The sequence below is a fragment of the Ranitomeya variabilis genome, chromosome 4 (assembly GCF_051348905.1).
Source record: "Ranitomeya variabilis isolate aRanVar5 chromosome 4, aRanVar5.hap1, whole genome shotgun sequence".
Lineage (NCBI taxonomy): Eukaryota > Metazoa > Chordata > Amphibia > Anura > Dendrobatidae > Ranitomeya > Ranitomeya variabilis.
This window is the reverse complement of record NC_135235.1, coordinates 372,309,224-372,597,581: the sequence shown is the minus strand read 5'-3', so window position 1 is coordinate 372,597,581 and position 288,358 is coordinate 372,309,224. Positions and strand designations below refer to the sequence as shown.

At 47.7% G+C, this 288,358-nt stretch overlaps 1 protein-coding gene across 5 annotated transcripts; it reads right to left on the bottom strand.

Moving 5' to 3' along the window:
* Nucleotides 1-69,791: 69,791 nt before the first annotated feature.
* LRRC18 (leucine rich repeat containing 18) lies at nucleotides 69,792-231,497 on the bottom strand. Of its 5 annotated transcripts, XM_077257537.1 has the most exons (4): nucleotides 231,373-231,497; nucleotides 199,248-199,370; nucleotides 80,744-80,780; nucleotides 69,792-70,671 (listed from the first exon to the last, which is right to left on the bottom strand). In XM_077257537.1, the coding sequence occupies exons 3-4, from the start codon at nucleotides 80,744-80,746 to the stop codon at nucleotides 69,901-69,903; spliced, it is 774 nt and encodes a 257-aa protein (XP_077113652.1). In that variant the 5' UTR covers nucleotides 80,747-80,780; nucleotides 199,248-199,370; nucleotides 231,373-231,497; the 3' UTR covers nucleotides 69,792-69,900. The 5 variants fall into 5 exon arrangements, with proteins under 5 accessions (XP_077113652.1, XP_077113651.1, XP_077113650.1 ...); XM_077257536.1 differs by lacking the exons at nucleotides 80,744-80,780; nucleotides 199,248-199,370; nucleotides 231,373-231,497 and adding exons at nucleotides 88,278-88,471; nucleotides 93,524-93,813; XM_077257538.1 differs by lacking the exon at nucleotides 80,744-80,780 and having other exon boundaries at nucleotides 69,794-70,671.
* Between the last annotated feature and the right edge of the window lie 56,861 nt (nucleotides 231,498-288,358).

Genomic DNA, 288,358 nt, shown 5'->3' with positions numbered 1-288,358 from the left:
AGATACAAATAATAGGATTAAAATATAACTTTTACTGGATATATATAAAATTCTCTATTAAAAGTGCAAAACAAAGATCAAACAAACAGACAAATACAGCGTGGGTGGCGCTTATAGACAAAGGCTATAGTGTTGCCTCAGAAAGTCATAGCATTCCATCCATCAAAGTACTACTACTGTAGTCAGGTACATGTATGTTTACCACTCGAATAACGACCTGGCACAAAATAGTATATAGTAATTAAATACGCCAATATGCGCTACCAGGTTCATTAACACCTCTATAGGGGTATCAATCCTAAATCCTTTATAGGGCCCCTTATTGTGAAACAGAACTCTGGAATATTATACCGTACTTTCCTGCCATGTCACATGGCGTTTAGCCCACAGGAATTAACACGGTATAGCGTCATAAACCCAAAAACAAGGCTTGGACATATATAAGGAACGGTCTCACCCGGAGCTGTATCAGTTACTTTCTTTCAGCTCTCCTCATAACGGTGGACCTCCTCCCCTCCTCCGGAGGTCCACCGTTATGAGGAGAGCTGAAAGAAAGTAACTGATACAGCTCCGGGTGAGACCGTTCCTTATATATGTCCAAGCCTTGTTTTTGGGTTTATGACGCTATACCGTGTTAATTCCTGTGGGCTAAACGCCATGTGACATGGCAGGAAAGTACGGTATAATATTCCAGAGTTCTGTTTCACAATAAGGGGCCCTATAAAAGATTTAGGATTGATACCCCTATAGAGGTGTTAATGAACCTGGTAGCGCATATTGGCGTATTTAAGTACTATATACTATTTTGTGCCAGGTCGTTATTCGAGTGGTAAACATACATGTACCTGACTACAGTAGTAGTACTTTGATGGATGGAATGCTATGACTTTCTGAGGCAACACTATAACCTTTGTCTATAAGCGCCACCCACGCTGTATTTGTCTGTTTGTTTGATCTTTGTTTTGCACTTTTAATAGAGAATTTTATATATATCCAGTAAAAGTTATATTTTAATCCTATTATTTGTATCTATTGAAGTTTGAGGATTACACCACAGCTAAGTAAATTGACTCATTGTCCTCCTACCCTGTTATGGCGTTTGTGGATTCAGGTGCTGCCCTGAGTCTTATGGATCTGTCATTTGCCGAGCGCTGTGGTTTTGTTCTTGAGCCGTTGGTAAATCCTATCCCTCTTAGAGGTATTGATGCTACGCCATTGGCGGAAAATAAACCGCAGTTTTGGACACAGGTAACCATGTGCATGACTCCTGAACATCGGGAGGTGATTCGTTTTCTTGTGCTGCATAAAATGCATGATTTGGTCGTTTTGGGTCTGCCATGGTTACAGACCCATAATCCAGTCTTGGATTGGAAGGCAATGTCTGTGTCAAGTTGGGGCTGTCAGGGAATTCATGGTGATTCCCCCCGGTGTCTATTGCTTCCTCTACTCCTTCGGAAGTTATTATTATTATTATTTATTATTATAGCGCCATTTTTTCCATGGCGCTTTACATGTGAGGAGGGTGTACATAATAAAAACAAGTACAATAATCTTGAACAATACAAGTCACAACTGGAACAGGAGGAGAGAGGACCCTGCCCGCGAGGGCTCACAATCTACAAGGGATGGGTGAGGATAAGTTCCTGAGTATTTGTCTGATTATCAGGATGTATTCAGCGAGTCCAGGTCCAGTGCTCTCCCTCCTCATAGGGACTGTGACTGCGCTATAGATTTGATTCCAGGTAGTAAATTTCCTAAGGGAAGATTATTTAATCTGTCTGTACTTGAGCATACCGCAATGCGTTCGTATATCAAGGAATCTCTGGAGAAGGGGCATATCCGTCCATCCTCTTCCCCTCTTGGTGCGGGATTCTTTTTTGTGGCCAAGAAGTACGGATCTTTGAGACCTTGTATTGACTATCGGCTTCTGAATAAAATCACTGTTAAATTTCAGTATCCTTTGCCTCTGTTGTCGGACTTGTTTGCCCGGATTAAAGGTGCCAAGTGGTTCACCAAGATAGATCTTCGTGGTGCGTACAACCTTGTGCGCATTAAGGAGATGAATGGAAAACTGCATTTAATACGCCCGAAGGTCATTTTGAGTACTTGGTGATGCCTTTTGGGCTCTCTAATGCTCCTTCAGTGTTTCAGTCCTTTATGCATGATATTTTCCGGAAGTATCTGGATAAATTTATGATTGTTTATCTGGATGATATTCTGGTTTTTTCTGATGATTGGGACTCGCATGTAGAGCAGGTCAGGATGGTGTTTCAGGTTTTGCGTGAGAATGCTTTGTTTGTTAAGGGCTCAAAGTGTCTCTTTGGAGTACAGAAGGTTCCCTTTTTGGGTTTTATTTTTTCCCCTTCTGCGGTGGAGATGGACCCAGTCAAGGTCCGAGCTATTCATGATTGGACTCAACCCACGTCAGTTAAGAGTCTTCAGAAGTTCTTGGGTTTTGCTAACTTCTACCGTCGTTTTATCGCTAATTTTTCTAGCGTTGTTAAACCTTTGACGGATATGACCAAGAAAGGTTCTGATGTTGCTAACTGGGCTCCTGCAGCCGTGGAAGCTTTCCAAGAGTTGAAGCGCCGGTTTACTTCGGCGCCTGTTTTGTGCCAGCCTGATGTCTCACTTCCCTTTCAGGTTGAAGTGGATGCTTCTGAGATTGGGGCAGGGGCCGTTTTGTCGCAGAGAGGCCCTGGTTGCTCTGTAATGAGACCATGTGCTTTTTTCTCTAGGAAGTTTTCGCCCGCTGAGCGGAATTATGATGTTGGCAATCGGGAGTTGTTGGCCATGAAGTGGGCATTTGAGGAGTGGCGTCATTGGCTCGAGGGTGCTAAGCATCGTGTGGTGGTCTTGACTGATCACAAAAATCTGATGTATCTCGAGTCTGCTAAACGCCTGAATCCTAGACAGGCCCGTTGGTCATTGTTTTTCTCCCGTTTTGACTTTGTGGTCTCGTATTTACCAGGTTCAAAGAATGTGAAGGCTGATGCTCTTTCAAGGAGCTTTGTGCCTGACTCTCCTGGAGTCGCAGAACCTGTTGGTATTCTTAAAGAGGGAGTAATCTTGTCAGCCATTTCTCCGGATTTGCGACGTGTGTTGCAGAGATTTCAGGCTGGTAGACCTGACTCTTGTCCACCTGACAGACTGTTTGTTCCTGATAAGTGGACCAGCAGAGTCGTTTCCGAGGTTCATTCCTCGGTGTTGGCAGGGCATCCGGGAATTTTTGGCACCAGAGATTTGGTGGCTAGGTCCTTTTGGTGGCCTTCTTTGTCACGGTATGTGCGGTCATTTGTGCAGTCCTGTGGGACTTGTGCTCGAGCTAAGCCTTGCTGTTCTCGTGCCAGCGGGTTGCTCTTGCCCTTGCCTGTCCCGAAGAGGCCTTGGACACACATTTCCATGGATTTCATTTCAGATCTTCCGGTGTCTCAGGGCATGTCTGTCATCTGAGGGGTATGTGATCGCTTTTCCAAGATGGTCCATTTGGTATCTTTGCCTAAGCTGCCTTCCTCTTCCGATCTGGTTCCTTTGTTCTTTCAGAATGTGGTTCGTTTACACGGCATTCCTGAGAATATCGTGTCTGACAGAGGATCCCAGTTTGTTTCCAGGTTCTGGCGATCCTTCTGTGCTAAGATGGGCATTGATTTGTCGTTTTCGTCTGCCTTTCATCCTCAGACTAATGGACAAACGGAGCGAACTAATCAGACTCTGGAGGCTTATTTGAGGTGTTTTGTTTCTGCAGATCAGGATGATTGGGTGACCTTCTTGCCGTTGGCTGAGTTTGCCCTTAATAATCGGGCTAGTTCCGCTACTTTGGTTTCGCCATTTTTCTGCAACTCTGGTTTCCATCCTCGTTTTTCCTCGGGACATGTGGAGCCTTCTGACTGTCCTGGGGTAGATTCTGTGGTGGATAGGTTGCAGCAGATTTGGAATCATGTGGTGGACAACTTAAAGTTGTCACAAGAGAAGGCTCAGCGTTTTGCCAACCGCCGCCGCGGTGTGGGTCCCCGACTTTGTGTTGGGGATTTGGTATGGCTGTCTTCTCGATTTGTTCCTATGAAGGTCTCCTCTCCTAAATTTAAGCCTCGCTTCATCGGTCCTTACAAGATATTGGAAATCCTTAATCCCGTGTCCTTTCGCTTGGATCTTCCTGTGTCGTTTGCCATTCACAACGTGTTCCATAGGTCTTTGTTGCGGCGGTACGTTGTACCTGTGGTTCCTTCTGTTGAGCCTCCTGCTCCGGTGTTGGTTGAGGGCGAGTTGGAGTATGTGGTGGAGAAGATCTTGGATTCTCGTCTCTCCAGGCGGAGGCTTCAGTATCTGGTCAAGTGGAAGGGCTATGGTCAGGAGGATAATTCCTGGGTGGTTGCCTCTGATGTGCATGCGGCCGATTTAGTTCGTGCCTTTCACGCTGCTCATCCTGATCGCCCTGGTGGTCTTGGTGAGGGTTCGGTGACCCCTCCTTAAAGGGGGGGTACTGTTGTGAATTAGACTTTTTTGGCTCCCTCTTGTGGTCACTAGTGATATGACTCTGGGATTGTCTTTCCCTAGTTTGGCACCCACCTGGGTCGTTAGTCCAGGGGTGTTGCTATATAAACTTCCTGAATTCTCAGTCTGGTGCCTGGCATCGTTGTAATCAGTTCCTTTCTGTTTGCTCCTGTCTGCTGGTCGTGGTTCTTGCAAAATTAAGCTAAGTACTGCTTCCTTGTTTATTGGTTATTTGCATTGCTCTTATTTATTTGTCCAGCTTGTGCTAAATGTGATTCCTGATTTTGCTGGAAGCTCTAGGGGGCTGGTATCCTCCCCCCGGGCCGTTAGATGGTTCGGGGGTTCTTGTATATCCAGCGTGGAAATTTTGATAGGGTTTTTGCTGACCGTATGGGTCATCTTGCTATGTTCTGCTATTGGTCAGTGGGCCTCTCTTTGCTAAATATCTGGTTCATTCTTACGTTTGTCTTTTCTTCTTACCTCACCGTTATTATTTGTTGGGGGCTTGTATCCAACTTTTGCGGTCTTTTCTCTGGAGGCAAGAAAGGTCTATCTTTTCCCTTCTAGGGTTAGTTAGTTCTCCGGCTGGCGCGAGACGTCTAGAACCAACGTAGGCACGTTCCCCGGCTGCTGCTATTTGTGGTGCTAGGATTAGTTATACGGTCAGCCCAGTTACCACTGTCCTATGAGCTGGTTTTTTGTGTTTGCAGACTTGGTAATTACTTCTGAGACCCTCTGCCATTGGGGTCATAACAAGCAGTATGGAGTTCAGCCCAGGAGATTGCGGTATGGAGATCAGCCCAGATGATCGCAGTATGGCAGTATGGAGATCAGCCCAGAAGATCGTGGTATGGAGATCAGGCCAGGAGATCGCGGTATGGCAGTATGGAGATCTGCCCAGGAGATCGCAGCATGGAGATCAGCCCAGGAGATTGCGGTGTGGCAGTATTTAGATCAGAACAGGAGATCGCGGTATGGAGATCAGATCAGGATATCGTGGTATGGAGATCAGCCAAGGAGATTGCGGAATGGAGATCAGTCCAGGAGATGTCTGTATGGAGATCAGCCCAGGAGATGTCTGTATGGAGATCAGCCCAGGAGATCACCGTATTGCGGTATGGAGAACAGCCCAGGAGATCGCGGTAAGGTAGTATGGAGTTCAGCCCAGGATTTTGCTGTATGGAGATCACCCCAGATGATCGCAGTATGGCAGTATGGAGATCAACCCAGGAGATCGCAGTATGGTGGTATGGAGATCAGCAAAGGAGATTGCGGTATGGCGGTGTGGAGATCAGCCAAGAAGATCGCGGTATGGAGATCAGCCCAGGAGATCGCAGTTTGGCAGTATGGAGATCAGTCCAGGAGATAGCAATACAGTGGTATGGAGATCAGCCCAGGAGATCGCAGTATGGAGATCAGCCCAGGAGAAACTGGTATGTCGGTATGAAGATCAGGCCAGAATATCACGGAATGGTGGTATGGATGTTAGCCCATTAGAACAAGGTATGACGGTGCATAGATCAGCCGAGGAGATTGCAGTATAGAGATCAGCCAAGGAGATCGCAGTATGGAGATCAGCCCAGGAGATCGCGGTATGGCAGTATGGAGATCAGCCAAGGAGATTGCGGTATTGTGGTATGGAGATCAGCCCAGGAGATCGTGGTATAGAGATCAGCCCAGGAGATCGCGGTATTGTGGTATGGAGATCAGCCAAGGAGATCGCGGTATGGAGATCAGCCCAGGAGATCGTGGTATGGAGATCAGCCCAGGAGATCGCCGTATGGCAGTATGGATATCAGCCCAGGAGATTGCGATATAGAGAGAAGCCCAAGAGATCGCAGTATGGCAGCATGGAGATCATCCCAGGAGATTGCGGTATGTCGGTAGGGAGATCAGCCCAGGAGATCGGGGAATGGTGGTATGGATGTCAGCCGATGAGAACAAGGTATGGCGGTACAGAGTTCAGCCGAGGAGACCGCAGTATGGAGATCAGCCCAGGAGATCGCGGTATGGAGATTAGACCAGGATATCGCGGTATGGCGGTATGGAGATCAGCCCAGGAGTTCGAGGTATGACGGTATGGAGATCAGCCCAGGACATGTCTGTATGGAGATCAGCCCAGGAGATTGCGGTATTGCAGTATGGAGAACAGCCCAGGAGATCGCGGTATGGCGTATGGAGTTCAGCCCAGGAGACTGCGGTATGGGGATCAGCCCAGATGATCGCGGTATGGCAGAATGGAGATCAGTCCAGGAGATCGCGGTATGGCAGTATGGAGATCAGCCCAGGAGATCACGGTATAGAGAGAAGCCCAAGAGATCGCGGTATGGCAGTATGGAGATCTGCCCAGGAGATCACGGTATGGAGATCAGCCCAGGAGATCGCAGTATGGAGATCAGCACAGGAGATCGCAGTATGGAGATCATCCCAGGAGTTCGTGGTATGGAGAGCAGCCCAGGAGATCACAGAATGTCAGTATGGAAATCAGCCCAGGAGATCGCGGAATGGCGATATGGATGTCAGCCCATGAGAACAAGGTATGGCGGTACGGACATCAGCCGAGGAGATCACGGCATTGCGATATGGAGAACAGTCAAGGAGATGGCAGTATAGCAGTATGGAGTTCAGCCCAGGAGATTGCGGTATGGAGATCAGCCCAGATGATCGCAGTATGGCAGTATGGAAATCAGCCCACGAGATCGTGGTATGGAGATCAGACCAGGAGATCGTGGTATGGCAGTATAGAGATCAGAACTGGAGATCATGGTATGGTGGTATGGAGATCAGCCCAGGAGATTGCAGAATGGAGATCAGCCCAGGAGATCATGGTATGTCGGTATGGGGATTAGCCCAGGAGATCGCGGAATGGCGGTATGGATGTCAGCCCATGAGAACAAGGTATGGCAGTACAGAGATCAGCCGAGGAGATTGCTGTATGGAGATCAGCCCTGAAGATCGCAGAATGGAAATCAGCCCAGGAGTTTGCGGTATAGAGATCAGTCCAGGATATCGCGGTATGGCGGTATGGAGATCAGCCGAGGAGATGTCTGTATCGAGATCAGCCCAGATGATCGTGGTATGGCAGTATGGAGATCAGCCCAGGAGTTGGTGGTATGGAGATCGGCCCAAGAGATCATGGTATGGAGAGCAACCCAGGAGATCGCAGTATGGCAGTATGGAGTTCAGCCCAGTAGATTGCGGTATGGAGATCAGCCCAGGTGATCGCAGTATGGCAGTATGGAGATCAGCTCAGGAGATGGCGGTATGGAGAGCAACCCAGGAGATCGCGGTATGGAGATCAGACAGGAGATCGAGGTATGGCAGTATGGAGATCAGCCAAGTAGATGGCGTTATGGAGATCAGCCCAAGAGATCGCGGTATAGCAGTATGGAGATCAGACTAGGAGAAGCCTGTATGGAGATCAGCCCAGGAGATCGCAGTATTGCGGTATGGAGAACAGCCCAGGAGATCACGGTATGGTGAACATACCAGGAGATCGAGGTATGGCGGTATGGAGATCAGCCCAGCAGATTGCAGTATGAAGAACAGCCCAGGAGATCGCAGCATGGAGATATGAAATGCAAAAAGTAGAGCGCACTACCAATATAACCTATAATAAGCGATAGAAGCGGGGTGCAACGAAGCAGCCAAGGGGCAGATACACAAAAAAGGAAAGAAGCTGCTCAAACAATGCACACCACGCACAATAAGACGAACATGATAATATGCTAATATCAAAAGGGGGATTTTTATTGACACATGACAACTTCAAAACATATAAAACATAATTAAAACCAGTACAAACATCAATTGGCACATGATCATGTTACATGTATAAAAATACAAAATTCAGGTCTGCAAAAACCGGTGTATATATAGAAAAAGTCCCTTTTGGCTCATGGAGCTAACAAATCTTAAACAGGTAAGTGCAACACCCTTATAGGGGCCCGAGAACGATCCACCAAACCTGGAGGAACCAATAGAGCATGAGCGCTCAGCTGCAGGGCAGAGCCACTCAGTGCAGTAACATGAGAAAAGATTGATAAGGTCCCGGGAAATCCAATGTCCCTAATAAGACAAAGGGGCTAAACATACCCAAAATTAGGAGGGCATGCACACCGGTACCGGCCGCAGACAAAGTATGTGCCAAAGAAGACACCCAACGCGTGTCGCCCTTCTCAAGAGGGCTTCGTGACGAAGCCCTCTTGAGAAGGGCGACACGCGTTGGGTGTCTTCTTTGGCACATACTTTGTCTGCGGCCGGTACCGGTGTGCATGCCCTCCTAATTTTGGGTATGTTTAGCCCCTTTGTCTTATTAGGGACATTGGATTTCCCGGGACCTTATCAATCTTTTCTCATGTTACTGCACTGAGTGGCTCTGCCCTGCAGCTGAGCGCTCATGCTCTATTGGTTCCTCCAGGTTTGGTGGATCGTTCTCGGGCCCCTATAAGGGTGTTGCACTTACCTGTTTAAGATTTGTTAGCTCCATGAGCCAAAAGGGACTTTTTCTATATATACACCGGTTTTTGCAGACCTGAATTTTGTATTTTTATACATGTAACATGATCATGTGCCAATTGATGTTTGTACTGGTTTTAATTATGTTTTATATGTTTTGAAGTTGTCATGTGTCAATAAAAATCCCCCTTTTGATATTAGCATATTATCATGTTCGTCTTATTGTGCGTGGTGTGCATTGTTTGAGCAGCTTCTTTCCTTTTTTGCGCAGCATGGAGATAAGCACAGGAGATTGCGGTATGGCAGAATGGAGATCTTCCCAGGAGATCAGGGTATGGAGATCAGACCAGGAGATTGTGGTATGGCGGTATGGAGATCAGCAAAGAAGATTGTGGTATGTCGGTGTGGAGATCAGCCAAGAAGATTGCGATATGGAGATCAGCCCAAGAGATCACAGTATGGAGGTCAGCCCAGGAGATCGCGGAATCTCGGTATGGAGATCAGCCCAGGAGATGGCGGCATTGCAGTATGGAGAACAGCCCTCAAGACCGCAGTATGGCAGTATGGAGTTCAGCCCAGGAGATTGCGGTATGGAGATCAGCCCAGATGATCGAGGTATGGTAGTATGGAGATCAGCCCAGGAGATCGTGGTATGGAGATCAGACCAGGAGATCGCGTTATGGCAATATAGAGATCAGCCCAGGAGATCACGGTACAGAGAGAAGTACAAGAGATCACGGTACGGCAGTATGGAGATCTGCCCAGGAGATGGCGGTATGGAGATCAGCCCATGAGATCGCAGTATGGAGGTCAGCCAAGGAGATCGCGGAATGTCGGTATGGAGATCAGCCCAGGAGATCGCAGAATGGCGGCATGGATGTCAGCCCACGAGATCAAGGTATGGCGGTACGGAGATCAGCCGAGGAGATCGCGGCATTGCGGTATGGAGAACAGCCCTCAAGGCCGCGGTTGTTATGTTCTGGTGACCCTGGAGTAGCATGAGACTTTCTCTGGAGTAGGTGGTACCTGTACTGACCGCAAACCCTAAACTGACACCACAACTAGAAGTAGCCGTGGGGTGTACCTAACACGTCCTAGACACCTCGACACAGCCGGAGGACTAAATACCCCTATAGATGGAAATGGGAATTCTATCTTGCCTCAGAGCAGAACCCCAAAGGATACGCAGCCCCCCACAAATATTGACTGTGAGTATAAGAGGAAAGACACACGCAGGCAGAAAACAGGATTGAGCAAAAGAGGCACTTCTAGCTAAACAGAAAAGGATAGGACAGAATTCTAAGCGGTCAGTATTAAAACCCTAAATATATACACAGCAGAAAATACAAGTATTCTACATCTAACTAAAGACATAGAATGTATATCTGCATCTCCAGAGAATCCAGCATGACTGAAAAATCCAAAGTCTAAGCTGGACAAAAACACAATGAATTGCACTGAATTGTAAAGCACACTGCATGTGTGCTACAGAGACAAAACAAAAACAGACACTTATCTTAGCTGAATTGACAGCAGGGCATGAGGAGCCAGACAGAGATGCAATCCCTCCAAGAACAATGGACAACTGGCAGGGACTCATGGATCCTGCACACCTAAATACCTAGTAGAGCTGCAATCAGCAGAAACACCTGCCCTGGATTACAACCCAGAGACAACTGCACTACCACCAACAACCACCGGAGGGAGCCCAAGAGCAGAATTCACAACAGTACCCCCCCCTTGAAGAGGGGTCACCGAACCCTCACTAGAGCCCCCAGGCCGATCAGGACGAGCCAGATGAAAGGCACGGACCAAATCAGCAGCATGGACATCAGAGGCAAAAACCCAAGAATTATCCTCCTGGCCATAACCCTTCCATTTCACAAAGTACTGAAGCTTCCACCTTGAAAAATGAGAATCCAAAATCTTCTCAACCACATACTCCAACTCCCCATCAACCAACACAGGGGCAGGAGGATCAACAGAGGGAACAACGGGCACCACATATTTCTGCAATAAAGATCTATGGAAAACATTATGGATGGCAAAAGAGGCCAGAAGGGCCAAACGAAAAGACACCGGATTGATAATCTCAGAAATCCTATAAGGACCAATAAACCGAGGCTTAAGCTTAGGGGAAGAAAACTTCATAGGAACATGACGGGAAGACAACCAGACCAAATCCCCAACCCGAAGCCGGGAACCAACACACCGACGGCGGTTAGAAAAACGCTGAGCCTCCTCTTGAGACAACACCAAATTGTCCACCACATGAGCCCAAATCTGCTGCAACCTGTCAACCACAGAATCCACACCAGGACAATCAGAAGGCTCAACCTGCCCTGAAGACAAACGAGGATGAAAACCAAAATTTCAAAAGAAGGGCGAAACCAAGGTAGCCGAACTAGCCCGAATATTAAGGGCAAACTTGGCCAAGGGCAAAAAAGCCACCCAATCATCCTGATCAGCAGACACAAAGCATCTCAAATAAGTTTCCAAAGTCTGATTAGTTCGCTCGGTCTGGCCATTTGTCTGAGGATGAAATGCGGAAGAAAAAGACAAATCAAAGCCCAGCCTAGCACAAAAAGCCCGCCAAAACCTAGAAACAAACTGGGAACCTCTGTCGGACACAATATTCTCCGGAATACCATGCAAACGAACCACATGCTGAAAAAACAACGGAACCAAATCAGAAGAGGAAGGCAATTTAGGCAAAGGCACCAAATGAACCATCTTAGAGAACCGGTCACAAACCACCCAGATAACCGACATCCTCTGGGAAACCAGAAGACCTGAAATAAAATCCATAGAAATATGCGTCCAGGGCCTCTCAGGGACCGGCAAAGGCAAAAGCAACCCACTAGCACGGGAACAACAAGGCTTGGCCCGCGCACAAGTCCCACAGGACTGCACAAAAGAACGCACATCACGCAACAAAGAAGGCCACCAAAAGGACCTACCAACCAAATCTCAGGTACCAAAAATACCAGGATGGCCAGCCAACACAGAACAATGAACCTAAGAAATCACTCTACTAGTCCATCTATCAGGAACAAACAGTTTCCCCACTGGACAGCGGTCAGGTTTGTCAGCCTGAAATTCCTGAAGAACCTGTCGTAAATCAGGGGAAATGGCAGAAAGGACCACCCCTTCCTTCAGAATGCCGACCGGTTCAAGGACCTCAGGAGAATCAGGCAAAAAACTCCTAGAGAGGGCATCAGCCTTAATATTCTTAGAACCCAGAAGATACGAGACCACGAAATCAAAACGGGAAAAAAACAAGGACCATCGAGCCTGTCTAGGATTCAGCCGTCTGGCAGACTCGAGGTAAGTCATATTTTTATGATCAGTCAAGACCACAATATGGTGCTTGGCTCCCTCAAGCCAATGTCGCCATTCCTCAAACGCCCACTTCATAGCCAACAACTCCTGATTGCCGACATCATAATTGCATTCAGCAGGTGAAAACTTACGGGAAAAGAAGGCACATGGTTTCATTAAGGAACCATCAGAATTCCTCTGAGACAAAACGGCCCCTGCCCCAATCTCAGAAGCGTCAACCTCAACCTGAAAAGGAAGAGAAACATCCGGCTGACGCAACACCAGGGCAGAAGAAAATCAGCGTTTAAGCTCCTGAAAGGCAGAGACAGCCGCAGAGGACCAATTCGTCACATCAGCGCCTTTCTTTGTCAAATCGGTCAGGGGTTTAACCACACTGGAGAAGTTAGCAATGAAACGGCGATAAAAATTAGCAAAGCCCAAAAATTTCTGAAGGCTCTTCACGGATGTGGGCTGAATCCAATCATGAATGGCCTGAACCTTAACTGGATCCATCTCAATAGATGAGGGAGAAAAAATGAAGCCCAAAAAAGAAAACTTCTGCACTCCAAAGAGACACTTAGACCCCTTCACAAACAAAGCATTATCACGAAGGATCTGAAATACCATCCTGACCTGTTCCACATGAGACTCCCAATCATCGGAAAAAATCAAAATGTCATCCAAATATACAATCATGAATTTATCAAGATAAGTCCGGAAGATGTCATGCATGAAGGACTGAAAAACAGATGGAGCATTAGAGAGCCCGAATGGCATCACAAGGTATTCAAAATGGCCTTCGGGCGTATTAAACGCAGTTTTCCATTCATCACCCTGCTTAATACGAACAAGATTATATGCCCCCCGAATGTCAATCTTAGTAAACCAACTAGCCCCCTTAATCCTAGCAAACAAATCAGAAAGCAAAGGTAATGGGTATTGAAACTTGACCGTGATCTTATTCAAGAGGCGATAATCAATACAGGGTCTCAAGGAGCCATCCTTCTTAGCAACAAAAAAGAATCCCGCTCCCAACGGTGAAGAAGATGGCTGAATATGCCCTTTCTCCAAAGACTCCTTAACATAACTCTGCATGGCGGTATGTTCAGGCACAGACAGATTGAAAAGTCGGCCCTTAGGAAACTTACAGCCTGGAATCAAGTCAATAGCACAATCACAGTCCCTATGCGGTGGAAGGGAACTGGACTTGGGCTCATCGAATACATCCTGAAAATCAGACAAAAATTCTGGAATTTCAGAAGAGGAGGAAGAGGAGATTGACATCAAAGGACTGTCATTATGAACCCCCTGACAACCCCAACTAGTCACAGACATAGACTTCCAATCCAACACAGGATTATGTACCTGCAACCATGGAAAACCCAGCACAATAGCATCATGCAAATTATGCAACACCAGAAAACGACAATCTTCCTGATGGACTGGCGCCATACACAGGGTCACCTGTGTCCAAAACTGGGGTTTATTTTTAGCCAAAGGTGTAGCATCAATGCCCCTTAAAGGAATAGGATTCTGCAAAGACTGCAAGGGGAAACCACAACACCTGGCAAATTCAAAGTCCATTAAGTTCAAAGCAGCGCCTGAATCCACAAACGCCATGACAGAAAATGATGACAATGAGCAGATCAAGGTCACAGATAACAGAAATTTAGGTTGTACAGTACTGATGGTAACTAGTGTTGAGCATTCCGATACCGCAAGTATCGGGTATCGGCCGATACTTGCGGTATCGGAATTCCGATACCGAGATCCGATACCTTTGTGGTATCGGGAATCGGAATCGGAAGTTCCCAGTGTATGGTTCCCATGGTCTGAAGGAGAGGAAACTCTCCTTCAGGCCCTGGGATCCATATCCATGTAAAAAATAAAGAATTAAAATAAAAAATAGGGATATACTCACCCTCTGACGCGCCCTGGTAGTAACCGGCAGCCTGCTTTGCTTAAAATGAGCGCGTTCAGCACCTTCCATGACGTCACAGCTTCTGATTGGTCGCGTGCCGCTCATGTGACCGCCACGCGACCAATCACAAGCCGCGACGTCATCCCTCAGGTCCTAAATTCACTTCTAGGAATTTAGGACCTGAGGGATGACGTCACGGCTTCTGATTAGTCGCGTGGCGGTCACATGAGCGGCACGTGACCAATCAGAAGCCGTGACGTCATGGAAGGTACTGAACGCGCTCATTTTAAGCAAAGAAGGCTGCCGGTTCACAGCGGTAAGGTCCAGGCTGCGTCGGAGAGGTGAGTATATCAATATTTTTTATTTTAATTCTTTATTTTACACATTCATATGGATCCCAGGGCCTGAAGGAGAGTTTCCTCTCCTTCAGACCCTGGGAACCATCAGGGATACCTTCCAATACTTGAGTCCCATTGACTTGTATTGGTATCGGGTATCGGTATCGGCGAGATCCGATACTTTGCCGGTATCGGCCGATACTTTCCGATACCGATACTTTCAAGTAACGGACGGTATCGCTCAACACTAATGGTAACTGAACTGGCAATTCTCTTTGTACGCTTAGGACAGACTGAAATAACATGAGAAGCATCGCCACAATAAAAACACAACCTATTCTGACGTCTGAATCCTTGTTTTTCTGTTCTAGACAGAATCCTATCACACTACATAGGCTCAGGCATCTGCTCTGAGGACAACGCCACAGCGCGCACAGCTCTGCGCTCACGCAAGCGCCGATCAATCTGAATGGCCAGAGACATAGAATCACTTAGACCGACAGGCGTGGGAAACCCCACCATAACATCTTTATCGGATTCATAAAGACCCTTTCTGAAAATTGCCACCAAAGCATCATCATTCCATTTAGTCAGCACAGACCATTTTCTAAATTTCTGACAATACAATTGTGCCACCTCTTGACCCTGAGACAGGGCCAACAAGGTCTTCTCCGCTTGATCCACAGAATTTGGTTCATCATATAATAATCCTAGAGCCTGGAAAAAGGCGTCTACATTAAGCAAGGCCGGATTCCCAGATTCCAGGGAAAATGTCCAATCCTGAGGATCGCCACGCAGCAGGGAGATGACAATTTTAACCTGCTGAATGGGATCACCAGAGGAACGAGGTTTCAGAGCAAAAAACAGTTTACAGTTGTTTTTAAAACTCAAAAATTTGGACCGGTCCCCAAAAAAACAAATCAGGAGTAGGAATCCTAGGCTCTAAAACCGGAGTCTGAACAATATAATCTGCAATACCCTGTATTCTAGCAGCAAGCTGGTCTACACGAGAATCTAATCCCTGAACATCCATACTAGCACAAGACTCCACAGCCACCCAGAGGAAAAGAGGGAAGGAGAGACAAAGCAGACTACAGAAAAAAAAACACCCTTCTTCCCTTCTTCTGAGATGCATTTAACTCATTGTTGGCCAGTTGTACTGTTATGATCCGGTGGCCTTGGAGCCACATGAGACCTTCTCCGGAGAAGGTGGTACCTGTACTGACCGCAACCCTAAACTGACACCGCAACTAGAAGTAGCCGTGGGGTGTACCTAACACATCCTAGACACCTCGACACAGCCGGAGGACTAAATAACCCTATAGATGGAAATGGGAATTCTATCTTGCCTCAAAGCAGAAACCCCAAAGGATAGCCAGCCCCCCACAAATATTGACTGTGAATATAAGAGTAAAGACACACACAGGCTGAAAACAGGATTTAGCAAAAGAGGCACTTCTGGCTAAATAGTAAAGGATAGGACAGAGTACTAAGCGGTCAGTATTAAAACTCTGAAAATATCCACAGCAGAAAATACAAAAATTCCACATCTAACTAAAGACATAGAATGTATATCTGCATCTCCAGAGAATCCAGCATGACTGAAAAAATCCAAACAAGTCTAAGCTGGACAAGACAAAACAATGAATTGTTCTGAACTGAAAAGCACACTACATGTGTGCTGCAGAAAAATAAACCAGACACTTATCTTGGCTGAATTGGCAGCAGAGCAGAAGGAACCAGACAGAGATGTGAACCCTCCAAGAACAATGGACAACTGGCACTGACTAATGATTCCAGCAAACCTAAATACCTAATAGAGCTGCAATCAGCAGAAACACCTGCCCTGGATTACAACCCAGAAACAACTGCACTATCCCCAACAACCAATGGAGGGAGCCCAAGAGTAGAATTCACAACAGTGGTATGGAGATCAGCCAGGAGATTGCGGTATGGAAATCAGCCCAGGAGATGTCTGCATGGAGATCAGCCCAGGAGATTGCGGTATTGCGGTACGGAGAACAGCACAGGAGATCGCGGTTTGGCAGTATTGAGTTCAGCCCAGGAGATTGCGGTATGGAGATCAGCCCAGATGATCACGATATGTCAGTATGGAGATCAGCCCAGGAGATTGCGGTATGGCAGTTTGGAGATCAGCCCTGGAGAATGCGGTATGGCAATATGGAGATCAGCACAGGAGATCGCAGTATGGTGGTATGGAGATCAGCCCAGGAGATCACGGTATAGAGATAAGCCTAGGAGATCACAGTATGGCACTATGGATATCAGCCCAGGAGATCGTGGTATGGAGATCAGCCCAGGAGATCGCGGTATGGCAGTATGGAGATCGGCCCACGAGATCGTGGTATGGCAGTATGGAGATCAGCACAGGAGATCGCGGTATGGAGATCAGTCCGGGAGATTGTGGTATGGCAGTATGGAGATCAGCCCAGGAGATTGTGGTATGGAGATCAGCCCAAGAGATTGCGGTACGGCGGCATGGAGATCAGCCCAGAAGATTGCAGTATGGCGGTTTGGAGATCAGTCCAGGACATCGCGGTATGGAGATCAGCCCAGGATATCGCGATACAGAGATCAGCTGAGGTCGTGATATGGAGATCAGCCAAGGAGATTACGGTATGCAGATCAGCCCAGGAGATCGCGGTATGGCAGTATGGAGATCAGCCCAGGAGATAGCGGTAAGGCGGTGTGGATATCAGCACAGAAGATTGCAGTATGGCGGTGTGGAGATCTGCCAAGAAGATCGTGATATGGAGATCAGCCCAGGAGATCGTGGTATGGTGGTTTGGAGATCAGTCCAGGAGATAGCGGTATGGCGGTATGGAGATTAGCCCTGAAGACCGTGGTGTGGAGATCAGCCCAGGAGATCTTTGTATTGAGAGCTTCCCAGCAGATCACGGTAAGGGGATCAGCCCAGGAGATCGAGGTATTTTGGTTTGGAGATAAGCCCAGGAGATCGAGGTATGGAGATCAGGACAGGAGAACACGGTATGGAGATCAGCACAGGAAAACGCAGTATAGCAGTATGGAGATCAGCCGAGGAGATCACGATATAGAAGGAAGCCCAAAAGATTGTGATATGGCAGTATGGAGATCAGCCCAGGAGATTGTGGTATGGAGATCAGCTCAAGAGATTGCGGTACTGCGTTATGGAGATCAGCCCAGAAGATCGCAGTATGGCGGTTTGGAGATCAGTCCAGGACATCGCGGTATGGAGATCAGCCCAGGAGATCGCAGTATAGAGATCAGCTGAGGAGATCGTGATATGGAGATCAGCCAAGGAGATTATGGTATGGAGATCAGCCCAGGAGATCGCAGTATGGCAGTATGGAGATCGGCCCACGAGATCGCGGTATGGCAGTATGGAGATCAGCACAGGAGATCGGGGTATGGAGATCAGCCCAAGAGATCAAGGTATATCGGTATGGAGATCAGCCCAGGAGATCGTTTTATGGCGGTATGGAGATCAGCCCAGGAGATCGTTTTATGGCGGTATGGAGATCAGCCCAGGAGATCGCGGTATGACGGTTTGGGGATCAGCTCTGGAGATTACTGTAGGCGATATGGAGATCAGCACAGGAGATTGTGATATGGAGATCAGCACAGGAGATCGCGGTATGATGATATGGAGATCAGCCCAGGAAATTGCAGTATGGCGGTATGCAGATCAGCCCAGGAGATCGCGGTATGGCAGTATGGAGATCAGCCCAGGAGATAGCGGTAAGGCGGTGTGGATATCAGCACAGGAGATTGCAGTATGGCGGTGTGGAAATCCGCCAAGAAGATCGTGATATGGAGATCAGCCCAGGAGGTCGTGGTATGGTGGTTTGGAGATCAGTCCAGGAGATAGCGGTATGGCGGTATGGAGATCAGTCAGCCCAGGAGATCTTTGTATTGAGAGCTTCCCAGCAGATCGCGGTAAGGAGATCAGCCCAGGAGATCGAGGTATTTTGGTTTGGAGATAAGCCCAGGAGATCAAGGTATGGAGATCAGGACAGGAGAACGCGGTATGGAGATCAGCACAGGAGAACGCAGTATAGCAGTATGGAGATCAGCCGAGGAGATCATGATATAGAAGGAAGCCCAAACGATTGTGATATGGCAGTATGGAGATCAGCCCAGGAGATTGCAGTATGGCAGTATGGAGATCAGCCCAGGAGATTGCGGTGAGGCAGTATGGGAATCATCCCAGGAGATCGTGGTATGGAGATCAGCCCAGGAGATCGCGGTATGGCGGTATGGAGATAAGCAATGGAGATTGCGGTATGGCGGTGTGGAGATCAGCCAAGAAGATCGCGATATGGAGATCAGCCCCGGAGATCACGGTATGGCGATATGGAGATCAGTCCAGGAGATAGCGGTATGGCGGTATGGAGATTAGCCCAGGAGATAATATTATGGCGGTAAGAAGATCAGACCAAGAGATCACAGTATGGAGATCAGCCCAGGAGATCGCGGTTTGTCGATATGGAGATCAGCCCAGGAGATCGCAGAATGGCGGTATGGATGTCAGCCCATGAGAACAAGGTGTGGCGGCACAGAGATCAGCCAAGGAGATCGCGGTATGGAGATCAGCTGAGGAGGTCATGGTATGGAAATCAGCCATGGAGATCACGGTATGGAGATCAGTCCAGGAGAACGCGGTATGGAGATCAGACCAGTATATCGCAGTATGGAGATCAGCCAAGGAGATTGCAGAATGGAGATCAGCCCAGGAGATGTCTGTATGGAGATCAGCCCAGGAGATCACGGAATGGCGGTATGGAGATCAGCCCAGGAGATGTCTGTATGGAGATCAGCCCAGGAGATCGCGGTATGGCAGTATGGAGTTCAGCCCAGTAGATTGCGGTATGGAGATCAGCCCAGATGATCGCGGTATGGCATTATGGTGATAAGCCCAGGAGATCATGGTATGGAGATCAGCCCAGGAGATCGAGGCATGGTGGTATGGAGATCAGCCAAGGAGATCACGGTATGGCGGTATGGAGATCAGCCCAGGAGACCGTGGTATGGAGATCAGCCCAGGAGATCGCGGTAAGGCACTATGGAGATCAGCCCAGGAGATCACGTTATGGAGATCAGCCCAGGACATCGAGGTATGGCAATATTGAGATCAGCCCAGGAGATCGCGGTATGGCCGTATGGCGATCAGCCCTGGAGATTGCAATATGGCGGAATGGAGATCAACACAGGAGATGGCTTTATGGCGGTATGGAGATCAGCCCAGGAGATCGCAGTATGGCAGTTTGGAGATCAGCCCAGGAGATCGCGGTATGGAGATCAGCCGAGGAGATCGTGGTTTGGAGATCAACCCAGGATATCGCGATATGGAGATCAGCCGAGGAGATTGTTGTATGGAGATCAGCCCAGGAGATGTCTGTATGGAGATCAGCCCAACAGATCACGGTATTGCGGTATGGAGAACGGCCCAGAAGATTGCGGTATGCAGTATGGAGTTCAGCCCAGAAGATTGCATTATGGAGATCAGCCCAGATGATCGTGGATTGGCAGTATGGAGATCAGCCCACAAGATCGCGGTATTGTGGTATGGAGATGAGCCCACGAGATCGCTGTATGACACAGGGCCGGACTGGGACTAAAATTCAGCCCTGGCATTTAAAGTCACACAGGCCCACTTGTCGCATGGTGACTGTATAATATCTTTGTACACTTGTAGGCTACAAGAAGTGAGGGGAGTGTAACACGACTATATAACATATAATTACAGCTGTATCCAGCATTACAGCTCAGTCCCCATAGAATGTAATACAGCACAGCCCCCATAGACTATAATACAGCACAGCCCCCATAGACTATAATACAGCACAGCCCCCATAGACTGTAATACAGCACAGCCCCCATAGACTGTAATACAGCATAGCCCCCATAGAATGTAATACAGCACAGCCCCCATAGAATGTAATACAGCACAGCCCCCATAGAATGTAATACAGCACAGCCCCCATAGAATGTAATGCAGCCAGCCCCATAGAATGTAATACAGCACAGCCCCCATAGAATGTAATACAGCACAGCCCCCATAGAATGTAATGCAGCCAGCCCCATAGAATGTAATACAGAACAGCCCCATAGAATTTAATGCAGCACAGTCCCCATAGAATGTAATGCAGCACAGCCCCCATAGAATGTAATACAGCACAGCCCCCATAGAATGTAATACAGCACAGCCCCCATAGAATGTAATACAGCACAGCCCCCATAGAATGTAATGCAGCCAGCCCCATAGAATGTAATACAGAACAGCCCCATAGAATTTAATGCAGCACAGTCCCCATAGAATGTAATGCAGCACAGCCCCCATAGAATGTAATGCAGCCAGCCCCATATAATGTAATGCAGCACAGCCCCCATAGAATGTAATGCAGCCAGTCCCATAGAATATAATGCAGCACAGCCCCATACAATATAATGCAGCACAGCCAACATACAATGTAATGCAGCCAGCCCCATAGAATATAATGCAGCACAGGCCCATAGAATGGAATGCAGCCAGCCCCATAGAATATAATGCAGCACAGGCCCATGGAATGGAATGCAGCCAGCCCAATAGAATATAATGCAGCACAGGCCCATGGAATGGAATGCAGCCAGCCCCCATAGAATGTAATGCAGGCAGCCACCATACAATATAATGCAGCACAGCCCCCATAGAATGTAATGCAGGCAGCCCCCATAGAATGTAATGCAGGCAGCCCCCATAGAATGTAATGCAGCACAGCCCCATAGAATGTAATACAGCACAGCCCCCATAGAATGTAATGCAGCCAGCCCCATAGAATGTAATACAGAACAGCCCCATAGAATTTAATGCAGCACAGTCCCCATAGAATGTAATGCAGCACAGCCCCCATAGAATGTAATGCAGCCAGCCCCATATAATGTAATGCAGCACAGCCCCCATAGAATGTAATGCAGCCAGCCCCATAGAATATAATGCAGCACAGCCCCATACAATATAATGCAGCACAGCCACCATACAATGTAATGCAGCCAGCCCCATAGAATATAATGCAGCACAGGCCCATAGAATGGAATGCAGCCAGCCCCATAGAATATAATGCAGCACAGGCCCATGGAATGGAATGCAGCCAGCCCAATAGAATATAATGCAGCACAGGCCCATGGAATGGAATGCAGCCAGCCCCCATAGAATGTAATGCAGGCAGCCACCATACAATATAATGCAGCACAGCCCCCATAGAATGTAATGCAGGCAGCCCCCATAGAATGTAATGCAGGCAGCCCCCATAGAATGTAATGCAGCACAGCCCCATAGAATGTAATGCAGCACAGCCCCATAGAATGTAATGCAGCACAGCCCCATAGAATATAATGCAGCACAGGCCCATAGAATGGAATGCAGCCAGCCCCATAGAATATAATGCAGCACAGGCCCATGTAATGGAATGCAGCCAGCCCCATAGAATATAATGCAGCACAGGCCCATATAATGGAATGCAGCCAGCCCCATAGAATATAATGCAGCACAGGCCCATGGAATGGAATGCAGCCAGCCCCCATAGAATGTCATGCAGGCAGACACCATACAATATAATACAGCACAGCCCCCATAGAATGTAATGCAGGCAGGCAGCCCCAAAGAATGTAATGCAGGCAGGCAGCCCCCATAGAAAGTAATGCAGGCAGGCAGCCCCCATAGAATGTAATGCAGGCAGGCAGCCCCCATAGAATTTAATGCAGGCAGCCCCCATAGAATGTAATGCAGGCAGGCAGCCCCCATAGAATGTAATGCAGGCAGGCAGCCCCCATAGAATGTAATGCAGGCAGGCAGCCCCCCATAGAATGTAATGCAGGCAGGCAGCCCCCCATAGAAGGTAATGCAGGCAGGCAGCCCCCATAGAATGTAATGCAGGCAGGCAGCCCCCATAGAATGTAATGCAGGCAGGCAGCCCCCATAGAATGTAATGCAGGCAGGCAGCCCCCATAGAAAGTAATGCAGGCAGGCAGCCCCCATAGAAAGTAATGCAGGCAGGCAGCCCCCATAGAATGTAATGCAGGCAGGCAGCCCCCATAGAATGTAATGCAGGCAGGCAGCCCCCATAGAATGTAATGCAGGCAGGCAGCCCCCATAGAATGTAATGCAGGCAGGCAGCCCCCCATAGAATGTAATGCAGGCAGGCAGCCCCCCATAGAATGTAATGCAGGCAGGCAGCCCCCATAGAATGTAATGCAGGCAGGCAGCCCCCATAGAATGTAATGCAGGCAGGCAGCCCCCATAGAATGTAATGCAGGCAGGCAGCCCCCATAGAAAGTAATGCAGGCAGGCAGCCCCCATAGAAAGTAATGCAGGCAGGCAGCCCCCATAGAATGTAATGCAGGCAGGCAGCCCCCATAGAATGTAATGCAGGCAGGCAGCCCCCATAGAATGTAATGCAGGCAGGCAGCCCCCATAGAAAGTAATGCAGGCAGGCAGCCCCCATAGAAAGTAATGCAGGCAGGCAGCCCCCATAGAATGTAATGCAGGCAGGCAGCCCCCATAGAATGTAATGCAGGCAGGCAGCCCCCATAGAAAGTAATGCAGGCAGGCAGCCCCCATAGAAAGTAATGCAGGCAGGCAGCCCCCATAGAAAGTAATGCAGGCAGGCAGCCCCCATAGAAAGTAATGCAGGCAGGCAGCCCCCCCCAATAGCTCCACAATCCAGTCATCACTCATTGATGAAAAAAAACAAACTCTCTACTCACCTCTCTCCTCGTGTCCCGCGCTGCTCTGGCTCTGGTCTCAGCAGTCGCAGTCTGCCCTCCCGGTCACACAGCAGGTGCGCGATGATATGACGTCATCGCACACCCGCAGTGTCAGCGGCAGGCAGAGCGGGGAATGATGGGAGAGGGGGCGTCAGCAGACGCTCTCTCCTCCATCATTGCATTCAACTGTACCGGCGTCTATGACGCCGGTATAGTTGAATGCGGGGCCGGGAGTGTGCCGCGACAGCGTGGGGAGTGTGCCGACAGCGGCACAATCGAGCGGCCCACTACTGCCACCGGCCCTTCTGGCATTTGCCAGAACTGCCCTATGGCCAGTCCGGCCCTGGTATGACAGTATGGAGATCAGCACAGGAGATCGCTGTATGGAGATCAACCCAAGAGATCGCGGTATGTCGGCATGGAGATCAGCCCAGGAGATTGCTTTATGGCGGTATGGAGATCAGCCCAGGAGATCGCAGTATGGCTGTTTGGAGATCAGCCCTGGAGATTGCGGTATGGCGATATGGATATCAGCACAGGAGATTGCGCTATGGAGATCAGCACAGGAGATTGCAGTATGGTGGTATGGAGATCAGCCCAGGAGATCGCAGTATGGCGGTATGCAGATCAGCCCATGATATTGCAGTATGGCAGTATGTAGATCAGCCCAGGAGATAGCGGTAAGGCGGTATGGATATCAGCACAGGAGATTGCGGTATGGCGGTGTGGAGATCAGCCAAGAAGATCGCGATATGGAGATCAGCCCAGGAGATCGCGGTATGGTGGTATGGAGATCAGTCCAGGAGATAGCGGTATGGAGATTAGCCCTGGAGACCGTGGTATGGAGATCAGCCCAGGAGATCATTGTATGGAGAGCTTCCCAGCAGATCACGGTATAGAGGTATGGCGGTATGGAGATCAGCCAAGGAGATCGTGGTTTAGAGATCAGCACAGGAGAATGCGGTATGGAGATCAGCACAGGAGAACGCGGTATGGCAGTATGGAGATCAGCCGAGCAGATCACGATATAGAAGGAAGCCCAAGAGATCGTGGTATGGCAGTATGGAGATCAGGCCAGGAGATTGCAGTATGGCAGTATGGAGATCAGCCCAGGAGATCGAGGTATGGTGGTAGGGAAATCAGCCAAAGAGATCGTGTTATGGAGATCAGCACAGGAGAACACGATATGGAGATCAGCACAGGAGAATGCGGTATGGCAGTATGGAGATCAGCCGAGATCACGATATAGAGAGTAGCCCAAGAGATCGCGGTATGGCAGTATGGAGATCAGCCCAGGAGATTGCGGTATGGCAGTATGGAGATTATCCCAGGAGATCGTGGTATGGGGATCAGCCCAGGAGATCGCGGTATGGTGGTATGGATATAAGAAAAGGAGATTGCGGTATGGCGGTATGGAGATCAGTCCAGGAGATAGCGGTATGGCGGTATAGAGATCAACCCAGGAGATCATGGTATGGCGGTATGGAGATAAGCCCAGGAGATTGCAGTATGGAGATCAGCCCAGGAGATCGCGGTATGTTGGTATGGAGATCAGCCCTGGAGATTGCGGAATGGCGGTATGAATGTCAGCCCATGAGAACAAGGTATGGCGGTACGGAGATCAGCCGAGGGTATCGCGGTATGGAGATTAGCAACAAAGATTGTGGTTTGGAGATCAGCTCAGGAGATCGAGGTATGGAGATCAGGCCAGGAAATCGTGGTATGGCGGTGTCACGATATTTTATGAAATATCATATATCAGTTTAGTTTCTACTGTTAGCCCATGCTGTAGGCTAAAACACCCCTTCTCTCTCTGGCTCTCTTTGCTTCGTTGTGAGTTTCTGAATGTATGGTAGAAGGGGGTTTTATTGCCCTGGCCATAAATTCCAGGCTCGAAGCAAGTTACTCGCCCCCTCCCATCTGTCCAGCTATAACTGGTATAGAAGTCTCCAAAAACATGAGGTCTTTTGTTCTGTTTTCGTAAGATATTGGGCCAATGGTTTTGTCTAGGAAAATGATGGGTCCAGTTTGTGAAAGTCCATCGGCGCATCTATCCATCACTGTAAGCAGGAGCTTCCAAGTCCAACAGGGACAGAGTTTGGATTTCTCAGTAATTATGCATCACAAATAGGACATATTTGATCTCAATAGAATGCCAACGTTAATACGAGATGAAAGCTGGGTTTGTTATGACCATGACATGTTCTGTAGCGGAGTTATAGGCATTAGACAAATTTAGGCTGAATTTATTAAGACTGAAGAAAGAGGAGGGCGATCTTAACTCAACCCTTTTGGTGATGTCACGGGCTGCAGTTTATAAGTTTCTGCCACTGCCAGGCCCCCAGCAGAGTGAGTTTTGACCTGGGAAGCCTGAATGCCAGTCCTAATGCATTGGGACATATGGGAACTCCACTAGCCTGGTTGCCTGAAATGAACTGAGAACATGTGAGTTTTACCTTTTCTCATTTAATCCCTTTATGTTATAATTACCTTGTACATATTTGCAATTGTCTCATATTGTAACATCTTTATATAACTGTTTATAAACACTGCCTTAATCCTTTTATGGAGTATAATATTTAATACTAGTTCGTTCTTCCTGTTCTAAAACGTACCTTAAGCCTTCTGAAGGGAATTACGCTACTGTTTTGGGTTAGCTTCGGACCTGTTTAATCAAAGCTGGTGGCAGCAATACCGTGCACTGTGCCTTTGGGAGTCGTTGTAGCGACAGCGACATTGATAATTATTGTTCCTGCCTGAGCAGGAGTAGTTAAATCGCCTCGCTGCAGCGTGCCCAATAGCCAGTACATAGTAGGCAGCCTTTCTGGTGACTAATTATCCTGGGTGCAGTACCTTATCTGACCTGAGGGTAAAGGGGGCACCAGAGAGCTGCAGGTTTCAAGTGGAACTGTAAGCGGGATACACATAAATCCCCGCAGTTCGTGGTATATTGAAGAGCAGTGGGATAACTAAAATAAGCCCCTGCTGTAAACTAAGAGGTCAATAGCCTTGTGTGTGTTCTTTTCATCACCTTGTAGCAGTGGAGGGATAACTAAGATAAGCCCCCCTGCACATGTGATCGCCGTCTGTTGGCCTACAGTCACCCAGATCCGTGACGTAGGGGTGACGGTCACGGTGTGAATCCGTGACAAATTGGTGGCAGAGGTGTGGATTTGTGACATATTGGTGGCAGTAGTGGGATATTAGAGCATTAGTGATTTGGTTTGAGCAATCATTCCCCTCACTAAAAACTTGCAAAGTTCTTGCGAGGAATCTGCGCAAAAAAGTTTGGAGAACGAACTCAGTGTTTATTAGTCCTGAGACAATTGTGTACTGGTAATTATCCCCTCCCTTTCTCTTTGTTTTTCTATCCTATCTTTTATTTGGCAACCATGGCTGCGAAAGGAGAAGCCTGGTACACCCATCAGAAGAAGGACGCTCTTGTTGGGATATGCACGTACCATGGCCTGAACCCCCAGGGTAAGTACAAGGCTCAAATGGTCGCGGAACTGGTGCAATTTGAAGCAGACCAAGCCAGGCCGCAGAGCCCAGAGGCTGCAGAAGCAAGCACAAGCTAACATGGTGCTGCAGCAGAGGTGCAACCACTGAATACGGGCCCTACTGGCAACCAGGGGGGCGGAGACCTCTGCCTGCAGCTGGCTCTGCAACAATGCTCCGCAGATGACCTAGAGAGACGTCTGCAGCTGATCCAGCAAAACCAGGAGCGAGCCGAGCGAGAGGCCCAAGCGGAGCGGGAGTACCAGCTGCAGTTAGCCCAACTGCAAATGCAGGGGTCCTCCCAGTCCAGCCGTGAGCCAATATACCAAAGCCTCGGCCCGATCACTTCCCTGTTATGGAAAAGGACGGGGACTTGGACACTTTCCTGCGGGCCTTTGAGAAAGCCTGCAGACAGTACCGACTGCCTACAGATGAATGGGCACAATACCTTACACCAGGGCTGAGAGGCAAAGCTCTGGAGGCGTCTGCTGCACTCCCTCAAGAACAAGATGGTGACTATGAGGCCATCAAGCAGGCCCTCATAGCCAAGTACCAGCTTACACCCGAGGTGTACCGTAAAAAGTTCCGGAACCTCCAACGTGGCCCACATGTAAGCTACCGTGGCCCACATGTAAGCTACGGCGATGTGGCGCATGGACTGGGGACCCACTTTGACCAGTGGACCCAAGGACTGTCAGTGACCACCTTTGCACAGCTACGAGACCTGATGATCAAAGACCAGTTCTTACATCTTTGCCCAGCTGAGGTGCGACAGTTCGTGATGGACAGAGACCCCAAAGACGTGACGAAAGCAGCGCAGATTGCCGATGCCTATGAGGCCAACCGTAGATGGGAAGTGTGGAAGCCAGTCACCACAAGCTGGAGAGGGGGTAAGCCTGCAACCAACGCCAGTACCCCTGCCAGCCAGCACAACAGAGGTCCTGTCCCCGTAGCCAACAGCATCAGACCTACCACCGAACCCCGCAAGTGTTACTTCTGCAATCGGACTGGTCATATCAGTCCCTACTGTCTATACAAGCCGAATGACCCCCCATCCAAGGCTCCAGGGCCTAATGCAGCAGTTCTTTTGGTGGGCGGTGTTGCTGGGAGGGGGTGTGACAACGTACAGCACGTCACCGTGGGAGGCCATGTTCCTACAGGCCTCAAGGACACCGGAGCTGAACGAACCCTCATCCGACCCGAACTGGCGGCCCCTGAAGAAATCATTTTGGGGAAGACCCTAACTGTCACTGGGATTGGGGGCATCAGCTGTGCCTTGCCAATGGCCCGGGTATATATTGATTGGGGTGCTGGGAGCGAGGTGAAGGAAGTGGGGCTGTCTGATAATTTGCCCACTGATGTTTTGTTGGGGACTGATTTGGGGAGGATGGTTGCATACTACGTCCCTGACACCCCTCCCCAATCGGCTAATAAGGGTAACGTTAACCCTGATGATGATGATGATGATGATGATGATGATTGGAAACCGCATGTGTTACCTAGCCATGCTTTATCTTGTAATGATGCATCTGATAACCATTTTTTCCCTAGGAGTGATGGCGAAAATGTTGTACCTGTGCCAACTGAACCTGATAATGATTTTTCTGTGAAAGTTGATGTGTCCATAAGTACAGGAGTGCTCAGCCACGTCGCTCTGCGGAGTGAGACGGCTGAGGAACCCCTAGCAGGGGCAAGTGTCGGTGCTATAGGAAATGGGGAGAGGCATGAGAACCGTGAGGAAGGTGATGCCATGCAATTGACCAGTGCCACTGAGGAAGGTAACTGGCCCATAAGTAGCAATGCTCCTGAGGTAATGGGGGTGGATGGGGAGGTAGAGCCCATAGCAGCGTCGGCTGATGGGTCGGTAGAAATCCCCGGGGAGACAGCCTACGTAGCTGCTGTCACCCGCAGTCAGAGTGCCCGGAACGTAGATAACTGTCTGCCTTCTGGACCCTCCTCAGTCATCATTGTGACTGAACCAGAGGTGGACCCAAAGCAGGTCCCAGAGGGTTCCCGTGGGGAAGGGACCCTGACATCGCTTCTGGCTTCCCCTAGCCAGGAGTTTCAGGCCACTCTGCACACAGATGCGAGCCTAGAGAGTTTGAGACAACTCGCCAAGACGACCATCTCCGAGACTGATAAGGAGAGGGTGTTCTGCGAAAGAGGAAGGTTGTACCAGGAGACAGTACCTGGAGAATCACAAAAGGAGTGGTTGAGGGAAAGACAGCTTGTCGTTACGCAGCAATTCCGGGGTGAGTTGTTACGGATTGCCCATGAGATCCCGCTAGCTGGACACTTGGGGATCAGCAAAACAAAGGCCCGGCTGTCTCAACACTTCTATTGGCCTAAGATGGGGACAGATGTGTCAAACTACTGCTGCTCCTGTATCACCTGTCAAAGAGTGGGGAAGGCGGTGCCTGCTCTTAAGGCTCCCCTAATCCCTTTGCCAGTGACAGAGGAGCGTTTCCAGAGGATCGCGGTGGACATTGTGGGCCCGCTGGCCGTCCCCAGCAGCTCTGGAAAGCGATATATCCTTACTGTGGTAGACTACGCTACCCGGTACCCAGAGGCAGTAGCTCTGTCGTTAACTAGGGCAGATAAGGTGGCGGATGCCCTGTTAGCTATCTTTGCACATGTAGGATTTCCCAGGGAGATGCTTACCGATCAAGGGACCCAATTTGTTATGATCCTAGTGGCAAGGATCGCAAGTAGGACTAGCTAAGTAACTAAACCGACTACAAACTCTGGGGAAGTGGTAACTGAATTGACCGCAACCTGATCCTATCCGCAAACAACTATAGGCAGCCGTGGAACGTTACCTGAAAATCCTAGACGTCTCTTCACGGCCTGAGAAACTGACTATTCCTAGAGGGAAAGAAAGTCCTCACTTGCCTCAGTGAAATGACCCCAAAGATATAGAATAGCCCCCCACAAATATTAACGGTGAGTTAAGGGGAAAGCACAAACGCAGAGATGAAATTAGATTTAGCAAATGAGGCCCGCTAACACTAGAAAGCCGAAAATAGAAAGGGAACTGTGCGGTCAATTAAAAACCCTATTCAAAATCTCCACGCAGAGATCGCTCGAGCCCCCGCACCAACTAACGGTGTGGGGAAGCAACTCTGTACCCCAGAGCAAACCAGCAGAAGAAATCACATATTAGCAAGCTGGACTAAACTCATCATACACAGAAATCATACTGCAGACTGATGAGCAAAAAATAATTAAACAGAACTTAGCTTCTCCCGAAGAGACTGAAACTGAAGATAATCAGGAGTAATCAGAATAGCACTGAGTACATTGACAGCCGGCAACAAGTGGAAGTGAAACAGAGCTAAATAGGAAACTCCCAAGTGAATAACGAGGCAGCTGATCAGCCACAGACCCGCAGGATAACAAACAAAGCCACCAGGGGGAGCCCAAAACAAAAGTCACACAATACCACCTGTGACCACAAGAGGGAGCCTGAAAACAGAGTTCACAACAGTACCCCCCCCTTGAGGAGGGGTCACCGAACCCTCATCAAAACCCCCAGGGCGATCAGGGGGAGCCATATGGAAGGCACGAACCAAATCGGCCGCATGAACATCAGAGGCAACAACCCAGGAATTATCCTCCTGACCATAGCCCTTCCATTTAACCAAATACTGAAGCCTTCTTCTAGAAATACGAGAATCCAAGATCTTCTCCACCATGTATTCCAATTCTCCCACAACCAGCACAGGGGCAGGAGGCTCAACCGGAGGACCCACAGGCACCACATACCTCCGCAACAACGACCGATGAAACACATTATGAATAGCAAACGATGCTGGGAGGTCCAAACGAAATGACACAGGGTTAAGGACTTCCAAAATCTTATAAGGACTAGTGTTGAGCGATACCGTCCGATACTTGAAAGTATCGGTATCGGAAAGTATCGGCCGATACCGGCAAAGTATCGGATCCAATCCGATACCGATACCCGATACCAATACAAGTCAATGGGACTCAAGTATCGGACGGTATTCCTGATGGTTCCCAGGGTCTGAAGGAGAGGAAACTCTCCTTCAGGCCCTGGGAACCATATAAATGTGTAAAAGAAAGAATTAAAATAAAAAATATCGCTATACTTTACCTCTCCGACGCAGCCGGGACCTCAGCGCAGGAACCGGCAGCGTTGTTTGTTTAAAATTCCCGCTTTTACATGGTTACGCGAACTCCCGGCTTGTGATTGGTCAGGGCGCCCATGTTGCCGGGCCGCGGACCAATCACAGCAAGCCGTGACGAAAATACGTCACGGCTTGCTGTGATTGGTCCGCGTCCCGGCAACATGGCCGCCATTAACCAATCACAAGCCGTGACGTCACGGGAGGCTGGACTTGCGCGCTTTTGAAAAAGCGCGCGTGTCCAGCCTCCAGTGACGTCCCGGCTTATGATTGGTCACGGCGCCATGTTGCCGGGACGCGGACCAATCACAGCAAGCCGTGACGAAAATACGTCACGGCTTGCTGTGATTGGTCCGCGGCCCGGCAACATGGCCGCCATTAACCAATCACAAGCCGTGACGTCACGGGAGGCAGGACAAGCGCGCATTTTAAAATTGCGCGCGTGTCCAGCCTCCCGGCTTGTGATTGGTTGATCGCGGCGCAACCAATCATAAGCCGGGACGTCACTGGAGGCTGGACACGCGCGCTTTTTCAAAAGCGCGCAAGTCCAGCCTCCCGTGACGTCACGGCTTGTGATTGGTTAATGGCGGCCATGTTGCCGGGACGCGGACCAATCACAGCAAGCCGTGACGTATTTTCGTCACGGCTTGCTGTGATTGGTCCGCGGCCCGGCAACATGGGCGCCCTGACCAATCACAAGCCGGGAGTTCGCGTAACCATGTAAAAGCGGGAATTTTAAACAAACAACGCTGCCGGTTCCTGCGCTGAGGTCCCGGCTGCGTCGGACAGGTGAGTATAGCGATATTTTTTATTTTAATTCTCTCTTTTACACATTTTAACAATGTTAAAATGTGTAAAAGAGAGAATTAAAATAAAATGTTGTTCCGATACCCGATACCCGATACCACAAGAGTATCGGAATCCCGGTATCGGAATTCCGATACAGCAAGTATCGGCCGATACCCGATACTTGCAGCATCGGAATGCTCAACACTAATAAGGACCGATAAACCGAGGCTTGAACTTAGGAGAGGAGACCTTCATAGGAACAAAGCGAGAAGACAACCACACCAAGTCACCAACGCGAAGGCGGGGACCCACACAGCGACGGCGGTTGGCAAAGCGCTGAGCCTTCTCTTGTGACAGCTTCAAATTGTCCACAACATGATTCCAAATCTGATGCAACCTATCCAACACAACATCCACTCCAGGACAGTCAGAAGGCTCCACCTGACCCGAGGAAAAACAAGGATGAAACCCCGAATTACAAAAAAAAGGAGAATCCAAAGTAGCAGAACTAGCCCGATTATTAAGGGCAAACTCGGCCAACGGCAAAAAAGTCACCCAGTCGTCCTGATCAGCAGAAACAAAACATCTCAAATAGGTTTCCAAGGTCTGATTAGTTCGTTCGGTTTGGCCATTCGTCTGAGGATGGAAGGCCGACGAAAAAGACAAATCAATGCCCATCTTAGCACAAAAGGTCCGCCAAAATCTAGACACAAACTGGGATCCTCTGTCGGAAACAATATTTTCAGGGATCCCATGCAAATGAACCACATTTTGAAAAAACAGCGGAACCAACTCGGAGGAGGAAGGCAACTTAGGCAAGGGCACCAAATGGACCATCTTAGAAAAACGATCACACACCACCCAGATGACAGACATTCTCTGAGAGACAGGGAGGTCTGAAATAAAATCCATGGAAATGTGCGTCCAAGGCCTCTTCGGGACAGGCAAAGGCAACAGCAAACCACTGGCACGAGAACAGCAAGGCTTAGCCCGAGCACAAATTCCACAAGACTGCACAAAGGAACGCACATCCCGCGACAAGGAAGGCCACCAAAAGGACCTGGCCACCAAATCTCTGGTACCAAATATTCCAGGATGGCCCGCCAACACCGAAGAATGAACCTCGGAAATAACTCTGCTGGTCCATCTATCCGGGACAAACAGTCTCTCCGGTGGACAACGGTCAGGTCTATCCGCCTGAAACTCCTGCAGCACTCGTCGCAAATCTGGGGAGATGGCAGACAAAATCACCCCTTCTCTGAGAATACCAGCCGGCTCTGAATCTCCAGGAGAGTCAGGCACAAAACTCCTAGAAAGAGCATCAGCCTTTACATTCTTCGAACCAGGCAGGTACGAGACCACGAAATCAAAACGAGAGAAAAACAACGACCAACGAGCCTGTCTAGGATTCAGCCGCTTGGCCGACTCGAGATAAATCACATTCTTGTATTCAGTCAAGACCACCACACGATGCTTAGCTCCCTCGAGCCAATGTCGCCACTCCTCAAATGCCCACTTCATAGCCAACAACTCCCGATTACCGACATCATAATTCCGCTCGGCAGGCGAAAACTTTCTTGAAAAGAAAGCACATGGCTTCATCACAGAGCCATCGGCGCTTCTCTGCGACAAAACAGCCCCCGCTCCAATCTCGGAAGCATCAACCTCGACCTGGAAAGGAAGAGAGACATCTGGCTGACATAAGACCGGAGCCGAAGAAAACCGGCGCTTCAGCTCCCGAAAGGCCTCCACAGCCGCAGACCAGTTAGTAACATCAGAACCTTTCTTGGTCAAATCCGTCAAAGGCTTAACAACACCAGAAAAATTTGCGATGAAGCGACGGTAAAAATTAGCAAAACCCAAGAACTTCTGAAGACTCTTAACAGATGTAGGCTGCGTCCAGTCATGAATAGCCTGAACCTTGACTGGGTCCATCTCAATAGTAGAAGGAGAAAAAATGAAACCCAAAAAAGAAACCTGGACTCCAAAAAGACATTTTGAGCCCTTCACAAATAAAGCATTGGCACGCAGGACCTGAAACACCATCCTGACCTGCTTAACATGGGACTCCCAATCATCAGAAAAAAACAGAATATCATCCAGATACACAATCATAAATTTATCCAGATATTTGCGGAAGATGTCGTGCATAAAAGACTGAAAGACAGAAGGAGCGTTAGAAAGTCTAAAAGGCATCACCAAGTACTCAAAATGGCCTTCGGGCGTATTAAATGCAGTTTTCCATTCATCACCCTGCTTAATACGCACAAGGTTATACGCACCACGAAGATCTATCTTGGTGAACCAACTAGACCCCTTAATGCGAGCAAACAGATCAGATAACAATGGCAAAGGATACTGAAATTTGACCGTGATTTTATTTAGAAGGCGATAATCAATACAAGGTCTCAGAGAGCCATCCTTCTTAGCCACAAAAAAGAACCCCGCACCAAGAGGGGAGGAGGAGGGGTGAATAAGTCCTTTCTCCAAAGACTCCTTTATATAACTCCGCATGGCAGCATGCTCCGGCACTGACAAATTGAAAAGTCGTCCCTTAGGAAACTTACTACCAGGAATCAAATTTATAGCACAATCACAATCCCTATGAGGAGGTAGAGAACTGAGTTTGGGCTCATCAAATACATCCTGGTAGTCTGACAAAAACGCAGGGACTTCAGAAGGAGTGGATGAAGCATTTGACACCACAGGAGCGTCGCCATGAATTCCCTGACAACCCCAACTTGACACAGACATTGCTTTCCAATCCAGGACTGGATTATGAGTCTGCAACCATGGCAGACCCAACACGACAACATCATGCAAATTATGCAGCACAAGAAAGCGAATCACCTCCTGATGAACAGGAGTCATGCACATGGTCACTTGTGTCCAGTACTGAGGTTTATTCGTAGCCAATGGCGTAGCATCAATTCCCCTTAGTGGAATAGGGAATTTTAATGGCTCCAAAACAAAACCACAGCGCCTGGCAAATGACAAGTCCATCAGACTCAGGGCAGCACCTGAATCTACAAAAGCCATAACCGGGTAAGATGACAAGGAACAAATCAGGGTGACAGACAAAATGAACTTAGGCTGCAAAGTACCAATGGTGACAGATTTATCAACCTTTTTTTTGCGCTTAGAGCATGCTGAGATAACATGAGCTGAGTCACCACAGTAAAAGCACAACCCATTTTGCCGTCTATAATTTTGCCGTTCACTTCTGGTCAGAATTCTATCACATTGCATAGACTCAGGTGTCTGTTCAGAAGACACCGCCAAATAGTGCGCAGGTTTGTGCTCCCGCAAACGCCGATCAATCTGAATGGCCAGAGTCATTGACTCATTCAGACCTGCAGGCATAGGGAACCCCACCATGACATTCTTAATGGCCTCAGAAAGACCTTTTCTGAAATTTGCAGCCAGGGCACACTCATTCCACTGAGTAAGCACCGACCATTTCCGAAATTTCTGGCAGTACACCTCTGCTTCATCTTGCCCCTGAGAGAGGGCCAACAACGCTTTTTCAGCCTGGTTCTCAAGATTATCATAGAGCAATCCAAGGGCCAGAAAAAACGCATCAACACTGAGCAATGCCGGATCCCCTGGCGCCAATGCGAAGGCCCAATCTTGAGGGTCACCACGCAAGAAAGAAATTATAATTTTAACTTGCTGAACGGAATCACCAGAGGAACGAGGTTTCAAAGAAAGAAACAATTTACAATTATTCTTAAAATTCAGGAACCTAGATCTATCTCCAGAAAACAACTCCGGAATAGGTATTCTAGGCTCTGACATAGGACTGTGAACAACAAAATCCTGAATACTTTGTACCCTTGCAGCAAGATGATCCACACTGGAGGCCAAACTCTGAATATCCATATCAGCAGCTGAGTTCAGAGCCACACCAAGATTAAGAGGAGAGAAGCTAGACACACAGCAGCTAGACACACGGCAAAAAAAAAAAAATTCTCAATGCTTCTTTTCTCCTGCTTCTGCCATGCAATTAACACTTTACCGGCGAGCTGTACTGTTATGATCCTAGTGGCAAGGATCGCAAGTAGGACTAGCTAAGTAACTAAACCGACTACAAACTCTGGGGAAGTGGTAACTGAATTGACCGCAACCTGATCCTATCCGCAAACAACTATAGGCAGCCGTGGAACGTTACCTGAAAATCCTAGACGTCTCTTCACGGCCTGAGAAACTGACTATTCCTAGAGGGAACGAAAGTCCTCACTTGCCTCAGTGAAATGACCCCAAAGATATAGAATAGCCCCCCACAAATATTAACGGTGAGTTAAGGGGAAAGCACAAACGCAGAGATGAAATTAGATTTAGCAAATGAGGCCCGCTAACACTAGAAAGCCGAAAATAGAAAGGGAACTGTGCGGTCAATTAAAAACCCTATTCAAAATATCCACGCAGAGATCGCTCGAGCCCCCGCACCAACTAACGGTGTGGGGAAGCAACTCTGTACCCCAGAGCAAACCAGCAGAAGAAATCACATATTAGCAAGCTGGACTAAACTCATCATACACAGAAATCATATTGCAGACTGATGAGCAAAAAATAATTAAACAGAACTTAGCTTCTCCTGAAGAGACTGAAACTGAAGATAATCAGGAGTAATCAGAATAGCACTGAGTACATTGACAGCCGGCAACAAGTGGAAGTGAAACAGAGCTAAATAGGAAACTCCCAAGTGAATAATGAGGCAGCTGATCAGCCACAGACCCGCAGGATAACAAACAAAGCCACCAGGGGGAGCCCAAAACAAAAGTCACACAATACCACCTGTGACCACAAGAGGAAGACTGAAAACAGAGTTCACAACACCAATTCATGTCTCGCCTAATGGAGGCTCTCTGTAAGAGAATGCAGGTGAAGCACCTGGTATCGAGTGCGTATCACCCACAGACCAATGGCTTGTGTGAACGTTTCAATGGTACCCTCAAACAGATGCTACGCATGCTGGTTGAGACACAAGGGCGCGACTGGGAGCGGTACCTCCCACACCTGCTGTTCGCTTACCGAGAGGTTCCGCAGGCCTCGACTGGGTTCTCCCCCTTCGAGCTCCTGTACGGCAGGCGAGTCAGGGGACCTCTTGGGTTGGTCAGAGAATCCTGGGAAGAGGAGCCTAACCCTTCTGAAGTGTCCATAGTGGAGTATGTCATGCGCTTCTGTGACAAGATGCAGACCTTGATGCAGTTGGTGCATGACAACATGACGCAGGCTCAGGCTGATCAGTAGCACAGGTACGACCAGAACGCCCGGGAGCGGACCTACCACGTGGGTCAAAAGGTGTGGGTGCTGGTCCCCGTACCAATGGATAAGCTTCAGGCCCGTACATCATCCACCAACAGCTCAACCCGGTCACCTACGTGGTCACGCTTGACCACGCTCGGGATAGGCAAAAGGCCTTTCACGTCAACATGATGAAGGCTCATCACGAATGTGAACCTTTCGTCCTTCTGGTCTGCAGCGTACCCAAAGAAGGGGAGGAAGACACCCTCCTGGACATGCTGGCCCAAGCCAAGGCCGGTGGGTCCATCGAGGACGTGGAGGTAAACGCCTCGCTAACTGAACCACAGCGGTTGCAGTTGCAAACCACACTGGAACCCTTCCGGATCATGTTCTCCAACCGGCCTGGAAGGACTGAGTTAGCAGTCCACGAGGTGGACACCGGGAATAATGTCCCGCTACGGCGAACACCCTATCGAATCTCCGACCAGGTGCAGCAGGTTATGTACCAGGAGATCGATGAGATGTTACAGCTGGGGGTGATTCGACGGTCAAAGAGTGCGTGGGCCTCACCTGTAGTTCTCATGCCCAAGAAGGACCGGACCACCCGGTTCTGCATGGACTACAGGGGGCTCAACGCCATTACAGCCTCTGATGTGCACCCAATGCCGCGCATCGAGGAGCTGCTTGAGAAGTTAGCTGGTGCAAAATAACTGATAATAATGGATCTGAGTCGAGGATACTGGCAGATTTCCCTGAGCCCCGAGGTGCAGGAGAAATCCGCCTTTATCACACTCTTTAGACTGTATGAGTCTACGGTCATGCCCTTCGGCATGAAGAATGCCCCTGCCACTTTCCAGCGGATGGTCAACCTCCTGCTTCAGGGACTGGAGAAGTACGCAGTGGCGTACTTGGATGACATTGCCATCTTCAGTCCCTCCTGGGAGGAACACCTGCAGCATCTCGAGGAGGTGCTCAGGTGAATTCACCGAGCAGGACTGATTATCAAGCTGGGAAAGTGCCAGATGGGCATGAGGGAGGTCCAATACCTGGGGCACCGGGTAGGCGGAGACACCTTAAAGCAAGAGCCTGAGAAAGTGGGCGCGATCGTGATCTGGCCCACTACCAGGACCAAGAAACAGGTGATGTCCTTCCTGGGCACTGCAGGGTACGATAGGCGCTTCGTACAGCACTATGGTAGCCTGGCAAAACCTTTGACGGACCTCACCAGGAAGAAGCTACCCCACATCATCAACTGGACAGATGGCTGTGAGGGGGCCTTCCAGGCGTTGAAAACTGCACTGTGCAATGCCCCTGTGTTGAAAGCAGTCGACAGCAGTCGACCGTTCTTGGTACAGACTGACGCCAGTGAGTTTGGCCTCGGTGCTGTGCTCAGCCAGGTTGACTCGGAGGACCAAGAGCACCCCGTGCTGTACCTGAGCTGGAAACTTTTGCCGAGGGAAGTGGCCTACTCCACCATTGAGAAGGAGTGCCTGGCCATAGTCTGGGCCCTGCAGCGCTTGCAGCCCTACTTGTACAGTCGCACCTTCACTGTGGTGACTGACCACAACCCTCTGCGCTGGGTAAATGCCATGTGTGGAACCAATGGCAGGTTGCTACGCTGGAGCCTTGCCCTTCAGCAGTTTGACTTCACCATTGAACACAAAATGAGCAGGGAGCATGGGAATGCAGATGAACTGTCCCGCCGGGGTGAACCTGCTGAGGTGCGCATGGAGGAGCACCAAAAGTTATTGCCTCCGTAGCGCAGACCAAAAGAGGGAGGTGTCACGATATTTTATGAAATATCATATAAGTTTAGTTTCTCCTGTTAGCCCATGCTGTGGGCTAAAACCCCCCTTCTCTCTCTGGCTCTCTTTGCTTCGATGTGAGTTTATGAATGTATGGTAGAAGGGGGTTTTATTGCCCTGGCCATAAATTCCAGGCTTGAAGCAAGTTAGTCGCCCCCTCCCATCTGTCCAGCTATAACTGGTATAGAAGTCTCCAAAAACATGAGGTCTTTTGTTCTGTTTTCGTAAGATATTGGGCCAATGGTTTTGTCTAGGAAAATGATGGGTCCAGTTTGTGAAAGTCCATTGGTGCATCTATCCATCACTGTAAGCAGGAGCTTCCAAGTCCAACAGGGACAGAGTTTGGATTTCTCTGTAATTATGCATCACAAATAGGACATATTTGATCTCATTAGAATGCCAACGTTAATACGAGATGAAAGCTGGGTTTGTTATGACTATGACATGTTCTGTAGCAGAGTTATAGGCATTAGACAAATTTAGGCTGAATTTACTAAGACTGAAGAAAGAGGAGGGTGATCTTAACTCAACCCTTTTGGTGATGTCACGGGCTGCGGTTTATAAGTTTCTGCCACTGCCAGGCCCCCAGCAGAGTGAGTTTTGACCTGGGAAGCCTGAATGCCAGTCCTAATGCATTGGGACATATGGGAACTCCACTAGCCTGGTTGCCTGAAATGAACTGAGAACATGTGAGTTTTACCTTTTCTCATTTAATCCCTTTATGTTATAATTACCTTGTACATATTTGCAATTGTCTCATATTGTAACATCTTTATATAACTGTTTATAAACACTGCCTTAAACCTTTTATGGAGTATAATATTTAATACTAGTTCGTTCTTCCTGTTCTAAAACGTACCTTAAGCCTTCTGAAGGGAATTGCGCTACTGTTTTGGGTTAGCTTCGGACCTGTTTAATCAAAGCTGGTGGCAGCAATACCGTGCACTGTGCCTTTGGGAGTCGTTGTAGCGACAGCGATATTGATAATTATTGTTCCTGCCTGAGCGGGAGTAGTTAAATCGCCTCGCTGCAGCGTGCCCAATAGCCAGTACATAGTAGGCAGCCTTTCTGGCGACTAATTATCCTAGGTGCAGTACCTTATCTGACCTGAGGGTAAAGGGGGCACCAGAGAGCTGCAGGTTTCAAGTGGAACTGTAAGCGGGATACACATAAATCCCCGCAGTTTGTGGTATATTGAAGAGCAGTGGGATAACTAAAATAAGCCCCTGCTGTAAACTAAGAGGTCAATAGCCTTGTGTGTGTTCTTTTCATCACCTTGTAGCAGTGGAGGGATAACTAAGATAAGCCCCCCTGTACATGTGATCGCCATCTGTTGGCCTACAGTCACCCAGATCCGTGACGTAGGGGTGACGGTCACGGTGTGAATCCGTGACAAATTGGTGGCAGACAGGGCCGGACTGGCCATAGGGCAGTTCTGGCAAATGCCAGAAGGGCCGGTGGCAGTAGTGGGCCGCTCGATTGTGCCGCTGTCGGCACACTCCCCACGCTGTCGCGGCACACTCCCGGCCCCGCATTCAACTATACCGGCGTCATAGACGCCGGTACAGTTGAATGCAATGATGGAGGAGAGAGCGTCTGCTGACGCCCCCTCTCCCATCATTCCCCGCTCTGCCTGCCGCTGACACTGCGGGTGTGCGATGACGTCATATCATCGCGCACCTGCTGTGTGACCGGGAGGGCAGACTGCGACTGCTGAGACCAGAGCCAGAGCAGCGCGGGACACGAGGAGAGAGGTGAGTAGAGAGTTTGTTTTTTTTCATCAATGAGTGATGACTGGATTGTGGAGCTATTGGGGGGGGCTGCCTGCCTGCATTACTTTCTATGGGGGCTGCCTGCCTGCATTACTTTCTATGGGGGCTGCCTGCCTGCATTACTTTCTATGGGGGCTGCCTGCCTGCATTACTTTCTATGGGGGCTGCCTGCCTGCATTACATTCTATGGGGGCTGCCTGCCTGCATTACATTCTATGGGGGCTGCCTGCCTGCATTACTTTCTATGGGGGCTGCCTGCCTGCATTACTTTCTATGGGGGCTGCCTGCCTGCATTACATTCTATGGGGGCTGCCTGCCTGCATTACATTCTATGGGGGCTGCCTGCCTGCATTACATTCTGTGGGGGCTGCCTGCCTGCATTACTTTCTATGGGGGCTGCCTGCCTGCATTACTTTCTATGGGGGCTGCCTGCCTGCATTACATTCTATGGGGGCTGCCTGCCTGCATTACATTCTATGGGGGCTGCCTGCCTGCATTACATTCTATGGGGGCTGCCTGCCTGCACTACATTCTATGGGGGGCTGCCTGCCTGCATTACATTCTATGGGGGGCTGCCTGCCTGCATTACATTCTATGGGGGCTGCCTGCCTGCATTACATTCTATGGGGGCTGCCTGCCTGCATTACATTCTATGGGGGCTGCCTGCCTGCATTACATTCTATGGGGGCTGCCTGCCTGCATTACTTTCTATGGGGGCTGCCTGCCTGCATTACTTTCTATGGGGGCTGCCTGCCTGCATTACATTCTATGGGGGCTGCCTGCCTGCATTACATTCTATGGGGGCTGCCTGCCTGCATTACATTCTATGGGGGCTGCCTGCCTGCATTACCTTCTATGGGGGGCTGCCTGCCTGCATTACATTCTATGGGGGGCTGCCTGCCTGCATTACATTCTATGTGGGCTGCCTGCCTGCATTACATTCTATGGGGGCTGCCTGCCTGCATTACATTCTATGGGGGCTGCCTGCATTAAATTCTATGGGGGCTGCCTGCCTGCATTACATTCTATGGGGGCTGCCTGCCTGCATTACTTTCTATGGGGGCTGCCTCCCTGCATTACATTCTTTGGGGCTGCCTGCCTGCATTACATTCTATGGGGGCTGTGCTGTATTATATTGTATGGTGTCTGCCTGCATGACATTCTATGGGGGCTGGCTGCATTCCATTCCATGGGCCTGTGCTGCATTATATTCTATGGGGCTGGCTGCATTCCATTATATGGGCCTGTGCTGCATTATATTCTATGGGGCTGGCTGCATTCCATTACATGGGCCTGTGCTGCATTATATTCTATGGGGCTGGCTGCATTCCATTCTATGGGCCTGTGCTGCATTATATTCTATGGGGCTGTGCTGCATTACATTCTATGGGGCTGTGCTGCATTACATTCTATGGGGCTGTGCTGCATTACATTCTATGGGGGCTGCCTGCATTACATTCTATGGGGGCTGCCTGCATTACATTCTATGGGGGCTGTGCTGCATTATATTGTATGGTGGCTGCCTGCATTACATTCTATGGGGGCTGGCTGCATTCCATTCCATGGGCCTGTGCTGCATTATATTCTATTGGGCTGGCTGCATTCCATTCCATGGGCCTGTGCTGCATTATATTCTATGGGGCTGGCTGCATTCCATTCTATGGGCCTGTGCTGCATTATATTCTATGGGGCTGGCTGCATTACATTGTATGGTGGCTGTGCTGCATTATATTGTATGGGGCTGTGCTGCATTATATTCTATGGGGCTGGCTGCATTACATTCTATGGGGGCTGTGCTGCATTACATTATATGGGGCTGGCTGCATTACATTCTATGGGGGCTGTGCTGCATTACATTCTATGGGGACTGTGCTGCATTAAATTCTATGGGGCTGTTCTGTATTACATTCTATGGGGCTGGCTGCATTACATTCTATGGGGGCTGTGCTGTATTACATTCTATGGGGCTGTGCTGCATTACATTCTATGGGGGCTGCCTGCATTACATTCTATGGGGGCTGCCTGCATTACATTCTATGGGGGCTGTGCTGCATTATATTGTATGGTGGCTGCCTGCATTACATTCGATGGGGGCTGGCTGCATTCCATTCCATGGGCCTGTGCTGCATTATATTCTATTGGGCTGGCTGCATTCCATTCCATGGGCCTGTGCTGCATTATATTCTATGGGGCTGGCTGCATTCCATTCTATGGGCCTGTGCTGCATTATATTCTATGGGGCTGGCTGCATTACATTGTATGGTGGCTGTGCTGCATTATATTGTATGGGGCTGTGCTGCATTATATTCTATGGGGCTGGCTGCATTACATTCTATGGGGGCTGTGCTGCATTACATTATATGGGGCTGGCTGCATTACATTCTATGGGGGCTGTGCTGCATTACATTCTATGGGGACTGTGCTGCATTAAATTCTATGGGGCTGTTCTGTATTACATTCTATGGGGCTGGCTGCATTACATTCTATGGGGGCTGTGCTGTATTACATTCTATGGGGGCTGTGCTGTATTACATTCTATGGGGGCTGTGCTGTATTACATTCTATGGGGGCTGTGCTGCATTACATTCTATGGGGACTGTGCTGCATTAAATTCTATGGGGCTGTTCTGTATTACATTCTATGGGGCTGGCTGCATTACATTCTATGGGGGCTGTGCTGTATTACATTCTATGGGGGCTGTGCTGTATTACATTCTATGGGGCTGGCTGCATTACATTCTATGGGGGCTGTGCTGTATTACATTCTATGGGGGCTGTGCTGTATTACATTCTATGGGGGCTGTGCTGTATTACATTCTATGGGGGCTATGCTGTATTACAGTCTATGGGGGCTGTGCTGTATTACAGTCTATGGGGGCTGTGCTGTATTATAGTCTATGGGGGCTGTGCTGTATTATAGTCTATGGGGGCTGTGCTGTATTACATTCTATGGGGACTGAGCTGTAATGCTGGATACAGCTGTAATTATATGTTATATAGTCGTGTTACACTCCCCTCACTTCTTGTAGCCTACAAGTGTACAAAGATATTATACAGTCACCATGCGACAAGTGGGCCTGTGTGACTTTAAATGCCAGGGCTGAATTTTAGTCCCAGTCCGGCCCTGGTGGCAGAGGTGTGGATTTGTGACATATTGGTGGCAGTGGTGGGATATTAGAGCATTAGTGATTTGGTTTGAGCAATCATTCCCCTCACTAAAAACTTGCAAAGTTCTTGCGAGGAATCTGCGCAAAAAAGTTTGGAGAACGAACTCAGTGTTTATTAGTCCTGAGACAATTGTGTACTGGTAATTATCCCCTCCCTTTCTCTTTGTTTTTCTATCCTACCTTTTATTTGGCAACCATGGCTGCGAAAGGAGAAGCCTGGTACACCCATCAGAAGAAGGACGCTCTTGTTGGGATATGCACGTACCATGGCCTGAACCCCCAGGGTAAGAACAAGGCTCAAATGGTCACGGAACTGGTGCAATTTGAAGCAGACCAAGCCAGGCCGCAGAGCCCAGAGGCTGCAGAAGCAAGCACAAGCGAACATGGTGCTGCAGCAGAGGTGCAACCACTGAATACGGGCCCTACTGGCAACCAGGGGGCAGAGACCTCTGCCTGCAGCTGGCTCTGCAACAATGCTCCGCAGATGACCTAGAGAGACGTCTGCAGCTGATCCAGAAAAACCAGGAGCGAGCCGAGCGAGAGGCCCAAGCGGAGTGGGAGTACCAGCTGCAGTTAGCCCAACTGCAAATGCAGGGGTCGTCCCAGTCCAGCCGTGAGCCAATATACCAAAGCCCCGGCCCGATCACTTCCCTGTTATGGAAGAGGACGGGGACTTGGACACTTTTCTGCGGGCCTTTGAGAAAGCCTGCAGACAGTACCGACTGCCTACAGATGAATGGGCACAATACCTTACACCAGGGCTGAGAGGCAAAGCTCTGGAGGCGTCTGCTGCACTCCCTCAAGAACAGGATGGTGACTATGAGGCCATCAAGCAGGCCCTCATAGCCAAGTACCAGCTTCCACCCGAGGTGTACCATAAAAAGTTCCGGAGCCTCCAACGTGGCCCACATGTAAGCTACGGCGATGTGGCGCATGGACTGGGGACCCACTTTTACCAGTGGACCCAAGGACTGTCAGTGACCACCTTTGCATAGCTACGAGACCTGATGATCAAAGACCAGTTCTTACATCTTTGCCCAGCTGAGGTGCGACAGTTCATGATGGACAGAGACCCCAAAGACGTGACGAAAGCAGCGCAGATTGCCGATGCCTAAGAGGCCAACCGTAGATGGGAAGTGTGGAAGCCAGTCACCACAAGCTGGAGAGGAGGTAAGCCTGCAACCAATGCCAGTACCCCTGCCAGCCAGCACACCAGAGGTCCTGTCCCCGTAGCCAACAGCATCAGACCTACCACCGAACCCCGCAAGTGTTACTTCTGCAATCGGACTGGTCATATCAGTCCCTACTGTCCATACAAGCCGAATGACCCCCCATCCAAGGCTCCAGGGCCTAATGCAGCAGTTCTTTTGGTGGGCGGTGTTGCTGGGAGGGGGTGTGACAACGTACAGCACGTCACCATGGGAGGCCATGTTGCTACAGGCCTCAAGGACACCGGGGCTGAACGAACCCTCATCCGACCCGAACTGGCGGCCCCTGAAAAAATCATTTCGGGGAAAACCCTAACTGTCACTGGGATTGGGGGCATCAACTGTCCCACTGCCAGGCCCCCAGCAGAGTGAGTTTTGACCTGGGAAGCCTGAATGCCAGTCCTAATGCATTGGGACATATGGGAACTCCACTAGCCTGGTTGCCTGAAATGAACTGAGAACATGTGAGTTTTACCTTTTCTCATTTAATCCCTTTATGTTATAATTACCTTGTACATATTTGCAATTGTCTCATATTGTAACATCTTTATATAACTGTTTATAAACACTGCCTTAAACCTTTTATGGAGTATAATATTTAATACTAGTTCGTTCTTCCTGTTCTTAAACGTACCTTAAGCCTTCTGAAGGGAATTACGCTACTGTTTTGGGTTAGCTTCGGACCCGTTTAATCAAAGCTGGTGGCAGCAATACCGTGCACTGTGCCTTTGGGTGTCGTTGTAGCGACGGCGACATTGATAATTATTGTTCCTGCCTGAGCGTGAATAGTTAAATCGCCTCGCTGCAGCGTGCCCAATAGCCAGTACATAGCAGGCAGCCTTTCTGGTGACTAATTACCCTAGGTGCAGTACCTAATCTGACCTGAGAGTAAGGGGGCGACAGAGAGCTGCAAGTTTTAAGTGGAACTGTAAGCGGGATATTCATAGATCCCTGCAGTTCGTGGTATATTGAAGAGCAGTGGGATACCTAAAATAAGCCCCTGCTGTAAACTAAGAGGTCAATAGCCTTGTGTGTGTTTTTTTATCACATTGTAGCAGTGGAGGGAAAACTAAGATAAGCCCCCCTGCACATGTGATAGCCATCTGTTGGCCTAAAGTCACTCTAATCCGTGACATATTCACGGTTTGGAAGTATGGTGTTCAGCCCAGGAGATTGCGGTATGGAGATCAGCCCAGATGATCGCGGTATAGCGGTATGGAGATTAGAAAAGGAGATTGCGGTATGGCGGTATGGAGATCAGTCCAGGAGATAGCGGTATGGCGGTATAGAGATCAACCCAGGAGATCATGGTATGGCAGTATGGAGATCAGCCCAGGAGATCGCAGTATGGAGATCAGCCTAGGAGATCGCGGTATGGCGGTATGGAGATAAGAAAAGGAGATTGCGGTATGGCGGTATGGAGATCAGTCCAGGAGAGAGCAGTATAGCGGCATAGAGATCATCCCAGGAGATCATGGTATGGCGGTATGGAGATAAGCCCAGGAGATCACAGTATGGAGATCAGCCCAGGAGATCGCGGTATGTTGGTATGGAGATCAGCCCTGGAGATTGCGGAATGACAATATGAATGTCAGCCCATGAGAACAAGGTATGGTGGTACGGAGATCAGCCGACGGTATCGCGGTATGGAGATTAGCAAAAAAAGATTGTGGTTTGGAGATCAGCTCAGGAGATCGAGGTATGGAGATCAGACCAGGAAATCGTGGTATGGCGGTATGGAGATTAGCCCAGGAGATTGCGGTATGGTGGTATGAAGATCAGCCCAGGAGATGTCTGTATGGAGATCAGCCCAGGAGATCGCAGTATGGAGGTGTGGAGATCAGCCAAGAAGATCGTGGAATGGAGATCAGCCCAGGAGATCACGGTATGAGATCAGTCCAGGAGATAGCATTATGGCGGTATTGAGATCAACCCAGGAGATCATTTTATGGCGTTATGGAGATCAGCCCACGGGATCGCAGTATGGAGATCAGTCCAGGAGATCGCGGTATGTCGGTATGGAGATCAGCCCAGGAGATCGCGTAATGGCGGTATGAATGTCAGCCAATGAGAACAAGGTATGGCGGTACGGAGATCAGCCAAGAGGATTGCGGTATAGAGATTGGCAAAGGAGATCGAGGTTTGGAGATCAGCTCAGGAGATCGAGGTATGGAGATCAGACCAGGAGATCGCAGTATGGAGTTCAGCCCAGGAGATCGTGGTATGTCGGTGTGGAGATCAGCCCAGGAGATCGCGGAATGGCGGTATGAATGTCAGCCCATGAGAACAAGGTATGGTGGTACGGAGATCAGCCGAGGGGATCGCGGTATGGAGATTAGCAAAGGAGATGTAGGTTTGGAGATCAGCTCAGCAGATCGCGGTATGGAGATCAGACCAGGATATCATGGTATGGCGGTATGGAGATCAGCCCAGGAGATCACAGTATGGCGGTAAGTAGATCAGCCCAGGAGAAGTCTGTATGGAGATCAGCCCAGGAGATTGCAGTATTGCGGTATGGAGAACAGCCCAGGATATCGCGGTATGGCAGAATCAAGTTCAGCCCAGGAGATTGCGGTATGGAGATCAGCCCAGATGATTGTGGTATGGCAGTATGGAGATCAGCCGAGGAGATCACAATATAGAGAGAAGCACAAGAGATCACGGTATGGCAGTATGGAGATCAGCCCAGGAGATTGCAGTATGGCAGTATGGAGATCATCCCAGGAGATTGTGGTATGGAGATCAGCCCAGGAGATCGCGGTATGGCGGTATGGAGATAAGCAAAGGAGATTGCGGTATGGTGGTGTGGAGATCAGCCAAGAAGATCACGATATGGAGATGAGCCCAGGAGATCACGGTATGGTGATATGGAGAAGAGTCCAGGAGATAGCGGTATGGCGGTATGGAGATTAGCCCAGGAGATAATGGTATGGCGGTAAGAAGATCAGCCCAAGAGATCACAGTATGGAGATCAGCCCAGGAGATCGCGGTGTGTCGGTATGGAGATCAGCCCAGGAGATCGCAGAATGGCGGTATGGATGTCAGCCCATGAGAACAAGGTGTGGCAGTATAGAGGTCAGCCGAGGAGATCTTGGTATGGAAATCAGCTGAGGAGGTCGAGGTATGGAAATCAGCCATGGAGATTACGGTATGGAGATCAGCCCAGTAGATCGTGGTATGGAGATCAGACCAGTATATCGCGGTATGGAGATCAGCCGACGAGATTGCAGAATGGAGATCAGCCCAGGAGATGTTTGTATGGAGATCAGCCCAGGAGATCACGGTATGGGGGTATGGAGATCAGCCCAGGAGATGTCTGTATGGAGATCAGCCCAGGAGATCGCTGTATTGCGGTATGGAGAACAGCCCAGATGATCGCTGTATGATAGTATGGTCATAAGCCCAGTAGATCGTGGTATGGAGATCAGCCCAGGAGATCGAGGTATGGTGGTATGGAGATCAGACAAGGAGATCACGGTATGGCGGTATGGAGATCAGCCCAGGAGACCGTGTTATGGAGATCAGCCCAGGAGATCGCGGTAAGGCATTATGGAGATCAGCCCAGGAGATCACGGTATGGAGAGCAGCCCAGGAGATCACGATATGGAGATCACCCCAGGAGATCGAGGTATGGCAATATGGAGATCAGCCCAGGAGATCACGGTATGGCAGTATGGAGATCAGCTCAGTAGATCACAGTATAGAGATCAGCCCTGGAGATAGCGGTATGGCAATATGGAGATCCACCCAGGAGATCGCGGTATGGAGATCAGCCCAGGAGATCGCGGTATGGAGATCAGTCCGGGAGATTGCGGTATGGCAGTATGGAGATCAGCCCAGGAGATTATGGTATGGAGATCAGCCCAGGAGATCACGGTATGGAGATCTGTCCTGGAGATAGCGATATGGCGGTATGGAGATCATCCCAGGAAATAATGGTATGTGTTGTGAAATTGGATTTTGGGCTCCCCCGGTGGCCACTGGTGGAATTGAACTGGTGTGCATCATCCCCTCTGTTCACCTGCTTCCATCTGGATGTGGGAGTCGCTATTTAACCTTGCTCCTCTGTCACTTCCATGCCGGTCAACATTGTAATCAGAAGCATTTCTGTGCATGTTCCTGCTGCTAGACAACTCCCAGATAAGTTGGACTTTAGTCCTCGTTTGTTTTTGCATTTTGTTCCAGTTCACAGCTGTAGTTTCGTTTCTGTGTCTGGAAAGCTCTTGTGATCTGAAATTGCCACTCTGATGTTATGAGTTAATACTGGAGTCTTAAAGTAATTTCAGGATGGTATTTTTGATAGGGTTTTCAGCTGACCATGAAAGTGCCCTTTCTGTCTTCCTGCTATCTAGTAAGCGGACCTCAATTTTGCTAAACCTATTTTCATACTACGTTTGTCATTTCATCTAAAATCACCGCCAATATATGTGGGGGCCTCTGTCTGCCTATCGGGGAAATTTCTCTAGAGGTGAGCCAGGACTATATTTTCCTCTGCCAGGATTAGTTAGTCCTCCGGCCGGCGCTGGGCGTCTAGGGATAAAAAACGTAGGCAACGCTACCCGGCTACTGTTAGTTGTGCGGCAGGTTTAGTTCATGGTCAGTTTAGTTTCCATCCTTCCAAGAGCTAGTACTTATGTTTGCTGGGCTATGTTCTCTTGCCATTGAGAACCATAACAGTTTGACCGGCCAAAAAAGGGTTAAATTAATTGACAGAGAAAGGAGAGAAAAGAGAAGTCTGCTGAAGATTTTTTTTTTTTTTTTTTTTCCTTCCCTTCAGTTCTGAGTGTGCTTGTAATTGAATCTCTTGCAAGTCTGCCTATATTGCAGCCTTTCTCTCTCTCTCTCTCCTTCTAATCCTGGAATGGCTCTGTGTTCACCTGTTTAAAATGGATATTCAGAGTTTAGCTGCAGGTTTGAATAATCTCACCACGAAAGTTCAAAATTTACAAGATTTTGTTGTTCATGTTCCTATATCTGAACCTAGAATTCCTTTGCCTGAATTTTTCTCGGGGAATAGATCTTGCTTTCAAAATTTCAAAAATAATTGCAAGTTGTTTTTGTCCCTGAAATCTCGCTCTGCTGGAGATCCTGCTCAGCAGGTCAGGATTGTGATTTCCTTGCTCCGGGGCGACCCTCAGGATTGGGCTTTTGCATTGGCTCCAGGGGATCCTGCGTTGCTCAATGTGGATGCGTTTTTTCTGGCCTTGGGGTTGCTTTATGAGGAACCTCAGTTAGAGCTTCAGGCGGAAAAGGCCTTGATGTCCCTATCTCAGGGGCAAGACGAAGCTGAAATATACTGCCAGAAATTCCGTAAATGGGCTGTGCTTACTCAGTGGAATGAGTGCGCCCTGGCGGCGAATTTCAGAGAGGGTCTCTCTGATGCCATTAAGGATGTTATGGTGGGGTTCCCTGTGCCTGCGGGTCTGAATGAGTCCATGACAATGGCTATCCAGATCGATAGGCGTCTGCGGGAGCGCAAACCTGTGCACCATTTGGCGGTGTCTACTGAGAAGACGCCAGAGAATATGCAATGTGATAGAATTCTGTCCAGAAGTGAACGGCAGAATTTAAGACGAAAAAATGGGTTGTGCTTCTATTGCGGTGATTCAACTCATGTTATATCAGCATGCTCTAAGCGTACTAAGAAGCTTGATAAGTCTGTTTCAATTGGCACTTTACAGTCTAAGTTTATTCTATCTGTGACCCTGATTTGTTCTTTATCATCTATTACCGCGGATGCCTATGTCGACTCTGGCGCCGCTTTGAGTCTTATGGATTGGTCCTTTGCCAAACGCTGTGGGTATGATTTGGAGCCTCTTGAAACTCCTATACCCCTGAAGGGGATTGACTCCACCCCATTGGCTAGTAATAAACCACAATACTGGACACAAGTAACTATGCGGATTAATCCGGATCATCAGGAGATTATTCGCTTTCTTGTGCTGTATAACCTACATGATGTGTTGGTGCTTGGATTACCATGGCTGCAATCTCATAACCCGGTCCTTGACTGGAAAGCTATGTCTGTGTTAAGCTGGGGATGTAAGGGGACGCATGGGGACGTACCTGTGGTTTCCATTTCATCATCTATTCCCTCTGAGATTCCTGAATTCTTGACTGAATATCGTGACGTTTTTGAAGAACCTAAGCTTGGTTCATTACCTCCGCACCGGGAGTGCGATTGTGCCATAGATTTGATTCCGGGTAGTAAATACCCTAAGGGTCGTTTATTTAATCTGTCTGTGCCTGAACATGCTGCTATGCGAGAATATATAAAGGAGTCCTTGGAAAAGGGACATATTCGTCCTTCGTCATCTCCCTTAGGAGCCGGTTTTTTCTTTGTGGCTAAGAAAGATGGCTCTTTGAGACCGTGTATTGATTATCGGCTTTTCAATAAAATCACGGTTAAATATCAATATCCGTTGCCACTGCTGACTGATTTGTTTGCTCGCATAAAGGGGGCCAAGTGGTTCTCTAAGATAGATCTCCGTGGGGCGTATAATTTGGTGCGAATTAAGCAGGGGGATGAGTGGAAGACCGCATTTAATACGCCCGAGGGCCACTTTGAGTATTTGGTGATGCCTTTTGGTCTTTCAAATGCCCCTTCAGTCTTTCAGTCCTTTATGCATGACATTTTCCGTGATTATTTGGATAAATTTATGATTGTGTATCTGGATGATATTTTGATTTTTTCGGATGACTGGGACTCTCATGTCCAGCAGGTCAGGAGGGTTTTTCAGGTTTTGCGGTCTAATTCCTTGTGTGTGAAGGGTTCTAAGTGCATTTTTGGGGTTCAAAAGATTTCCTTTTTGGGATATATTTTTTCCCCCTCTTCCATCGAGATGGATCCTGTCAAGGTTCAGGCTATTTGTGATTGGACGCAACCCTCTTCTCTTAAGAGTCTTCAGAAATTTTTGGGCTTTGCTAACTTTTATCGTCGATTTATTACTGGTTTTTCTGATGTTGTTAAACCATTGACTGATTTGACTAAGAAGGGTGCTGATGTTGCTGATTGGTCCCCTGCTGCTGTGGAGGCCTTTCGGGAGCTTAAGCGCCGCTTTTCTTCCGCCCCTGTGTTGCGTCAGCCTGATGTTGCTCTTCCTTTTCAGGTTGAGGTCGACGCTTCTGAGATCGGAGCTGGGGCGGTTTTGTCGCAGAGAAGTTCCGATTGTTCCGTGATGAGACCTTGTGCCTTTTTCTCGCGTAAATTTTCGCCCGCCGAGCGGAATTATGATGTTGGGAATCGGGAGCTTTTGGCCATGAAGTGGGCTTTTGAGGAGTGGCGTCATTGGCTTGAGGGGGCTAGACATCAGGTGGTGGTATTGACTGACCACAAAAATCTAATTTATCTTGAGTCCGCCAGACGCCTGAATCCTAGACAGGCGCGCTGGTCGTTGTTTTTCTCTCGGTTTAATTTTGTGGTGTCCTACCTGCCGGGTTCTAAGAATGTTAAGGCGGATGCCCTTTCTAGGAGTTTTGAGCCTGACTCCCCTGGTAACTCTGAACCTACAGGTATCCTTAAGGATGGAGTGATATTGTCTGCCGTTTCTCCAGACCTGCGGCGGGCCTTGCAGGAGTTTCAGGCGGATAGACCTGATCGTTGCCCACCTGGTAGACTGTTTGTTCCTGATGATTGGACCAGTAAAGTCATTTCTGAGGTTCATTCTTCTGCGTTGACAGGTCATCCTGGAATCTTTGGTACCAGGGATTTGGTGGCAAGGTCCTTCTGGTGGCCTTCCCTGTCTCGAGATGTGCGAGGCTTTGTGCAGTCTTGTGACGTTTGTGCTCGGGCCAAGCCTTGTTGTTCTCGGGCTAGTGGATTGTTGTTGCCCTTGCCTATCCCGAAGAGGCCCTGGACGCACATCTCGATGGATTTTATTTCGGATCTGCCTGTTTCTCAGAAGATGTCTGTCATCTGGGTGGTGTGTGACCATTTCTCTAAGATGGTCCATTTGGTTCCCCTGCCTAAGTTGCCTTCTTCTTCTGAGTTGGTTCCTCTGTTTTTTCAAAATGTGGTCCGTTTGCATGGTATTCCGGAGAATATCGTTTCTGACAGAGGAACCCAATTCGTGGCTAGATTTTGGCGAGCATTCTGTGCTAGGATGGGTATAGATTTGTCTTTCTCGTCTGCTTTCCATCCTCAGACTAATGGCCAGACCGAGCGGACGAATCAGACCTTGGAGACATATTTGAGGTGTTTTGTGTCTGCAGATCAGGATGATTGGGTTGCTTTTTTGCCTTTAGCGGAGTTTGCCCTCAATAATCGGGCCAGCTCTGCCACCTTGGTGTCTCCTTTTTTCTGTAATTCGGGGTTTCATCCTCGATTTTCTTCTGGTCAGGTGGAATCTTCGGATTGTCCTGGAGTGGATGCTGTGGTGGAGAGGTTGCATCAGATTTGGGGGCAGGTAGTGGACAATTTGAAGTTGTCCCAGGAGAAGACTCAGCTTTTTGCCAACCGCCGGCGTCGGGTTGGTCCCCGGCTTTGTGTTGGGGACTTGGTGTGGTTGTCTTCTCGTTTTGTCCCTATGAGGGTTTCTTTTCCTAAGTTTAAGCCTCGGTTCATCGGCCCGTACAAGATATTGGAGATTCTTAACCCTGTGTCCTTCCGTTTGGACCTCCCTGCATCTTTTTCTATTCATAATGTTTTTCATCGGTCATTGTTGCGCAGGTATGAGGTACCGGTTGTGCCTTCCGTTGAGCCTCCTGCTCCGGTGTTGGTTGAGGGCGAGTTGGAGTACGTGGTGGAAAAAATCTTGGACTCCCGTGTTTCCAGACGGAAACTCCAGTATCTGGTCAAATGGAAGGGATACGGTCAGGAGGATAATTCTTGGGTGACTGCCTCTGATGTTCATGCCTCCGATCTGGTCCGTGCCTTTCATAGGGCTCATCCTGATCGCCCTGGTGGTTCTGGTGAGGGTTCGGTGCCCCCTCCTTGAGGGGGGGGTACTGTTGTGAAATTGGATTTTGGGCTCCCCCGGTGGCCACTGGTGGAATTGAACTGGTGTGCATCATCCCCTCTGTTCACCTGCTTCCATCTGGATGTGGGAGTCGCTATTTAACCTTGCTCCTCTGTCACTTCCATGCCGGTCAACATTGTAATCAGAAGCATTTCTGTGCATGTTCCTGCTGCTAGACAACTCCCAGATAAGTTGGACTTTAGTCCTCGTTTGTTTTTGCATTTTGTTCCAGTTCACAGCTGTAGTTTCGTTTCTGTGTCTGGAAAGCTCTTGTGATCTGAAATTGCCACTCTGATGTTATGAGTTAATACTGGAGTCTTAAAGTAATTTCAGGATGGTATTTTTGATAGGGTTTTCAGCTGACCATGAAAGTGCCCTTTCTGTCTTCCTGCTATCTAGTAAGCGGACCTCAATTTTGCTAAACCTATTTTCATACTACGTTTGTCATTTCATCTAAAATCACCGCCAATATATGTGGGGGCCTCTGTCTGCCTATCGGGGAAATTTCTCTAGAGGTGAGCCAGGACTATATTTTCCTCTGCCAGGATTAGTTAGTCCTCCGGCCGGCGCTGGGCATCTAGGGATAAAAAACGTAGGCAACGCTACCCGGCTACTGTTAGTTGTGCGGCAGGTTTAGTTCATGGTCAGTTTAGTTTCCATCCTTCCAAGAGCTAGTACTTATGTTTGCTGGGCTATGTTCTCTTGCCATTGAGAACCATAACAGGTATGGCGGTATGTAGATCAGCCCAGGAGATCGCAGTATGGAGATCAGCCCAGAAGATCGTGGTATGTCGGTATGGAGATCAGCCCAGGAGATCACGGTATGGCAGTTTGGAGACCAGCCCAGGACATCGCGGTATGGAGATCAGCCCAGGAGATCGCGGTATGGAGATCAGCCCAGGATATCGCGGTATGGAGATCAGCCGAGATCGTTGTATGGAGATCAACCCAGGAGATGTCTGTATGGAGATCAGCCCAGGAGATCGTGATATTGCGGTATGGAGAACAGCCCAGAATATCCCGGTATGGAGATCAGCTGAGGAGACCGTTGTATGGAGATCAACCCAGGAGATGTCTGTATGGAGATCAGACCAAGAGATCGCGGTATTGCGGTATGGAGATTGGCCCACGAGATCGCGGTATGGCAGTATGGAGATCAGCAGAGGAGATCGCAGTATGGAGATCAGCCCAAGAGATCGCGGTATGTCGTTATGGAGATCAGCCCAGGAGATCGCTTTATGGCGGTATGGAGATCATCCCAGGAGTTCGCGGTATGGCAGTTTGGAAATCAGCCCTGGAGATTGCGGTATGGCGATATGGTGATCAGCACAGGAGATTGCGATATGGAGATCAGAACAGGAGATCACAGTATGGTGGTATGGAGATCAGCCCAGGAGATCGCAGTATGGCGGTATGAAGATCAGCCAGGAGATTGCAGTATGGAAATCAGCCCAGGAGGTGTCTGCATGGAGATCAGACCAGGAGATCGCGGTATTGCGGTACGAACAGCCCAGGAGATCTCAGTTTGGCAGTATGGAGTTCATCCCAGGAGATTGCGGTATGGAGATCAGCCCAGATGATCGCGGTATGTCAGTATGGAGATCAGCCCAGGAGATTGCGGTATGGCAGTTTGGAGATCAGCCCTGGAGATTGCGGTATGGCAATATGGAGATCAGCACAGGAGATCGCGGTATGGTGGCATGGAGTTCAGCCCATTAGATCACGGTATAGAGATCAGCCCAGGAGATCACAGTATGGCAATATGGAGATCAGCCCAGGAGATCGCGGTATGGAGATCAGTCCGGGAGATTGCGGTATGGCAGTATGGAGATCAGCCCAGGAGATCGTGGTATGGAGATGAGCCCAGGAGATTGCGGTACGGCGGTATGGAGATCAGCCCAGGAGATCGCAGTATGGCGGTTTGGAGATCAGTCCAGGACATCGCAATATGGAGATCAGCCCAGGAGATTGCAGTATAGAGATCAGCTGAGGAGATCATGGTATGGAGATCAGCCAAGGAGATTACGGTATGGAGATCAGCCCAGGATATCGTGGTATGGAGATCAGCCGAGGAGATCGTGGTATGGAGAGCAGCCCAGGAGATCGTGGTATTGCGGTATTCAGAACAGCCCAGGAGATCGCGATATGGCAGTATGAAGTTCAGCCGAGAAGATTGCGTTATGGAGATCAGCCCAGATGATCAAGGTATGGCAGTATGGAGATCAGCCCACGAGATCGCGGTATGACGGTATGGGGATCGGCCCACGAGATCGCGGTATGGCAGTATGGAGATCAGCACAGGAGATCGCGGTATGGAGATCAGCCCAAGAGATCAAGGTATATCGGTATGGAGATCAGCCCAGGAGATAGCGGTATGGTGGTTTGGAGATCATCCCTCGAGATTACTGTATGGCGATATGGAGATCAGCACAGGAGATTGTGATATGGAGATCAGCACAGGAGATCACAGTATGGTGATATGGAGATCAGCCCAGGAGATCGCAGTATGGCGGTATGCAGATCAGCCCAGGAGATCACGGTATGGCGGTATGGAGATCGGCCCACGAGATCGCGGTATGGCAGTATGGAGATCAGCACAGGAGATCTCGGTATGGAGATCAGCCCAAGAGATCAAGGTATATTGGTATGGAGATCAGCCCAGGAGATCGCTTTATGGAGGCATGGAGATCAGCCCAGGAGATCGCGGTATGGCGGTTTGGTGATCAGCCCTGGAGATTACTGTATGGTGATATGGAGATCAGCATAGGAGATTGTGATATGGAGATCAGCACAGGAGATCACGGTATGGTGATATGGAGATCAGCCCAGGAGATCGCAGTATGGCGGTATGCAGATCAGCCCAGGAGATCGCGGTATGGCAGTATGGAGATCTGCCCAGGAGATAGCTGTAAGGCAGTGTGGATATCAGCACAGGAGAATGCAGTATGGCGGTGTGGAGATCCGCCAAGAAGATCGCAATATGGAGATCAGCCCAGGAGATCGTGGTATGGCGGTTTGGAGATCAGTCCAGGAGATAGCGGTATGGCGGTATGGAGATTAGCCCTGAAGACCGCGGTGTGGAGATCAGCCCAGGAGATCGTTGTATGGAGAGCTTCCCAGCAGATCGCGGTAAGGAGATCAGCCCAGGAGATCGAGGTATGGTGGTATGGAGATAAGCCCAGGAGATCGAGGTATGGAGATCAGGACAGGAGAACGCGGTATGGAGATCAGCACAGGAGAACGCAGTATGGCAGTATGGAGATCAGCCGAGATCACGATATAGAAGGAAGCCCAAGAGATCGTGATATGGCAGTATGGAGATCAGCCCAGGAGATGTCTGTATGGAGATCAGACCAAGAGATCGCGGTATTGCGGTATGGAGATTGGCCCACGAGATCGCAATATGGCAGTATGGAGATCAGCACAGGAGATCGCAGTATGGAGATCAGCCCAAGAGATCGCGGTATGTCGGTATGGAGATCAGCCCAGGAGATCGCTTTATGGCGGCATGGAGATCAGCCCAGGAGTTCGCGGTATGGCAGTTTGGAAATCAGCCCTGGAGATTGCGGCATGGCGATATAGTGATCAGCTCAGGAGATTGCGATATGGAGATCAGAACAGGAGATCACAGTATGGTGGTATGGAGATCAGCCCAGGAGATCGCAGTATGGCGGTATGCAGATCAGCCCAGGAGATTGCGCTATGGCAGTATGGAGATCAGTCCAGCAGATAGCGGTAAGGCGGTATGGATATCAGCCCATGAGAACAAGGTATGACGGAACCGAGAACAGCCGAGAAGATTGCGGTATGGATATCAGCCCAGGAGATCGCGGTATGGGAATCAGTCCAGGAGATTGCGGTACGGCAGTATGTAGATCAGCCCAGGAGATCGTGGTATGGAGATCAGCCCAGGAGATTGCGGTATGGCGGTTTGGAGATCATCCCTGGAGATTGCAATATGGCGGTATGGAGATCAGCCCAGTCGATCGCGGTATGGAGATCAGCCAAGGAGATCGCTGTATGGAGATGTCACGATGGTATGAAATATCATAAGTTTAGTTCTCTTGCTAGCATGCTGTGGGCTAAGCCCCCCTCCTTGGAGTGATTCAGCAACAGCTCGTAGCTGCAAGTTCCTGACTTTCCTTCTCAGAGAGTGTGGGGGTTATGAGAGCCAAGGTATTTACGACCGGCATTTCCTGTAGTGGAAAGTGACCAGCTTTAACTGGATGAGAAACTTCTAGAATCCATGAAAGTTCTTTGTTTGGTTTTTGTAAGATATTAAGCAAACCATCTAAGTTAAGAGCACGAAACTACATATTCTTACTTCCACTTGGTGGACCTACCCACCACTCTAAACACGGTCGTCTAACTCCATCTGGTGAAGAAGTAGGGATTTCTCTGTAAATATGTATCCCAGACAGGGCATATTTGATCTCATTGGAATGCCCACGATAATACGAGATGAATGCTGGGTATGGTACGTTTATGACATGTTCTGTAGCGAAGTTACGGGCATCAGATATATTTAATGCCCAGTTAGTGAAACCGAAGAAGTAGGAGGGTTTGGAAAAGCCAGCCCTTTCTGTGAGGTCACAGGCTGTAGGTTTTATGTGCTGGCCGGCGTCCAAGAGTGTGAGATTGGAGTTTTTACCTGAAGAGCCCAGAGTGCACGCCCTGATGCACTGGGATAGATGGAAAGTCCCCCTATCCTGTTGCCTGCAATGCTTTGAACAACTGTAAGTGTTATTTCTCATGTTATTCCCTGTTTTTTTATAATTACCTTGTACATATTTGCAATTGTCTCATTTGTAACATCTTTGTAAAATATTTTGATAAAGCACTGCCTACATTTTGTGGGGTATATGATTTCATGCCAGTTCTTTCTCCATGCTCTAAAAACATTCCCTGTCTCTTGAAGGGAAATTACGCTACTGTTTTGGGTTAGCTTCGGACCCGTTTAATCGAAGCTGGTGGCAGTGATAGAGTGTACTGTGCAGGCCTTTGGGTGTCACTGTAGCGACTGCGGCTTGATAATTATTGTTCCTGCCTGAGCGGGAGTAGTTTATCGCGTCGCTGCAGCGTGCCCAATAGCCAGTACAAAGCAGGCAGCCTTTCTAGCGACTAATTACCCTAGGTGCAGTACCTAATCTGACCTGAGAGAAAGGGGGGCGCCAGAGAGCTGCGAAGTGTTAAGTGGAACTGTAAGCGGGATATACACAAATCCCGGCAGTTCATGGTATATTGAAGAGCAGTGGGATAACTAAAATAAGCCCCTGCTGTAAACTAAGAGGTCAATAGCCGTGTGTGTGTTTTTTTCATCACATTGTGGCAGTGGAGGGATAACTAAGATAAGCCCCCCTGCACATGTGATAGCCGTCTGTTGGTCTAAAGTCACCCCAATCCGTGACATATTGGTGGCAGTGGTCAGGAATCCCTGTGGATTTCATGACAAACTGCTGGCAGCGGCTACAGGATCATGACAATTGGTGGCAGAGGTGTGAATTGTCATGACAGGAGATCAGCCCAGGATATTGCGGTATGTCAGTATGCAGATCAGCCCAGGAGATTGCGGTATGGCAGTTTGGAGATCAGCCCTGGAGATTGCGGTATGGCAATATGCAGATTAGCACAGGAGATCGCGGTATGGTGGCATGGAGTTCAGCCCATTAGATCACGGTATAGAGATCAGCCCAGGAGATCACAGTATGGCAATATGGAGATCAGCCCAGGAGATCGCGGTATGGAGATCAGTCTGGGAGATTGCGGTATGGCAGTATGGAGATCAGCCCAGGAGATCGTGGTATGGAGATCAGCCCAGGAGATTGCGGTACGGAGATCAGCCCAGGAGATCGCAGTATGGTGGTTTGGAGATCAGTCCAGGACATCGCGATATGGAGATCAGCCCAGGAGATCGCGGTATAGAGATCAGCCGAGGAGATCATGGTATGGAGATCAGCCAGGGAGATTACGGTATGGAGATCAGCCCAGGATATCGCGGTATGGAGATCAGCCGAGGAGATCGTGGTATGGAGATCAGCCCAGGAGATGTCTGTATGGAGAGCAGCCCAGGAGATCGTGGTATTGCGGTATTCAGAACAGCCCAGGAGATCGCGATATGGCAGTATGAAGTTCAGCCGAGAAGATTGCATTATGGAGATCAGCCCAGATGATCAAGGTATAGCAGTATGGAGATCAGCCCACGAGATCGTGGTATGACGGTACGGAGATCGGCCCACGAGATCGCGGTATGGCAGTATGGAGATAAGCACAGGAGATCGCGGTATGGAGTTCAGCCCAAGAGATCAAGGTATATCGGTATGGAGATCAGCCCAGGAGATTGCTTTATGGCGGTATGGAGATCAGCCCAGGAGATCGCGGTATGGCGGTTTGGAGATCAGCCCTCAAGATTACTGTATGGCGATATGGAGATCAGCACAGGAGATTGTGATATGGAGATCAGCACAGGAGATCGCAGTATGGTGATATGGAGATCAGCCCAGGAGATCGCAGTATGGCGGTATGCAGATCAGCCCTGGAGATCGCGATATGGCAGTATGGAGATCGGCCCACGAGATCGCGGTATGGCAGTATGGAGATCAGCACAGGAGATCGTGGTATGGCGGTTTGGAGATCAGTCCAGGAGATAGCGGTATGGCGGTATGGAGATTAGCCCTGAAGACCGCGGTGTGGAGATCAGCCCAGGAGATCGTTGTATGGAGAGCTTCCCAGCAGATCGCGGTAAGGAGATCAGCCCAGGAGATCGAGGTATGGTGGTATGGAGATAAGCCCAGGAGATCGAGGTATGGAGATCAGGACAGGAGAACGCGGTATGGAGATCAGCACAGGAGAACGCAGTATGGCAGTATGGAGATCAGCCGAGATCACGATATAGAAGGAAGCCCAAGAGATCGTGATATGGCAGTATGGAGATCAGCCCAGGAGATGTCTGTATGGAGATCAGACCAAGAGATCGCGGTATTGCGGTATGGAGATTGGCCCACGAGATCGCAATATGGCAGTATGGAGATCAGCACAGGAGATCGCAGTATGGAGATCAGCCCAAGAGATCGCGGTATGTCGGTATGGAGATCAGCCCAGGAGATCGCTTTATGGCGGCATGGAGATCAGCCCAGGAGTTCGCGGTATGGCAGTTTGGAAATCAGCCCTGGAGATTGCGGCATGGCGATATGGTGATCAGCTCAGGAGATTGCGATATGGAGATCAGAACAGGAGATCACAGTATGGTGGTATGGAGATCAGCCCAGGAGATCGCAGTATGGCGGTATGCAGATCAGCCCAGGAGATTGCGCTATGGCAGTATGGAGATCAGTCCAGCAGATAGCGGTAAGGCGGTATGGATATCAGCCCATGAGAACAAGGTATGACGGAACTGAGAACAGCCGAGAAGATTGCGGTATGGATATCAGCCCAGGAGATCGCGGTATGGGAATCAGTCCAGGAGATTGCGGTACGGCAGTATGTAGATCAGCCCAGGAGATCGTGGTATGGAAATCAGCCCAGGAGATCGCGGTATGGCGGTTTGGAGATCATCCCTGGAAATTGCAATATGGCGGTATGGAGATCAGCCCAGTCGATCGCGGTATGGAGATCAGCCAAGGAGATCGCTGTATGGAGATGTCACGATGGTATGAAATATCATAAGTTTAGTTCTCTTGCTAGCATGCTGTGGGCTAAGCCCCCCTCCTTGGAGTGATTCAGCAACAGCTCGTAGCTGCAAGTTCCTGACTTTCCTTCTCAGAGAGTGTGGGGGTTATGAGAGCCAAGGTATTTACGACCGGCATTTCCTGTAGTGGAAAGTGACCAGCTTTAACTGGATGAGAAACTTCTAGAATCCATGAAAGTTCTTTGTTTGGTTTTTGTAAGATATTAAGCAAACCATCTAAGTTAAGAGCACGAAACTACATATTCTTACTTCCACTCGGTGGACCTACCCACCACTCTAAACACGGTCGTCTAACTCCATCTGGTGAAGAAGTAGGGATTTCTCTGTAAATATGTATCCCAGACAGGGCATATTTGATCTCATTGGAATGCCCACGATAATACGAGATGAATGCTGGGTATGGTACGTTTATGACATGTTCTGTAGCGAAGTTACGGGCATCAGATATATTTAATGCCCAGTTAGTGAAACCGAAGAAGTAGGAGGGTTTGGAAAAGCCAGCCCTTTCTGTGAGGTCACAGGCTGTAGGTTTTATGTGCTGGCCGGCGTCCAAGAGTGTGAGATTGGAGTTTTTACCTGAAGAGCCCAGAGTGCACGCCCTGATGCACTGGGATAGATGGAAAGTCCCCCTATCCTGTTGCCTGCAATGCTTTGAACAACTGTAAGTGTTATTTCTCATGTTATTCCCTGTTTTTTTATAATTACCTTGTACATATTTGCAATTGTCTCATTTGTAACATCTTTGTAAAATATTTTGATAAAGCACTGCCTACATTTTGTGGGGTATATGATTTCATGCCAGTTCTTTCTCCATGCTCTAAAAACATTCCCTGTCTCTTGAAGGGAAATTACGCTACTGTTTTGGGTTAGCTTCGGACCCGTTTAATCGAAGCTGGTGGCAGTGATAGAGTGTACTGTGCAGGCCTTTGGGTGTCACTGTAGCGACTGCGGCTTGATAATTATTGTTCCTGCCTGAGCGGGAGTAGTTTATCGCGTCGCTGCAGCGTGCCCAATAGCCAGTACAAAACAGGCAGCCTTTCTAGCGACTAATTACCCTAGGTGCAGTACCTAATCTGACCTGAGAGAAAGGGGGGCGCCAGAGAGCTGCGAAGTGTTAAGTGGAACTGTAAGCGGGATATACACAAATCCCGGCAGTTCATGGTATATTGAAGAGCAGTGGGATAACTAAAATAAGCCCCTGCTGTAAACTAAGAGGTCAATAGCCGTGTGTGTGTTTTTTTCATCACATTGTGGCAGTGGAGGGATAACTAAGATAAGCCCCCCTGCACATGTGATAGCCGTCTGTTGGTCTAAAGTCACCCCAATCCGTGACATATTGGTGGCAGTGGTCAGGAATCCCTGTGGATTTCATGACAAACTGCTGGCAGCGGCTACAGGATCATGACAATTGGTGGCAGAGGTGTGAATTGTCATGACAGGAGATCAGCCCAGGATATTGCGGTATGTCAGTATGCAGATCAGCCCAGGAGATTGCGGTATGGCAGTTTGGAGATCAGCCCTGGAGATTGCAGTATGGCAATATGCAGATTAGCACAGGAGATCGCGGTATGGTGGCATGGAGTTCAGCCCATTAGATCACGGTATAGAGATCAGCCCAGGAGATCACAGTATGGCAATATGGAGATCAGCCCAGGAGATCGCGGTATGGAGATCAGTCTGGGAGATTGCGGTATGGCAGTATGGAGATCAGCCCAGGAGATCGTGGTATGGAGATCAGCCCAGGAGATTGCGGTACGGAGATCAGCCCAGGAGATCGCAGTATGGTGGTTTGGAGATCAGTCCAGGACATCGCGATATGGAGATCAGCCCAGGAGATCGCGGTATAGAGATCAGCCGAGGAGATCATGGTATGGAGATCAGCCAGGGTGATTACGGTATGGAGATCAGCCCAGGATATCGCGGTATGGAGATCAGCCGAGGAGATCGTGGTATGGAGATCAGCCCAGGAGATGTCTGTATGGAGAGCAGCCCAGGAGATCGCGGTATTGCGGTATTCAGAACAGCCCAGGAGATCGCGATATGGCAGTATGAAGTTCAGCCGAGAAGATTGCATTATGGAGATCAGCCCAGATGATCAAGGTATAGCAGTATGGAGATCAGCCCACGAGATCGTGGTATGACGGTACGGAGATCGGCCCACGAGATCGCGGTATGGCAGTATGGAGATAAGCACAGGAGATCGCGGTATGGAGTTCAGCCCAAGAGATCAAGGTATATCGGTATGGAGATCAGCCCAGGAGATTGCTTTATGGCGGTATGGAGATCAGCCCAGGAGATCGCGGTATGGCGGTTTGGAGATCAGCCCTCAAGATTACTGTATGGCGATATGGAGATCAGCACAGGAGATTGTGATATGGAGATCAGCACAGGAGATCGCAGTATGGTGATATGGAGATCAGCCCAGGAGATCGCAGTATGGCGGTATGCAGATCAGCCCTGGAGATCGCGATATGGCAGTATGGAGATCGGCCCACGAGATCGCGGTGTGGCAGTATGGAGATCAGCACAGGAGATCGCGGTATGGAGATCAGCCCAAGAGATCAATGTATATTGGTATGGAGATCAGCCCAGGAGATCGCTTTATGGCGGCATGGAGATCAGCCCAGGAGATCGCGGTATGGCGGTTTGGAGATCAGCCCTGGAGATTACTGTATGGCGATATGGAGATCAGCACAGGAGATTGTGATATGGACATCAGCACAGGAGATCGCGGTATGGTAATATGGATATCAGCCCCGGAGATCGCAGTATGGCGGTATGCAGATCAGCCCAGGAGATCGCAGTATGGCAGTATGGAGATCAGCCCAGGAGATAGCGGTAAGGTGGTGTGGATATCAGCACAGGAGAATGCGGTATGGCGGTGTGGAGATCCGCCAAGAAGATCGCGATATGGAGTTCAGCCCAGGAGATCGTGGTATGGCGGTTTGGAGATCAGTCCAGGAGATAGCGGTATGGCTGTATGGAGATTAGCCCTGAAGACCGTGGTGTGGAGATCAGCCCAGGAGATCGTTGTATGGAGATCAGGACAGGAGAACGCGGTATGGAGATCAGCACAGAAGAACGCAGTATGGCAGTATGGAGATCAGCCGAGATCACGATATACACTGTGTTCCAAATTATTATGCACAAAGAGTTTAGGAGTGATAAGGTTAGAATTTTTTTTGTTTGTCATTTAAACTCATTGATGGTGATGTGTGTCAGGGCTCTTTATATCACTGAAAGCAATTGCAGATACCTGTGCAAATTAGTTTGGCAGGTGTGTCCGAATAAAGGCAAGACTACTTAAGAAGGCTGTTCCACATTATTAAGCAGCCTACATTTTTGGCCAAAATGGAAAAGAAAAAGGATGTGTCGGCTGCTGAGAAGCAACAAATTGTGGAGTAGTTAGGTCAAGGCATGACTACAATCAACATTGCCAAGACACTTCATTGTGATCAACGCACAATCAAGAAGTATGTAGCTGATTCCCAGCACACACGTGTGCGTGCTGATAAGGAAAAATTGAGGACCCTTTCCAACATGCAATTGCGTAAGGTTAAAAGAGCAGCTGCAAAAATGCCTGGTCATAGCAGCAGACAAGTTTTTGAAGCTGCTGGTGCCTCCAACGTCCCCAGAACAACAAGATGCAGGGTCCTTCAGAGGTGAGTAAGCCATCCTGTCGATCACCTCTATCCACTGCACACAAGCAGAAACCGCTAAAGTGGGCCAAACGATACATGAAGACTGACTTCCAAACTGTTTTGTACACCGATGAGTGCCATGCAATGCTCGATGGTCCAGATGGATGGAGTGGAGGATGGCTGGTTGATGGACACCCCATGAAAACACGGCTAAGGTGCCAACAAGGAGGAGGTGGAGTAATGTTTTGGGCTGGAATCATGGGGAGAGAGATTGTCGGCCCCTTTATGATTCCTGAAGGGGTAAAGATGAACTCCATAATCTATGTGGAGTTTCTAAAAACACTTCCTGCCATGGTTCAAGAGGAAGAACCGTGCTTTCCACAGCAAGATAATTTTCATGCATGATAATGCACCGTCTCATGCTGCAAAAAACACATCTGCATCTCTGGCTGCTATGGGCATAAAAGAGGACAAACTTATGGTGTGGCCACCATCTTTCCCTGGCCTCAACCCCATTGAGAACATCTGGAGCATCATCAAAAGGAGTGTCTATGATGGCGGGAGGCAGTTAACATCTAAGCAACAGCTCTGGGAGGGTTTTCTGTCCACATGCAAAACAATTGAAGCAGAAACCATCCAAAAACTGACAAATTCAATGGACGAGAGAGTTCAGAAGCTTCATTCAAACAAGGGGTCCTATGTGCAAATGTAACATCACCTAGAATAAAGTTTTCACTTGAAAACTGTTTGATTTCATTTTGTAATAAGCTGATAATGCTTATAACTTCACAATTGACCATTTTTTTGATCAAAATAAAATAAAAAAAGGTTGAAAACTCTGCTGTGCATAATAATTTGGAACATGCATTTTGAGTGTTTATTTTTTTAAATAAGATACTGTTTTCATAGGCAGTTTGTTCCAAAACATTGCAATTATACTAGAATAGTAGATGACTGGAAAATAACAATGACTGCAATTCAGATAGGTAATTTAGAGAAAATATGGGGAAATATTATTTGCATAATAATTTGGAACACAGTGTAGAAGGAAGCCCAAGAGATCGTGATATGGCAGTATGGAGATCAGCCCAGGAGATCGAGGTATGGCGGTATGGAAATCAGCCCAGGAGATCATGGTATGGAGACCAGCACAGGAGAACGGGATGTGGAGATCAGCACAGGAGAATGCGGTATGGCAGTATGGAGATCAGCCCAGGAGATCGAGGTTTGGCGGTATGGAAATCAGCCCAGGAGATCATGGTATGGAGACCAGCACAGGAGAACGGGATGTGGAGATCAGCACAGGAGAATGCGGTATGGCAGTATGGAGATCAGCAGAGGAGATCACGATATAGAGAGTAGCCCAAGAGATCGTGGTATGGCAGTATGGAGATCAGCCCAGGAGATTGCGGTGTGGCAGTATGGAGATCAACCCAGGAGATCGTGGTATGGAGATCAGCCCAGGAGATCGCGGTATGGCGGTATGGAGATAAGCAAAGGAGATTGCGGTATGGCGGTGTGGAGATCAGCCAAGAAGATCGCAATATGGAGATCAGCACAGATGATCGCGGTATGGCGGTAGGGAGATCAGTCCAGGAGATAGTGGTATAGCGGTATGGAGAATAGCCCTGGAGATTATGGTATGGCGGTATGGAGATCCGCCAAGAAGATCGCGATATGGAGATCAGCCCAGGAGATCGTGGTATGGCGGTTTGGAGATCAGTCCAGGAGATAGCGGTATGGCTGTATGGAGATTAGCCCTGAAGACCGTGGTGTGGAGATCAGCCCAGGAGATCGTTGTATGGAGAGCTTCCCAGCAGATCACGGTAAGGAGATCAGCCCAGGAGATTGAGGTATGGTGGTATGGAGATAAGCCCAGGAGATCGAGGTATGGAGATCAGGACAGGAGAACGCGGTATGGAGATCAGCACAGAAGAACGCAGTATGGCAGTATGGAGATCAGCCGAGATCACGATATAGAAGGAAGCCCAAGAGATCGTGATATGGCAGTATGGAGATCAGCCCAGGAGATCGAGGTATGGCGGTATGGAAATCAGCCCAGGAGATCATGGTATGGAGACCAGCACAGGAGAACGGGATGTGGAGATCAGCACAGGAGAATGCGGTATGGCAGTATGGAGATCAGCCCAGGAGATCGAGGTATGGCGGTATGGAAATCAGCCCAGGAGATCATGGTATGGAGACCAGCACAGGAGAACGGGATGTGGAGATCAGCACAGGAGAATGCGGTATGGCAGTATGGAGATCAGCCGAGGAGATCACGATATAGAGAGTAGCCCAAGAGATCGTGGTATGTCAGTATGGAGATCAGCCCAGGAGATTGCGGTGTGGCAGTATGGAGATCAACCCAGGAGATCGTGGTATGGAGATCAGCCCAGGAGATCGCGGTATGGCGGTATGGAGATAAGCAAAGGAGATTGCGGTATGGCGGTGTGGAGATCAGCCAAGAAGATCGCAATATGGAGATCAGCACAGATGATCGCGGTATGGCGGTAGGGAGATCAGTCCAGGAGATAGCGGTATAGCGGTATGGAGAATAGCCCTGGAGATTATGGTATGGCGGTATGGAGATCAGCCCAGGAGATCGCAGTATGAAGATCAGCCCAGGAGATCGCGGTGTCTTGGTATGGATATCAGCCCAGATGTTCGCGGAATGGCGGTATGGATATCAGCCCATGAGAACAAGGTATGGCGGTACGGAGATCAGCCGAGAAGATTGCGGTATGGAGATCAGCCGAGGAGATTGTGGTTTGGACATCAGCCCAGGAGATCGCAGTATAGAGATCAGACCAGGATATTGCAGTATGGTAATCAGCCGAGGAGATTGCGGAATGGAGATCAGCCCAGGAGATGTCTGTATGGAGATCAGCCCAGGAGATCACCGTATTGCGGTATGGAGAACAGCCCAGGAGATCGTGGTATGGCAGTATGGAGTTTAGCCCAGGAGATTGCGGTATGGAGATCAGCCCAGATGATCGCGGTATGGCAGTATGGAGATCAGCCCAGGAGATAGCGGTATGGAGATCGGCCCAGGAGATCGCAATATGGCAGTATGGCAAGACTTTGTAAATTACATCGTCCGGGATATGCTTTCCACGTCGGTCGTAGTTTATGTGGATGATGTGCTCATCTACTCTCCAGATATTGACTCCCACCGGAGAGATATTTGTAAGGTCTTCGACCTCCTACGGGCTAACTCCCTCTATGCCAAGTTGGAGAAGTGCATCGGGGACAGGGAGTTGATAGCTATGAAGTTGGCTTTCTCAGATTGGAGACACCTCCTGGAGGGAGCTCGCTTTCCCTTCCAGGTGTTCATAGACCACAAGAACTTGGTGTATTTTCAGACAGCCCAGCGGCTAAATTCTCGCCAGGCTAGATGGTCCCTGTTCTTCTCCCGGTTCCATTTCACCCTCCATTTTCTTTCCAGGGAGAAGAACATTCGTGCCGACGCTCTCTCACTCTGTAGTGTCATCAGAGGAGAGGGAAGAGGAGCCATTTAATTTGCGACTGGAGGTTCTCTCTTGGGCTCACTCGTCCAGGGTGGGTGGACATTTTAGGACCAAGAGGACATCTGAGCTCTTGGCGAGGACGTACTGGTGGCTGCATATGGCCCGTGACATCAGGGACTATATTCGAACTTGTGTCTCCTGCGCCAAGAATCGGTCTCCTCTGCATCGGCCTGCTGGGCAACTTTACCCCCTGCCACTGGCAGACAGGCCCTGGGAGATGGCCAGGATGGACTTCGTGGTAGGCTTACCCAAGTCTCGTAGCTGTACAGTTATCTGGGTAGTCACCGACCATTTTTCTAAGATGGTGCACTTGGTTCCGCTTCCACGGTTACCTTCTGCACGGGATTTAGCGGCGTTGTTCGTCAAACATGTTTTCCGTTTGCATGGCATGCCTGACAAAATTGTCTCAGTTTGAGTCTCGGTTCTGGAGAGAACTCTGTTGTTTACTCAGCATTGAGCTGAATCTCTCTTCTGCATACCATCCCGAGATGAATGGGTTGGTAGAGAGGGCCAACCAGACTCTGGTCACATCAGGGATGGGTGGGTGCTCTTAGAATTAGCTGGACCAGCACACTTTTATAGTGCATACGCTGTGAAAAGAAGATTTACTCACACTTTTGAAGGAGCAGTCAGAACCTTTACACATTACAGTCTGGTCTTGTGTTGATGCAGGCTGGGAAGTGAAGCTGATCCAGTGCTGAAGTCACTGCAGGAAGATCAGGGCATCTGGTGTAATTAAATTATACATAACTTAGCTGTAAATGAACTTATCATAAAGATGTTTCCCTATATAGCCTCTTAATCTTGGCATGACTCATGTTTAATAAAATGCTGCCAACAGGGGCCATTGTGGTATTATCATGCCCGAAGCCGCATGACAGACAGGTCAGTGTGTAGGGAGAGCCAAGAAACTCCTGCAGCACATACTCGGTCGTGTTTATAATTTAAATATGATGGGGCACTTAGTTGTACTAATAGGATGATTAGAAAAATTACTAGGAAGCTCATACATCACACTTAATACATTACAGGGGTAAATTCTGATCACAGGTGCTATATTTATATTGTTAATTTAGGCTGGATAAACCCTTTTGTTATTTTTGGTATAATTATACTTCAGAATTTATTTTTTACCATTTTTAATTCTTATTTCTGATTGCATTTTATGGTATCTTTTCATATTAATTTACATTTATCAATGTTTCATTGGCTACAGAGTTTGGAGAAACAAGGTTGTTGGAGAAAAGATTTTTCATTGCAGAAGTCACATTTTTCAGTTTTTTCATCTTACTCTTATCCATTTGACATTTTGCCAGACAAGGATGACACAGATCCTTTTCATTCACAAGATAAAGAGATTTAACTCTTTGGATGGTTTCCTGATGCTCTTCCTCTGTTTTTTCTGCATTCTGAATAGGGTTTCTCATGGTGTTAAGCTTCTTCAGTTTAGGCAGCTTAAGCATGCTGGGGGGCACTGAAGTAAGTTGATTATCAAAGACACCCACTTCTTTCAGCTCTTTTAGATTCCCAAATGTAGACGGCAGCATATCAATGCTGTTAAGTCCTAGGTTAAGTTGCCGTAAGTTATTGAGATGGCTCAATTCCATAGGAACACCATTTGTGGTCAATTTGTTGTTGCAAACATTAAGATGTAGGAGGCTTTGTATTTGGCCTAAAGATTCTGGAAGTTTTTCTATCTGATTGCTGTGTAAGTCAAGCCACCGCAGATTGCGAAAACGTTGTATCCAATCAGGAATCTTGCGTATAAAATTTCTACTGAGGTCCAACTCTTCTATGTCACAGAGTTTCAACAAGCATTTGGGAATTGCAGCAATTCCCATCTTAGAAAGATCCAACCTTCGTTTCCCATCAAATGTGATACGGATGGAGTTCTTGGCTGTCTTCAAAGTTATTTTCTTACCCTTCTCTTTTCCTTTACCCTTTGGCATTTTCTGAAACAAAGAACACATGTAATTAAGTTCCATATAATACTAACAAAGGCTAACCAAATCTCCAATAATTCTTCAAATATATCAATCGGTAAAAGTCAACATCTGAAGTAATTTAACATGACTTTGTGAAACATCAAATCACATCCATTCAGAAAATTCTGCATTTTCCTAAATACCGTATTTTCCAGCGTATAAGACGACTTTTTAACCCCTCAAAATCTTCTTAAAAGTCGGGGGTCGTCTTATACGCCGGGTACAGATAGATGTGCATATGGTGGGTGGTGGGGAGTGGTCCCGATGACGAAGAGAGGGGGCGTCTCACAGGAAAGTGTGAGTGGAGTAGCCCCCTATTACCTCATTGTAGCAGCGTGGGGGTCTCTGTGCTGGGGAGCGGCGGCTCCTGCCCGCGAAGGCTAACAGTGTACAGGGGATGGTTGAGGATACTGTTATGATCTGGTGACCTTGGAGCCGCATGAGACGTTCTCTGAAGTAGGTGGTACCTGTACTGACTGCAAACCCTAAACTGACACCGCAACTAGAAGTAGCCGTGGGGTGTACCTAACACGTCCTAGACACCTCAACACAGCCGGAGGACTAAATACTCCTATAGATGGAAATGGGAATTCTATCTTGCCTCAGAGCAGAACCCCAAAGGATAGGCAGCCCCCCACAAATATTGACTGTGAGTATAAGAGGAAAGACACACGCAGGCAGAAAACAGGATTTAGCAAAAGAGGCACTTCTAGCTAAATAGAAAAGGATAGGACAGAATTCTAAGCGGTCAGTATTAAAACCCTAAAAATATCCACAGCAGATAATACAAATATTCTACATCTAACTAAAGACATAGAATGTATATCTGCATCTCCAGAGAATCCAGCATGACTGAAAAATCCAAACAAAGTCTAAGCTGGACAAAAACACAATGAAATTCACTGAATTGTAAAGCACACTGCATGTGTGCTGCAGAGACAAAAAAACAGACACTTATCATAGCTGAATTGACAGCAGGGCATGAGGAGCCAGACAGAGATGCAATCCCTCCAAGTACAATGGACAACTGGCAAGGACTAATGGATCCTGCACACCTAAATACCTAGTAGAGCTGCAATCAGCAGAAACACCTGTCCTGGATTACAACCCAGAGACAACTGCACTACCACCAACAACCACCGGAAGGAGCCCAAGAACAGAATTCACAACAGGATACACAAGGTGAGGGTAGAGCTGGTTGTGTGGCGGTTCAGTAGACTGAGGGTCACTGCAGCTTGTAGGCTTGTCAGAAGAGGTGGGTCTTCAGATTCCTTTTAAAGGTTTCTGTGGTAGACAAAAGTCTGATGTATTGGGGTAGGGAGTTCCAGAGCAGGGGGGAAGCATGGGAGAAGTCTTGTATGCGAATGTGGGAAGAAGAGATAAGAGGTGAGTAGAGCAGGAGATCTTGAGAGGATCGAAAGTTGAATGCAAGTAAGTACCAGGAGACCATGTCACAGATGTTTGGAAAAGACAGGTTGTGGATGGCTTTGTATGTCATAGTTTGAGTTTTGAACTGGAGCCTCTGGACAATAGGAAGCCAGTGAAGGGCTTGTCAGAGAGGAGAGAGAATAACGGGAAGACAGGTGGATTAGTCAGGTAGCAGAGATTAGGACAGATTGGAGTGGTGCAAAAGTGCTAGAGGAGAGGCCAGAGAGTAGGAGGTTGCAATAGTCATGTCAGGAGATGATAAGGGCATGCACAAGTGTTTTTGCAGTTTCTTGGTCAAGGAATGTACGGATTTGGGAAATATTTTTGAGTTGGAGTTGACAGGAGGAGGCAAGGGCTTGGATATGTGGCTTGAAAGAGAGGGCGATGTCGAGGATCATCCTGAGGCACCGAGCATGCGGGACTGGGGAAAGTGAGCAGCCGTTGACATTGATGGATAGGTCTGGTGGAGGGGTAGAGAAAGATGGGGGAAAGATGATGAATTCTGTTTTGTCCATGATCAGTTTTAGAAAGCGAGCAGAAAAGAAAGCTGAAATAGCAGACAGACATTGTGGGATTTTGGTCAGTAAGGAGGTTATGCAAGGTCAAGATAGGTAGATCTGCATGTCATCGGCGTATAGATGATACTGTAAATCGAGGGATTCTATGAGCTGTCCCAGGCCAAAGGTGTAAATGGAGAAGAGTAGGGGTCCTAGAACTGAGTCTTGGGGAACACAGACAGACAGGGAACGAGGTGAGGAGGTGGTGTGGGAGAGGGAGACACTGAATGTCTGGTCTGTTAGATATGATGAGATCCAGAATAGGGCCAAATCTGTAATGCCAAGAGATGAGAGAATCTGTAACAAGAAGGAATGGTCTACAGTGTCAAAGGCAGAAGGCAGGTCCAGCAGAAGGAAGACAGTAGTGACGTTTGCTTTTGGTGGTTAGTAGGTCATTGGTGACTTTAGCTAGGGCAGTTTTAGTTGAGTGATGTGGTCAGAAGCCAGATTGTAACCAGTCAAAGAGGGAGCAGAAGGAGAGGTGGGAGGACAGTTCATGATGGACTGCTGTTCCAGTAGTTTTGAGGCATAAGGGAGAAGAGATATTGGGCAATAGCTAGACACAGAGGATGGGTCGAGGGACAGCTTTTTGAGGATGGATGTGATTGAGGCATGTTTTAAGGAAGAATGGAAGACACCATTTGTAAGTGAAAGGTTGAAGAGATGTGTTAGGGTTGGGGTGAAGACTGTGGCGAAGTTAGGGATGAGCTGAGATGGGAGTGGGTAAAGCATGTAACTGGTGAGATGTTATCTTGACAGAAAGGTGGAGAGCTGATCTTCTGTCATGGTGGATAAGCTGGTTTTGGAAGAACAGAACTGAACAGTTAAGAGAAGGTGCATTGGGGGTTGCAGGCCAAAGCTTTCTCTGATGTTATCAATCTTCTGCTTAAATAAAGAGGCAAAGTCTTCAGCAGAAAAAAAGAGGAGAGTGAGGAGGTGCTGAAAGAATTGAAAGTGTTTAAAATCTGTTTAGGGTTGTGAGATAGGGAAGATATGAGAGATGAGAAGTAAGTTTGTTTTGCGGCAGTGAGCGTTGACTTGAAGCTGACGATGGACTGCTTGTATATGACAAAGTGCTAGGCAGAACGGGATCTCTTCCATCTCTGCTCAGCAACCCTGGAAGCCCGTCTCAGTTCTTTGGTCAGGCTGGTCAGCCAGGGTTGCCTGTTGATTGTACGAGTTTTGCTGTGCATGAGGGGGCAGTCAAATTGAGTGTTGCTGTTATTGTGGTGTTATATAAAGTGGCAGCAGCATCTGTGTCATTTAAGGAAGATATGTCTGTAAGAGGGAGAAGGGACTCAGAGAGTGAGTGTAAATTGAGGTGTTTGAGATTTCTGCCAGGGTGAATGAGTTTGTGGAGTGGGGGTTGCGCACTAGGAGAGGAGAGGGAAGACAATGTCAATAGGTTGTGGTCAGATGGGGAGGGGTGAGTTAGTGAGATTAGTAAGGGAACAGAGGTGGGTGTAGATAAGGTCCAGCGTGTGGCCATCTTTGTGAGTGGCCACGGAGGACCATTGAGTGAGGCCAAAGGAGGAAGTCAGTGATAAAATTTTAGAGGCAGCAGAGGTGGAAGAGTCAATGGGGATGTTAAAGTCACCCATGATGATAGTGGGGATTTCAGCAGAAAGGAGATGAAGTAGCTAGGTGGTGAAGTGGTCATGAAAGGTGGAGATAGCTAGTTCTTGGGTGCGGTAGATGACAGCCAGCTGGTGGTTGGAGGGGGAGAAGATGCAGACAGAGTGCACCTCAAATGAGTGGAGAGTAGAGGAGGTTGGTAGTGGAATTGGGGTAAAGGAGCAGGTATCGGACAGGAGCAAGCAACTCCTACACCACATTTGTTGCTGGTGTGAGGGGTGTGAGCGAGACTGAATCCACCAAAAGAAAGTTCAGCTAGAGAGGCTGAGTCAGAGGGGGTGAGCTAGGTTTCAGTGATACCAAGGAAGGAGAGTTTGTTAGTGATAAAGAGGTCATGGATATACAACAGTTTGTTGCAGACAGAGCGTGCGTTCAATAGTGCTCCAGATAGGGGGACAGGGGGAGTGGGGGCTGGATGAATGTGTATGAGATTATCATGGTTGCGAAATCTTGTAGAGGATCATGGCAGGGTGTTAGAAATGAGTGTAGGGATGTATTTAGGTGGGCCAGGATTTGGGGATACATTGCCAGCAATGAGGAGTAGCAGACAGAGCTTTATAAGGTGGGTGCAGGATAGGACATGATGTGGCCATGTGTGTCTGGAGAAAAAGGATTGTATGTGGAGGAAAAGTTGTGAAGAGGGAGTGAGATGGCTGGGGAGGATGGAGGGAGATGTGACTATTTCCTTACTTGGTGGAGGGATTACAGCAGATAGTAAGAAATGAAGTAGTATGAGGGCGAAACTGAAAAGAAACAGAAACACTGTAGTGGTTTTCTATCCCATTACCATACAGTCAATTCCAGTCCAATTTTAGTCTAAGTCTAAGTATGGTACTTAGAAAGCTGTACTTGGAAAGATGTATGGATCAGACTAAAGTCTTGATCAGACTCATGGAACTGAATATATCTGCATCTAAGGGAAATCAGGTGTGAATGAGGAGGTGGGTGGGTATGGACAGACCAGATTCTGAGAGTTAAACACCTGTCATAAAAGAGAGGGAGGAGTTGAAGGGACCAGTCAAGGATATGCCAGAATAACATAATCAATGAAATCCATCATGGAAAACAAATGATAGGAAAGAAAATAGTATCAGAAAATAGTATCGGAAAGAGATTATATGCACTTCACACAGACAGTCAGATGCCAGGAAAAGCTGTGTAGATTTAAAGCTTACCAGAAAGAGATTATAGTTGGTAATGATGAGAAAACTTAAGACCATGTGTTGGAGTCTGGGGCTGCAAACATTGTACAGATAACTTATATCCAGAATATGCACAGAAGAATAATAATTTATTCACATAATGGAAACCCCTAAGTGAAAATGAAGAGTCCCCAACACTGGTATTTGGTAGAATAAAATATATCTTTATTTATGTATCAATAAAAACATCATAAAGAGAAGATGCTTGACGCCTCACGTAGAAGCAGAGTGAAAGGCGCGTCGGAGCAGAGGGACGCCTAGGAACCTCCACCCACCCATCATCTGGTATGTTTTAACCCATACAATAACTGTAATTATAATACTATACTGATTGTTCACAGCCATATGTTTAATGATGCATATTTGGTATAATTCCTGTGTAAAAACTTGTATATGTGCCTAAATTGGCAATATTTACTGCGAGCATTGCATTGTTCCATTGGCATGATATTACAATTTTGGTTGCTGAGCGCTCATATTGAATACTGTTTACTTGGGGGTTATATTGCATCAGTGGGTTTGTTGTAGGAGGTCCAAGGGTATTGCAGTCTTTCTCTTTTTTGGATCTAGCACCTTCTCTTTATGTTGTTTTTATTGATACATAAAGATATTTTATTCTACCAAGTACCAGTGTTGGGGACCCTTTGTTTTCACTTATGGGTTTCCATTATGTAAATAATGATTTAGTGCAGTACATTAACCATTTTTGTTACACGGGTTGAGTTATATGGGGCAAACCATTGTGACTGAACAGAAGAATAATAGTCTATTGGTGTTGTTTCAGATTAAATAGATTTGACCTCAATTACAGATTCTTATGATAATCCAGCTTTTGTTCTAATATGCAAAGATGTCCCGGAAGATGTTGGTATATCTGCCATAAACAGCTACCTTTTGACCGTAGGATGCACACAATGACCTTAATTTGTGTACTCTAGGCGAGACTTCAAGACAACACTAAGCCCAGGACAGCCTCCATAAGTCGGATATTCCTGACTACTGTGAAAATGCAGTGCACACCGGAGGTAAGAAGATGTGCAGAGTATTCTACTAGGAGAACGAGAAATTTGGTGGTTGAAGAGGTGAGTGGTATTTATCTTTTTTTCGGTCCTACTATGAATTAGCAAAAACGCAGCCAGCTACCATTTTACATATTGTTCCTTATTTGTCACTCAACAAAATCATATGAAAAAACCTCAATACTAAAAACACTTTTATTGATTAAAAACAAGGCAACCAACACCACTTAACGTGATCAAAAAGAAACAAAAACCAAAAACACATGTGCTCAACCAAAAACATATAAAGGAAACTAATGGGGAAATCTATAGGACCCTAGTAAAGGCACCTGTACTGCCCCTACCTGGCTGCGGAAGTAGACACCCTAGGGGGGAACGTACTGGCGCCCCCGTTCCAAGACGGCTAACCCTGTAGGTCCTGATAAGCCCTGCAGCCACTAGTGAGAACCTCTACCCACGTACTAAAGGTTCCACTTCACTATACAATAAGTCACTATACTAGGGATGACCTAGTTCCCCAAAAGAAACATGCTGATATGAATATATATATATGAACACAAATGGCATCAGGCGTAAGCTGGATAATGATCACTATACAGTGGAAAGCATATTACACTCCTTATACAATGTGGGTATTGTCCATCAATAGTGATGATGGTCGGGTGGACTATATAAATAACATGGGCACATATCCAATCATGTGTCCCTTTCTATCACACTCCGGTTTCTATGAATACCCCCAGCTGTAAGGACAATTTACCACATAGAGCAGTGTGTTAAAGCCATAGATACTCATCTGTGCCACCACGCTTCACCAAACGCCATCTACAATGCACGCCTTATTTGTCACTCAAACCATCATGCCATAGGGTCAGTTATGGTGCCTCTAACTCAAAATGTGTGCTTGGCATTAACTATTTATTTTACTTAATATCATAACATGGTGCTCTGTCTCATTTATATATTTTGTGTAACGCGCACCAGAGAACAGGGCAATGGGGTTACCCTCCAGTACACCAGGCATGTATCGTCTCCTCTGTCCCCTGGTTATGGTGGTTGCCGTGCCTGACGCCTGGTGCTTCGGAGGTTACAGTGATAAGGATGCACACATCACGTGGGTGTGTGGGGGTTAAATTCCATTTCTTACTGTCCGCGTTTTTGATGCTGCGGATCTGCAGCAGTTTTCCATGCAGACTACAGTACCATATAAACCTATGGAAAACCAAATCCGCTGTGCAAATGCTGCGGAAAAAAACGTGCGGAAACGCAGCGTTGTTTTTTCCGCAGCATGTCAATTCTTTGTGCGGAACTGCAGCGTTTCTGCACCCATTGACTTGCATTGAGTTGGGCACTTCCGCAGCAAAACCGCAGATGTAAAAAAGATCTGCAGTTTAGCTGAGGAAACGCTGCAGTTCGGGATGGGGGAAGAGTGTGGGCGGCGTGTGGGCGGTGACTGTGTGCGTGTGTGTGTGTGTGCGGGCGGGGTCTGCAAGCTCTTCATGCCGGGTCTGCGGGCAGGGTCTGCGAGCTCTTCATGCCAGGTCTGCAGGCTGTCCAGGTGGTCTGCGGGCTGTCTGGGGGTCTGCGAGCTCTCCGTGCCGGGTCTGCAGGCTGTCTGGGTGGTCTGCGGCCTGTCCGGGTGGTCTGCAGCCTGTCCGGGTGGTCTGCAGCCTGCCTGGGTGGTCTGCGGCCTGTCCGGGTGGTCTCCTGGCTGTCCGGGTGTGTGTGGCACTGCATGTGTGTGTGCATGTGTGTGTGCATATGTGTGTGCATGTGTGTGTGCAGGCATCGTCCAATGGGACTACAAGTCCTATCGGGCTATGCCTGCTACAGTGACAGTGAGTCACACATTAGCCAAAGATGGGACAGTAGTAGTCCCATCATCCGGCTAATGTGTTGAATGTATAAAATAAAAACACAAACATACAACATACATACATATTGCATACAACATACATATATACAACATGCATACTACATACATACAACATACTACATACATGCAACATACAACATACATTCAACATGCAACATACATATAACATACTACATACATGCAACATACTACATACATGCAACATACATACTACAAACAATATACTACATACATACAACATACTACATGCATGCAACATAATACATACATAGAGCATACTACATGCAAAATACTACATACATATAACATGCAACATACTACATACTGTACATGCAACATACATGCAACATACAGTACAGACCAAAAGTTTAGACACACCTCATTTAAAGATTTTTCTGTATTTTCATGACTATGAAAACTGTAAATTCACACTGAAGGCATCAAAACTATGAATTAACACATGTGGAATTATATACTTAACAAAATAGTGTGAAACAACTGAAAATATGTCTTATATTCTAAGTTCTTCAAAGTAGCCACCTTTTGCTTTGACGACTGCTTTGCACACTCTTGGCATTCTCTTGATGAGCTTCAAGAGGTAGTCACCGGAAATGGTTTACACTTCACAGGTGTGCCCTGTCAGGTTTAATAAGTGTGATTTCTTGCCTTATAAATGGGGTTGGGACCATCAGTTGTGTTGAGCAGAAGTCTAATGGATACACAGCTGATAATCCTACTGAATAGACTGTTAGAATTTGTATTATGGCAAGAAAAAAGCAGCTAAGGAAAGAAAAATGAGTGACCATCATTACTTTAAGAAATGAAGGTCAGTCAGTCTGAAAAATTGGGAAAACTTTGAAAGTGTCCCCAAGTGCAGTTGCCAAAACCATCAAGCTCTACAAAGAAACTGGATCACATGAGGACCGCCCCAGGAAAGGAAGGCCAAGAGTCACCTTTGCTTCTGAGGATAAGTTTATCCGAGTCACCAGCCTCAGAAATCGCAGGTTAACAGCAGCTCAGATTAGAGACCAGGTCAATGTCACACAGAGTTCTAGCAGCAGACACATCTCTACAACAACTGTTAAGAGGAGATTTTGTGCAGCAGGCCTTCATGGTAAAATAGCTGCTAGGAAACCACTGCTAAGGACCGGCAACAAGCAGAAGAGACTTGTTTGGGCTAAAGAACACAATGAATGGACATTAGACCAGTGGAATTCTATGTGCTTTGGTCTGGAGTCCAAATTTGAGATCTTTGGTTCCAACCACCGTGTCTTTGTGCGACGCAGAAATGGTGAACCGATGGATTCTACATGCCTGGTTCCCACCGTGAAGCATGGAGGAGGAGGTGTGATGGTGCTTTGCTGGTGACACTGTTGGGTAGCATGACTACCACAGCATCTTGCGGCGGCATGCTATTCCATCTGGTTTGTGTTTATTTGGACCATCATTTATTTTTCAACAGGACAATGACCCCAAACACACCTCCTGGCTGTGTAAGGGCTATTTGACCAAGAAGGAGAGTGATGGGGTGCTACACCAGATGACCTGGCCTCCACAGTCACCAGACCTGAACCCAATCAAGATGGTTTGGGGTGAGCTGGACTGCAGAGTGAAGGCAAAAGGGACAACAAGTGCTAAGCATCTTTGGGAACTCCTTCAAGATTGTTGGAAGACCATTTCCAGTGACTACCTCTTGAAGCTCATCAAGAGAATGCCAAGAGTGTACAAAGCAGTCATCAAAGCAACAGGTGGCTACTTTGAAGAACCTAGAATATAACACATATTTTCAGTTGTTTCACACTTTCTTGTTAAGTATATAATTCCACATGTGTTAATTCATAGTTTTTATGCCTTCAGTGTGAATTTACAATTTTCATATTCATGAAAATACAGAAAAATCTTTAAATGAGAAGGTGTGTCTAAACTTTTGGTCTGTACTGTACTACATACATGCAACATACTACATACATGCAACATACTACATACATGCAACATACATACTACATACATACTACATGCAACATACTACATACATGCAACATACATGCAACATACATACAACATGCAACATACCACATACATGCAACATACTACATACATGCAACATACTGCATACATGCAACATATTACATACATGCAACATGCTACATACATGCAACATGAATACTGCATACAACATACTACATACATGCAACATACATTCAGCATGCAACATACTACATACATGCAACATGCTACATACATGCAACATACCACATAAAACATACTACATACATACAACATATAGACATACAGTACATAAAACATAGAGTACATACTCACCATCACTTGTCACTTTGATCCCCAAAGCCAGTGTCACCTGTAAAAAATATTAAAATAATAAACAAACAATATACTCCCTGATCCGCAGAAATCCAATTAAAACGAGTGTCCCATGACAATCTCCCATGGAGAGCTGTTATGAACTGGTGGTTAAGGAGCAACATGGGACGAGCTCTGAGGAGATGGTATCTTTACTGACCGCAGTTCCTGAACCTAACACAACACTAGATGTAGCCGTGGAATGTTCCTGTCACTCCCTAGACATCTCATCACAGCCGGAGAACTAGCTACCCCTAAAGATGGAAACAGGAAAGCTATCTTGCCTCAGAGAAAGCTCCCAAAGGACAGACAGCCCCCCACAAATATGGACTGTGAGTGGAGAGGGAAATGACATACACAGAATGAAAACAGGATTTAGCAAAGGAGGCCACTTCTAACTAGATAGACAGAATAGAAAAGGATACTGTGCGGTCAGTATTAAAAGCTAAAAAAATCCATCACAGAGTTTACAAAAAATCTCCACACCTGACTAACGGTGTGGAGGGCAAATCTGCTTCCCCAGAGCTTCCAGCTTAACTGAATATAGAATACTGACAAGCTGGACTAGAGAAAAGATAAAATGAGCTGAATGATTAAGTCCACAGCAAGAGGACAACAAATGAACATGCAAGGACTTATCTTTGCTGAACAGGACCGACTATCAAGGAAATCCAAGGAGAGATCTGAATCCAACCAAGAAACATTGACAGCTGGCACTGGCTGAAGATCAGAGCCAGGCTAAATAGCAGAGCAGGAGAGACGATCAGTGGAAGCAGCTGCTAAGCTAAATCCAAGGAGCAGCAGTTCCACTTAAAACCACAGGAGGGAGCCCAAGGGCAGAATTCACAAAAGTGCCATTTACAACCACCGGAGGGAGCCCAAGAACGGAATTCACAACAGAGAGCAGCAGCATCAGCTGATGCGAACACTTTCCAGGGGCTCGAGGAATACAATGACGGAAGGTATCTTTCCACCCTGTATTCCTCCGCCACTGTAAAAAATAGTCCCTAGTCTCACTTGTGGCACTGCTGTGTGAGAAAGTTCCCATGCAGCAATGCCATAAAGTGAGACCAATGAACTCAGGTAACCTCTTCAGTGATGCACTGCAGGAGCCATTGTCTCCTGTCAGTGTGTCACTGAACGCCCTATAAAACAGTGACATCACCCGATGTCACTGTTCTATAGGGGAGATCGCCGTGAGACACTCGTTATTAATTGGACTGCGTCGGACAGGGAGTATACGGTTTATTATTTTTAATTTTGTGCAGGTGATCGAGTATGGTAAGTCTGGTTAAATTAAGAATATTAAAGTACTTTTTTCTGGCTGTGTCTTTTTTTTAAGTCTTTCACTGCTCTAGGATTAATAATGGATAGGCGTCTTATTGAAGCCTCTCCATTATTAACCTGGCTTATTGTCACCTTAGAATAGCAAGGTGACATTAACCCCTTATTACCCCATGTCCCACCGCTACACCGGAGTGGGAAGAGAGGGGCTAAGTGCCGGAATTGTCGCATCTTACAGATGCTCCATTTCTGGGGCGGCTGCGGGCTGGTATTTGTAGCCGGGGGGGGTCAATATCCATGGCCCCTCTCTAGGCTATGAATATCAGCCCACAGCTATCTGCGTAGCCTTTCTGGCTATAAAATATAGAGGGACCCCACGACATTTTTTTGGGGGGTCCCCCTATTTTAATAGCCAGTAAAGGCTATGCAGACAGCTGCGGGCTGATATCCCCAGGCAACAAATATTGGCCCCCGGCCGTCGGCTTTCCCCCTCTGGCACATACAATTGCGTGGGATCCCATGCTGTTTTTTTCTGTGTTTTTTTTTATTAATTAAACGTTCAGTAAGAAACATAGGCCTTGCTATTATATATCTATGGATATATCTATACATATATTCATAGATAAATCTATATATCTATACATGGATAACTATGGATATAAGTATAGATATATATATATAGATATAACTAAGGATATATGTATAGAAGGATATCTATGGCTATATCGATCTATAGATATATTTAGATAGATAGATATATCTGTAGATACATAGATATATCTACCCATATATCTATCTGGCTACTTTCACACATCAGGTTTTTGCCGTCAGGCACAATCCGGCGAGTTTTGAAAACACGGATCGTGTTTTTTTTCCGCTGGATCCGTTTTTTTCTCATAGCGTTGTATTAACGCCGGATTGCGCCTGGTGGCCGCACGTTTCATCCTTTTTTTTTCTGGATTAGTCAGAAAAACTGTTTCCAGTGGATGGAGAAAACGTACAGAAAAACATTTTTTTCTGTCCGGCGAAAAAACGCCCAGCGACGGATCCGGCGAAAAACGTATGAAACTGAGATGTGAAATGATGAATCCGGCCTCCAAATCCGGTTTTTCATGCATTTTTCCATTGAAATCATGTACATTTTCCGTTCTCTCTCTTTAAAAAAAAGGAACAGTTGCATCAGTTTTTCACTATTTGCAACGGATCCGTTTTTTCAAAAATTTGCCGGATCTTGCCTGATGGATAGATGTAGATAGATATATGGATAGTTAGGTTACTTTCACACATCAGTTTGTTTCTGTAAGGCAGGATCGAGCGAATTTTTGAAAAAACGGATCCGTTGCAAATAGTGAAAAACTGATGCAACTGATCCATTTGTTTTTTTAGACTAAGAGCGAGAGAGAGAACGGAAAATGTGAATGATTTCAAAGGAAAAAATGCATGAGAAACCGGATTCGGAGGCCGGATTCATCATTTCACATCTCAGTTTCATACGTTTTTCACCGGATCCGTCGATGCATGTTTTTTCGCCGGACAGAAAAAACTTTCCTCTGTACAAAAAACAGATGTGTGAAAGTAGCCTAACTATCCATATATCTATCTACATCTATCTATCTCATTCCATCTATCTACAGTATCTATCTATCTATCTATCTATCTATCTATCTATCTATCTATCTATCTATCTATCTATCTATGTGTGTAATGGAGTATGGGTTGGACAAATGTAAAAGAGGAGGTTGGACAATACATGACATCACAAATCTTTTTTTTTGTTCAATAATACATCTTTATTTAGCTTTCAAAAACGCATACAAAAACGCATCAAAAAACGCATCAAAACCGTGCAAAAAACGCATCAAAACCGCGCAAAAGACGCATTAAAAATGCATCTGCGTTTTCTGCCAAGAGCTGCGGATTTAGTGCAGAAAAATCCGCAGGCAAATCTGCAACGTGCGCACATACCCTAAGTGGTGTAATGTTGCCGACGTCTCCCTCCATACCAACATCACCGTAGAACAGTGTTAGGCTATGTGCACACATTGTGGATTTTGCTGCGGGTCCGCAGTGGATCTGCAGCTGCGGGTCCACAGCAGCTCTCCATGCGTTTATAGTACAATGTAAACCTATGGAAGAAGCAATCCGCAGTGCCCATGCTGCGGAAAAAAACGCGCGGAAACGCTGTGGTTTACATTTCGTAGCATGTCAATTCTTTGTGCGGATTCCGCAGCTGTTTACACCTGCTCCATAATAGGAATCTGCAGGTCTAAAACCGCTGCGCTGGTGGAATCCGCACAAAATCCACATAAAATCCGCAGTAAATCCGCAGGTAAAATGCAATGCCCTTTACCTGTGGATTTCTGAAATCCGCTGCGGAAAAATCCGCAGAGCTCAAAACTACGTATGCTCATACCCTAAGGATTCCGGACTTTCCTGGTGCCTGTTGACTCTGATCCTAGATGGAGTCTTGAATCTCGCCCTGTCATGGAACTTCCTGTCTGTCCTGATTATTTTAGTCCGGGTCATGTGTTCTCCTGTGCCTGAGTATTTTGTGCTGCTGGCTCCTGAGCTTCTGCCTGTTTGCTGGAGAACTCCCTGCTTTTGCTGCTCACTACTCGATGGTCTGCGTTCCCCCATTCAGCTACCTCTCGCCTCTGGAACTGCTGTGACGGGCAGCACACCTTACATTTTTTTGCTGTAACTTTGCTCTCAGACTGGCTTTATCCCATGCTATCAGATTCCGTAGTACCCATATAATTATTATAGGATACTCAGGCCATAAAGGAATCTGCTGGGATAATGTCGACCGAGACAAAGATGGATCAGTTGTTCTCTATGATCCACTCTTTACAGGGGGATAGTGAGGCACTGCAAAACAAGGTTGCTAACTGGGAGGCCCATTTTGGGCAGGCTCTTCAAGATTTAACCCCTTCATGCCGCGGCCCTTTTTCGTTTTTGTGTTTTCGTTTTTCGCTCCCCTCCTTCCCAGAGCCATAACTTTTTTATTTTTCCGTCAATATGGCCATGTGAGGGCTTATTTTTTGCGGGACGAGTTGTACTTTTGAACGACATCATTGGTTTTACCATGTCGTGTACTAGAAAACGTGAAAAAAATTCCAAGTGCGGTGAAATTGCAAAAAAAGTGCAATCCCACACTTGTTTTTTGTTTGGCTTTTTTGCTAGGTTCACTAAATGCTAAAACTATCCTGCCATTATGATTCTCTAGGTCATTACGAGTTCATAGACACCTAACATGACTAGGTTATTTTTATCCAACTGGTGAAAAAAAATTCCAAACTTTGCTTAAAAAAAAAAAAAAAAAGTGCCATTTTCTGATACCCGTAGCGTCTCCAATTTTCGTGATCTGGGGTCGGGTGAGGGCTTATTTTTTTGTGTGCCGAGCTGGCGTTTTTAATGATACCATTTCGGCGCAGATATGTTCTTTTGATCGCCCGTTATTGCATGTTAACGCAATGTCGTGGCGACCAAAAAACGTAATTCTGGCGTTTCGGATTTTTTTCTCGCTACGCTGTTTAGCGATCAGGTTAATGCTTTTTTTTAAATGATAGATCGGGCGATTCTGAACGCGGCGATACCAAATATGTGTAGGTTTGATTTTTTTTTTATTGTTTTATTTAGGATGGGGCGAAAGGGGGGTGATTTAAACTTTTATATTTTTAATATTTTTTTCACATTTTTTCACTTTTGCCATGCTTCAATAGCCTCTATGGGAGGCTAGAAGCAGGCACAGCCCGATCGGCTCTGCTACATAATAGCGATCATCAGATCGCTGTTATGTAGCTGAAATGCAGGTGTACTGTGAGCGCCGGCCACAGGGGGGTGCTCACAGCAGGCCGGCATCAGTAACCATAGAGGTCTCAAGGACCTCTATGGTTACCATCCTGATGCATCGCCGACCCCCAATCATGTGACGGGGGTCAGCGATGACGTCATTTCCGGCCGCCTGGCCGGATGCGGTAGTTAAATGCCGCTGTCTGCGTTTGACAGCGGCATTTAACAGGTTAATAGCGGCGGGTGAATAGCGATTTCATCCGCCGCTATTGCGCGCACATGTCAGCTGTACAAAACAGCTGACATGTCGCGACTTTGATGTGGGCTCAGCGCCGGAGCCCACATCAAAGGGGGAGACACGGCATGCGCAGTACATGTACGGCGCATGTCGTGAAGGGGTTAAGTAATCAGGTGGCTGGTCTGATGACTGCATGGGCACCTCCTCCTCCACCCCTAGTACAGCCACAGCCAACTACTCTTCCCATGTTACCACCATTTAGGTTCAGTGGGGACCGTTACAAGTTTCATGGGTTTGTAAACCAATGCCTGTTGTATTTTGATGTACATGCCGCCCATTTCCTTACTGATCGATCTAAAGTTTTAAGTATTATCATGTTGCTCACTTCCCAAGCTCTCGCATTGGCAAATCTGCTTATGGAGACTCGTGACCCCCGTTTGAATAACCTGGATGATTTTCTAGCTGCTATGTCCATGATATTCGATGATCTTAATCGACGCACTACAGCTGAGACCGCTTTGTTAGCATTACTTCAGGGTAAGTGCTCTGAGTTTAGTTTAGATGGCTGTCGGTGGATACAATTTGGGACAGTTATGCTCAATTACCAATTTTTCGGAGAGGATTGTCTAATGTGTTGAAAGATGAACTAGCTCATGCAGATCCTCCGGAGGAGTTAGACGCTTTTATTCAGCATTGTTTATGCATTGACATACGTGTTACAGAACGTAGACAGGAGAAATTTGTAGCCTCTAATCGTGTCACTAACTCTTCCCTTCCTCCTAAAGAATCTACAGACCAGTCCTCTTGGGAGGCTGAACCAGTTCCCATGCAGGTAGATGCGCTACAGCGTTGTGAGAGTGACGAGCTCAGTGAGCATCGTATTAGGGAGAGTCTGTGCTTTTACTGTGGGCAGTCAGATCACTTCCTCATCAACTGTCCCAAGCGACCTCGCAAGGTATTAGCCACGGTAGGGAAATTTGAAAATCAAGATGCTGAATCCATTACATCGGAGTCTAGTTTTTCAGTGAGTGCCATCTTTCCCTCTCTATCTATGACTTCCTCTCTTGAGATGCCGAAGGGTAAGGACACATATTGCTCCCTTCCCATTAAGATCCGGTCGGTGGGACAATTGATTCCCTGTGCAGCTATGGTGGATTCAGGGGCAGGAGAAAATTTTATGGACTTAGCTTTTGCCAGGGAATATGGCATACAGACTCAGTAGAGAGCTACTCCGGTAACTATGGACACGGTAGATGGCTCCTCTCTAGTTTCTGGACCTGTAGCTCAGGAGACAGGACTTCTGGAAGTTTTCATAGAGCCTGATCACCAGGAAAAGCGGTCATTTATGTTCATCTCTTCTCCACATTTCCCTTTAATTTTAGCAATTCCATGGCTGCAGTTGCACAATCCTACTATCAACTGGGAGACTAAGGAGATCACCTTTCCATCAAAGGAGACACCGGTAACAGGCCAGACAAGTCCTCAGGATGCGGTACGGGTTACTGAGGTATCGTCTGGGGCTGCTAGTGGATACACATTCTTGAAGGGAATAGCTGCTCCTTCAAGCAGCTCAATGGCAGACCAGCTTCCTCCTCACAGACCGTATGACTGTCCCATTGAGCTGCTTGAAGGAGCAGCTATTCCCTTCAAGAATGTGTATCCACTAGCAGCCCCAGAGCTGCAAGCATTGAAAGAGTACATCGATGAGAATTTGGCTAAGGGTATGTGTCCACGTTCAGGAAACGCTGCGTTTTTGACGCTGTGTTTTTCCGCAGCGTCAAAAACGCAGCGTCCAGATGTTACAGCATAGTGGAGGGGATTTCATGAAATCCCGACTCCACTATGCGTTAAAAAACGCATGCGTTTTTGCCGCGAAAACACATGCGGTGCGTTTTTTCAAAACGCAGCATGTTGCTACAATGAGCAAAACATGCAGGAACACCGCAGGTGACCTGCCAGTGACCTCAGGTGCAGTTTTGGTCAGGATTTTACTTGCATAAAATCCTGACCAAAGCCTGACGCAAACCTGAACGTGGACACATACCTTCAGGGTTTCATTCGTCCCTCCTCATCACCAGCAGGAGCACCCATTCTTTTTTTGTTAAAAAGATGGAACTCTTAGACCATGTATTGACTATCGAGAGCTCAATAAAGTGACCATCCAGAATAGTTACCCGTTACCGTTAATTCCCGAACTGCTGGAAAGGGTACGACAGGCCAAGATCTTCTCCAAGTTGGATCTTCGAGGAGCATATAATTTAATTAGGATCCATTCTGGAGATGAATGGAAGACAGCATTTAGGTGTCGGTATGGTCATTTCGAGTATCTTGTGATGCCTTTCGGTCTCTGCAATGCTCCGGCTACTTTCCAACATCTAGAAAATGAGATATTCAGAGATCTGTTGGACCATTTTGTAGTGATCTACCTGGACGACATTTTGATTTTCTCTGACTCTTTTCAGGAACATCAGGAGCATATGAAGACCATCCTGAGGAGTCTAAAAGAGAATCACCTCTACATTAAACCTGAGAAATGCGAATTCCATTGCACAGAGATTCAGTTCCTGGGGTCTGTCATCTCACCACAGGGGCTTAACATGGAGGCAAGTAAGATCCAGGCTATCCTTGATTGGCCCGCACCTAAAAATGTCAAGGAGGTACAGCGTTTCATCAGATTTGCAAGCGTCTATAGACGATTCATTCGTAATTTCTCTGAAATTGTGCGACTCATTACACAGCTAACTAAGAAGGAAAAGACTTTCTTGTGGTCCGCACAGGCTCAGGAAGCTTTTGATTGTCTTAAATCCCAATTTATGTCTGCACCTGTACTAATTCACCTAAACCCAGCACTTCCCTTCATCGTAGAAGTGGGTGCTTCGGACTGTGCTCTGGGGGCCATCCTCTCACAGAGAACGGGAAAAAAAAGCTTGTTACATCCATGTGCTTTTGTTTATCGCAGACTCTCTGCTGCAGAAAAGAACTATGATGTGGGAGATAAGGAGCTCCTGCAGGGGGCATCTGCATCTGCAGGGGGCATCACAACAAGTTATTGTGCTCACAGATCATCGCAACCTGGAGTTCCTTAGATCTGCAAGATGTTTTTCTCCACGGCAGGCTCGTTGGAGTCTATTTTTGAATCAATTTAATTTTGTCATTTTGTACCGCCCAGGTTCACGTAATGGGAAAGCGGATGCTTTGTCCCGAATCCATGCCACGGATTCCGTACCTGGGACCCCGTCTAAGACCATCCTGTCTGATGCCAAATTTATCGGAGTAATTCAGAATAAGGACTTATGGAAGACCATTATGGGAGGCCTACGATGCAGACCCATTTCTCACCAACCCGACTGCTGATGTGAACTTGGTTCTCAGAAACGGTATGTGGTTCCGAGATCAACGTTTATACATTCCAGAGGCCGTAAAGCTGCAGGTCCTCAAGTTTGTCCATGATTCCAAGTTTGCAGGTCATCAGGGGGGGTAGAGAAGACACAGGAGTTTCTGAGCCGTTTTTTTTGTGGCCTACCTGTCTGAAGGATGTGATGAGCTATGTTCTCTCTTGCGAGGTATGTGCACATTTCAAGACTCCTCGTATATCACCTACTGGACTGCTTCAACCACTACCTGTCCCATCTGGTCCTTGAGGATTTATTTCAATGGACTTTATAGTTGAATTGCCCACCTCTGTGGAAAAAAATTCTATTCTGGTGGTTGTAGATCGCCTTACTAAGGCTGCCCACTTCATTCCCAACACTGGTCTTCCCTCAGCCAAGGAGACAGCGGATCTGGTCATCCAGAATGTGTTTCAGCTGCATGGAGTTCCGGACTAAGTCATCTCAGATCAGGAAGTGCAGTTCTGGAAAGGATTCTGTGATTGGTGTTAATGTTTGTCTGTCCTCTGCACACCAGAGGACATAGTCTGAGGAGACTAATGGGCAGACAGAATGGACGAATCAGACTCTGGAACAGTCTTCGATGTTATATCAACCATTCTCAGGATGACTGGTTAGAGTTGATCCCGCTTGCAGAATTCTGTTATAACAACTCTCAGAGTTCTTCTACTAAGGTAACACCTTTCTTTGCCAACCTAGGCTATCATCCCAGTATTCTTCCCAGATCCCCGATCAACACACTGGTGCCTGCAGTTCATGAGAGGTTGGCAGCAATGAGGCAGAATCTGGAAACCCTGAAGGAATCGTTGTCTACTGCAAAAGAGATATATAAGAGATCTGCCGACAGGTTTCGAAAGCCTGCACCTATGTTCAAGGTAGGGGACTCTGTATGGTTTTCTACTAAAAACTTGAGATTGAACATTCCACCACAGAAACCCAGACAAAAGTTCATCGGCCCGTTCAAGATCTCTGGGATCGTGAGTTCCGTAGCCTGTCTTCTGAAGTTGCCAAGAATCTTGAAGGTACACCCTGTGTTTCATGTCTCCCTGTTTAAAACCAGTGTTTCCAAATACATTTCAGGGTCGGATTACACCTCCTCCTCAGCCTGTGTTAGTGGACGGACAAGAACAGTTTGTGGTAGAGAAGATTCTGGACTCCAGGATCCGCAGGAATCAACTGCAGTACCTCATCAAATGGCAAGGATATCCTTCTGAGAACTCTTGGGAGTCGGTGGGCAATATCTGTGCTCCTCAAAAAATTACTCTGTTCCATCAGAAATATCCTGACAAGCCTGCTCCTGGATCGTCCTCAGGAGTCTTGGATTTCGCCCTGTCATGGAACTTCCTGTCTGTCCTGATTATTTTAGTCCGGGTCATGTGTTCTCCTGTGCCTGAGTATTTTGTGCTGCTGGCTCCTGAGCTTCTGCCTGTTTGCTGGAGAACTCCCTGCTTCTGCTGCTCACTACTCGGTGGTCTGCCTTTCCCCATTAAGCTACCTCTCGCCTCTGGAACTGCTGTGACGGGCAGCACACCAGTGGAAGGATCTTCTTTGTTTGTAAAACTTTTCCCAGTGTTGTGCCTCTTTGCACAACCACACCAGGAGAGCAAGATTCAAGTTGTGCTTGTCTCATCAAGAAAGATTTACTCATCTGCTACACTTAGATAGAGCTCTCCCTCTTTTTCCCTTGTCCTCTCTTTCCCAGGACTGCATTCACATAACGCATCATCTGCGAATTATTGGACTCCTACTAACAAGTACTGTGCACATGTTTGATCAAGTTTTGCTGGACTTCCTCATTTAAAGGGCCACTGTCACCCCCCTCCAGCCGTTATAAACTAAAAGAGCCACCTTGTGCAGCAGTAATGCTGCAGTCTAACAAGGTGGCTCTTTTAGTTTTTGATTCAGTTATTCCCTCAATAAAGCGTTTTAAAATTTGTACAAAATAACCTGTCCTTAGACCTGGAGACGGTCCGAAGCTTCCTCGGTGAATCTCCCAACTGCCGTCACTCTTCTCTTCTGGGGATGTGGTCGCCGCCCCCTGAGCGCTGTTTCTTCTTAAATCCGGCGCCTGCGCTGTGCGTGCCTGCCTGGGGCAGGCGCAGTCTTCATTGTCCGTCATAGGTCAGATGCAGGGTGCCTGACTGCGCCTGTGCGGGCAGTGTGGCCACCCTGTTGCTGAATCCCCACCCCGCACTGTGTTATTCATTATGCACAGTGCGGGGCTGGGGTTCCTGGGCATGCGCACTGCGCTGTTCAGACGCTCCCCCGGTCCCCCGCCTTCCAGCGTTGCCGTAATGTACAGGTTTCCTTGCCAGCGTTTGGAATGAAGCAGCCACAAATAACAACGCTGGAAGGCGGGGGAGCTGGGGGAGCGTCTGAACAGCGCAGTGCGCATGCCCAGGAACCCCAGCCCCGCACTGTGCATAATGAATAACACAGTGCGGGGTGGGGATTCAGCAACAGGGTGGCCGCACTGCCCGCACAGGCGCAGTCAGGCACCCTGGATCTGACCTATGACGGACAATGAAGACTGCGCCTGCCCCTGGCAGGCACGCACAGCGCAGGCGCCGGATTTAAGAAGAAACAGCGCTCAGGGGGCGGCGACCACATCCCCAGAAGAGAAGAGTGACGGTCGTTGAGAGATTCACCGAGGAAGCTTCGGACCGCCTCCAGGTCTAAGGACAGGTTATTTTGTACAAATTTTAAAACGCTTTATTGAGGGAATAACTGAATCAAAAACTAAAAGAGCCACCTTGTTAGACTGCAGCATTACTGCTGCACAAGGTGGCTCTTTTAGTTTATAACGGCTGGAGGGGGGTGACAGTGGCCCTTTAAGTACTGTGTGCATTCGCACTAATAACCTTATCGGACTTCCTTGTTTAAATATCTGTTCACCTCTCAGTTTGCTGTGATTTGCTATATTGTGCTGAGGACCTCGTCACTATAGCAGGAATATCTGTATTATGTTCTGCTTGCTATTATTTACTATGTAGAGCTGATCACCTCGCTACAATTGCAGAAATATCTGTGTTTAATTCTTTTTACATATCTGTTTCGAGTAAATACATTCTTTTGCTGCAACCTTGCTCTTGGACTGGCTTTATCCCATGCTATCAGATTCCGTAGTACCCATATAATTATTACAAACAGGAGGGGGAGAAAAGGAACAGAGGCAAGTGAACTTTGGGTAGATGGAACTTTTTACTTTTAGGCTGCTGTCACACTAGCAGTATTTGGTCAGTATTTTACATCAGTATTTGTAAGCCAAAACCAGGAGTGGAACAATTAGGGTACGTTTCCACGGTCAGGAAACGCTGCTTGTTTGACGCTGCGCAGAGCTGCAGCGTCAAACAAGCAGCGTCCAGATGTTCCAGCATAGTGGAGGGGATTTTATGAAATCCCGTCTCCACTATGCGTGGAAACCCGCACGCGGCGGCCCTGCGACTACGGACATGCTGCGCGTCTTTTCAGATCGCACCATGTCCGTACACCTTGCGGGGACGCAGCGTCCCCACAAGGCATATCACAGGGTGCTATGGGAGAGAGCGATCATCCCGGATGTGAAGAGTTAACACATCCGGCATGATCGCGTCCCAGAAAGGGGGCGGGGCTTAGCGCCGAGCGGCTTCGCCGCTGCGGCGATATCGCCGGCCATCCTGACAGTGGAAACATACCCTTAGAGGAAAAGTATAATAGAAACATATGCACCACATCTGCATTTATCACCCACTCCTGGTTTTGGCTTACAAATACTGATGTAAAATACTGACCAAATACTGCTAGTGTGACGGCAGCCTTAGAACACAGCCAAGAAAGAATTGCAGCCACAGATGGTCAGAGTAGACGTGCAGATGACGAGGTTCCTCGGACAGGTATTTAGCAACAGATGCATGGAAACAGCAGATGAGAGGTGCAGTATTCAGCAAGTGTGAACAGAGCCTATCCTGTTCTCTGAAATAACACAATAGAATCTTCCTTCTATCTATCCCACCGAGTTAGTGTTCCCCAGTAGACCCCTGCATCCCTGCTCCCTCTGACCTTCATGATATAGTAGGACTCCTGTTCTCCAGCATGCTCTCTAGGTCCGTACTCCTCTTGGGTCCACAGCATCTACTTTGGGTAGGCTAGGGGTGCTGTGCAGACCAGGGCATTCCATCTACCTCAAGGGTCGTAGTCATCAGGATGTCCTAGGCTTTTCTCCAGTCAGTCCATCAATTATGCAGCGTGCTGGAAGGGGAAGGATAAGAAATCCTCTTGCATATTCCTCTTGCTCTACTCCTAGTGTCCTCTCAATAGGTTTCTAGCACCTCTGCCACACTGGAACTTTCTAGGATACAGTCTGAATCTAACTTGTGTGCACTCAGGGACTCCACCCACTAAGCCACCATTCCAGTAAGTGGGTTTAACTATTACTGTACTTAGTGCAGCATCAAACCATAAATCGGCATACCAAGAATAACTTACACATAGTTTACTTAGTAATACAATTCTGGGGTATTACAGTGGCTCCACACCAGCTTCTTTAGTTGCCATTGTTGTCATGGAGCGCTGCTTATTAGCATTGTCATACAGAGCGCTACAGAGACAGGTAAGCTCCTTTCACTAAGTCTTGATGGAAGTGCCTTCATTAATCTGTCTCTATTCCTTCGCACATTGTATAGCTGTCAGTGCACACTTTCTGGTCAGTTGATAGTGTTTCCTCATCACACCCTTTCCTCCTACTGGGTGTGAAGATTTTCCATTCTTTGTGGTGACTACATGAAGCGTCCCTAGCAACTTATGAGCTGCTGTTGGCAGATCCTGTTTCCTGCCTTTTATGTTTGCACATCTATATGGCTCTATACTCCTTTCATGAGAACATTACCAGTTATACTATTGAACATTTTTGCTATTTTGATTACAAAGATGTAACTATAGCAATAATTATATATAACCTAACACCTATATTTCTTGGTAGAAAAGTATGCAGTTATGCTAAAAGTTTACATACCCCGGCAGAATTTTTGCTTTCTTGGGCTCTTTTCAGAGAATATGAATGATGACTAGTGTTGAGCATTCCGATACCGCAAGTATCGGGTTTCGGCCGATACTTAGCGGTATCGGAATTCCGATACCGAGGTCCGATACTTGCCGCGTATCGGATACCGGAATCGGAAGTTCCCAGGATTCAAACTGCACAAATTTGTACGAAATCAGCCAATGAGAATGATTCCAAGTGTGGGCACATCGTGTTCAGCATGGAGGGCCTGAAACTACTGGCAAGGCTGTGATTGGCTGCTGAAATGATGTCATGATGCAGTTTAAAAGTCGCTGACACCATTTTGTGCTCACTCTGCTGTGAATTCAGTTAGTGACAGGACGCTGTTTGCTGACTGAGGGCCAGTTTAGAGATAGCGATTTGCTTCTTTGTGCTTTTCAAAGGCTAATTTAGCAAACGCTGTGTTCACCTACTAATCACCTAGCTTTTGCCTTGTAGCGCTGTTTTCACAGCGATCTGCAAGGTCTGTGTGTGTGTGTGTGTGAGTGCAGCCCACTCTCTAGTCTGAGTGCAGCCATAGGCCATCCAAGCTGGTTGTATTCAGTTCAGGGAGGGTGGTTCATTGCCTCATACTGTTCTTTTTTTTTTTTTTTTAAGTAGTGTAGTCTGCTGCTCATTTTTTCAAAAAATTCCTATTAGTGTCTTTCCACCCGTCTCCAGCTAACTTGTGGAAAAACACTACATAGGATAACGTAGAGGAGGGTTTTTGGGCCTTGCAGCGCCGTTTACGGCTGTCTGCACGGTCTCCGTGTGACTGCAGCTCGCCCTGTAGTCTGTGAGCAGCCATAGCCTGGTTGTCTCCAGCTCAGGGTTCTTCACTGCGTCATACCGTAAAATCAATTTTCCTTTTGTTTCAAGTAGTGTAGTCTGCTGCTCATTTTTTCAAAAAATTCCTATTAGCGTCTTTCCACCCGTCTCCAGCTAACTTGTGGAAAAACACTACATAGGATAACGTAGAGGAGGGTTTCTGGGCCTTGCAGCGCCGTTTACGGCTGTCTGCACGGTCTCCGTGTGACTGCAGCTCGCCCTGTAGTCTGTGAGCAGCCATAGCCTGGTTGTCTCCAGCTCAGGGTTCTTCACTGCGTCATACCGTAAAATCAATTTTCCTTTTGTTTCAAGTAGTGTAGTCTGCTGCTCATTTTTTCAAAAAATTCCTATTAGTGTCTTTCCACCCGTCTCCAGCTAACTTGTGGAAAAACACTACATAGGATAACGTAGAGGAGGGTTTTTGGGCCTTGCAGCACCGTTTACGTCTGTCTGCACGGTCTCCGTGTGACTGCAGCTCTCTCTGTTGTCAGTTCAGCCCCCAAAAAATAAATAAATAATAAAGTTCACCAAACACACCAGTGACACCACTTTACATTTGTGTAGGCCACATTAGCTCATATTAAAGTCTAGTCCACACTTTAGAAAATTAGTGTTTCTTATACCTGTTAGGAGTTGTTCAGGAATAAGCACACAAAGCCGTTAGTACTTTTCTGCTTATGTTTATCAGTCAACCAAGATGAAGAAGGCAGTGAGTAAGGCACGTGGGCATGGGCGCGGAGCAGGGAGAGGACGTGGGGATTCTGTGCCTGCTGCGGGCACCGGTGACTCATCAGCACCCACTTTCACCAGGGAACAGTCCTTCATGCGCAGCTTTGTCGCAGAGCGCCGTACACCGCTGCTGCGTGAAGACCAAATTGAAGCCGTTGTCGGATGGATGGCAGCTAATGCATCAACTTCAATTAGTGCCACATCCTCTCAGACACAGAGCACTGGAGAGCAGCCATCTGTCTCTTCTCCACCTGCCAAATTGCCCAGGCAGACAGAGATCCCAGGACAGGAGCCGTCTCTACTTCTGTTCTCTGAATCTCTTGGCTTGGAAACAGGGGGCCAGCCAAGCAGCATTGGAGAAATGGAAGAAGAGGCAGGGTGCAGTGATGCCCAACCGCTTTTTCTCTCTTCCTCTGAAGAGGCGGGTGGGCCAGTGCCTCCGGTCACCACATCGCAGGACGCATCCGCTGATGACACTCAGGTGCCACTTTCTGGTGCGTGCTCTGCTGCTGAGACTACCCAGGAGGAGCAGTTGGGGGCAGAGGGTAGTGTAGATGATGAGGTCCTTGACCCATCTTGGCGTGAGGGACAGGAAGGTGGTGGGAGCAGCTCTGAGGAAGAGATTTCCCGTACGGCCCAAAGAGGGAGAGGGAGGGGGAAGAATGCGGATCCTGCAGCCTCCGCTTTGGCACCCGTTAGGAGCATGTCTCTTCCAAAAGCCAAAAAGGGCGCTCCCAAGACTTGCAGTGCCTGGTCCTTTTTTGACACAGTTGCAGATGACATTTGCTATGTCAAATGCAAGGTGTGTCATCACAAAGTCAAAAGAGGGAAAAATGTCAGCAACCTCAATACCTCCAACATGTGGAAACGTGCGCACCAGGCACGCGGCGGAGTTAGAAAGACACACTGAAGAGCTAGGCCAACCAACAGCGGCAGCTACCACCTCTTCAGCTCGTGTTTCCTCTTCCTCCAGCTCACACGCAGCTGGTTCGGCTTCCTCCCAGGATCGCCGTGGAAGAAGCTCTGGCCCGGTTGTCCAGAGACCCGCTGTAATTCCACCCGCAGCACCACTTTCCCAGTCATCCACACACTCCCAGCCCAGTGTACAGCCATCGGTAGTACAGGCATGGGAGAAAAGGTGGCCTTTCTCGTCAAACCACCCACGAGCACAGGCTCTGACTGCAGGCATTGCCAAACTTCTGTCACTGGAAATGCTGTCATTCAGGCTGGTGGAGACTGACAGCTTCCGTGACTTGATGTCATTGGCAGTCCACACAGTACAATGTGCCCAGCCGTTTTTACTTCAGCAGGCAAGCCGTCCCTGCCCTGCACAAGCATGTGGAGGGACACATAAAACACGCGCTACTGAACGCCGTCAGTAGCAAGGTCCACCTCACCACCGATGCGTGGACCAGTCAACATGGACAGGGGCGATACCTTTCCCTCACTGCCCATTGGGTTAATGTCGTTGAGCCGGGTACAGATCGTGCGAGTGGTGCAGGACGTGTCCTGCCCACTCCAAGGATTGCAGGAATCCATTCTGTACGCATTGACTCCTCCTCTTACACCAGTTCCTCAGAATCATCGCTGCAGGAGCCGTCACAGTCCACCTCCACATGGACCCGTGATGAACGTTTACCTGTTACGACCGACATGAGCACAGCCATGGCCAAACGTCAACAGGCCGTCTTGAAATTAATTTCTTTGGGGAATCGAAGCCACACAGCGCAGGAGCTCTGGAATGCCATCAAGCAGGAGAGCGATGTGTGGTTTGTGCCAGCGAATCTCCAGCCAGGCATGGTAGTGTGTGATAATGGCCGAAATCTGGTGGCAGCTCTGGGCCTCGGCAACCTCACTCACATCCCATGTCTGGCACATGTGCTCAATTTGGTCGTGCAGAGTTTTTTGAGGGACTATCCGGATCTTGATGCACTGCTGCACAAGGTCCGCCTAGAGTGTGCTCACTTGCGGCGTTCCAGCACGGCAAAATCGCGCATTGCGGCTCTGCAGCGCCGACACCGCCTGCCGGAACATCGCATCATATGTGACCTACCTACCAGGTGGAATTCCACGTTACATATGTTGGAGCGGTTGTGTGAGCAGCAACAAGCTGTAATGGAGTACCAGCTGCATCAGGCGCAAAGAAGTCGCACTCAGCGCTGTTCAGACTTCACAACCACAGAGTGGGCCACTATGAATGACGTCTGCCAGGTTTTGCGTCCCTTCGATTAATCCACGCGGATGGCGATTGCAGATGATGCACTAGTCAGCATGACTGTCCCCCTTATCTGCCTGCTTGAAAAATCACTGCAAGCGCTAAGGGATGATGTTGTGGAAGATGAGGATTCACCATTTCCATCATCTTCTGCACAGTCAGCGCCACGTGGTTCCTCACAAACGCGTAGGCAGGGGACAGTTTGTGAGGAGGATGAGGAGGAGTCAATGGAGGAGGAAGACATCCGTCCAGAGGAGGGAGTTACAAAATTGTCCAGTACTCAGTGTGTACAGCGAGGGTGGAGTGATGACGAGCGGGCAGAGATCACGCCTCCAGCAGGGGACAGCGTTTCTTGGGCAGTTGGCAGTCTGCAGCACATGGTGGATTACATGCTGCAGTGCCTGAGAAACAACCGCCGCATCGCCCACATTCTCAACATGTCTGATTATTGGGTGTTCACCCTCCTCGATCCTCGCTACCGGGACAACGTAGAAAGCCTCATCACACCGTTGAACCGGGAGCGAAAAATGCGGGAGTACCAAGACACACTGGTGAATTCCATCATCTTCTCCATTCCAAGTGAGAGAAGTGCTGCTAGTGCATTACAAAGCAGCTCAGTGCGTCCAGGCAGTGGTGGAGGCTCTGCACAAAGAGGGAGCAGAAGCAGTGCCTCTGCCCAAGGCAAGACCAGTATGGCCCAACTGTGGCACAGTTTTCTGTGCCCGCCACAAAAGTCTACACCATCACAGACGGCTCCAGTCAGCAGGAGGCAACGGTTCCGTCAGATGGTGACAGACTACATGTCTTGCCGTCTTGCTGTACTCCCAGACGGCTCTTCACCTTTCAAGTTTTGGGTCTCAAAGCTGGATACATGGCCAGAGCTAAGCCAGTATGCATTGGAGGTGCTGGCTTGCCCTGCGGCTAGTGTATTATCGGAACGCGTCTTTAGTGCTGCAGGTGGTGTACTAACTGACCGTCGCATGCGACTATCCTCCGATAACGTTGACCAGCTTACTTTCCTGAAAATGAACAAGGCCTGGATCTCGCAGGAATTTGCCACTCCTCTTCCTGATTAAATAATTAGGTGACTGTCTACGTTATCCAGGTTTCCTGTTGTGTTCATCTTTCTACCACCTGAACTTAAATTCCTGGGCTCCAACACCGCCAGTTGAGGCTCAGAAGTGCCGTCTGCACAGTCAAAACATACGACCCAGTGTTATTGGGTTTCAGTAACGTCAGCTGATCCCCAGCTGTGTAGCCGGCAATGTGTCCTGCGACCGCCACGCTGACACAACAACTGAAATGTAAGGGAACCTGTCCCCCCCCCAAGGCGTTTGTTACTGAAAGAGCCACCTTGTGCAGCAGTAATGCTGCACAAGGAAAAGGTAGCTATTTTTGTTTAGCTCCTTGCACACGCAGAACTTAACACTTATAAAATGTGTCCACTGATACCGTAAAACCGTCCCGGAGGTGGGACTTTCCTTCGTAATATGACGCAGCACAGCTGTCATTCCTACCCCCTTGGCACCGTGCCCCGACTCCTCAGCGTTGTTTGATTCCGTCCCGGAGCCTGCGCTGTTATGTTATCCCTTGGCCAGGCACACTTAGCGCTGCCCATCTTCTGACATCATTTGGTGCAGGCTGGCTGCGCCTGTGCGGCCGCGCTGGCCGAGAGCCCGCCTCGCAGTGTCTTCTGATTTAATCCCACTGGGGGCCTGAGATCCATGGACATGCGCAGTGCATATCTGAACCTCCACCTCTCACTCATCTCCCTACGGCTTCTTCAGACTGTGCGGTGTCAGCTGGTCCCTAATAGCATGCCACGGCCGTGACACCGCACAGTCTGAAGAAGCCGTAGGGAGGGGAGTGAGAGGCGAGGATATGCACTGCGCATGGCCATGGATCCCAGGCCCGCGGTGGGATTACATTAGCCGACACTGCGAGGCGGGCTCTCGGCCAGCACGTCCGCACAGGCGCAGCCAGCCTGACACCAAATTATGCCAGAAGATGGGCAGCACTAAGTGTGCCTGGCCGAGGGATAACATAACAGCGCTGGCTCCGGGAAGGAATCAAACAACGCTGAGGAGCCGGGGCACGGCGCCAAGGGGGTAGGAATGACGGCTGTGCTGCGTCATATTACGAAGGAAAGTCCCACCTCCGGGACGGTCTCACGGTATCAGGGGACACATTTTATAAGTGTTCAGTTCTGTGTTTGCAAGGAGCATAATGAAAAGAGCCACCTTTTCCTTTTGCATCCTTTGTGCTGCACAAGCTGGCTCTTTCAGCTACAAACGCCTTGGGGGGGGTTAAAGGCTCCCTTTAGACTTTCTCCAATCAGGCTTCGGCCTACACTGTGTTCCTCTCCTCCTCCTCCTGTCCCTGGGCTCCAACACCGCTAGTTGTTGCCTGGTAGTGCTGTACGCACAGTCAACAGTCGCTCCTCTGTTATTGGGGTTCAGTAACGTCAGCTGTTCCCCAGCTGTGTGTGTGGCAATCCCTCCTATCTCCTCCACCTCCTCCTGTCCCTGGGCTCCAACACCACTAGTTGTTGCCTGGTAGTGCTGTACGCACAGTCAACAGTCCCTCCTCTGTTATTGGGGTTCAGTAACGTCAGCTGTTCCCCAGCTGTGTGTGTGGCAATCCCTCCTATCTCCTGCACCTCCTCATCCTCCTCCTGTCCCTGGGCTCCAACACCGCTAGTTGTTGCTTGGTAGTGCTGTACGCACAGTCAACAGTCGCTCCTCTGTTATTGGGGTTCAGTAACGTCAGCTGTTCCCCAGCTGTGTGTGTGGCAATCCCTCCTATCTCCTCCACCTCCTCCTCCTGTCCCTGGGCTCCAACACCGCTAGTTGTTGCCTGGTAGTGCTGTACGCACAGTCAACAGTCCCTCCTCTGTTATTGGGGTTCAGTAACGTCAGCTGTTCCCCAGCTGTGTGTGTGGCAATCCCTCCTATCTCCTCCACCTCCTCCTCCTGTCCCTGGGCTCCAACACCGCTAGTTGTTGCCTGGTAGTGCTGTACGCACAGTCAACAGTCCCTCCTCTGTTATTGGGGTTCAGTAACGTCAGCTGTTCCCCAGCTGTGTGTGTGGCAATCCCTCCTATCTCCTCCACCTCCTCCTCCTGTCCCTGGGCTCCAACACCGCTAGTTGTTGCCTGGTAGTGCTGTACGCACAGTCAACAGTCCCTCCTCTGTTATTGGGGTTCAGTAACGTCAGCTGTTCCCCAGCTGTGTGTGTGGCAATCCCTCCTATCTCCTCCACCTCCTCCTCCTGTCCCTGGGCTCCAACACCGCTAGTTGTTGCCTGGTAGTGCTGTACGCACAGTCAACAGTCCCTCCTCTGTTATTGGGGTTCAGTAACGTCAGCTGTTCCCCAGCTGTGTGTGTGGCAATCCCTCCTATCTCCTCCACCTCCTCCTCCTCCTGTCCCTGGGCTCCAACACCGCTAGTTGCCGTCCAGAAGTGCTGTCCGCACAGTCCCAACAGTCCCTCCTCTGTTATTGGGGTTCAGTAACGTCAGCTGTTCCCCAGCTGTGTGTGTGGCAATCCCTCCTATCTCCTCCACCTCCTCCTCCTCCTCCTGTCCCTGGGCTCCAACACCGCTAGTTGCCGTCCAGAAGTGCTGTCCGCACAGTCCCAACAGTCCCTCCTCTGTTATTGGGGTTCAGTAACGTCAGCTGTTCCCCAGCTGTGTGTGTGGCAATCCCTCCTATCTCCTCCACCTCCTCCTCCTCCTCCTGTCCCTGGGCTCCAACACCACTAGTTGTTGCCTGGTAGTGCTGTACGCACAGTCAACAGTCCCTCCTCTGTTATTGGGGTTCAGTAACGTCAGCTGTTCCCCAGCTGTGTGTGTGGCAATCCCTCCTATCTCCTACACCTCCTCCTCCTCCTCCTGTCCCTGAGCTCCAACACCGCTAGTTGTTGCTTGGTAGTGCTGTACGCACAGTCAACAGTCGCTCCTCTGTTATTGGGGTTCAGTAACGTCAGCTGTTCCCCAGCTGTGTGTGTGGCAATCCCTCCTATCTCCTCCACCTCCTCCTCCTCCTCCTGTCCCTGGGCTCCAACACCGCTAGTTGTTGCCTGGTAGTGCTGTACGCACAGTCAACAGTCCCTCCTCTGTTATTGGGGTTCAGTAACGTCAGCTGTTCCCCAGCTGTGTGTGTGGCAATCCCTATCTCCTCCACCTCCTCCTCCTCCTCCTGTCCCTGGGCTCCAACACCGCTAGTTGTTGCCTGGTAGTGCTGTACGCACAGTCAACAGTCCCTCCTCTGTTATTGGGGTTCAGTAACGTCAGCTGTTCCCCAGCTGTGTGTGTGGCAATCCCTCCTATCTCCTCCACCTCCTCCTCCTCCTCCTGTCCCTGGGCTCCAACACCGCTAGTTGTTGCCTGGTAGTGCTGTACGCACAGTCAACAGTCCCTCCTCTGTTATTGGGGTTCAGTAACGTCAGCTGTTCCCCAGCTGTATGTGTGGCAATCCCTCCTATCTCCTCCACCTCCTCCTCCTCCTGTCCCTGGGCTCCAACACCGCTAGTTGCCGTCCAGAAGTGCTGTCCGCACAGTCCCAACAGTCCCTCCTCTGTTATTGGGGTTCAGTAACGTCAGCTGTTCCCCAGCTGTGTGTGTGGCAATCCCTCCTATCTCCTCCACCTCCTCCTCCTCCTCCTGTCCCTGGGCTCCAACACCGCTAGTTGTTGCCTGGTAGTGCTGTACGCACAGTCAACAGTCCCTCCTCTGTTATTGGGGTTCAGTAACGTCAGCTGTTCCCCAGCTGTGTGTGTGGCAATCCCTCCTATCTCCTCCACCTCCTCCTCCTCCTGTCCCTGGGCTCCAACACCGCTAGTTGCCGTCCAGAAGTGCTGTCCGCACAGTCCCAACAGTCCCTCCTCTGTTATTGGGGTTCAGTAACGTCAGCTGTTCCCCAGCTGTGTGTGTGGCAATCCCTCCTATCTCCTCCACCTCCTCCTCCTCCTCCTGTCCCTGGGCTCCAACACCGCTAGTTGTTGCCTGGTAGTGCTGTACGCACAGTCAACAGTCCCTCCTCTGTTATTGGGGTTCAGTAACGTCAGCTGTTCCCCAGCTGTGTGTGTGGCAATCCCTCCTATCTCCTCCACCTCCTCCTCCTCCTCCTCCTGTCCCTGGGCTCCAACACCGCTAGTTGTTGCCTGGTAGTGCTGTACGCACAGTCAACAGTCCCTCCTCTGTTATTGGGGTTCAGTAATGTCAGCTGTTCCCCAGCTGTGTGTGTGGCAATCCCTCCTATCTCCTCCACCACCTCCTCCTCCTGTCCCTGGGCTCCAACACCGCTAGTTGCCGTCCAGAAGTGCTGTCCGCAAAGAGCCAAACACCTCGCCAATGTGTTAGTGGGGTTCAGCACCGCCAGCTGTTCCCCTGCTGTGTATACGGCAACGTGTACTGCGACTGCCACGCAGGCACAACAAGTTAAATTTGTAAACCTGTCCCCCCCCCCAGGCGTTTGTTACTGAAGGAGCCACCTTGTGCAGCAGTAATGATGCAAAGGGAAAAAGTGCCTCTTTTCGTGGTGCTCCTTGCACATGCTGAACCTAACACTTATGAAATGTGTCCCCTCCTACCGTGATACCGTCCGGTAGGTGGAACTTTCCTTTGTCATGTGACGCAGCACAGCCGTCATTCTTACCCCCTTGGCGCCGTGCGCCGCCTCCTCAGCGTTGTTTGAATCAGTCCCGGAGCCTGCGCTGTTAGGTTAGCCCTTGGCCATGCACACATTTTGCGCTGCCCGTCTTCTGACATCATTTGGTGTCAGGCTGGCTGCGCCTGTGCGGCCGCGCTGGACGAGATCCCGCCTCGTAGTGTCTTCTGATTTAATTCCACTGGGGGCCTGGGATCCGTGGCCATGCGCAGTGCATATCCTCACTCCCCTCCCTACGGCTTCTTCAGACTGTGCGGTGTCAGCTGATCCCTAATAGCATGCCACGGCCGTGACACCGCACAGTCTGAAGAAGCCGTAGGGAGGGGAATGAGGATATGCACTGCGCATGGCCACGGATCCCAGGCCCGCGGTGGGATTACATTAGACGACACTGCGAGGCGGGATCTCGGCCAGCGCAGCCGCACAGGCGCAGCCAGTCTGACACCAAATGATGTCAGAAGACGGGCAGCGCAAAATGTGTGCATGGCCAAGGGCTAACCTAACAGCGCAGGCTCCGGGACTGATTCAAACAACGCTGAGGAGGCGGTGGCGCACGGCGCCAAGGGGGTAAGAATGACGGCTGTGCTGCGTCACATCACAAAGGAAAGTTCCACCAACCGGACGGTATCACGGTAGGAGGGGACACTTTTCATAAGTGTTAGGTTCAGCATGTGCAAGGACCATAATTAAAAGAGCTAAGTTTACCTTTTCCAGCATTAGTGCTGTACACGATGGCCCTTTCAGCTACAAACGCCTGGGGGGGGGGGTTAAAGTTTCCCTTTCAACTTGCTCCAGTGCAGGCTTCGGCCTACACTCTGCTCCCTCTCCTCCTCCTGCTGACCCTGGGCTCTAACACCGCCAGTTGGGGCACAGATGTGCTAGCTGCACAGAGCCAAACACCAGCCAATGTGTCAGTGGGGTTCAGCACCGCCAGCTGTTCCCCTGCTGTGTAGCCAGCAACGTGTCCTGCAACAGCCACGCAGACACAAGAACTGAAATTGAAGGAAACCTGTCCCCCCTCCCCCAGGTGTTTCTACGTTTTACAGCCACCTTGTACGACAGTAATGCTGCATGTGTGCAAGGTGGCTCAGAAACTTATTCTCCTTGCCCATGTTGAACTGAACACGTCTAAAATGAGTCCTCTGCGACCATTAAAACGTCCCTCAGGTGTGATTTTCCTTTGTATTGACACGCAACAAGCTCCTTGGTAGCGCTGCCCGTCTTCTGGCATCAGTTTGGCTGCCTGCGCCTCTGCGGCCGCCTTGCCCCACACAACGCCCCTCGGTGTCTTATTTATTTGGACTGCGAGGGTGTGATTGATGGGCATGAACGGTGCATTTCTTCACCTGTCACTCAGCTCCTTCCGCCTTCTTCGGACTGTGCGTCTTCATGGCCGTGGCATGCGATAAGGGATCAGCTGACGCCGCATAGTCTGAAGCAGGTGTAAGAACCCAAGCGAGAGGCGAACATATGTACTGCGCCAGGCCATGAATCCCAGCCCCGCAGTGTTTTAACTATGTAAAGACACTGCGGGGCTGGCATTCATGGTCATCGCGAACCGCACCGGCCGACATTAAATGATGTCAGGAGACGGGCAGCGCTAACAGCGCAAGGCCAAGGGATAACACGACAGCGCAGACTCCTGTACAGCAAATAACGACGCTCAGGAGGCTGCACCCAGCAACAAGGTGGGATTTTTGACATCTGTGCTGCGTCTCATTACGAAGGGAACTCTCGCCTCCAACACAGTTTGACTGTATAAAGGGCTAAATGTTATACGTGTTTCATTCAGCGTGTGCAAGGAGCAAAATTAAAAGAGCAACCCTTGAATTGTGCAGCACTACTGCTGCATAAGGCGTGGCTCTTCTACTTTGTAACACCTGAGGGGGGGTTAAAGGTTACCTTTAAAATTGGTTCAATTAGGCTTCGGCCTACACTCTGCTCCCCCTGCAGAGCCTGGGCTCCAACACCGCCAGTTGGGGCCCGGTACTGCTAGCTGCACAGAGAAAAACACCAGCCAATGAGTCAGTGGGGTTCAGCACCGCCAGCTGTTCCCCTGCTGTGTAGCCGGCATCGTGTCCTGCAACAGCCACGCAGACACAAAGCTGCCACCAGTGCAGGCTTCGGCCTACACTCTGCTCCCTCTCCTCCTCCTGTTGACCCTGGGCTCTAACACCGCCAGTTGGTGCCCGGTACTGCTAGCTGCACAGAGAAAAACACCAGCCAATGTGTCAGTGGGGTTCAGCACCGCCAGCTGTTCCCCTGCTGTGTAGCCGGCATCGTGTCCTGCAAAAGCCACGCAGACACAAGAACTGAAATTGAAGGGATCCTGTCGCCCCACCCCCAGGTGTTTGTATGTTTTACAGCCACCTTGTACAGCGGTAATGCTGCATGTGTGCAAGGTGGCTCATAAACTTATTCTCCTTGCACATGTGGAACTGAAAACACGTCTAAAATGTGTCCTCTGTGTGACCATTTAACCGTCCCGGAGGTGTGACTTTCCTTTGTAATGACACGCTGCAACCCCCTTGGTAGCGCTGCCCGTCTTCTGGCATCATTGTTTGGTTGCCTGCGCCTCTGCGGCCGCCCTGACCCACACAACGCCCCTCGGTGTCTTATTTATTTGGACTGCGAGGGTGTGATTGATGGGCATGAGCAGTGCATAAGTTCGCCTGTCCCTCATCTCCTTCCGCCTTCTTCAGACTGTGCGGCTTCATGGCCGTGGCATGCGATAAGGGATCAGCTGACGCCGCACAGTCTGTAGCAGGTGTAAGGACACGAGCGAGAGGCGAACCTATGTACTGCGCCAGGCCATGAATCCCAGCCCCGCAGTGTTTTAACTATGTAAAGACACTGTGGGGCTGGCATTCATGGGCATCGCGAACCGCACCAGCCGACATTAAATGATGTCAGAAGATGGGCAGCGCATGGCCAAGGGATAACGCAACAACGCAGACTCCTGTACAGCAAAATGCGATGCTCAGGAGGCCGTGCCACGCACCAAGGTGGTGTTTTTGCCAGCTGTGCTGCGTCTCATTATGAAGGGAACTCCCGCCTCCAAGACAGATTGACTGTATAAGGGCCAAAATGTTGTACGTGTTTCATTCAGCTTGTGCAAGGAACAAAATTAAAAGAGCAACCTTTGACTTGTGCAGCACTACAGCTGCATAAGGCGTGGCTCTTCTAGTTTGTAACACCTGAGGGGGGTTTAAAGGTTACCTTTAAAATTGGTTCAATTAGGCTTCGGCCTACACTCTGCTCCCCCTGCAGATCCTGGGCTCTAACACCGCCAGTTGGTGCCCGGTACTGCTAGCTGCACAGAGAAAAACACCAGCCAATGTGTCAGTGGGGTTCAGCACCGCCAGCTGTTCCCCTGCTGTGTAGCCGGCAACGTGTCCTGCAACAGCCACGCAGACACAAAGCTGCCGCCAGTGCAGGCTTCGGCCTACACTCTGCTCCCTCTCCTCCTGCTGACCCTGGGCTCTAACACCGCCAGTTGGGGCCCGGTACTGCTAGCTGCACAGAGAAAAACACCAGCCAATGTGTCAGTGGGGTTCAGCACCGCCAGCTGTTCCCCTGCTGTGTAGCCGGCAACGTGTCCTGCAACAGCCACGCAGACACAAAGCTGCCGCCAGTGCAGGCTTCGGCCTACACTCTGCTCCCTCTCCTCCTGCTGACCCTGGGCTCTAACACCGCCAGTTGGGGCCCGGTACTGCTAGCTGCACAGAGAAAAACACCAGCCAATGTGTCAGTGGGGTTCAGCACCGCCAGCTGTTCCCCTGCTGTGTAGCCGGCAACGTGTCCTGCAAATGCCACGCAGACACAAGAACTGAAATTGAAGGGAACCTGTCCCCCCTCCCCCAGGTGTTTGTATGTTTTCCAGCCACCTTGTACAGCAGTAATGCTGCATGTGTGCAAGGTGGCTCATAAACTTATTCTCCTTGCACACGTGGAACAGAACACGTCTACAATATGTCCCCTGAGACCATTAAAACGTCCCTGAGGTGTGACTTTACTTTGTAATGACACGCAACAACCCCCTTGGTAGCACAGACCTTCTTCTGACATCATTGTTTGGCTGGCTGCGCCTCTGCGGCCGCCCTGCCCGACACAACGCCCCTCGGTGTCTTATTTATTTTGACTGCGAGGGTGTGATTGACGGGCATGAGCAGTGCATATCTTCGCCAGGCTGTCACTCAGCTCCTTCCGCCTTCTTCAGACGGTGCGGCTTCATGGCCTCGGCATGCGATAAGGGATCAGCTGACGCAGCACAGTCTGTAGCAGGTGTAAGGACACGAGCGAGAGGCGAACATATGTACTGCGCCAGGCCATGAATCCCAGCCCCGCAGTGTGAAACACTGTAAAGACACTGCGGGGCTGGGATTCATGGGCATCGCGAACCGCACCAGCCGACATGAAATGATGTCAGAAGACGGGCAGCGCATGGCCAAGGGATAACGCAACAACACAGAATCCTGTACAGCAAAATGCGATGTTCAGGAGGCCGCGCCAAGCACCAAGGTGGGATTTTTGACATCTGTGCTGCGTCTCATTACGAAGGGAACTCTCGCCTCCAACACAGTTTGACTGTATAAAGGGCTAAATGTTATACGTGTTTCATTCAGCGTGTGCAAGGAGAAAAATTAAAAGAGCAACCTTTGACTTGTGCAGCACTACTGCTGCATAAGGTGTGGCTCTTCTAGTTTGTAACCCCTGAGGGGGGGTTAAAGGTTACCTTTAAAATTGGTTCAATTAGGCTTCGGCCTACACTCTGCTCACCCTGCAGAGCCTGGGCTCTAACACCGCCAGTTGGGGCCCGGTACTGCTAGCTGCACAGAGAAAAACACCAGCCAATGTGTCAGTGGGGTTCAGCACCGCCAGCTGTTCCCCTGCTGTGTAGCCGGCAAGGTGTCCTGCAAATGCCACGCAGACACAAATCTGCCACCAGTGCAGGCTTCGGCCTACACTCTGCTCCCTCTCCTCCTGCTGACCCTGGGCTCTAACACCGCAAGTTGGGGCCCGCTACTGCTAGCTGCACAGGGATAAACACCAGCCAATGTGTCAGTGGGGTTCAGCACCGCCAGCTGTTCCCCTGCTGTGTAGCCGGCAATGTGTCCTGCAACAGCCACGCAGACACAACAGACCTACAAATGCCTCCAGTGCAGGCTTCGGCCTACACTCTTCTCCCCCTGCTGACCCTTTGCTCCAACACCGCTAGTTGGGGCTCTAGGAAGACAAGCTTGAATAGGTCCCCATCCTGGTTCCAGCACAGTCAGCTGGTTCCGGGTAGAGCCTTTGGCTTAGGTGCCTCCCTCTGGGTATCCGAGTTCCCCCAACGTCAGGTGGTCCTTGGTAGTGCTTTCAGGCACGGGTACCTCCTGCTTAGTAACCGGGTTCCAGTAACGTCAGCTGGTCCTCGGTAGTTCCATTGGCTCTTGGACCTTCGGCTACCCATCCGGGTTCCAGTACCGTCAGCTGGTTCTCGGCAGTGTCTTTTGCTCTTGTACCTTCTGCTCTCCATCCTGGTTCCAGTACCGTCAGCTGGTTCCGGGCAGAGCCTTTGGCTTAGGTGCCTCCCTCTGGGTATCCGAGTTCCACCAACGTCAGGTGGTCCTTGGTAGTGCTTTCAGGCACGGGTACCTCCTGCTTAGTAACCGGGTTCCAGTAACGTCAGCTGGTCCTCGGTAGTTCCATTGGCTCTTGGACCTTCGGGTAGCCATCCGAGTTCCAGTTCCATCAGCTGTTTCTCGGCATTTTCTCAGCCTTCTTGTACCTTCTGCTACATTTCCAAGTTCAAGACCCTAAAGACGACGACCCGGAAGACCACCCCTAAGATGACGACGACACCAGAGACGACGACCACTGAGATGACGACGACCCTGGAGACGATGACCCTGAAGACCACCCCGATGACGACGACCCCGGAGACGACGACCCTGGAGACGACGACCCTGGAGACGACGACGACATGGGAGACCGAGAAGCAGAAGAACAAGAGGCTGCAGAACAAAGAGCAGAAGAACATTAAGCATAAGACTAAATATCAGAGCAAAAGATATTATCTAAATTATAAGCAGAAGAAGACTAAGCAGTGTATGGGGGTGAGTCCGTTCCTCCTCGTGGTGCCCCTGGATAAAGCCTGATGCTGCAGGCCAAACTGAATGCGGACAAATGTAACTCTTTTGTGACAGGCAGAACGGAAGGTGTAATCTTCAAACTTTTATAGATAACAACTACGGGAATGCCTGTCACAAATAAGAATATGATGAAGAAGTTGAATATGAAAAAGATAATAGTTAAATAAAAAGAATATGAACAATGTAAAAAAAAAAATATATAGGTAGAAGAAGAAGAAGATGAATAAGGTGAAGATAGTTGATGTCAAAGAAGCTGATGATGAGGATAATGAAGAAGAAAGTGTGGGAGAAGTAAAAAAGAAGGTGAAGGACGTGGAAGTAGTGAAACATCAATATCTGACAAAAAAAAAAAAAATAACATAGTCAAAATCTTTCTAACGCCGAACGTCATAAAAAAAAAAAAAAACCTGCTATTCTATTTGTTTGGGCTAAACCTCTGTGCCTTTAATGTCTCCGCCACCTCCCCCAATACATCCTACATTATTCTTAGTTGTTTTCCTTCATGTAGAATGAACCTACAAGGAAAGAAAGGGTTTATTTTAATTCCGATATTTTCGTCCCATTGACTTGCATTGGGATCGGGTATCGGTATCGGATTAGATCCGATACTTTGACGGTATCGGCCGATACTTTCCGATACCGATACTTTCCGATATCGGAAGGTATCGCTCAACACTACTTAACATTAATACTTTTATTTCCCTCCGGAGAACTCTCTGCTGGCAGGATCGGGCAGTTTCAGCAATTTGTTGTAAGACAGAAATAACTTCGGAAAAGCAGTTCTCTAACACATTCATTCCTATCAATACAGTTGGTTCACAGTTCTGTCGGTCAACATCAACGACAATTATACCCTGTTTCTTCAATTCTGCTTTACCAATCTTTATGGTCATCTCCCTGAATCCTAGTTTCGGTACCAACTTACCATTACTGGCTCATACATCTAGTTCAACATCAGAGGGTCCTTTATCAATATCTACCTCAGCCCAGTACCTCTTATAAAGGATATATGGTATAGATGAAATCTGGGAACCTGTATCCAGCAAAGCGTTGAGGGGAATTCCGTCCAGCACGATAGGGATGATGGGTCATCCTCCGATGTACCTGTTGTGCCAGGGTGTTGGGCCTTGAAAATTCATTCCTGCGAAGCGGCCCGCATTCCCAGGGGATTCCCGTTTAAATTACAATTTCGTGCAAAGTGGCCTGGCTGCTGGCAACGGCGGCAAATGGGCTGTCCATCCGGTTGGTAGCGGTCACGGGGTCGTCCTCTCCATGTCTGGTATCTCCGGGACCTCATCCACGGAACATCCTCTCTACGGTTTGCCAACTCCATCTTGGGTTCTCTCATCTCCTGCATGGTTTTAGCCATTGAAGCAACAACATCAGTTAAAGAGTCAAGCTTTTGCTGAAGAGCCTCATTAGTAATAGGCCCCAGGAACTTAGCACTGGCACTGGACGTAGCTGATGTCACTGGCATTCCCCGTTGCTGAAGTGCATCTGCCATGGGTTGTGTGAGATCCTGATCCCGAGGTGCCTCTGCCAGCTGGAGACGTATAGCGCTCTCCTTTAATTGGGCAAATGTCAATTCAGGGTTCTTAAAAACAAGCATGCTCACATGCCCCCGGTGAGAAGGGGTGTAGAGTCCCTCAATAAATTGATCTCTTAGCAGTTTATCGGCTCCTGTGTTAAAAATGGGTTCAGCCAGTATAAGTGATTTAAGGGCTTCCTGCAGGTTTAAGGCAAAATCTCTCACGCCCTCATTAGCTTTTTGTTTGCAATTAAAGAATCGTACTTTAGCTTTGCTGCTGGCAGTGGTTTCAAATGTAGCTTTTAATACAGCAAATATACGTTCAACAGTACCTTTTAGATCAGTTGCCCATGCCGTGACTTCTCGCTTAGCATGGACACTTAACTGCATCATCAGGACACTAACACGCTGAGCTTCACCCACGGGGAACATATCAAAATGAGCCAGCATCTTTTCCCTGAAACCGTCAAGGGTATTAGGGTATTCATACATTGGAAGCCACGGGCCACCCGGGGTATATGGCATCAACACCGGCATGATGGGTGCCACTCCTTGCACTGCTGCGCTGCCAGGCTCTCTATCGACACTCTGTCTTTCAGCTGCATTAGCGTCGCCGGGTGCTGCGGCATCTCCGTGCTGCGACATACTGTACCCCCTTAGTTAATCCAGACCCCTCCGGTCCCAGCTTCCGTCTAGATAATGTAGATTCGTTCCTCTGTGTAGCAGGATGACAATGACACGCCCCCTGCTGCCTCTAACTGCCGCACGCTCTGTGATGGTGGATTTTGAAGTTTTTCAGTTAGACTGGGGTTTGGGTAATGACGTAGCTCGATTAACAGTTTTGTGCCTAACGGTTATGAGATGATTACATCAGGGGATGGCGGCCATTTTTGCCCCATTATAACCAATGGAGAAAAGTCACTTTCAATAGTTTTCAATGGGGAACGGGATTTTCTTTAACAAAGTAAATCTCCAAGATTTTTCATCCAAATTTTCACAGTTTCAGACTCCAATTACGGCACACAATACCCGGTGTACGGGCTGGCCCAATCCTGTTTGTGACGCCAGTTGTGACCGCCCGGAAGACCGAGGTACCCAGCACCAGATCAATGAGGTCCGTCTCTTGAGGGGGATGTCACTAGTGGCTTGACCCGGTGCTGTGGCCTCAGGCGATGCACAATGTAAGGGATATCATGAAGGAACAGACACTTACTTGATCAGCAGCAGGTCCTCTCCGCTGTGATGACCCCGATCCTGGATCGATGGCTATTGTCCAAATGAAAGACTGAGGCGCTGAAACGTTTAACCAGTTTACTTCAACAAAAAGGGATTTGCAACCAATATTGTCACCGGAGTCTGTTTAAGAACTCTGAATTACTTTGATCCTGTCAGGATTTCCACCTCTTATTATGCGCAGTTTCTGTATGGACCTGCTGCTGTTTGTGAACTGGCTGCCGACCCAATCTGTCTCTTCTGTGCTCTGGTTCGACGGACAACCCGAGTCCTTTTTTTGTCGGCTTACCCCCTCTGGGAGTACCGCTGAACTCTGTGTCTGTTGCTGCGTCTTACCCTGGTGAAGCTGATATCACCTCACTTCCTTCCGGTTGCTGTATTATATATAACGATTCGAATATAGCCACGGATCCGGTATCCGTCTCTGCGCCTATTCTGGGTAGAGGTTATTGCTACCCGGTTCTCACAATGTCCTTTTTCTCTATTCCTCTTTTCCTACTATGGGTATTACGGGCCTATAATCCGTCATAGGGCTGTTAGGAGTTCAGTTATACGACCTCTCACTTTCAACTCCTCAACCCAACTGCCAGTCCTTTTCTCAGACAGGAATAGATCAAGGGGAGTCTCTGGAGCTCCCCCTTCTGGCCGGAGATGGTAGTGCAGTCTTGCTATTTTAATATTTGTATTTGGTGTCAATAACTATTTTTATGGCAAATACCCCTAGGGGCGCCACATTAGGATGTGCCCACACTCAGAATCATTCCTCATTGGCTGAATTCGTGCAGTTTGAATCCTGGGAACTTCCGATTCCGGTATCCGATATGCGGCAAGTATCGGATCTCGGTATCGGAATTCCGATACCGCAAATATCGGCCGATACCCGATACTTGCGGTATCGGAATGCTCAACTTTAATGCTAACCCATCGGTGACGAATCATGTGGTGAGGTCACCGATAGGTGGTGTGTTGTGAATTTGGATTCTGGGCTCCCCCGGTGGCTACTGGTGGAATTGAACTGGTGTTTTCATCTTCTCTGTTCACCTGTTCCCATCAAGATGTGGGAGTCGCTATATAACCTTGCTGCTCTGTTAGTTGCTTGCCGGTCATCAATGTTATCAGAAGCCTCTCTGTGCTTGTTCCTGCTCCTAGACAACTACTAGATAAGTTGGACTCTTGTCCATGTTTGTTTTTGCATTTTTGTTCCAGTTCACAGCTGTAGTTTCGTTACTGTGTCTGGAAAGCTCTTGTGAACAGGAATTGCCACTCTGGTGTTATGAGTTAATGCCAGAGTTTTAAAGTAATTCCTGGATGGTGTTTTGATAGGGTTTTCAGCTGACCATGAAAGTGTCCTTTCTGTCTTCTGCTATGTAGTAAGTGGACCTCAAATTTGCTAAACCTATTTTCATACTACGTTTGTTATTTCATCTTAATTCACCGCCAATACATGTGGGGGGCCTCTGTCTCCTTTCGGGGTATTTCTCTAGAGGTGAGCTAGGACTAATATTTTCCTCTGCTAGCATTATTTAGTCCTCCGGCTGGTGCTGGGCATCTAGAATCAACGTAGGCATGCTACCCGGCCACTGCTAGTTGTGCGTTAGGTTTAGTTCATGGTCAGCTCAGTTCCCATCTTCCAAGAGCTAGTTCCTATATATGCTGATGCTATGTTCTCTTGCCATTGAGAACATGACAGTTTGACCGGCCCGCAAAGTGTTAATTGTTTGGGCTGAAGCAGGAGAAAAAGAAGTGTTTAAGGGAATTTTTTTTTTTTTTCCCCCCTCAGAGTTTTGCTGCCTAGCCCTTAATTGCTGTCTAGCTGCTTCTTACCTCCTCTTAACCCTTGAATGGCTCTGTGTCCACCTGTTTGTAATGGATCTTCAGAGTGTAACTGCAGGTTTGAATAATCTCGCCACGAAGGTACAAAATTTGCAAGACTTTGTTTGTCATGCACCTGTATCTGAGCCGAGAATTCCTTGGCCGGAATTTTTCTCGGGGAATAGATCTGGGTTTCAGAATTTTCGAAATAATTGCAAATTATTTTTGTCCCTGAAATTTCGCTCTGCCGGAGACCCTGCACAGCAGGTCAGGATTGTGATTTCCTTGCTCCGGGGCGACCCTCAAGACTGGGCTTTTTCATTGACATCAGGGGATCCTGCGTTGCTCAATGTGGATGCGTTTTTTCTGGCCTTGGGGTTGCTTTATGACGAACCTCATTTGGAGCTTCAGGCAGAAAAAACTTTGATGTCCCTATCTCAGGGGCAAGATGAAGCGGAAATTTACTGTCAAAGATTCCGTAAATGGTCTGTGCTTACTCAGTGGAATGAGTGCGCCCTGGCGGCGACTTTCAGAGAGGGTCTCTCTGATGCCATTAAGGATGTTATGGTGGGGTTCCCTGTGCCTGCGGGTCTGAATGAGTCCATGACAATGGCTATTCAGATCGATAGGCGTTTGCGGGAGCGCAAACCAGTGCACCATCTGGCGGTGTCCACTGAGAAGTCGCCAGAGAGTATGCAGTGTGATAGAATTCTGTCCCGAAGCGAGCGGCAGAATTTTAGACGGAAAAATGGGTTGTGTTTCTATTGTGGTGATTCTACTCATGTTATATCAGCATGCTCTAAGCGCACTAAAAAGCTTGATAAATCTGTTTCCATTTGCACCTTACCGTCTAAGTTTATTCTATCTGTGACCTTGATTTGCTCTTTGTCATCTATTACCACGGACGCCTATGTCGACTCTGGCGCCGCTTTGAGTCTTATGGATTGGTCCTTTGCCAAACGCTGTGGGTATGATTTAGAGCCTTTGGAGACTCTTATTCCTCTGAAGGGGATTGACTCCACCCCATTGGCTAATAATAAACCACAATACTGGACACAAGTAACTATGCGTATTAATCCGGATCACCAGGAGATTATTCGCTTTCTGGTGCTGTATAATCTACATGATGATTTGGTGCTAGGATTGCCTTGGCTGCAATCTCACAACCCAGTCCTCGACTGGAGAGCTATGTCTGTGTTGAGCTGGGGATGTAAGGGGGCTCATGGGGATGTACCTGTGGTTTCCATTTCATCATCTATTCCCTCTGAAATTCCTGAGTTCCTGTCTGACTATCGTGACGTCTTTGAAGAATCCAAGCTTGGTTCATTACCTCCGCACCGAGAGTGCGATTGTGCCATAGATTTAATCCCGGGTAGTAAATACCCAAAGGGTCGTTTATTTAATCTGTCTGTGCCTGAACATGCTGCTATGCGAGAATATATAAAGGAGTCCTTGGAAAAGGGACATATTCGTCCATCGTCATCTCCCTTAGGAGCCGGTTTTTTCTTTGTGTCAAAAAAAGACGGCTCTTTGAGACCATGTATCGATTATCGGCTTTTGAATAAAATCACTGTAAAATATCAATACCCATTGCCGTTGCTGACTGATTTGTTTGCTCGCATAAAGGGGGCCAAGTGGTTCTCTAAGATTGACCTTCGTGGGGCGTATAATTTGGTGCGAATCAGGCAGGGGGATGAGTGGAAAACCGCATTTAATACGCCCGAGGGCCACTTTGAGTATTTAGTGATGCCTTTTGGTCTTTCAAATGCTCCGTCAGTTTTCCAGTCCTTTATGCATGATATTTTTCGCGATTATTTGGATAAATTTATGATTGTGTATCTGGACGATATTCTGATTTTTTCGGATGACTGGGACTCTCATGTCCAGCAAGTCAGGAGGGTTTTCCAGGTTTTGCGGTCTAATTCTTTGTGTGTGAAGGGTTCTAAGTGTGTTTTTGGGGTACAGAGGATTTCCTTTTTGGGATATATTTTTTCTCCCTCTTCCATTGAAATGGATCCTGTCAAGGTTCAAGCTATTTGTGATTGGACGCAGCCCTCTTCTCTTAAGAGTCTTCAGAAATTTTTGGGCTTTGCTAACTTTTATCGTCGATTTATTGCTGGTTTTTCGGATATTGCTAAGCCATTGACCGATTTGACTAAGAAGGGTGCTGATGTTGCTGATTGGTCCCCTGACGCTGTGGAGGCCTTTCGGGAGCTTAAGCGCCGTTTTTCCTCTGCCCCTGTGTTGCGTCAGCCTGATGTTGCTCTACCTTTTCAGGTTGAGGTCGACGCTTCTGAGATCGGAGCTGGGGCAGTGTTGTCGCAGAAAAGTTCTGACTGCTCCGTGATGAGGCCTTGTGCCTTCTTTTCCCGTAAATTTTCGCCCGCTGAGCGGAATTATGATGTTGGGAATCGGGAGCTTTTGGCCATGAAGTGGGCTTTTGAGGAGTGGCGCCATTGGCTTGAGGGGGCCAGACATCAGGTGGTGGTATTGACTGACCACAAAAACTTGATTTATCTTGAGACCGCCAGGCGCCTGAATCCTAGACAGGCGCGCTGGTCATTATTTTTCTCTCGGTTTAATTTTGTGGTGTCATACCTACCGGGTTCTAAGAATGTTAAGGCGGATGCCCTTTCTAGGAGTTTTGAGCCTGACTCGCCTGGTAACTCTGAGCCCACAGGTATCCTTAAGGATGGAGTGGTATTGTCAGCCGTTTCTCCAGACCTGCGGCGGGCCTTGCAGGAGTTTCAGGCGGATAGACCGGATCGTTGCCCACCTGATAAACTGTTTGTTCCTGATGATTGGACCAGTAGAGTCATCTCTGAGGTTCATTCTTCTGCGTTGGCAGGTCATCCTGGCATTTTTGGTACCAGGGATTTGGTGGCAAGGTCCTTCTGGTGGCCTTCCCTGTCACGAGATGTGCGAGGCTTTGTGCAGTCTTGTGACGTTTGTGCTCGGGCCAAGCCTTGTTGCTCTCGGGCTAGTGGATTATTGTTGCCCTTGCCCATTCCTAAGAGGCCTTGGACGCACATCTCGATGGATTTTATTTCAGATCTGCCTGTTTCTCAGAAGATGTCTGTCATCTGGGTGGTGTGTGACCGTTTCTCTAAGATGGTCCATTTGGTTCCTCTGCCCAAGTTGCCTTCTTCTTCCGAGTTGGTTCCTCTGTTTTTTCAAAATGTTGTTCGTTTGCATGGTATTCCTGAGAATATCATTTCTGACAGAGGGACCCAATTCGTGTCTAGATTTTGGCGGGCATTCTGTGCTAGGATGGGCATAGATTTATCTTTTTCGTCCGCTTTCCATCCTCAGACGAATGGCCAGACCGAGCGGACTAATCAGACCCTGGAGACATATCTGAGGTGTTTTGTGTCTGCTGACCAGGATGATTGGGTTGCTTTTTTGCCATTGGCAGAGTTCGCTCTCAATAATCGGGCCAGCTCTGCCACTTTGGTGTCCCCGTTTTTCTGTAATTCGGGGTTTCATCCTCGATTTTCCTCTGGTCAGGTGGAATCTTCGGATTGTCCTGGAGTGGATGCTGTGGTGGAGAGATTGCATCAGATCTGGGGGCAGGTGGTGGACAATTTGAGGTTGTCCCAGGAGAAGACTCAGCTTTTTGCCAACCGCCACCGTCGTGTTAGTCCTCGGCTTTGTGTTGGGGATTTGGTGTGGTTGTCTTCTCGTTTTGTCCCTATGAGGGTCTCTTCTCCTAAGTTTAAGCCTCGGTTCATCGGCCCGTATAAGATATTGGAGATTCTTAACCCTGTTTCCTTCCGTTTGGACCTCCCTGCATCCTTCTCTATTCATAACGTTTTTCATCGGTCATTATTGCGCAGGTATGAGGTACCGGTTGTGCCTTCCGTTGAGCCTCCTGCTCCGGTGTTGGTTGAGGGTGAGTTGGAGTACGTTGTGGAGAAAATCTTAGACTCTCGTGTTTCCAGACGGAGACTCCAGTATCTGGTCAAGTGGAAGGGATACGGCCAGGAGGATAATTCTTGGGTGAATGCATCTGATGTTCATGCCTCTGATCTGGTTCGTGCCTTTCATAGGGCCCATCCTGATCGCCCTGGTGGTTCTGGTGAGGGTTCGGTGCCCCCTCCTTGAGGGGGGGGTACTGTTGTGAATTTGGATTCTGGGCTCCCCCGGTGGCTACTGGTGGAATTGAACTGGTGTTTTCATCTTCTCTGTTCACCTGTTCCCATCAAGATGTGGGAGTCGCTATATAACCTTGCTGCTCTGTTAGTTGCTTGCCGGTCATCAATGTTATCAGAAGCCTCTCTGTGCTTGTTCCTGCTCCTAGACAACTACTAGATAAGTTGGACTCATGTCCATGTTTGTTTTTGCATTTTTGTTCCAGTTCACAGCTGTAGTTTCGTTACTGTGTCTGGAAAGCTCTTGTGAACAGGAATTGCCACTCTGGTGTTATGAGTTAATGCCAGAGTTTTAAAGTAATTCCTGGATGGTGTTTTGATAGGGTTTTCAGCTGACCATGAAAGTGTCCTTTCTGTCTTCTGCTATGTAGTAAGTGGACCTCAAATTTGCTAAACCTATTTTCATACTACGTTTGTTATTTCATCTTAATTCACCGCCAATACATGTGGGGGGCCTCTGTCTCCTTTCGGGGTATTTCTCTAGAGGTGAGCTAGGACTAATATTTTCCTCTGCTAGCATTATTTAGTCCTCCGGCTGGTGCTGGGCATCTAGAATCAACGTAGGCATGCTACCCGGCCACTGCTAGTTGTGCGTTAGGTTTAGTTCATGGTCAGCTCAGTTCCCATCTTCCAAGAGCTAGTTCCTATATATGCTGATGCTATGTTCTCTTGCCATTGAGAACATGACAGTGGTGCCAGTGACAAGCTTCCTGTAAGCGAGAGTTAAATACCACTGTCAGAGATTGACAGCGGCATTTACCTAGTTAACAGCCGCGTGTGGATTGCAATTCCACCCATGGCTGTTTCAGGCATATGTCAGCTGTATAGATCAGCTGTCATGTCACCAGGGGAATCCGATATGTGCATATTATTACAGCACATGTTGGAAAAGAGTTAAAGGAATACATTGTTTTATAATGTTTTATTCATTATTTTGTGTTTTATATATATATTTCTTTTTCATGGTATGTTTCTTGTAAATGGTTAGTGCTACATTGTTGCAACCAATTTGAATGATATTCAAAGTTAATGGATTACTTAATTACCACCTGAACATCCTAACATCTGATTTGTCAGTAGACACCCAAGGGTGTATGTAGTGGTCTGAAATCATTGTACATGGTATATTTGCATTTTGCCTGATGAAGGAGCAAGTTCTGCTCCAAAACGAGTAGCAATAGAAAAATTTTAAATATTTTTTAATCACTCAAATTTTTCTCTCATGACTGGACATTGAGGACACTGGGCAGAGCTTCATGTATTAGCTGAAAACTTATTTTTTTCTACTATTGATTCTGGATCCCAATGGGAACTTACAGGTGGATCAGCATTTAACAGAACTCTCATCCAGTTTTAATCAGTGATGTGCCTCAGATGCACATCTTCCATAGGTGAGCAGAAATATAATCTTCATTAGTTCGCCTACCTTGTTGATCCGCATAAGGTGCGCTCTGCTCCTTCTTCATGATTTACAAAAGGGAGAAATTGATATACCGTATTTACTCGAGTATAAGCCGACTCGAGTATAAGCCAAGATCCCTAATTTTGCAACAAAAAACTGGGAAAACTTATTGACTCGAGTACAAGCCTAGGGTGGGAAATGCAGCAGCTAATGGTAAATTTAAAAAATAAAAATAGATACTAATAAAAGTAAAATTAATTGAGACATCAGCAGGTTAAGTGTTTTTGAATATCCATATTGAATCAAGAGCCCCATATAATGCTCCATAAAGTTCATGATGGGCCCCATAAGATGCTCCATACAAAATACGCCCCATATAACGCTTTATAAAGTTCATGATGAGCCCCATAAGATGCGCCATACAAAATAGGCCCCATATAATGCTTTATAAAGTTCATGATAAGCCCCATAAGATGCTCCATACAAAATACACCCCATATAATGCTCCATAAAGTTCATGATGGGCCCCATAAGATGCGCCATACAAAATACACCCCATATTATGCTCCATAAAGTTCATGATGGGCCCCATAAAATGCTCCAAACAAAATATGCCCCATATAATGCTCCATAAAGTTCATGATGGGCCCCATAAGATGCTCCATACAAAATATGCCCCATATAATGCTTTATAAAGTTCATGATAAGCTTTTTCAGAGGAAGAGAAGTTGGAGGTGAGATCGTTCCATTAGCATATATCACCACCACTATTGTGTTTCCATCCCATAAATATGCATTGGGTATATGAGACATGCGATGTTTGTGGAGGGACACTTTGCAAAATTTCCCCTGATGAGTTGGAATAGACGAAACGCGTAGGGAAATGGTTTCTTTATTCTGGGGTTAAACAAAAATCCTGCTGGCAGCGTGGGTGGATGATTGAGTGGCTGGAATGTGCCCCCCCTCCCGGATGCAGCGCCAACAGTGAGCGATCTTTCCTTTTTCAGAGGAAGAGAAGTTGGAGGTGAGATCGTTCCATTAGCATATATCACCACCACTATTGTGTTTCCATCCCATAAATATGCATTGGGTATATGAGACATGCGATGGTTGATGCTTTTTTTATACTGTAATTCTCATGTTTTTGAGTATTATTTTCCCCTAGGAGATATATGAAATCAAATAGAGGTGTTGAATCTCGGGGATTTGTGTGGTTTTACATTCTAGTGAATGTGACTTTTTGTGAGTCCGTTTTTGTGTGTTTATATGGGTTGGTACTCCATTTTTAAACCTATTTATTAAAAGTTATATTTTAGTTATTAGTCACACCCTGCTTACAATTAGAATTTTTTGACTGGTGGAATTACTTTGTTTATTATTTGTTTTGGAGGGCATGGCCGGCTTTCTAACGAAGGGGATTGACACTGAGTCTTGGGCAGCTGAGGCAAAGGAGGTCTTTTCAGATCGGAATTTTGTACAGCCCAAATACACACCAACATACAATAATGCCTTCAAAGAATTGACCAAAGTCTATAAAAATCAAATCTGCAGTTGGTGGGAGGTACAAAGCCTTGACAATTATATTAAAGCAGGCATAGTGCCCCGCCACCTACGGATTACATTACTCCCGGGATTTAGGTATAGAAATTCCAATCTAAACGAACAGTGGGAAAAAGAGGCCACTCTGAGTTCCCTAAGGTTCATGAATCTTCTCTTGGAAGAAGAGAAAAAAACTTTGCCTACTCTGAATGACTGTCTCAGAGAACAGATAGAAATCACTAAGAAGTTTTCGGCAGAACCTGATTTTTCCTCAAAGGAAACAGTATTGCAGAATTCTGTGGAAAGATATCAGTTTCATCTTAAAGAGAGAAAACATCGTAATTTTGTAAGAGATTTGCAGGAATTTAAAGAGAACAAAGCGTATCAACTTCCACAAAATAGACAACCCAATAGGGTATACGAGACTGATATCTCTTCCACAGATACCGATATATCTGACTCTGATACACGTCCAAGAAATACAAGAGGAAAACGGAGAGGAAGGGGGAACCAGAGGGGGCGCCCTACTGATAGACCTGGTGGGGCTCGTTTTTTAGATCGGGAATACTTTCTGAGGAACAGACCCAGCCCCAACGGGAACTAATACAACTCCAGGCTCCCCAAGTTATTAACCTCTCTTCAAGAAACCTCAATGACTTAGAGATTGGGATCTTGAACAAAGGTCTCAATTTTATACCCACTTCTAATTATCAATCTTTTGAGGGTATTAAGGATTTACATCTCTTCACGAGAAAATTAAAGTGGAGAAAGTCCTTCATTAGAGAGGACAAACGGACGTGTAGAGATATGGATATACCGGATTCCTTACTGGCAGATGTTAGATTTTTATATGACTTGGCAGACTCCACCCCGGAAAATACAGGTAAGGGGCCGTTTACGAAATTTAAAAATAAGAGTAAAAAGATGCCGCCAATACAAAGTGATCGATCTGCAATAGATATCTTCGAAGAGCTGGTCACTAGAGACTTGGAAAAATTAGAAGGTAAGCCAACAGAAGGAAAGTACAATTTGTCCAAATTGGAGATGGAAACACTAAAGGGTTTAGAGAAGGACCCCAAGATCGTAATTAAACCCTCAGACAAGGGGGGAAGTACTGTAATTATGAGTCATAAAGGTTATGTTGAGATGTGTGAAAAAATCCTCAATGACCTAGAAAACTATGAAAAAATTTCTGCAAACCCCACTACACTTTACAAAAAACAATTAAAGGTGATTTTGGATAGGGGTCTCAGTGATGGTTTGATTGACAAAAATGAATTCGACTACCTGTTTCCACAGCACCCAGTAGTGGCGATCTTCTATTGCCTCCCAAAGGTCCACAAGGGCTTGGTCCCCCTTAGGGGGAGACCTATTGTCTCAGGAGTCAATAGCCTGTGTCATCACATTGGAATCTATTTAGATGAAGTTTTGAAAATGTTTGTGTCTTCGTTGAACTCTTACACAAGGGATTCAATGGATCTACTACGGAAAATAGATGGCTTATTTTTGGAACCAGGGGCCCTGCTTTGCAGTATCGATGTAGAGGCACTCTACTCATCTATAAGACATAGTGACGGTCTGCGAGCAGTGGAGTATTTCATCGGAAGTAGAGGCCAACAATATGCTGGACACAATAAGTTGATTTTGGATCTACTTGAGTTCTGTTTGACTAAAAACTTCTTCCTTTTTAACGGCTCTTTCTTCCACCAGCTCAGGGGCACCGCTATGAGTAATTCCTGTGCACCTGCGTACGCCAATCTGCTCCTGGGCTGGTGGGAGGAAACCGTGGTCTTTGGGGAGCCCTTTGTGGAAGAACAGGTCAATATAGGATTTTGGTCCCGCTATATTGACGACGTACTGTTAATTTGGAATGGGGATGCAACATCTTTGATTAATTTTGTATCGAAACTGAACAAAAACCAATTGGGACTGTCCTTTACTTTTGAATACCATGAGGACCAACTATCATTTTTGGACTTATCCCTTCAGAAGGGACCAGATGGTTATCTAAACACTAAGACCTATAGGAAGCCGACTTCAACAAATGCCCTCCTCAGATGGGACAGCCACCATCCGGTACCCTTGAGGAGAGGCATCCCTAAGGGCCAATATTTATGAATGAGGCGCAATTGCTCCTCGGATGAGGAGTTCAAAACACAATCAGATGATTTGCGGACTCGTTTTCTAGCCAGGGGATACCCTGATGGTATCCTAAGGAAGGCTTATAATGAGGTCAAGGAGATTGATAGGAATGGTTTACTTGTGCCAGCTCTAAAAAGGGAGGAAGTACCTACTTGCAGATTCATCACTACTTTTAACAATGGGGCTCAGAGAGTACGGTCAATACTGCAAAAACATTGGCCTATTTTAAATATGGATGAGGACATTGGAGAGATGGTGGGGGATTCCCCAAGAATCACTTTTAAAAAAGGTAAATCGGTGGGTGATAGGCTTGTACACAGCCACTATTCACCACCAATAAATGATACATGGCTCCCGAACCCGCCTAAAGGTTGCCATAAATGCAGTGGCTGTGTGGCATGCCCGGTTATTGCAGTGGGATCCAAGTTTGTGAGTGAAGTAACAGGGAGAGAATACCAAATCAATACCACTACCACTTTATAAACTGTAGATCAAAAGGAGTAATCTATAGAGCAGCTTGCTTGTGTGGATTGGAGTACATAGGCAAAACTATACGCGAATTTAGAAGATGCGTGGGTGAACATCTGAGAGATATTGCTCTAAAAAGAGATACATCCCTGGCTAGACACATTAATACCGAACATAATGGTGATAGTCGGGGGTTAAAATTTATGGGGATTGACAGGATTGGTGCACCTAAGAGGGGAGGCAACTGGGATCAGTTGCTATTACAGTGTGAAACCAAATGGATCTTCCGCCTTAAGACACAAACACCAAGAGGTCTAAATGAAATTTTGACATATAGCTGCTTCTTGGATAGCTAGGTCAAGTAATTAAATACATTATATTTTTCTGCTCTTCCTTCCCCCTCCTTTTCTCCCTTTCATTAGGGCATAATAGGGCTGTTAACAGGGTCAGCCGTCGTGGAATGGGGGCGCCATTCTTGCGTTTCTCCTGTCCTAGGGTGCCAACCTCCATATGCTAGGTAGGCAATGAGTATCAGGAGCACCTTAGGGCAAGAATGGGTTCCACATATAATTCTATCCCTCTATCTGTATTTTTCCATGCACCAATCCTCATGTCTTCTTTTTTTGATACCCCCTCTCCCCCTCCATCTCTCTAATGTACTTATTCTTGTGTCCCGATTTGGACTTCAAGAACGAATTATTGTTTCCCCCTTTTTATTTTGGTGGGGATTATATATAGCTTTCACTCGACTCAGTGCCTCTTTTTTCCTTTCGTTCTTTAGCCGATATGTGTCCGCTTTTTGATCCTCCCTCCTATTTAGGAGGTGGATAGGATCTTTTTCATTATTGGGAATTAACCCTCTAGTAACAATTGGTTGTTGTACCCCAATGGGGGCTTCACTAATGAAATAAGGGTTAATATATTTTTCCTTTTTTCTTTGGTAACGCTGTCTGCAAGGTTTAGCTTGTTACAGCTTTAGACAGCGCATGTACCTGGACTCCAACAGTCACGTAGCAACCGGCACGCCTCTTGGGAGGATCTGCCTTCATGGCGCGTTGCTATGGAAACAAGACTCTCATGCGTCACCGGAAATGACGCTTGCGGTTCAGCTATGCGCTCCAACCCGGGCGCATAGCAGATGACACCACTTAGCATCACCGGAAATGACGCTTGCGGTTCAGCTATGCGCTCCAACCCGGGCGCATAGCAAATGACATCATTTAGCTTGCTAACCTGTGTTAATACAGGGAGGGCTATTTAAAAACACCGGACATTGTCTGCTAATGATTGCCTCATACCCCTGCTTTTGAGTGCCCACCACGTTTGTGGAGGGACACTTTGCAAAATTTCCCCTGATGAGTTGGAATAGACGAAACGCGTAGGGAAATGGTTTCTTTATTCTGGGGTTAAACAAAAATCCTGCTGGCAGCGTGGGTGGATGATTGAGTGGCCGGAATGTGCCCCCCCTCCCGGATGCAGCGCCAACAGTGAGCGATCTTTCCTTTTTCAGAGGAAGAGAAGTTGGAGGTGAGATCGTTCCATTAGCATATATCACCACCACTATTGTGTTTCCATCCCATAAATATGCATTGGGTATATGAGACATGCGATGGTTGATGCTTTTTTTATACTGTAATTCTCATGTTTTTGAGTATTATTTTCCCCTAGGAGATTTATGAAATCAAATAGAGGTGTTGAATCTCGGGGATTTGTGTGGTTTTACATTCTAGTGAATGTGACTTTTTGTGAGTCCGTTTTTGTGTGTTTATATGGGTTGGTACTCCATTTTTAAACCTATTTATTAAAAGTTATATTTTAGTTATTAGTCACACCCTGCTTACAATTAGAATTTTTTGACTGGTGGAATTACTTTGCGGGCGCATAGCAGATGACACCACTTAGCATCACCGGAAATGACGCTTGCGGTTCAGCTATGCGCTCCAACCCGGGCGCATAGCAAATGACATCATTTAGCTTGCTAACCTGTGTTAATACAGGGCGGGCTATTTAAAAACACCGGACATTGTCTGCTAATGATTGCCTCATACCCCTGCTTTTGAGTGCCCACCACGTTTGTGGAGGGACACTTTGCAAAATTTCCCCTGATGAGTTGGAATAGATGAAACGCGTAGGGAAATGGTTTCTTTATTCTGGGGTTAAACAAAAATCCTGCTGGCAGCGTGGGTGGATGATTGAGTGGCCGGAATGTGCCCCCCCTCCCGGATGCAGCGCCAACAGTGAGCGATCTTTCCTTTTTCAGAGGAAGAGAAGTTGGAGGTGAGATCGTTCCATTAGCATATATCACCACCACTATTGTGTTTCCATCCCATAAATATGCATTGGGTATATGAGACATGCGATGGTTGATGCTTTTTTTATACTGTAATTCTCATGTTTTTGAGTATTATTTTCCCCTAGGAGATATATGAAATCAAATAGAGGTGTTGAATCTCGGGGATTTGTGTGGTTTTACATTCTAGTGAATGTGACTTTTTGTGAGTCCGTTTTTGTGTGTTTATATGTGTTGGTACTCCATTTTTAAACCTATTTATTAAAAGTTATATTTTAGTTATTAGTCACACCCTGCTTACAATTAGAATTTTTTGACTGGTGGAATTACTTTGTTTATTATTTGTTTTGGAGGGCATGGCCGGCTTTCTAACGAAGGGGATTGACACTGAGTCTTGGGCAGCTGAGGCAAAGGAGGTCTTTTCAGATCGGAATTTTGTACAGCCCAAATACACACCAACATACAATAATGCCTTCAAAGAATTGACCAAAGTCTATAAAAATCAAATCTGCAGTTGGTGGGAGGTACAAAGCCTTGACAATTATATTAAAGCAGGCATAGTGCCCCGCCACCTACGGATTACATTACTCCCGGGATTTAGGTATAGAAATTCCAATCTAAACGAACAGTGGGAAAAAGAGGCCACTCTGAGTTCCCTAAGGTTCATGAATCTTCTCTTGGAAGAAGAGAAAAAAACTTTGTCTACTCTGAATGACTGTCTCAGAGAACAGATAGAAATCACTAAGAAGTTTTCGGCAGAACCTGATTTTTCCTCAAAGGAAACAGTATTGCAGAATTCTGTGGAAAGATATCAGTTTCATCTTAAAGAGAGAAAACATCGTAATTTTGTAAGAGATTTGCAGGAATTTAAAGAGAACAAAGCGTATCAACTTCCACAAAATAGACAACCCAATAGGGTATACGAGACTGATATCTCTTCCACAGATACCAATATATCTGACTCTGATACACGTCCAAGAAATACAAGAGGAAAACGGAGAGGAAGGGGGAACCAGAGGGGGCGCCCTACTGATAGACCTGGTGGGGCTCGTTTTTTAGATCGGGAATACTTTCTGAGGAACAGACCCAGCCCCAACGGGAACTAATACAACTCCAGGCCCCCCAAGTTATTAACCTCTCTTCAAGAAACCTCAATGACTTAGAGATTGGGATCTTGAACAAAGGTCTCAATTTTATACCCACTTCTAATTATCAATCTTTTGAGGGTATTAAGGATTTACATCTCTTCACGAGAAAATTAAAGTGGAGAAAGTCCTTCATTAGAGAGGACAAACGGACGTGTAGAGATATGGATATACCGGATTCCTTACTGGCAGATGTTAGATTTTTATATGACTTGGCAGACTCCACCCCAGAAAATACAGGTAAGGGGCCGTTTACGAAATTTAAAAATAAGAGTAAAAAGATGCCGCCAATACAAAGTGATCGATCTGCAATAGATATCTTCGAAGAGCTGGTCACTAGAGACTTGGAAAAATTAGAAGGTAAGCCAACAGAAGGAAAGTACAATTTGTCCAAATTGGAGATGGAAACACTAAAGGGTTTAGAGAAGGACCCCAAGATTGTAATTAAACCCTCAGACAAGGGGGGAAATACTGTAATTATGAGTCATAAAGGTTATGTTGAGATGTGTGAAAAAATCCTCAATGACCTAGAAAACTATGAAAAAATTTCTGCAAACCCCACTACACTTTACAAAAAACAATTAAAGGTGATTTTGGATAGGGGTCTCAGTGATGGTTTGATTGACAAAAATGAATTCGACTACCTGTTTCCACAGCACCCAGTAGTGGCGACCTTCTATTGCCTCCCAAAGGTCCACAAGGGCTTGGTCCCCCTTAGGGGGAGACCTATTGTTTCAGGAGTCAATAGCCTGTGTCATCACATTGGAATCTATTGAGATGAAGTTTTGAAAATGTTTGTGTCTTCGTTGAACTCTTACACAAGGGATACAATGGATCTACTACGGAAAATAGATGGCTTATTTTTGGAACCAGGGGCCCTGCTTTGCAGTATCGATGTAGAGGCACTCTACTCATCTATAAGACATAGTGACGGTCTGCGAGCAGTGGAGTATTTCATCGGAAGTAGAGGCCAACAATATGCTGGACACAATAAGTTGATTTTGGATCTACTTGAGTTCTGTTTGACTAAAAACTTCTTCCTTTTTAACGGCTCTTTCTTCCACCAGCTCAGGGGCACCGCTATGGGTAATTCCTGTGCGCCTGCGTACGCCAATCTGCTCCTGGGCTGGTGGGAGGAAACCGTGGTCTTTGGGGAGCCCTTTGTGGAAGAACAGGTCAATATAGGATTTTGGTCCCGCTATATTGACGACGTGCTGTTAATTTGGAATGGGGATGCAACATCTTTGATTAATTTTGTATCGAAACTGAACAAAAACCAATTGGGACTGTCCTTTACTTTTGAATACCATGAGGACCAACTATCATTTTTGGACTTATCCCTTCAGAAGGGACCAGATGGTTATCTAAACACTAAGACCTATAGGAAGCCGACTTCAACAAATGCCCTCCTCAGATGGGACAGCCACCATCCGGTACCCTTGAGGAGAGGCATCCCTAAGGGCCAATATTTATGAATGAGGCGCAATTGCTCCTCGGATGAGGAGTTCAAAACACAATCAGATGATTTGCGGACTCGTTTTCTAGCCAGGGGATACCCTGATGGTATCCTAAGGAAGGCTTATAATGAGGTCAAGGAGATTGATAGGAATGGTTTACTTGTGCCAGCTCTAAAAAGGGAGGAAGTACCTACTTGCAGATTCATCACTACTTTTAACAATGGGGCTCAGAGAGTACGGTCAATACTGCAAAAACATTGGCCTATTTTAAATATGGATGAGGACATTGGAGAGATGGTGGGGGATTCCCCAAGAATCACTTTTAAAAAAGGTAAATCGGTGGGTGATAGGCTTGTACACAGCCACTATTCACCACCAATAAATGATACATGGCTCCCGAACCCGCCTAAAGGTTGCCATAAATGCAGTGGCTGTGTGGCATGCCCGGTTATTGCAGTGGGATCCAAGTTTGTGAGTGAAGTAACAGGGAGAGAATACCAAATCAATACCACTACCACTTTATAAACTGTAGATCAAAAGGAGTAATCTATAGAGCAGTTTGCTTGTGTGGATTGGAGTACATAGGCAAAACTATACGCGAATTTAGAAGACGCGTGGGTGAACATCTGAGAGATATTGCTCTAAAAAGAGATACATCCCTGGCTAGACACATTAATACCGAACATAATGGTGATAGTCGGGGGTTAAAATTTATGGGGATTGACAGGATTGGTGCACCTAAGAGGGGAGGCAACTGGGATCAGTTGCTATTACAGTGTGAAACCAAATGGATCTTCCGCCTTAAGACACAAACACCAAGAGGTCTAAATGAAATTTTGACATATAGCTGCTTCTTGGATAGCTAGGTCAAGTAATTAAATACATTATATTTTTCTGCTCTTCCTTCCCCCTCCTTTTCTCCCTTTCATTAGGGCATAATAGGGCTGTTAACAGGGTCAGCCGTCGTGGAATGGGGGCGCCATTCTTGCGTTTCTCCTGTCCTAGGGTGCCAACCTCCATATGCTAGGTAGGCAATGAGTATCAGGAGCACCTTAGGGCAAGAATGGGTTCCACATATAATTCTATCCCTCTATCTGTATTTTTCCATGCACCAATCCTCATGTCTTCTTTTTTTGATACTCCCTCTCCCCCTCCATCTCTCTAATGTACTTATTCTTGTGTCCCGATTTGGACTTCAAGAACGAATTATTGTTTCCCCCTTTTTATTTTGGTGGGGATTATATATAGCTTTCACTCGACTCAGTGCCTCTTTTTTCCTTTCGTTCTTTAGCCGATATGTGTCCGCTTTTTGATCCTCCCTCCTATTTAGGAGGTGGATAGGATCTTTTTCATTATTGGGAATTAACCCTCTAGTAACAATTGGTTGTTGTACCCCAATGGGGGCTTCACTAATGAAATAAGGGTTAATATATTTTTCCTTTTTTCTTTGGTAACGCTGTCTGCAAGGTTTAGCTTGTTACAGCTTTAGACAGCGCATGTACCTGGACTCCAACAGTCACGTAGCAACCGGCACGCCTCTTGGGAGGATCTGCCTTCATGGCGCGTTGCTATGGAAACAAGACTCTCATGCGTCACCGGAAATGACGCTTGCGGTTCAGCTATGCGCTCCAACCCGGGCGCATAGCAGATGACACCACTTAGCATCACCGGAAATGACGCTTGCGGTTCAGCTATGCGCTCCAACCCGGGCGCATAGCAAATGACATCATTATAGTGCTTTGGAACAAAGCACTATACTGTTATTCCACCGTGGTAAACTTCTTATTATAGTGCTTTGGAACAAAGCACTATACTGTTATTCCACCGTGGTAAACTTCTTCTTATTCTTATTATTCAGTCCGCACGTAATGCGGCCCGAACCGCTAAACTCACAGACTCCAGTGAGGTGTCATTTCGAAGCCAGCGTCCCCAAGAGGTGTGCTAAGTATTTTTCGTGCCGATCGGATTTGTAGTTTTTGCGCAATTTGTGTTTGAAAAAAGTCTTTCAATGCGTTTCAATAGGGAAATTGTCCCATACGTTTATAATGGGCTGGTTTCTGAGGCAATTTCTAAAAATAACTGCCACCTGGCTGATTAGCTCATTGATATGCGCAGTCAGACACAGTTACTATGCCAACGCCTATGAAGTCTACATCAGCTCACCAGGTCACAAGTTTTGTCAGATATTATCAGCTCTTAAAGTGACAGTACAGCACAATTCCAAACCACTATCCTTAGTCTTATGATTATTAGACTGTGGCCCGATTCTAACTCATCGGGTATTCTAGAATATGCATGTCCACGTAGTATATTGCACAGCCACGCAGTATACAGTGCAGAGCCGTGCAGTACACAGCGCAGAGCCGCGCAGTACACAGCGCAGAGCCGCGCAGTACACAGCGCAGAGCCGCGCAGTACACAGCGCAGAGCCGCGCAGTACAAAGCGCAGAGTCGCGCAGTATAAAGCGCAGAGCCGCGCAGTACACAGCGCAGAGCCGCGCAGTACACAGCGCAGAGCCACGCAGTACACAGCGCAGAGCCACGCAGTATAAAGCGGAGCCGCGCAGTACAAAGCGCAGAGTCGCGCAGTATAAAGCGCAGAGCCGCGCAGTACACAGCGCAGAGCCGCGCAGTACACAGCGCAGAGCCGCGCAGTACACAGCGCAGAGCCGCGCAGTACAAAGCGCAGAGTCGCGCAGTATAAAGCGCAGAGCCACGCAGTACACAGCGCAGAGCCGCGCAGTACACAGCGCAGAGCCACGCAGTATACAGTGCAGAGCCGCGCAGTACACAGCGCAGAGCCGCGCAGTACAAAGCGCAGAGTCGCGCAGTATAAAGCGCAGAGCCGCGCAGTACACAGCGCAGAGCCGCGCAGTACACAGCGCAGAGCCACGCAGTATACAGTGCAGAGCCGCGCAGTACACAGCGCAGAGCCGCGCAGTACAAAGCGCAGAGTCGCGCAGTATAAAGCGCAGAGCCACGCAGTACACAGCGCAGAGCCGCGCAGTACACAGCGCAGAGCCACGCAGTATACAGTGCAGAGCCGCGCAGTACAAAGCGCAGAGTCGCGCAGTATAAAGCGCAGAGCCGCGCAGTACACAGCGCAGAGCCGCGCAGTACACAGCGCAGAGCCGCGCAGTACACAGCGCAGAGCCGCGCAGTACAAAGCGCAGAGTCGCGCAGTATAAAGCGCAGAGCCCCGCAGTACACAGCGCAGAGCCACGCAGTATACAGTGCAGAGCCGCGCAGTACACAGCGCAGAGCCGCGCAGTACACAGCGCAGAGCCGCGCAGTACACAGCGCAGAGCCGCGCAGTACAAAGCGCAGAGTCGCGCAGTATAAAGCGCAGAGCCGCGCAGTACACAGCGCAGAGCCGCGCAGTACACAGCGCAGAGCCGCGCAGTACACAGCGCAGAGCCACGCAGTACAAAGCGCAGAGTCGCGCAGTATAAAGCGCAGAGCCACGCAGTACACAGCGCAGAGCCGCGCAGTACACAGCGCAGAGCCACGCAGTATACAGTGCAGAGCCGCGCAGTACACAGCGCAGAGCCGCGCAGTACACAGCGCAGAGCCGCGCAGTACACAGCGCAGAGCCGCGCAGTACACAGCGCAGAGCCACGCAGTATACAGTGCAGAGCCGCGCAGTACACAGCGCAGAGCCGCGCAGTACACAGCGCAGAGCCGCGCAGTACACAGCGCAGAGCCGCGCAGTACACAGCGCAGAGCCGCGCAGTACAAAGCGCAGAGTCGCGCAGTATAAAGCGCAGAGCCGCGCAGTACACAGCGCAGAGCCGCGCAGTACACAGCGCAGAGCCGCGCAGTACACAGCGCAGAGTCGCGCAGTATAAAGCGCAGAGCCACGCAGTACACAGCGCAGAGCCGCGCAGTACACAGCGCAGAGCCACGCAGTATACAGCGCAGAGCCGCGCAGTACACAGCGCAGAGCCGCGCAGTACACAGCGCAGAGCCGCGCAGTATAAAGCGCAGAGCCGCGCAGTATACCGCGCAGTGCACAGCGCAGAGCCGCGCAGTACACAGCGCAGAGCCGCGCAGTACACAGCGCAGAGCCACGCAGTATATAGCGCAGAGCCGTGCAGTACAAAGCGCAGAGCCGCGCAGTATACAGCGCAGAGCCGCGTAGTATACAGCGCAGAGCCGCGTAGTATACAGCGCAGAGGCACGCAGTATACAGCGCAGAGCCACGCAGTATACAGCGCAGAGCCACGTAGTTATACTGCCCAGTCACGTAGTATATTGTCCAGTCACATAGTATACTGCATATCCCTGTTAAAAAAAAAAAAGAATTAAAATAAAAAAGTTACATACTCACCTCCTGGAGCGGCCGGTATCTGATGGTTGTTGCACCTCCTAGAGCGGCCGGTACACGATGCTTGTTACACCTGGAGTGGCCGGTACCCGATGCTTGTTGCGCGCTCCGGTCCCAAGAGTGCATTGCGGTCTCATGAGATGATGACGTAGCGGTGTTGTGAGACAGAAAGACGGAAGTGCCCTTAGACAATTATATAGTAGATTACCCCGCTCACCAAATCGGACCCCGAGGGGCCCGGCTCACCAAATCGGACCCAGAGTGACCCCGCCCACCAAATCGGACCCAGAGTGACCCCGCCCACCAAATCGGACCCAGAGTGGCTCCGCCCACCAAATCGAACCCAGAGTGACCCCTTCCACCAAATCAAACCCAGAGTGACCCCTTCCACCAAATCGGACCCAGAGTGACCCCACCCACCAAATCGGACCCTGAGGTGCCCAGCCCACCAAATGAGACCCTGAGGTGCCCAGCCCACCAAATCGGACCGAGTGACCCCACCCACCAAATTGGTCCCTAAGGTGCCCCGCCCACCAAATCGGACCCAGAGTGGCTCCGCCCACCGAATCGGACCCAGAGTGGCCGCGCCCACAGAATCGGACCAAAAGTGACCCCGCCCACCGAATCGGACCTAGATTTACCCCGCCCACAAAATCAGACCCAGATTGACCCAACCCACCAAATCGGACCGCCTGAGGGGCACCCAAGTGTGAAAGTCTTGCAGGGGCAGCCCGGGCACCATTCCAAAGCACTATCTGTAGTTCCTTCAGGAAATACCCATCTAGTTCTTATTATTATTATCCAGTCCGCACGTAATGCGGCCCGAACCGCTAAACTCACAGACTCCAGTGAGGTGTCATTTCGAAGCCAGCGTTCCTGAGAGGTGTGCTAAGTATTTTTCGTGTCGATCGGATTTGTAGTTTTGGCGCAATTTGCGTTTGAAAAAAGTGTCTCAATGCATTTCAATAGGGAAATTTTCCAATACGTTTATAATGGGCCTGATTTCTGAGGCAATTTCTAAAAATAACTGCCACCTGGCTGATTACCTCATTGATATGCGCAGTGAGACCCAGTTACTATGCCAACGCCTATAAACTCTACATCAGCCCACCAGGTCACAAGTTTTGTCAGATAATATCAGCTCTTAAAGTGACAGTACAGCACAATTACAAAGCACTATCTGTAGTCTTATCATTATTGCCCCACTCACCAAATCGGACCCAGCCCACCAAATCGGACCAGAGTGCCCCCGCTTGCCAAATTGGACCCAGAGTGCCCCCGCCCGCCAAATCGGACCCAGAGTGGCGCCGCCCATCAAGTCGGACCCAGAGTGGCGCCGCCCGCCAAATCGGACCCAGAGTGGCGCCGCCCGTCAAATCGGACCCAGAGTGGCACCGCCCGTCAAGTCGGACCCAGAGTGGCGCCGCCCGCCAAATCGGACCCAGAGTGGCGCCGCCCGCCAAATCGGACCCAGAGTGGCGCCGCCCGCCAAATCGGACCCAGAGTGGCGCCGCCCGCCAAATCGGACCCAGAGTGGCGCCGCCCGCCAAATCGGACCCAGAGTGACCCGGGCCGCCAAATCGGACCCAGAGTGACCCGGGCCGCCAAATCGGACCCAGAGTGCCCCCGCCCGCCAAATCGGACCCAGAGTGGCGCCGCCCGCCAAATCGGACCCAGAGTGGCGCCGCCCGCCAAATCGGACCCAGAGTGGCGCCGCCCGCCATATCGGACCCAGAGTGGCGCCGCCCGCCAAATCGGACCCAGAGTGGCGCCGCCCGCCAAATCGGACCCAGAGTGGCGCCGCCCGCCAAATCGGACCCAGAGTGGCGCCGCCCGCCAAATCGGACCCAGAGTGACCCGGGCCGCCAAATCGGACCCAGAGTGGCGCCGCCCGCCAAATCGGACCCAGAGTGGCGCCGCCCGCCAAATCGGACCCAGAGTGGCGCCGCCCGCCAAATCGGACCCAGAGTGGCGCCGCCCGCCAAATCGGACCCAGAGTGGCGCCGCCCGCCAAATCGGACCCAGAGTGACCCGGCCCGCCAAATCGGACCCAGAGTGACCCGGCCCGCCAAATCGGACCCAGAGTAACCCGGGCCACCAAATCGGACCCAGAGTGACCCCGGGCCACCAAATCGGACCCAGAGTGACCCCGGGCCACCAAATCGGACCCAGAGTGACCCGGGCCACCAAATCGGACCCAGAGTGACCCGGGCCACCAAATCGGACCCAGAGTGACCCGGGCCACCAAATCGGACCCAGAGTGACCCGGGCCACCAAATCGGACCCAGAGTGACCCGGGCCACCAAATCGGACCCAGAGTGACCCGGGCCACCAAATCGGACCCAGAGTGACCCGGGCCACCAAATCGGACCCAGAGTGACCCGGGCCACCAAATCGGACCCAGAGAGACCCGGGCCACCAAATCGGACCCAGAGTGACCCGGGCCACCAAATCGGCCCCAGAGTGACCCGGGCCACCAAATCGGGCCCAGAGTGACCCGGGCCACCAAATCGGGCCCAGAGTGACCCGGGTTGACCAAATCGGGCCCAGAGTGACCCGGGCCACCAAATCGGGCCCAGAGTGACCCGGGCCACCAAATGGGACCCAGAGTGACCCGGGCCACCAAATGGGACCCAGAGTGACCCGGGCCACCAAATGGGACCCAGAGTGACCCGGGCCACCAAATGGGACCCAGAGTGACCCGGGCCACCAAATGGGACCCAGAGTGACCCGGCCCACCAAATGGGACCCAGAGTGACCCGGCCCACCAAATGGGACCCAGAGTGACCCGGCCCACCAAATGGGACCCAGAGTGACCCGGCCCACCAAATGGGACCCAGAGTGACCCGGCCCACCAAATGGGACCCAGAGTGACCCGGCCCACCAAATCGGACCCAGGGTGACCCGGCCCACCAAATCGGACCCAGAGTGACCCGGCCCACCAAATCGGACCCAGAGTGACCCGGCCCGCCAAATCGGACCCAGAGTAACCCGGGCCACCAAATCGGACCCAGAGTGACCCCGGGCCACCAAATCGGACCCAGAGTGACCCCGGGCCACCAAATCGGACCCAGAGTGACCCGGGCCACCAAATCGGACCCAGAGTGACCCGGGCCACCAAATCGGACCCAGAGTGACCCGGGCCACCAAATCGGACCCAGAGTGACCCGGGCCACCAAATCGGACCCAGAGTGACCCGGGCCACCAAATCGGACCCAGAGAGACCCGGGCCACCAAATCGGACCCAGAGTGACCCGGGCCACCAAATCGGCCCCAGAGTGACCCGGGCCACCAAATCGGGCCCAGAGTGACCCGGGCCACCAAATCGGGCCCAGAGTGACCCGGGTTGACCAAATCGGGCCCAGAGTGACCCGGGCCACCAAATCGGGCCCAGAGTGACCCGGGCCACCAAATGGGACCCAGAGTGACCCGGGCCACCAAATGGGACCCAGAGTGACCCGGGCCACCAAATGGGACCCAGAGTGACCCGGGCCACCAAATGGGACCCAGAGTGACCCGGGCCACCAAATGGGACCCAGAGTGACCCGGCCCACCAAATGGGACCCAGAGTGACCCGGCCCACCAAATGGGACCCAGAGTGACCCGGCCCACCAAATGGGACCCAGAGTGACCCGGCCCACCAAATGGGACCCAGAGTGACCCGGCCCACCAAATCGGACCCAGGGTGACCCGGCCCACCAAATCGGACCCAGAGTGACCCGGCCCACCAAATCGGACCCAGAGTGACCCGGCCCACCAAGCCTCAACCCTGAGGGGCTACAACTACCAAACCAGCGCCTGAGGGGCACCCAAGTGTGAAAGTCTTGCAGGGGCAGCCCGGGCACCATTCCAAAGCACTATCTGTAGTTCCTTCAGGAAATACCCATCTAGTTCTTATTATTATTCAGTCCGCACGTAATGCGGCCCGAACCGCTAAACTCACAGACTCCAGTGAGGTGTCATTTCGAAGCCAGCGTTCCTGAGAGGTGTGCTAAGTATTTTTCGTGTCGATCGAATTTGTAGTTTTGGCGCAATTTGCGTTTGAAAAAAGTGTCTCAATGCATTTCAATAGGGAAATTTTCCAATACGTTTATAATGGGCCTGATTTCTGAGGCAATTTCTAAAAATAACTGCCACCTGGCTGATTAGCTCATTGATATGCGCAGTGAGACCCAGTTACTATGCCAACGCCTATAAACTCTACCAGCCCACCAGGTCACAAGTTTTGTCAGATAATATCAGCTCTTAAAGTGACAGTACAGCACAATTACAAAGCACTATCTGTAGTCTTATCATTATTGCCCCGCTCACCAAATCGGACCCAGCCCACCAAATCGGACCAGAGTGCCCCCGCTTGCCAAATCGGACCCAGAGTGCCCCCGCCCGCCAAATCGGACCCAGAGTGGCGCCGCCCGTCAAGTCGGACCCAGAGTGGCGCCGCCCGCCAAATCGGACCCAGAGTGGCGCCGCCCGGCAAATCGGACCCAGAGTGGCGCCGCCCGCCAAATCGGACCCAGAGTGGCGCCGCCCGCCAAATCGGACCCAGGGTGGCGCCGCCCGCCAAATCGGACCCAGAGTGGCGCCAACCGCCAAATCGGACCCAGAGTGGCGCCGACCGCCAAATCGGACCCAGAGTGGCGCAGCCCGCCAAATCGGACCCAGAGTGGCGCCGCCCGCCAAATCGGACCCAGAGTGGCGCCGCCCGCCAAATCGGACCCAGAGTGGCGCCGCCCGCCAAATCGGACCCAGGGTGGCGCCGCCCGCCAAATCGGACCCAGAGTGGCGCCGCCCGCCAAATCGGACCCAGAGTGGCGCCGCCCGCCAAATCGGACCCAGAGTGGCGCCGCCCGCCAAATCGGACCCAGAGTGACCCGGGCCACCAAATCGGACCCAGAGTGACCCGGGCCGCCAAATCGGACCCAGAGTGACCCGGGCCGCCAAATCGGACCCAGAGTGGCGCCGCCCACCAAATCGGACCCAGAGTGGCCCGGACCACCAAATGGGACCCAGAGTGACCCGGGCCACCAAATGGGACCCAGAGTGACCCGGGCCACGAAATCGGACCCAGAGTGACCCGGGCCACCAAATCGGACCCAGAGTGACCCGGCCCGCCAAATCGGACCCAGAGTGACCCGGCCCGCCAAATCGGACCCAGAGTGGCGCCGCCCGCCAAATCGGACCCAGAGTGGCGCCGCCCGCCAAGTCGGACCCAGAGTGGCGCCGCCCGCCAAGTCGGACCCAGAGTGGCGCCGCCCGCCAAGTCGGACCCAGAGTGGCGCCGCCCGCCAAGTCGGACCCAGAGTGGCGCCGCCCGCCAAGTCGGACCCAGAGTGGCGCCGCCCGTCAAATCGGACCCAGAGTGGCGCCTCCCGTCAAATCGGACCCAGAGTGACCCGGGCCACCAAATCGGACCCAGAGTGACCCGGGCCACCAAATCGGACCCAGAGTGACCCGGGCCACCAAATCGGACCCAGAGTGACCCGGGCCACCAAATCGGACCCAGAGTGACCCGGGCCACCAAATCGGACCCAGAGTGACCCGGCCCACCAAATCGGACCCAGAGTGACCCGGCCCACCAAATCGGACCCAGAGTGACCCGGGCCACCAAATCGGACCCAGAGTGACCCGGGCCACCAAATCGGGCCTAGAGTGACCCGGGCCACCAAATCGGGCCCAGAGTGACCCGGGCCACCAAATCGGACCCAGAGTGACCCGGCCCACCAAATCGGACCCAGAGTGACCCGGGCCACCAAATCGGACCCAGAGTGACCCGGGCCACCAAATCGGGCCTAGAGTGACCCGGGCCACCAAATCGGGCCCAGAGTGACCCGGGCCACCAAATCGGACCCAGAGTGACCCGGCCCACCAAATCGGACCCAGAGTGACCCGGCCCACCAAATCGGACCCAGAGTGACCCGGCCCACCAAGCCTCAACCCTGAGGGGCTACAACTACCAAACCAGCGCCTGAGGGGCACCCAAGTGTGAAAGTCTTGCAGGGGCAGCCCGGGCACCATTCCAAAGCACTATCTGTAGTTCCTTCAGGAAATACCCATCTAGTTTAGCTTGCTAACCTGTGTTAATACAGGGCGGGCTATTTAAAAACACCGGACATTGTCTGCTAATGATTGCCTCATACCCCTGCTTTTGAGTGCCCACCACGTTTGTGGAGGGACACTTTGCAAAATTTCCCCTGATGAGTACGAATAGACGAAACGCGTAGGGAAATGGTTTCTTTATTCTGGGGTTAAACAAAAATCCTGCTGGCAGCGTGGGTGGATGATTGAGTGGCCGGAATGTGCCCCCCCTCCCGGATGCAGCGCCAACAGTGAGCGATCTTTCCTTTTTCAGAGGAAGAGAAGTTGGAGGTGAGATCGTTCCATTAGCATATATCACCACCACTATTGTGTTTCCATCCCATAAATATGCATTGGGTATATGAGACATGCGATGGTTGATGCTTTTTTTATACTGTAATTCTCATGTTTTTGAGTATTATTTTCCCCTAGGAGATATATGAAATCAAATAGAGGTGTTGAATCTCGGGGATTTGTGTGGTTTTACATTCTAGTGAATGTGACTTTTTGTGAGTCCGTTTTTGTGTGTTTATATGGGTTGGTACTCCATTTTTAAACCTATTTATTAAAAGTTATATTTTAGTTATTAGTCACACCCTGCTTACAATTACAATTTTTTGACTGGTGGAATTACTTTGTTTATTAAAGTTCATGATAAGCCCCATAAGATGCTCCATACAAAATACACCCCATATAATGCTCCATAAAGTTCATGATGGGCCCCATAAGATGCTCCAAACAAAATATGCCCCATATAATGCTCCATACAGTTCATGATGGGCCCCATAAGATGAGCCATACAAAATACGCCCCATATAATGCTCCATAAAGTTCATGATGGGCCGCATAAGATGCTCCATACAAAATACACCCCATATAATACTCCATAAAGTTCTTGATGGGCCCCATAAGATGCTCCATATTAAAATATGCCCCATATAATGCTGCATAAAAGGTTAATGATGGCCCCATAAGATGCTCCATAGAATATTATGCCTCATATGATGTTGTACAAATGTTGATGGCCTCATAAGATGCTCAATACAATAATATGCCCCATATGATGCTCCATAAAGGTTGATGGCCCCATAAAATGCTCCATAGAATATTATGCCCCATATAATGCTGCACAAAGGTTGATGGCCCGATAAGATGCTCCATAGAATAATATGTCCTATATGCTGCTGCTGCTGCGATTAAAAAAAAAAAACCAACATACTCACCTCTCGCCGCTGGGGGTCTGTTGCTGGTGTCCTGAGCAGGCGGGGACACCGACACGCTATGGGCACCAGGTGCGGGAGTTGCCACTGGCTCAGGACACCGGTACTTGCGATATTCTCCTGTCCCCATTCCACCGCCTCGTGCCTCTGTGTCTTCTGGGTCTATGCAGTGACAGTTCAGGCAGAGTGCGTGAACTAACCACGTCATCGCGCCCTCTGACCTGAATGCCACAGCCAGAGGATGCAGAAGACAGGGCCCGGCAGTGGAACGGGGACAGGTGAATATCGCATGGCTCACCCTCCCCCATCATACTCACCCCCTCCTTTTCAGATGGTCTCTAGTGCCAGTAGCTTGTTCCTGTAATCGCCAATGGGAGTGGAGTCGCGTTCATATTCACTACTTTAATGAGTGGTACCACATGACCGCTGAACACAGGATGAGATGTGGGCAGCGGAGACCATCGGAGAAGCAGGGAAGTTCAGAGACCGCACCGGGAGCAGGTGAGTATGATGTGACAGCCGCCACTCCTGCTGCTCCCCCTCCCCTGCCGACCCCCTCGGACAATGACTCAAGTATGAGTATAAGCCGAGAGGGGCACATTTAGCCTAAAAAATGGGCTGAAAATCTCGACTTATACTCGAGTACATACGGTAGAAGGTTTAATGTATTACCTCTCTCTTCTAGATTTTGTTTACTCAACCTTATAGTCAAGGATTTTTTACTTCTTATAGTATATGCAATGTTTTTAAGATTCTGCAAAAACATGTTATGGGTAGGGTTGAGCGAAACGGATCGTTCATTTTCATAAGTCGCCGACTTTTGGCAAAGTCGGCGTCTCATGAAACCCGACCCGATCCCTGTGTGGGGTCGGCCATGCGGTACGCGACTTTCGCGCCAAAGTCGCGTTTCAATTACGCTAAAAGCGCCATTTCTCAGCCAATGAAGGTGGACGCAGAGTGTGGGCAGCGTGATGACATAGATCTCAGTCCCCACCATCTTAGAGAAGGGCATTGCAGTGATTAGCTTGCTTTCTGCGGCATCACAGGGGCTATAAAGGGGCATTCCCGCTGACCGCCATCTTACTGCTGCTGATCTGAGCATAGGGAGAGGTTGCTGCCGCTTCGTCAGAAGCAGGGATAGTGTTAGGCAGGGTACATTCACCCCCAAACCGCTTGTGCTGTAGCGATTTCCACTGTCCAACACCACCTTTTGTTTGCAGGACAGTGGAAGCTACATTTTTTTTTCCTCAGCGCTGTAGCTCATTGGGCTGCCATAGAAGGCTCCCTGATAGCTGCGTTGCTGTGTGTACGCCGCTGTGCAAACCAACTGCTTTTTTCAAAGCACAAATCCTGTTGTTCCTTCCTTTCTGCACAGCTATCTTGTTTGTCCACACTTTTGTGTGCAGCAGTCCTTTTTATAGCTGCCTGCCATACTTTTCTGAGATTACTGCAGGGAGATAAAGATTGGCAAGTCTGCCTCTGTGCCAGTGCTGTGTGTGGCATCTGTCTCTCATTGTGTGCCACAGAAAACCTAGTGTGTAATATTGGTTGTTTTTTTTTTTTTTTAATTCTCCCTGAAAAAAAATAAAAATAAATAGTGGGAGATAAAGATTGGCAAGTCTGCCTCTGTGCCAGTGCTGTGTGTGGCATCTGTCTCTCCTTGTGTGCCACCGAAAACCAGTGTGTAATATTGGGCCATTTTTTTTTTTGGTAAATTCTCCCTGTAAACAAAAAAATTTATAGTGGGAGATAAAGATTGGCAAGTCTGCCTCTGTGCCAGTCCTGTGTGTGGCATCTGTCTCTCCTTGTGTGCCACCGAAAACCAGTGTGTAATATTGGGCCATTTTTTTGGGGGGGTAAATTCTCCCTGTAAAAAAAAAAAATAATAGTGGGAGATAAAGATTGGCAAGTCTGCCTCTGTGCCAGTCCTGTGTGTGGCATCTGTCTCTCCTTGTGTGCCACCGAAAACCAGTGTGTAATACTGGGCCATTTTTTTTTTTTGGTAAATTCTTCCTGTAAAAAAAATAATAGTGGGAGATAAAGACTGGCAAGCCTGCCTCTGTGCCAGTGCTGTGTGTGGCATCTGTCTCTCATTGTGTGCCACCAAAAACCAGTGTGTAATATTGGGCCATTTTTTTTTTTTTTTTGTAAATTCACCCTGTAAAAAAAATAATTAATAGTGGGAGATAAAGATTGGCAAGTCTACCTCTGTGCCAGTCCTGTGTGTGGCATCTGTCTCCCCTTGTGTGCCACCGAAAACCAGTGTGTAATATTGGGCCTTTTTTTTTTTTTGGTAAATTCTCCCTGTAAAAAAAAAAATTAATAGTGGGAGATAAAGATTGGCAAGTCTGCCTCTGTGCCAGTGCTTTGTGTGGCATCTGTCTCTCCTTGTGTGCCACCGAAAACCAGTGTGTAATACTGGGCCATTTTTTTTTGGGGGGGGTAAATTCTCCCTGTAAAAAAAATAATTAATAGTGGGAGATAAAGATTGGCAAGTCTGCCTCTGTGCCAGTCCTGTGTGTGGCATCTGTCTCTCCTTGTGTGCCACCGAAAACCATTGGGTAATATTGGGCCATTTTTTTTTTTTGGTAAATTCTCCCTGTAAAAAAAAAATAGTGGGAGATTAAGATTGGCATTTCTGCTTGAGTGCCAGTCCTGTGTGTGCCATCTGTCTCAAATTATTGGGGTACAGAAAACCTAGTGTGTAACATTGGGCCTGATTTTCCTTTCAGTGTCAGGCACCTATAAAGGTATATATAAATCCTACAGAAGTTTGAGTTCACCTTATAAGTTGTTTTACAGTAACAAATACCGTTACTTTGGTTACGTTTTGCAAACAATGAGGAAGTCTAGTGGAAGAGGTCGTGGCCGTGGGCGTTCATTGTCAGCTGGTAATGATGGTAGTGGTGGTGGAGCATCAGGTGGTCGTGGTAAAAGCAGTACAGCACCTAAGTCTCGAGTTGTTGAGCCAGGTTCGTTGTCTGGCTACACAAGGCCTCGAACGCTCTCTTTTCTGGGAGTAGGAAAACCACTTTTGAAGCCGGAGCAGGAGGAACAAGTATTGGCTTTCATTGCTGACTCTGCCTCTAGGTCTTTCGCCTCCTCCTCGGAAAGTGCCAAATGTCAGAGCAGTGCATCGTCAGTGGATGCTCCCGGTCAGGAGCAAGTCGCTTCCTTGTGTCCTTCACCCAGAACAACAGTGAAGGATGCGTCAGTCGACAGAACAGGTTACTCCATGGAGCTCTTTACACATACCGTTCCTGGCTTAGACAGTGAAACAGTTAACAGGCCATGCCCATTCGAAGTTGAATCGGACATGGAGTGCACAGATGCACAGCCACAGCCAGATTACTATGCTGTTCCTTTGACTCAGGCCAGAACATTGCCCTCGCAGTGTACTGAGGCAGAATCAAAACCAGTGGAGACTATGGTGCCCCGTCACAAACACTATACCACCGGCTTACACGGTGACACAGACGAAGTTGCACACGACATAGAAGAGGAGGTCATAGATGACCCAGTTGTTGACCCCGATTGGCAGCCATTGGGGGAACAGGGTGCAGGCGGCAGTAGTTCTGAAGCGGAGGAGGAGGAGCATCAGCAGGCATCAACATCACAACAGGTTCCATCTGCCGGGCCCGTATCTGGCAAAAAACGCTTGGCAAAACCAAAACCAGTTGGAGGACAGCGTGGCCATCCAGTTAAAGAAGCTCAGTCTGCAATGCCTGAAAAGGTATCTGATAGTAGAAAAAGTGCAGTCTGGCATTTTTTTAAACAACATCCAAATGATCAGTGCAAAGTCATTTGTCAAAAATGTTCAACTACCTTAAGCAGAGGTCAGAATCTTAAAAGTCTAAATACAAGTTGCATGCATAGACATTTATCCACCATGCATTTGCAAGCCTGGACTAACTACCAAACGTCCCTAAAGGTTGCAGCACCCTCGGCCACTGAAGCTAGTCAGCAACGCTACATCCCTTCCCTCACTGTAAGCCCACCATTTCCCGCACCACCTGCAGTATCTGTGCAGCTTTCGTCGCCAGGCCAAAGCAGTCAGGGAATCACCAGGTTAGTAGTAGGAAACACTGCATGTAGGGCACCGGCAAGAATACCATCTCCAACCCTCTCTGTCACCCATGTCCACCGGCACCCCCGCTAGTTCCACCGTATGCAGCTCTCCAGTCCAGCTAACCCTTCATGAGACTCTCGTTAGGAAAAGGAAGTACTCATCCTCGCATCCGCGTACACAGGGTTTGAACGCCCACATTGCTAGACTAATCTCATTAGAGATGATGCCCTACCGGTTAGTTGAAAGCGAAGCTTTCAAAGCGCTGATGGACTATGCTGTACCACGCTACGAGCTACCCAGTCGACACTTCTTTTCTAGAAAAGCCATCCCAGCCCTCCAACAGCATGTTAAAGACCGCATCGTCCATGCACTCAGGCAGTCTGTGACTACAAAGGTGCACCTGACAACAGATGCATGGACCAGTAGGCATGGCCAGGGACGTTACGTGTCCATCACGGCACACTGGGTGAATGTGGTGGATGCAGGGTCCACAGGGGACAGCAATATTGGGACAGTTCTGCCTAGCCCATGGTCAAGGAAAGAGTTGGCTGTAGGCGTTAGCCCCCCCTCCTCCTCTTCCTCGTCCTCCTGCAGAAGCGAGAGCTCGTCCACAGACCGCAGTCGCACATCCACTCCATCCGCAGCTGCCACTGTTGCACACCAGGTGTGCCATTATGGGACAGCTAGTGGCAAGCGTCAGCAGGCTGTATTGGCAATGAAGTGTTTGGGCGACAACAGACACACCGCGGAAGTTCTGTCCGAGTTCTTGCAGAAAGAAACTCAGTCATGGCTGGGCACTGTACATCTTGAGGCAGGCAAGGTAGTGAGTGATAACGGAAGGAATTTCATGGCTGCCATAGCCCTTTCCCAACTGAAACACATTCCTTGCCTGGCTCACACCTTAAACCTGGTGGTGCAGTGCTTCCTGAAAAGTTATCCGGGGTTACCCGACCTGCTCCTCAAAGTGCGCAGACTTTGCTCGCATATCCGCCGTTCGCCCATACACTCCAGCCGTATGCAGAACTACCAGCGGTCTTTGAACCTTCCCCAGCATCGCCTAATCATCGACGTTGCCACAAGGTGGAACTCCACACTGCACATGCTTCAGAAACTGTGCGAACAGAGGCGTGCTGTTATGTTTTTGTGGGAGGATACACATACACGGGCAGGCAGTTGGATGGCAGACATGGAGTTGTCAGGTGTGCAGTGGTCGAAGCTACAAGACCTGTGTCAAGTCCTTCAGTGTTTTGAGGAATGCACACGGCTGGTTAGTGCAGACAACGCCATAATAAGCATGAGCATCCCCCTAATGCGTCTGCTGATGCAAAGTTTGATGCACATAAAGGAGCAGGTGTCTGCAGCCGAGGAAGAGGAAAGCCTTGATGACAGTCAGCCATTGTCTGGTCAGGGCAGTGTAGAGGACGCGGTAGCGGGCGAAGAGGAGGAGGAGGATGAGTACTTTTTTAATGAGGAAGCTTCTCCTGGGCCAAACGAAATTAGTGGCGTTGCAAGGCCGGGTTCTGTTTTTTTAAGGGAGACAAGTGACGTAGATTTGCCTGTAACTGCCCCTCAAACCAGCACAACCGCAGATTTGACAACTGGAACTTTGGCCCACATGGCGGATTATGCCTTACGTATCCTCAAAAGGGACCCACGCATTATTAAAATGATGAGCGATGACGATTACTGGTTGGCCTGCATCCTTGACCCTCGCTATAAAGGCAAATTGCAAAATATTATGCCACATGAGAACCTCGAACAAATATTAGCAACCAAACAAGCTACTCTTGTAGACCGTTTGATTCAGGCATTCCCAGCACACAGCGCCGGTGATGGTTCTCACACGAGCTGCAGGGGGCTACAGGGCAGAGGTGTTAGAGGTGCACAAATCAGAAGTGGCGTTGGACAGAGGGGTTTTCTGACCAGGATGTGGAGCGATTTCGCAATGACCGCAGACAGGACAGGTACTGCAGCATCTATTCAAAGTGACAGGAGACAACATTTGTCCAGTATGGTTACTAACTATTTTTCATCCCTTATCGATGTTCTCCCTCAACCGTCATTCCCATTTGATTACTGGGCATCCAAATTAGACACCTGGCCTGAATTGGCAGAATATGCATTGCAGGAGCTTGCTTGCCCAGCAGCTAGTGTGCTATCAGAAAGAGTATTCAGTGCTGCTGGTTCAATATTAACCAAAAAAAGGACTCGTCTGGCTACCCAAAATGTGGATGATCTAACCTTCATTAAAATGAACCACTCCTGGATTTCAAATTATTTTGCCCCACCTTTCCCGGCTGACACCTAGCTTTCCTATAAAAAGGTCTTGCTTGTGGACTGGTCTTACTGAGTGTTCCAATCTCTTAATTTGCAGCAGCTGTTTGTCCAGCATACGACATGTTTACACCTCCCTCAATGGGAAATCTCCCCCCACGGGGCCGTGGTCTCGCCACTTGGCGCAAGCACCCGTTAGAGTGCCATTTGTCTGAAGAGGTGGGTGTGCCCGCTTTTGGTCGACGGCACTGACACTGGGTCCCTCATAGTACAATAAAGTGTCTCTGGCGGTGGTGGCGCGCACCCAACGTCAGACACACCGTTGTAACATGAGGGGCCCTGGGACGGTACCGCTGGCCACAAGAGAGTTCATCCCCCCCAGCTCAAACTGTGCTCTACCACATGCAAAATTATCTCTCACAGCTCCACCAATGTTTAGTCTATGCGCTGACATCATTCAATGCCTGGCACTGACAATACCAATTTGTTGACATCTATGATGCTAGTTATAGTAGTCTGGGTCAGTGTCCTATATTGGCACCACTAAATACTTACTGCCAAATTACTATGTCAGAAACTCAGCAGATGAGCCCACCCCTGTACCTAAGTATGCCAAAAAATTTTTTTTTTGTTGTTGTTTTGCGAGACATTAACATCTATTTATTTTTTGTGAGTACTAACTGTCAGACACTCCTTGCAATCATCCTCCGCTGACCACACCAATGCTGCCTGTGTACCCCTGCTTGATAACTCTAAGTGCCTTGAGCCTATTTTTAGTTATTTTAGGCCTAGTAAGCCTGTCTGCGGTCCCTCCTTGCAATCCTCCTCCACTGACCACAATGCTGCCTGTGTATCCATGTAACCAATTTAAAACTGCCTTGAGCCTACTTTTTGTTATTTTAGGCCTTGTAAGCCTGTCTGCGGTCCCTCCTTGCAATCCTCCTCCTCCGCTGACCACAATGCTGCCTGTGTATCCATGTAACCGATTTAAAACTGCCTTGAGCCTATTTTTTGTTATTTTAGGCCTAGTAAGCCTGTCTGCGGTCCCTCCTTGCAATCCTCCTCCTCCTCCGCTGACCACAATGCTGCCTGTGTATCCATGTAACCGATTTAAAACTGCATTGAGCCTATTTTTAGTTATTTGAGGCCTTGTAAGCCTGTCTGCGGTCCCTCCTTGCAATCCTCCTCCTCCGCTGACCACAATGCTGCCTGTGTATCCATGTAACCGATTTAAAACTGCCTTGAGCCTACTTTTTGTTATTTTAGGCCTAGTAAGCCTGTCTGCGGTCCCTCCTTGCAATCCTCCTCCTCCGCTGACCACACCAATGCTGCCCGTGTACCCCTGGAACCTATTTTAACCCCTTCATGACCAAGCCTATTTTGGCCTTAATGACCTTGCCGTTTTTTGCAATTCTGACCAGTGTCCCTTTATGAGGTAATAACTCAGGAACGCTTCAACGGATCCTAGCGATTCTGAGATTGTTTTTTCGTGACATATTGGGCTTCATGTTAGTGGTAAATTTAGGTCGATGATTTCTGAGTTTATTTGTGAAAAAAACGGAAATTTGGCGAAAATTTTGAAAATTTCGCAATTTTCACATTTTGAATTTTTATTCTATTAAACCAGAGAGTTATGTGACACAAAATAGTTAATAAATAACATTTCCCACATGTCTACTTTACATCTGCACAATTTTGGAAACAAATTTTTTTTTTGCTAGGAAGTTATAAGGGTTAAAATTTGACCAGTGATTTCTCATTTTTACAACAAAATTTACAAAACCATTTTTTTTAGGGACCACCTCACATTTGAAGTCAGTTTGAGGGTTCTATATGGCTGAAAATACCCCAAAGTGACACCATTCTAAAAACTGCACCCCTCAAGGTGCTCAAAACCACATTCAAGAAGTTTATTAACCCTTCAGGTGTTTCACAGCAGCAGAAGCAACATGGAAGGAAAAAATGAACATTTAACTTTTTAGTCACAAAAATGATCTTTTAGCAACAATTTTTTTATTTTCCCAAGGGTAAAAGGAAAAACTGGACCACGAACGATGTTGTCCAATTTGTCCTGAGTACGCTGATACCTCATATGTGGGGGTAAACCACTGTTTGGGCATACGGCAGGGCTTGGAAGGAAAGGAGCGCCATTTGACTTTTTGAATGAAAAATTGGCTCCAATCTTTAGCGGACACCATGTCGCGTTTGGAGAGCCCCCGTGTGCCTAAACATTGGAGCTCCCCCACAAGTGACCCCATTTTGGAAACTAGACCCCCCAAGGAACTTATCTAGAAGCATAGTGAGCACTTTAAACCCCCAGGTGCTTCACAAATTGATCCGTAAAAATGAAACAGTACTTTTTTTTCACAAAAAAATTATTTTAGCCTCAATTTTTTCATTTTCACATGGGCAACAGGATAAAATGGATCCTAAAATTTGTTGGACAATTTCTCCTGAGTACACCGATACCTCACATGTGGGGGTAAACCACTGTTTGGGCACATGGTAAGGCTCGGAAGGGAAGGAGCGCCATTTGACTTTTTCAATGAAAAATGATCTCCATCGCTAGCAGAGACCATGTCACGTTTGGAGAGCCCCCGTGTGCCTAAACATTGGAGCGCTCCCACAAGTGACCCCATTTTGGAAAGTAGACCCCCCAAGGAACTTATCTAGAAGCATAGTGAGCACTTTAAACTCTCAGGTGCTTCACAAATTGATCCGTAAAAATTAAAAAGTACTTTTTTTTCACACAAAATTTCTTTTAGCCTCAATTTTTTCATTTTCACATGGGCAACAGGATAAAATGGATCCTAAAATTTGTTGGGCAATTTCTGCTGAGTATGTTGATACCTCATATGTGGGGGTAAACCACTGTTTGGGTGCACGGCAAGGCTCGGAAGGGGAGGCGTGCCATTTGACTTTTTGAATGGAAAATTAGCTCCAATCGTTAGCGAACACCATGTCGCGTTTGGAGAGCCCCTGTGTGCCTAAACATTGGAGCTCCCCTACACGTGACCCCATTTTGGAAACTAGACCCCCCAAGGAACTTATCTAGATGCATAGTGAGCACTTATAACCCCCAGGTGCTTCACAGAAGTTTATAACGCAGAGCCGTGAAAATAAAAAATAATTTTTCTTTCCTCAAAAATGAGTTTTAGCCCAGGATTTTTTTATTTTCCAAGGGTAATAGGAGAAATTGGACCCCAAATGTTGTTGTCCAGTTTGTCCTGAGTACGATGATACCCCATATGTGGGGGTAAACCACTGTTTGGGCACACGGCAGGGCTCGGAAGGGAAGGCACGCCATTTGGCTTTTTGAATGGAAAATTAGCTCCAATCATTAGCGGACACCATGTCACGTTTGGAGAGCCCCTGTGTGCCTAAACATTGGAGCTCCCTAACAAGTGACCCCATTTTGGAAACTAGACCTCCCAAGGAACTAATCTAGATGTGTGGTGAGCACTTTGAACCCCAAGTGCTTCGCAGAAGTTTATAACGCAGAGCCGTGAAAATAATAAATGTGTTTCCTTTCCTCAAAAATATTTTTTTAGCCCAGAATTTTTTATTTTTGCAAGGGTAACAGGAGAAATTGGACCCCAAAAGTTGTTGTCCAGTTTCTCCTGAGTATGGTGATACCCCATATGTGGGGGTAAACCACTGTTTGGGCACATGCCGGGGCTCGGAAGGGAAGTAGTGACGTTTTGGAATGCAGACTTTGATGGAATGCTCTGCGGGCGTCACGTTGCATTTGCAGAGCCCCTGATGTGCCTAAACAGTAGGAACTCCCCACAAGTGACTCCATTTTGGAAACTAGACCCCCCAAGGAACTTATCTAGATGTGTGGTGAGCACTTTGAACCCCCAAGTGCTTCACAGAAGTTTATAACGCAGAGCCGTGAAAATAATAAATGTGTTTCCTTTCCTCAAAAATATTTTTTTAGCCCAGAATTTTTTATTTTTGCAAGGGTAACAGGAGAAATTGGACCCCAAAAGTTGTTGTCCAGTTTCTCCTGAGTATGCTGATACCCCATATGTGGGGGTAAACCACTGTTTGGGCACATGCCGGGGCTCGGAAGGGAAGTAGTGATGTTTTGGAATGCAGACTTTGATTGAATGGTCTGCTGGCGTCACGTTGCATTTGCAGAGCCCCTGATGTGCCTAAACAGTAGAAACACCCCACAAGTGACCCCATTTTGGAAACTAGACCACCCAAGGAACTTATCTAGATGTGTGATGAGCACATTCAACCCCCAAGTGCTTCACAGAAGTTTACAACGCAGAGCCGTGAAAATAAAAAATCTTTTTTCTTTCCTCAAATAAGATGTTTTAGCAAGCAATTTTTTATTTTCACAAGGGTAACAGGAGAAATTGGGCCCCAATGTTTGTTGCCCAGTTTGTTGTGAGTACAGTGATACCCCATATGTGGGGGTAAACCACTGTTTGGGCGCACGTCAGGGCTCGGAAGGGAAGTAGTGACATTTGAAATGCAGACTTTGATGGAATGGTCTGCGGGCGTCACGTTGCATTTGCAGAGCCCCTGATGTGCCTAAACAGTAGAAACACCCCACAAGTGACCCCATTTTGGAAACTAGACCCCCCAAGGAACTTATCTAGATGTGTGATGAGCACGTTCAACCCCAAAGTGCTTCACAGAAGTTTACAACGCAGAGCCGTGAAAATAAAAAATAATTCTTCTTTCCTCAAAAATTATGTCTTAGCAAGTAATTTTTTATTTTTGCAAGGGTAACAGGAGAAATTGGACCCCAACAGTTGTTGCCCAGTTTGTCCTGAGTACGCTGGTACCCCAAATGTGGGGGTAAACCACTGTTTGGGCACACGTCAGGGCTCGGAAGGGAAGTAGTGACATTTGAAATGCAGACTTTGATGGAATGGTCTGCGGGCGTCACGTTGCATTTGCAGAGCCCCTGATGTGCCTAAACAGTAGAAACACCCCACAAGTGACCCCATTTTGGAAACTAGACCCCCCAAGGAACTTATCTGGATGTGTGATGAGCACGTTCAACCTCCAAGTGCTTCACAGAAGTTTACAACGCAGAGCCGTGAAAATAAAAAATAATTCTTCTTTCCTCAAAAATTATGTCTTAGCAAGTAATTTTTTATTTTTGCAAGGGTAACAGGTGAAATTGGACCCCAACAGTTGTTGCCCAGTTTGTCCTGAGTACGCTGGTACCCCAAATGTGAGGGTAAACCACTGTTTGGGCACACGTCGGGGCTTGGAAGGGAGGGAGCACCATTTGACTTTTTGAATGCAAGATTGGCTGGAATCAATGGTGGCGCCATGTTGCGTTTGGAGACCCCTGATGTGCCTAAACAGTGGAAACCCCTCATTTCTAACTTCAACACTAACCCCAACACACCCCTAACCCTAATCCCAACTGTAGCCATAACCCTAATCCCAACCCTAACCCCAACACACCCCTAACCACAACCCTAACCCCAACACACCCGTAACCCTAATTCCAACCCTAGCCCTAATTCCAACCCTAACCCTAAGGGTATGTGCCCACGTAGCGGATTCGTGTGAGATTTTTCCGCACGACTTTTGAAAAATCTGCAAGTAAAAGGCACTGCGTTTTACCTGCGGATTTACAGCAGATTTCCAGTGTTTTTTTGTGCGGATTTCACCTGCGGATTCCTATTGAGGAACAGGTGTAAAACGCTGCGGAATCCGCACAAAGAATTGACATGCTGTGGAAAATACAACGCAGCGTTTCTGCACGGAATTTTCCGCATTATGGGCACAGCGGATTTGGTTTTCCATAGGTGTACACGGTACTGTAAACCTGATGGAAAACTGCTACGAATTCGCAGCGGCCAATCCGCTGCGGATCCGCGGCCAATCCGCTGCGGATCCGCAGCCGATCCGCTGCGGATCCGCGGCCGATCCGCTGCGGATCCGCGGCCGATCCGCTGCGGATCCGCGGCCGATCCGCTGCGGATCCGCGGCCAAATCCGCACATGCCATAACCCTAACCCTACCCGTAACCCTAACCCTAGTTCTAACCCTAACCCTAGTTCTAACCCTAACCACAGTGGAAAAAAAAAAAATATATATTTTCTTTATTTTATTATTGTCCCTATCTATGGGGGTGATAAAGGGGGGGGTTTATTTATTATTTTTTTTATTTTGATCGCTGTGGTAGAACCTACCACAGCGATCAAAATGTACCTGCAAGGACTCTGCCGGCCGGCGGGCGTACTGAGCATGCGCCCGCCATTTTGGAAGATGGCGGCGCCCAGCGAGGAGACGGCCGGACACCGGGAGGATCGGTAAGTATGAAGGGGTGGTGGGGGGGTGGATCTGAGCACAGGGGGGGTGATCGGAGGACGGGGGGAGCGGACAGCAGGACGGGGGAGCGGGCAGGAGCACGGGGCAGCGGAGCACAGGACGGAGGGGACCGGACCCCATAACGGAGCGGTGGGGGGGCGATCGGTGGGGTGGGGGGTGGTCACTTCAGGTTTTCCAGCCATGGCCGATGATATTGCAGCATCGGCCATGGCTGGATTGTAATATTTCACCTGTTTTTTAGGTGAAATATTACAAATCGCTCTGATTGGCAGTTTCACTTTCAACAGCCAATCAGAGCGATCGTAGCCACGGGGGGGTGAAGCCACCCCCCCTGGGCTGAAGCACCACTCCCCCTCTCCCTGCAGATCGGGTAAAATAGGAGTTAACCCCTTCACCCGATCTGCAGGGACGCGATCATTCCATGACGCCACATAGGCGTCATGGGTCGGATTGGCACGGGTTTTCATGACGCCTATGTGGCGTCATGGGTCGGGAAGGGGTTAAAGTGCATAGAGCCTATTTCTTTATTTTATGTAATATTACAAAAGTCATGATGGACTACGCTGTCCCATGCTACGAGCTACCCAGTCGACACTTCTTTTGCAAGAAAAGCCATCCCAGCCCTCCACCAGCACCACCTCCATTGTCCATGCACTCTGGCAATCTGTGAGTACAAAGGTGCACCTGACAACAGACGCATGGACCTGTAGGCATGGCCACGGAAGATTACGTGTCCATTACGGTGCAATGGGTTAATGTGGTGGATGCATGGTCCACAGGGGACAGCCTACTAAGTCTGTCTGCAGTCCCTAATTCAAATTGTCCTCCACTGTCTAAATCTGAGCTTCAACCTTCTGGCTCTCATTAAGTGCTTTTTTTAAAAAAAATTGGTGGTTGGGGCCTAATAACTCTGTTTGCCGCTCCTTGGTGTTGTCCTCAACTGAATAAATCTGAGCTTCAACCTTCTGGCTCTCAGTAAGTGCTTTTTTTAAAAAAATTGGTGGTTGGGGCCTAATAACTCTGTTTGCCGCTCCCTGGTGTTGTCCTCCTCCTGAGTGTTCTCCTCCTCCTTGGTGTTCTCCTCCAGGTTGCCTTGTCTGAGCTTCAACCTTCTGGCTCTCATTAAGTGCTTTTTTAACAAAAAATTGGTGGTTACGGCTTACTTACGGTGTCTGCCGCTCCATGGTGTTGTCCTCCACTGTATAAAGCTGAGCTTCAGTCTTTAGGCTTTTGGCCTATAGTAGCAGATATTAAACTGCATTTGGCCTACTAGTGTGGTTGGGCCCTTAAAACAGTGTCTGCTGCTCCTGGGTTTGCTACTCCACTGAACAAAGCAATGCCGCCTGTTTAGTCCTGTTACCAATTTTGAACTGCTTTTAGCCTACTTTATTCTTTGGCCCTATATCTGTGTTTCCTCCTCATCCTGCCCATTGCCCAGCCACTGCTAGATGAGTCTGCTGTTACATTGACCTAGACCACTACATTCCCCTTGCACTCTACACAGCCAGAATCTGACCCTGCTGAAAGTAAGGTTCCCCTTCCCGCATGTTATACCACCTTACACAGGGACAAAGAGGAAGGTGCAGATGAAAGTGCAGGTTCCTTCATCAGGTGGGGGGGCATACTCGTTGGCGACGTCACTGGCACAGGGCCCCTCAGAGTACGCAAAAGTGTCGCTGCTGGTGGGAGGCGCCCCCGCCGTGCAAACACACCGCTGTACTTTGAGGGGCCCTGTGCCAGTGCCAACGAGTGGGCCCCCCTGCTTGCTTAGGATCACAGCTAGTGTTGAGCATTCCGATACTGCAAGTATCGGGTATCGGCCGATACTTGCTGTATCGGAATTCCGATACCGAGATCCGATATTTTTGTGGTATCGGGTATCGGTATCGAAACAACATTAATGTAAAAATGTGTGTAAAAATGTGTAAAAGAAAGAATTAAAATAAAAAATATCGCTATACTCACCTCTCCGACGCAGCCGGGACTTCAGCGAGGGAACCGGCAGCGTTGTTTGTTTAAAATTCGTGCTTTTACTTGGTTACGTGAAGTCCCGGCTTGTGATTGGTCAGGTCGGCCATGTTGCCGGGACGCGGACCAATCACAGCAAGCCGTGACGAAATTACGTCACGGCTTGCTGTGATTGGTCCGCGTCCCGGCAACATGGCCGCCATTAACCAATCACAAGCCGTGACGTCACGGGAGGCTGGACTTGCGCGCTTTTTTAAAAAGCGCGCGTGTCCAGCCTCCAGTGACGTCCCGGCTTATGATTGGTCACGGCGCCATGTTGCCGGGACGCGGACCAATCACAGCAAGCCGTGACGAAATTACGTCACGGCTTGCTGTGATTGGTTCGCGTCCCGGCAACATGGCCGCCATTAACCAATCACAAGCCGTGACGTCACGGGAGGCTGGACTTGCGCGCTTTTTAAAAAAGCGCGCGTGTCCAGCCTCCAGTGACGTCCCGGCTTATGATTGGTCACGGCGCCATGTTGCCGGGACGCGGACCAATCACAGCAAGCCGTGACGTAATTTCGTCACGGCTTGCTGTGATTGGTCCGCGTCCCGGCAACATGGCCGACCTGACCAATCACAAGCCGGGACTTCACGTAACCAAGTAAAAGCGCGAATTTTAAACAAACAACGCTGCCGGTTCCCTCGCTGAAGTCCCGGCTGCGTCGGACAGGTGAGTATAGCAATATTTTTTATTTTAATTCTTTCTTTTACACATTTATATGGTTCCCAGGGCCTGAAGGAGAGTTTCCTCTCCTTCAGACCCTGGGAACCATCAGGGATACCGTCTGATACATGAGTCCCATTGACTTGTATTGGTATCGGGTATCGGTATCGGATTGGATCCGATACTTTGCCGGTATCGGCCGATACTTTCCGATACCGATACTTTCAAGTATCGGACGGTATCGCTCAACACTAATCACAGCACTTGCAAAGTTGAAATACTTACCTCTCCCTGCTCCACCGCCGTGACGTAGTCCACGTTTCCTGGGCCCACTAAAACCTTGAACCAGCCCTACCCCCCACAACTTTTGCCAAATGACCCCCAATTTCCAATGCCCAACTATTATTATAAAGTTAATTAAGATTGACAAGCTTCAGAAACAAGAATGGATGTTTTTGGCATTAAAATGGGCACTGTAGGTGTTTTCCTGGCCTCAACTCACTGCCGACTATGCTTCCCCATTGACTTGCATTGGGTTTCGTGTTTCGGTCGATCCCCGACTTTTAACGATAATCGGCCGACTGCACTCGACTCGACTTTGGACAAAGTCGGGTTTCGCAAAACCTGACTCGATCTTAAAAAAATGAAAGTCGCTCAACCCTAGTTATGGGTACACCGGGCACGGTGAGAAGAGGGGGCCCACATCTGGACCCCTCTTGTGCTCACCGGGCCCCAATGGCAGGTTTTTTGCTGGAGCAGTAGCCCAACCTGCATCTGAGACACAGATTCACTTAAAATCTATTGCTGTGTGGGCCTACATGAAAATAGTTAAAAGCTACTAGCCAATCGGAGGCTTTCAGCTGACGTCAGCGCACACATCGCCAGCATATGACGTCATTGTCATCCGCTGGCGAGTCTGCGCCTGAAATGGATGGAGGCGACATCGCCGCTGGATAGTGGCCAGGTAGGTAGAAAGGGTTTTTTTTTTTTTTTGAAAGCAGCAAGCCGCAATATGTTTGGACAGCAGGATGGAGACACATGTGTCTTCGTCCTGCCCCATCAGTCTCCATCTTGCACCAGGTGACATGGTGTAGGATCAAGGGGCAGGATGGAGACAGATGGGGCAGAAACATGATGCAGGATAGAGACAGATGGGGCAGGATGCAATTAGATGGTATAATATCATGGGGCAGGATGGAGACATGGTGCACAATCATGGGGCAGGATGTAGACAGATGTGGAGGGTTGGAGACATGGGACAGGATCATGCGGCAGGATGGAGACAAATGGGGCAGGATGGAGACACATGGTTCACAATCATGGGAAGGGATGGAGACAGATGGAACAGGATGAAGACACATGGGGCAGGAATATGGGACAAGATGGATACAGATGGGGCAGGAAAGAGACACATGGTGCAGGATCATGGGGCAGGATAGATACTCATGGTGCAGGATCATGAGGCAGGATAGAGAAACATGGTGTAAGATCATAGGATCATAGGGCAGGATAAAGACAGTTGGGGCAGAAAGGAGACCAGTAGTGTAGCTACGGGGGGCAGAGGGGGCCATCGCCCCTGACCCTGCGCTCTGAGGGGGTCCACCCAGAGCTACACTACTGTAACTGCATTGGTGTATGCAGCGCGTTGATACAGTTACATTCTGCGGCAGAGCAGGGAGAATCGATCTCCCTGCTTTGCCAACAGGCCACTATGGGGCCCCTGAGCATGTGGGGGGCTCGATGCCAGTAGTGGGCCCCCCGCCCATCATTGCAGGTTCAGCTGTATCAGCTACATGCCAATACAGCTGACCGCATTGATTTGAGAAGGAGCGCTACGCTCCTTCTCCCATCAGCCCCCTGTCACCGACGCCGACACTGACAGCGGGCGTGATGACGTCCCTACCCGACGCCTGCGTCCGGAGATGTGCGGGTCCTCAGAGCAGTGGAGGAACCAGGAGGAAAAGAGGTATTTATTTTTATGGGGGCTGCTTAATACTACAGAGTCTGCCTATGGGGGGGCTTCCTTATACTAGAGTCTGCTTATGGGGGGCTTCCTTATACTACAGAGTCTGCCTATGGGGGGGCTTCATTATATTACAGAGTCTGCTTATTGGAGGCTTCCTTATACTACAGTCTGCCTATGGGGGGTTTCCTTATACTACAGAGTTTGCCTATGAGGGCTTCCTTTTTCTACAGAGTCTACCTATGGGCCATTTCCTTATACTACAAAGTCTGCTTATTGGGGGCTTCCTTATACTAGAGTCTGCCTTTGGGGGACTTACTTATACTACAGAGTCTGCCTATGGCGGGTGCTTCCTTATACTACAGAGTTTGCCTATGAGGGATTCCTTTTTCCACAGAGTCTGCCTATGGGCCACTTCCATATACTACAAAGTCTGCTTATTGGGGGCTTCCTTATACTACAGAGTCTGCCTTTGGGGGACTTACTTATACTAAAGAGTCTGCCTATGGGGGGTGCTTCCTTATACTACAGAGTCTGCATATGGGGGCTTCCTTATACTACAGAGTCTGCCAATGGGGGCTTCCTAATACTGCAGAGTCTGCCTATAGGGGCTACCTTATACTACAGAGTCTGCCTGTGGGGGGCTTCCTTATACTACAGAGTCTGCCTATGGGGGCTTCCTTATACTACATAGTCTGCCTATGGGGCGCTGCCTTATACTAAAGAGTCTGCCTATGGGGGGCTGTCTTATAATACAGAGTCTGTTTAAGGGGGCTACCTTATACTACAGAGTTCCTGCTGCATACACCGGTTTTCAGTAATCCTCCTTCATCTGGCTGCTTGTGTTTGCTTCCATCTGCATTTGTTAGACATGTAAGCTGTTGCAGCTCTGCAAAAACCTGAGACTATTACCCAGGCCTCCCTCGTTGAGCTAAGACATTATGTGAACTGGCTTATAAGTATATCTATCTGTGTTTGGACAAAACAAGAACTTACTCGTGTCAAGTAGGGTTGAGCGAAACGGATCGGACAAATTCAAAAATCGCCGACTTTCGGCAAAGTCGGGTTTCATGAAACCCGACCCGATCCTAGTATGGGATCGGCCATGAGGTCGGCGATCTGCGCGCCAAAGTCGCGTTTCATATGACGCTTTCAGCGCCATTTTTCAGCCAATGAAGGAGGACGCAGAGTGTGGGCAGCGTGATGACATAGGTCTCGGTCCCCACCATCTTAGAGAAGGGCATGACAGTGATTGGCTTGCTTTCTGCGGCGTCACAGGGGCTATAAAGGGGCGTGCACGCCGACCGCCATCTTACTTCTGCCGATCTTGGCATAGGGAGAGGTTGCTGCAGCTTCATCAGAAGAAGGGATATAGTTAGGGAGGGAAGATTAACCCCCAAACTGCTTGTGCTGTAACGATTTCCACTGTCCAACACCACCTTTTTTTTGCAGGGACAGTGGAGGCTATATTTTTATGCATCAGCTCTGTAGCTTATTAGGCTTCCTTATAAGGCTCCCTGATAGCTGCATTGCTGTTTGCACGCTGCTGTGCAAACCAACTGCTTTTTTAAAAGCAAAAATCCTGTTGCTCCTTTCTGCACAGTTATCTTGTTTATTTGTCCACACTTTTGTGTGCAGCAGTCCTTTTTATTGCTGCCATACTTGTCCTGAGATCATTGTAGGGAGATTGAAATTGTATTACAGTCCTTGTATTTTTTCATATATCTTCCAGCCACTTTCTGCCACTTACATTGTGTTGTTTTATACACTGGGCCTGAGTTTTGGTTCAGTCTCCAAAAAAAAAGTCAGATTCAAATTCTCACAAAGTGGATATACTTCAGTCCTGTTAGTTTGTCGTATATCAGCCAGCCACTTTCTGCCACTTACATTGTGTTGTTTTATACACTGGGCCTGAGTTTTGGTTCAGTCTCCAAAAAAAAAGTCAGATTCAAATTCTCACAAAGTGGATATACTTCAGTCCTGTTAGTTTGTCGTATATCAGCCAGCCACTTTCTGCCACTTACATTCTGTTGTTTTATACACTGGGCCTGAGTTTTGGTTCAGTCTCCCCCCCAAAAAGTGAGATTCAAGTTCTCACAAAGTGGATATACTTCAGTCCTGTAAGTTTGTCGTATATCAGCCAGCCACTTTCTGCCACTTACATTGTGTTGTTTTATGCACAGGGCCTGAGTTTTGGTTCAGTCTCCCCCCCAAAAAAGGGAGATTTAAATTCTCAACAAGTTTATATACACCTTCTACCTTGTTTTACAGTACCATATAATGGTTGTTATTTTGGTTAGATTTTCCAAAAAATGAGGAAGTCTGGTGGAAGAGCCTGTGGGCGGTGGTTGCCAGCTGGTACTGATGGTGGTGTAGAAAGAGTCTTCAGTGCTGCTGTGTAATAATTACAGGGGATAACTCAGGAGACTCTTTGCGTGGAACAAGACAACTACAGGACACAGTTTTATAAACGTAAAATCTATATTATCACACGGTGATTCAAACAGGTGCAGAGAGAAACTCAAGTCCACAACACTTGGTGCAAATATCAAATGCAGCTCAGCAGTCTAGGAAACTTCAGAGGAAAATGCAATCACGCAGAAAGTCTATGAAGCACAATTATTCTTGAGGATACTTGACACGAATAAGTCCTTGCTTAGTCCAAAACACAGATAGATATGCTTATAAGGCAGTTCAAGTAATATCTTTGCTCAACCAGGGAGGTCTGGGTAATAGTCTCAGGTTCTTGCAGAGCAGAAACAGCTTACATGTCCTGCAAATGCAGATGGAAGCAAACACGAGCAGCAGATGAAGGAGGATTACTGGAACTGGTGTATGCAGCAGGAACTCAGAGCAGAGTAGCAGGATAACCCCACAGGTTCACAGGAGCAGGTATATAGCCAGGGAGTCACCAGAGGTCAGGAGCTGGATGCAAGGCAGAATACTCTAGCACAGACTGAAGGCTGGGGTGGAGTTTTATAGCAGGAAGACACTGCACATGAGACCAAAGACGCCATCTTGGAAAAGGGCAGTAATGCACAAAAAGGTAATAAAAAATGTTCAGAGTCCTGATATTACTCCCTCCTTAGAAGCGGCCTCAGGATGATCCTGGATCTGGTTTCTTAGGGAATCTCTGATGAAAACAAGAAAGACATCTAGCAGATCTAAGGAACTCTAAATTGCGAAGGTCAGCACTATGATCTGTTGTGCAGCTCCTTGCAGATGATGCCTCCATTCTTTGAAAGCCGCAATAATAGCCAGCAATTCCTTGTCTCCCACATCGTAATTCTTCTCTGCTGAGGTTAGTCTACGGGAAAAGAAAGCACAAGGATGTAGCAGACCCTTCTCTCCAGTTCTTTGGGAGAGAATAGCCCCCAAAGCATTATCAGAAGCGTCCACCTCCACAATTAAATAAAGTGTTGGATCTGGGTGTATCAACAGCGCTGCTGATGTGAAACAGATCTTAAGCCGAACAAAAGCTTCTTGAGCCTGTGATGACCACTTAAAGGGCTTTTCCTTCTTTGTCAAGGAAGTAATGGGACAGACAATATCAGAAAAATTTTGAATGAAGCGTCTGTAGAAATTTGCAAAACCAATAAAACGTTGGACCTCCTTAACGTTCTTGGGTTGGCCAGTCAAGGATAGCCTGAATCTTACCAGATTCCATGTTCAGCCCCTGGGGAGAGATGATATAACCTAAGAACTGTATCTCAGAACGATGGAATTCGCATTTCTCCGGCTTAATATACAGATGGTTCTCTTTCAGATGTCTTAAAACAGTTTTGACATGTTCTTCATGCTCCTGTAGAGAGTCAGAAAAGTAGATTAGTAAAAAAGATTAGTATATCGTCCAAATAGATCACTACAGACTGGTCCAACAAATCTCTGAAAATGTCATTAGCAAGGTGTTGAAACATTGCAGGGGCGTTACAAAGCCCGAAGGGTATCACAAGAGATTCAAAGTGTCCATACCGGCATCTGAATGCTGTCTTCCACTCATCCCCTGGACGAATATGCACCAAATTATAAGCCCCATGAAGATCCAGTTTAGAGAACACCTTAGCATGGTGGACTCTTTCCAGTAATTCGGGAATCAGAGGCAAAGGGTAACGGTTTCGTACGGTTACCTTATTGAGTTCCTGATAGTCAACACAGGGTCTCAGGGTCCCATCCTTCTTCTTTACAAAAAAGATAGGTGCCCCTGCTGGTGAGGAAGAAGGACGTATGAAGCCTTTGGCCAGATTTTCATCAATATACTCCTTTAAGGCTTGAAGCTCAGGTGCCACCAAAGGGTATACATTACCAAAAGGAATAGCTGCCCCAGGAAGCAACTCAATGGGACAGTCATAATGCCTGTGTGGAGGAAGCTGATCTGCATTCTTCTTGTCACAGATGTCAGAGAACTCTTTATATGCTGGAAGTAAAGAAAATACCTGTACATGTGGTTCTGTAGCCGTAGACTCAGGGACAGCTTCTGTTAACGCTGAGTTGCTCCTTGTTGGAAAGATAATCTCCTTGGTCTCCCAGTTGATAATTGAGTTCTGAGAAGGCAACCAAGGAATGCCTAAAATCACAGGAAAATGAGAAGAAATTAGCAAAAAAGAAAGTTGCTCCTGGTGATTAGGCTCCAACAAAATTTCAAGGGTTACGGTCTCCTGATCCACAGGCCCAGAGATTAAAGGTGACCCATCCACTGTTTCCATGGTAATTGGAGAGGCTCTTTGCTGAATTTCAATACCATGTTCCTTGGCAAATGCGATATCCATGAAATTGCCACCTGCACCAGAGTCAATCATAGCTGCACTGGAAATCCACTGTCCTGAACACAGTATCTTAATAGGGAGAGAACAGTGAGAGTTCTTTTCCTTAAGCTCCTTGGGGTGTGAAGTAATAGAAAGTGAATGGAATACAGCGTTTAAAGGCAGGCTACATTCAGAGATGTCAGATTCATCATCACAGTTGTCATACTCCCGTACTGCTGCTAGAACCTTGTTAGGCCGTCTAGGACACTTAGGACAATTGATCAAGAAGTGGTCAGACTGGCCGCAGTAGAAACCTAGACTTTCACGAAGGCGATGCTCCCGGTGCTCATTGATCTCACGCCTCTGAACGGAATTAATTTGCATGGGCACCTCCTCCACCTCCCAAGATGTTTTACCTGCAGGCTCTTTGGAAGGAAGGGAAAAGTTAGAAATACGGTTATATGCAGCAAACTTCTCCTGCCTACGCTCAGTAAGGCGAATGTCAATGCGCACACAATGCTGTATAAATGTCTCTAGCTCTTGTGGTGACTCAGAGCGAGCTAGTTCATCTTTTACAATACTAGACAGACCCCTTTTAAAAATAGGCAATTATGCATAACTGTCCCAATTGGTATCTACTGCTAACCTCCTGAATTCAGTAGCATACTCAATAACAGAACGTTTTGCCTGGTGTAAAGACAATAAAGCAGATTCAGCGGTTGCATGGCGATTAGGATCATCAAACATTAATGCCATAGCGGCCAAGATATCATCCAAGTTATTTAACCGTGGGTCACGAGACTCAATCATTGGATTCGCCCAGGCGAGCGCTCGTGCGGTCAGCAGCATTATTACACACAATACTTTGGATCTATCATTAGGAAAACGGTCAGCATGCACATCAAAATATAGCATACAAGCATACATTGATTCACAAAGCCACGAAATTTGTCGCGATCACCATTAAATCTGAATGGGGGCAACTTAGGTGGGCTAACTGGTGGCGGTTGCCCAGAGGGAAAATTCGCTTGTGCAGCTATTTGCGTGCTTATGTCCTGAAAAGCCCGTTCATACTGGGACTCTATGCCAGCAAGTTTGTTTTTCTGGGCTGCCATGTGGGTGCTTAAGTCCTGCGAGGTCTGCCCAAACACTTGTTGATTGTGTTCAAAGCTTCCAAACTTCTTTTGCAGACCTTCTACATCTTTCTGCAGTGATCTAATTATGGAAAACACCTGCTCTAGTCTGCTTTCTGCAGTCATTGTTCCAGCAGTCTCCTTTTTTTTTTTTTTTAGGCTAGAGTATCCTGTAATAATTATAGGGGATAACTCAGGAGACTCTTTGCATGGAACAAGACAACTACAGAACACAGTTTTATAAGTGGTAAAGTCTATATTATCACACGATGACTCAAACAGGTGCAGAGAGAAACTCAAGTCCACAACACTTGGTGCAAATATCAAATGCAGCTCAGCAGTCTAGGAAACTTCAGAGGAAAATGCAATCACGCAGAAAGTCTATGAAGCACAATTATTCTTGAGAATACGTGACACGAATAAGTCCTTGCTTAGTCCAAAACACAGATAGATATGCTTATAAGGCAGTTCAAATAATATCTTAGCTCAACCAGGGAGGTCTGGGTAATAGTCTCAGGTTCTTGCAGAGCAGAAACAGCTTACATGTCCAGCAAATGCAGATGGAAGTAAATATGAGCAGCAGATGAAGGAGGATTACTGGAACTGGTGTATGCAGCAGGAACTCAGAGCAGAGTAGCAGGATAACCCCACAGGTTCACAGGAGCAGGTATATAGCCAGGGAGTCACCAGAGGTCAGGAGCTGGATGCAAGGCAGAATACTCTAGCACAGACTGAAGGCTGGGGTGGAGTTTTATAGCAGGAAGACCCAGTGCACATGAGACCAAAGACGCCATCTTGGAAAAGGGCAGTAATGCACAAAAAGGTAATAAAAAATGTTCAGAGTCCTGACATGCTGGTTCAATACTGACCGAAAAAAGGACACGTCTGGCTACCCAAAATGTTGATGATCTAACCTTCATTAAAATGAACCAATCATGGATTTCAAATTATTTTGCCCCACCTTCCCCTGCTGACACGTAGCTTGCCTGAAAAATGTCTTGCTTTTGTCCTCCTCTTACTGACTTCTCCAATTCCTCCATTTGCAGCTGATGATTGTCCACCATAGGCCATTTTTATACCTCCCTAAATGGGCAGACTCCCCCCACAGGGCCGTGGTCACCACCTGGCGCAAGCACCCGTGCGAGTGCCGTTAGCCTGGACAGGTGGGTGGGCCCACTCTTGGGCGACAGCACTGGCACAGGGTCCCTCATAGTACAATGTCTCTGATGGTGGTGGTGCACAACCAACGTCAGACACACCGTCGTAATATGAGGGGCCCTGTGCCGGTACCGCCACCCACGATAGAGTGTTCCCCCCAGCTCGAACAGTGCTCTACCACTTGCAATACTTACCTCTCCCTGCTCCACCACTGTGTAGTCTGTGCTGTTAAATCCTTCAATGGCACTGCCAATACAAATTTGTTGAAATGATAGATGACAGTTAAAATATACAGAGGCCCTGGCCTCCATTTAGACCAGTTAATACTTTGCGCCTACTACAACTGTCTGCTACTCAGCAGAGGAGCCCTCCCCTGTACCTAGCTATGCCACCTGTTTATTTATGAACAATTTTTTGGCAGACATTTAGCCCACTTTATTATTTGGGCCTACTAACTGTGTCTGCCACTCATTACAGTTTTCCTCCACTGAACAAAGCAATGCCGCCTGTTTAGTCCTGTTACATTTGAACTGCATTTAGCCCACTTTATTATTTGGCCCTACTAACTGTTTCCTCCTCATCCTGCCCATTGCCAAGCCACTGCTAGATGAGTCTGCTGGTACATTGACCCAGACCACTACATTCCCCTTGCACTCTACACAGCCAGAATCTGACCCTGCTGAAAGTCAGGTTCCCCTTCCCGCATACTATACCACCTTACATGGGGACAAAGAGGAAGGTGCAGATAAAAGTGCAGATTCCTTCATCAGGTGGGGGGGCATACTCGTTGGCGACGTCACTGGCACAGGGCCCCTCATAGTACGCAAAAGTGTCTCTGCCAGCGGGAGGCGCCACCCGCCGTCAAACACACCGCCGTACTATGAGGGGCCCTGTGCCAGTGACGTCGCCAACGAGTATGCCTCCTCACTTGATGAAGGAACCTGCACTTTCATCTGCACCTTCCTACGAACGAGTGCCCCCCCCCCTGCTTGCTCAGGATCACAGCACTTGTAAAGTTGAAATACTTACCTCTCCCTGCTCCACCGACTTGACGTATTCCGCGTTTCCTGGGCCCACAAAAATCTTGAGCCAGCCCTACCCCTCCTCAACTTTAGCCAAATGACCCCCAGTTTTCAATGCCTAACTATTATTATAAAGTAAAGTAAGACTGACAAGCTTAAGTAATAAGAATTGATGTTTTTGGCATTAAAATGGGCACTGTAGGTGTTTTACTGTCCTCCACTCACTGCCGACTTTGATTCCCCATTGACTTGCATTGGGTTTCGTGTTTCAGTCGGCCCCCGACTTTTCGCAATAATCGGCCGATTTCACCCGACCCGACTTTTGACAAAGTCGGGTTTCGCGAAACCCGACTCGATCCGAAAAAAGTAAAAGTCGCTCAACTCTAGTGTCAAGTACCCTCAAGTATAAATGTGCTTCATAGACTTTCTGCTTGATTGCATTTTCCTCTGAAGTTTCCTATAGACTATTAAGCTGCATTTAATATTTACGCCAAGTATTGTGGACTTGAGTTTTTCTCTGCACCTGTTTGAATCATCGTGTGATAATATAGACTTTACCACTTATAAAACTGTGTCCTATAGTTGTCTTTTTCCACTCAAAGAATCTCCTGAGTTATCCCCTATAATTATTACATAATGTGCTTTGCAAGCGGTGCTCTAGATAACTGTGCTACTTCCTGCACACGAGTCCTGGCTGGATAAAGTGATGGCGGACTGCTGGGCTGGATAAAGATGAAGAGTAGTGTTGAGCGATACCGTCCGATACTTGAAAGTATCGGTATCGGAAAGTATCGGCCGATACCGGCAAAGTATCGGATCCAATCCGATACCGATACCCGATACCAATACAAGTCAATGGGACTCATGTATCGGACGGTATCCCTGATGGTTCCCAGGGTCTGAAGGAGAGGAAACTCTCCTTCAGGCCCTGGGAACCATATAAATGTGTAAAAGAAAGAATTAAAATAAAAAATATCACTATACTCACCTCTCCGACGCAGCCGGGACTTCAGCGAGGGAACCGGCAGCGTTGTTTGTTTAAAATTCGCGCTTTTACTTGGTTACGTGAAGTCCCGGCTTGTGATTGGTCAGGTCGGCCATGTTGCCGGGACGCGGACCAATCACAGCAAGCCGTGACGAAATTACGTCACGGCTTGCTGTGATTGGTCCGCGTCCCGGCAACATGGCGCCGTGACCAATCATAAGCCGGGACGTCACTGGAGGCTGGACACGCGCGCTTTTAAAAAGCGCGCGTGTCCAGCCTCCAGTGACGTCACGGCTTGTGATTGGTTAATGGCGGCCATGTTGCCGGGACGCGGACCAATCACAGCAAGCCGTGACGTAATTTCGTCACGGCTTGCTGTGATTGGTCCGCGTCCCGGCAACATGGCGCCGTGACCAATCATAAGCCGGGACGTCACTGGAGGCTGGACACGCGCGCTTTTTAAAAAGCGCGCAAGTCCAGCCTCATGTGACGTCACGGCTTGTGATTGGTTAATGGCGGCCATGTTGCCGGGACGCGGACCAATCACAGCAAGCCGTGACGTAATTTCGTCACGGCTTGCTGTGATTGGTCAGGTCGGCCATGTTGCCGGGACGCGGACCAATCACAGCAAGCCGTGACGAAATTACGTCACGGCTTGCTGTGATTGGTCCGCGTCCCGGCAACATGGCCGCCATTAACCAATCACAAGCCGTGACGTCACGGGAGGCTGGACTTGCGCGCTTTTTAAAAAGCGCGCGTGTCCAGCCTCCAGTGACGTCCCGGCTTATGATTGGTCACGGCGCCATGTTGCCGGGACGCGGACCAATCACAGCAAGCCGTGACGAAATTACGTCACGGCTTGCTGTGATTGGTCCGCGTCCCGGCAACATGGCCGCCATTAACCAATCACAAGCCGTGACGTCACTGGAGGCTGGACACGCGCGCTTTTTAAAAGCGCGCGTGTCCAGCCTCCAGTGACGTCCCGGCTTATGATTGGTCACGGCGCCATGTTGCCGGGACGCGGACCAATCACAGCAAGCCGTGACGTAATTTCGTCACGGCTTGCTGTGATTGGTCCGCGTCCCGGCAACATGGCCGACCTGACCAATCACAAGCCGGGACTTCACGTAACCAAGTAAAAGCGCGAATTTTAAACAAACAACGCTGCCGGTTCCCTCGCTGAAGTCCCGGCTGCGTCGGAGAGGTGAGTATAGCGATATTTTTTATTTTAATTCTTTCTTTTACACATTTTTACACACATTTTTACATTAATGTTGTTTCGATACCGATACCCGATACCACAAAAATATCGGATCTCGGTATCGGCCGATACCCGATACTTGCAGTATCGGAATGCTCAACACTAATGAAGAGACATCACTGGTGAGTCAGTGTATTACATGTACATGCACACTATACATTGGATATTATATACAGAGCTCCTGTGTACAGTGTCACCAGTGATCACTATATTACCTGTACACTGACACTAAATGCAGAGCTCCTGTGTGTAATGTCACAGGTGATCACTGTATTACCTGTTTACTAAACACTATACACAGCGCTCGTGTGTATAATGTCACTGGTGATCACAGGTAGTGCTGAGCGAACGTGCTCGCCACTACTCAGTACTCGCCTGAGTATCATTATGCTCGGTGTACTCGGCGAGCACCGAGTATTTCCGGGATTATTTGGCTGGAGCTCGGGTCTCCGACCTGCAATTCTGGCTCTCTTTAGAGTGCCAAAGACAGTGCAGGGATTGTCAGCCATGCACTGTAATGCCGCAGCCATCTTTGTTGTGGTATTAAAGTGATTGGCTAGCCGCACAGCGTCAACAGGTCTATAAGAGCCCTTGCGCCGCCCTGGTCGCCACATTCTGCTTTAGACTAAGCGAGTGTAGGGAGAGCTGCTGCTGAGATAGGGCAGAATCGTGCTTTTAATAGTGTAGGTCTGCTACTGTTCAGTCCACAACTCCTGATAAACCAACAATCCTTTTTAGGGCTAATTAGGGGTTCCCGAGATTTCAGCGCTAGGTTGGCAGGGGAGTCTATGTGCGCATATCCACATCAGTGCAAGGTCTGCAGGCATTGTATGTGCATACATAGCTCTCACTGCATACCTTCCAAAGCTCCATAACTGTCTGCTGCTGCTTATTTACAATATACCTAGCTGCTGTTTTCATTGTTTTTACTAGCTGCTGTTTTCATTGTTTTATTGTTTTTTTTGTGTGTGTTTTTTTCAAAAATTCATCAAAAAACAAAAAAAATTTATACAGTCTGTCAGATTGAGACCTGGTGTTTGTGTGTTAGAAAAATTGTATTTCCGCAGGCATATGTAGCATAGTTCTGTGTGCTAGCCTTGTTCAATTTTTTTTTCTTAAATTCACCAAAAAATAGACTGTATAAATAATTTTTTGTTTTTTGGTGAATGTAAGAAAAAAAATTGAACAAGGCTAGCACACAGAACCATGCTACTTATGCCTGTGGAATTTCGATTTTTCAAACACAGATACACCAGGACTCAGCCTGACAGACTGTATAAATTATGTCAGGCTGAGTCCTGGTGTATCTGTTGTAAGATTGCACTTACTTACGGGTTTGGGAATACTCGCTTGGCAGCAGGATAAACATAGACAGGCACGGTTTTTTCTCATAAATAGTCCATGTGGTTTATTATCCACTCAGCATAAACCACAGAAGGCCATGTTCCACATCACAGACCTCACATAATACTTAGCACTTCACAGTATATGGCTTTGAAGCACAGTCAGTAAACATGCAGGACCTTTGTCCAGTTGTCCTGGGTGACTGCATGCCACACAGTTCAGTAACTGACCTTCATTAAAACACATAGTCCTTTCCCCATATCCGGGGTTACCTCGTAGGAGCTCCTGCTCCACAGGCTGACTCCTCGTCAGTCCATGGTCCTCACCACAGGTGACCTGTCCTCACCTCATGCTGTTCAGGGCTAGCACACCCAACACCGAGGTTTCTCTCAGGACCTTGCACCTGTCTTCCTTCATGTGCTACCCACACACCTGCTTTACATAGCGTCCATTAATCACATGACCAGTCGCTGTTTCAACACAATTATGTCTCCAAGTGCATCCCGAAGTGCACATGCAGCGCCCCCTGGCTGCAACATTGGTCACTGCACCACATACCTCCCCCCTTTGTTCAACCCTATTGGGGTGGACACATGACATAAACCCGGGGTTCCGATACCGGGAACCCATGTCACCTTGTCCTACTAGGCGAGAGGGCCCTCTCAGTCGGGTTTGGGCATCATGGTCAATCTGGCGTCGCAATCCCCTTGCACCCATACGACCTGTCTGGACTGACTGTTTGTCAACACGTCCTCTACCGGGTCTCCCACCTAAGTCACTCAGCCCTGAGCTAACTGAGACGACACTTCTTTTATCTCTTTCATCAAGCCTCTTTCTGTAACCTCTCTGCTGGCCATTTCTTCCATGGTCTTTATGTCCTCTGTTAGCTTCACCTTGAGGACCTTCAGCCCTTAGCGAACCTCTTCGCCTCTCTAACCCATGAGATGAAGCTGGCGGCCATCTGTTTCCCATTTTCTGCAGCTCTTTATTGATCTGCTCCCTCTCACGTCTTAGCTGCTCAATTTCTTTTAGGTACGCCACGCGATACCCCAGGAGCATCCGGATATTCTCAAGACTCTCCATGGACCCGACAATAAGGAATGGAACCATCCCATCTTCACCCACGTCCTGGGCCTCGTCATCTGCTGGAATCCTTAGTCTCTTCACACCGGATTTATTCACTATCTCCTGCATCACTCTCCCAAGTCTTCCGACGACTTTCGCCACCAGAGCTTTGGGCACTTGGATGACTTCTTCCACAAAGCCTAGCCGATTTTGAGCTTCTCTCGCAAGCTCCAGACGTCGTGCGGCTTCTTCATTTCTCAACAGGATCATCCGTTTCATGTGGAGACATTGTAGGTGTATATCCCTTAGAATAGCCACCAGCTTCACTGTGACTTCCTTAGTCGACAGTATCACCAACTGTTCTGTCTCTGGTACCCAGTGCACACTACATGCTTCTACTGCCTTTTTAAAGGCCTCATGCGCACGCTCACTAGTACATGCACCCCGCATGTCCTCGGGTATCTCCACCACGCACTTGAAGAGCGAGGTCTCATTTTCTTCACGGACAGATGGCTCCTGGTTTACCTCCAAAACTTCCATCAAGACATCTGTCACGACCGGGTGACTGTCTTGTTCTGCCTTTAGCTCGAGCTCTTCCTCAGTTTTACACTTCTCAACATCCTTTGCCAAGATGGGCATCGGCAGCTCTGCCTTGTTATCATTCGGGGTTGACAGCTGTACGTCTCGGACTCGTAACTTCTCCTCTGGCAGAAGATCTCTTACTGCTTCTCGCGGCACTACCACATTTTCGCCTAAGGCCTTATTCTCAGTGTGCCATGCTGTCAGGTGACTTCTGAGCTCAGAGACGTCCTTCTCCAGCTCACCCAACCTGTGCTCCGCCATATGTCTCAGGGCCTTTTCTCGTTCAACATGCCCTTTTAGTGTTTTTATTTCGGCCTGTAGATCTGCCACCTTTTCTTTCTCACAAGTAGTGTTGAGCATTCCGATACCGCAAGTATCGGGTATCGGCCGATACTTGCGGGTATCGGAATTCCGATACCGAGATCCGATACTTTTGTGGTATCGGGTATCGGTATCGAAACAACATTAATGTGTAAAATTAAGAATTAAAATAAAAAATATTGCTATACTCACCTCTCCGACGCAGCCTGGACCTCACCGAGGGAACCGGCAGCGTTCTTTGCTTAAAATGCGCGCTTTTACTTCCTTCCGTGATGTCACGGCTTGTGATTGGTCGCGTGCCGCCCATGTGGCCGCGACGCGACCAATCACAGCAAGCCGTGACGTAATTTTCAGGTCCTCAATGCCTAATTCTAGGCATTCAGGAATTTAAAATTACGTTCCGGCTTGTGATTGGTCGCGTTGCGGTCACATGGGCGACGCAACCAATCACAAGCCGTGACGTCACGGGAGGCAGGAGACGCGCGCATTTTTAAAATTACGTCACGGCTTGTGATTAGTTGCGTGCCGCCCATGTGACCGCGACGCGACCAATCACAGCAAGCCGTGACGTAATTTCAGGTCCTCAATGCAGAAATAGGCATCAGGACCTGAAATTACGTCACGGCTTGCTGTGATTGGTCACGTCGCGGTCACATGGGCTATGAAGGAACAGATGAATGACCTCGGGGAGACCAAAACATCCAACACTCCGGAGACACCATCACGTGTTTCTCAACGCAGTGATCCAGAACACTGCCCCCATCCCTTATGGGAAATATGCAAACACATGTAAAGTAAGCTGCGGAGACACCATCACGTGTTTCTCAACGCAAGCAATGAATAGCCGGGCCTTTCTCCGGGAAGGAACAACCACGGGAAGGGCAGCATCCAATAAAGGAGAATATCCAATAAAGGAAGACCACCTATGCCAAGCATGGTATCCATCCACAAACAGCTGTTTCGGGGTTTTTCCCCTCATCAGTGTGGAGTAGGAAACTGGCTATTAGGAGCAGTGCCTGGTGAAAGGCTATGAAGGAACAGATGAATGACCTCGGGGAGACCAAAACATCCAACACTGCGGAGACACCATCACGTGTTTCTCAACGCAGTGATCCAGAACACTGCCCCCATCCCTTATGGGAAATATGCAAACGCATGTAAAGTAAGCTGCGGAGACACCATCACGTGTTTCTCAATGCAAGCAATGAATAGCCAGGCCTTTCTCCGGGAAGGAACAACCACGGGAAGGGCAGCATCCAATAAAGGAGAATATCCAATAAAGGAAGACCACCTATGCCAAGCATGGTATCCATCCACAAACAGCTGTTTCGGGGTTTTTTCCCCTCATCAGTGTGGAGTAGGAAACTGGCTATTAGGAGCAGTGCCTGGTGAAAGGCTATGAAGGAACAGATGAATGACCTCGGGGAGACCAAAACATCCAACAATGCGGAGACACCATCATGTGTTTCTCAACGCAGTGATCCAGAACACTGCCCCCATCCCTTATGGGAAATATGCAAACGCATGTAAAGTAAGCTGCGGAGACACCATCACGTGTTTCTCAACGCAAGCAATGAATAGCCAGGCCTTTCTCCGGGAAGGAACAACCACGGGAAGGGCAGCATCCAATAAAGGAGAATATCCAATAAAGGAAGACCACCTATGCCAAGCATGGTATCCATCCACAAACAGCTGTTTCGGGGTTTTTGCCCCTCATCAGTGTGGAGTAGGAAACTGGCTATTAGGAGCAGTGCCTGGTGAAAGGCTATGAAGGAACAGATGAATGACCTCGGGGAGACCAAAACATCCAACACTGCGGAGACACCTGTCATGAATCCCCAATGGCGAGGGATAGCACAGGACAAGTATAATAAATATCGGACGAGCTCTAGGGTGATGGAACCTGGGCTGACCGCTGCCCTACGCCTGACAAACGCAACTAGAGATAGCCAGGGAGCGTGCCTACGTTGGTTCTAGACGCCACGCACCAGCCTAAGAGCTAACTAGTACTGCAGAGAAAACAAGACCTCACTTGCCTCCAGAGGAATTAACCCCAAAAGGTATAGTTGCCCCCCACATGTATTGACGGTGAAATGAGAGGAAGGCACACACATAGAGATGATGTATATAGGTTTAGCAAATAGAGGCCCGCTGAAAACTAGAAAACAGAATGATACAAAAGGGGACTGAGCGGTCAGCAAAAAACCCTAATCAAAAAAACCATCCTGAGATTACAAGAACCCATGTGCCAACTCATGGCACATGGGGAGAACCTCAGTCCACTAGAGCAACCAGCTAGCATAGAGACATTCTAAGCAAGCTGGACCAAAAACCAAACAACTGAAAATCAGCACTTAGCTTATCCTGAAAGATCTGGGAGCAGGTAGGCAGGAACCAAACAGAGCACATCTGAACACATTGATAGCCGGCAAGGGAAATGACAGAAAGGCCAGGTAAAATAGGAAACACCCAGCCTCTGATGGACAGGTGGAAACCAAAGGCCGCAACCCACCAAAGTCACCCAGTACCAGCAGTAACCACCAGAGGGAGCCCACAAACAGAATCCACAACAGTACCCCCCCCTTAAGGAGGGGTCACCGAACCCTCACGAGAACCGCCAGGGCGATCAGGGTGAGCTCTATGGAAGGCGCGGACCAAATCAGTCGCATGAACATCGGAGGCGACCACCCAGGAATTATCCTCCTGACCATAACCCTTCCACTTAACCAAATACTGGAGTTTGCGTCTGGAAACACGAGAATCCAAGATCTTTTCAACAACATACTCCAATTCTCCCTCCACCAGCACCGGAGCAGGAGGCTCGACCGAAGGAACAACGGGCACCTCATACCTCCGCAACAACGACCGATGGAACACATTATGAATAGCAAACGATGCTGGGAGATCCAAACGGAAAGATACAGGGTTAAGAATCTCCGAGATCCTATAAGGACCGATGAACCGAGGCTTGAACTTAGGAGAAGAGACCTTCATAGGGACAAAACGAGAAGACAACCACACCAAGTCCCCAACAAGAAGTCGGGGACCCACGCGGCGACGGCGATTAGCAAACTGCTGAGTCTTCTCCTGAGATAACTTCAAATTGTCCACCACCTGATTCCAAATCTGATGTAACCTGTCCACCACCACGTCCACTCCAGGACAATCTGAAGATTCCCCCTGACCAGAGGAAAAACGAGGATGAAACCCCGAATTACAAAAAAAAGGAGAGACCAACGTGGCAGAACTAGCCCGATTATTAAGAGCAAATTCGGCCAGTGGCAAAAAAGCAACCCAGTCATCCTGATCAGCAGAAACAAAACACCTCAAATAAGTTTCCAAGGTCTGATTAGTTCGCTCCGTCTGGCCATTCGTCTGAGGATGGAATGCAGACGAGAAAGACAAATCAATGCCCATCTTGGCACAAAACGTCCGCCAAAATCTAGACACAAACTGGGATCCCCTGTCAGAAACGATATTCTCCGGAATCCCATGCAAACGAACCACGTTCTGAAAAAACAAAGGAACCAACTCAGAGGAGGAGGGCAACTTAGGCAAGGGCACCAAATGAACCATCTTAGAAAAGCGGTCACACACAACCCAGATAACGGACATTTTCTGTGAAACCGGGAGATCAGAAATAAAATCCATGGAAATGTGCGTCCAAGGCCTCTTCGGGATGGGCAATGATAACAACAACCCACTAGCCCGTGAACAGCAAGGCTTAGCTCGAGCACACACTTCACAAGACTGCACAAAGGTACGCACATCCCTAGACAAGGAAGGCCACCAAAAAGACCTGGCCACCAAGTCTCTTGTACCAAATATTCCAGGATGACCAGCCAACACAGAAGAATGGACCTCGGAGATGACTCTACTGGTCCAATCATCCGGAACAAACAGTCTTTCTGGTGGACATCGATCCGGTTTATCCACCTGAAACTCCTGCAATGCGCGTCGCAAGTCTGGGGATACGGCGGACAATATTACCCCATCCCTAAGGATACCAGCAGGCCCAGTGTCTCCAGGAGAGTCAGGCACAAAACTCCTGGAAAGAGCATCTGCCTTCACATTCTTTGAACCTGGCAGGTATGAAACCACGAAATTGAAACGAGAAAAAAATAACGACCAACGAGCCTGTCTAGGATTCAAACGCCTGGCAGACTCAAGGTAAATGAGATTCTTGTGATCAGTCAAGACCACCACACGATGTTTAGCACCCTCAAGCCAATGACGCCACTCCTCAAATGCCCACTTCATGGCCAAAAGCTCCCGATTACCCACATCATAATTGCGCTCGGCGGGCGAGAATTTTCTAGAGAAGAAAGCACATGGCTTCATCACCGAGCCATTAGAACTTCTCTGTGACAAAACCGCCCCCGCTCCAATCTCGGAAGCATCAACCTCCACCTGAAAAGGAAGTGAAACATCTGGTTGACACAACACAGGAGCAGAAGAAAACCGGCGCTTAAGTTCCCGAAAGGCCTCCACGGCCGCAGGAGACCAATCAGCAACATCAGCACCCTTTTTAGTCAAATCAGTCAAAGGTTTAACAATACTGGAAAAATTAGCAATGAACCGACGATAAAAATTAGCAAACCCCAAGAACTTCTGAAGGCTCTTAACAGATGTAGGTTGTGTCCAGTCACAAATAGCCTGAACCTTAACGGGATCCATCTCAATAGTAGAAGGAGAAAAAATGTACCCCAAAAAAGAAATCTTCTGGACTCCGAAGAGACACTTTGAGCCCTTCACAAACAGAGAATTGGCCCGCAAAACCTGAAACACCTTCCTGACCTGTAGAACATGAGACTCCCAGTCATCAGAAAACACCAAAATATCATCCAAATACACAATCATAAACTTATCCAGATATTCACGGAAAATATTGTGCATAAAGGACTGAAAGACTGACGGAGCATTGGAGAGTCCAAAAGGCATTACCAAATACTCAAAATGGCCCTCAGGCGTATTAAATGCGGTTTTCCACTCATCACCCTGTTTTATCCGCACCAGATTATACGCACCACGAAGATCTATTTTAGTGAACCACCTAGCCCCCTTAATGCGAGCAAACAAATCAGTAAATAATGGCAATGGATACTGGTATTTGACTGTAATCTTATTCAGAAGACGATAATCTATACAAGGCCTCAGGGAACCATCTTTTTTTGCCACGAAAAAAAAACCTGCTCCCAGAGGGGACGAAGATGGACGAATATGTCCCTTTTCCAAGGACTCCTTAATATAATTCCGCATAGCAGTATGCTCTGGCAGTGACAGATTAAATAAACGACCCTTAGGGAACTTACTGCCAGGAATCAATTCTATAGCACAGTCACACTCTCTATGAGGAGGGAGCGAATTGAGCTTAGGCTCCTCAAAAACATCCCTATAATCCGACAAAAACGCAGGGATCTCCGAAGGAGTAGATGAAGCGATAGAAATCGGAGGTGCATCATCATGAACCCCCTGACATCCCCAGCTTAGCACAGACATTGTTTTCCAGTCCAGGACAGGATTATGAGTTTGTAACCATGCCAGACCAAGCACTAGTACATCATGTAAATTATACAGTACAAGGAAGCGAATCACCTCCTGATGAACGGGAGTCATGCGCATGGTCACTTGTGTCCAATACTGCGGTTTATTCATAGCCAATGGTGTAGAATCAATTCCCTTCAGAGGAATAGGAACTTCCAGAGGCTCTAGACTAAAACCGCAGCGTTTAGCAAATGACCAATCCATAAGACTCAGGGCAGCGCCTGAATCCACATAGGCATCGACGGAAATGGAAGACAGTGAAAAAATCAAAGTCACAGACAAAATGAACTTAGACTGCAGAGTATCAATGGCAAAAGATTTATCAACCCTTTTTGTGCGTTTAGAGCATGCTGATATAACATGAGCTGAATCACCACAATAAAAACACAAACCATTTTCCCGCCTATAATTTTGCCGTTCACTTCTGGACTGAATTCTATCACATTGCATAGTCTCAGGTGCCTGTTCAGAAGACACCGCCAACTGGTGCACGGGTTTGCGCTCCCGTAAACGCCGATCAATCTGAATGGCCATAGCCATAGACTCATTCAGACCTGTAGGCGCAGGGAACCCCACCATAATATCCTTAATGGCCTCAGAAAGACCATTTCTGAAGTTTGCAGCCAGGGCGCACTCATTCCACTGAGTAAGCACCGACCATTTCCGAAATTTCTGACAATATATTTCCGCTTCATCATGCCCCTGAGAGAGGGCTAATAAAGCCTTTTCAGCCTGAATCTCTAGGTTAGGTTCCTCATAGAGCAATCCCAATGCCAGAAAAAACGCATCCACACTGAGCAATGCAGGATCCCCTGGTGCCAATGCAAATGCCCAATTCTGAGGGTCGCCCCGTAGGAACGATATAACAATCTTGACCTGTTGAGCAGGGTCTCCAGAGGAGCGAGATTTCAAAGAGAGAAACAATTTACAATTGTTCCTGAAATTCAGGAAGGTAGATCTATCTCCAGAAAAAAACTCTGGAATAGGAATTCTAGGTTCAGACATGGGAGTGTGAACAACGAAATCCTGTATGTTTTGAACCTTTGCCGCGAGATTACTCAGGCTGGAAGCCAAACTCTGGACATCCATGATAAACAGCTAAGATCAGAGCCATTCAAGGGTTAAGAGGAGGTAAGAAGCAGCTAGACAGCAATTAAGGGCTAGGCAGCAACACTCTGAAGGAAAAAAAAAAAAAAAAAAAAAATCCCTTGAACACTTCTTTTTCTCCTGCTTCAGCCCAAACAATTAACACTTTGTGGGCCGGCTATACTGTCATGAATCCCCAATGGCGAGGGATAGCACAGGACAAGCAAAGTATAATAAATATCGGACGAGCTCTAGGGTGATGGAACCTGGGCTGACCGCTGCCCTACGCCTGACAAACGCAACTAGAGATAGCCAGGGAGCGTGCCTACGTTGGTTCTAGACGCCACGCACCAGCCTAAGAGCTAACTAGTACTGCAGAGAAAACAAGACCTCACTTGCCTCCAGAGGAATTAACCCCAAAAGGTATAGTTGCCCCCCACATGTATTGACGGTGAAATGAGAGGAAGGCACACACATAGAGATGATGTATATAGGTTTAGCAAATAGAGGCCCGCTGAAAACTAGAAAGCAGAATGATACAAAAGGGGACTGAGCGGTCAGCAAAAAACCCTAATCAAAAAAACCATCCTGAGATTACAAGAACCCATGTGCCAACTCATGGCACATGGGGAGAACCTCAGTCCACTAGAGCAACCAGCTAGCATAGAGACATTCTAAGCAAGCTGGACCAAAAACCAAACAACTGAAAATCAGCACTTAGCTTATCCTGAAAGATCTGGGAGCAGGTAGGCAGGAACCAAACAGAGCACATCTGAACACATTGATAGCCGGCAAGGGAAATGACAGAAAGGCCAGGTAAAATAGGAAACACCCAGCCTCTGATGGACAGGTGGAAACCAAAGGCCGCAACCCACCAAAGTCACCCAGTACCAGCAGTAACCACCAGAGGGAGCCCACAAACAGAATCCACAACAGACACCATCACGTGTTTCTCAACGCAGTGATCCAGAACACTGCCCCCATCCCTTATGGGAAATATGCAAACGCATGTAAAGTAAGCTGCGGAGACACCATCACGTGTTTCTCAACGCAAGCAATGAATAGCCAGGCCTTTCTCCGGGAAGGAACAACCACGGGAAGGGCAGCATCCAATAAAGGAGAATATCCAATAAAGGAAGACCACCTATGCCAAGCATGGTATCCATCCACAAACAGCTGTTTCGGGGTTTTTGCCCCTCATCAGTGTGGAGTAGGAAACTGGCTATTAGGAGCAGTGCCTGTTCCTTCCCGGAGAAAGGCCTGGCTATTCATTGCTTGCGTTTGCATTTTGGTCTCCCCGAGGTCATTCATCTGTTTCTTCATAGCCTTTCACCAGGCACTGCTCCTAATAGCCAGTTTCCTACTCCACACTGATGAGGGGCAAAAACCCCGAAACAGCTGTTTGTGGATGGATACCATGCTTGGCATAGGTGGTCTTCCTTTATTGGATATTCTCCTTTATTGGATGCTGCCCTTCTCGTGGTTGTTCCTTCCCGGAGAAAGGCCTGGCTATTCATTGCTTGCGTTGAGAAACACGTGATGGTGTCTCCGCAGCTTACTTTACATGCGGTCACATGGGTGGCACGCAACCAATCACAAGCCGTGACGTAATTTTAAAAATGCGCGCATCTCCTGCCTCCCGTGACGTCACGGCTTGTGATTGGTCGCGTCGCCCATGTGACCGCGACGCGACCAATCACAAGCCGGAACGTAATTTTAAATTCCTGAATGCCTAGAATTAGGCATTGAGGACCTGATAATTACGTCACGGCTTGCTGTGATTGGTTGCGTCGCGGCCACATGGGCGGCACGCGACCAATCACAAGCCGGAACCTAATTTTAAATTCCTGAATGCCTAGAATTAGGCATTGAGGACCTGAAAATTACGTCACGGCTTGCTGTGATTGGTCGCGTCGCGGCCACATGGGCGGCATGCGACCAATCACAAGCCGTGACATCACGGAAGGAAGTAAAAGCGCGCATTTTAAGCAAAGAACGCTGCCGGTTCCCTCGGTGAGGTCCAGGCTGCGTCGGAGAGGTGAGTATAGCAATATTTTTTATTTTAATTCTTTATTTTACACATTAATATGGATCCCAGGGCCTGAAGGAGAGTTTCCTCTCCTTCAGACCCTGGGAACCATCAGGAATACCGTCCAATACTTGAGTCCCATTGACTTGTATTGGTATCGGGTATCGGTATCGGATTAGATCCGATACTTTGCCGGTATCGGCCGATACTTTCCGATACCGATACTTTCAAGTATCGGACGGTATCGCTCAACACTACTCACAAGATAATCCTTTAGCGAGTTCCTGGAATCCCTGTGCTTCCTTCGCTACAAGCCAGGCCTTGACTGCTGAGAGCTCGGACTCCAGGTAACGCACCTGATCCAGCTGCAGGGGGTTGGCGACTTCTATCTCAGGGACATTATCTTTGTTGGCATCTGTCCCTGTCTCCTCTTTAACACTCTTCTCCGAGGGTGCAATTTGTTCAGCCCCTTTTCCTCTTTTACGTCTCCGGCTATGGGAGGAAGTTTTGTTATTTATACCAGAGTCAGTCTTACTGCCCTCTTTTCCGCTTTCGTCACCGTCTGAATGGGAGTCACCACCACCCGATCGGTCATCCGGGAACCAACCGTCCTCACCTAAACAGGTCACATTTTCTGGAATGGCTGCCACTGCTATCATGACTTCAGCCTGTGGAGCCCTGTCATTTCTCTGTGTCAGTACCTCTGATTGCACAGCGTCATACTCTGCTGTAGTGCTTTTTACTGGCCAAGACATGTCACAGTCACCCCCAGAGCCAGTCTCACACCCCACAACATGGTGAACCTTCCCGCTGCTCCCTAACCGGGTGTCAGCTTCAGGGGCTTTATTAACCACGTCACTTAAAGTCATCTTGGGGTACACACCAGGTGACATGTCTGTAATTTGGGCAGATGCTCCCACCCCACTGGTCAACCCGACGTCTGACCCATCAGTCTTAGAAGGTGTTTCTGCCAACGTTGTGTCACTAAGTTGGGCCCATTCACCATTTTCCTTGGTCATGCCCACCTTAGGACTGTCAACTCTAGGGGGCACATTCTCAACATTACTACCTCCCATACACATAATTTCCACAAATACTTCACCCTTTTTCCACCAGTCCCACAGTGCTTCCAAATCTTGTCCTATTACGATAGGATATGGCAAGTTTGGGACTACAGCCACCTCCTGGTATGTGGAAACATCAGTTGCGACAATGTAGAGAGTGGCTACCTGGAGATGTTTAGTGTCCCCAGGTGACACAGAACTTCCTGGAAGGGTTCTCAGCAAAGACGCTTCTCTCCCCGGGTCTATCAACCCCCGTACACACTCTCCATCCAGCCAAAAAGAACACAGTCGTGACTCCTCACTGATTGCCACCCCTTTTTTGGCTCCGCCCCCTTTTGGGCAAGTGCTTAGCTTTTTGACACCACCCCTGTTCGGGAAAAAGCCCCCTTTTGGGATTCCACCCCTTTTTGGGCTACTACCCCTGTTTGGGTTACCGCCCCTTTTTGGGACTCCGCCTCCTTTTGGGCAACCATCCCCGTTTGGGTCACCACTCACTATTAGGGATACTCCCTTCCTTGGGTTACACCCCGTGGACTTCCCCACGGCACTCAGGCCCCAGTTCGCCCAGTACACCCCTATGTCTCTGGGCTTGTACTGGTCCTTTAAGAGTGTGCACAAAATTATTATTTTTTTTTTTATATGTCACTTCACCAGCTCCCGCTGGTACCGCCACAGCTCCCGCTGCAGTCACACACAACTGGCACCTCCGGCTGCCGACCACAAGCCGCCGCTGCAGCTCCAGCCGCTGCGGAACCTCCCGCTGCAACCGCGGCCACACTCCACAAGGCTCTACCGCAGACTTCATGGACCCGCCGATCCACAGCAAGCCGCTTGTCAGCTTCGTAACCCCGCCGAGTTACAGCCAGACACAATCTTCGTGGCCCCGCCGAGCCACAGCAATTAACTCCACGTGTGCGTGCTGGATCGTTGCCCGCTTCGAGCACCATATGTAAGATTGCACTTACTTACGGGTTTGGGAATACTCGCTTGGCAGCAGGATAAACATAGACAGGCACGTTTTTTTCTCATAAATAGTCCATGTGGTTTATTATCCACTCAGCATAAACCACAGAAGGCCATGTTCCACATCACAGACCTCACATAATACTTAGCACTTCACAGTATATGGCTTTGAAGCACAGTCAGTAAACATGCAGGACCTTTGTCCAGTTGTCCTGGGTGACTGCATGCCGCACAGTTCAGTAACTGACTTTCAATAAAACACATAGTCCTTTCCCATACCTCCCAACTTTTGAAGATGGGAAAGAGGGACAAAGATTGCGGCGTGCAACGCGCGCCGCAGCAAATTTTAGGCCACGCCTCTGACCACACCCATTCATAATTAGCCACACCCATATCCACGTCCCAACCACACCCATTTAGCACTGCTGATCACACTGTTTCATATACAATAATTATAAACAAAAAAATATGGCCACACAGTGCTCCATACTGTATAATGACTGCACATGATGCTCCATACCGTATAATGACCACACATGATGCTCCATACCGTATAATGACCGCACATGATGCTCCATACCGTATAATGACCGCACATGATGCTCCATACTGTATAATGACTGCACATGATGCCCCATACTGTATAATGACTGCACATGATGCCCCATACTGTATAATGACTGCACATGATGTTCCATACTGTATAATGACTGCACATGATGCTCCATACTGTATAATGACCGCACATGATGCTCCATACTGTATAATGACCGCACATGATGCTCCATACCGTATACTGGCTGCACATGATGCTCCATACCATATAATGGCCACACATGATGCTCCATACTGTATAATGACCGCACATGATGCTCCATACTGTATAATGGCCACACAGTGCTCCATACTGTATAATGGCCACACATGATGCTTCATACCGTATAATGGCCGCACATGATGCTCCATACCGTATAATAGCCGCACATGATACTTCGTACCATATAATGGCCACACATAGCTACTCCTACACACACGGCTGCGCTCCGTACACTTTGCACACGGCTCCGCTCCGTACACATGCGCTCCGCTCCGTACACCTCGCGCACACACGGCTCCGCTCCGCACACCTCGCGCACACACGGCTCCGCTCCGCATACCTCGCGCACACACGGCTCTGCTCCGCACACCTCGTGCACACACGGCTCCGCTCCGCACACCTCGTGCACACACGGCTCGCTCCGCACACCTCGAGCACACACGGCTCCGCTCCGCACACCTCGCGCACACACGGCTCCGCTCCGCACACCTCGCGCACACACGGCTCCGCTCCGCACACCTCGCGCACACACGGCTCCGCTCCGCACACCTCGCGCACACACGGCTCCGCTCCGCACACCTCGCGCACACACGGCTCCGCTCCGCACACCTCGCACACACACGGCTCCGCTCCGCACACCTCGCACACACACGGCTCCGCTCCGCACACCTCGTACACACACGGCTCCGCTCCGCACACCTCCCACACACACGGCTCCGCTCCGCACACTTCGCACACACACAGCTCCGCTCCACACACCTCGTACACACACGGCTCCGCTCCGCACACCTCGCACACACACGGCTCTGCTACATCCAAACTGTACACCTCCTGACCCCATACAAGGCATTACTTACCTCCTGCAGGACCATGTGGCAAGGTGGCAGCAACCAGCAAGTCCTGCAATCCACGGAGGTGCCGATCATGTGACCGCTGACTCCTCCCCTCCTGTGACCTCATCACAGGTCCTGTGCGCAGAAAGCAGGCAGCCATACAGAAGGGTAAGGGCCCGGGGCATGGCTTAACTACTATACAATGGGGCGTGTCGGTCCTGCTGTCTGCGCCGCGGGATTAGAGCGCCCCGTGCGGGAGTGCGGGGCAGAGGCAGAAAACCGGGACAATCCCGCACAATGAGGGACGGTTGGGAGCTATGCTTTCCCCATATCCGGGGTTACCTCGTAGGAGCTCCTGCTCCACAGGCTGACTCCTCATCAGTCCATGGTCCTCACCACAGGTGACCTGTCCTCACCTCATGCTGTTCAGGGCTAGCACACCCAACACCGAGGTTTCTCTCAGGACCTTGCACCTGTCTTCCTTCATGTGCTACCCACACACCTGCTTTACATAGCGTCCATTAATCACATGACCAGTCGCTGTTTCAACACAATTATGTCTCCAAGTGCATCCCGAAGTGCACATGCAGCGCCCCCTGGCTGCAACATTGGTCACTGCACCACACTGTGTTTGAAAAATCACATTTTCTCAGGCAAATGTAGCATAATTCTGTGTGCTAGCCTTGTTCTACTTTTTTTTTTTTAAATACAACAAAAAGCAAAAACATTTAATAGGTTTGTGTTTGAAAAATCGTAGCATTGCAGGCATACTGATTAGATATAATTTAGATTCAAATAAATACATTTGTGTTGAGCTTTTAAAATAGTGCAGTAGTCCATTTAAAATGGGCAAGGGATGGGGAAGTGGACGTGATGCTGATGGTGCATGCAGAGGACGAGGCCGTGGCCAAGCTGAAAGTGGGCCACAACAAAGACCCACATCTTCTCGCTCAACCTTCCTGTCCCAGTTTCTAGGGGACCGCAGGACACCACTAATGAAGCCAGAGCAGTGTGAAATGGTTGGATAGCAGATAATGCTTCCATTCTCTTAGCCACCATCACCATGTCTTCCACACGGTCAAGTCTGCGTAGCCGTGAGTGTAGACTGGATATTCCTCACCCTGATCCTCCTTCCTCTCACCATGCCGAGTGCCCTGAGACAACTGATCCCACATTTGGACACTCCAAAGAGCTGTTCAGTTTTCCCTTTCAAGATTGCAGACTCTCGGCCGGTCAACTTGAAGTGGGGCCAGATGAGATCGCATGAAGCGATGCCCAAAACTTTGAACAGCAACGGTCACACGAACGCGATGGTGGGAAATTGTCACAAAAAGTGGACGATGATGAGCCACAATTGCCAGAAAGTCAGGAGGAGGAGAAGGGTGCAGATGTGGAAGACGAGGTGGTGGATGACATAGTGACTGACCCAACCTGGCAGGAGGACATGCAGAGTGAGGACAGCAGCACACATGGGGAAGGAGGCATATCAGCCCAACAGGCAGTAAGAAGCAGTGTGGTGGACACAGACAGAAGGTCTTCCCGAGTCTGGTTATTTTTTAAAGACTCTGCCGATAACCCCAAACAGGCCATTTGCAGCACCTCCTATGCCAGCAACAGCAGGGCTTGCAAAACTACCAGGATAACCCTAAAACCACCTAATCCCAGAAACTCAGCAGACCATGACAAGTATATTTTTAAAAAAATTTAACCTCCACGGGGAAATGTTTGTCAGCCCATGCACTTAGTGTATGGGCATTACAAGTCTAGGAGACCCTCTCCTTTGTAATGGGACACTTTTTTATAAGGCGATCCCCATGATGTTCCTGTGTCATTTGAGCAGTGTTTCCATCATTTTCTGACATTTTTAGACCTTAAAAGGACCCCTGGGGGATCGCGGTAAAAATACTCAGGTTTCCCATAGACTTTTACATTGGGCTCGTTGCTCGGGTCGAGTACCCGAGCAATGAGCACCCGAGCATTTTAGTGCTCACTCATCACTGATGATCACTGTATTACCTGTACACTGACAATAGTGCACTGACACTATAAACTATATACTATATACAGAGCTCATGTGCATAATGTCACCAGTGATTACTGTATTACCTGTACACTGACACTTTATACAGAGCTCCTGTGTATAATATCATTGGTGATCACTGTATTACCTGTACACTGACACTATATACAGAGCTCCTGTGTATAATGTTACCAGTGATTACTGTATTACCTGTACACAGGGCTGTATTTGGCCTTCATGCTGCCCTAGGCACTTTTCGTGGTTGCATCCCTTACTGATGTCACACACTGAGTCTGTGCACATGACATCTATTTAAGGTAGATGTACTCTGTAAAACGCTTTAAAAAGCGCTAATTAAACACTAAAAGAATGAACATCTGCACTTGCTGTGCACAGGTTAAATCTTTTGAGCGTTTTTTTTTTTAACACCTTCAGCTTTTCAAAGTCATCTATAGGAATATGACCCTAATCCCTATTCTAAAGTGTCAGCCACCCCAAATTGCAAGCCTGCATAGCACCAGCCTCCAGGGGCTGGCAAATTTTAGCCTGGGGGGCAAGCACACAGCAATGGCCCATGAGTAGCAGCCCAGCGTTAAAAAGGTTGTCCAATCTTAAGCTACAAGTCTAAAGTCACTATATGTGAATCCTCACATCATGTGCACTGTGCGCTGTGAGGATTCTCTGGTTCTGGTGATGGAACTTTTCAATCTATTCCCACATATCATGCTTCAAGCAAAGATACCAAATGTAAATTTTTGGTGAAGAATCAACAACAAATGGAACACAATTGTGAAGTTGTATGAAATTTATTGGTTATTTAAAAGTTTTGTGGAAATTCAAAAACTGAATAGTGGGGCGTGCAATATTGTTCAGCCCCTATACTTTCAGTGCAGCAAACTCACTCCAGAAGTTCATTGTGGATCTCTGAATGATCCAATGTTCTCCTAAATGCCTAATGATGATAAATATAATCCACCTGTGTGTAATCAAGTCTTTGTATAAATGCACCTGCTCTGTGATAGTCTCAGGGTTCTGTTGAAGCATAGAGAGCATCATGAAGACCAAGGAAAACAACAGGCAGGTCCATGATACTGTTGTGGAGAAGTTTAAAGTCTTATTTGGATACAAAATGATTTACAAAACTTTAAACATCCCAAGGAGCATTGTGCAAGCGAACATATTGGAATGGAATGAGTATCATACCACTGCAAATCTACCAAGCCCTCTAAACTTTCATCTCAAACGAGGAGAAGACTGATCAGAGATGCAGCCAAGAGGCCCATGATCACACTGGATGAACTGCAGAGATCTACAGCTGAGGAGGGACAGTCTTTCCATAGGACAACAATCAGTCGTATACTGCACAAATCTGGCCTTTATGGAAGAGTGGCAAGAAGAAAGCCATTTCTCAAAGATATCCATAAAAAGTGTTGTTTAAAGTTTGCAACAAGCCACCTGGGAGACACACCAAACATGTGGAAGAAGGTGTTCTGGTCAGATGAAACCAAAATCAAACTTTTTGGCAACAAAGCCAAACGATATGTTTGGCATAAAGGCAACAAAGCTCATCACCCTGAACACACCATCCCCACTGTCAAACATGATGGCGGCAGCATCATGGTTTGGGCCTGCTTTTCACCATCAGTAGATGAATGCAGGGACAGAACCACCATCAGTAGATGAATGCAGGGACAGAACCACCATCAGTAGATGAATGCAGGGACAGAACCACCATCAGTAGATGAATGCAGGGACAGAACCACCATCACTAGATGAATGCAGGGACAGAACCACCATCAGTAGAAGAATGCAGGGACAGAACCACCATCAGTAGATGAATGCAGGGACAGAACCACCATCAGTAGATAAATGCAGGGACAGAACCACCGTAAGTAGATGAATGAAGTGACAGAACCACCATCAGTAGATGAATGCAGGGTCAGAACCACCGTCAGTAAATGAATACAGCATTAGAACCACAGTCAGTAAATTAATACAGCATTAGGACCACAGTCAGTAAATTAATACAGCATTAGAACCACAGTTAGTAAATGAATACAGCATTAAAACCACCATCAGTAGATGAGTGCAGCACCACGCTTATTATGGTGTTAAATTTCAGTGTTAGATCAGCCCCATGATACACTTGTATGACATAAACATATACCTCCCAGTATGTCCTTAACTATGGTAAGGAGATACTGGAAGTTGTTGTTACCTTCATCATCAGACTGTGGACCATACAGGAACCTCACTACTTAAGATGTACTAAGCCCATTGGGGCTAAACTTTTCGGGTGTTGGCCGGTGTTCCGCAACCCCTGTCCTCACAGGGCATGATTTTGTATTTTTGTGTGTTTTTTAAATGTTTTTAATATTTTTATGCGGTTTACATATAGTCTAATAAAATTTGATATATTTTTTTATTGTGATCCCTGCCTGAATGTATGACTGTCTATTCTCTCCTCTATTCTGCTCCGTCCAAAGTGCTGCCGGCTTTTTAACGTAGGTGATTCCTCATGTGTAGTGTTGAGGATTCCGATACTGCAAATATCGGGTATCGGCCGATATTCGCTGTATCGGAATTCCGATACCGAGTTCCGATATTTTTGTGATATCGGAAATCGGAATCTGAAGTTTCTATAAGTTCCCAGGCGTGTGCGGTGCAAAAAAATAAAAAATATGGATATACTCACCCCTCCGACAGACCCTGGACCTCAGCGGTGCAGCCGGCAGCCTCCGTTCCTAAGAATGCAGTGAGTGTAGGACCTGCGATGACGTCGCGGCTTGTGATTGGTCGCATGAGCGGTCACATGAGCGGTCACGCGACCAATCACAAGCCGCGACGTCATCGAAGGTCCTTCACTCTGCATTCTTAGGAACGGAGGCAGACGCTTGCAGCGGTGACAGCCAGGGGCCGTCCGAGGGTGAGTATATCCATATTTTTTAGTTTTATTCTTTATTTTTTACATGAATATGGATCCCAGGGCCTGAAGGAGAGTTTCCTCTCCTTCAGACCCTGGGAACCATCCAGGATGACTTGCGATATTTGTGTCCCATTGACTTGTATTGGTATCGGGTATCGGTATCGGCGATATCCGATATTTTTTGGATATCAGCCGATCCAATCCGATACCGATACTTTCAAATATGGGAAGGTATCGCTCAACACTACTCATGTGTTGATTGAATCGTGCGGATTCACCGCATCCAATATATTGTACGGGTGACATTTATCTTGCGGAGATGGAGCGTTTCCGCAAAATAAATAGACATGCTGTAGTCTGTAAAAGACGCGCCGCATGTGTCTCCACAGGGAAGCCGGAGGCGTCACTGCATGCATAGTGGAGATGGGATTTCATGAAATCCCATCCACTATGCTGTAACATCTTGGCGCTGCGGGGGTACGCAGCATCCAAGCAGCGGGTCTCATACACACGCACACTCTTAGGGCTCATACTCACCTGCGAGAAACTCGGACAGAGTCTTGCACGTCAATACCTGGCACTGCCGCCGGCACTTGGATCGGAGCATTCAGTTGCATGTATTTCTATGCAGCTGAATGCTCCAATCTGAGTGCCAGCGGCAGTGCCGGGTGTTGAGGTGCGAGACTCCATACGATTTTCTCGCATATGAGTATGGGCCCTTACACACTCATACACACACACACAGACACACATATACACACACACAATGCCATGCGGCTGCCCTTGTGGACTACTAACACCATGGTCCATTCCCTATACACAGCAAATGACTGATCTCTAATCTTCAGCAGCTCAGCTTCTGCTCCTCATTGGAGCACTGCTCACCATTCTTCACACAGTGCACTGTGACCCCTCCTCTTCTGCCCCGCTCTGCGTTGCCAGCAGCAGCAGTGTGACAAGGTCGCAGCATGATGACCTCATCACTCTGCTGCACGCTAGGCCGTGGCGCAGGAACAACTGTGATGCTCTGCTCTGTGTCGGATATCATGCATTCAAATGTATTCGAGTCTCAAAGAGGCGAATACATGTGGATGCATCATGCAGGATCAAGAAGGATTCAGCCAGCCATGCTGCAAATTACGTTTTGGTGGCCACAATCAAAAGTACAGTGCCGGTCCTCTGGCGGCCCTTAACAGCTGCCTGGGGACCGGCCCAGGAGGAAAATGCATCCCTGCCACCCGGTCTAGCCCGCCACTGCCAGCCTCCCCTGTTCCCCAGTATACAACAGCTCCAGCCGCCACTGTCACCAGTATATAGCAGCACCAGCCTCCCCTGTTCTCCAGTATATAACAGCTCCAGCCTCCCCTGTTCCCCTGTATATAGCAGCTTCAGCCTCCCATGTTCCACAGTATACAGCACAGCCTTCCCCACCACCAATTTGTAGCACCAGCCTCCTCTGTTCACCAGTATATAGCAGCACCAGCCTCCCCTGTCACCAGTATATATCAGCTCCAGCCTCCCGTCACCAGTATATAGCACCAGACTCCCCTGTCACCAGTATATAGCACCAGACTCCCCTGTCACAAGTATATAGCACCAGCCTCCCTTGCCACCAGTATATAGCTCCAGCCTCCCCTGTCACCAGTATATAGTTCCAGCCTCCCCTGTCACCAGTATATAGCTCCAGCCTCCCCTGTCACCAGTATATAGCACAAGACTCCCTTGTCACCAGTATATAGCTCCAGACTCTCCCCTGTCACCAGCCTCCCCCCATCTTCAGCTCTATGAGCGCTCACCTGTTCCTGTGTCCTCCTCCCATGTCATCTTCCTCCTCTGCTGTGATGTGTGCAGTGAGAGAGATGATCTCATCATCTTCACATGCACAGACTCTGTGGCACCTCGGATGCAGGGATCTCTCTGACCCTGGAAGTTGCGGCAGCAGTCAGCTCCCTGCATGGAAGTGAATATGGAAGGGCACTCCTGACTCCGACCCTCCCCTCTCCGAAAAGACAACAGATTTCATGGGTTGTAAGAATAAATACACTAGTGCCCCCAAAAAGATTTGAAGATAAAGCAGCAAAAAGAGATATACAGATTTGTGTGAAAAAACTGTTATAGAAGCTACAGAGGTAAATAAAGAGAATCTGTTGCGCTAAAAACTCAATAAAGAATATAGGATTAAATTAACAATAAGCAAGTAATATATCATAATATGACACATCAAAAATTGAAACAATTTACAGATCTGTAGCAAATGTTAGTTGAGTAGTTAGTATGCAGCAACTTTTCATTTGGTATTGTCCTTGCTGACAATTGCCTTTACTGACAATTGCTTATAGCAGTGTAGTTTATCAATGCTGTTGAAGCGAAAGCTGTAATAAAAAAAAACAACTTTGGGCTGTCTTAGGGTACCGTCTCACAGTGGCACTTTTGTCGCTACGACGGCACGATCCGTGACGTTCCTGTGATATCCATACGATATCGCTGCGTCTGACACGCAGCAGCGATCAGGCACCCCGCTGAGAATCGTACGTCGTAGCAGATCATTTGGAACTTTCTTTCGTCGCTGGATCTCCCGCTGTCATCGCTGGATCGGTGTGTGTGACACCGATCCAGCGATGCGTTCGCTTCTAACCAGGGTAAACATCCGGTTACTAAGCGCGGCCCTGCGCTTAGTAACCCGATGGTTACCCTGGTTACCCGGGGACTTCGGCATCGTTGGTCGCTGGAGAGCTGTCTGTGTGACAGCTCCCCAGCGACCACACAACGACTTACCAACGATCACGGCCAGGTCGTATCGCTGGTCATGATCGTTGGTAAATCGTTTTGTGTAACGGTACCCTTAGTAATGAGATCCTTCCTTATTTAGCATTGGTGATGCAGCGTATAAATAGATAGAAACAACGTAGTACCTTCGGTTACTATATCTTTAAGAAGCTTCAAGATTGTGCACATAATGCTGTTGATAGCTGTAATCCGAGATCCGGGGGGGGGGGGGGGGGGGACAGAGGCTGCAGTTGTAGGTTAGGCAGTGAAGCAGCAAGCATGACAGAATGATAAGATGAAAGTACCGCGTGTACAGAGCCAGGGACGCTCCGGCCCGGTAGCATCCCTGGAAACTAGGGAAATCCAAGAAGGAGGGTGGCTACTGGAAGGAGTGTGACGTCACAAGGTACGGAGGCCTGGAAATGCCAAAAATCCAACCCATCTCCATGGGTTGTCTAACGGACGGGAGGTTGAAAAAAAAAGTTCTTCTCTGTCATGGTGCTGCCCCCTGCATCCTGGAACCCCTAGGCATGTGCCCTCCAGTGCCTAGTGGCAAATACGGCCCTGCCTGTATACGGATACGTTATACTATGTACAGCGCTCCTGTGTATAATGGCACTTATGGTGATATTAGTATTGTGTTTTTTATTAATGATCAGTATTGTATTTTAGTATTCAGTCATTATGTGGTGGTAATATGTGATCTGGTTATGGTGTGGCATTATTTGTTCCTTGTATGTGCTATTATTCGGTCACTGTGCTGGTAATATGTGGTCTGGTCATGGTGTGGTGGTATTAGTCCCTTGTATGTGATATTATTGGTCATTTGAAAAATTGAAAAAAAAAATATATATACCTAAATTGTATTGGATATTTTAACAAATGGTTAATAAGTTACAGTAGAGTAGAGCACTGCCAAAAGAGTCTACCTTGTTGTGGTGGCAGATTAAAAAATCACTTGGTCTAAACAAAAGCTTCTGGCTATGTATGTGATCTGACGATGGGAACTGTTAATATGTGATTTGTGAGGATGTGGTGCAGAATTGGAGTTTTCCACCAGAGGGCGTGGAACTGTAGATGGTTCGAGGGGTGGAGGCGGGGCTGGGATGGAGCTTGGGCGGAGTCTTAAGGAGGCCCTGAAAATGTTCCCAGTATGGGAACCCAAAAGTTCTTAATGGCAGCCCTGCAAGTAGATGGTAAATAAAGTCATCATGACCCGAGTAACAGCGTAACAGGGGTGCTACACGAGTTACACTGAGTTACATTGCTGTAAATGGTATAAGAGACAGCATTTATGTGTGAATGAACAGAACATTGACTTGCTCACAAGTGTGCATCCTTTTCTCTGAGCACTTGTTATTTCAGGGCCTTATCTCTTAATTCGGTCTCAATGGTGATCCAGCATACCTGACTTTGGGTCAGAAAAAACAGCTACAACAAAGTTAGGCCAGTTTCACATTTGCGGTTGTGTCCACAGCGTGTCGGACGCATACATCCGCATGCTTATTGATTTCATATATTTTACATTGTGGCCACATGTTCATGCGATTGCATGCATTCGCCTGCGTTTGCTTACGCATGCGTCTTTTCGTGGTGTGCGGCGGGGCACGGCTAACCCACCATGTTGCAATTTTTGAGGCAGCTAATTGCCGTAAAATATGCGCAGGCATGCGCATGCGGATTAGTGCGTTAAAAAAACGCATCACTGTCTATGGGAAACACATGCGTACACATGTATTTGCGTACGCATGCGTTTGCTGTACTTGCATACTTTGGGCTGCGCATGTCCAGGAACTGATTTAGACTCGCCCATTGAGACACGCCCTCCTGGAAATATTGAACGCATGTTCATAAAAAGTGCAAACGCATGTAAAAACGCATGCAAACACATCTTTTTTGGCGTCATGCGTAAACTGATGCGGATAAAAAAACCTCTGCTTTGGCATGTGTTTGCAGTTGCGGACAAGATGCTGCGGACTCAACCGCAAATGTGATACTAGCCTTAATGTGAAGGACCTGGAGCCACTCTCAGCTATACAATCTAACACATTTTCACCATCTTGTGGCCTCACCATTCGTGCAGCGGTATTCAGGTCAACAAAAGGATGCATAACATTATGTTGCCTGCATGTATAAGAGGAAGGTGTTGCATTTGTGCATATAGCAGGTACAGAATGACCATGTTCTTTCCCTGCAGCAGCTACACCACCTGCAGGGACAAAGCACCTACATGGCCACATCCACTTTCCATATTTGATGCTCTCCTCATTTTTGGAATTGTTTTTTCAGCACACTACTAGAAAAATTATTTCCTTGGTCTACTAAAGACAGTGAGATGGCTGATGCGAAATATTTATTTTCAACACTAATAGAAATATAATGCAGTCCTGAAAAATTACTTATTTGGCCTACAAATGACAACCAGATGGCTGATGTCAATTGTTTATAGTCATCTAGAAAACAAATAGTGGTCCTGAAAAAATATTTATTTGTCCAACAAATGACAATGAGACTTCTGATGCCAAATATTTATTTCTCAGACTGCTAGAAAACACACAGCAGGCTAGAAAAATTATTTCTTTGGCCTATAAATGTCAACAAGATGGCTGATGTCAGTTATTCATTTTGAACACTAATAGAAAAAAAAAGCGGTCATGAAAAATTATTTATTTGTCCTACAAATGGTAGCAAGATGGCTGATGGCAATTATTTATTTCTCAGACAACTAGGAAACACACAGCACTCCTGAAAATTTTTTTATTTGGCCGACAAATGACAACAAGATGGCTGATGCCAATTATTTATTTGCAATACTACTAGAAAACACACAGCAGCTTAAAGGAACAGTACTCCCACAGGCAGGGAAGTGCAGAGTACACACAGCAGCTTAAAGGAACAGTACTCTCTCAGGTGGGGGGGTGCAGAGTACACACAGCAGTTTAAAGGCACATTACTTTCAGAAACGGGGAGTGCAGAATACGCACAGTGGCTTAAAGGCACAGTAGTCCCACAAGCGAGGTTGCAGAGTACATACAGCAGCTTTTGGCACAGTACTCCGACAGATATGGATTGCAGAGTACATACAATGGCTTTTGGCAAGGTACTTTCACAGATATGGGTTGCAGAATGCAGTCAGAATCTGTCCCTCACTCTATTTTGTATGCTATCCTTACAGTAATAAGAGCAAAATGGTGGCTCCACTCCAGATCTGGCCTTTATACAGGCCAGGTCTTGTGGTGCGCCGGCCAAACACAGCCATGCCAATGGCTGTGATGGCTCTGGAAGTGCCCACAGTCTAAAAGCTTGTTGATTGGCTGTGCTGCAGCCTTTCAACAAGCTTTGTTAGTCTGGCGAAGTCGAATAGGAAACCAGACGTACAGTAAAAAAACTTTACCATTCAGGTTTTGTTATACCTATTAATTAAGCTTCAGGTACAATAAAGGAAATAACATAAAGCGGAATAAAAAAAATGCAAAATACATTTTTCCAACTACAATGTTTAGCCTCATTATATTTCATGTTCACATGGAATATAAGGAAAAAATAGAGTCGAAATTGGTTATGAAATTTTTTTCCCCATTGAGCCCCGGCCAATATGTTGTAGAAAACTACAATTTTGGCACATGGCAGGGGTTGGAAGAAAAGCAACACAGTCCTCCCAACTAAAAGTAACTGCATTTTGAAAATGTCACCATGTATTGAATTCCTCTATAGGTATAGTGATCATTTTGATCCCACAGAAACTGAAAAAAATCCATAACATTTGAATATGATAAAGAAAAATGATTTTTCTTTCAACAAATTTCTACTTTTTCCATAGACTTTTTATTTTGACTAAGAATAATAGGAGAAAATGGAACCCACAATTTAAAAAAACAGAAAAAAGAAACGGCACTACCAGCTGGTTCCATCACCTGAGCTATCTGCGTGTGACTCTGATACCAAGAAACAAAAAACGGATGGCCGGTGCTCACGCTTGAAATAAGTCCAAAACACCGCTGCAAATGAGTAGAAGAAAAAGCGGGCACTCACCATCCAGGTAAAATCCAAACTTTATTCTGACAACATGTCTAATGCAGGACAGGCAGGGAAAAACGGGCTTCTACAAGACGACGGCCGTTTCAAGACCCGTGGAAGCGCATTTGTGTGAAACGGCCGTCGTCTTGTGGAAGCCCGTTTTTCCCTGCCTGTCCTGCATTTGACATGTTGTCAGAATAAAGTTTGGATTTTACCTGGATGGTGAGTGCCCGCTTTTTCTTCTACTCATTTGCAGTGGAATCCACAATTTGCTAAAAAAATTCTCCCAAATGCAGCAATACCCTAAATGTGATTATAAACTATTGTTTGGGCACACGGTCTGGAAGGGAAGCCATACTGTTTGACTTTTAGAAGGCAAAATTTTGGATACATTTTAAGACTAGGTTAATATACAGGTGCTTCTCGCACAATTAGAATATCATCAAAAAGTTAATTTAGTTCAGTTCTTCAGTGCAAAAATTGTAACTCATATATTTTATAGAGTCATTGCAAACAGAGTGATCTATTTCAATTGTTTATTTCTGTTAATGTCGATGATTATGGCTTACAGACAATGAAAACCCAAAAGTCATTATCTCAATAAATTCGAATAATTCACAAAAAAACCCTGCAAAGGCTTCCTAAGTGTTTTAAAAGGACCATTAGGCTGGAGTCACACTAGCAATTTTAAAATTGGTCCAATTTTGATGCAGGAGAGTCGGAGGAGTGTAATGCAAGTGTCAGTCTGTTTTTATGTGAGTTCAATGTGATTTTTGATTTTTCACACTTAGCATCCGATTTACATCCGAATACAGTGTGATTGCTATCTGACTGCAATGCGATTTTAATATGAGCTTTTACATAGAGCAGGACTTGTAACCTGGCCACACTGCCAAAAGTACCAATACCTGGTTTAAAAACAACAGTATTACTGTGCTTGACTGGCCAGCAAACTCGCCTGACCTTAAAGGGAATCTGTCACCCCTAAAATTCGCTTATAAGCTAAGGCCACTGGCATCAGGGACTTATCTACAGCATTCTGTAATGCTGTAGATAAGCCCCCGATGTAACCTGAAAGATAAGAAAAATGAATGAGTTAGATTATATTCACCCAGGGGGGCGGTGCCGGTACGGTCCGATGGTCGTCCCCGTGCTGGTCCAGCGCCTCCCATCTTCATACGATGACGTCCTCTTCTTTGCTTCATGCCGCGGCTCCTGCGCAGGCATACTTTATCTGCCTGTTGAGTGCAGAGCAAAGGGCTGCAGTGCGCAGGTGCCGGGATAGGTCAGAGAGGCCTGCACACTGCAGTACTTTGCTCTGCCCTCAACAGGGCAAATAAAGTACGCCTGCACAGGAGCCGCAACAGGAAGCAAGGAAGAGGACATCATCGTATGAAGATGGAAGGCACCGGACCTGGACCACGACACCCATTGGACCAGACCGCACCAGGACTGCCCCTGGGTGAGTATAATCTAATTCGTTTTTCTTATCTTTCAGGTTACATCAGGGGCTTATCTACAGCATTACAGAATGCTGTAGATAAGCCCCTGATGCCGGTGGCCGCAGCTTATAGGCGGATTTTGGGGTGACAGATTCCCTTTAACCCCATGTATTGTAAAGAGGAAGATGAGAGACAGCAGACCCAACAATGCAGGCGAGCTGAAGGCTGCTATCAAAGCAACATGGGCTTCCTTAACACCTCAGCAGTGCCACAGGCTGATCACCTCCATGCCACACACTGCGTTCAGGCAGGAATTGATGCCAAAGGAGCCCTGACCAAGTATTGAGTGCCTTTACTGAACATATACATTTCAGTAGGCAAACATTTCAGATTTTAAAATCATTTTTAAAGCTGGTGTTATAAAGTATTCTAATTAACTGAGATACTGATTTTAAGGTTTTCATTGGCTGTAAGCCATAATCATCAACATTAACAGAAATAAACAGTTGAAATAGATCACTCTGTTTGTGATGACTCTATCTAATATGTGAGTTTCATTTTTTGCATTGAAGAACTGAAATAAATTAACTTTTTGATGATATTCTAATTTTGTGAGAAGCACCTGTATATGCTGTGCTGTATACTAAACACTAATGTTGTGGTTTCTATGGAAGTCCATCAAAAACATGATTCAGACATGTCTCCAGGCAAAACCACTCTTGTTAATGAGACTGATGGAGTTACTTTGGACTCAATATGGCTTCTGCTGTGGTGGGGTCCGTCTTCTTAGAGATGCGCAAAATGTGGTTAACTTTTTGTGGTTGATTTATTTATAGCAAGGGCAGCGACTGATGAATACTCCTATCAGCTGCTGCCTGCTCTCACTTATATTAGCAATAGCAGGTATAGGCTGATGGAAGTAGTAGTTTAATCAGCCACTGCCTTCTCTCATTGTTATCAGTTGAATATAACTTTCAACATTCTTCCCTGCTCACGCTGATCGCCGGCAGAACAGGGGAGAATGATGCCAGGGAACTGCGCTAAAAGTTCTGCTGCTTCCCATGCGGCCGGTACATGTGGTACTAATGCAGCACACAGGCAGCACACGGTGGACACATGTATGCCACAGGTATTACCCACACAGACACGGATACCTCCTGTACTGGGTTTTCCGGTACTGGAAATATCAGGACTTGTGCAACCGGCCTAAGATATCGTCAATCATGACCTGTGGCAGGACCTTGAAGTCTGGAGTTGAGAAACGCTGATTTAGAGGGTTGAACAGCCAGGATTAATGCGGTTATTGACCCTGGCTGTTTCCCATATGTCCCATATCAGGAAAGGGTAAAAGTGATATATTAAGGAAGAACTTATATTTATTCCTGCAGTATCCAATCTTATCTTTTATAAAGAAAAAAACTCTGAAACTAAAAATGCATGTATTAAAAAAAAATTCTATGGGGGAACCCTGCAACTGCTGCTTGTACATGCAATTCCCCCCCTTATTTCTGATACATACGAATGGGTTACAAAATGTAGGTGGTCCTATAAAGTGATCCTAAATAAAATTAATTTGTTTATGTTTTCCAATACATTTAACGTTCTCTGTCATGTCTGATCTGTCATTGCTTTTAGGCAGAAATAAGTATACAGTATATACAAAATGTATGTATATTTAACAGAATGCTATGCCTAGCTCACCAATGTGACACAGATTAACCTCACATGTTCCAGATCTGTTGCAGAAATATCTATGATTGTATTATACTTCTGAGTGAGGCTTGTAACAATCCAGATACAATCATATTCAGTTCTATGGAAAATATTTTCAATTGTACAAATTACTGACACAAATCTGCCAGATATAAATGTATTCTTAAAGTTGTCTACCCCCGACATACGCTTCCGATTGCTGCAGCTGAAACATTATACCAATGTGCCACTGAATATTTCCCCTAGAAAAGTACCTGAAAGAAGGAAGGGTTATGGCTGAGCACGGTGACACCTTCCCTGTCTAGCTCATTCGCACTCTTTGGCTTCTTTGCTGCTTCTGCTACTTGGTTGCTATAAACATTGTTGTTAAGTGGTGGCTGCAATAAAGGAAACACATACAGTGTGACTAACTGTACAGCCTGAAATCCCTAATGTAAACAGCTGTGATCTTATCATTTCTTCCTGTTAGGGTACCGTCTCACAGTGGCACTTTTGTCGCTACGACGGTACGATCCGTGACGTTCCAGCGATATCCATACGATATCGCTGTGTCTGACACGCAGCAGCGATCAGGGACCCTGCTGAGAATCGTACGTCGTAGCAGATCGTTTGGAACTTTCTTTCATCGCTGGATCTCCCGCTGTCATCGCTGGATCGGTGTGTGTGACACCGATCCAGCGATGCGTTCGCTTGTAACCAGGGTAAACATCGGGTTACTAAGCGCAGGGCCGCGCTTAGTAACCCGATGTTTACCCTGGTTACCATCGTAAAAGTAAAAAAAACCAAACACTACATACTCACATTCCGGTGTCCGTCAGGTCCCTCGCCGTCTGCTTCCCGCACTGACTGTGAGTGCCGGCCGGAAAGCAGGGCACAGCGGTGACGTCACTGCTGTGCTCTGCTTTCACTTTACGGCGGCACTCAGTCAGAGCGGGAAGCAGACGACAAGGGACCTGACGGACACCGGAATGTGAGTATGTAGTGTTTTTTTTTTCTTTACTTTTACGATGGTAACCAGGGTAAACATCGGGTTACTAAGCGCAGCCCTGCGCTTAGTAACCCGATGTTTACCCTGGTTACCCGGGGCCTTCGGCATCGTTGGTCGCTGGAGAGCGGTCTGTGTGACAGCTCTCCTGCGACCACACAATGACTTTCCAACGATCACGGCCAGGTCGTATCGCTGGTCGTGATCGTTGGAAAGTTGCGGAGTGTGACGATACCCTTAGGCCATGTGCACATGTTCAGTATTTTTCGAGTTTTTTTCGTGTTTTTTCGCTATAAAAATGTGATAAAAACGCGAAAAAAACGCTAACATATGCCTCCTATTATTTACAGTGTATTCCGCATTTTTTGTGCAAATGTTGCATTTTTTTCCGCGAAAAAAATCGCATCGTGGAAAAAAAAGCAACATGTTCATTAAAAATGCGGAATTGCGGGGATTCCGCACACCTAGGAGTGCATTGATCTGCTTACTTCCCGCACGGGGCTGTGCACACCATGCGGGAAGTAAGCAGATTATGTGCGGTTGGTACCCAGGGTGGAGGAGAGGAGACTCTCCTCCACGGATTGGGCACCATATAATTGGTAAAAAAAAAAGAATTAAAATAAAAAATAGTGATATACTCACCTTCGATGGTCTCCGGAGTCTTCCCGCCTCTCCGGTGCATGCTGCCGCTTCGGTTCCTATAGCTGGTGTGCGGTGAAGGACCTGCGATGACGTCGCGGTCTTGTGATTGGTCGCGAGACCGGTCATGTGACCGCTCACATGACCGCGACGTCATGGAAGGTCCTGCACACACACAGCATCTATAGGAACGGACACTGCTGAGCAGATCCGCTGTCTGCAGGTGAGTATAAGCATTTTTTTTTTTTTTTTAATTATTTTTAAACATTCTATCTTTTACTACAGATGCTGCATAGGCAGCATCTATAGTAAAAAGTTGGTCACACTTGTCAAACACTATGTTTGACAAATGTGACCAACCTGTCAGTTTTCCAAGCGATGCTACAGATCGCTTGGAAAACTTTAGCATTCTGCAAGCTAATTTCGCTTGCAAAATGCTAAAAAAACGCAAAAAAAAAACGGGAAAAAAAACGCAAAAAAAATGCGGATTCTTGCAAATCCTGACGTGTGCACATACCCTTAAGGTACCGTCACACTCAGCGACGCTGCGGCGATATAGACAACGAGCTGACCTAAACTAGATCGCTGGAGCGTCACTGTTTAGGTTGCTGTAGAGACGTCAAACACAGCAACTCCAGAACGATGCAGGAGCGATCCAGTGACGTAACGGCGACTCACTTCTCGTTCTCGCTGGTTGTTAGCTCCATGTCAAACAGCCGAAGTGTACCGACTGGCTAGAAGGCCCCCTATGCTCGTTGCTGGCGTCGTTGCTTTTGATGTCAAACATGACGATACACGCCGACCTGGCGACGAAATAAAGTTCTGGACTTCTAGCTCTGACCAGTGATGGCACAGCGGGATCAAGATCGCTGCTACATGTCAAACACAACGAGATCGCTATCCAGGACGCTGCAACGTCATGGATTGCAAAGTTGCTGAGTGTGACGGTACCTTTATATACAGACTTAATATTATGTTAATTATTGGTAGAAATGGACATTGAGTCATCTCTTTTTAGCACTAGACATCTACCAGAAAAGAAGTCTCTAGCAGAATATCTCTGTAAAACCTATAAAAGTGCAAAAGAATACAAATAGGATACATTTTTCCTGTGTTTGTTTCACTTCTAGTTTTGGTTTACACAAACTAATGCCAAATCAAAAATGTTTATATTAGGCCTAAAAGGACTTACTATCATAATTAAGGTTATGTTCACACATTGCATTTTTTCACAAAGCACAAAGGAAAAAAGACTAGACCAAAAAATGGTATGCACACCCGAGAAATACAAAGGTCAAAAAATACTTTAAACACCTCAAAAAACAACAGACACAGAATAAAACCATTTAAAACGGGCCTATATGTAGGACCAATAACCCCCACCCCTATACAAATCATGCATAGTATAACATTTAGCGAAGCATAATGATTAGTGTTGAGCGATACCTTCCGATATCGGAAAGTATCGGTATCGGAAAGTATCGGCCGATACCGTCAAAATATCGGATCTAATCCGATACCGATACCCGATCCCAATGCAAGTCAATGGGACGAAAATATTGGAATTAAAATAAACCCTTTATAAACTTGTAGGTTCATTCTACATGAAGGAAAACAACTAAGAATAATGTAGGATGTATTGGGGGACGTGGCGGAGACATTAAAGGCACAGAGGTTTAGCCCAATGTAATAGAATAGCAGGATTTTTTTTTTTTTTTATTATGACGTTCGGCATTAGAAAGATTTTGACTATGTTAATTTTTTTTTTATTTTGTCAGATATTGATGTTTCACTACTTCCACGCCCTTCACCTTCTTTTTTACTTCTCCCACACTTTCTTCTTCATTATCCTCATCATCAGCTTCTTTGACATCAACTTCTTCACCTTATTCATCTTCTTCTTCATCTTCTACCTATTATTTTTTTGGTTACATTGTTCATATTCTTTTTATTTTACTATTATCTTCATCATATTCTACTTCTTCATCATATTCTTATTTGTGACAGGCATTCCCGTAGTTGTTATCTATAAAAGTTTGAAGATTACACCTTCCGTTCTGCCTGTCACAAAACAGTTACATTTGTCCGCGTTCAGTTTGGCCTGCAGCATCAGGCTTTATCCAGGGGCACCACGAGGAGGAACGGACTCACCCCCATACACTGCTTAGTCTTCTTCTGCTTATAATTTAGATAATATTTTTTGCTCTGATATTTAGTGTTATGCTTAATGTTCTTCTGCTCTTTGTTCTGCAGCCTCTTGTTCTTCTGCTTCTCGGTCTTCCAGGTCGTCGTCGTCTCCAGGGTCGTCGTCTCCGGGGTCGTCGTCATCGGGGTGGTCTTCAGGGTCGTCGTCTCCGGGGTCGTCGTCATCGGGGTGGTCTTCAGGGTCATCGTCTCCAGGGTCGTCGTCATCACGGTGGTTGTCGTCTCTGGTGTCGTCGTCATCTTAGGGGTGGTCTTCCGGGTCATCGTGTTTAGTCTCTTGAACTTGGAAATGTAGCAGAAGGTACAAGAAGGCTGAGAAAATGCCGAGAACCAGCTGATGGAACTGGAACTCGGATGGCTACCCGAAGGTCCAAGAGCCAATGGAACTACCGAGGACCAGCTGACGTTACTGGAACCTGGTTACTAAGCAGGAGGTACCCGTGCCTGAAAGCACTACCAAGGACCACCTGACGTTGGTGGAACTCGGATACCCAGAGGGAGGCATCTAAGCCAAAGGCTCTGCCCGGAACCAGCTGACGGTACTGGAACCAGGATGGGGAGCAGGAGGTACAAGAGCAAGTGTCTGCGTGGCTTTTGCAGGACACGATGCCGGCTGCACAGCAGGGGAACAGCTGGCGGTGCTGAACCCCACTGACACATTGGCTGGTGTTTTTCTCTGTGCAGCTAGCAGTACCGGGCCCCAACTGGCGGTGTTAGAGCCCGGGGTCAGCAGGAGGAGGAGATGGAGCAGAGTGTAGGCCGAAGCCTGCACTGGCGGCAGCTTTGGGTCTGTTGTGCCTGCGTGGCAGTTGCAGGACACGTTGCCGGCTGCACAGCAGGGGAACAGCTGGCGGTGCTGAACCCCACTGACACATTGGCTGGTGTTTTTCTCTGTGCAGCTAGCAGTACCGGGCCCCAACTGGCGGTGTTGGAGCCCGGGCTCTGCAGGGGGAGCAGAGTGTAGGCCGAAGCCTAATTGAACCAATTTCAAAGGTAACCTTTAACCCCCCCTCAGGGGTTACAAAGTAGAAGAGCCACAGCTTATGCAGCAGTAGTGCTGCACAAGTCAAAGGTTGCTCTTTTAATTTTGCTCCTTGCACACGCTGAATGAAACACGTATAACATTTAGCCCTTTATACAGTCAAACTGTGTTGGAGGCGCGAGTTCCCTTTGTAATGAGACGCAGCACAGATGTCAAGAATCCCACCTTGGTGCTGGGTGCAGCCTCCTGAGCGTTGTTATTTGCTGTACAGGAGTCTGCGCTGTCGTGTTATCCCCTGGCCTAGCGCTGTTAGCGCTGCCCATCTTCTGACATCATTTAATGTCGGCCGGTGCGGTTCGCAATGACCATGAATCCCAGCCCCGCAGTGTCTTAACATTGTTAAAACACTGCGGGGCTGGGATTCATGGCCTGGCGCAGCACATATGTTCGCCTCTCACACTCGGGTCCTTACACCCGCTTCAGACTGTGCGGCGTCAGCTGATCCCTTATCGCATGCCACGGCCATGAAGCCGCACAGTCTGAAGAAGGCGGAAGGAGATGAGGGACAGGCGAACTGATGCACTGATCATGCCCATCAATCACACCCTCGCAGTCCCAATAAATAAGACACCGAGGGGCGTTGTGTGGGTCAGGGCGGCCGCAGAGGCGCAGGCAGCCAAACAATGATGCCAGAAGACGGGCAGCGCTACCAAGGGGGTTGCAGCGTGTCATTACAAAGGAAAGTCACACCACCGGGACGGTTAAATGGTCACACAGAGGACACATTTTAGACGTGTTTTCAGTTCCACATGTGCGAGGAGAATACGTTTATGAGCCACCTTGCACACATGCAGCATTACCGCTGTACAAGGTGGCTGGAAAACGTACAAACGCCTGGGGGAGGGGGGACAGGTTCCCTTCAATTTCAGTTCTGGTGTCTGCGTGGCTTTTGCAGGACACGATGACGGCTGCACAGCAGGGGAACAGCTGGCGGTGCTGAACCCCACTGACACATTGGCTGGTGTTTTTCTCTGTGCAGCTAGCAGTACCGGGCCCCAACTGGCGGTGTTAGAGCCCGGGGTCAGCAGGAGGAGGAGATGGAGCAGAGTGTAGGCCGAAGCCTGCACTGGCGGCAGCTTTGGGTCTGTTGTGCCTGCGTGGCAGTTGCAGGACACGTTGCCGGCTGCACAGCAGGGGAACAGCTGGCGGTGCTGAACCCCACTGACACATTGGCTGGTGTTTTTCTCTGTGCAGCTAGCAGTACCGGGCCCCAACTGGCGGTGTTGGAGCCCGGGCTCTGCAGGGGGAGCAGAGTGTAGGCCGAAGCCTAATTGAACCAATTTCAAAGGTAACCTTTAACCCCCCCCTCAGGGGTTACAAAGTAGAAGAGCCACAGCTTATGCAGCAGTAGTGCTGCACAAGTCAAAGGTTGCTCTTTTAATTTTGCTCCTTGCACACGCTGAATGAAACACGTATAACATTTAGCCCTTTATACAGTCAAACTGTGTTGGAGGCGCGAGTTCCCTTTGTAATGAGACGCAGCACAGATGTCAAGAATCCCACCTTGGTGCTGGGTGCAGCCTCCTGAGCGTTGTTATTTGCTGTACAGGAGTCTGCGCTGTCGTGTTATCCCCTGGCCTAGCGCTGTTAGCGCTGCCCATCTTCTGACATCATTTAATGTCGGCCGGTGCGGTTCGCGATGACCATGAATCCCAGCCCCGCAGTGTCTTAACATTGTTAAAACACTGCGGGGCTGGGATTCATGGCCTGGCGCAGCACATATGTTCGCCTCTCACACTCGGGTCCTTACACCCGCTTCAGACTGTGCGGCGTCAGCTGATCCCTTATCGCATGCCACGGCCATGAAGCCGCACAGTCTGAAGAAGGCGGAAGGAGATGAGGGACAGGCGAACTGATGCACTGATCATGCCCATCAATCACACCCTCGCAGTCCCAATAAATAAGACACCGAGGGGCGTTGTGTGGGTCAGGGCGGCCGCAGAGGCGCAGGCAGCCAAACAATGATGCCAGAAGACGGGCAGCGCTACCAAGGGGGTTGCAGCGTGTCATTACAAAGGAAAGTCACACCACCGGGACGGTTAAATGGTCACACAGAGGACACATTTTAGACGTGTTTTCAGTTCCACATGTGCGAGGAGAATACGTTTATGAGCCACCTTGCACCCATGCAGCATTACCGCTGTACAAGGTGGCTGGAAAACGTACAAACGCCTGGGGGAGGGGGGACAGGTTCCCTTCAATTTCAGTTCTGGTGTCTGTGTGGCTTTTGCAGGACACGATGCCGGCTGCACAGCAGGGGAACAGCTGGCGGTGCTGAACCCCACTGACACATTGGCTGGTGTTTTTCTCTGTGCAGCTAGCAGTACCGGGCCCCAACTGGCGGTGTTGGAGCCCGGGCTCTGCAGGGGGAGCAGAGTGTAGGCCGAAGCCTAATTGAACCAATTTCAAAGGTAACCTTTAACCCCCCCTCAGGGGTTACAAAGTAGAAGAGCCACAGCTTATGCAGCAGTAGTGCTGCACAAGTCAAAGGTTGCTCTTTTAATTTTGCTCCTTGCACACGCTGAATGAAACACGTATAACATTTAGCCCTTTATACAGTCAAACTGTGTTGGAGGCGCGAGTTCCCTTTGTAATGAGACGCAGCACAGATGTCAAGAATCCCACCTTGGTGCTGGGTGCAGCCTCCTGAGCGTTGTTATTTGCTGTACAGGAGTCTGCGCTGTCGTGTTATCCCCTGGCCTAGCGCTGTTAGCGCTGCCCATCTTCTGACATCATTTAATGTCGGCCGGTGCGGTTCGCGATGACCATGAATCCCAGCCCCGCAGTGTCTTAACATTGTTAAAACACTGCGGGGCTGGGATTCATGGCCTGGCGCAGCACATATGTTCGCCTCTCACACTCGTGTCCTTACACCCGCTTCAGACTGTGCAGCGTCAGCTGATCCCTTATCGCATGCCACGGCCATGAAGCCGCACAGTCCGAAGAAGGCGGAAGGAGATGAGAGACAGGCGAAGAAATGCACCGTTCATGCCCGTCAATCACACCCTCGCAGTCAAAATAAATAAGACACCGAGGGGCGTTGTGTGGGGCAAGGCGGTCGCAGAGGCGCACCCAGCCAAACAATGATGCCAGAAGACGGGCAGCGTTACCAAGGAGCTTGTTGCGTGTCAATACAAAGGAAAATCACACCTGAGGGACGTTTTAATGGTCACAGAGGACACATTTTAGACGTGTTTTCAGTTCCACGAGTGCAAGGAGAATAAGTTTCTGAGCCACCTTGCACACATGCAGCATTACTGCTGTACAAGGTGGCTGGAAAACATAGAAACACCTGGGGGAGGGGGGACAGGTTCCCTTCAATTTCAGTTCTTGTGTCTGCGTGGCGGTCGCAGGACACGTTGCCGGCTACACAGCAGGGGAACAGCTGGCGGTGCTGAACCCCACTGACACATTGGCTGGTGTTTTTCTCTGTGCAGCTAGCACATCTGGGCCAAAACTGGCGGTGTTAGAGCCCAGGGTCAGCAGGAGGAGCAGGGGGAGCGGAGTGTAGGCCGAAGCCTGCACTGGAGCAAGTTGAAAGGAAACCTTTAACCCCCCCCCCCAGGCGTTTGTAGCTGAAAGAGCCATTGTGTACAGCACTAATGCTGGAAAAGGTAAACTTAGCTCTTTTAATTATGGTCCTTGAACATGCTGAACCTAACACTTATGAAATGTGTCCCCTCACAGCGTTAAACCATCCGGTAGGTGGAACTTTCCTTTGTCGTGTGACGCAGCACAGCCATCATTTCTACCCCCTTGGCGCCGTGCGCCGCCTCCTCAGCGTTGTTTGAATCTGTCCCGGAGCCTGCGCTGTTAGGTTAGCCCTTGGCCATGCACACATGTTGCGCTGCCCGTCTTCTGACATCATTTGGTGTCAGGCTGGCTGCGCCTGTGCGGGTGCGCTGGCCGAGATCCGGCCTCGCAGTGTCGTCTAATGTAATCCCAACGCGGGCCTGGGATCCGTGGCCATGCGCAGTGCATATCCTCGCCTCTCACTCCCCTCCCTACAGCTTCTTCAGACTGTGCGGTGTCACGGCCGTGGCATGCTATTAGGGATCAGCTGACACCGCACAGTCTGAAGGAGCCGTAGGGAGGGGAGTGAGAGGCGAGGATATGCACTGCGCATGGCCACGGATCCCAGGCCAGCGTTGGGATTACATTAGACGACACTGCGAGGCGGGATCTCGGCCAGCGCACCCGCACAGGCGCAGCCAGCCTGACACCAAATGATGTCAGAAGACGGGCAGCGCAACATGTGTGCATGGCCAAGGGCTAACCTAACAGCGCAGGCTCCGGGACAGATTCAAACAACGCTGAGGAGGCGGCGCACGGCGCCAAGGGGGTAGAAATGATGGCTGTGCTGCGTCACACGACAAAGGAAAGTTCCACCTACCGGACGGTTTAACGGTGTGTGGGGACACATTTCATAAGTGGTAGGTTCAGCATGTGCAAGGAGCACCACGAAAAGAGCCACTTTTTCCCTTTGCATCATTACTGCTGCACAAGGTGGCTCCTTCAGTAACAAACGCCGGGGGGGGGGGGACAGGTTCCCTTAAATTTAACTTGTTGTGCCTGCGTGGCGGTCGCAGTACACGTTGCCGTATACACAGCAGGGGAACAGCTGGCGGTGCTGAACCCCACTAACACATTGGCGAGGTGTTTGGCTCTGTGCGTACAACACTTCTGGACGGCAACTAGCGGTGTTGGAGCCCAGGGACAGGAGGGGGAGGTGGAGGTAGGAGGAGGTAGGAGGGATTGCCACACACACAGCAGGGGAACAGCTGACGTTACTGAACCCCAACAACAGAGGAGGGACTGTTGACTGTGCGTACAGCACTACTGGACGGCAACTAGCGGTGTTGGAGCCCAGGGACAGGAGGGGGAGGTGGAGGTAGGTGGAGGTAGGAGGGATTGCCACACACACAGCAGGGGAACAGCTGACGTTACTGAACCCCAATAACAGAGGAGGGACTGTTGGGACTGTGCGGACAGCACTGTCATGAATCCCAATGGCTAGGGATAGCAAGGGACAAGCCAAGTAATACAAAATATCGGACGAGCTCTAGGGTGATGGAACCTGGGCTGACCGCTGCCCTACGCCTGACAAACGCAACTAGAGATAGCCAGGGAGCGTGCCTACGTTGGTTCTAGACGCCACGCACCAGCCTAAGAGCTAACTAGTACTACAGAGAAAATAAGACCTCACTTGCCTCCAGAGGAATGAACCCCAAAAGGTACAGTTGCCCCCCACATGTATTGACGGTGAAAAGAGAGGAAGGCACACACATAGAGATGATATATATAGGTTCAGCAAATTGAGGCCCGCTGTAAACTAGAAAGCAGAACGATACAAAAGGGGTCTGAGCGGTCAGCAAAAAACCCTAATCAAAAAAACCATCCTGAGATTACAAGAACCCATGTGCCAACTCATGGCACATGGGGAGAACCTCAGTCCACTAGAGCTACCAGCTAGCATAGAGACATAATAAGCAAGCTGGACAAAAAACCAAACAACTGAAAATCAGCACTTAGCTTATCCTGAAAGATCTGGGAGCAGGTAGGCAGGAACCAAACAGAGCACATCTGAATACATTGATAGCCGGCAAGGGAATGACAGAAAGGCCAGGTAAAATAGGAAACACCCAGCCTCTGATGGACAGGTGGAAACCAAAGGCCGCAACCCACCAAAGTCACCCAGTACCAGCAGTAACCACCAGAGGGAGCCCACAAACAGAATCCACAACAGTACCCCCCCCTTGAGGAGGGGTCACCGAACCCTCACGAGAACCCCCAGGGCGATCAGGGTGAGCTCTATGGAAGGCGCGGACCAAATCAGTCGCATGAACATCGGAGGCGACCACCCAGGAATTATCCTCCTGACCATAACCCTTCCACTTAACCAAATACTGGAGTTTGCGTCTGGAAACACGAGAATCCAAGATCTTTTCAACAACATACTCCAATTCTCCCTCCACCAGCACCGGAGCAGGAGGCTCAACCGAAGGAACAACGGGCACCTCATACCTCCGCAACAACGACCGATGGAACACATTATGAATAGCAAACGATGCTGGGAGATCCAAACGAAAAGACACAGGGTTAAGAATCTCCGAGATCCTATAAGGACCGATGAACCGAGGCTTGAACTTAGGAGAAGAGACCTTCATAGGGACAAAACGAGAAGACAACCACACCAAATCCCCAACAAGAAGTCGGGGACCCACGCAGCGACGGCGATTAGCGAACTGCTGAGTCTTCTCCTGAGAGAACTTCAAATTGTCCACTACCTGATTCCAAATCTGATGTAGCCTGTCCACCACCACGTCCACTCCAGGACAATCCGAAGGCTCCACCTGACCAGAGGAAAAACGAGGATGAAACCCCGAATTACAAAAAAAAGGAGAGACCAACGTGGCAGAACTAGCCCGATTATTAAGAGCAAATTCGGCCAGTGGCAAAAAAGCAACCCAGTCATCTTGATCAGCAGAAACAAAACACCTCAAATAAGTTTCCAAGGTCTGATTAGTTCGCTCCGTCTGGCCATTCGTCTGAGGATGGAATGCAGACGAGAAAGACAAATCAATGCCCATCTTGGCACAAAACGTCCGCCAAAATCTAGACACAAACTGGGATCCCCTGTCAGAAACGATATTCTCCGGAATCCCATGCAAACGAACCACGTTCTGAAAAAATAAAGGGACCAACTCAGAGGAGGAAGGCAACTTAGGCAAGGGCACCAAATGAACCATCTTAGAAAAGCGGTCACACACAACCCAGAAAACGGACATTTTCTGTGAAACCGGGAGATCCGAAATAAAATCCATGGAAATGTGCGTCCAAGGCCTCTTCGGGATGGGCAAGGATAACAACAACCCACTGGCCCGAGAACAGCAAGGCTTAGCTCGAGCACACACTTCACAAGACTGCACAAAGGTACGCACATCCCTAGACAAGGAAGGCCACCAAAAAGACCTGGCCACCAAGTCTCTAGTACCAAATATTCCAGGATGACCAGCCAACACAGAAGAATGGACCTCGGAGATGACTCTACTGGTCCAATCATCCGGAACAAACAGTCTTTCTGGTGGACAACGATCCGGTTTATCCACCTGAAACTCCTGCAATGCACGTCGCAAGTCTGGGGATACGGCGGACAATATTACCCCATCCCTAAGGATACCAGTAGGCCCAGAGTCTCCAGGAGAGTCAGGCACAAAACTCCTGGAAAGAGCATCTGCCTTCACATTCTTTGAACCTGGCAGGTATGAAACCACGAAATTGAAACGAGAAAAAAAACAACGACCAACGAGCCTGTCTAGGATTCAAACGCCTGGCAGACTCAAGGTAAATGAGATTCTTGTGATCAGTCAAGACCACCACACGATGTTTAGCACCCTCAAGCCAATGACGCCACTCCTCAAATGCCCACTTCATGGCCAAAAGCTCCCGATTACCCACATCATAATTGCGCTCGGCGGGCGAGAATTTTCTAGAGAAGAATGCACATGGCGTCATCACCGAGCCAGTAGAACTTCTCTGTGACAAAACCGCCCCCGCTCCAATCTCGGAAGCATCAACCTCAACCTGAAAAGGAAGTGAAACATCTGGTTGACACAACACCGGAGCAGAAGAAAACCGGCGCTTAAGTTCCCGAAAGGCCTCCACGGCCGCAGGAGACCAATCAGCAACATCAGCACCCTTTTTAGTCAAATCAGTCAAAGGTTTAACAATACTGGAAAAATTAGCAATGAACTGACGATAAAAATTAGCAAACCCCAAGAACTTCTGAAGGCTCTTAACAGATGTAGGTTGTGTCCAGTCACAAATCGCCTGAACCTTGACGGGATCCATCTCAATAGTAGAAGGAGAAAAAATGTACCCCAAAAAAAGAAATCTTCTGGACTCTGAAGAGACACTTTGAGCCCTTCACAAACAGAGAATTGGCCCGCAGAACCTGAAACACCTTCCTGACCTGTAGAACATGAGACTCCCAGTCATCAGAAAACACCAAAATATCATCCAAATACACAATCATAAACTTATCCAGATATTCACGGAAAATATTGTGCATAAAGGACTGAAAGACTGACGGAGCATTGGAGAGTCCAAAAGGCATTACCAAATACTCAAAATGGCCCTCAGGCGTATTAAATGCGGTTTTCCACTCATCACCCTGTTTTATCCGCACCAGATTATACGCACCGCGAAGATCTATCTTAGTGAACCACCTAGCCCCCTTAATGCGAGCAAACAAATCAGTCAATAATGGCAATGGATACTGATATTTGACTGTAATCTTATTCAGAAGGCGATAATCTATACAAGGCCTCAGGGAACCATCTTTTTTTGCCACGAAAAAAAAACCTGCTCCCAGAGGGGACGAAGATGGATGAATATGTCCCTTTTCCAAGGACTCCTTAATATAATTCCGCATAGCAGTATGCTCTGGCAGTGACAGATTAAATAAACGACCCTTAGGGAACTTACTGCCAGGAATCAATTCTATAGCACAGTCACAATCTCTATGAGGAGGGAGCGAATTGAGCTTAGGCTCCTCAAAAACATCCCTATAGTCAGACAAAAACACAGGGATCTCAGAAGGAGTAGATGAAGCGATTGAAATCGGAGGTGCATCATCATGAACCCCCTGACATCCCCAGCTTAACACAGACATTGTTTTCCAGTCCAGGACAGGATTATGAGTTTGTAACCATGGCAGACCAAGCACTAGTACATCATGTAAATTATACAGTACAAGGAAGCGAATCACCTCCTGATGAACGGGAGTCATGCGCATGGTCACTTGTGTCCAATACTGCGGTTTATTCATAGCCAATGGTGTAGAGTCAATCCCCTTCAGAGGAATAGGAACTTCCAGAGGTTCCAGACTAAAACCGCAGCGTTTAGCAAATGACCAATCCATAAGACTCAGGGCAGCGCCCGAATCCACATAGGCATCAACGGAAATGGAAGACAGTGAAAAAATCAGAGTCACAGACAAAATGAACTTAGGCTGCAGAGTACCAATGGCAAAAGATTTATCAACCCTTTTTGTGCGTTTAGAGCATGCTGATATAACATGAGCTGAATCACCACAATAAAAACACAATCCATTTTTCCGCCTATAATTTTGCCGTTCACTTCTGGACTGAATTCTATCACATTGCATAGTCTCAGGTGCCTGTTCAGAAGACACCGCCAACTGGTGCACGGGTTTGCGCTCCCGTAAACGCCGATCAATCTGAATGGCCATAGCCATAGACTCATTCAGACCTGTAGGCGTAGGGAACCCCACCATAATATCCTTAATGGCCTCAGAAAGACCATTTCTGAAGTTTGCAGCCAGGGCACACTCATTCCACTGAGTAAGCACCGACCATTTCCGAAATTTTTGACAATATATTTCCGCTTCATCATGCCCCTGAGAGAGGGCTAATAAAGCCTTTTCAGCCTGAATCTCCAGGTTAGGTTCCTCATAGAGCAATCCCAATGCCAGAAAAAACGCATCCACACTGAGCAATGCAGGATCCCCTGGTGCCAATGCAAATGCCCAATTCTGAGGGTCGCCCCGCAGGAAAGATATTACAATCTTGACCTGTTGAGCAGGGTCTCCAGAGGAGCGAGATTTTAAAGAAAGAAACAATTTACAATTGTTCCTGAAATTCAGGAAGGTAGATCTATCTCCAGAAAAGAACTCTGGAATAGGAATTCTAGGTTCAGACATGGGAGTGTGAACAACAAAATCCTGTATGTTTTGAACTTTTGCCGCGAGATTACTCAGGCTGGAAGCCAAACTCTGGACATCCATGTTAAACAGCTAATATCAGAGCCATTCAAGGGTTAAGAGGAGGTAAGAAGCAGCTAGACAGCAATTAAGGGCTAGGCAGCAAAACTCTGAAGGGAAAAAAAAAAAAATTCCCTTAAACACTTCTTTTTCTCCTGCTTCAGCCCAAACAATTAACACTTTGTTGGCCGGCTATACTGTCATGAATCCCAATGGCTAGGGATAGCAAGGGACAAGCAAAGTAATACAAAATATCGGACGAGCTCTAGGGTGATGGAACCTGGGCTGACCGCTGCCCTACGCCTGACAAACGCAACTAGAGATAGCCAGGGAGCGTGCCTACATTGGTTCTAGACGCCACGCACCAGCCTAAGAGCTAACTAGTACTACAGAGAAAATAAGACCTCACTTGCCTCCAGAGGAATGAACCCCAAAAGGTACAGTTGCCCCCCACATGTATTGACGGTGAAATGAGAGGAAGGCACACACATAGAGATGATATATATAGGTTCAGCAAATTGAGGCCCGCTGTAAACTAGAAAGCAGAACGATACAAAAGGGGTCTGAGCGGTCAGCAAAAAACCCTAATCAAAAAAACCATCCTGAGATTACAAGAACCCATGTGCCAACTCATGGCACATGGGGAGAACCTCAGTCCACTAGAGCTACCAGCTAGCATAGAGACATAATAAGCAAGCTGGACAAAAAACCAAACAACTGAAAATTAGCACTTAGCTTATCCTGAAAGATCTGGGAGCAGGTAGGCAGGAACCAAACAGAGCACATCTGAATACATTGATAGCCGGCAAGAGAATGACAGAAAGGCCAGGTAAAATAGGAAACACCCAGCCTCTGATGGACAGGTGGAAACCAAAGGCCGCAACCCACCAAAGTCACCCAGTACCAGCAGTAACCACGAGAGGGAGCCCACAAACAGAATCCACAACACAGCACTACTGGACGGCAACTAGCGGTGTTGGAGCCCAGGGACAGGTGGAGGAGGAGGAGGTGGAGGAGGTAGGAGGGATTGCCACACACACAGCAGGGGAACAGCTGACGTTACTGAACCCCAATAACAGAGGAGGGACTGTTGACTGTGCGTACAGCACTACTGGACGGCAACTAGCGGTGTTGGAGCCCAGGGACAGGAGGGGGAGGTGGAGGTAGGAGGAGGTAGGAGGGATTGCCACACACACAGCAGGGGAACAGCTGACGTTACTGAACCCCAATAACAGAGGAGGGACTGTTGGGACTGTGCGGACAGCACTACTGGACGGCAACTAGCGGTGTTGGAGCCCAGGGACAGGTGGAGGAGGAGGAGGTGGAGGAGGTAGGAGGGATTGCCACACACACAGCTGGGGAACAGCTGACGTTACTGAACCCCAATAACAGAGGAGGGACTGTTGACTGTGCGTACAGCACTACTGGACGGCAACTAGCGGTGTTGGAGCCCAGGGACAGGAGGGGGAGGTGGAGGTAGGAGGAGGTAGGAGGGATTGCCACACACACAGCAGGGGAACAGCTGACGTTACTGAACCCCAATAACAGAGGAGGGACTGTTGGGACTGTGCGGACAGCACTACTGGATGGCAACTAGCGGTGTTGGAGCCCAGGGACAGGTGGAGGAGGAGGAGGTGGAGGAGGTAGGAGGGATTGCCACACACACAGCTGGGGAACAGCTGACGTTACTGAACCCCAATAACAGAGGAGCGACTGTTGGGACTGTGCGGACAGCACTTCTGGACGGCAACTAGCGGTGTTGGAGCCCAGGGACAGGTGGAGGAGGAGGAGGTGGAGGAGGTAGGAGGGATTGCCACACACACAGCAGGGTAACAGCTGACGTTACTGAACCCCAATAACAGAGGAGGGACTGTTGACTGTGCGTACAGCACTACTGGACGGCAACTAGCGGTGTTGGAGCCCAGGGACAGGAGGGGGAGGTGGAGGTAGGAGGAGGTAGGAGGGATTGCCACACACACAGCAGGGGAACAGCTGACGTTACTGAACCCCAATAACAGAGGAGGGACTGTTGGGACTGTGCGGACAGCACTACTGGACGGCAACTAGCGGTGTTGGAGCCCAGGGACAGGTGGAGGAGGAGGAGGTGGAGGAGGTAGGAGGGATTGCCACACACACAGCAGAGGAACAGCTGACGTTACTGAACCCCAATAACAGAGGAGGGACTGTTGACTGTGCGTACAGCACTACTGGACGGCAACTAGCGGTGTTGGAGCCCAGGGACAGGAGGGGGAGGTGGAGGTAGGAGGAGGTAGGAGGGATTGCCACACACACAGCAGGGGAACAGCTGACGTTACTGAACCCCAATAACAGAGGAGGGACTGTTGGGACTGTGCGGACAGCACTACTGGACGGCAACTAGCGGTGTTGGAGCCCAGGGACAGGTGGAGGAGGAGGAGGTGGAGGAGGTAGGAGGGATTGCCACACACACAGCTGGGGAACAGCTGACGTTACTGAACCCCAATAACAGAGGAGAGACTGTTGACTGTGCGTACAGCACTACTGGACGGCAACTAGCGGTGTTGGAGCCCAGGGACAGGAGGGGGAGGTGGAGGTAGGAGGAGGTAGGAGGGATTGCCACACACACAGCAGGGGAACAGCTGATGTTACTGAACCCCAATAACAGAGGAGGGACTGTTGGGACTGTGCGGACAGCACTACTGGACGGCAACTAGCGGTGTTGGAGCCCAGGGACAGGTGGAGGAGGAGGAGGTGGAGGAGGTAGGAGGGATTGCCACACACACAGCAGGGGAACAGCTGACGTTACTGAACCCCAATAACAGAGGAGGGACTGTTGACTGTGCGTACAGCACTACTGGACGGCAACTAGCGGTGTTGGAGCCCAGGGACAGGAGGGGGAGTTGGAGGTAGGAGGAGGTAGGAGGGATTGCCACACACACAGCAGGGGAACAGCTGACGTTACTGAACCCCAATAACAGAGGAGGGACTGTTGACTGTGCGTACAGCACTACTGGACGGCAACTAGCGGTGTTAGAGCCCAGGGACAGGTGGAGGAGGAGGAGGTGGAGGAGGTAGGAGGGATTGCCACACACACAGCTGGGGAACAGCTGACGTTACTGAACCCCAATAACAGAGGAGCGACTGTTGGGACTGTGCGGACAGCACTACTGGACGGCAACTAGCGGTGTTGGAGCCCAGGGACAGGTGGAGGAGGAGGAGGTGGAGGAGGTAGGAGGGATTGCCACACACACAGCTGGGGAACAGCTGACGTTACTGAACCCCAATAACAGAGGAGGGACTGTTGACTGTGCGTACAGCACTACTGGACGGCAACTAGCGGTGTTGGAGCCCAGGGACAGGAGGGGGAGGTGGAGGTAGGAGGAGGTAGGAGGGATTGCCACACATACAGCAGGGGAACAGCTGACGTTACTGAACCCCAATAACAGAGGAGGGACTGTTGGGACTGTGCGGACAGCACTTCTGGACAGCAACTAGCAGTGTTGGAGCCCAGGGACAGGTGGAGGAGGAGGAGGTAGGAGGAGGTAGGAGGGATTGCCACACACACAGCTGGGGAACAGCTGACGTTACTGAACCCCAATAACAGAGGAGCGACTGTTGGGACTGTGCGGACAGCACTTCTGGACGGCAACTAGCGGTGTTGGAGCCCAGGGACAGGTGGAAAAGCAGAGGAACACAATGTAGGCCGAAGCCTGAGAAAGTCGAAAGGGAACCTTTAACCCCCCCCCCAAGGCGTTTGTAGCTGAAAGAGCCAGCTTGTGCAGCACAAAAGATGCAAAAGGAAAAGGTGGCTCTTTTCATCATGCTCCTTGCAAACACAGAACTAAACACTTATAAAATGTGTCCCCTGAAACCGTGAAACCGTCCCGGAGGTGGGACTTTCCTTCGTAATATGACGCAGCACAGCCGTCATTCCTACCCCCCCGGCGCCGCGCCCCGGCTCCTCAGCGTTGTTTGATTCCGTCCCGGAGCCTGCGCTGTTATGTTATCCCGTGGCCAGGCACACTTAGCGCTGCCCATCTTCTGACATCATTTGGTGTCAGGCTGGCTGCGCCTGTGCGGCCGCGCTGGCCGAGAGCCCGCCTCGCAGTGTCTTCTGATTTAATCCCACTGGGGGCCTGGGATCCATGGCCATGCGCAGTGCATATCCTCGCCTCTCACTCTCCTCCTTACGGCTTCTTAAGACTGTGCGGTGTCACGGCCGTGGCATGCTATTAGGGACCAGCTGACACCGAACAGTCTGAAGAAGCCATAGGGAGATGAGTGAGAGGTGGAGGTTCAGATATGCACTGCGCATGTCCATGGATCCCAGGCCCCCAGTGGGATTAAATCATAAGACACTGCGAGGCGGGCTCTCGGCCAGCGCGGCCGCACAGGCGCAGCCATCCTGACACCAAATGATGCCAGAAGACGGGCAGCGCTAAGTGTGCCTGGCCACGGGATAACATAACAGCGCAGGCTCCGGGACGGAATCAAACAACGCTGAGGAGCCGGGGCACGGCGCCGGGGGGGTAGGAATGACGGCTGTGCTGCGTCATATTACGAAGGAAAGTCCCACCTCCGGGACGGTTTTACGGTATCAGTGGACACATTTTATAAGTGTTAAGTTCTGCGTGTGCAAGGAGCTAAACAAAAATAGCTACCATTTCCTTGTGCAGCATTACTGCTGCACAAGGTGGCTCTTTCAGTAACAAACGCCTTGGGGGGGGGGGGACAGATTCCCTTACATTTCAGTTGTTGTGTCAGCGTGGCGGCCGCATGACACATTGCCGGCTACACAGCTGGGGATCAGCTGACGTTACTGAAACCCAATAACACTGGGTCGTATGTTTTGACTGTGCAGACGGCACTTCTGAGCCTCAACTGGCGGTGTTGGAGTCCAGGAATTTAAGTTCAGGTGGTAGAAAGATGAACACAACAGGAGACCTGGATAACGTATACAGTGACCTAATTATTTAATCAGGAGGAGGAGTGGCAAATTCCTGCGAGATCCAGGCCTTGTTCATTTTCAGGAAAGTAAGCCGGTCAACGTTATCGGAGGATAGTCGCATGCGACGGTCAGTTAGTACACCACCTGCAGCACTAAAGACACGTTCCGATAATACACTGGCCGCAGGGCAAGACAGCACCTCCAATGCATACTGGCTTAGCTCTGGCCATGTATCCAGCTTTGAGACCCAAAACTTGAAAGGGGAAGAGCCGTCTGGGAGTACAGCAAGAGGGCAAGACATGTAGTCTGTCACCATCTGACGGAACCGTTGCCTCCTGCTGACTGGAGCCGTCTGTGATGGTGTAGACTTTTGTGGGGGGCACAGAAAACTGTGCCACAGTTGGGCCATACTGGTCTTGCCTTGGGCAGAGGCACTGCTTCTGCTCCCTCTTTGTGCAGAGCCTCCACCACTGCCTGGACGCACTGAGCTGCTTTGGAATGCACTAGCAGCACTTCTCTCAGTTGGAATGGAGAAGATGATGGAATTCACCAGTGTGTCTTGGTACTCCCGCATTTTTCGCTCCTGGTTCAACGGTGTGATGAGGCTTTCTACGTTGTCCCGGTAGCGAGGATCGAGGAGGGTGAACACCCAATAATCAGACATGTTGAGAATGTGGGCGATGCGGCGGTCGTTTCTCAGGCACTGCAGCATGTAATCCACCATGTGCTGCAGACTGCCAACTGCCCAAGAAACGCTGTCCCCTGCTGGAGGCGTGATCTCTGCCCGCTCGTCATCACCCCACCCTCGCTGTACACACTGAGTACTGGACAATTGTGTAACTCCCTCCTCTGGACGGATGTCTTCCTCCTCCATTGACTCCTCCTCATCCTCCTCACAAAGTGTCCCCTGCCTACGCGTTTGTGAGGAACCACGTGGCGCTGACTGTCCAGAAGATGATGGAAATGGTGAATCCTCATCCTCCACCTCTTCCACAAGTCATGCTGACTAGTGCATCATCTGCACTCGCCATCCGCGTGGAATAATCGAAGGGACGCAAAACCTGTCAGACGTTATTCATAGTGGCCCACTCTGTGGTTGTGAAGTCTGTACGGCGCTGACTGCGACTTCTTTGCGCCTGAAGCAGCTGGTACTCCATTACAGCTTGCTGCTGCTCACACAACCGCTCCAACATATGTAACGTGGAATTCCACCTGGTAGGTAGGTCACATATGATGCGATGTTCCGGCAGGCGGTGTCGGCGCTGCAGAGCCGCAATGCGCGCTTTTGCCGTGCTGGAACGCCGCAAGTGAGCACACTCTAGGCGGACCTTGTGCAGCAGTGCATCAAGATCCGGATAGTCCCTCAAAAAGCTCTGCACGACCAAATTGAGCACATGTGCCAGACATGGGATGTGAGTGAGGTTGCCGAGGCCCAGAGCTGCCACCAGATTTCGGCCATTATCACACACTACCATGCCTGGCTGGAGATTCGCTGGCACAAACCACACATCGCTCTCCTGCTTGATGGCATTCCAGAGCTCCTGCGCTGTGTGGCTACGATTCCCCAAAAAAATTAATTTCAAGACGGCCTGTTGACGTTTGGCCACGGCTGTGCTCATGTCGGTCGTAACAGGTACACGTTCATCACGGGTCCATGTGGAGGTGGACTGTGACGGCTCCTGCAGCGATGATTCTGAGGAACTGGTGTAAGAGGAGGAGTCAATGCGTACAGAATGGATTCCTGCAATCCTTGGAGTGGGCAGGACACGCCCTGCGCCACTCGCACGGTCTGTACCCGGCTCAATGACATTAACCCAATGGGCAGTGAGGGAAAGGTATCGCCCCTGTCCATGTTGACTGGTCCACGCATCGGTGGTGAGGTGGACCTTGCTACTGACGGCGTTCAGTAGCGCGTGTTTTATGTGTCCCTCCACATGCTTGTGCAGGGCAGGGACGGCTTGCCTGCTGAAGTAAAAGCGGCTGGGCACATTGTACTGTGGGACTGCCAATGACATCAAGTCACGGAAGCTGTCAGTCTCCACCAGCCTGAATGACAGCATTTCCAGTGACAGAAGTTTGGCAATGCCTGCAGTCAGAGCCTGTGCTCGTGGGTGGTTTGACGAGAAAGGCCGCCTTTTCTCCCATGCCTGTACTACCGATGGCTGTACACTGGGCTGGGAGTGTGTGGATGACTGGGAAAGTGGTGCTGCGGGTGGAATTACAGCGGGTCTCTGGACAACAGGGCCAGAGGTTCTTCCACGGCGATCCTGGGAGGAAGCCGAACCAGCTGCGTGTGAGCTGGAGGAAGAGGCAACACGAGCTGAAGAGGTGGTAGCTGCCGCTGTTGGTTGGCCTAGCTCTTCAGTGTGTTTTTCTAACTCCGCCGGGTGCCTGGTGCGCACATGTTTCCACATGTTGGAGGTATTGAGGTTGCTGACATTTTTCCCTCTTTTGACTTTTTGATGACACACCTTGCATCTGACATAGCAAATGTCATCTGCAACTGTGTCAAAAAAGGACCAGGCACTGCAAGTCTTGGGAGCGCCCTTTTTGGCTTTTGGAAGAGACATGCTCCTAACGGGTGCCAAAGCGGAGGCTGCAGGATCCGCAGTCTTCCCCCTCCCTCTCCCTCTTTGGGCCGTACGGGGAATCTCTTCCTCAGAGCTGCTCCCACCACCTTCCTGTCCCTCACGCCAAGATGGGTCAAGGACCTCATCATCTACACTACCCTCTGCCCCCAACTGCTCCTCCTGGGTAGTCTCAGCAGCAGAGCACGCACCAGTAAGTGGCACCTGAGTGTCATCATCAGCTGATGCGGCCTGCGATGTGGTGACCGGAGCCACTGGCCCACCCGCCTCTTCAGACTCAGAGAGAAAAAGCTGTTGGGCATCACTGCACCCTGCCTCTTCTTCCATTTCTCCAATGCTGCTTGGCTGGCCCCCTGTTTCCAAGCCAAGAGATTCAGAGAACAGAAGTAGAGACGGCTCCTGTCCTGGGCTCTCTGTCTGCCTGGGCAATTTGGCAGGTGGTGAAGAGACAGATGGCTGCTCTCCAGTGCTCTGTGTCTGAGAGGATGTGGCACTAATTGAAGTTGATGCATTAGCTGCCATCCATCCGACAACGGCTTCAATTTGTTCTTCACGCAGCAGCGGTGTACGGCGCTCTGACACAAAGCTGCGCATGAATGACTGTTGCCTGGTGAAAGTGAGTGCTGATGAGTCACCGGTGCCCGCAGCAGGCACAGAATCCCCACGTCCCCTCCCTGCTCCGCGCCCACGCCCACGCCCACGTGCCTTACTCACTGCCTTCTTCATCTTGGTTGACTGATAAAGATAAGCAGAAAAGTACTAACGGCTTTGTGTGCTTATTCCTGAGCAACTCCTCCTAACAGGTATAAGAAACACTAATTTTCTAAAGTGTGGACTAGACTTTAATATGAGCTAATGTGGCCTACACAAATGTAAAGTGGTGTAACTGGTGTGTTTGGTGAACTTTATTATTTATTTATTTTTTGGGGGCTGAACTGACAACAGATAGAGCTGCAGTCACACGGAGACCGTGCAGACAGACGTAAACGGCGCTGCAAGGCCCAAAAACCCTCCTCTACGTTATCCTATGTAGTGTTTTTCCACAAGTTAGCTGGAGACGGGTGGAAAGACACTAATAGGATTTTTTTGAAAAAATGTGCAGCAGCCTGCACTACTTAAAACAAAATGAAAATTGATTTGGCGGTATGACGCAGTGAAGAACCCTGAGCTGGAGACAACCAGGCTATGGCTGCTCACAGACTACAGGGCGAGCTGCAGTCACACGGAGACCGTGCAGACAGCCGTAAACGGCGCGGCAAGGCCCAAAAACCCTCCTCTACGTTATCCTATGTAGTGTTTTTCCACAAATTAGCTGGAGACGGGTGGAAAGACACTAATAGGATTTTTTTGAATAAATTAGCAGCAGACTACACTACTTGGAAAAAAAAAAAAAAAAAAGAACAGTATGAGGCAATGAACCACCCTCCCTGAACTGAATACAACCAGCTATGGATGGCCTATGTGGCTGCACTCAGACTAGAGAGTGGGCTGCACTCACACACACACACACACACACACACACAGACCTTGCAGATCGCTGTGAAAACAGCGCTACAAGGCAAAAGCAAGGTGAATAGTAGGTGAACACAGCGGTTGCTAAATTAGCCTTTGGAAAGCACAAAGAAGCAAATCGCTATATCTAAACTGTCCCTCAGTCAGCAAACAGCGTCCTGTCACTAACTGAATTCACAGCAGAGTGATCGCAAAATGGCGCCAGCGACTTTTAAACTGCATCATGACATCATTTCAGCAGCCAATCACAGCCTTGCCAGTAGTTTCATGCCCTCCATGCTAAACAGGATGTGCCCACACTTGGAATCCTTCTCATTGGCTGAATTTGTGCATTTTGAATCTGGGAACTTCCGATTCCGGTATCCGATACGCGGCAAGTATCGGAATCCCGGTATCGGAATTCCGATACCGCAAGTATCGGCCGATACCCGATACTTGCGGTATCGGAATGCTCAACACTAATAATGATACAAAACTCAAACAATATGGATATAAATAATGTGCTAAGCTATGTTAATGCAAAATATGTAATGTCCCTTGTACATAAATTTAGTACAGCAGAAAAACTGACAGATAAACTGCAAAAATCCAATTTAACAGATAGAATAACTAGAAACTAAGTGATGGTACACAGCATACTATAGTCATAGTCAAGACATTGAATTGAACCCAATAGATTGCAGTAATATACGCATATGTATAATACCAAAGCGATACTGACCATAACATGCTCATCGTAATATATGCTTAAATGAGCTATGAGCATACCCCCTACCCAAACAAAATAATAGAAGAACACCCCCAGATTGAATTGCTAGCTAGGAGTGGAGCATAGTACCAATGTGGATAGAAGGCAATGAACTCGTAGAATCAGCCAAGATGGAACAAATGGTGCCAAAAAATAAAGATAACAGCACCGGTGCTGAGAAATCAGGTCAGTTAAGATGGTCAGAAAAAGGTATGGGACCAAGTAAGGGGTGAGGCGAGAGCCCCACGTGTATCGCTGTGACTGCAGCTTCGTCAGGGGAAGTGAGGTCGTCAGTAGGGTTGAGCGATACCGTCCGATACTTGAAAGTATCGGTATCGGAAAGTATCGGCCGATACCGGCAAAGTATCGGATCTAATCCGATACCGATACCCGATACCAATACAAGTGAATGGGACTCAAGTATCGGACAGTAAATCATCCCTTTCTGTCCTTCTATATGGGGTTCTGGAGGGGGGGGAGAGTGTGGGCGGTGCGTGGGCGGAGACTGCGTGTCTCTGTGCGGGCGGGGTCTGTGCGGGCCTGCCAGGGATCTCATTCTATGCGGCCGGCGCTGTATGCCCAGGCTTGATGCGGCGTGGGAGGGCTCTGCGGCGTGCTGGGGGGGTCTATGCGGCGTGAGGGGCTCTCTGCGGCGTTCTGGGGCGTCTATGCGGCGTGCTGGGGGATCTATGCGGCGTGAGGGGCTCTCTGCGGCGTTCTGGGGCGTCTATGCGGCGTGCTGGGGGGTCTATGCGGCGTGCTGGGGGGTCTATGCGGCGTGCTGGGGGGTCTATGCGGCGTGCGGGGGTCTCAGCGGCGTGCGGGGGTCTCTGCGGCGTGCTGGGGGGTCTCTGCGGCGTGGGGGGGGGTCTCTGCGGCGTGGGGGGGGTCTCTGCGGCGTGGGGGGGGGTCTCTGCGGCGTGCGGGGGTCTCAGTGCGGGCATCGTCCGATGGGACTACAAGTCCCATCGGGCTATGCCTGCTACACTGACAGTGATTGACACATTAGCCAATGATGGGACAGTAGTAGTCCCATCATCCGGCTAATGTGTTGAATGAAAAAAAAAAAAAAATACTCCATACATACATTCTACATACATAAATACATATAGACATACAGTACATTCATACATTACATACATGACATACATTACATTAAACATAGATTACATACTCACCATTACTTGTCATTTTGATCCCCGAAGCCAGTGTCATCTATAAAAAATGTGAAAAAAACAAACAACCAATATACTCCCTGTCCGCAGAAATCCACGAGTGTCCCACGACGATCTCCCGTGGAGAGCAGCAGCATCAAATAATGCGACCGCTCTCTAGGGGCTCAGAAACACAATGACGGGAGGAAGGTATCCTTCCGCCACTGTAAAAAAAAAAGTCCCTAGTCTCACTTTATGGCATTGCTGTATGAGACATTTTCCCATGCAGCAATTATATAAAGTGACACTTTGAACTCAGGTAACCTCAGTGATGCACTGCAGGAGCCATTGTCTCCTGTCAGTGTGTCACTGAGGGTCCTATAGAGCAGTGACGTCACCCGATGTCACTGTTCTATAGGGGAGATCGTCGTGGGACACTCGTTATTAATTGGACTACGGCGGACAGGTAGTATGCGGTTTATTATTTTACGTTTTTTGCAGGCGCTGAAGTATGGTAAGTATGGTGAAATGAAGAATATTAAAATACTTTTTCCTAATGTGTGCGTGTTTTATTAACCCTTTTCTTACTATTGGATTAATAACGGATAGGCGTCTTATTGACGCCTCTCCGTTATTAACCCGGCTTAATGTCACCTTACGATAGCAAGGTGACATTAACCCCTTATTACCCCATATCCCACCGCTACACGGGAGTGGGAAGAGAGGGGCTAAGTGCCGGAATTGGCGCATCTTACGGATGCGCCATTTTCGGGGCGGCTGCGGACTGGTATTTGTAGCCGGGGGGGGGGCAATATCCATGGCCCCTCTCTAGGCTATGAATATCAGCCCGCAGCTGTCTGCGTAGCCTTTCTGGCTATAAAATATAGGGGGACCCCACGTCATTTTTTTGGGGGGTCCCCCTATTTTAATAGCCAGTAAAGGCTACGCAGACAGCTGCGAGCTGATATTCATAGCAGGCTACAAATATTGGCCCCCGGCCGTCGGCTTTCCCCCTCTGGCGCAGAAAATTGCGCGGGAGCCCACGCCGGTTTTTTCCATTTTTTTTTTTTTTAAATTCAACGCTCATAAAGGCCTCTTTCACCCTTGCGTCAGTACGGGTCCGTCGCTATGCGTCGAGCCGACGTACCGACGCACGTTGTGAAATTTGTACACGACGTGGGCAGCGGATGCAGTTTTTCAACGCATCCACTGCCCATTCTGAAGTGCGGGGAGGAGGGGGCAGAGTTTCTGCTGCGCATGCGCAGTAGAAAATGGCAGACGCGACGGACAAAAAAACGTTCACTTGAACGTTTTTTCGTGCCGACGGTCCGCCAAAACTCGACGGATCCGTTGCAGAACGGACGCGACGTGTGGCCATTCGTCGCGATCCGTCGCTAATACAAGTCTATGGGGAAAAAAAATGCATCCTGCGAGCACATTTGCAGGATCCGTTTTTTCAGTCGGATCCGTTGTTTTCCGCCAGATCGGTTTTTTTCCACCGGATCCGTTTTTTTCCGCTAGATCCGTTTTTTTCCGCCGGATCCGTTTTTTTCCTGCCGGATCCATTTTTTTCCGCCAGATCCGTTTTTTCTCATAGAGTTGTAATAGCGCCGGATTGTGCCTGATGGCCACACATTTCATCCGTTTTTTGCAGGATTCGTAAAAAAAAACTTTCCGCCGGACGGAAAACTCATAGGAACGTTTTTTGTCCGTTATTTTTCATGCATGTTTCCATTCAAATCATGCACATTTTCCGTTTATTTATTTTCCAAAAACCTCATCAAAACCTGCATCAAAACTAAACTGCATGAAAAACCGCACCAAAAACCTGCATCAAAAACAGCATCAAAAACCGCACCAAAAACCTGCAGCAAAAAAAGCACCAAAAACTGCATCAAAAACTGAACCAAAAACTACATCAAAAACCGCACCAAAAACATGCAGCAAAAAAGCACCAAAAACTGCACCAAAAACCGCACCAAAAACCTGCAGCAAAAAGCACCAAAAACTGCATCAAAAACCGCATCAAAAACTGCACCAAAAACTGCATCAAAAACCGCACCAAAAACCGGCATCAAAAAAAGCACCAAAAACTGCATCAAAAACTGAACCAAAAGCTACATCAAAAACCGCACCAAAAACATGCGGTTTTTGATGCAGTTTTTGGTGCTTTTTTGCTGCATGTTTTTGGTGCGATTTTTCATGTAGTTTTTGGTTCAGTTTTTGATACAGTTTTTGGTGCTTTTTTTGATGCAGGTTTTTGGTGCGGTTTTTGATGCAGTTTTTGGTGCAGTTTTTGATGCGGTTTTTGATGCAGTTTCTGGTGCTTTTTGCTGCAGGTTTTTGGTGCGGTTTTTGATGTAGTTTTTGGTTCAGTTTTTGATGCAGTTTTTGGTGCTTTTTTTGCTGCAGGTTTTTGGTGCGGTTTTTGATGCAGTTTTTGGTGCAGTTTTTGATGCAGTTTTTGGTGCTTTTTGCTGCAGGTTTTTGGTGCGGTTTTTGATGCAGTTTTTGGTGCAGTTTTTGATGCGGTTTTTGATGTAGTTTTTGGTGCTTTTTTTGCTGCAGGTTTTTGGTGCTGTTTTTGGTGCTTTTTTGCTGCAGGTTTTTGATGCCGTTTTTGATGCAGTTTTTGGTGTTTTTTGCTGCAGGTTTTTGGTGCGGTTTTTGGTGCAGCAAAAAAGCACCAAAAACTGCATCAAAAACCGCATCAAAAACTGCACCAAAAACTGCATCAAAAACCGCACCAAAAACCTGCAGCAAAAAGCACCAAAAACTGCATCAAAAAACGCATCAAAAACTGCACCAAAAAACGCACCAAAAACTGCATCAAAAACTGAACCAAAAACTACATCAAAAACCGCACCAAAAACCTGCAGCAAAAAGCACCAAAAACCTGCATCAAAAAAGCACCAAAAACTGTATCAAAAACTGAACCAAAAACTACATCAAAAACCGCACCAAAAACATGCAGCAAAAAAGCACCAAAAACTGCATCAAAAACCGCATGTTTTTGGTGCGGTTTTTGATGTAGCTTTTGGTTCAGTTTTTGATGCAGTTTTTGGTGCTTTTTTTGATGCCGGTTTTTGGTGCGGTTTTTGATGCAGTTTTTGGTGCAGTTTTTGATGCGGTTTTTGATGCAGTTTTTGGTGCTTTTTGCTGCAGGTTTTTGGTGCGGTTTTTGGTGCAGTTTTTGGTGCTTTTTTTGCTGCATGTTTTTGGTGCGGTTTTTGATGTAGTTTTTGGTTCAGTTTTTGATGCAGTTTTTGGTGCTTTTTTTGCTGCAGGTTTTTGGTGCTGTTTTTGGTGCTTTTTTTGCTGCAGGTTTTTGATGCCGTTTTTGATGCAGTTTTTGGTGCTTTTTTGCTGCAGGTTTTTGATGCAGTTTTTGGTGCAGTATTTGATGCAGTTTTTGGTGTTTTTTGCTGCAGGTTTTTGGTGCGGTTTTTGGTGCAGCAAAAAAGCACCAAAAACTGCATCAAAAACCGCATCAAAAACTGCACCAAAAACTGCATCAAAAACCGCACCAAAAACCTGCAGCAAAAAGCACCAAAAACTGCATCAAAAACCGCACCAAAAAAGCACCAAAAACTGCATCAAAAACTGAACCAAAAACTACATCAAAAACTGCATCAAAAACCGCACCAAAAACCTGCAGCAAAAAGCACCAAAAACTGCATCAAAAACCGCATCAAAAACTGCACCAAAAACTGCATCAAAAACCGCACCAAAAACCTGCATCAAAAAAAGCACCAAAAACTGTATCAAAAACTGAACCAAAAACTACATCAAAAACCGCACCAAAAACATGCAGCAAAAAAGCACCAAAAACTGCATCAAAAACCGCATGTTTTTGGTGCGGTTTTTGATGTAGCTTTTGGTTCAGTTTTTGATGCAGTTTTTGGTGCTTTTTTTGATGCAGGTTTTTGGTGCGGTTTTTGATGCAGTTTTTGATGCAGTTTTTGGTGCAGTTTTTGATGCAGTTTTTGGTGCAGTTTTTGATGCGGTTTTTGATGCAGTTTTTGGTGCTTTTTGCTGCAGGTTTTTGGTGCGGTTTTTGGTGCAGTTTTTGGTGCTTTTTTGCTGCATGTTTTTGGTGCGGTTTTTGATGTAGTTTTTGATGCAGTTTTTGGTGCTTTTTTTGCTGCAGGTTTTTGGTGCGGTTTTTGATGCTGTTTTTGATGCAGGTTTTTGGTGCGGTTTTTCATGCAGTTTAGTTTTGATGCAGGTTTTGATGAGGTTTTTGGAAAATAAATAAACGGAAAATGTGCATGATTTGAATGGAAACATGCATGAAAAATAACGGACAAAAAACGTTCCTATGAGTTTTCCGTCCGGCGGAAAGTTTTTTTTTACGAATCCTGCAAAAAACGGATGAAATGTGTGGCCATCAGGCGCAATCCGGCGCTATTACAACTCTATGAGAAAAAACGGATCTGGCGGAAAAAAATGGATCCGGCAGGAAAAAACGGATCCGGCGGAAAAAAACGGATCTAGCGGAAAAAAACGGATCCGGTGGAAAAAAACCGATCTGGCGGAAAACAACGGATCCGACTGAAAAAACGGATCCTGCAAATGTGCTCGCAGGATGCATTTTTTTCCCCATAGACTTGTATTAGCGACGGATCGCGACGAATGGCCACACGTCGCGTCCGTTCTGCAACGGATCCGTCGAGTTTTGGCGGACCGTCGGCACGAAAAAACGTTCAAGTGAACGTTTTTTTGTCCGTCGCGTCTGCCATTTTCTACTGCGCATGCGCAGCAGAAACTCTGCCCCCTCCTCCCCGCACTTCAGAATGGGCAGTGGATGCGTTGAAAAACTGCATCCGCTGCCCACGTCGTGTACAAATTTCACAACGTGCGTCGGTACGTCGGCTCGACGCATAGCGACGGACCCGTACTGACGCAAGGGTGAAAGAGGCCTTTATGAGCGTTGAATTTAAAAAAAAAAAAAAATGGAAAAAAACGGCGTGGGCTCCCGCGCAATTTTCTGCGCCAGAGGGGGAAAGCCGACGGCCGGGGGCCAATATTTGTAGCCTGCTATGAATATCAGCTCGCAGCTGTCTGCGTAGCCTTTACTGGCTATTAAAATAGGGGGACCCCCCAAAAAAATGACGTGGGGTCCCCCTATATTTTATAGCCAGAAAGGCTATGCAGACAGCTGCGGGCTGATATTCATAGCCTAGAGAGGGGCCATGGATATTGGCCCCCCCCGGCTACAAATACCAGTCCGCAGCCGCCCCGAAAATGGCGCATCTGTAAGATGCGCCAATTCCGGCACTTAGCCCCTCTCTTCCCACTCCCGTGTAGCGGTGGGATATGGGGTAATAAGGGGTTAATGTCACCTTGCTATCGTAAGGTGACATTAAGCCGGGTTAATAACGGAGAGGCGTCAATAAGACGCCTATCCGTTATTAATCCAATAGTAAGAAAAGGGTTAATAAAACACGCACACATTAGGAAAAAGTATTTTAATATTCTTCATTTCACCATACTTACCATACTTCAGCGCCTGCAAAAAACGTAAAATAATAAACCGCATACTACCTGTCCGCCGTAGTCCACTTAATAACGAGTGTCCCACGACGATCTCCCCTATAGAACAGTGACATCAGGTGATGTCACTGCTCTATAGGACCCTCAGTGACACACTGACAGGAGACAATGGCTCCTGCAGTGCATCACTGAGGTTACCTGAGTTCAAAGTGTCACTTTATATAATTGCTGCATGGGAAAATGTCTCATACAGCAATGCCATAAAGTGAGACTAGGGACTTTTTTTTTTACAGCGGCGGAGGAATACAGTGGCGGAAGGATACCTTCCTCCCGTCATTGTGTTTCTGAGCCCCTAGAGAGCGGTCGCATTATTTGATGCTGCTGCTCTCCACGGGAGATCGTCGTGGGACACTCGTGGATTTCTGCGGACAGGGAGTATATTGGTTGTTTGTTTTTTTTCACATTTTTTATAGATGACACTGGCTTCGGGGATCAAAATGACAAGTAATGGTGAGTATGTAATCTATATTTAATGTAATGTATGTCATGTATGTAATGTATGAATGTACTGTATGTCTATATGTATTTATGTATGTAGAATGTATGTATGGAGTATTTTTTTTTTTTTCATTCAACACATTAGCCGGATGATGGGACTACTACTGTCCCATCATTGGCTAATGTGTCAATCACTGTCAGTGTAGCAGGCATAGCTCGATGGGACTTGTAGTCCCATCGGACGATGCCCGCACTGAGACCCCCGCACGCCGCAGAGACCCCCCCCACGCCGCAGAGACCCCCCCCCACGCCGCAGAGACCCCCCCCCCACGCCGCAGACCCCCCCGCACGCCGCATAGACCCCCCAGCACGCCGCATAGACCCCCCAGCACGCCGCATAGACCCCCCAGCACGCCGCATAGACCCCCCAGCACGCCGCATAGACGCCCCAGAACGACGCAGAGAGCCCCTCACGCCGCATAGCCCCCCCCAGCACGCCGCAGAGCCCTCCCACGCCGCATCAAGCCCCGGCACGCCGCATCAAGCCTGGGCATAGCGCCGGCCGCATAGAATGAGATCCCTGGCAGGCCCGCACAGACCCCGCCCGCACAGAGACACGCAGTCTCCGCCCACGCACCGCCCACTTTACATTATAGTGATTTTAGCACTGTGGGGACTTCCGATTCCGATACCCGATACCACCACAAAAATATCGGATCTCGGTATCGGAATGCTCAACACTAGTCGTCAGTCATTTCAGAGGTAAATATACAGTTAGACAATAATGAGATAAGTACGAACCGGTGTGCAGAGACGGGTTGGCACGCCAGTCGCAGCCGCCGCATGGAGCGCTTCAGGAAGTGGCTATAGCCGGAAGTGTATGTCGTTGTCATGGTGCCCATGCACATGCGCAATGGCTACACTAGGGGGAACAGAGCGCGCACGCGCCAATAGGAGCACAGATCATAGGCGCAAGGCAGAGCAATTAGTATGTGCAGCACACAGAGGAAAGTAAAGGGCAACCATAATGCGGCATGTACATAATCCAGAGCAAGGCAGATAAAAGGCATAACAGTGGTACACAGCTGGCAGGTCAATTACAAATTGGGGAAGAGGCAGAGAAGTACCAACCAAGATGACAAATAGTATAATATATGTCTAAAGATCCTAATCAGCATTGGCCAGGAGCGATAGCAGAGTGTGTCCGCAGCAAGGGCCATAGCAACAAGATGGCATGGCTATGGGTAGGAACACACAATAGCATAATGGCCCCGGCCCGACTAGACAGGAGCCCAGTAGCATAAGCCGGTATTGCCATAAGTCCAAGATAAATGGAGATAAATAATGATGAGCACACCTACACTATAGCATGGGGCCCATATCGTTAGAGGACATGCCCAATGCCTATGGATAATGTATATGCAGATAAGCGCACCTTGTGGCAAAAAACTTATGGCAAAAAACTAGCATAAAGGGATCCCTGTCCTGCAGAAAAGGGCACAGAAAAAGCAGATATTGAGTTAGGGAACCAAAACAGATTCAGTCTCACGAACCCGGACCACATGTGAACAGCGGGTATGGGCCCAGATAGATAAGTCAATAGCTGGCTACTAGGTCTAAACCAAACCAATTTTATTGGACATACAAGCACAAAGAGGAACTTATGATAATTCAAAAAATAATTATATATCAATGAATTGACAATACTGGTCTAAAGCTGGACTGGCCAATGTGAACTCATGAGGAGTCCTGCATCCTGAAGAAGAATATATTGGCGATCAATCATTAGCGAAGTCCATATTCAGCCAAGGTCCAGAAAAGTTGTTGTAGACGAAAAGATCCATGAAATTGAATGTTGTCACTAACCAGTAAGAGCACCAAGATAATGATAAGATCCGACAAAGATCAGAGTGGCTCCTGAGTGCACAAGAGATGGAGAGTACCCCTTGAAAGATAAAGACCATAAAGAGTCCTACATCTTGAAGAAAAATATGTTGACGGTCAATCATTGACAAAGTCCATATTAAGCCAAGATCCAGGGAAGTTATTATAGAACTTGAGTGAACTTGAATGTTGTCGATAGCCAATAAAAGCACCAAGGTAATAAGGTCCAGCGATAATCAAGGTGAATGGCACCCGAATGCACAGAAGATGGAGAATGACCCTTGAAAAATAAAAACCAGAACATATAGATTAAATGCTAATTTCTTAGATGACAGCATATAATGGTCAACGCCAAAAAGGATGAAAATATGGGACTTCCAATTCAACCTAAGAACCCCGTAAATAAAAGCTCTTCATTAAAGCCCTGTGGCGCCATTGACCTTAGATTGAAAATCCACCTAGATTCAGTCTGGAGGAGTCGCGTGTGTGGATTGCCACCCCTCCCACCATATGGGACCTTCTGTAAGCCCACGATGCTGATTTTAGAGGTGGAACACCCATGGGCTGCCAAAAAATGTGCAGCTACCGGGGTGAGGGGCTTACCCTTGCGCTGATCCGTAGCCGCCAGATGAATGGTAGACATATGTTTCTGTATTCTCTTTCTCAGTTCCTGAGAGGTTTGTCCCACACACGGTTTATCGCACGGACAGATGATGACATAAATGACATCCCTTGTCTTGCAGTTAATGTAGTGCTTGAGAGAGTGGATAGTTGAATCTACCAGATTAAAAAAGGTATTCTTGGTAGGTGTCATGAAAGGACATACGTTGCACCCACCACAGGGAAATGACCCTTTAAGTGTGACCCCCCTGTTCGGTCTGACTGTAGGTCTAGAGAAATGGCTAGACGTAAGGAGATCCCGCAAATTTGGGGCCCGTCTTGTCACAAGGAGTGGTCTTTCGCTAGTAACCTCTGCCATCTGGGTATCAGTCCTGAGAATGGACCAATGTCTAGTGATGATATTCTTTACCTGGTGCCAACTGTTGTTGTAGTCCGTGATGAATCTGGTGGTGTGGTCAGGATTTCGTGGTCTGGAAGTCAATAGTGATGCTTGGTCCTCCCGTCGTGTCCTTTGGAAGGCCGATGATATCACTCGCTTGGGGTATCCTCTTTGCTTGAAGCAACTTGTGAGGTCCTGGGCCTGTGCTATGAAATCAGCATCATGAGTACAATTTCTTCTCACCCGCAAAAATTGGCTAATAGGAACACCCACCTTCGTATGAAAAGGATGGAAACTGTTAAATTCAAGCAAAGAGTTGGTAGCCGGCTACCAACTCTTTGCTTGAATTTAACAGTTTCCATCCTTTTCATACGAAGGTGGGTGTTCCTATCAGCCAATTTTTGCAGGTGAGAAGAAATTGTACTCATGATGCTGATTTCATAGTACAGGCCCAGGACCTCACAAGTCGCTTCAAGCAAAGAGGATACCCCAAGCGAGTGATATCATCGGCCTTCCAAAGGGCACAACGGGAGGACCAAGCATCACTATTGACTTCCAGACAACGAAATCCTGACCACACCACCAGATGCATCACGGACTACAACAACAGTTGGCACCAGGTAAAGAATATCATTACTAGACATTGGTCCATTCTCAGGACTGATACCCTGATGGCAGAGGTTACTAGCGAAAGACCACTCCTTGTGACAAGACGAGCCCCAAATTTGCGGGATCTCCTTACGTCTAGCCATTTCTCTAGATCTACAGTCAGACTGAACAGGGGGGTCACGCTTAAAGGGTCATTTCCCTGTGGTGGGTGCAACGTATGTCCTTTCATGACACCTACCAAGAATACCTTTTTTAATCTGGTAGATTCAACTATCCACTCTCTCAAGCACTACATTAACTGCAAGACAAGGGATGTCATTTATGTCATCATCTGCCCGTGCGGTAAACCGCATGTGGGACAAACCTCTCAGGAACTGAGAAAGAGAATACAGAAACATATGTCTACCATTCATCTGGCGGCTACGGATCAGTGCAAGGGTAAGCCCCTCACCCCGGTAGCTGCACATTTTTTGGCAGCCCATGGGTGTTCCACCTCTAAAATCAGCATCGTGGGCTTACAGAAGGTCCCATATGGTGGGAGGGGTGGCAATCCACACAAGCGACTCCTCCAGACTGAATCTAGGTGGATTTTCAACCTAAGGTCAATGGCGCCACAGGGCTTTAATGAAGAGCTTTTATTTACGGGGTTCTTAGGTTGAATTGGGAGTCCCATATTTTCGTCCTTTTTGGCGTTGACCATTATATGCTGTCATCTGAGAAATTAGCATTTAATCTATATGTTCTGGTTTTTATTTTTCAAGGGTCATTCTCCATCTTCTGTGCATTCGGGTGCCATTCACCTTGATTATCACTGGACCTTATTACCTTGGTGCTTTCATTGGCTATCGACAACATTCAAGTTCACTCAAGTTCTATAATAACTTCCCTGGATCTTGGCTTAATATGGACATTGTCAATGATTGACCGTCAACATATTTTTCTTCAAGATGTAGGACTCTTTATGGTCTTTATCTTTCAAGGGGTACTCTCCATCTCTTGTGCACTCAGGAGCCACTCTGATCATTGTCGGATCTTGTCATTATCTTGGTGCCCTTACTTGTTAGTGACAACATTCAATTTCATGGATCTTTTCGTCTACAACAACTTTTCTGGACCTTGGCTGAATATGGACTTCGCTAATGATTGATCGCCAATATATTCTTCTTCAGGATGCAGGACTCCTCATGAGTTCACATTGGCCAGTCCAGCTTTGGACCAGTATTGTCAATTCATTGATATATAATTATTTTTTGAATTATCATAAGTTCCTGTTTGTGCTTGTATGTCCAATAAAATTGGTTTGGTTTAGATCTAGTAGCCAGCTATTGACTTAGCTATCTGGGCCCATACCCGCTGTTCACATGTGGTCCGGGTTCGTGAGACTGAATCTGTTTTGGTTCCCTAACTCAATATCTGCTTTTTCTGTGCCCTTTTCTGCAGGACAGGGATCCCTTTATGCTAGTTTTTTGCCATAAGTTTTTTGCCACAAGGTGCGCTTATCTGCATATACATTATCCATAGGCATTGGGCATGTCCTCTAACGATATGGGCCCCATGCTATAGTGTAGGTGTGCTCATCATTATTTATCTCCATTTATCTTGGACTTATGGCAATACCGGCTTATGCTACTGGGCTCCTGTCTAGTCGGGCCGGGGCCATTATGCTATTGTGTGTTCCTACCCATAGCCATGCCATCTTGTTGCTATGGCCCTTGCTGCGGACACACTCTGCTATCGCTCCTGGCCAATGCTGATTAGGATCTTTAGGCATATATTATACTATTTGTCATCTTGGTTGGTACTTCTCTGCCTCTTCCCCAATTTGTAATTGACCTGCCAGCTGTGTACCACTGTTATGCCTTTTATCTGCCTTGCTCTGGATTATGTACATGCCGCATTATGGTTGCCCTTTACTTTCCTCTGTGTGCTGCACATACTAATTGCTCTGCCTTGCGCCTATGATCTGTGCTCCTATTGGCGCGTGCGCGCTCTGTTCCCCCTAGTGTAGCCATTGCGCATGTGCATGGGCACCATGACAACGACATACACTTCCGGCTATAGCCACTTCCTGAAGCGCTCCATGCGGCGGCTGCGACTGGCGTGCCAACCCGTCTCTGCACACCGGTTCATACTTATCTCATTATTGTCTAACTGTATATTTACCTCTGAAATGACTGACGACCTCACTTCCCCTGACGAAGCTGCAGTCGCAGCGATACGCGTGGGGCTGTCGCCTCACCCCTTACTTGGTCCCATACCTTTTTCTGACCATCTTAACTGACCTGATTTCTCAGCACCGGTGCTGTTATCTTTATTTTTTGGCACCATTTGTTCCATCTTGGCTGATTCTACGAGTTCATTGCCTTCTATCCACATTGGTACTATGCTCCACTCCTAGCTAACAATTCAATCTGGGGGTGTTCTTCTATTATTTTGTTTGGGTAGGGGGTATGCTCATAGCTCATTTAAGCATATAATACTATCGCTAAATGTTATACTATGCATGATTTGTATAGGGGTGGGGGTTATTGGTCCTACATATAGGCCCATTTTAAATGGTTTTGTTCTGTGTCTGTTGTTTTTTGAGGTGTGATTAAAGTATTTTTTGACCTTTGTATTTCTCGGGTGTGCATACCATTTTTTGGTCTAGTCTTTTTTCCTTTGTGCTTTGTTCATTTTATTTCACAGACCAGGTCTTGCACCCTGCTTTATTATAGATACAGGGGTGCACCCCTTATATATATATATATATATATATATATATATATATATATATATATATATATATATATATATATATATATATATATATATATATATATATATATATATATATATATATATATATATATATATTTATAAACATTGCATTTTTTTTCAGCATTTTTGTATGTGGCTTTTTTATGCAAATCTTCAGCTTCCTCTTACAGTACAAGCAAAGTCTATGAGATTTCAGAAATCTCATGCACATACGGTAGCTTGTTTTTTGTCCTCAATATTTTGTGCAGTAAGTTGTTTTTTGCAGAATGCATCATGTCACTTCTTTCAGGGGTTTTGAAGCATTTTTCACACATTGAAAGCAATGGGTGGTGCAAAAAAATGCTGAAAAAAATGCAGGTATCAGTTTTTGCTGTTTTTGGTGCCAAACAGATTGATTTGTTTTTATGCACTAAACAGTACCAGCGTGCACAAGAGACAAATGTACCATGTCAAAAATGGAGCAAAAAACACAACAAAAAACTAAGCAAAATATGCACCGTACTAGATTTAGGGCTTTAAACACTTCAAATATCATGAATAAGCATAATCTATTATGGATGGGTACCATAAAGACAAGAAGTGATTTCTAGCTGAGTTAAAAGTAAAAATCTAAATTAAATAACATTCATTTATGAAAAAAAAAACATTAAAAAGACAGGACAAGGTAGCCTCCAATGCGGAAGGGAAAGGAGCAGCTGTTTAGGTAAAATAGGGGAGGATAAGGGAGGAAAATCGAAGGAATATGATTAAAGTATTACAAAGACACTGCTGGAAATGTAAAAACAGTATTAGGAACCCCAGTGGGTAAAAATATTCCAAATTGGGAAAAATGTATACCTAAATGATAATTTCAAGCAGTGTGGTTGATGCCATTAATTTATTTCCCAGGGGACAATGGGATTTAATAAAACGGTTTAGAAATGCTTTTTTACAAAAAAAAACATGTCTATGGTGGAACAGATCATCTTTAGAAAACTATCTAGATAAGCAAATCATCCCCTGTGGCCTCCAGGTAAAACTGTACCCTTCTTTTGAACTAGAGGATGAGGCTCTGGTGAAACGGTGGGCCTCATCAGGTACTGCCTGCTCCTTGGAATTCATTCAAATCATTATTGACAAAACACCACTTCATTAAAAATCATTGATGATAATATTGAGGAATTAGAAAAATTATTGATAAAAGATATACCAGTAGTAGAGAATTTTGACAAAATCCTGGTAGACATGAGCAAGTATGCTGATAAATGGGAAAGTGAAGTCTGTCAAAATAAATATAAACATTTCAAAAGAGATTTAAGTAACTATGACAATAACAAAATGGCAAAACAATAACTTTTTAAACTTTTAAAAGCCGGCTACCAACTCTTTGCTTGAATTTAACAGTTTCCATCCTTTTCATACGAAGGTGGGTGTTCCTATCAGCCAATTTTTGCAGGTGAGAAGAAATTGTACTCATGATGCTGATTTCATAGTACAGGCCCAGGACCTCACAAGTCGCTTCAAGCAAAGAGGATACCCCAAGCGAGTGATATCATCGGCCTTCCAAAGGGCACAACGGGAGGACCAAGCATCACTATTGACTTCCAGACAACGAAATCCTGACCACACCACCAGATTCATCACGGACTACAACAACAGTTGGCACCAGGTAAAGAATATCATTACTAGACATTGGTCCATTCTCAGGACTGATACCCAGATGGCAGAGGTTACTAGCGAAAGACCACTCCTTGTGACAAGACGAGCCCCAAATTTGCGGGATCTCCTTACGTCTAGCCATTTCTCTAGATCTACAGTCAGACTGAACAGGGGGGTCACGCTTAAAGGGTCATTTCCCTGTGGTGGGTGCAACGTATGTCCTTTCATGACACCTACCAAGAATACCTTTTTTAATCTGGTAGATTCAACTATCCACTCTCTCAAGCACTACATTAACTGCAAGACAAGGGATGTCATTTATGTCATCATCTGCCCGTGCGGTAAACCGCATGTGGGACAAACCTCTCAGGAACTGAGAAAGAGAATACAGAAACATATGTCTACCATTCATCTGGCGGCTACGGATCAGTGCAAGGGTAAGCCCCTCACCCCGGTAGCTGCACATTTTTTAGCAGCCCATGGGTGTTCCACCTCTAAAATCAGCATCATGGGCTTACAGAAGGTCCCATATGGTGGGAGGGGTGGCAATCCACACAAGCGACTCCTCCAGACTGAATCTAGGTGGATTTTCAACCTAAGGTCAATGGCGCCACAGGGCTTTAATGAAGAGCTTTTATTTACGGGGTTCTTAGGTTGAATTGGGAGTCCCATATTTTCGTCCTTTTTGGCGTTGACCATTATATGCTGTCATCTAAGAAATTAGCATTTAATCTATATGTTCTGGTTTTTATTTTTCAAGGGTCATTCTCCATCTTCTGTGCATTCGGGTGCCATTCACCTTGATTATCACTGGACCTTATTACCTTGGTGCTTTCATTGGCTATCGACAACATTCAAGTTCACTCAAGTTCTATAATAACTTCCCTGGATCTTGGCTTAATATGGACATTGTCAATGATTGACCGTCAACATATTTTTCTTCAAGATGTAGGACTCTTTATGGTCTTTATCTTTCAAGGGGTACTCTCCATCTCTTGTGCACTCAGGAGCCACTCTGATCTTTGTTGGATCTTGTCATTATCTTGGTGCCCTTACTTGTTAGTGACAACATTCAATTTCATGGATCTTTTCGTCTACAACAACTTTTCTGGACCTTGGCTGAATATGGACTTCGCTAATGATTGATCACCAATATATTCTTCTTCAGGATGCAGGACTCCTCATGAGTTCACATTGGCCAGTCCAGCTTTGGACCAGTATTGTCAATTCATTGATATATAATTATTTTTTGAATTATCATAAGTTCCTCTTTGTGCTTGTATGTCCAATAAAATTGGTTTGGTTTAGACCTAGTAGCCAGCTATTGACTTATCTATCTGGACCCATACCCGCTGTTCACATGTGGTCCGGGTTCGTGAGACTGAATCTGTTTTGGTTCCCTAACTCAATATCTGCTTTTTCTGTGCCCTTTTCTGCAGGACAGGGATCCCTTTATGCTAGTTTTTTGCCATAAGTTTTTTGCCACAAGGTGCGCTTATCTGCATATACATTATCCATAGGCATTGGGCATGTCCTCTAACGATATGGGCCCCATGCTATAGTGTAGGTGTGCTCATCATTATTTATCTCCATTTATCTTGGACTTATGGCAATACCGGCTTATGCTACTGGGCTCCTGTCTAGTCGGGCCGGGGCCATTATGCTATTGTGTGTTCCTACCCATAGCCATGCCATCTTGTTGCTATGGCCCTTGCTGCGGACACACTCTGCTATCGCTCCTGGCCAATGCTGATTAGGATCTTTAGGCATATATTATACTATTTGTCATCTTGGTTGGTACTTCTCTGCCTCTTCCCCAATTTGTAATTGACCTGCCAGCTGTGTACCACTGTTATGCCTTTTATCTGCCTTGCTCTGGATTATGTACATGCCGCATTATGGTTGCCCTTTACTTTCCCCTGTGTGCTGCACATACTAATTGCTCTGCCTTGCGCCTATGATCTGTGCTCCTATTGGCGCGTGCGCGCTCTGTTCCCCCTAGTGTAGCCATTGCGCATGTGCATGGGCACCATGACAACGACATACACTTCCGGCTATAGCCACCTCCTGAAGCGCTCCATGCGGCGGCTGCGACTGGCGTGCCAACCCGTCTCTGCACACCGGATCGTACTTATCTCATTATTGTCTAACTGTATATTTACCTCTGAAATGACTGACGACCTCACTTCCCCTGACGAAGCTGCAGTCGCAGCGATACGCGTGGGGCTGTCGCCTCACCCCTTACTTGGTCCCATACCTTTTTCTGACCATCTTAACTGACCTGATTTCTCAGCATCGGTGCTGTTATCTTTATTTTTTTGGCACCATTTGTTCCATCTTGGCTGATTCTACGAGTTCATTGCCTTCTATCCACATTGGTACTATGCTCCACTCCTAGCTAACAATTCAATCTGGGGGTGTTCTTCTATTATTTTGTTTGGGTAGGGGGTATGCTCATAGCTCATTTAAGCATATAATACTATCGCTAAATGTTATACTATGCATGATTTGTATAGGGGTGGGGGTTATTGGTCCTACATATAGGCCCATTTTAAATGGTTTTGTTCTGTGTCTGTTGTTTTTTGAGGTGTGATTAAAGTATTTTTTGACCTTTGTATTTCTCGGGTGTGCATACCATTTTTTGGTCTAGTCTTTTTTCCTTTGTGCTTTGTTCATTTTATTTCACAGACCAGGTCTTGCACCCTGCTTTATTATAGATACAGGGGTGCACCCCTTATATATATATATATATATTTATAAACATTGCATTTTTTTTCAGCATTTTTGTATGTGGCTTTTTTATGCAAATCTTCAGCTTCCTCTTACAGTACAAGCAAAGTCTATGAGATTTCAGAAATCTCATGCACATACGGTAGCTTGTTTTTTGTCCTCAATATTTTGTGCAGTAAGTTGTTTTTTGCAGAATACATCATGTCACTTCTTTCAGGGGTTTTGAAGCATTTTTCACACATTGAAAGCAATGGGTGGTGCAAAAAAATGCTGAAAAAAATGCAGGTATCAGTTTTTGCTGTTTTTGGTGCCAAACAGATTGATTTGTTTTTATGCACTAAACAGTACCAGCGTGCACAAGAGACAAATGTACCATGTCAAAAATGGAGCAAAAAACACAACAAAAAACTAAGCAAAATATGCACCGTACTAGATTTAGGGCTTTAAACACTTCAAATATCATGAATAAGCATAATCTATTATGGATGGGTACCATAAAGACAAGAAGTGATTTCTAGCTGAGTTAAAAGTAAAAATCTAAATTAAATAACATTCATTTATGAAAAAAAAAAAACATTAAAAAGACAGGACAAGGTAGCCTCCAATGCGGAAGGGAAAGGAGCAGCTGTTTAGGTAAAATAGGGGAGGATAAGGGAGGAAAATCGAAGGAATATGATTAAAGTATTACAAAGACACTGCTGGAAATGTAAAAACAGTATTAGGAACCCCAGTGGGTAAAAATATTCCAAATTGGGAAAAATGTATACCTAAATGATAATTTCAAGCAGTGTGGTTGATGCCATTAATTTATTTCCCAGGGGACAATGGGATTTAATAAAACGGTTTAGAAATGCTTTTTTACAAAAAAAAACATGTCTATGGTGGAACAGATCATCTTTAGAAAACTATCTAGATAAGCAAATCATCCCCTGTGGCCTCCAGGTAAAACTGTACCCTTCTTTTGAACTAGAGGATGAGGCTCTGGTGAAACGGTGGGCCTCATCAGGTACTGCCTGCTCCTTGGAATTCATTCAAATGATTATTGACAAAACACCACTTCATTAAAAATCATTGATGATAATATTGAGGAATTAGAAAAATTATTGATAAAAGATATACCAGTAGTAGAGAATTTTGACAAAATCCTGGTAGACATGAGCAAGTATGCTGATAAATGGGAAAGTGAAGTCTGTCAAAATAAATATAAACATTTCAAAAGAGATTTAAGTAACTATGACAATAACAAAATGGCAAAACAATAACTTTTTAAACTGCACAAAAAAGATAAATCTAATATAAAAAAAAATCCCGGACCATTTCATCATAGAAGTCCTTCAGAAAGCTCCAGCCTATCCCTCTCTGACCATAACACCTCAGTCAGTGATGGAGAAACAGTCACCAGAGATACACCATGCATCAGAAATGGCCAAGGTACAACAAACGGCTCCAAGACATCTTCACCAGGTCAAAGATCAATTAAAGGTAATCAACCTTTTTGAACATGATTTTCCTGAAGCCCCGGGAAACAGAGAACTCAATCTGCACATGCACAGCCTTAAGAAGAGAGCTGCTGCCACCGAGAAACCTGTGATTCATCCGGCTCTGCTCTCTGTGGACACCGGGCCACGGCGTCACCTCACCTGAGGAATGGACACTGCTAAGGTGCATGCCATACCGCCCACTACGCCTCAGCATCGCCGCACCTCACTACTGCTGCAACCAACCGGTAAGCTTGCGTTCGCACTATAAGACACACCCCCCCACTTTCCTCACAATTTTTTGTGGGAAAAAGTGCATCTTCTAGTCCGAAAAATACAGTACATCTTTTCGCCCAGAAACTAACTCTCAAAAAATTACATCACAGAAACTACACCGCTGACACCCTCACCTCACCTGACGAAAGGGAGGCACTCAGAAACTTGGAAGCCCTATTAGAAGAAAACACAGAGGTTAGTAACTTTCCCCATCAACTGTTTAATAAATCCAAATAATTCCCACCAATAAACACGTGCCCAGCCTTTGAGGTTTTTACCAAAATAATTACTGCTGAAATAGAAGCCTTGCCATGTAATCCTGGATGTCCAGCTTGAGTAGAAACAAGAAGAAAGCATTGTTTGATTTACAGTCCCTTCCTGATGTAGTTTTCAAACCGGTAGACAAAGGAGGGAACTTAAAGACACAAAAAAGCACAGTGAGGTCAAAAATACTCTGTTGTAAAAAAATCACAGTAATAAGCAAGTGCTAGTCAAAAGATGTAAAGAAAACAGGGTATTTAGTTGATACGTTTTTTTGCAAAAAAATGTATACTAAGCTGCTCCACCAAATCGCCAAGGTATACCCTTATAGAGCAGTCCTAACTAATGTATGCAATCCCTATCTGATGTATTTAAAACCTGATCATCTGTATAGTACCTGTATAAGCAGGGTTCAGAGAGAAAAAAATATACATGTGGACATGCAGGATGGAACAGCTTAAATGCAAATGACCCACAGAGGAGTGGTGGACTCCCCAGTCTTGTAGAAACAAGAGAACAATTATAGAACCAGAAACACATGGGCTACTTGCACACTGAACAAGTCTGTAGGAACCTGTTCACACCACCAGAAAACTTGAAGACACAAAAAAGCACAGTGAGGTCAAAAATACTCTGTTGTAAAAAAATCACAGTAATAAGCAAGTGCTAGTCAAAAGATGTAAAGAAAACAGGGTATTTAGTTGATACGTTTTTTTGCAAAAAAATGTATACTAAGCTGCTCCACCAAATCGCCAAGGTATACCCTTATAGAGCAGTCCTAACTAATGTATGCAATCCCTATCTGATGTATTTAAAACCTGATTATCTGTATAGTACCTGTATAAGCAGGGTTCAGAGAGAAAAAAATATACATGTGGACATGCAGGATGGAACAGCTTAAATGCAAATGACCCACAGAGGAGTGGTGGACTCACCAGTCTTGTAGAAACAAGAGAACAATTATAGAACCAGAAACACATGGGCTACTTGCACACTGAACAAGTCTGTAGGAACCTGTTCACACCACCAGAAAACTTGAAGACACAAAAAAGCACAGTGAGGTCAAAAATACTCTGTTGTAAAAAAATCACAGTAATAAGCAAGTGCTAGTCAAAAGATGTAAAGAAAACAGGGTATTTAGTTGATACGTTTTTTTGCAAAAAAATGTATACTAAGCTGCTCCACCAAATCGCCAAGGTATACCCTTATAGAGCAGTCCTAACTAATGTATGCAATCCCTATCTGATGTATTTAAAACCTGATTATCTGTATAGTACCTGTATAAGCAGGGTTCAGAGAGAAAAAAATATACATGTGAACATGCAGGATGGAACAGCTTAAATGCAAATGACCCACAGAGGAGTGGTGGACTCCCCAGTCTTGTAGAAACAAGAGAACAATTATAGAACCAGAAACACATGGGCTACTTGCACACTGAACAAGTCTGTAGGAACCTGTTCACACCACCAGAAAACTTGAAGACACAAAAAAGCACAGTGAGGTAAAAAATACTCTGTTGTAAAAAAATCACAGTAATAAGCAAGTGCTAGTCAAAAGATGTAAAGAAAACGGTATTTAGTTGATACGTTTTTTTGCAAAAAAATGTATACTAAGCTGCTCCACCAAATCGCCAAGGTATACCCTTATAGAGCAGTCCTAACTAATGTATGCAATCCCTATCTGATGTATTTAAAACCTGATTATCTGTATAGTACCTGTATAAGCAGGGTTCTGTGGGTCATTTGCATTTAAGCTGTTCCATCCTGCATGTCCACATGTATATTTTTTTCTCTCTGAACCCTGCTTATACAGGTACTATACAGATAATCAGGTTTTAAATACATCAGATAGGGATTGCATACATTAGTTAGGACTGCTCTATAAGGGTATACCTTGGCGATTTGGTGGAGCAGCTTAGTATACATTTTTTTGCAAAAAAACGTATCAACTAAATACCCTGTTTTCTTTACATCTTTTGACTAGCACTTGCTTATTACTGTGATTTTTTTACAACAGAGTATTTTTGACCTCACTGTGCTTTTTTGTGTCTTCAAGTTTTCTGGTGGTGTGAACAGGTTCCTACAGACTTGTTCAGTGTGCAAGTAGCCCATGTGTTTCTGGTTCTAAAGGAGGGAACTTAGTAATCTGGCCAATCGAACAATATGAAAAGCAAGCATATACACTCTTACGTGCCCCTCAGTGCTAAAAGAACCTATATGTAATAATTATAGGGGATAACTCAGGAGACTCTTTGCGTGGAACAAGACAACTACAGGACACAGTTTTATAAGTGATAAAGTCTATATTATCACACGGTGATTCAAACAGGTGCAGAGAGGAACTCAAGTCCACAACACTTGGTGTAAATATTAAACGCAGCTTAGCAGTCTATAGGAAACCAGAGGAAAATGCAATCAAGCAGAAAGTCTATGAAGCACAGTTATTCTTGAGGATACTTGACACGAATAAATCCTTGTCTTAGTCCAAACACAGATAGATAAGCTTATAAGGCAGTTCAAATCATTTCTTAGCTCAATCAGGGAGGCCTGGTTAATAGTCTCAGGTTTTTGCAGAGCAGAAACAGCTTACATGTCCAGAAAATGAGATGGAAGTAAACACAAGCAGCAGATGAAGGAGGATTACTGGAAACTGGTGTATGCAGCAGGAACTCAGAGCAGAGTAGCAGGATCACCACACAGGTTCACAGGAGTAGGTATATAGCCAGGGAGTAATCAGAGGTCAGGAGCTGGATGCAAGGCAGAATACTCTAGCACAGACTGAAGGCTGGGGTAGAGTTTTATAGCAGGAAGCCACAGTGCACATGAGACCAAAGACGCCATCTTGGAAAAGGGCAGTAATGCACAAAAGGTAAAAAATGTTCAGAGTCCTGACACTATCTCATAATCGAGAATAATAAATAGATAAGGACACCGCGCTAACTAGATGGAGCAGTACATGGGTATAAAAAGTGAACGTCTAACTAGACAAGACGTACAACACAATAGGAGTATAAACAATATAAGCAAACCAATACCAATAATAGAAACAAAAAGAAAGACCAGAGCAAGTGCCTATTATGGCCGGGATATCACATAAAGGTGCGTGGCAAATGTGAGTAGAGAAAGCACACTTACTGAATAATGGTATGGCTGCTTGTAAAGGTACTAGCGTGTTCCCAGTAAAGGCTGTCGCTGTCCTGATGGGTATTGCCTACGCGTTTCGAAGGTCACCGGACCTTCTTCGTCAGGTCCGGTGACCTTCGAAACGCGTAGGCAATTGTGGTCCTGTACGGCATCCGTCCTTTGCTTTTTGTTTTGGTGATGTCACCCAAACCACGCCCCTTTCTTTCACCGCTCTGTGTAGCGGCTTTTTTCCGGCCCACGTGTGCCGGTCAGCGGCGCTCCTGACGTGCACGGCGGGCATACACTCACCAGGGAGGACGCTCCCCATACCATCAGGTGTTTGTGTCGCCCCACGCTGCCACTTTGGACATCGTGCCACTAATCATCTTGGCCGCTGGCGCTTCTGTTCCAATACCCATCAGGACAGCGACAGCCTTTACTGGGAACACGCTAGTACCTTTACAAGCAGCCATACCATTATTCAGTAAGTGTGCTTTCTCTACTCACATTTTCCACGCACCTTTATGTGATATCCCAGCCATAATAGGCACTTGCTCTGGTCTTTCTTTTTGTTTCTATTATTGGTATTGGTTTGCTTATATTGTTTATACTCCTATTGTGTTGTACGTCTTGTCTAGTTAGACGTTCACTTTTTATACCCATGTACTGCTCCATCTAGTTAGCACGGTGTCCTTATCTATTTATTATTCTCTTTTGTTATTTGACAGAGTCAGCACAGCAGCTGTCTAGGCACCTGCAGCTTTCTAGTTCATTCCCCTGGGAGCGCCGGTGTGTTTTTATTTCTTTGTTGTTTTTTACTATCTCACAATCCCTGGCCAATCTCCAGGTGGAATTACTACAAATTAATGAAGGGGCTTTTGAAAAGGGCATCATCAGAAAAAGGTGGTGAGTACCATCAAAAGCCTCCACACTAAGGGGGTCTTTGTGGAGTTTAGGAAACAGATACAGGGTGAGTACCCTCTATCTGATTCCTAAACTCCACAAAGACCCCCTGGATTCTCCGGGAAGACCAACCATATCTGGAAATGGTGGTCTTTGTGAAATGGTCTAATTTTATTGACCGTTATTTAAAACCTTTGGTATCAGCAATCCCTTCCTATACCCAAGACACAACTGTTGCCCTGCAGAGACTGAACCACTTCTGACTGGAAGACCATGTGTTCATGGTTTCAGCAGTTGTGGAAGCTTTATATACTTCCATCAGGCGTAAGGATGGCTTGGTACCTCTGGACAAGCAACATGGAACCGGCTCTGGGGGACATGATTCCCTCTCTCCTGGAATTTGTCCTCAAACTCAATATTTTTACATTTAATAAAAAAACTTACCTCCAGATGCAAGGCACTGCCATGGGGGCCTCTTGTGCCCCTTCATATGCCAACTTGCTCTTGGGGGCACGGGAGGGGGACATTTTCCAGGGGGATGGCATCATGGAAATACAGTGGGTGCAGGGGTGAATGCGATACATTGATGATGTTTGGTTTTTATGGGAGGGAACCTTGGATGCTCTTCATATCCTGATGGATAAACATAACAACAATAGCTTAAACATCAACTTGACTTATACATTTCAAAGGAATCTGTATTTTCTGGACCTCCAATTTGGAATCTCCTTGGATGGTATGATTACCATGGATTTGGATTTGTACAAAAAACCCACTGCCACCAATTCACTCCTACATACCTCATCATCACACTCCCCAATCACTATTAGAGGCATCCCCACTGTTCTATTTCTGAGGCCAGAAGAATCTGCTCTGAAGATTCTGCTTTTGAGGATCAATTGGGAGATAGATTTATAGATTTATCAGTAGAGGCTACAGTAAACGATGCATTAGACGAGGTTATAAAAGGACAAAAAAGCCTCAAGAAATAATCTAATCTATCCTGCTCCAAAAGAAAATGCAAGACCAATGAATGGACAGGTAAGATTTATCTCAACTTTTAATAACAGATGGGATAACCTCAAGAAAATCTTGTGTAAACAATGGAATATACTTATGAAGGATCCAACTCGCTGCAAAATTATCCCTCAATTTCACTCTGCAGCGGCTAGACGAAGCCACAATTAAAGGACTTATTAGTTTACAGCCACTACAATCCCACATCAAAGTTACCAACAAAACCCTTACGGAAAGGTTTTTTCCATGTGGCCTATGTAAGGCCTGTTTGAATTTGAAAAAAGCAAAGGACTTTCCTAATGCAGAGGAATTAAGAAAATACACCATAAGGAAACATCTAACATGCTCATCCTGGGGTGTTATTTATCACACCAACTGTTCAAGTAACCTCATCTACAGGACCACTCCTGAGCTAAAAGTGAAAGTGAGGCCAAGTTCACATTTGTGTTCGGGGGCTTTGCAGAGGGCTGCGTGTGTCCTCCTTCATTGTCCCGCCTACTTCCACATACTTCTGCATGCGTCCTGCATACCTATCTTTAACATTGGGTATGCAGGACATGTGGATGTATGCGGATGCGTTGTTTTGCTGTGCCCGCCAACCGCGCGGGAACGCAATAAGTTGCTTAACGGAGGACGTACGCAGCCCTCCGCAAAGGCCCCAAACGCAAATGTGAACCTGGCCAAACATATTTGGGACATTGAGAAGGCACAAACTATAGATGATTGGTTGCTTCTCAAAACCCTACCTCGCCACTTTAAAGCTTGCCACAGCTCCAACCCCAAAGGCCTCACCTTCATCGGTATTGATCAAATTGACCTGGGCATATGAGGGGGAGATCTGGGTATACTATTAGCTCAACATGAAAGCAAAGGGATATACTGGCTGGGCACAATAGCTCCATCAGGCCTAAAAAAAATTTTGGCTTTAAATCCTTTTTATAGCTGTTCTTTGGGGTTAGGCTTTTAAGGGTTCATGTATTTTTTTTTCATTAAAATTATCTGGTGAATATCTGGAGACTTGGCTGCATCCTCTGGACCTGAATACGGAAAAATCACAATACCCTATGAGCCAACCACATATGGTGAAATGCTGGGAGACTGAATGTTATTTTCTGGACCTCCCAATACTTCAGACAAATGGACAAAGGAAACAACAGCACAAGACAAAGAAAAAGCACAAGACAAAACGAAGATCTTTATTCGCTGACCCACAAAAAAAACCAAAACATTTTCATGATTAATATCTCGCTTCTGTTGGCTCTTTGGACACGCTCAAGGACTTAAGTATTTTATTTTTATGTTAACACTTTTTTCCTTCCTCATCCCCTTTTTTATCCCATCCATGGACTTTGTCACTATCAGCCACAGGGACGCCTTTTTTTTGTCTTTTTTGCTAATTCATGTGTACACTTTTTCACATATACAAAACCTTTACCCCCCTTCTCCCCTCGTCCATCTACCGCCACCTTATCAGCACTTCATGCACTTTATAATACTGGGCTATGTAATGACAATAGGCCACATACAAATGCATTTTATAACATTGGGCTATGTAACGGAATGTCTGGGCAATAGGTGTGGCACCCCAGAGTCCAGTTGCTAAGGTGACATTGCCTCCCTCTGAAGGGTGATGTCAGGCCTGGAAGCAGGAAGAAGTCCCCATGCCATGTAATACACAGCATGCATCACAATTCCTGCTTTAGGCCAGAATGGGAGCTCTAGACCCGACCAGGGGAGCTGCTCTCTCTGGTTGGAAGGAGGAGTCAGTTAAGTCTGTTGACCAGTCAGTCTGAGGAGGGGAGAGGAGAGAGAAAGGAGTGTACACAAGGGCTCTGGGGAATTGCAGTTTTGTGAGAACTGACCCCAGAGCAGAGCGCTGACAAGAAGGATGCCAGAGTCCTTGGCTGTGCAGGTGCTACCCACCCAGACAGCCAAATCTGGAGGGTAGGGGACTGCAAGCTCCCTGGCCTCACCGAACACCTGGAGGCACCACAGCAGACCAAGAGCCCAGGGCTGCCAGTGAAAAGGCAGTGCCCATGATAGGCTCACGCTGTCTGCAATACAGGTCAAAGCCAACATGCAGGAGAGGGCCACAGCTTAGCAACAGGCAGCAGGGACCCAAAAAGGAGAACAGCAGGAAGGCCTCTATAAGACCCCGAGAAGTGGACCCTCTGGGTTGCAGCTTCAGAGCCCCCGAGGGTGAGCGGACCAGATAGTGCCACCCCCTATACAGGGAGTGTTTGGGACAGGCCCAAGGAGGGTGAAGCCGCAACTGCCAGAGCCAAAGGGGTGACTGAGGGCTGGACCAAAGATGGTACTGAGGACAGGAGTGAGACTGGACCACAGAGGAGACCAGAACGAAGAAGGCACCGGATGGGCAGGGACGGCAAGACACAGTACTGACCGGAATGGTGGAGACACACGATAGGTGGGAAACAACAGGAACACAGGACTAGCAGGAACAGCAGGAACCCATGACTAGCAGAGACGGCAGGAACACGGGACTGGCAGAGATGGCAGGAACACGGGACTGGCAGAGGCGGCAGGAACACAGGACTGGCAGAGACAGCAGGAACACAGGACTGGCAGAGACAGCAGGAACACAAGACTGGCAGGGATGGCAGGAGCACAGGACTGGCAGAGACGGCAGGAACACAGGACTGGCAGAGACGGCAGGAACACAGGACTGGCAGGGACGGCAGAAAATGACAATAAGTAACGAGCCTAAACTGAGTCACAGCGTGAGGAGCAGAGACTGGAGCCAAAGAACCTAGGGAGACACCAGCAAGAAGCCAGCGAAAGCAATAGATGCAAAGGCATCTTACCTGGAGAGATGCAGGGAAGAAGTTCCCTGATGGGCGCCGCCATATTGGGGGTGAAGCCACCAGGTCACGACCTCCCAGAAGTCCCAGCAGAGAGAGGAGCGCGTCTGCGCAGGCGCGGACCGCCAAAGGGACGAGCACCAGAGAATCCAGATGGAGAGGAGCGAGGAGGAGCGTCGGGAGCGCTCCGGCCGGAAAGGTAAGTATAAGGCAGCGTATTAGGTGGCGTAACAGCCTCCAACCCCAGCTGGCAAGGTGGACCCTCTGCTTTCAGGCTAGCCAGACTCCTTCTGTCACCTGTAACTGGTACCCTGGATAGGCATGTTCATCTACCAAGAAGTAAAAGGTAAGGAAAACTGCATTTTTCTGCGTTCCTTGCTTATTCTCTGCACCCGTTCACCACCACCTGAACTGACTGTTATATCTGCCCTTGTGCTCCCTCTACCCGTGGGGAGCTGTACCATCTTTGCTGCATCACCATTGGCCCCAGTTGACCTGAACCACAGTGTCGGCCATCCCTTGCAGAACACCACGAGTGGAGTCACGAATCAATCTCATATAACTTTCCCCCTTGCATTTTTATTGCACGCCCAGGGCCACGGAGTCGGGTCATGGCCCCATGACTTCTCCAAAGAACTGTCCGACCCGGTTCTGAGTACCCTACCGCCCTGGTGGGAGACACAAATTGGCATCATGAACAGGACAGAAGTAGCCCGGTACCACTGGGTCCTGTGTGTCATAAACTTTATTGAACTGTTTGGAAACTGCCATTATCATGCCACGCAGCGTGCGGGAAGCAGAAGGGGTGTGTTGTCATGGGCAGAGCACAAGAAAGGGAGCAAAGAGAAGCCCTGCCCTGCACTCTGACGTCAGCCGGCGGGAAACAGGAGGCCTTGACCCAGAACCCCTGTGCACTCAATTCATCCCGCCTACGGAGCAGCAGACTGGCAAGCCAGCAGAAACTCAGAACCTGTCTAAGGTTCACTAGGAGGGAGGAAAATGTCCAACCTGGGTGGAGATCCAGCGGCGGCCACAGCCCCCTTAATGCCACTGTCAATGCCGTACATAACGGGAGCGGCCTGGTTACCGCAATACTCAGGGGAGTCACACACCCTGAGCGATTTCAGGGAAAGACTATGTAGTATGTTTGAAGTGTACCCTGAAGTGTCTGAGAGTCAAAAAGTCAGCATCCTCACTGGCCAGTAAACTACTGCGGCCCAGAGGGAGGTAAAGTCCTGGCTAGACACTGATAAAAGAACTGTCAAGCAAATCCTGGCCAGGCTGAAGGACACCTTTGAAACCCACACTGCAGCAGAGATAAAAATGAGATTCTTTGGGTGCAAACAAAGGGTGCAGGCCAGTATACGGGAGTATGCCCTTAATCTTCAGGAGGCGCTGTGGACCATTAAGCAGGTTGACCTCGAAAGCGTGCAATACTAGGATAGATTGCTAACCGAGCAGCTTATTGAGGGGCTCCTGTCCAACACCCAAAGGACACAACTGCGCATCATGGCCCTACAAAACCCTGACCTGGAGTTTGCGCATTTTAAAGATAGGGCCACCCGGGTGCTGTGTGAACCAAATCCCAATGGCACAGCGCTCCCTAGGCACCCAGCAATTACTTACCACCAGTAAGAGACATCCTTTCCACAGGCCCCCTTGAGGCCGACACACAGACCCTAGAAAATGACCCTTCTGCAGAACTACATCTCCAGGTCCAGGAGGTAACAAAAAGTGTGGCTAGGCTGCCCCAAACCATATAGTCCATGCAAGTATCGTTCCAAAGGAAAAGATCCAGTTGGCCCCAGTCCAAATGATGTCCCGTGGCGATTGCAGAGGAGAATCCCACAGACCAGAGGGAGAGACAACGATCGCTACGATCAGGGCAGACAACCAATCTGTTGCCGCTGCAAAAAGGCGAGGCTCATCGCAAGATTCTGTGATATAAACAAGCAACCCCCAGGAGTAAGACGACCGGGCCAACAAAGTTGGCGAGACAAGTATGTCAGAGGTCCTCCCAGTTGTGACTGATGGCATCCCGATGAACGCTTTAATGGACATCTGCTCCCAGGTGATGATGATACCATATATCCTTTACAAATGGTACTGGGCTGACTCTGATATTACCCGCAGCCCAGATAATGATCTGACAATAGTCACCAGCAATGGTCAGCATTTGCCACAAGTGGGGTATAAAGAGGTGAACATTAAGGTGGGGCGAGTAGAGTTGAAGGCCCAAGGTCTGATAATTGTAGATATTGATCGGCGAGAATGTAACCAATAATGACCCTAGGTACCAATGTGATAGAAAATTGTCTTGGCGAGATTATGGTTCTATTACAACAAGTAGCTGAAAATGCCAGTTCCAGTGAGCAGTGAGTCCTGCAGAAAGAGATCAAAGCCCTGATGCAGAGGCAACAGGTAGAGCTGTCTGGTGGAGAAATCGGCAGTGTGAGTGACCGATTCCCCATTGTAACATCTACCGGAACTGAAATGTAAATTTGGTGTTGAGCTGCTATAGGTATCAGGGGTCAAGATTACCAGGCACTGGTAGAACCCATGTACTCAGACAGCAGACCTACTATCCTGACAGCCAGAGGGGTAGTAGATGTCTGCAAGGGAAGGGTACCTATACGTATTTTAAATTGTGGGGAGAAAGAGGTCAAACTACCCCGGTTTGCCACCGTTGCTAAGCTGTTCACTGTCAATAACAGACAGTAGAACCCTTGGTCCCATCCAACCAGGCAGAGGATAATGGCTCTGCAGAACAGCTAGAAGATTGGTGTCAGAAGCTGCACATAGGCGTTGACTCCACCCCATCGCACCAAAGGAATGGGGTTTACCGGGTGGTTCAAGAGTAAGAACGGGTATTCAGCAAACACTCACTAGACTTTGGGCAGGTAGAAGGGGTTCAAAACCATATCCCCGCAGGAGACCATCCACCCATTAAGGAAAGGTACTGCTCAGGTCCCCTGGCCCACTACCAGTGTGCCAAAGGCATGTTATGAGAGATGAAAAAAACGGGGGTCATTAGAGATAGTTGTAGCCCCTGGGCAGCTCCATTAGTCCTCATTAAGAAAAAAAGACGGTACAGTGAGGATGTGTGTTGATTACAGGTAGATAAACCACATAACACATAAATATGCCTACCCATTACCATGAATTGAGGAGTAATTATCTGCCCTAAAATCTGCTATTTCTCTACCTTTGATCTCACCAGTGGGTACTGGCAGGTTTCCATGGCAGAGGTAGATAGAGAGAAGACCGCCTTCACAACACCCATTGGGCTTATGCGAGTTCAACTGCATGCCATTTGGACTTTGCAATGCACCGGAGACTTTTCAGAGGTTGATGGAGTGTTGCCTCGGGCACAAGAACTTCGAAACGGTTCTATTGTACCTGGATGACCTGAGATGGAAAGATTGGGATAGCCAGAGGGCTCTCCAACAGCCCATAGTCACCAAACAACCACTTGAGCTGGTAGCCTTGGACCACGTGAAGCTGGCCCCAAGCCGGTCAGGATATGTCTACGCTCTGACCATTACTCAAGGTTCCTGGTAGTCATGCCGATCAATGACCAAACCGCAAAAACAGCAGCCAAAGTGTTTCAAGAACATTTTTGTCGATAGCACGGTTACTCTGACCAAGTGCACACCGACCAAGGCCTAGCCTTTGAGGCACAACGGAAGTTGAAGTGGATTGTGACGTTGGGGACCATGAAACCTGCCGGCCATAATGTGTCCCTGAACTTTGGCCCCTTCTTATGTTATTAATATCTAGGAATTTTAGGACCTTTGATGACCCTTCTCATTTGTATTTTTATACTGATTTGTGTGTGCTTGATTTTGAAAACTTTTTTGTCTTTTGATATGTTTCATATAGGTTCTTAATGGATCATTTCATTCATTACAGTTTTTTCTTTTTGAGACTGCATCATTCTTAATGTGCACATGAAGAATTATGCCATGAAATGAGGCATGAACTATTATGTTCTGCTGATGCATGAACGGAAAATAATCTTTATGTGCTCTATCACTGTTTTGATTATTCATTTCACACGGTGAGAGATTTTCTTTTCCTTTCCCTACCCTCTCCCCTCTATGCCCACCATGTCGGGCACATCTAACTGATATAATGCTTTAGAGAGCTGGTGGACATGTATGGGAATTTCCCAGGTGGCAATTTGTGAACATTACTTACGAAAAGGCCTTTACTTATTTAAAAGAGGGATTCAGGGAAGGGATTATTTTCATCTATTGTCCTCACCCATTATCTATATAATGGTCATGAAACAAAGTAAATGGTGTGCCGAATGCTTTAATATTTCTGGTGTTTTTTCTATAACACATCTATTTATACTGTCTGTGTCTTTTTAAGCATTTTTTGTATTGTGATTAAATAAAGCTTTTCTATCTTTTATCAAAACTCCTAGCTTTCTCCAGTGTTTTTGTAGTGCTTGCTATGGAGGCATATATTTTGACCTAGTATTGTGTATGGGTCACACTATGAATCTGGAAATTGGGATATTAACCAACAAGCTCTGGCTACTCCTTTAGTACGAGGAGTACTAAAGGAGTGTTCATCTACCAAGAAGTAAAGGTAAAGAAAAATGCATTTTTCTGTGTCCCTTGCTTATTCTCTGCACTCCAAAGTTCACCACCACCTTATCCGACTGTTATATCTGCCCTGGGGACCTGCTCTACCCGTGGGGAGCTGTACCATCTTTGCTGCATCACCATCGGCCTCAGTGGACCTGAACCGCAGCGTCGGCCATCCCTTGCCGAACACCACGGGTGACGTCACGGATCAATCGCATATAACTTTCCCCCTTACATTTTTTTTGTACGCCCAGGGCCACGGAGTCGTGTCACGGCCCCATGACTTCCCCAAAGAACTGTCTGACCCAGTTCCGAGTACCTCACGGCCCTGGTGGGCGTCGCATAGGCCACATACACATCTCTTACATTTTACCACCGGTATGCTTACTCAACTGTTTTATTTTTACAAAATGTATTTCTCTAAAAAAAAACTTTTACCAAAGACACTTTGGCACTTTATGTGTTTATAACCTCACTCTTTTCTTTATCCATCACTTTGAATCTGTAAATGTACTATGCTTTGGCACATAAAGGCAGCTATAAGGCACTAAAACATATAACCCTTGGTTTTAAAATTTTTCTCCTACCAGAATCATAATTTACTCACTGCGGCATCCCACATGTGGTATGCGACCCCCTATTTAACTCCCCTCCAGCACACCTCCATTTATCCCACTTTCCCATATATTGTGAGGCAATAAGTTTATTTTATTAAAAAAAAAGAAAACCTTTATTTGATTCCATTAATCATTTTTTTAATTTATATTTTTCATTCAGTAATTCCCCTCCTCCCCTCACACCTCTTTTGTGTGACCTAGCCTCTCTAACATAATAACACAAGTATTCCTTCATTGGTGGATTTCCCATTCCTACAGTAATCAATGGCTATAATAATTTCCCCTTCCCCACACTCCGTTTTCCCATTTCAGCACTTTTTTTCTACTTTCCATCTGATGAATTTACTAATTTAATTTAATTAATCCTTTTTTTTTACCTTTTCTTATTTACGCTATTTGGTATGTGTATTCCTTCCCTCCATATGTTCCTTCTTTAATTAGATCCCTGTCCCTTCTTTAACTCCCATTGGTGATGCAGCCACACACTATACGTATCTCCTTCATTCTCCTTCTCCCGGCAGTGTCCTCTTTCCTGATGTCCAGCGCATGCATCGGGCACCGGAATCCCCTCTGACTTCAAGAAGCGCTCAAGCACGTGACCGCAGTGCATTCCACTGCGGTCCACAGAGCGCGATTCCAGATGTCCCATTTGCTAAGAGGCGGGATCCTGATCACAAGTGCTAATTACACATCTCGAAAATGCCCACTTATGTGGTCGGAGTAATCAGCAACGAGGGTGCTTAACATTCACTGCACCCTAGACCTGACACGCCCCCAGAAGAAGCACTTTGCGAAAAGGTGCTCGTACGGGGTGAAGTGAAGACAGCAGCCCCACATTTCCACTGAGCTTGGCACCACTTTCTTTTCATTACTTTATATACATGCTAAATACTTGTATAACTATGCCGCCATATACAGTGTTCATGCAAATGGAAATTTCAGGTATATTGTAGAAAACTTCCTTTCAAATAGGAATTGTATGTTTCTAACCTCTATGAGCCAACCCCCATTGTCCCCGGGGCAAGAAATTAATGTCATCAACCACACTGCTTGAAATTATCATTTAGGTATACCTTTACTCCAATTTGGAATATTTTTACCCATTGGGGTTCCTAATACAGTTTTACATTTTTAGCAGTGTCTTTGTAATACTTTCATCATATTCCTTTGATTTTCCTCCCTTATCCTCCAATATTTTACCTAAACGGCTGCTCCTTTCCCTTCCCCATTGGAGGATAATTTGTCCTGTCTTTTTAATGTTTTTTCATAAATTAATGCTATTTAAAAAAGATATTTACATTTAACACAGCTAGAAATAATTTCTTGTCTTTATGGTGCGTACCCATCTATGTAGTCGCACCACCCAGGTGCACAATAGCACTGCTCCCATCGCAGACAGACGGGCGGAGCAGTCTGGAAATCAGAGGACGATTGCGTTCATGGCAGGTATTCCCAACAGTACCCCCGGTCTAAGAGAACTCTCTGGACTCTTACCACCCACCTTATTAGGAAACCTCTTATGGAATTATGGAATTTAGTGATAAGTTGATCGGAATGAATTCTGATTCCCAAAGATGGCCACCAATATTCTCCATCTCAAAGAAGATACATACCCTTGATGCCAGTTAATGCGCACAGAGTCACGCCACTCTCTGAGCAACCCCAGCCTCAGATACACAGGAACAAACAACTTGCCATAGGGCATACAAGACACTGCAAATCCCTCTGCCTTAACCACCTCCTAAGCCACATTGAGAGAGGACACCAAAACCACCTTGGGAAGAATGATCTCCGGCTGAAGGACCTCAGACTTGGTGGGACAAAGACTCCTAGAGAGAGCATCCCTCCATACAAGCTTGGTCCTGGGCAGATAAGAAATATAAAAATTAAATCTGGTAAAGAACAAGGCACATCGTACCTGCCTATACATCAATCTCTTGGCAATTTCTAAATGAATCAGGTTCTTATGGTCTGTAAGTACAATAAACGGATGTTCAGTCCCTTCAAAGAAATGTCTCCATTTCTCCAGAATTAACTTAATGGTGAGGAGTTCTCGTTTTCCCACATCATAGTTTAGCTTTGGGGGAGAAAATTTATGAGGGAAACAAGCACATGGCCTCAAATTGGTTTGGGCAGTGAATACCTGTGGGAGCACTGCCTTAACCTCTACCTTGGAGGTGCCCACCTCCATCAGAAAAGGTCTATTAACATCTGGCTGAGCTAGAACAGTAGCAGATGAAAATACCTTCTTGGCGTCACCATGGGAAACGTTGTAGCACTGCTCCCACTGACGTCAGTGAGTTGAATGGAGTTCATTGCCTGTGAACCCCCAAGACCTTTCTAATGGCGATGAGCATGAGAATTTTCTCAAGCTCGCGGTGATGTCAGTCAGGTCATAGAAGTTCACCGCGAGATACTGAGCAGTGCTAGCACATGCTGCTCAGTGTCTCTGCTGGATGGGAGGCCATATAGTCCCATCATGCAACAATGCAGCCTGCCATCTAGATGTAGCAGAGCTAGACCCATCGCAGGACAAATTAATTATTATCTTCTCTGGGGACAGGTGAGAAATTTTGTTGTTTATTGTTTTAACTCTGTTACAGGAGACATTGGCTTCAGTGGACTGGGTGATGATGTGAATATGATTTGATTTAGATTAATTAAAGGAGCCTCTGTCATTCTTTCATTTAAAGGACTTTATTCTGTCTGTTTTTTTATGCAGTATTACTATGAGGTTGGTAATAGGGTGTCTTTTAGATGCCTCTCCATTACTAACCTCTAGGCTTGGTGCTACCTGAAAATTGAAAGGTAACATCAACCGCTCAACTATCACCCCATTTGGCAACACACCTGGGCAAATGGGAAGAGCAAGGCTAAGGGCCAGATTTGGTGTATGTTATGGATGCACAATTTCTGCAGTTGCTGACAACTGATGTTTTTGTCTGGGAGGGGCCAATATCCATGGCCCCTTCCTAGGCTGTTAATATCAGCCCTCAGCTGTCTGCCTAGCCTTTGCTGGTTATTAAAAATAGGTGGATCCTACATCATTTTTTTGAGTTGTACCCATTTTAATAACCATAAAAGGCTAAATATAAAGCTGTGAGCTGATATTAATAGCCTGGGAACCTTTCCCAGAATATTGACATCAGCCCCTAGCCGTCGGCTTTCCCACAGCTGTTTATGAAAATTACAAGGGACCCCAATTCTTTTTTTTTTTATTTATTTTTTAATTTATTAAGAAGTACAGTAAAATACACACCCAATGTAACCTTAGTTTAGAGCCTTCAGGTATTCCAGCAGCTGGAAACTTCAACAACTTTAGCCCGTTTCTGACATCTGAAGTAATAATCCGTCCATGTGCCCTGGACCTATTTGACCAGGGATGGATTATATTACATCATCGTGATCGACCACGAACACTTGTGCGCGGGCGATTACCGCTGGGTAGTCAGCTGATTCTGACAGCAGACACCCACACTGCTCCCACCACTTTAACCCCCTAAAAGCTGCAATTGAGCACAATTGCAGCATTCTGGGTTCCTTTAGAGAGCTGACAGCCCCTCTGCCTTTGGATTGGAGACGACGTGGCATGATGCGGGGTCCCAATCATTGCCATGGTGACCTGATGTCACCATGGTGACATCTGGGTTATCAGAGCTAGGAAAGTTTCTTGATCATGCACAGTGCATGATCAGCACCTTTTTCTATCAGTGTTGAGCTGCAGTTTGCATACACATCCATCAGCGGAAAAATAAAAAAGTTATAGATCTCAGAATAAAGCGATGTAAAAATAATTATTTTTCTATAAAATAGTTTTTATTGTGTAAAAGTGTCAAAACATAAAAAAGATATAAATGGGTATTGCTGTAATTATACTAACCCGAATAATAAAACTGCCTTAATAGTTTTACCACTCACAGAACCCCCTCCCCCAAAAAATAAAATTGCTGAATTGCTGGTTTTTGTTCATTCTGCCTCCCATGATTTGGAATGGAGAGGGGCCCCATAAGATGCTCCATAACAAAATATGCCCGATATAATGCTCCATAAAGTTTATGATGGGCCCCATAAGATGCTTCATACAAAAATATGCCCCATACAATGCTGCATAAAAGTTGATTATGGCCCCATAAGATGCTCTATAGAAAATGTGCCCCATATAATGCTGCATAAAGCTTGATTACGGCCCCATAAGATGTTCCATAGAAACATTTGCCCCATATAATGCTGCACTAAGGTTAATTATGGCCCCATAAATGCTCCATAGAAACATTTGCCCCACATAATGCTGCATTAAGGTTGATTATGGCCCCATAAAATGCCCCATAGAAAATGTGCCCCATACAATGCTGCATAAAGGTTGATTATGGCCCCATAAGATGCTCTATAGAAAATGTGCCCCATATAATGCTGCATAAAGCTTGATTATGGCCCCATAAGATGCTCCATAGAAACATTTGCCCCATATAATGCTGCATTAAGGTTGATTATGGCCCCATAAGATGCTCCATAGAAAATGTGTCCCATATGATGCTGCACTAAGGTTGATTATGGCCCCATAAAATGCTCCATAGAAACACTTGCCCCATATGCTGCTGCTGCTGCGATTAAAAAAAATGACATACTCACCTCTTGTCCTGAGCAGCCGGGGACACCGGCACTTGCGATATTCACCTGTCCCCGTTCCATCGCTGCACGCTGCTCCATCTTCCGGGTCCTCTGGCAGTGACTTTCAGGCAGAGGGCGACGCACACACTAAACACATCATCACGCCCTCTAACCTGAACATCACAGCCAGAGGATGCGGAAGACAGAGCGGCGCGCAGTGGTGGAACAGGGACAGGTGAATATCGCATGGTTCACCTCCCCCGTTATACTCACCCTCCCAGCGCGGTCTCTGCTTCTCCACGATGGTCTCGGACACCGGCAGCTTGTTCCTGTGTTCAGCGGTCACTGGTACCGCTCATTAAAGTAATGAATATGCGGCTCCACCACTATGGGAGTGGCGTCACGTCCATATTCATTCCTTTAATGAGCGTGACCACTGAACACAGGAAGAGCTGCGGGCACCGGAGAAGCAGGGACATGCAGAGTCGTGCCAGTAGCAAGTGAGTATGATGGACAGCTGCCGCTCCCCCGCAGGCCCCCTGGGACAATGTATACGCCGAGAGGGGCACTTTCAGACTAAAAAATGGGCTGAAAATCTTGGTTTATACTCAAGTATATATGGTAGTTATTTTTTCTTCACTGCCCAAAGGTATAAAATTCTGTGACACACTTGTGTCAATATGATCACTGCACCCCTAGTTAAATTCATTGAGTGGTGTAGTTTGTAAATTGTGGTCACTTATGGTGGGTTCTGATGTTCTGGCACCTCATGGGATCTCCCAATGAGTCATGACACCAGCAAAACATAAGAGTAAAATCTGAAGCTCCTTGCCTTCTGAGCTTTGCACTTGGTCTGAAAAATATTTTGCAATTACAAAAAAAATCAAAAAAAAAATTAACCTCAGGTTGTTGTAACAAAAATTCCTCTTAGACCTTCGAAAAATTAAAAACTTGGGGTTAAAACCACATTTTAGAGGTAAAAAAGCAATGTATTCTTTCTTCATATGGTGTCAATATGATAACTGCACCCCTAGATGATTTCATTGGGGAGTGTAGTTTGTAAAATTAGTTCACATATAGGGGGTTTCTGTTGTTCTGACACTTCAGGGGCTCTGCCAATGTGATATGACACCCTCTAACCATTCCAGAAAAATCTGAACTCCAATATGGCGCCTCTTCTCTTCTCAGCTTTACATTGTGCTTCAAAAGTAGTAGTCCCCCACATATGGGGTATCAGCGTACTCAGGAAAAATTGTACAGCACATTATATGGTAAAAAAAAATTTTGTTACTCTTATGAAAATGCAAAATTTGGGGCTCAAATAACCCTTTTGTGAGGAAAATGTGATTTTAGTATTTTCACGGCTCAACATTATAAAGGGGTCAAGATGCTCATCACACATCTAAATACATTCCTTAATGGGTCTAGTTTTCAAAGTGGGGTCACTTGTGGGGGATTTCCACTGTTTAGGCACATCAGGGGCTCTCCAAACAGGCCAATGATTCCATAAAATTTTAGATTCAAAAGTCAAATGGCGCTTTTTCTCTTCTGAGCTCTGCCGTGCACCCAAACAATGGTTTTTGCCTTTATATCTGGTATCGGCATGCTCAGGAGTAATTACACAACAAATTTTGTGGTCCATTTTTTCCTGTTACCCTTCACAAATAAAAAAAATTGTATCTGAAGTAATTTTTTTGTGAAAAAAAAGTTAAATGTTCATTTTTTTTCCACATTCCAAAAATTCTTGTGAAGCACCAGAAGGGTTAATAAATTTCTTGAATGTGGTTTTGAGCACCTTTAGGGGTGCAGTTTTTAGAATGGTGTCACTTTTGAGTATTTTCTATCACTTAGACCCCTCAAAGTGACTTCAAATGTGATGTGGTCTCTGAAAAAAATTGTTTTGCAAATTTTGTTGGAAAAATGAAAAATCGCTGGTCAACTTTTAACCGTTATAACTTCCTAAAATTGAGTTCCAAAATTATGCTGATGTAAAGTAGTCATGTGGGAAATGTTACTTATTAACTATTTTATGTGACATATTTCTATAATTTAAGGACAAAACTTGGAAAATTGCCATATTTTCGCAAAACTTCATTTTTTATTTTACAAATAAAGGCAAGTCATACCAAAGAAATGTTACCACTTTTATGAAGTACAATATGTTATGCATAAACAGCTTTAGAATTACTGAAATCGTTTGAAGCATTCCAAAGTTATTTAGCTCATAAATTGACAGTGGTCAGAATTGTAAAAATTGGCCTGTCATTAATGTGCAAACCACCTTCGAGGGTAAAGGGGTTAAGGACGTATCCAGATTCGAATGGATTATGAGAGGCCTTTATTGGAAACTCCCCAAAAGTGATACTGTTTTAATAACTGTGCTCATCAAATACTTCAGGTGCTTAAAGGGAAGGTACCACGTTGGTAAATTATTAATAAATCAATGTAATGTAGCATAACATTCTGTTATAACCAAGATTTGATTGCATTTGAAACATATTTTGTGTGTTATAGGGGTTTAAAGAAGGCACTGGAGGCTGACATCTTGCTTTCACAGCAGCAGCATGACACTATCAGTCTCAACAAGAGAATGCCAGGAGTGTGCAAAGCAGTCATCAAAGCAAAAGGTGGCTACTTTGAAGAACCTAGAATATAAGACATATTTTCAGTTGTTTCACACTTTTTTGTTAAGTATATAATTCCACATGTGTTAATTCATAGTTATGATTCCTTCAGTGTGAATTTACAATTTTCATAGTCATGAAAATACAGAAAAATCTTTAAATGAGAAGGTGTGTCCAAACTTTTGATCTGTACTGTATATATTTATAAGAAAATATATAACATTTTTCATATAGAAATGTTTGCAAACAGTGCAAATTTTTAATTACTATTTTAAGGTTAATTTCACAAAAAAACAAAGTACAAGAAAAGTGATGGCACCTTCCCTTTAAGGCCTCTTTCACACTTCCGTTTTTTACAATCAATCACAATCCAGCAAAGTGTTGAAAAGACGGATCCTGTGCAGATTGTAAAAAATGGATGCACTGGATGCGTTTTTTTGACGGATCCATTGAGGCCGGAATTTAAGGCTATGTGCACACATGTTGTGTATGCATTTTCGCTGTGAAAATGCACACACAACACAACTCATAGAATTCAATGGGATATTCACCTTTCGGTGGCCCCCACAGCCTTCCTGCAGCCCCCGCAGCCTTCCCGCTCCGCGCGATGCTCCCGGCAGCTCCCATTCCCAGTGATGCCTTGCGAGACAATGAACTGTGATGACGTAGCCTACTCGCGTGATGCTATGTCATCTGGGGTCAATTCTGGGAACGGGAGCTGCCGGGAGCATCGCGAGGAGCGGGAAGACTTAGGGGCCGCGGGAAGGCTGCGGGGGCTGCCGGAAGTTATCACAATTTTTTATTATTTTTAACATTATATCCTTTTACTATTGATGCTGCATAGGCAGCATCAATAGAAAAAAGAGAGAGCGAGCGCGAGAGAGAATTTCCCTGACTGGAAATTCTTCCAGGCATGCTCAGTTTCAAAAGACTGAGTCTGTTGCTGAATTCCGTCTTTTGATGGACAGTGACGGATTCTGCGCCCATAGGCTTCCATTATAGCCAATGACAGATGCCGTAGGATCTGTCGCTGTCTGACTTTTCGACGTACAAAAAAAGAGTTCCTCTGTGCGTTGTCTCCGCCCAACAAACAGTGATTTTACGACGGATCCAGCACACGACAGATGAAACGGATGACCATCCGTCACAATATGAGAAAAAAACGGATCAGGCAGAAACATTTGCTGGATCCGTTTTTTTCTAAAAATGACGGATTGTGACTGATGGCAAAAAACGGAAGTGTGAAAGAGGCCTAACAGAAATAAATGCACAGGGGAATAAAAAAAGAAATAATTTTACCTCTTCAATGTTGCTTTAACCTTTATATTTTCACTTTTCCAAGAGGTAACACCAAAAAGTGGACTCCACAGTTTGTTATCCACTTTCTTTTTTAAGCGCAGAAATACTCTGTTAGGAGTCGAGTTCCCGCCGCTGCACAGGGGGAATCTCAAATTTTGCAATTTTCCAACTTTGAATTTTTATGCAATAAAATCACAGAGATATGTCACACAAATTACTTAATAAGTAACATTTCCCACATGTCTACTTCACATCAGCACAATTTTGGAACCAAAATTTTTTTTTTGTTAGGGAGTTATAAGGGTTAAAAGTTGACCAGCAATTTCTCATTTTTACAACACCATTTGTTTTTAGGGACCACATCTCATTTGAAGTCATTTTGAGGGGTCTATATGATAGAAAATAACCAAGTATGACACCATTCTAAAAAATGCACCCCTCAAGGTGCTCAAAACCACATTCAAGAAGTTTATTAACCCTTCAGGTGTTTCACAGGAATTTTTGGAATGTTTAAATAAAAATGAACATTTAACTTTTTTTCACAAAAAAATTATTTCAGCTCCAATTTGTTTTATTTTACCAAGGGTAACAGGAGAAAATGGACCACAAAAGTTGTTGTACAATTTGTTCTGAGTACGCCAATACCCCAAATGTGGGGGTAAACCACTGTTTGGGCGCATGGTAGAGCTCGGAAGCGAAGGAGCGCCATTGGACTTTTCAATGCAAAATTGACTGGAATTGAGATGGGACGCCATGTTGCGTTTGGAGAGCCCCCGATATGCCTAAACATTGAAACCCGCCACAAGTAACACCATTTTGGAAAGTAGACCCCATAAGGAACTTATCTAGATGTGTGGTGAGCACTTTGACCCATTAAGTGATTCACAGAAGTTTATAATGCAGAGCCGAAAAAATAAAAAATCATATTTTTTCACAAAAATGATCTTTTCGCCCCCAATGTTTTATTATCCCAAGGGTAAGAGAAGAAATTGGACCCCAAAAGTTGTTGTACAATGTGTCCTGAGTACGCTGATACCCCATATGTAGGGGTAAACCACTGTTTGGGCGCATGGGAGAGCTCAGAAGGGAAGGAGTGCCGTTTGACTTTTCAATGCAAAATTGACAGGAATTGAGATGGGATGCCATGTTGCGTTTGGAGAGCCACTGATGTGCCTAAACATTGAAACCCCCCACAAGTGACACCATTTTGGAAAGTAGACCCCCTAAGGAACTTATCTAGAGGTGTGGTGAGCACTTTGACCTACGAAGTGCTTCACAGAAGTTTATAATGCAGAACCGTAAAAATAAAAAATCATATTTTTTCACAAAAATTATCTACCCCCTAAGGATCTCATCTAGATGTATTGTGAGAGCTTTGAACCCCCAAGTGTTTCACTACAGTTCATAACGCAGAGCCATGAAAATAAAAATTATTTTTTTTCCACAAAAATTATTTTTTAGCCCCCAGTTTTGTATTTTTCCAAGGGTAACCGTTGAAATTAGACGCCAAAAGTTGTTGTCCAATTTGTCCGGAGTATGCTGATATCCCATATGTGGGGGGGAACCACCGTTTGAGCGCATGGCAAAGCTCGGAAGGGAAGGAGCGTCATTTGGAATGCAGACCTAGATGGATTGGTCTGCAGGTGTCACATTGCGTTTGCAGAGCCCCTAATGTACCTAAACAGTAGAAACCCCCCACAAGTGACCCCATATTGGAAACTAGATCCCCCAAGGAACTTATCTAGATGTGTTGTGAGAACTTTGAACCCCCAAGTGTTTCACTACAGTTTATAATGCAGAGCCGTGAAAATAAAAAATCTTTTTTTTTCCACAAGAATTATTTTTTAGCCCTCAGTTTTGTATTTTCCCAAGGGTAACAGGAGAAATTGGACCCCAAAAGTTGTTGTCCAATGTGTCCTGAGTACGCTGATACCCCATATGTTGGGGTAAACCCCTGTTTGGGCGCACGGGAGAGCTCGGAAGGGAAGGAGCACTGTTTTACTTTTTCAACGCAGAATTGGCTGGAATTGAGATCGGACGCCATGTAGCGTTTGGAGAGCCCCTGATGTGCCTAAACAGTGAAAAACCCCCAATTATAATGGAAATGCTAATCCAAACACATCCCTAACCCTAATCCCAACGGTAACCCTAACCACACCCCTAACCCTGACACACCCCTAACCCTAAACCCAACCCTATTCCTAATCATAAATGTAATCCAAACTCTAACCCTAACTTTAGCCCCAACCCTAACCCTAACTTTAGCCCCAACCCTAACTGTAGCCTTAACCCTAGCCCCAACCCTAACCATAACCCTAGCCCTAACCCTAGCCCTAACCCTAACCCTAGCCCTATCCCTATCCCTAACCCCAGCCCTATCCCTAGCCCTAACCCTAGCCGTAACCCTAGACCTATCCCTAGCCCTAACCCTAGCCCTAACCCTAGCCCTAATGGGAAAATGGAAATAAATACATTTTTTTAATTTTTTAATTTTTCGCTAACTAAGGGGGTGATGAAGGGGGGTTTGATTTACTTTTAAAGCGTTTTTTTTAGCAGATTTTTATGATTGGCAGCTGTCACAAACTGAAAGACGCTTTTTATTGCAAAAATATTTTTTGCGTTACCACATTTTGAGAGCTATAATTTTTCCATATTTTGGTCCACAGAGTCATGTGAGGTCTTGTTTTTTGCGGGACGAGTTGTTGTTTTTATTGGTAACATTTTCAGGCATGTGACATTTTTTGATCGCTTTTTATTCCGATTTTTGTGAGGCAGAATGACCAAAAACCAGCTATTCATGAATTTCTTTTGGGGGAGGCGTTTATACCGTTCCGCGTTTGGTAAAATGGATGAAGCAGTTTTATTCTTCGGGTCAGTATAATTACAGCGATACCTCATTTATATCATTTTTTTTATGTTTTGGCGCTTTTATACGAGAAAAACTATTTTATAGAAAAAATAATTATTTTTGCATCGCTTTATTCTGAGAGCTATAACTTTTTTATTTTTTCTTTAATGACGCTGTGTGGCATCTTGTTTTTTGTGGGACAAGATGACGTCTTCAGCGGTACCATGGATATTTATATCCGTCTTTTTGATCGCGTGTTATTCCACTTTTTATTTGGTAGTATGATAATAAAGCGTTGTTTTTTGCCTCATTTTTTTTTTTTTTCTTGTGGTGTTAACTAAAGGGGTTAACTAGTGGGACAGTTATATCGGTCGGGTTGCTACGGACGCGGCGGTACTAAATATTTGTACTTTTATTGTTTTTTTAAAAAAAATTAGATAAAGAAAGGTATTTATAGGAACAATACATATATATATATTTTTTTTTACACATGTGAAATTTTTTTTTTTTACACTATAACATTGCCCCAGGGAAGGGCATGATGTTATAGTGTAAGATCGCCGATCTGACACTTTGCTGTGCACTGTGTCAGATCGGCGATCTGAAGTGCACAGATCCTGGAGGCTTCCCGGCGCCTGCTCAGAGCAGGCGCTGTGAAGCCACCTCCCTGCAGGACCCGGGTGCCACGGCCATCTTGGATCTGGGCCTGCCGCAGGGAGGAAGAGGTAAGAGACCCTCGGAGCAACGCAATCACATTGCTCCGGGGGTCTCAGGGAAACACGCAGGGAGCCCCCTCACTGCACGATGCTTCCCTATACGGCCGGTACACTGCGATCATGTTTGATCGCAGTGTGCCGGGGGTTAATGTACTGGGGGCGGTCCGTGACCGCTCCTGGCACATAGTGCCGGATGTCATCTGCGATAGTCAGCTGACACCCGGCGGCGATCGGCCGCGCTCCCCCCGTGAGCGTGGCCGATCGCGCTGGACATACTATACCATCGGTGGTCATACGGGCCCACCCCACCTTTACAGGATAGTACGTCCAATGTCAGAAAGGGGTTAATCATCCCCTCCCTTGTTTTTGAATGCTCGCGTAAGGAGGATGATTGTAATCTAGCGCCCGACTTGTTAGCATCACTGGTACACAAACAGCATCTATTACTGTGACGTCCAGTGCGGCGCTGTGCCTCTAAATTGTCCTTCAAGAGGACAATTACCATAGGCCCATCCACTCTTATGGTAGAGCTTTGCCAGGACTCTGGGGCGGAAGGCAATTTCATTTCATCTGCTTTCACCCAGCGTCACGCAATACCCCTGGTGATGCTCGCTGTTATGGTCCCAATGGCAGGGGACCTCAGAGATTACCGCAAAGTCTGCAAAACATAAATACTCGCTCTTAGGGAAGTGGTAACTAGGCTGACCATATACCTGATCCTAGCGCAAACACTAACAGCAGCCGGGGAACGTGCCTACGTTGATCCTAGATGTCTCGCGCCAGCCGGAGAACTAACTAACCCTATCAGGGAAAATAAGACCTCTCTTGCCTCCAGAGAAAAGACCCCAAAGTAATACAAGCCCCCAACAAATAATAACGGTGAGGTAAGAAGAAAAGACAAACGCAAGAATGAACTAGATTTAGCAAAGAGAGGCCCACTGACTAATAGCAGAATATAGTAAGAAGACTTATATGGTCAGCAAAAAACCCTGCAAAATATCCACGCTGAATATCCAAGAACCCCCAAACCGACTGACGGTGTGGGGGGGAGAATATCAGCCCCCTAGAGCTTCCAGCGATATCAGGAATCACATTTTGTACAAGCTGGACAAAAAATAAGAACAATGCAAATGATCAAAAGTACGAAAACAGGACTTAGCTTATCTTGCAAAGAACCAGGACCTGAAGACAGGAGCAAACAGAAGTGAACTGATTACAACGATGCCAGGCACTGGACTGAGAATCCAGGACGTTTAAATAGCAACACCCATGGTCTAACGAAGCAGGTGAGTACCAACCTGGTAAAAGACAATCCAAGTGCCAAATCACTAGTGACCACAAGAGGGAGCCAAAAGGTATAGTTCACAACAGTACCCCCCCTTTAAGGAGGGGTCACCAAACCCTCACCAAGACCACCAGGACGACCAGGATGAGCAGCGTGGAAGGCACGAACCAAATCGGCCGCATGAACATCAGAGGCGGCCACCCAGGAATTATCCTCCTGACCATAGCCCTTCCATTTGACCAAATACTGAAGCCTCCGTCTAGAGAGACGAGAATCCAAGATCTTCTCCACTACGTACTCCAACTCGCCCTCAACCAACACCGGAGCAGGAGGCTCAACAGCAGGAACCACAGGCACAACGTACCGCCGCAACAAAGACCTATGGAACACGTTGTGAATGGCAAACGACACCGGAAGATCCAAACAAAAAGAAACCGGGTTAAGAACTTCCAAAATTTTATAAGGACCAATAAAGCGAGGCTTAAACTTAGGAGAGGAAACCTTCAGAGGGACATACCGAGAAGACAACCAAACCAAATCCCCAACACGAAGTCGGGGGCCCACACCGCGGCGGCGGTTGGCAAAACGCTGAGCCTTCTCCTGTGACAACTTCAAGTTGTCCACTACATGATTCCAAATCCGCTGCAACCTATCCACCACGGAATCCACCGCAGGACAGTCAGAAGACTCAACATGACCCGAGGAGAAACGAGGATGAAAACCAGAGTTGCAGAAGAATGGCGAAACCAAAGTAGCGGAACTAGCCCGATTATTAAGGGCAAACTCCGCCAATGGAAAGAAGGTCACCCAATCATCCTGGTCCGCAGAAACAAAACATCTCAAATAAGCCTCCAGTGTCTGATTAGTTCGCTCCGTTTGACCATTAGTCTGAGGATGGAAGGCAGATGAAAACGACAAATCAATGCCCATTTTAGCACAAAAAGATCGCCAGAATCTGGACACAAACTGGGATCCTCTGTCGGACACGATATTCTCCGGAATGCCGTGTAACCGAACCACATTCTGAAAAAACAAAGGAACCAGATCGGAAGAGGAAGGCAACTTAGGCAAGGGTACTAAATGGACCATCTTGGAAAAACGATCACACACCACCCAAATGACAGACATTCCTTGAGACACCGGAAGATCAGAAATGAAATCCATGGAAATGTGTGTCCAAGGCCTCTTCGGGACAGGCAAGGGCAGAAGCAACCCGCTAGCACGAGAACAACAAGGCTTAGCCCGAGCACAAGTCCCACAGGACTGCACAAATGACCGCACATCCCGTGACAAGGAAGGCCACCAAAAGGACCTAGCCACCAAATCTCGGGTACCAAAAATTCCCGGATGCCCTGCCAACACCGAGGACTGAACCTCGGAAATGACTTTGCTGGTCCATTTATCAGGAACAAACAGTCTGTCGGGTGGACAAGAGTCAGGTCTACCAGCCTGAAATCTCTGCAACACACGTCGCAAATCAGGAGATATGGCCGACACGATTAATCCCTCTTTAAGAATACCAGCCGGCTCCGAGACTCAAGGAGAGTCAGGCACAAAGCTCCTAGAAAGAGCATCAGCCTTAACATTCTTCGAACCAGGCAGGTACGAGACCACAAAGTCAAAACGAGAGAAAAACAATGACCAACGAGCCTGTCTAGGATTCAGGCGCTTAGCAGACTCGAGATACATCAGATTTTTGTGATCAGTCAAGACCACCACACGATGCTTAGCACCCTCGAGCCAATGACGCCACTCCTCAAAAGCCCACTTCATGGCCAACAACTCCCGATTACCAACATCATAGTTCCGCTCAGCAGGCGAAAACTTCCTAGAGAAAAAAGCACATGGTCTCATCACAGAGCAACCAGAGCCTCTCTGCGACAAAACAGCCCCAGCACCAATCTCAGAAGCATCCACTTCAACCTGAAAGGGAAGTGAGACATCAGGCTGGCACAAAACAGGCGCCGAAGTAAACCGGCGCTTCAGCTCCTGGAAGGCCTCCACGGCTGCAGGAGCCCAATTAGCCACATCAGAACCTTTCTTGGTCATATCCGTCAAAGGTTTAACAACGCTAGAAAAATTAGCGATAAAGCGACGGTAGAAATTAGCAAACCCCAAGAACTTCTGAAGACTCTTAACAGAAGTGGGCTGAGTCCAATCATGAATAGCTCGGACCTTGACTGGGTCCATCTCCACAGCAGAAGGGGAGAAAATAAAACCCAAAAAGGAAACCTTCTGCACTCCAAAGAGACACTTTGAGCCCTTCACAAACAAAGCGTTATCACGCAAAACCTGAAACACCATCCTGACCTGCTTTACATGAGAATCCCAATCATCCGTGAAAAATAGAATATCATCCAGATTCACAATCAAAAATTTATCCAGATACTTCCGGAAGATATCATGCATAAAGGACTGAAACACTGAAGGGGCATTAGAGAGCCCAAAGGGCATCACCAAGTATTCAAAATGACATTCGGGCGTATTGAATGCAGTTTTCCATTCATCTCCCTGCCTAATGCGCACAAGGTTGTACGCCCCACGAAGATCTATCTTGGTGAACCACTTGGCACCCTTAATCCGAGCAAACAAGTCTGACAATAGTGGCAAAGGATACTGAAACTTAACAGTGATTTTATTCAGAAGCCGATAGTCTATACAAGGTCTCAAAGACCCGTCTTTCTTGGCCACAAAAAAGAATCCCGCACCGAGAGGGGAAGAGGATGGACGAATATGCCCCTTCTCCAAAGATTCCTTGACATAAGAACGCATCGCGGCATGCTCGGGTACAGACAAATTAAATAATCGTCCCTTAGGAAATTTACTGCCAGGAATCAAATCTATAGCGCAGTCACAGTCCCTATGAGGAGGAAGAGCACTGGACCTGGACTCACTGAATACATCCTGATAGTCACACAAATACTCAGGAACTTCTGAAGGAATAGAAGTAGCAATAGACACCGGCGGAGAATCGCAATGAATTCCCTGACAACCCCAACTTGACACAGACATAGCCTTCCAATCCAAAACAGGATTATGGGTCTGTAACCATGGCAGACCTAAAACGACCAAATCATTCATTTTATGCAGAACAAGAAAACGAATCACCTCCCAATGTTCAGGAGTCATGCACATGGTCACTTGTGTCCAATACTGCGGTTTATTTTCCGCCAGTGGCGTAGCATCAATTCCTCTGAGAGGAATCGGAACTTTTAAAGGCTCCAGGACAAAACCGCAGCGTTTGGCAAACGACAAGTCCATAAGACTCAGGGCAGCACCTGAATCCACAAATGCCATAACAGGGTAGGAAGACAATGAACAAATTAAAGTCACAGACAAAATAAATTTAGGCTGCAAATTACCAATGGTGACAGGACTGACAACCTTGGTTAGGCGTTTAGAGCATGCTGATATAACATGTGTAGAATCACCACAGTAAAAACACAGCCCATTCTGACGTCTATGATTTTGTCGTTCGGTTCTAGTCAGGATTCTATCACATTGAATTGAGACAGGTGTCTGTTCAGACAACACCGCCAGAGGTTTAGCGGATTTGCGCTCCCGCAAACGCCGATCAATCTGAATAGCCAGCGCCATAGAATCATTCAGACTTGTAGGAATTGTAAAACCCACCATCACATTCTTAATGGCCTCAGAAAGGCCATTTCTGAAACCTGCGGCCAGAGCACATTCATTCCATCGAGTAAGCACGGACCACTTCCGAAATTTTTGGCAGTACACCTCAGCTTCATCCTGGCCCTGAGAGATGGCCAGTAGAGCTTTTTCTGCCTGAATTTCAAGATTAGGCTCCTCATAAAGCAATCCGAGCGCCAGAAAAAACGCATCAACATCCGCCAATGCCGGATCTCCTGGCGCTAACGAGAAAGCCCAATCCTGAGGGTCGCCACGCAAGAAGGAGATAACAATTTTTACTTGCTGAGCTGAATCTCCAGACGAACGAGGTTTCAAAGATAGAAACAATTTACAATTATTCCTAAAATTCCTAAATTTAAATCGATCTCCAGAGAACAGCTCAGGAATAGGTATCTTAGGCTCTGACATAGGACTGCTAACAACAAAATCCTGAATGCCCTGCACACGTGCAGCAAGCTGATCCACACAAGTAATCAAGGTCTGAACATTCATGTCTGCAGCAAAGTTTCAAGCCACTCAGAGATAAAGGGGAAAAACAAAACAAAAAAAAAACCTCAGAACTTCTTTTCTTTTAATCCCACTTCAGCAATGCATTAACTATTTATAGGCCTGGCATACTGTTATGGTCCCAATGGCAGGGGACCTCAGAGATTACCGCAAAGTCTGCAAAACATAAATACTCGCTCTTAGGGAAGTGGTAACTAGGCTGACCATATACCTGATCCTAGCGCAAACACTAACAGCAGCCGGGGAACGTGCCTACGTTGATCCTAGACGTCTCGCGCCAGCCGGAGAACTAACTAACCCTATCAGGGAAAATAAGACCTCTCTTGCCTCCAGAGAAAAGACCCCAAAGTAATACAAGCCCCCAACAAATAATAACGGTGAGGTAAGAAGAAAAGAAAAACGCAAGAATGAACTAGATTTAGCAAAGAGAGGCCCACTGACTAATAGCAGAATATAGTAAGAAGACTTATATGGTCAGCAAAAAACCCTGCAAAATATCCACGCTGAATATCCAAGAACCCCCAAACCGACTGACGGTGTGGGGGGGAGAATATCAGCCCCCTAGAGCTTCCAGCGATATCAGGAATCACATTTTGTACAAGCTGGACAAAAAATAAGAACAATGCAAATGATCAAAAGTACGAAAACAGGACTTAGCTTATCTTGCAAAGAACCAGGACCTGAAGACAGGAGCAAACAGAAGTGAACTGATTACAACGATGCCAGGCACTGGACTGAGAATCCAGGAAGTTTAAATAGCAACACCCATGGTCTAACGAAGCAGGTGAGTACCAACCTGGTAAAAGACAATCCAAGTGCCAAATCACTAGTGACCACAAGAGGGAGCCAAAAGGTATAGTTCACAACAGCTCGCCAAACCTGTGACCGTTCAAGTGGTAAATGGGTCGACACTACCCTCACAGATTACACATCAGACCATTCCATTCACTCTTTCTGTGTCTCCATCACATCAGGAGATTATCTCCCTATTAGTCATTTCTGAGAGAATTGATGAGGTCCTGTTTGGGATACCTTGGCTTCGCTATCATTCTCCTCATATAGAGTAGTCCTCAGGGAAAATTTTGGGATGGAGTAAATCATGTGAGGGTAGATGTCAGAGGGAGTGCGTTCAGGTTGCTTCTACAGAGGTACCCGCAGATCTTTCCTCTCTCCCCAAGCACTATTGGTCCTATGCGGACGTGTTCTCCAAAAGGGTTGCAGAGACCCTTCCGCCTCACCGCCCCTATGACTGTCCTATTGAACTCTTGCCTGGTGCGGAGCCTCCCCGGGGTGGAGTCTATCCGTTATGTCTCCCGGACACGTAGGCAATGTCCCAGTACATTCAAGAGAATCTGGCAAGAGGATTCATTAGGAAGTCAGTGTCACCTGCAGGGGCTGGGTTCTTCTTCATGCAGAAGAAGATGGGAGAACTACGTCCATGCATAGACTACAGGGGTCTAAACGCCATCACCGTTAAGAATAAATACCCACTACCCCTGATGTCTGAGCTTTTTGATAGGCTATGGGGAGCAAGGGTATTTACTAAGTTAGATATGCGGGGTGCTTACAACCTGATTCGCATCCGTGAGGGGGACGAATGGAAGACGGCTTTTAACACCAGGGATGGGCACTATGAATATCTGGTGATGCCCTTCGGGCTCTGTAATGCCCCAGGTGTTTTCCAAGACTTTGTGAATGACATCATCCGGGGGATGCTCACCACCTTGGTCGTAGTCTATTTGGATGATATTCTCATCTACGCTCCAAATATTGACTCCCATCATAGAGATGTTCGCAAAGTTTTCGACCTCTTACGGGCAAACTCCCTCTACACCAAGTTGGAGAAGTGTGTGCTTGAGCAGGAGTCCTTGCCTTTCCTTTGCTATATCATCTCTGCCCAGGAATTGGCAATGGATCCTGCCAAGCTACAGGCTGTGATGGACTGGCAAGAACCCCATACTCTTAAAGTGGTGCAGCGCTTTATGGGGTTAATTAATTACTATCGCCAGTTCATCCCACACTTCTCAACTTTGATAGCTCCCTTGGTTGCCCTCACCAAGAATGGAGCAAATCCCAAGTTATGGTCAGAGGAGGTCTCCAAGGCCTTTCTCTCGATTAAGTCACACTTCGCTAGCACTCCCATCCTACATCGCCCTGATGTAGATAAGCCATTTATTATGGAAGTGGATGCCTCATCTGTTGGTGCTGGAGCAGTCCTCTCCCAAAAGGATGCTCAAGGTCGGAAGTATCCTTGCTTCTTCTTCTCCAAGACCTTTTCACCAGCGGAGAGGAATTATTCCATCGGGGACAGGGATTTGCTAGCCATGAAGTTGGCTTTCTCAGAGTGGAGACACCTCTTGGAGGGAGCTCGCTTTCCCTTTCAAGTGCTCACAGACCACAAGAACTTGGTGTACTTACAGACGGCCCTGCGGCTGAATTCTCGCCAGGCTACATGGTCCCTGTTCTTCTCCCGGTTCCATTTTACTCCCCATTTTCTCTCCGGGAAGAAGAACATTCATGCGGACGCTCTCTCTTGCTCTGAAGTGTCATCAGAGGAGGAGGAGAAGCCATCTAATTTGCGACCGGAGGTTTTCTCTTGGGCTCACTCGTCCAGGGTGGGTGGACATTTTGGGACCAAGAGGACATCTGAACTTTTGGCGAGGACGTACTGGTTGCCGCATATGGCCCGTGACGTCGGGGACTATATTCTGGCGTGTGTCTCCTGCGCCAAGAATCGGTCTCCTCGGCAATGGCCTGCTGGGCAACTTTACCCCCTGACGGTGGCAGACAGGCCCTGGGAGATGGTCGGGATGGACTTCGTGGTGGGCTTACCCAAGTCTCATAAATGCACCGTTATCTGGGTTGTCACCGATCATTTCTCTAAGATGGTGCACTTGGTGCCGCTACCACGGTAACCTTCTGCACGGGCCTTGGCGGTGTTGTTCATTAACCCCTTCACCCCCAATGGTGGTTTGCACGTTAATGACCAGGCCAATTTTTACAATTCTGACCACTGTCCCTTTATGAGGTTATAACTCTGGAACGCTTCAACGGATCCTGGTGATTCTGACACTGTTTTCTCGTGACATATTGTACTTCAAGAAAGTGATAAAATTTATTTGATATTACCTGTGTTTATTTGTGAAAAAAATGGAAATTTGGCGAAAATTTAGAAAATTTCGCAATTTTCCAACTTTGAATTTTTATGCAATAAAATCACAGTGATATGTCACACAAAATACTTAATATGTAATATTTCCCCCATGTCTACTTCACATCAGCACAATTTTGGAACCAACATTTTTTTTTGTTAGGGAGTTATATAAGGGTTAAAATTTGACCAGCAATTTCTCATTTTTGCAACACCATTTTTTTTAGGGACCACATCTCATTTGAAGTAGTTTTGAGGGGTCTATATGATAGAAAATAACCAAGTGTGACACCATTCTAAAAACTGCACCCCTCAAGGTGCTCAAAACCACATTCAAGAAGTTTATTTACCCTTCAGGTGTTTCACAGGAATTTTTGGAATGTTTAAATAAAAATGAACATTTAACTTTTTTTCACACAAAATTTACTTCTGCTCCAATTTGTTTTATTTTACCAAGGGTAACAGGAGAAAATGGACCCCAAAATATATTGTACAATTTGTTCTGAGTACGCCAATACCCCATATGGGGGTAAACCACTGTTTGGGCGCATGACAGAGCTTGGAAGCGAAGGAGCGCCATTTGACTTTTCAATGCAAAATTGACTGGAATTGAGATGGGACGCCATGTTGCGTTTGGAGAGCCCCTGATGTGCCTAAACATTGAAACCCCCCACAAGTGACACCATTTTCGAAAGTAGACCCCCTAAGGAACTTATATAGAGGTGTAGTGAGCACTTTGACCCACCAAGTGCTTCACAGAAGTTTATAATGCAGAACCGTAAAAATAGAAAATCATATTTTTTCACAATAATTATCTTTTCGCCCCCAATTTTTTATTTTCCCAAGGGTAAGAGAAGAAATTGGACCCCAAAAGTTGTTGTACAATTTGTCCTGAGTACACTGATACCCCATATGTGGGGGTAAACCACTGTTTGGGCGCATGGGAGAGCTCGGAAGGGAAGGAGCGCCGTTTGACTTTTCACTGCAAAATTTACAGGAATTGAGATGGGACGCCATGTTGCGTTTGGAGAGCCACTGATGTGCCTAAACATTGAAAACACCCCACAAGTGACACCATTTTGGAAAGGAGACCCCTAAGGAACTTATCTAGAGGTGTGGTGAGCACTTTGACCCACCAAGTGTTTCACAGAAGTTTATAATGCAGAGCCGTAAAAATGAAACAAAATTTTTTTCCCACAAAAATTATTTTTTAGCCCCCAGTTTTGTATTTTCTCGAGGGTAACAGGAGAAATTGGACCCCAAAAGTTGTTGTCCAATTTGTCCTGAGTATGCTGATACCCCATATGTGGGGGGAAGCACAGTTTGGGCGCATGGGAGGGCTCGAAAGGGATGGAGCGCCATTTGGAATGCAGACTTAGATAGAATGGTCTGCAGGTGTCACATTGCGTTTGCAGAGCCCCTAATGTACCTAAACAGTAAAACCTCCCACAAGTGACACCACTTTGGAAAGTAGACCCCCTAAGAAACTCATCTAGATGTGTTGTGAGAACTTTGAACCCCCAAGTGTTTCACTACAGTTTATAACGCGGAGCCGTGTAAATAAAAAATATTTTTTTCCACAAAGCCCCCAGTTTTGTATTTTTCTAAGGGTAACAGGAGAAATTGGACCCTAAATATTGTTGTCCAATTTGTCCTGAGTACGCTGATACCTGATATGTGGGGGGGAACCACCGTTTGAGCGCATGGCAGAGCTCGGAAGGGAAGGAGCATCATTTGGAATGCAGACTTAGATGGATTGATCTGCAAGCGTCACATTGCGTTTGCAGAGCCCCTAATGTACCTAAACAGTAGAAACCCCCCACAAGTGACCCAATATTGGAAACTAGACCCCCAAGGAACTTATCTAGTTGTGTTGTGTGAACTTTGAACCCCCAAGTGTTTCACTACAGTTTATAACGCAGAGCCATGAAAATAAAAAAAAAGTCCCCAAAAAATTATTTTTTAGCCCCCAGTTTTGTATTTTCCCAAGGGTAACAGGAGAAATTGGACCACAAAAGTTGTTCTCCAAAGTGTTCCGAGTACGCTGATACCCCATATGTTGGGGTAAACCTTTGTTTGGGCGCACGGGAGAGCTCGGAAGGGAAGGAGCACTGTTTTACTTTTTCAACGCAGAATTGGCTGGAATTGAGATCGGGCGCCATGTCGCGTTTGGAGAGCCCCTGATGTGCCTAAACAGTGGAAACCCCCCCAATTATAACTGAAACCCTAATCCAAACACACCCCTAACCCTAATCCCAACGGTAACCCTAACCACACCTCTAACCCAGACACACCCCTAACCCTAATCCCAACCCTATTCCCAACCGTAAATGTAATCCAAATCATAACTATAACTTCAGCCCCAAACCTAACCCTAACTTTAGCCCCAACCCTAACTGTAGCCTTAACCCTAGCCCCAACCCTAGCCCCAACCCTAACCTTAGCCCTAACCCTAACCCTAGCCCTAACCCTAGCCCTAACCCTAGCCCTAACCCTAACCCTAGCCCTAACCCTAGCCCTAACCCGAAAATGAAAATAAATGCATTTTTTTATTTTTTTTAATTTTTCCCTAACTAAGCGAGTGATGAAGGGGTGTTTGATTTACTTTTATAGTTGGTTTTTTAGCGGATTTTTATAATTGGCAGCCGTCACACACTGAAAGACGCTTTTTATTGCAAAAAATATTTTTTGCGTTACCACATTTTGAGAGCTATAATTTTTCCATATTTTGGTCCACAGAGTCATGTGAGGTCTTGTTTTTTGCGGGACGAGTTGACATTTTTATTGGTAACATGTTCGGGCACAGAACATTTTTTGATCGCTTTTTATTCCGATTTTTGTGAGGCAGAATGACCAAAAACCAGCTATTCATGAATTTCTTTTGGGGGAGGCGTTTCTACCGTTCCGCGTTTGGTAAAATTGATAAAGCAGTTTTATTCTTCAAGTCAGTATGATTACAGCGATGCCTCATTTATATCATTTTTTTATGTTTTGGCGCTTTTATACGATAAAAACTATTTTATAGAAAAAATAATTATTTTGTCATCGCTTTATTCTGAGGACTATAACTTTTTTATTTTTTCTTTGATGATGCTGTATCGCAGCTCGTTTTTTGCTGGACAAGATGACGTTTTCAGCGGTACCATGGTTATTTATATCCGTGTTTTTGATCGCGTGTTATTCCAATTTTTGTTTGGCGGTATGAGAATAAAGCGTTGTTTTTTGCCTCGTTTTTTTGTGTTTTTTTACGGTGTTCACTGAAGGGGTTAACTAGTGATATAGTTTTATAGGTGGGGTCGTTACGGACGCGGCGATACTAAATATGTGTACTTTTATTGTTTGATTTTTTTTTTATTTAGATAAAGAAATGTATTTATGGGAATATATATATATTTTTTTTATTTAGGAATTTTGTTTTTCTTCTTTTTTTTTTACACATATGGAAATTTTGTTTTTACTTTTTTACTTTGTCCCAGGGGGGGACATCACAGATCGGTGATCTGACAGTTTGCACAGCACTCTGTCAGATCACTGATCTGAGTTCCAGTGCTGCAGGCTTACCAGAGCCTGGACTGCACCCGGAAGTAATCCCTGCAGGACCCGGATGCAGCCCCGCGGCCATTTTGGATCCGGGGCCTGCAGGGATAGGAGGTAAGAGATTACATCGCGTTGCTCCGGGGGTCTCATTACATCGCGTTGCTCCGGGGGTCTCAGGGAAGCATACAGGGAGCCCCCTCCCTGCGCGATGCTTCCCTGTACCGTCGGCACACCGCGATCATGTTTGATCGCAGTGTGTCGGGGGTTAATGTGCCGGGGGCGGTCCGTGACCGCTCCTGGCACATAGTGGCGGATGTCAGCTGTGATAATCAGCTGACACCCGGCCGCGATCGGCCGCGCTCCCCCCCATGAGCACGGCCGATCGCACTGGACGTACTATTCTGTCCTTGGGAATTAGGGCCCACCCCACATGGACGGAATAGTACGTCCAATGGCAGAAAGGGGTTAAACATATTTTCCATTTACATGGCATGCCAGATAAAATTGTCAGTGACTGGGGTCCTGAGTTCGCGTCTCAGTTTTGGAGAGAGCTCTGTCGCTTACTCGGCATAGAACTAATTCTCTCCTCTGCATATCATCCCAAGACGAATGGGTTGATAGAGAGGGCCAACCAGACTCTGGTGACATATTTGCGACATTTAATCTCTGCTAGGCAGGATGACTGGGCATCTTTGCTACCTTGGGCAAAATTTGCTCTGAACAATGCCATAGCCGATTCCACTGGGCAGACTCCTTTTCTCCTTAATTACGGCCAGCATCCGCGTGTCCCTGTGCCCATGCCCGTGTCATCCACTGATTCCAGGGTGGCAGACTGGGCAGTGGAGGAACGTGACATTTGGGACCACACACAGGATGCCATTCAGGCTTCCAAGGAGAGAAGGAGGGTTTCTGCCGATGCTCACTGATGCCCCGTTCCGACCTTCGCTCCTGGTGACTTAGTGTGGCTCTCCACCCGTAACATCAGGCTGCGAGTTGAGTCCACTAAGTTTGCTCCTCGCTACATTGATCCTTTCAAGGTTCTGGAACAGGTTAACCCTGTGGTCTACCATTTGGCTATTCCTCCGTGCCTTGGTATCACCGACACATTACACGTTTCCCTCTTAAAGCCCGTCTATATGTCCCGGTTTTCTGAGTCATCTGTCGGGACATCGGGTTCGTCCACGGATGAGTACGAGGTGAATGCTATCGTGGGGTGCAAGGTAGTACGTGGCAAAAAAATGCTATCTGGTGGACTGGAAGGGCCATGGCCCTGAGGACAGAACCTGGGAGCCTGTAGAGCACATTCGGGCTCCGCTGCTCATTGCAGTCTTTGAGCATAGCAAGACCCAAGGATGGGGGCCCTAGGAGGGGGGGTAATGTGAGGAGTCGAGTTCCCACCGCTGCACAGGGGAAATCTTGAACCTTGTCTGCTGTGGTCTCTTCTCTTATGGAGCGCAGAGCCGCGCAGTATACAGCGCAGAGCCGCGCAGTATACAGCGCAGAGCCGCGCAGTATACAGCGCAGAGCCGCGCATTATACAGCGCAGAGCCGCGCAGCATACAGCGCAGAGCCACGTAGTTATACTGCCCAGTCACGTAGTATATTGTCCAGTCACCAGGGCCGGCGTTAGGGGCAGGCAGACTAGGCAGCCAGGGTTGGACATACTGCTGATGGCACTGCTCCGGGGCCCAGGGGTGGAGGGGGGGGTGCAGGGGGGGCCCTGGAGGCAGGCCCGGTATCATGCAGGATCGGGCCCCTCCCACTCCCTCCTGTAATCAGAGAGCGGGGCACGAAGTGCAGGAGATCAAAAAGGGGGTGTGTCATGCAGGGAGAGACGCTGGCCAATGAATGCTTTCCTTACCTTACAGTGACCAGACTGAGGAGAGCGCTCACTGGCTGCCGTCTGTCCTCCTGCATGGCGTGTCCTAATGGTGAGTGCTCACCTACAGTCAGGGGCCCCACAGCACAGCACATAGAGCCATCATGGAGGAAGAGCAGGACTAAAGGCTTGTTTCCATTTGCGAGAAACACGTCCGTGTCTCGCATGTGGAAACCAAGCTGTGGCGCCGGCACTGTGGAGCGGAGCCTGCGGCCGCATAGGAACACATGGAGCTGCACAGCTCCGCTCCAAAGTGCCGGCACCACAGCTTGGTTTCCACATGCGAGATACGGACGTGTTTCTCGCAAGTGGAAAGGGGCCCTTAGTGTGTGTCTTCTGCTCCCTCCACTGTTCTAATCAGAGCAGGCTGCACCTCACAAAGAAGAGATGGGGGAGGAGGCTCAGTGCACGGGACAACACACAACACGGCAGCACCAGGGGGCTGATATCAGTCCTGCCTGCTCTGTGCCCGATCCCCCACAGTAGTGGGTTCTGCAGCCCTCTCCTGCTGAACTATGTGACCTCATCCAGGGCTCCTCTGATCACCTGTGAGCTGATATCACACATTGGTATGTGTGTATGTATATGCTTGTATGTGTGTGTGTCTATGTGTATGTTTCTATCTGTGTGTATCTGTGTATATATGTACGGTATATGTGTGTATGTATGGTATATTTGTATGGCTGTGTGTATGCATGTACAGTATGTGTATGTATGCACAGTATATGTATGTGTATCTGTGTATGTGCAATAAATTTGTATGTATATATGGTATATGTATGTTTATGTGCATGTGCATACAGTATGTATATGTGTGCGGTATGTTTATACTATATGTGTATATACTGTGTATGTACGGTACATGTATGTGTATCTGTATGTACGGTATATGTGTGCATCTGTGTATGCACGGTGTATCTCTGTACGGTATGTGTATGTATGTACGGTATACTGTATTTATGTGTATATGTGTGTATGTATGGTATATGTATGTACGGTATGTGTATACAATATGTGTACATAACTGTATGTGTGTATGTACAGTACGTGTATATGTATGTACGGTATGTGTGTAGGTATGTACGGTATATGCATGTATATGTATGTACGGTATATGTATGTGTATCTGTGTATGTACGGTATATGTATGTACGGTATGTGTGTGAATGTACGGTATATGCATGTGTATGTACGCTATGTGTATGTATGACAGTATATGTATGTGTATCTGTGTGTATGTATGGTATATGTATGCACTGACCTGTTGAAGCGCCAGCCAGGCACGAAACAGCTGTTGTCCAGCTTCGCCGCACTCCCCATCCAGCACCCCCGGCCGTGAAGATGTGTTTCATGTATCAATAAAGTCACCTGCATCGGACGTCTAGTGAGTGCGTTCCTTTTCTACGTTCACTGACATTTACCATTGGATTTCTTCTGTGGAACTCGGCACCCAGGACTCGATGCCTTGGCCAGCAGCGTGCAGGTGAGCGGTTCCCACCACATCTCTCCCAGACTGTTGGTGCGGTCCGACTTTTTTCCCTTTTTTTTACGGATGGTATATGTATGTGTTTGCATATACTGTATTTATATGTGTATCTGTATGTATGTATGGTATATGTAGAGCAGATACCAGACATATCGTGGTTATGTAATCTACTAGATGGTGGCCCGATTCGAACGTATCGGGTATTCTAGAATATGTATGTATGTGTGTATATAGCAGCCACATAGTATATACTGTAGCAGACACGCAGTATATAACACAGTCCACGCAGTATATGACACAGCCCACGCAGTATATAATACAGGCCACGCAGTATATAACAGTGGCCACGCAGTGTATAACATAGCCCACATAGTATATAACACTGCCCTCGTAGTATATAGCAGCCACGCAGTATATAACAGCCCACGTAATATATAGCACAGCCCACGTAGTATATAACAGCCCACGCAGTATATAACACTGGCCACGTAGTATATAGCAGCGACGCAGTATATAACATAGCCCACGTAGTATATAGCAGTGTGGGCACCATATCCATGTTAAAAAAAATTATTAAAATAAAAAATAGTTATATACTCACCTCCGGCGTCCAGCGAAGCTGTCTTGCGAGACCGCTAAGTCTTCTGGGTAATTTTGCAATGCATCTCTGGGAACGGAAGCTGGCGGCAGCCGCACGCACTGGCGGATGACGGAAGGTGAGAATAGCAGGTTTTTTGTTTTTTTTATTATTTTTAACATTAGATCTTTTTACTATTTCTGTGTGATGTGCAATATGTTAGTATTTGGGGCCCCATTTTAAACTTTTGCCTAGGGCCCCACTTTGCCTAAAACCGGCCCTGCCAGTCACATAGTATACTGCATATCCCTGTTAAAAAAAAAGAATTAAAATAAAAAATAGTTACATACTCACCTACTGGAGCGGCCGGTACACGATGCTTGTTGCACCTCCTGGAGCGGCCGGTACCTGATGCTTGTTGCACCTCCTAGAGCGGCCGGTACACGATGCTTGTTGCACTTCCTGGAGCGGCCGGTACACGATGCTTGTTGCAGCTCCTGGAGCGGCCGGTACCTGATGCTTGTTGCACCTCCTAGAGCGGCCGGTACACGATGCTTGTTGCACCTCCTGGAGCGGCCGGTACACGATGCTTGTTGCACCTCCTGGAGCGCCCGGTACCCGATGCTTGTTGCGCGCTCCGGTCCCAAGAGTGCATTGCGGTCTCATGAGATGATGACGTAGCGGTGTCGTGAGACCGCACGTCATCATCTCGCGAGACCACAATGCATGCAGCGGTGACCGGGGCGTTGCGCGGAGCGGGAAAGGCCGGTTCCTGATCCGGAGGGTCCACCGGAGGATGAGTATGTAACTATTTTTTATTTTTTTTATTATTTTTAACATTAGATATTTTTACTATTCATGCTGCATAAGCAGCATCAATAGTAAAAAGGTTAACGTGCGTTAAAGTGCGTTACACCGCGGTCAAAGCTGCCATTAACCCTGTGTGAGCGCTGACCGGAGGGGAGTATGCGGGCGCCGGGCAGTGAGTGCGGGGAGTAAGGAGCGGCCATTTTCTTCCGTACTGTGCGCGTCGCTGATTGGTCGCGGCAGCTATGACAGGCAGCTGCCGAGACCAATCAGCGAACGAATAACGGTGACAGAAAGACGGAAGCGCCCTTAGACAATTATATAGTAGATTACCCCGCTCACCAATTCGGACCGCGAGTGGCCCCACCCACCAAATCGTACCCAAAGGGGCCCCGCCCCCAAATCGGACCCCGAGGGGCCCCGCCACCCAAATCGGACCCCGAGGGGCCCCGCCCACCAAATCGGACCCCTGAGGGGCCCCGCCGACAAAGTCGGCCCCCCGAGGGGCCCCGCCCACCAAATCGGACCCGAGGGGCCCCGCCCACCAAATCGGACCCCGAGGGGCCCCGCCCACCAAATCGGACCCCGAGTGGCCCCGCCCACCAAATCAGACCCCGAGGGGCCCCGCCCACCAATTTGGACACCGAGGGGACCCACCCACCAAATCGGACCCCCAGGGGTCCCGCCCACCAAATCGGACCCAGAGTGACCCGGCCCACCAAATCGGACCCAGAGGGTCCCCGCCCACTAAATCGGACCCAGAGTGACCCGGCCCACCAAATCGGACCCAGAGTGACCCGGCCCAACAAATCGGACCCAGAGTGACCCGGCCCACCAAATCGGACCCAGAGTGACCCGGCCCACCAAATCGGACCCAGAGTGACCCGGCCCACCAAATCGGACCCAGAGTGACCCCGGCCACCAAATCGGACCCAGAGTGACCCGGGCCACCAAATCGGACCCAGAGTGACCCGGGCCACCAAATCGGACCCAGAGTGACCCGGGCCACCAAATCGGACCCAGAGTGACCCGGGCCACCAAATCGGACCCAGAGTGACCCGGGCCACCAAATCGGACCCAGAGTGACCCGGGCCACCAAATCGGACCCAGAGTGACCCGGCCCACCAAATGGGACCCAGAGTGACCCGGGCCACCAAATCGGACCCAGAGTGACCCGGGCCACCAAATCGGACCCAGAGTGACCCGGCCCACCAAATCGGACCCAGAGTGACCCGGCCCACCAAATCGGACCCAGAGTGACCCGGCCCACCAAATCGGACCCAGAGTGACCCAGCCCACCAAATCGGACCCAGAGTGGCCTCAACCCTGAGGGGCTACAACTACCAAACCAGCGCCTGAGGGGCACCCAAGTGTGAAAGTCTTGCAGGGGCAGCCCGGGCACCATTTCAAAGCACTATCTGTAGTTCCTTCAGGAAATACCCATCTAGTCTTATTATTATTATTCAGTCCGCACGTAATGCGGCCCGAACCGCTTCACTCACAGACTCCAGTGAGGTGTCATTTCGAAGCCAGCATCCCCAAGAGGTGTGCTAAGTATTTTTCGTGTCGATCGGATTTGTAGTTTTGGCGCAATTTGCGTTTGGAAATTTTTTTTCCCCTCGTAATGCATTTCAATAGGGAAATTTTCCCATAGGTTATAATGGCCGGGTTTCTGAGGCAATTTGAAATGTACCTGCCACCTGGCTGATTAGCTCATTGATATGCGCAGTCAGGCCCAGTTACTATGCCAACGCCTGCGAACTGTACATGACCACACCAGCACAGTTTTGCCAGATAATATCAGCTCTTAAAGTGATAGCACAGCACAATTCCAAAGCACTAGGCCGCCCGCCAAATCGGACCCAGAGTGGCGCCGCCCGCCAAATCGGACCCAGAGTGGCGCCGCCCGCCAAATCGGACCCAGAGTGGTGCCGCCCACCAAATCGGACCCAGAGTGGCGCCGCCCGCCAAATCGGACCCAGAGTGGCGCTGCCCGCCAAATCGGACCCGGAGTGGCGCCGCCCGCCAAATCGGACAAGGAGTGGCGCCGCCCGCCAAATCGGACCTGGAGTGGCGCCGCCCGCCAAATCGGACCCGGAGTGGCGCCGCCCGCCAAATCGGACCCAGGGTGGTGCCGCCCGCCAAATCGGACCCAGGGTGGCGCCGCCCGCCAAATCGGACCCAGGGTGGCGCCGCCCGCCAAATCGGACCCAGGGTGGCGCCGCCCGCCAAATCGGACCCAGAGTGGCGCCGTCCGCCAAATCGGACCCAGAGTGGCGCCACCCGCCAAATCGGACCCAGAGTGGCGCCGCCCGCCAAATCGGACCCGGAGTGGCCCCGCCCGCCAAATCGGACCCAGAGTGGCTACAACTACCAAACCAGCGCCTGAGGGGCTCCCAAGTGTGAAAGTCTTGCAGGGGCAGCTCGGGCACCATTCCAAAGCACTATCTGTAGTTCCTTCAGGAAATACCCATCTAGTTATTTTTGCACTGCTTTATTCTGAGAGCTATATGTATATATAGAGCTGTATGACAGCTAGATTTTTGCAGAACAAGCTGTCGTTTTCAGCAATATCATTTTTATTCACATTTGTCTTTTTGATTGCATTTTACTCCACTTTTTGTTAGGTGGTGTGATGAAAAAGTATAGTTTTATGCCTCTTTTTTATGGTGTTTACGGAAGGAGTTAACAAGTGTGAACGTTTACATTTTTCTGTTCATTTTTTTTCATGAAAATAATTATTTATGGGTAGAATTACACACATATATATATATATATATATATATATATATATATATATATATATATATATATATATATATATATATATATATATATATATATATATATATATATATATATATATATATACAGAGAGAGAGTTAGGTCCATATATATTTGGACAGAGACAACATTTTTCTAATTTTGGTTATAGACATTACCACAATGAATTTTAAACAAAACAATTCTATAACCAAAATGAGAAAAATGTTGTCTCTGTCCAAATATATATGGACCTAACTGTGTATAGCGAATAGATCAATGGCTGCACTCAAAATTTACTGTGCTAAGGCAAGGAAATGTGCAATACATT

Bases quoted from the DNA above. Each gene is read 5' to 3' on its own strand.
- LRRC18 (XM_077257536.1), bottom strand. From the start codon at position 88,349: ATGCTCCTCGAAGATCCAACTTGGAGAAGATCTTGGCCTGTCGTACCC. The intron at 70,672-88,277 runs GTAACGGGTAAC...TCTTTGTTTCAG, and splicing joins CAGCAGTTCGGGAATTAACG to AAAATGCCAAAGGGTAAAGG.